At 41.6% G+C, this 253491-nt stretch overlaps 3 protein-coding genes across 6 annotated transcripts; 1 reads left to right on the top strand and 2 right to left on the bottom strand.

Annotated features, from left to right (window-relative positions):
* Positions 1 to 13997: 13997 nt before the first annotated feature.
* Positions 13998 to 18356, bottom strand: LOC310965750 (putative peptidyl-tRNA hydrolase 2). Of its 2 annotated transcripts, none has more exons than XM_083939497.1 (7): positions 18298 to 18356; positions 17471 to 17584; positions 16888 to 16959; positions 16703 to 16777; positions 15098 to 15195; positions 14659 to 14773; positions 13998 to 14508 (listed from the first exon to the last, which is right to left on the bottom strand). In XM_083939497.1, the coding sequence occupies exons 2-7, from the start codon at positions 17576 to 17578 to the stop codon at positions 14422 to 14424; spliced, it is 555 nt and encodes a 184-aa protein (XP_083795623.1). In that variant the 5' UTR covers positions 17579 to 17584; positions 18298 to 18356; the 3' UTR covers positions 13998 to 14421. The 2 variants fall into 2 exon arrangements, with proteins under 2 accessions (XP_083795623.1, XP_083795622.1); XM_083939496.1 differs by lacking the exon at positions 18298 to 18356 and adding an exon at positions 18007 to 18205.
* Positions 18357 to 19475: 1119 nt separating this feature from the next.
* LOC310965477 (microtubule-associated protein 1S-like) lies at positions 19476 to 36929 on the top strand (the record flags this gene model as incomplete). The annotated part of the gene is given in 13 exon segments (XM_083939092.1): positions 19476 to 19535; positions 23291 to 23482; positions 23691 to 23817; positions 24198 to 24437; positions 25233 to 25379; positions 30111 to 30193; positions 31474 to 31614; positions 33333 to 33474; positions 33477 to 34057; positions 34061 to 34396; positions 34829 to 35810; positions 36468 to 36685; positions 36774 to 36929. Coding segments are annotated over 13 exon segments (3405 nt in total).
* A 22319-nt stretch (positions 36930 to 59248) lies between these two features.
* plxnb1b (plexin b1b) lies at positions 59249 to 252181 on the bottom strand. Of its 3 annotated transcripts, XM_083939246.1 has the most exons (40): positions 251897 to 252181; positions 212581 to 212651; positions 176180 to 176280; positions 136701 to 136789; positions 134403 to 135573; positions 131859 to 132041; positions 113010 to 113138; positions 110069 to 110169; positions 104926 to 105058; positions 102836 to 102992; positions 99230 to 99338; positions 96144 to 96252; positions 94157 to 95107; positions 91759 to 91893; positions 91507 to 91629; positions 91264 to 91357; positions 90349 to 90515; positions 86257 to 86408; positions 85962 to 86067; positions 85596 to 85732; positions 85177 to 85353; positions 84834 to 85065; positions 84349 to 84588; positions 77746 to 77925; positions 77236 to 77384; positions 76891 to 76991; positions 76540 to 76757; positions 76278 to 76456; positions 76032 to 76098; positions 73367 to 73513; positions 73066 to 73231; positions 71721 to 71824; positions 71543 to 71627; positions 67999 to 68165; positions 64210 to 64370; positions 63887 to 64034; positions 63571 to 63635; positions 62696 to 62771; positions 62515 to 62589; positions 59249 to 61426 (listed from the first exon to the last, which is right to left on the bottom strand). In XM_083939246.1, the coding sequence occupies exons 5-40, from the start codon at positions 135561 to 135563 to the stop codon at positions 61322 to 61324; spliced, it is 6789 nt and encodes a 2262-aa protein (XP_083795372.1). In that variant the 5' UTR covers positions 135564 to 135573; positions 136701 to 136789; positions 176180 to 176280; positions 212581 to 212651; positions 251897 to 252181; the 3' UTR covers positions 59249 to 61321. The 3 variants fall into 3 exon arrangements, with proteins under 3 accessions (XP_083795372.1, XP_083795374.1, XP_083795373.1); XM_083939248.1 differs by lacking the exon at positions 113010 to 113138; XM_083939247.1 differs by lacking the exons at positions 136701 to 136789; positions 176180 to 176280; positions 212581 to 212651; positions 251897 to 252181 and adding an exon at positions 136040 to 136062.
* Positions 252182 to 253491: the final 1310 nt, after the last annotated feature.

Genomic DNA, 253491 nt, shown 5'->3' with positions numbered 1-253491 from the left:
GAGATGGACTGTGCAGTTTTGACCACCCGCTGGAGGGCCTTCCTGTCTTGGGCAGTGCAGTTTCCATACCAGACTGTGATGGATCTGGTGAGGATGCTCTCAACCGTACACCTGTCGAAGTTGCTTAGGATTTTGGATCATTCATTCATCTTCAACCGCTTATCCCGGGGTCGCGGGGGGTGCTGGAGCCAATCCCAGCTGACATCGGGCGTGAGGCGGGGTACACCCTGGACAGGACGCCAGTCTATCGCAGGGCACATAGAGACGAACAGAGACAGACAACCATTCACACCTATGGGCAATTTTAGAGTCATCAATTAACCTAACACGTGCATGTCTTTGGATTGTGGGAGGAAACCGGAGGACCCGGAGAAAACCCAAGCAGACACGGGGAGAACGTGCAAACTCCACCGAGAAAGGCCCAGGCCGGGATGCAAACCTGGAACCTTCTCGCTGTGAGGCGACAGTGCTAACCACTACACCACCGTAAGAAATGCCAAATTTTCTCAGCTTTCTCAGCAAGTACAGTCGCTGCTGGGCTTTTTTAATACTCTGCTGTGCGTTGTGAGACCAAGTGAGGTCCTCGCTGATGTAAGTCCAGAGGAATTTGGAGGTTTTCACCCTGTCCACTTCTGTCTCACCTACGCGCAGTGGTATGTGCTGCACGGTTGCACTAACACTGGTCAAACGAACTAGACTTTACCCGTGAAACGGCCTGGGGCACGGTACTGATGGACAGTTTGAGTGTGCCCTAAATCTATGTGTATTATTATTTCGGTTTATAAAACACCTGATACTTTAACTTGCTGCTACAATTTCCTAATGATGAATTCAACTCACAAAATGCAGTCATTAAATGGAGGAGTAGTTGAAGAAAGTAACGTAGACCACAGTTCTGTGAGGGTTGGTTGTCATCTTTAATAGAACAGAATAGAATAGCTTTTATTTTCTTTGTATTGCATACAATGAAATTGTGCAACTCCTTTTGGTGCATTAAACAAACAAACAATAAGAACAATTAAAAACAATATAAAAGAGGTTAAAGCTAAACAAACAGTCTGGAAATAATTATATTATTTTATCAACATAATGTATTGTTTTTATTATAATATCAGTAACTAAAAGCCTGAAACGTAAAAAAGATTTTTAGAAAAATTTGAGACAATTAGGGACGGTTCAAAATGTTTTTCGGGATGATTCAGTAGACGTGAATCATACGGGCCACCTTATATCAAACTCCAACTATTCTGTATTTCTCACTTTAGAGCGGTGGGCCGCTATATCACTGATCAGCTGATCACCGGCGATCTAAACACATACAGAGTGGCACGTCACCTCCAGAGTCTCCTAAATCCCTCAGGGCCCTTTTTTTGTAATGGAAACACGGCAAGTGAGCGGCCATTTGAGAGGGCTAGTGGAATCACTACTATTGTAAATTGGTGATAGGTGGTATTAAAAGCTCTATCCCCCTGCTTATATGGACTCCCAAAAATCCATAAAGAAGGGGCCCTGCTAAGGCCCATTGTCATCAGCATAATCTCACTCACACTCACTTAGGTAGAGGACAAGGCTTTCAAATCCTCCAAAGGAATAACACAGAGCCATTGGTTCAGATATGTGGACGACACATGGGTTAAAATCAAATCCAAAGAGGTGCAAACCAGTGGTCCCCTACCATTATATTAGGAGGGCGCCCCGTCCCCCCAACTGCACCCCTCTCCCCCCTTGAAAGTCAAGTAAATGTGATGTAACTGTATTTTCTGAATAGCATCAGATCACAACAGGAGTCATTTAAGGATCCCTTTCCTATAGAACAGCTCTATATCTTGTGCTTTTAGTAAACAAACTAAACAGCCTTATGTTCTTTATCTTATTTACACGACAGCATGTAAATTCTGCCTCGGTTGACTGTTTACAATTCTCAGAAAGCGTTTGAGATTCACTTGTTCAAAGATCGTTCGTTAAATTGTTTGGAAAGAGGCTCCACTCCGGACAGGAAAAACGGAACTGAAACTTATCAGAGACCCTTTATTACTTTGTTTGATTATTTAAAAGAAATTTTCTGATGATGAATGGGGTAGACGTGTTTTGTTGGAGCTCTGTGTTGCTACCTCCCTTTTCATAAACTACTGCATCTGTATATTCGTTTTTTTTCACTGCCCTGTCGCAGTCTCTCATCGTAATCCGCTATACTTTACTTTTACGCTGTGTTATGCCTAACAATAAGAAAGTAGAACCCAAAGAAAGGACGTTGCCTCAGGCGAGCCCAGCTACTGCTAACTCCAGGGCAGGTCCCATATTAGTCGCCATTGCTAGCCATGGAGTCAAGCTCGCCAAGATTTGCACGCTTGTGGATGACATGAAGAAGTCGATGGAGGGGCGCTTTGACTCCATTGAAGCATGCCTATCCACCCTCCAAAAAGAGCACCACAAAGCCCATGAATGTGTTAATGCTGATTTATTTATCCTTTTGGGATTGACCTCTAATACGGACCTAAACAAACACCGGCTAGCACACCAAGACAATGAGGGCGCACTCACACTGCCGCCCACGCACTGCCCGCTTGAAAGAGGTGGGCTTTAGCGGAGCCGTTTGCACATGTACGAGCATGAGCGTGCGCACGTGTACGAGCACGAGCATGAGCCCTACGGCAGTAGCGTTATGTCCGCCTGTTTGGACATAGAAAATAGAGGTACGGACCATGCGCGGACATTTAACAACAACAACGGCGGTGAAAGGTTCACGTTGGTGTGATGTGGAGGTGGAGTGTTTACTGCAGATTTGGTCGGATGAAAATATTCAAAAACAGTCGACAAGACGCACAAAAACTCCGAGGTCTATGGAAAGATTTGTAAACAAAGCCACACACACGCGATCAATGCGTGTGACGTGTTACGGTGTGATGGTGTATGGACAGCAAGAAGCTTTGGCCGAGGCCCTGGCAATGTGAGTACAAACGGGGCTGGGGTGCGGGGGGAGACAAGTACCCTAAAGCCCGGGTCGCGGTGCGGAAGGACAGTGTGAGTGCGCCCTAACATTTAAGCAATTCACTACAGTGCGTTTCAAACACATGAAAGCCATACTTCCTTTACGTTTTTTTGTCTTTGGACTCTGCTGTCCACTTAGGGCACCCTCACACTGTCCATCCTTAAAGCTTAAATGTGATATTTTCTTATTAGAAAAGTTACTGATTTTCCACAACATGATGAGGTCTGCGAAGCAGAAAATATGGATGAAACATGGGTTTTTGTATGACACTGTTTTTATGCGAAATAATCCGCCTGACCCGCTTCCAGGCGCGGCACTAGCCTAGCAGCAAATAAAACCTGCGTCGCTCTGTGCCTCTAAAATCAAACGCACCGCTTCTGCTGCGGTCGAGTTCAACAGAGTAGAAAAATATGCCACTGAGCTTCCATAGAATATTGATTTTTCATCAAGATTCCAGCGCAGTGGCAGACAATTTCAGCGAGGCGGCTGCCTCAACATTTAGAATATCTATGAAAACCCTGCTCTTTGTTAAATACATTAGTAGTCTGGTGGTGCACGGGACATGTAACTGTTTTTCAGGAGCTTATTGATGTGTCAGTCTTACACACACATGCTGTTAGGCCACGGTGGAACACAGCAAATATCGCTCATATAATTAAAAGATAAATAAACATGTTTGTTTCGGTTTATGAAAAAAATAAAACGGTGCTCAGTACGGTATATCCAAGAAAAGTGGAAACCTAACATTGCAAAAATATATCCTTGGCATAAAATAAACAGTTTAACATAGAGTGCTTTTTCTCCATGTTTTCAAAAACAGAAACAAAAATGATCCATCAACTAATGACAGTCCCTCTTAGGGAGCGTTTTCTGTGCTAACGTTAGCTGCAGCATGTTCAGCATTTTCTGTGCTAACGTTAGCTGCAGCATGTTCAGCGTTGTATGTGCTAACGTTAGTTGCAGCATGTTCAGCGTTGTATGTGCTAACGTTAGTTGCAGCATGTTCAGCGTTGCCTGTGCTAACGTTAGCTGCAGCATGTTCAGCGTTGCCTGTGCTAACGTTAGCTGCAGCATGTTCAGCATTGGGGTGGAGCGGAGGCTGAAGAGCACCGGTGGGAGGTGAACTTTTACACAGCCGTGCCCTTGTCCATGTTTCCACTTGGTCGTTTTTTAGAACTCAAATTTCCGCCCACTGAACAACTCATCTGCTTCTCATCGGTTTAATTTCTCTCGTGTGGCATCCTGTACGTCAGTATTACGGGCCGGGGAGGAACTCGTGCAATGAGCAACGTTCAAGACTGAGTGCAAAAATAAATTGCAATTAATTGTGTTATTTCTTCTGTAATTAATAATCGTAATTAACACGTTAAAGTCCCAGCCTTAATATATACATATATAAATATGCATACATACATATACACATATGTTTATTAGGGGTGGAACTATTTTTTATACGTCCCGTTCAGTACGCTTGTCACGGTTCGATACACGTGTGTACCGTTCGGTTTATGAGGTGCAACGTAGCGTAAGCCTTCATGACCACTGTCCTATCTCGTATCCGTCTCAGCGATACGTCTCAGCGCTACGTCTCAGCGCTACGTCTCAGCGCTACGTCTCAGCGCTACGTCTCAGCGCTACGTCTCAGCGCGTCAAATCCCAGCACGTATGGCAGGCCGAATGTGCCACAATTCCGGGTGACTTTGCGCGTCCCGCAAACATGGCCACAACACTACGCACGTTTTCGCTACGCTCTTCTTCGTGGGGTTTTTTAATCCTCTTGGCAGCAGCTCACTAAGCTCTGCTCTGTTGTTGTTCCCATCGTTTCTGTCTGGTTAAATCTGTGGTTAAATCACCAGATCAATGTCTCTTTCTACTGTGAAAAAAGGAAAAGATGTCACAGAAAACCGTCAGTTCACCACAGAATGGACAGAAGTTTTTGTTTCTGTCACTGTGAAGCCTGTGTTTACTCTGCAGCCATATCTGAGTGTAAAGAAGATAAGTTGATTAGGCATTTTCAGAAACATCATGCTACTCTGCATTTATGTTACGTTCATTTGTGTCAGTCCAGTTTTTGATGAATAAACTAATGTTTCATTTGTACTTGTCAGCCTGGTAAAGTAACTAGTTACTGAAGTAATCAGATAAATGTAGGAGTAAAAAGTAGAATATTTCACTGATTTGTAGTGGAGTAGAAGTATAAAGTAGCATGTAAATAAAATACTCAAGTATAAGACAGGAGCCTCAAACTTGTACTTTAGTCCATTAATTGAGTGAAAACCTCTGGTTAACAGGTTTGTTCATTTAACAAGGATTGTTTTTTGACAAGCTTGTTGCACTTTGAGGCCTATGACTAATATTTACATTGATAAAATAAAGACAATATACTGTATGCACTCCTATGTGCTGCATTGTTTTACAATATCCATTAATGTGATGCTCATATTTTTCCGACCCCTCATTTTGGATCATTTTCGTCAACCGGCCTCCATTCAAATTAACTGAACAGCCCTGATGTAGCCTATTTCAGTGATTGCTGTTTGTGCGTATTTTAGTGAAAGAAAACCTATTTTGTTAATTTTTTCTAAGATTTGATAATGTATAAGTGTTTATATTCTTACCTTGCCAAATAAATATATAAATACGTAAATGCAGCAATGTGTCTCCTACTGTTTCAAAATCTCACTTCACTTTCATTTAACATTGTTACAGCAATCCCTAAACAAGATGCCTCATTATTTCAGTTTTTGCATGATTGCATGACATGTCCTTAATAATATCAGATTAAAAAAATGTATTTTAATTATTAGGCTACAGATATGATACATGGTATTTTTAGAATCTAAAAGAAATAGAAAAAAACAACCGAACCGAACCATAAACCGTTAGCCCAAAACCGTGATACAAACGGAACAGTGGATTTTGTGAACCGTTCCATCCATCCATCCATCCATCCATCCATCCATCCATACATACATAGTGTCCTGAACACCGATTGTTCTAAATATCTACAGATTCGGAATGTTGTTGGATCACTAATCAAAGAAAAAAAAGTTACGCTTTGGATTATCAGAATTGAAGGATAAATTAACTTCCTCAATATCAATTAAAGGTAAAATTAGTGAAGTATATGGTATCCTATCTACAACAGGCCATTCATGTTTTCTAACTTTATTAAATATCTGGGAAAAGGACCTAGGGCTGCGTTTTAATGAAAGAATACATTTCCCATTACTACTACTAAAAGATTTCTGGAATTCTATTCATTCCTTTCCTGAATCTGTTCTGGAAATGGAATTAGATTCAAACCCTTGTCTGTATTTATTAAATGACTCCCCAGATTTTCAGTTAGATAGAAAAAAATGCAGAATATTAATAATTATAACATATTTTGCCAAGAAATGTAAATTACTTTATTGGAAAAATGAACTTTTAAGTTGTTTTTGGATCAAGTGTCGCAATTCTTACCGTCTATCTTTGGAAAAATGTAACAGTGGCCATATTTTCAGGACAGTTGCCTTCCATTGATTCGTTTTTCAACAACGATAATACAATAATGCTACCCTGTTATGATATCGAATTTTTTATTTGATCATTTATTTGTATTTATTTGTTTTTGGTTTTTGTCTCTTCTTATTATTTTATTATTATTAGGTGTACTACTAGTATTATTGTTAGGATCGCTTTTCTTGTTTTGTTTTTCCGTGTATACATGGAGGCCTTTGTATGCACAAATACATGTGTGTATGTATGGATTTATGTTGGTGGAGGGAAGGGATAAAGATTTTGAATCGCTATGAAGTGAGAATCGTTTTGACTCGAAAACCGATTTTGAATCGAATTGAGAGACACCCAAAGATTCCCACGCTTATGTGAAATAGTATTGTTTATAACGACAGGGTACCGAGGATCCTTTTTAGTATTGTTTTACCATGCAACACTAACCAACACTGATCAAACGAACTAGCCTTTAGCCGTGAATTGTGCTTGGACGCGGTATGAATGGTAAACCGTTAGTGTTAATGTACTTAGGTCTTACACTCCTATGAAGTTGAACATATGAACTTTGAACATGCACATGAACACACTTATTCACAATAAGCTTGCAGGATAGTTTTGTCCCCAGTGGGAAACTTCGAAGTAAGGTAAAACGATGACAAATGAAAAAAAAAGCCCAAGGCAGCTAACCACTCAGTAACTGCAAAACAAGTGAGAACGTGACTGGCAGAAGTACTGATAATAGCAAATCTTTTAAAAGGGCTATAATGGACATACAGAACATTAACATAGCAGCTAACTAATATTTTCTATGTACAGGATCGTAATCGGATTAGTGATTGGCGCTATGTGTGCACTGATCTCCCATGGAAGCCCTACATGTGTAGTTTGCAGTGCAGAGCAGCAGAAATTATCTAGCCAGTGGAAACACTATTGCTCAGCCTGCACCAGAGATGCCTTGTGTGCAGCCATTCGTGACCCAGACTCTGAATGTCAATCTTGTCTCTTCATGTCAGTGTTCATCCATCTTATCAGTGATTGGCTGTTAGGTGTTTGACATCTAACCAATCAGATAGTGTTGTGGATGGGACATTAAGTGACAAAGTGGGAGCAAGCCCCCACCACAGCGACTTCCTGGTTGTTCCAATCAGGAAGTGCCAAAAACTGCAGTTCTCAGAGTGTACAGTAGGAATAGTTTGAACAATAGAGCAGTTTCTCATTGACCCCCATGTTAAACAGGCTGTTTTCACAGCAAAATTAAACCTATTTAGGACTTGTTTACAAAAAACATTCTGGTCTGTATGTTTAAGTCATATTTCCATGACAACACTGAGGGGGTGAATATTTTGGTACCAGGCTAGTTTATATTTTATTGGAGGTTAAAGTTTATGAATAATTAGGGGCATGGCCTCTTGAGTGACAGTTAGCCTCTGGCCCTCACTTGTCTTCGGAGGCTAGTTGTCAGGATTAGCATCATTAGCATGCTAACTCCGTCATCTGGACCTGGACTGCAGTCATTCCTGTGGTGGTGTTTCCATAAGTGAAAGGATGGTTTGCTCTTTGATCAACTGTACCAACAAATGGTTTAGGAACACACCGTGGTAACGTTAGCTCTGTTATGCTAATTAAATAGCCGCACTTGCACCATGACTTGCAGTTCAGCCTGCCATCTATGACACATATGCTAGATGCTCATCTGGAGCACCAGGAGAATTCTGACCGTGATTGAAACGCAGACACGCAGTTCCAATTTGCTATCAGTTCTCCACTGGAACCAGTCCACAACTACCATCCCTACGCAGCTCAGACTGAAATTTTTTCAGTATTTTGAGTACAGTCACTTTTAGTTGATAACTGGAAAATAATCAACACTCAAAAATAGTATTGGATTAGATTTCAACTAGCAAAGGATCGATACTTTTGCCGTCAACAGTGCCATCTCCGCCTCCAGCATTTAATGCGTAAAGTCGCCGAGTAGCGACATTACATATATGTTTATATATAATTTAGATATTACTCCGGGTAAGATGTTTACATGCATGAATACCACAGGTACTAAAGTAGTCCTCTAGGTGTGTTAACGGGGGTATGACAACTCGGATTTTACCCGGGATATAGTGCTTATATGGTGTTTGAGAAACCAGAGTATGCCCTTAACGCGATTGTAATCGGGTTTTTAAACTGCATGTAAATGCACTATGCCAGAAAGACACTGAAATGCAGTTGGCTAGTGCTTAAGCTTCACTATATGCTACTCAAAAAATAAGCATATTTATCTGTCGCATCCATGACTATTTAAAATAAATAAGAAATGTCTGAACTGTTTAACCGAGATTGAATCGTTAAAATATCTTATTGTCAGTTTAAACTTTTAATTATTAACATCCCTACTTCTTCCTCTGCTCAGGACACCATTACTCCACTATATTTAAATAGCAATTATTGGGTTGCTTCTATAGTACAGGAACGCATTACTGTTGTAGCAAAAGTGAGCACAAAAGCATGTCGGTGTGCAGCCCTGTGTTGCACAATGGTAGACCTTAAAACCTATGTTTCTAATTTGTACATTGTAATATGATTCCCGGTCACTTTCATGGTGACATAATAGTATGAACACACCGAGGAGAGAAAAAAATGGACGCACACACTCATAGCCAAAGCAGGTCATTACAACGACACTTCAAACACTGCCTTACGCAAGTTTTCTCGCCAAATTTCTGAGCCAGGCTAAATCAAACAATAATGTGATGCAATGGAACAAACTGCTTCCCTCTAAAGCAACGCATAGGCCTCTAGGACAATTACAGTAGCCACCTGTTTGTGCAACTGCACAAAAATATAAACAACAAAGCTTAGTCTGGACATGTTGGGTAAAGGAATGAGTAAAAATGTATACTAAATTTCAAAAGTGGTCAAGTGTCCTGGGATCCCCCATTAACACAGCAATGTCCAGCTGCCTGAATGGACCAGGACCAGACTTGTGATGAGAGTCACACAATGGAGAACAAAGGCCAAGTAGGTACTATAAGAGCAGTGGGGGAGAGCGCAGTCAACAGCAGGGCCAGCATGACACAAAATCAATCATCTGTTTCAGGGAAAACAAGCCAAGCACTGTCAGTTTGAGGATCGGTAACCTAGAGGAGGTAAAAAAAATAACAAAGACTACACAAACATACTGCTTGACTATCTCTTTCTGATCTGTTTCCTTTATTTTAAATAAGCTCACGTTCTGGCATAACATAAAGCAGAAACACCCTCCGGCTCTCACACGTGATCTCACTGCATGACAAACACATTTACATGACATTTCCATTTCCTTTTTTGGTCGACGGTCTTATCCAAAGCAACGCGAGGGCTTACCCTGGCTCCACTTCGCAACAACGTCTGCAGCGCAACACATGAGACCGTCCAATACAAGAGTGCAAGGTGTCACACAGTAAAACCGCTGAGGGTTGGCAGCCATTTTGAACTGCTGTAGGGGTTAATTTGTCCCACCCTTGACCATTTTTATGTTTTAAATTAATACAGCAACCCTTAAATGTCTTGAGGAAATATGTGTGTGTGTGTGTGTGTGTGTGTGTGTGTGTGTGTGTGTGTGTGTGTGTGTGTGTGTGTGTGTGTGTGTGTAAGAATTTGGTGTTTTAAAAGGACCCTTATTTGGTATCCTTAATTAATTAATTAAATACAAGAAAGATACACGCAGGACCAGGTAATAGATGGGAAAGGAAGGAGAGACGGGCTTTATGTGAACCGAAGGCAGACATTTATGCATAAAATGTCCGCCTTTGGTTCAAAAGGTTGACAGAGAGCTCTGAATATTGGCAAGCCTTTTTTTTTCCTGATATACGCTCAGCCAACTAGCACAATAAAGCGAGACAGGCAGCATGACAGTGAGCAAAAGAAATGAAGGACAAAACATAAGGACACACACACACACACACACACACACACACACACACACACACACACACACACACACACACACACACACACACACACACACACACACAGGATTATGTAGATAGATTGCCTGCCTGCCTGCCTGCCTGCCTGCCTGCCTGCCTGCCTGCCTGCCTGCCTGCCTGACCCCCCCCCCCCCCCCCCCCATTATTTTCCCAAGAAGCATTGCGTCTCAGCACGAAACACAATTAACCAGCACAGCCCTCTGCAACACCACTCCCCCAACGCGGAGGAAATGCTGCACCCCATTGGAGCAGCTCCAGAGGTCCTGCGCCAATAGGAATGCAACGGTGAGGCGGGCATCAGAGAGACTTGTTTTTAACCCTGTTGTGCAAGACAGCAAGCCACACAACACAGCAGCTGCAGAGGGGAAGATACAGAGAAGGCATGGTAGATGGAAAATCAGAAAGGAAAGGTAGAAATACTGAAAAACAAGGGACCATCCTGCAAACATATCCACACTAGTTCAGTGCTACCTATGAAGGCAGTCAACTTTCACCAATTGCTGTAACTCAAGACCCCCCCCCCCCCCCCAACATGTTTATCTTACTCCAACACATGATCTGAAGCTGGTTTTGAGGCCTGTAAAATCAACACAGTGGGCCAGTTCACGACAGAGCAGTAGCGAGCGAATCATTCTTCGCTTTCCCAGGATGGACGGTTGAGTTAAGAAGGCATGCCAGGGTCAAGGGAGTGCTGAAGGAGGCTCATGTTTCCAATGGTTCTGAGAGGCCAGGTTTGCGAGCTACAGCCTACACAGTCTATTAAAAGATGCATAACATATTCAGAGAATGTCAGTCACAACCAATGAAAATAAGGCTAAGCGCACTGCTATCTGGCTTCCAACAAGCATCAAGATCAATCCAAATACTTGGTGGTGACTGAATACCCGAACCAGGGCACGGGTGTAATCTTTGTATTCATGAAGCAAGGTCGACAACAGCTCAGAAAACCACACATTTTTCCAATCCTAATTCAGTTTATTGTTACTAATTATAACAATGACTGATTCACCGTGACGCTGAATTGTGTAAGATTCAAGCATTCATTCCAGTTCAAGAAGAGATTTTGGACTGAGTAAAAGAGTAATATGTCTACACTGTGAAAATGACAGGGGATAGTTGAATCTAGAGACCCCGGCCTTGACTCCTGAAATCAACCCAACAGGGTGAAGATGAAAACGTATAATAGTTTTTAAAAAAAACAATAGCTACAAGCTCTCGAACTTGGCCGAAAATTGGGATTGCTGCATTCTGACTAAACAATGCCACTCGCACGTACTGTTTCATATGCGTTGAAATGAAAAAAAAAATGGAGGCTATAAAAGGAAACCAGAGCTCCCCTCTAGAACACCACCCATTTTTCTTAACCACCGCCGAGGCTGGGGGTTGGTATGAGGGGGAAGTGAGGGAGAGTCCCTACCCTACATATCTGCTTTTCTGAATGCCGATAGAACACACGCAAAAGAAAAAGAACTAGTAACACGTCAACATGATGTAGCTAAACACCACCATGATGCAGACGCCAGAATTGTCATAAAACTAAACGTATTAGACCGTAAATCAACTGCTATAAAAAGCTCGGCTTAAAATACACCTTCGAGCTGTTCATACGTGTGTTCTGTAAAGTGACAGACTAGTCCAAAATGAGGACACAATCAACTGGACAACATCTAGAAAGTTAGCTGCAATGCTAATATAGCATGTGCTGCCTATGGCTTGTCTGCTAACGTTCACCAACACAGCAGCTGGTTGCTTAGCTAGAGTCGCCAATAATGACCACACTGCGTCATGGAGAACGTCGACTATTTCGACAGTTTCGTAGTCCCACAATGCCTAACACACATGTCATGTTAATTATGATTTATTATGTATTAATGCTTCAAAACGCCACACATTTGCAGCTTAATGGGCTCGAGGGAAACAATATAATTAGTAATGTCACGTTATACAAATGGCTAGTTGTGAGTGGTTGAAAAACTGGTTAAAAACTGAGCGAGTCAGACTCTTAGAAACTTGTACAATGGTGTTGGGAGCTTCGGGTGACATGGGTGCTTGAAGTTATAACATAGGCTAATATACAACTAATGTGGTGAATTCCCACACGAACAAGGTAGCCATCACAAACACAAAAAAGTCATGGAAGAGCAGCCCTGCAAGGCACACCGATGGCATGTGGAGCTGTTATAGCCAGCCGAGCAAGCAACTTAAAAGTGGAAAGTTGAGAGGGCAACCAACTTGTTCTAATAAACTAAAGCGGTCATTAGCCAAGTTGGTTAGCCTCAGTGCTACGTTCGGTTGACTGAAAACATGATCGGTAATGTTACGCTTCTGTTCTTTTTATGACACTACCTCCATTTCTAGAGGATTATATTGACAATTTAACACAGATTTAAAGTACTCACCTAAATAGGCATTCCAAACTTGAACAAACGAAGCAAATGCATGTACAGTGGGAAGTCTTTATTGCATCCCAACATCAAATCCAACCAGACGAGTAGGCCTGTAGACAGGCCTCGGAGTTTCCTGTATCCTTTGGCCTTAAGAGTAGCTCCTTCTCCAGGGGTAGGAAACAAACTTCTCAGTGTCTCCCACGTATAGGCGGAAAGTTAAATGCCCTGTCCTGTTCAGGTACACTGCATCCATTGAGTGTCTATTATAGATCCGCGGTGGATAAATCCATGTATTTCAGTGTATTGTATATAAACAGTCGCTATTTATAACGGGGGGGTATGCTGCTGTATGTGATACAGGGCTCTGATTCTGTCTCGGGTCCTTACATTCGCAGAAGCGCCCATCCCCCTCCTCGCCGGCATCGACCGCGGGTCCCAGCGAAACTGACACACAACCACGCCACGGGGTTTCCCTGGCGACAGTGCAGGGGCTGTCTCCTTGGGCGGCCCTTGCTGCGATACCCCGCCTCTTACCGGTAATTCGACGGCAAATGTGTCAGTCATGTTACAAAAGTGCTAGAACTGCATAGCGTTGCTAAGAAACCACAGCGTCCACCCCCTCCCCCCAGTCAACTACGTACAACTGAGCGGGCATAATGCGCTATATTTGAGTTTGGTTTTATTCCTCCATTTAACGTGGAAGGACGACCGTACCAACAGATAGTCGTAAGCGTTAGCTACACGGGGGTCTCTGGGGCCCAGTTCTAGGGACACCAGAGGCAGGGTTTGCCTTATGGACTGCGATATTGAAAGAATAGTCATAATGACGCAAATGCTTTCTGCTCCTGTCACGAGGGGGGATGTGGACACTTTGATTGGCTCTGGTGATAAATGCCGACGTCATTTGTTGCAGAGGTCTGAGCTACGAAATTAGACAGCAGTGTAATAACATTGTTGCAGCTGTGGGGCTTCCGTAATACAATTAAGACTGCTGCCTTCAGAAATGTGTGGTGTATGTGTTATTGAGAACATAGACAACAGCTCACACGTCATTCTTTATGTATTAAGGTTATTAGTCAATCATTGTCATACACACAATTATCTGCATCCGTCAAGATGTAAATTGATCAACTTTGTGTGTGTATCCACCACATTTTGGCCTCACAATACTTCTCGCCCAAGATCAAATTCTACCAAAATTATACTTTATATAATTGTCTTCTTTTTGCACAAAGAAAAAAAAAGTCCAGTAACTGTGCATACTGTTTAGGATGGCACACACCACAGATTATACAGTATATGGCCACCAACAGGCATATGTATACAAAATATAGCCATTTATCAGTCATGAGTAATGGGGGATTCTATAAGATAGGGATCTTTGGGATATCACATACCATCATATCACATATCAGTTAATAAGTTACTCTTCACTCAGGACTGTTCTTTATGTCTTTTTTTTTTAAAAGGAGGTTAGAGGCTTGCGTGCCAAGACTCTCCCTGTCGCTGGGAAATGCTGCACTCTGCTGGATGCACTGTGGCGCTGCGGAGCAATGCCTCCTCCAGAGTGGGGGTTGAGCCTCCCTCAGAGCAGCTTAAGACTCCCAGTGACATTGTTCGCCATCTCCTCCTCGCCCATGATGGCCAAGACAGTGCGGGACCCAGACTCCACCTGTCAAAGATAAGAGGTGTTGGTTTCATACAGAGATTTTCAAAATGTCTTCATGTCAAGGACCGTTTGACAATATTTTGGGGTAACTACTGGTGCCCCCAAAAGACATCTACACACAAGATTACCTTAAAAATGAGCGGTTTCCCTCACCTGGGTAAGTCCTGCATCCTGGACCAGGTAAGTGGGCAGGCTGAGGCTCATGGCCAGAGCCTGCAGCTCCAGTAGATGAGCCACGTTGGTGCCCTGGACTACCACTTTCTTGGCTCTGTATTAACACCACGCCCATTTATTTTTCATCATTAATGTCAATTAGAATTTACTTTATTATTCAATAATATTAAAAAAATGCTGGCAAAATTCATGTACATAAACAAAATCTGTTGTCAAAAATGAAACACTGGACAATGTTTCCCTAATGGCGATTTTTGTTGAGATGCTGACCATATTATCAGTTTTTGTTGATGCTGGTTCCATTCGTAATGATGTAAATTCAAATGTTGTGTTTTTGTTTTGTTTCTATAATTGCGTGACAATACATTTACCTTAAAGATGCAGTGTTTTTTGCTACTTTTTACTGTACAGGCCTTACCCAGTGTGGTTCCACTTCCAGGCCATCTCCCTCCAGCTGTTCTTCTCCTGGAGAGCCTGGTACAAACCTACAGCAGCATGACCAACCTGGGCTGCCACCTGCACAAACACACGGCACTGGGTTCAAACCTACCCAGGAAGCAGAGTTTTTCAGCCACACTGAAAATGGTCTTTACGTGCTGTCTCATACCAAGTTCAAATTAACTTACACACTGAACTTGAATATGAATATATATATATATATTCATATATATATATATATTCATATATATATTCATATATATATATATATTCATATATATATATTCATATATTCATATTCATATATTCATATATATATATATTCATATATATATTCATATTTATATATATTCATATTTATATATATTCATATTTATATATATTCATATTTATATATATATATATATATATATATATATATATATATATATATATATATATATATATATATATATATATATATATATATATATATATATATATATATATATATATATAAGGAAAGTAAAAAGTTTTGTCTTAATCAAGTAAAATGCGTGCTCTATCGGATCAAGATCTGGTGACTGACTCGACCGTTCCTTTGCCTTCAAAACTCTTGGGATGCTTTTGCGGTATGGTTTGAATCACTGTCCGTCTGTACTGCACTGTACAGCGCTGTCCAATCACCTTTACTGCATTTGGCTGAATGTGAGCAGGAAGTATATATCTCTGAACACTTCAGAATACATCCAGCTGCTTCTGTCACACCATCAATAAACACTAGTGGTCCAGTGCCATTGGAAGCCATGCATGTCCCTGTCCTCACTATATATATTTAACTAAGAGTTTATTGATAACTTTTTATTGTTTTTTATACTTTCTGTATTTATTTTGCTGAGAGTTTATTGGTTATCCTATACTGTATTTTTTTATATTTTTATACCTCCCTTGTTTTTTTGTAAGCTGCTGGAAATTAAATTTCCTTGCTGGAGTTCATCCCAAAGGGATCAATAAAAAGAAGTGGAAGTCTAAGGTTGATCATAGTTGCATCTGTCCAAAGAATGTTGTTCCAGAACTGGGCTGGCTACTAGATGTTTATTTTTTAGATGTTTTTTATACCTGCTTAATTGATGATGGATTAACGAGGGAATAGCTTTTGAGTCAATTGTTAAATTACATTTGGTCACTTGAAAAAGAGGCTGCTACATATAAAAGAGAGATCATTCCTAAACCCTTCTTCAAATTTGGATGTGAATATGCTCAAATTAATGCTGAGTCTTGCAGTTTAAGCTCATATATTTGCTGATCCTCTGAGCTTCTCTCCTCTCTGTCTGTATCATTCATGTCTCATCAATGCATGTCACTAATTGACTTCTTCCCCAGAGTTGTTTGTGCTTTGTCATCTCGCAAGTCTCTGCTGATCGTGGAGGTGCCTGCTGCCGTGGTCTTGCATGACGCTTCCTGCTGCTATTATAACTATTAGTCATATATACTATCATCAGTCTTATAAACTATGGAATTTTTGTCAAAACTTGTGTCAGTGTCCAAATATATATGGACCTAACTGTATATCCCACACAGTCCACACTGGCATAGCTGGACTTACCTTTCCAACCCCCATGGCGAGGTCCATGTTCACCACAAACACCATCTTGAACATGAGGTCATCATCTCCCTCCTCCTGAGGGTCAGAGTACACAAAAAGAAACACTGAGATTTGGCTTTGATAATCTCCACAAGGTCTAATGTACCAAGGTGTACCTGTGGGGACTAAGGCTATCTTATGGGCACCTCATTCTCCAGTTTGTTGAAGTAGTACATTGCCGCCTCCTCAGCAGACACGTTCCGAGTGTGCAGAAGGGCCTGAAGTGATGAGAAGCAATAAAAAAAAGGTCACCGAACAAAGCAGTGAATAGTTGCGTGGCCATGACTGTCATTCATTTTGGGTGACAAGACTGCCAAACTAAGCAATTTATTCATTCAGATTACCTTTTTTCTTTTTACATCAGTCACAAATATTTCCACATGCTACCCTGTGAACAAGAGGATTATGGGCTGGTACGGATGTCCGGCTGATATATCAGGTGCATCTCTAGGAATGTTTAACATAAAAGTTGTCGAGCAATGCAGTATTCAAATAATATAGTAAGGGTAATGGATGGTCAGCAATAGAAACACTGATGATGGTCAAGGTACCCTTAAATTAGTCTGTAACAGAATTTGCCTGACACAATCCATGTTCATAGTATTATGTAACATCAAATCAACTACACCACGGCTTTCAGGAAAATGCAATATTCCCAGTGATGATAATCATTGACTGTTAATGGAAATGGGGCCTAAATGCTGCCAACCCCTGAGTGTACTGTCCCACCTGTTTGGCTGCCTCCTCTGGGATGTCCAGCTCTCTGAGCTGCTGCAGAAAAACAGGGTTGACATCCTGGGAGCCGGAGTCTGGGCCTGGATGCTCTGATGGCTCCATTCTTGACTGTAATAAGGAAAATCATGCTCAGCACGGTGCACACACGCATCAAATAGGATACCACTGTTGACTAAATTGACCACCGTAGACTAAAAATGACAGGTCCACAATTATGCTGGCGAATGTTAGTTGTAGCTAGGTGACAGCTCGTAGCTCAACACGCATGGGCGTCCCAGACAAAGCGGCTAACGTTAGCAACATTATCTTTCCTTGAAACTTAGCGGTGCTAACGTTGAATATTTCAACACTACTACGAGTCACAATTCCCATTACGGTGCTTAACGTCAACCCTTTCTCGGCAGTCAAGCGACGTTAAGGCGACATTCCTTCCTCAACAGCTGTTGTTACAAAGGTAGCGTTAGCTTACGTTAGCATTAACCGCTGTCGCTAAGTGGACTAGCTTCGGAGCAGCCAGCTGCCTTAGTTACCTGTTCTGTTCTGTGCAGAAAGCTCGACAGCAGGAACAGCAACCGCGGTTTTTACAAGCCTTTAATGTTCACCTGCGACGGAACAGTTTGTTTGAATGTAAAATTGCATTCAGTGGGATTCCCGAGTGTAACGTCTTCAGCGTCACTCCATTTTGGACCCTTGTCTGTGTTGGCACATGATGCTGCCTATCGTCGTACAGATTTTTTGGTGATATTAATGCTGGCTTAAATGTGTAAGAAGAAGCTAAAATAGCATGAATAGTTAAAAAAAAAAAGCTGTCTCATCCTTACTTTCCTTTTAGATAAAGTTACCAGCGTGGGATTGTATTTTGAAAGTCTGCACTGATGATGTCATCTCAAATGGAAGTGTCTCTGCAGCTGCAGTCAAGTGTTGTCTCGGTAATGGTGGCAAAAATATGAATGGTATTTTTTACGATACATACCTTTGGGGGCTTTTATTTTGAACATGTATGTCCATCTCAGCTTCACGTTAACACGCAGTGAACGTTGGAGGCTTTTATTTTGAAAAGGACTGTCCACCCTGACGTTCCTGTTATGACAAAGTTTGCTTTTTTTCCCGGTTTACCGTTATCAAAATTACAAACGTCGACTTTTAGACAGAATTATGACAGAAACAGGTCTTCTTGGTAGTGATGCTGGTTGCCATGGTGAAGTCCTCCCTCGGTTGGTTTTTTTCACATTGTTTTTAGCGCTGTTGCTTCCTTGTGATGGCAAGTGCTCTCTGACGCCATAGGACAGACAGCGACCCATGGAGAATGTAATGGACCTTTTCAAGGTTGTAAACATAGACATTCTAAATGTGTCCAAGTTTGGCTCTTGTTGCAGTGAATGAGAATGACATCTGACAGGAAGTTAACAAGGACTAAGTCTGTTGCCTAGCAATGGAATTGGCTGTGTTCAATACATCAGAGCTTGTAGCTCTGTTTATTTGGGGGTTTTTTTTGTATTTTTAAACATTATTTTGAAAGTATTTCTCATGTCACAGAAACCACTGAGAGGGAATGACATAATTAAATCAGATAAGTTAAATGAGCAGCTCCTTGGTCTTGGAGGTGTTGAGCTGTAGGTGGTTAGTGTGGCACCAGAGGGCAAAGTCCCCCTCCAGACTCCGATACACCACCTCTCTGTCACCCCTGATACATCCCACGATGGCTGTGTCATCGGCATACTTCTGTATGTGACACAGCTCTGAATTGTAGCAGAGGTCCGAGGTGTACAGGGTGAAGAGAAGAGGGGCCAGCACTGTGCCCTGAGGGGCTCCAGTGCTGCTGACCACAGTGTCAGACGTACTGTGGCCTGTCAATGAGGTAGTCTCTGACCCAGTCCACCAGATAGGAGTCCACTCCCATCCTGTTCAGTTTGTCCTGAAGTATAGGGGGCTGGATGGTATTAAAGGCACTGGAGAAGTCCAAGAAGGGAATCCTCGCTATGCTGCTTCCCTTATCCAGATGGGAGTGGACTTTGTACAGCACGTAGATGATGGCATCCTCCACACCAACATCTGGCTGGTACGCAAGCTGCACTCAAAAAAAGTGGTTTAAACAAAAAGAGACATAGTCAACAGTATTTTTAGTTCTGTCTCTTGAGATTTAGTTAAGATAGTGTTTAAACCAGAAGAGACAGTCAAAATAGTATTTTTTAGTGTGTGTGTTTGTAAACGCCTTGAGGGAGTGCCGTTTCCCCTGAGCGACTATGTAGCGAGGGGTGGTTGAAGCGATCATTTCACGAAGGAACAACGGCGAGACAAAGGCTGCATTACAGCATTTTATTTCTTCTATTCTACAGTCCCTTGTGAAAATACTGCCAAGGACATGGGTGACACAGGTAATTATAGCGGTGTCTTGACACCAAACCGCCATATAAACCTTGTTGATGCTGAAATTCTTATCGCACCTAAAAAGAAAAGGGGAGTTCCTAAAAACCTGGCAGGATTTTTGGATCAAAAAGCATGGTCTCCAATTTATGAATGGGATGTTTCAGACTTTAGGGTGGCTAAAGTGTATAACCTGTATTCAAGAGAGGCCAATGAAATGTTTCTACTGGTAGACGACATCGTCCCATGGTCACAGCGAAGCATCATTTACATCTAAGGGCTCTCATCACCACTTTTGAGGAGGATGTGATGAACCAGTCAGGCCGAGGACATCAAAGTACAAAACATGATATTTCCTGTTACCAGCAGGGGGTGCTATGACTATATGTAAATATTGTCACATAGATGTGTTCAGGCCGAGAGTCCAATCATGCCTGAGAAGTTTGGGACAGATTGGACAATGTATAGTCATGAGTTTAAAGTGTTAAAGCCCACTTCCTTGTTCAGAGCATTTTTTTCTTCTATTCTACAGGCCCTTGTAAAAATACCTCCAAGGACATGGGTGACACAGGTAATTATAGCGGTGTCTTGACGCCAAACTGCCATATAAACCTTGTTGATGCTGAAATTCTTATGGCACCTAAAAGGAAAAGGGGAGTTCCTAAAAACCTGGCAGAATTTTTGGATCAAAAAGCATGGTCTCCAATTTATGAGTGGGATGTTGCAGACTTTAGGGTGGCTAAAGTGTATAACCTGTATTCAAGAGAGGCCGATGAAATGTTTGTACTGGTAGACGACATCGTCTCATGGTCACAGCGAAGCATCATTTACGTCTTAGGGCTCTCATCACCACTTTTGAGGAGGATGTGATGAACCAGTCAGGCCAGGGACATCAAAGTATAAAACATGTAATTTCCTGTTACCAGCAGGGGGCGCTATGACTATACGTAATTTAGCGTCCGCCATGTCTTAAAGGTGTACTGACCAACTTTGAAGTCATTCTGTTGAAAACTCTAGGACGAGTTTGCTAAAGTACACAGCAAAGTTTTTGAAAAAACGGCCAAAATGTCTAAAAATTACATGTTTAAATCAAAATGGCGGACTTCCTGTTGTGTTTAGGGCATACCTCCAAGAGGATATTTTGTGTGTCTCTGCATTCTTCACATGCCTACCAATTTTCATACATGTAGGTGAAAGCGTATTGAGGGGCTTGGCTTTGGCAATATTCAAGGGGGCGCTATCGAGCTAATTTGCCACACCCAAGACTGAGACCCATAAAATATCAAATTTTTCACCACTTCTGATCAGTGTGCAAAGTTTCACAAAAAGTTATACATGTTTAGGCACGCAGCAAGACCGTTCATGTGCTCAGCTGACTGTAGGAGTTAACCTGGGGCGATGAGATACAAACGTTTGTGTGTTTTTTTGACAATAAACTGTTTATCATCATCAGTTTTAACCCATTGTAAGGTTTGATCAAATAAATTACATCTATCCTTGGTTCATGAGTTCAGTGCATTGCATCCCCGTTTATATAAAGCGACATAACGTCTTATGATTTCTTATGACAATCCAAAGGTGTAGACATGGAACACTTTCACACCATTTTAACTGCAACTAGAAAATAACGACAAATAAAAAATATTGACATTTCCAAAAAATGAGAAACAAAACCATGTTGTAAGAAATATGGAAACATTGTTTTCTCCGGACTTTAAGACTGAAAACTAGTAAACATGAACGTCATTGTGACGAAGAGCACATCGAAACCAGTTTTGCACACATGGCACCACGCACTTTAGACTGAGTGTGATTACAGATGCACTTAAATAATTGCACAGACACTTTAAGAAGAGCATCAGCACTTCATTGGAGATTTGCACAATACAATTTAACACAGCTTTTTGTACATTTTTATTGAAATGTTTACCATATGTATACGTTTGTTGTCCTTTGTTGGGTCTTGGGGTTTGCTGTGTGGGCCGCGCAGCTCAACGATGAAATGTGTTAGTTAAGAAGCTAAGAATAGGTATTGTGTTGCTCCATAAACATGGGGGGAATAAATCAAGAGTGTTGTGTACTCACCAGTCTGTTGTCTTCAGGGTGTGCAGGCAAAAGGCTTCCCCGGGAAACGGACGCCGCTTATATAGTTCCGGGGGCAGCCAAGTGTAAATTGGTGTGGGGATGGTAAATGTGTGCATTGTATTTCCGTGGAGGTAATATGAAGTGCATTGGTGTATTTTCTGTTAGTGGACGTAGAGTAGAATGTATATAGGTCACAGATTATGTGGTGTATATACAGAAATAAAAACAATGGTGGGTAAAGCATGTTTTAGGCAGGGGATCCCGGGGAATGGATTCTTCCCAGGTAATGGGTTGACACCCTATAAATAGGCGCCATTTTGGCAACCCTGGGTTCTTTTGTTGGTGACACTGATGTGCCTATACTGTTTGCCAAGAGCGATGAATAAAAGAACCGCCTTGGTAACCCACCTCAAACTTTGCCTGTGGATCATTTTTTTGCTGTTATCATCCGGCTGTAATTGTGGTCATTCATCACAAGTGGTGTCAGAAGTGGAGGCCCACGTTATAGCAACTGGTCAATGGAAAGCGTGAAATAGCATTACTTGACTCTGCATGTTTTCAGACTGTGGTTTGGTCAGGTTTGGTCCCCAGAGATAAATGGAGTGAAGACGGATCACGTATAAGCTGTATTCATGGAGATGAGCATGTTTAACCTACAGTTGAAGTTTATCTGACAGTGGGGGGGCAGACTTTTCTGTTGTCTGTGGCATTGGCGCCAACATTGCCATACTCTGTAATTTTAGGTAATGATGTACCCACACTCCTTATGACCCAGCCAATATGCAAACTTGACAGTAGCAGTGATGAGGGTCAGAGTTCAGTAGCCGATTTCAGTGAGCCACTGAGTGATTCAGTCACATTGTGCTCTGGTGGTGACATTACATGGTTTTAAAGGCAGAGTGCAGAGGGAGTCCTCAGACAGCTGCCTTTCTTTGGGGTAGACTGGGAAGCAGGGCCAGTTAAACCTCACAAGTCAAGAGCACAGAGAAGGCAGGAGAAGCTTAAATGTTCACTTGGACAAGGAGCACAAAAGCCCTCTTAAACCACCAGAACTGCTTGATCTTGAGTTTCACCCAGATCTAAGCTCACTGCAAAAACAAGATGTGACACTGAAGCACTGGTTTGAAAGGGTGACAGATGTAGAGGGTGTTCAGCAAAATAACCCAAGCCAACCAGTGAAAGCAAGTTGCTGACTAAAGTGGCATGGGCCATATGAAATCAGCAAACCCGTGGGTAATGTCACATATGAACTTTTTATGCCAAATAGGTTTAAAAAAATACCAGACTTATCATGTTAACCTGCTTAAGGAGTTCCAGGTGCGTTCAGAGCCTGTGCACCAGCAGCTTTTGGTCTGTCCGTTGCAGGAGGAGGATACTGTTGACAAGTTCTTCCTAGCTACTGCCACAACAGCGGAGGGCCCAGAAGTGGACCCTTCACATCTGTCTCTCACCCAGCAGGCAGGGGTGAAGCCCCTGCTTGACCCAGAGCTCTTCAGAGAGACATCAGGTTTCACCTCACTGGTGCAACACAGGATTCGGCTTAAGGGAGATGCCCCAGTGCGTCAGCAAGCTATAGGATTCCTGAGCGGTTGATTCCTCTGCTGCAGAAGGAAATTAAGCTGATGTTGGAGCTGGGAATAATAGAGATTTCCTGCAGTGAGTGGTGTAGTCCCATTTTGTTGGTTCCAAAGAAGGATGGTACACTCAGATTTTGTATTGATTTCAGATACCTGAATACAGTGTCTAACTCTGACCCATGCCTCAGATTGATGATCTGGTGGAGCGAGTTGGAAGAGCTCGGAACATTACCACACTGGACCTCAGCAAGGGCTACTGGCAGGTCTTCTTGGCACCAGATGCCAAGGAGATGACAGCTTTTAGAACACCATTCGGTATGTATCAGTTTAAGATCATGCCATTTGGTCTCCAGGGGGCGCCAGCCACATTTCAAAGACTAATGGACCATGTTTTGAGGGATTTGTCTGACCGTGTGGCTGCATATTTGGATGATTTAGTTATTTTCAGCCAATCATGGGAGGAGAATATGGTTCACCTGCAGCAGGCTGTTGCCCAAAGAGAAGTGGAGTACTTGGGTTACGTCATTGGTTTTGGACAGATTAGACCACAGCTCGGGAAAATGGAGGCAATCAACCCTTTTCTGTTCCCACCACCAAAAAGAGATTGAGGGGATTCCATGGTCTGGTGGGCTGGCATCGTAAGTTTGTGCCTCATTTTGCAGATAAAGCTGTTGTGTTGAATTACCTAACCTAAGCCTCTGCTCCAAACAAGATTCAATGGACTGATGAATGTGACAGAGCCTTCAGGGACCTCAAGGAAGCCATCTGCACTCACCCAGTCCTCCACAGTCCTGATTTTGAGAAGCCTTTCACCCTGCAGACGGATGCTTCCAGAGTGGGCCTGGGAGCAGTGTTGCTGCAGGAGGTGGAAGGAGAGAGGAGACCCGTGGTGTTTCTAAGTCGAAAGCTTCTGGACAGAGACGAGGTACTCTACAGTAGAAAAGGAGTGCTTAGCGACGAAGTGGGCCATCGACACATTCAGATATTTTCTGCTGGGACGGCACTTCCTCCTGGAAACTGATCATCGGGCTCTACAGTGGCTGCATCGCATGAGGGATGCCAACATGCGCATCGCTGGACGGTATTTGGCCCTGCGGCCCTGTAACTTCACGGTGCACTACAGGTCTGGGAAGTCAAATGTGGTGGCGGACTGTTTATCCAGAGTGTCAGAGGAATGAGGTACTGTTCTCATTGGGGAGAGGGAGGAAGAAATGTGACGAAGAGCACATCACCAGTTTTGCACACATGGCACCACGCACTTTAGACTGTGTGATTACAGATGCACTTTAATAATTGCACAGACACTTTAAGAAGAGGAGGAGCAGAGGGACATGGGGTTAAATGTGCAGATGAAATGTGTTTGTTGCTTAATTGAGAAGCTAAGAATGGGTATTGTGTTGCTCCATAAATGTGTGGTGAGTACACAACACTCTTGATTTATTCCCCAGTCTGTTGTCTTCAGGGTGTGCAGGCAAAAGGCTTCCCCAGGAAACGGACGCCGCTTATATAGTTCCGGGGGCAGCCAAGTGTAAATTGGTGTGGGGATGGTAAATGTGTGCATTGTATTTTAGTGGAGGCAATATGAAGTGCATTGGTGTATTTTCTGTTAGTGGACGTAGAGTAGGATGTATATAGCTCACAGATGATGTGGTGTGTATATACAGAGATAAAAACAATGGTGGGTTAAGCATGTTTTAGGCAGGGGATCCTGGTGAATGGATTCTTCCCAGGTAATGGGTTGACACCCTATAAATACTCTACTACTATACGCTACTCCCGGCCCTCGGCGGCGGGTTACTCTGTGCTGGTGGTTGTGGGGGCGCTTCTGCTGCTGGAGCAGGTGCTGCTGGAGATGGTGCTGGTGCAGATGGATTTAGGTGAGGAACAGGAAGAAAATGCATCCCTTCACAATAAAAGAGCTGAAGGCCAAATTGTGTTCTAACTTTTCCAACTTCTCTGTTTCATCGACATCACAAACTAAACGGCGGTTTAAACCCGAAAAGAGCACTTTAAACTGTAAAACAGCACTTTAAACTGTAAAACAAGACTTTAAAACATGGGTGCAAAAGACCAGTTAAGCATGCTAACCAAACAGAGCTAACCAAACAGATCTTTCCTTACGGTCTGAATCCACAGCGTGTGCGCGTGTGCGCGTGTGCGCGTGTGTGCGCGTGTTTGCGCGTGTGTGTGTGTGTGTGTGATGAGTTGTCTGTGTCTGCAGGCTCTCCCTGTTCCCATGTTCACTTTCTGTCTGTGCACATGATGTTCAGGTGTTGTTTCAATGTTGTTCAGATGCCCAGTTGCTGTTCTGTTGTTGTTGTTCAGATGTTTCGATGTTGTTCAGGGGCCCGTTTCACAAAGCAGGTTTAGTGAAAACTGAGTCTGTTAACCCTGAAATGAGGGAAACTCTGAGTTTTCCTGTTTCACAAAGGGAGGTAACTTAACCTCTCGGTCAGTTACCATGGTAACATGCTCTCTGAAACTAACCCGGTCGAGACCAGGTTTTTCTCAGAAAACCTTGAGTTTCTCTCTGTCTCCACCCTCTTTCAGCCACACACGGTGTTTGATTTCCTCATTCAGTCAGCGGGCGAGTTTTGGCGTAGTATAGTTCCGTCTGTTTTTTCAGAAAATCATTGCAAAAATCAGACATTGGAAGTTATATTAGGTGGCGACAATTTCACTACCATGGCATGTCCTTTTGATAATGATCCCGTGGATGAAGGTGCAGAATTACTGCGCAGAGAATTAAATATTCATGATTATCAAACTATTGATTATAGATTTACTTGCATTTCCAGGCAATTCTCTTTTTGAGCGGTATCGTTTCATATCACAGCAGATAGTGTGTGTTGCGCTGCGTTTTTTTGCAAAAGGGAGGTGTCAGGTTTAAGCAACCTAAAACACCCAAAACTTAACAAAAGAGAGAAAGACAAGAGTTATTTTACTTGCAAGGAGAACGGACAGAGATCTGCTCAGTTACAAATCTCCTACCGATCTGAGGTAATCTCTGCCGGACCCCTTGGTTTTATTGGCTTTTGGTGGTTACAATGTTTACAATGAAATACCATTCTTAAGGTGAGGGTCACATAGCTGCAACTCAAGACATATCCTGTCCTTAATCAGTTGAGCAGGGTCTGTGTTTCCACAGACCCCCCTTTTGGTGACTCATTAACAGTCACGCTTATCTGATTTCCTTGACCTGCATCCACACGAATTGGCTATACACACACACCAAGTAAGGTTAGATTATATGTAAAGGCAATTTGAGTTAATATGAGATTACTTACAACGTATAAAAATCATTCAGTAGGCCTATATAGAAGTTATATTAGGTGGTGACTTTTTCCACTACCATGGCATGTCCTTTTGATAACGATGCTTTGTGAAACGGACCCCAGGGGTCCGTTTCACAAAGCAGGTTAAAAAAAACTCTGAGTCTAACCCTGAACTCTGAGTTGATCTACTCTGAGATAGGAAACTCAGAGTTTTCAGTTTCAGAACAGCAGATTTGCGTAAGGTTGATCAACTCAGAGTAGTTTGACCTGGAGTTAAGCGCGTGCACCACAAGTAAAAAAAGACAGCATCAATGGAGCCCTGATTCGACGAGTCACCATAGCAACGGGGAAGCGGAGGGCTACGCTACCACTGGAAATGGAAATATTAATGCGCTAATACAGTGAGTTTGAGCAGGTTTACACCGCTGCAGCAGCAAAAGAGAGGGAGACGGTGCAGGAGAACATTGCTGCTCGGGTCAGTGCATACGTTTAAATGTATTCTGTTGCAATCACAGTAATATCATAGGGGGAACTGCTTGAGTGGGAGCCTATTAGTTTATTTCATTTAAGTGCAAACCCTCGGGGGAGAAGCGCACTTGGCAGCAGCTTAAGATGAAACATAAAAACATCGTTCAAACAGGTAAAACATCGGCACAATCTCATGGTGACTCCTCATTTTGAGCATGTTTTACATTGTAAAGTAAATATTACCATAAGTGGCTGTTTTATATGTTGTATAAAAAACTCCCATTTGCAAAAAAACGCAGCGCAACACACAATATCTACTGGGATATGAGAGCATAACTGGTTGTTAATGTTGGAAATGTAAGGAAGGATGAGATGGACTGTGACGTGAAACGGTGTTGTGCCGTATTCAGCACCCCTGTCGTGAAATTCACCCCTTCGCATTATAGATGAAATTCTGGATCAGAAGGCTGTTGTTTCCACCTATAGGAGTAGTTTATATATCGGTAACCACATTAAAAGCACACACTTTTGAACCTATGAGTTGCAAGAAAAGCTGGGATTATATTTAGGAAACGCTGAGTCAAATACATTCAACTTGCTCAAAAGATCCATTTCATTCATTTTGTAATTATAGCTGCAGTATATTAGGGGCGTCTATGCGTGGTCTGATAATCATCTCCCGACGAATATTTAATTCTCTGTGCAGTAATTCTTCACCTTCATCCACAGGATCATTATCAAAAGGACTTGCCATGGTAGTGAAATAGTCACCACCTAATATAACTTCTAATGTCGGCCTACTGACTGATGTTTGCAGGGATTTTCTGAAAAAACAGACGGAACTATACTACGCCAAAACTCGCCCGCTGACTGAATGAATGAGGAAATCAAACACGGTGTGTGGCTGAAAGAGGGCGGAGACAGAGAGAAACTCAAGGTTTTCTGAGAAAAACCTGGTCCCGACCAGGTTAGTTTCAGAGAGCATGTTACCATGGTAACTGACCGAGAGGTTAAGTTACCTCCCTTTGTGAAAACTCAGAGTTTCCCTCATTTCAGGGTTAACAGACTCAGAGTTTTGAATAAACCTGCTTTGTGAAACAGGCCCAAGGTGTTGTTCAGGTGCTGTTCAGTTGTTGTTCAGGGGTCCGTTTCACAAAGCAGGTTCAACAAACTGAGTCTAACCCTGAACTCTGAGTTGATCTACTCTGAGATAGGAAACTCTGAGTTTTCAGTTCCAGAACAGCTGATTTGCGTTAGGTTGATCAACTCAGAGTAGTTTGACCTGGAGTTAAGCGCGTGCACCACATGTAAAAAAAGACAGCATCAATGGAGCCCTGATTCGACGAGTCACCATAGCAACGGGGAATCGAAGCGCTACGCTACAACTGGAACTGTAAATATTAATGCGCTAATACAGTGAGTTTGAGCAGGTTTACACCGCTGCAGCAGCAAAAGAGAGGGAGACGGTGCAGGAGAACATTGCTGCTCGGGTCAGTGCATACGTTTAAATGTATTCTGTTGCAATCACAGTAATATCATAGGGGGAACTGCTTGAGTGGGAGCCTATTAGTTTATTTCATTTAAGTGCAAACCCTCGGGGGAGAAGCGCACTTGGCAGCAGCTTAAGATGAAACATAAAAACATCGTTCAAACAGGTAAAACATCGGCACAATCTCATGGTGACTCCTCATTTTGAGCATGTTTTACATTGTAAAGTAAATATTACCATAAGTGGCTGTTTTATATGTTGTATAAAAAACTCCCATTTGCAAAAAAACGCAGCGCAACACACAATATCTACTGGGATATGAGAGCATAACTGGTTGTTAATGTTGGAAATGTAAGGAAGGATGAGATGGACTGTGACGTGAAACGGTGTTGTGCCGTATTCAGCACCCCTGTCGTGAAATTCAACCCTTCGCATTATAGATGAAATTCTGGATCAGAAGGCTATTGTTTCCACCTATAGGAGTAGTTTATATATCGGTAACCACATAAAAAGCACACACTTTTGAACCTATGAGTTGCAAGAAAAGCTGGGATTATATTTAGGAAACGCTGAGTCAAATACATTCAACTTGCTCAAAAGATCCATTTCATTCATTTTGTAATTATAGCTGCAGTATATTAGGGGCGTCTATGCGCGGTCTGATAATCATCTCCCGACGAATATTTAATTCTCTGTGCAGTAATTCTTCACCTTCATCCACAGGATCATTATCAAAAGGACTTGCCATGGTAGTGAAATAGTCACCACCTAATATAACTTCTAATGTCGGCCTACTGACTGATGTTTGCAGGGATTTTCTGAAAAAACAGACGGAACTATACTACGCCAAAACTCGCCCGCTGACTGAATGAATGAGGAAATCAAACACGGTGTGTGGCTGAAAGAGGGCGGAGACAGAGAGAAACTCAAGGTTTTCTGAGAAAAACCTGGTCCCGACCAGGTTAGTTTCAGAGAGCATGTTACCATGGTAACTGACCGAGAGGTTAAGTTACCTCTCTTTGTGAAACAGGCTAGAGTTACCCCTCTCTCTCTGGTTTGAGTTACCTCCCTTTGTGAAACGGAAAACTCAGTTTCCCTCATTTCAGGGTTAACAGACTCAGAGTTTTCACTAAACCTGCTTTGTGAAACAGGCCCCAGATCAGTGACCTGTGTCACTAATCAGGACATCAGTGACATCATCATGACACCAGGGGGCGGGGCTTCTGACCTGTACTGTAGTCAGCAGTTTGTCTGTCCATTTCGATGTGTCCACAGTCTCATGTTGTTGTTGTTGTTGTTGTTGTTAATGATGATAAAAAGGCGCCATGTGGTGTTTTCAGCCGGACTTCTGTTCAGTCCCTGCTGTGTCTCCTCAGGTCAGAGGATGCTGCAGCACCACGGAGACGTTCTGGACACTCAGGTGGTCGTAAATCCGGCTCAGGACTTCGTCTGCTCAGAGGTGAGTGAAGCGGCGCCACAGTGCGACCGCTCCTCTAAAGCGTGTTTCCTGTGTTTGCGTCCATCTAAAGCGTGTTTCCTGTGTGTGCCTCATCTAAAGCGTGTTTCCTGTGTGTGCGTCCCTCTAAAGCGTGTTTCCTGTGTGTGCGTCCCTCTAAAGCAGCGGTGTCAAACTCCAATTCACAGTGGGCCAAATTTAAAAACTGGGACAAAGTACGGGCCAAACTTAATATCTACAAAAAAATAAATAAGATTGCAAATGTGCGTGTTTTTCCTCTCTCCAGATGTGTATTGTTGAACCTTTTCAGTGCAGGTCCTTGTTCTTGTCGTGGTGTTTCTTATGTTTTATTCTTTGGTTACAGCCACGGTGGCTCTGCAGGCGAGACAAACAGCTCTTTACCTCATAAACAGATAATCTGCCTCCCACCGGTGCTGAAAGCTCCTGTTTTCCATCTTTCTTTTGGCCGTCTTTTGGGGAGGGGTGGATTAAGTTTGTCCGAAGAGACTGGTAGCATGGATGCTCATGTTTGTTAACAGAAAAGTAGATGTGTATGCGCTTTATACTCATAGAACCCTGATAAGATCTTGCGGGCCAAATATAATTTCACCGCGGGCCAGATTTGGCCCACGGGCCGGAGTTTGACACCCCTGCTCTAAAGCGTGTTTCCTGTTTGTGCGTCCACCTAAAGCGTGTTTCCTGTTTGTGCGTCCACCTAAAGCGTGTTTCCTGTGTGTGCGTCCACCTAAAGCGTGTTTCCTGTGTGTGCATCCACCTAAAGCGTGTTTCCTGTGTGTGCGTCCATCTAAAGCGTGTTTCCTGTGTGTGCGTTCATCTAAAGCGTGTTTCCTGTGTGTGCGTCCATCTAAAGGGTGTTTCCTGTGTTTGCCTCCATCTAAAGCGCGTTTCCTGTGTGTGCGTCCCTCTAAAGCATGTTTCCTGTGTGTGCCTCCCCCAAAAGCGTGTGTCCTGAGTGTGCGTCCATCTAAGGCGTGTGTCCTGTGTGTGCGTCCATCTAAAGCGTGTGTTCTGTGTGCGTCCATCTAAAGCGTGTTTTCTGTGTGTGTCCACCTAAAGTGTGTTTCCTGTGTGTGCGTCCACCTAAAGCGTGTTTCCTGTGTGCGCGTCCACCTAAAGCGTGTTTCCTGTGTGCGCATCCCTCTAAAGCGTGTTTCCTGTGTGTGCGCATCCCTCTAAAGCGTGTTTCCTGTGTGTGCGTCCATCTAAAGCGTGTTTCCTGTGTGTGCAACCCTCTAAAGCTTGTTTCCTGTGTGTGCGTCCAGGTCCACAGACTGCTCTGCGACTCGTCCAGACACAAACTTCTGGTCCTGGCCGGTCAGTGCGTGGAAGAGTCCGGAGACATCGTGTTACAGAGAGGCATCTTCTCCCTCAACGACTTGATCCACATCTTCACTGATGACGAGGTCGGAACACACGAGACGCCTGTTTGACCCTTTAACGATGCGTTCAGGCTCCCAACTGTGTGTTCGTGTCCAGCTGCTGAACTAAAGACATACACCAGTGTCCGTGTTCTTACATATATTTGAAGTTAAAGTGTAATTTCGGCGTAAACTCATCAACACCTACATCCATCAAACTATTAATGTATACCGTACTGCCCCGAGCTAATCAGTGTTAGCCACTCTCCTGGTTTCTCCGTTAATAGTCCGTACAGAAGTCTTTCAACATCTAACATCCAACAGGTTACGTTTTTAATATAGTCTGGTGTTTCATCGACACAGAAACTGATGTAAATAACATTATTTTGATTAATTAATTGAGTTTAAGCGATAGAACTGACTAAAACACAGCGCCCCTAGCGGATAATATGGGAACTGCAAATTTGAAAGAAAATGAAGTTTATTCTTCTTTAATAATGCAGATTTATCCCAGACTGAACCCACCGTAAGTTTGACACCCCTCATCTAAAGCGTGTTTCCTGTGTGCGCGTCCACCTAAAGCGTGTTTCCAGTGTGCGCGTCCACCTTAAGCGTGTTTCCTGTGTGCGCGTCCACCTAAAGCGTGTTTCCTGTGTGCGCGTCCACCTAAAACGTGTTTCCTGTGTGCGCGTCCACCTAAAGCGTGTTTCCAGTGTGCGCGTCCACCTAAAGCGTGTTTCCTGTGTGCGCGTCCACCTTAAGCGTGTTTCCTGTGTGCGCGTCCACCTAAAACGTGTTTCCTGTGTGCGCGTCCACCTAAAGCGTGTTTCCTGTGTGCGCATCCCTCTAAAGCGTGTTTCCTGTGTGTGCGTCCATCTAAAGCGTGTTTCCTGTGTGTGCAACCCTCTAAAGCCTGTTTCCTGTGTGTGCGTCCAGGTCCAGAGGCTGCTCTGCGACTCGTCCAGACACAAACTTCTGGTAATGGCCGGTCAGTGCGTGGAAGAGTCCGGAGACATCGTGTTACAGAGAGGCATCTTCTCCCTCAACGACTTGATCCACATCTTCACTGATGACGAGGTCGGAACACACGAGACGCCTGTTTGACCCTTTAACGATGCGTTCAGGCTCCCAACTGTGTGTTCGTGTCCAGCTGCTGAACTTAAGACATACACCAGTGTCCGTGTCCTTAAATAGATTTGAAGTTAAAGTGTAATTTCGGCGTAAACTCATCCCAACACCTACATCCATCAAACTATTAACATATACCGTACTGCCCGAGCTAATCAGTGTTAGCCACTCTCCTGGTTTCTCCGTTAATAGTCCGTACAGAAGTCTTTCAACATCTAACATCCAACAGGTTACGTTTTTAATATAGTCTGGTGTTTCATCGACACAGAAACTGATATAAATAACATTATTTTGATTAATTAATTGAGTTTTAGTATTTATTAATTTTATTTTTTTATGTATTTATTTTTATTCAATTAATGTATTTTTAATGTATGTTTTTTTAATATATTTATTTTTAATGAATTCATTTTTCCTGATTTTAAAGGCGGTATTTATCGTGTCATATTGTTTTATTTTTATGTTTAAACATGATTTGTCCATGATTTAAAATTTCCACGATTTAAGTCTAAATGGTGATAATTTATATGTTTACGAATGACAGTGTCTCTGTCTTTAAACGGTAGCTGCGTTTCCTGTCCTGAAGACACAATCTCTGTTTTAAACGTCCTGATTGTCTCTTCTCTCTTTGACAGGTTGGACAGGTGTTGAGCACTGCAGACATGGCGGCGAAGGCTTCCCTGACCCTCAGCTGTCCCAACCTTGGTCTTTGGAAACAGTCTGTGTTGGAGATTCACAACCTGCAGGACTACATAGACATCTGGATCAACCCTCCCCTGGTCCTCCCAGAGAGGGTCTGCAGGAGTTCACAGAGTATCTCTCCGAGGCGCTGGAGCCCAAGTCCCCTTTCGACCTCCTGGAGCACCCGAACACCGTGGGCTTCCTGAAACTATCTCAGCCCTGCTGCTACATCTTCCCCGGCGGGAGGGGGGACTCCGCCTTCTTCGCCATCAACGGCTTTAACATCCTGGTGAACGGCGGATCGGATCCGCGCTCTTGCTTCTGGAAACCAGTGCGACACCTGGACAGGATTGACTCGGTGCTCCTGACTCACATCGGCATGGACAACCTCCCCAGGCTCAACAGTCTGCTGCTGAGGATAGTGGCCGAGCAGCAGGAGGAAGAGTCCGCCGGAGGAGCTCAGACTGAAGAGAACTGGATGAAGAACCTCATCTCCCCTGAGATCGGCATGGTCTTCCTCAACGTCCCCGAAAGATTGAAGTCCCTACACGGAGATCCTAGCGAGCTGCAGAGTTCTGACCAGGTTGCGCTAACTCTGCAGCATTTACAAAGTCTTTCAATCAAACCTGAACCTCTCAGCCAGCCTAACGGACCCAGTACTAAACCGGTTATCTTGTATTAGAAGATGGGGGTGGGCCGCCTGGAGCTGTACCCCCTGAATCCAGTCTGTGGCAGCAAAAACCTTGAATCTTTAATGCAGATTTGGCCAAACGACAGATCAAACATAAAGGGCTCAGATCTCCCTCTGCCGTGCCTCGTTTCCATTTGTGCTTTGCTGGTCTGGCATCCTTCAAGTCCTCAGGAGAAGATCATCCGTGTCCTATTCCCAGGGTGCACACCGCAGGCCAAAATTCTGGACGGAGTTGAAAAACTCAAACATCTGGATTCCCTCAAACACTCTGCCGTGTGTTTGAAGGACATAGAAACATCCGTACAACCCAAACAAGCTGAGAGTCGGGTAAGCCTTAAGTCCCAGTCCAAGGACCTCAGACCCAGCAGTGCCTTGCAGAAAGACAAGCTTGGATGAGTAGATGTCAAAAAACAGGAGGTGAAATCGAGGCCAAAAGCAGCAAGTGACGCTACACCTAAAGACAGGGATGAAAAGCCCAAACTAAAGCACACTGACGCTAAATCCAAGCCACCGAAACCTGCTGACAAGCTTGTTCCAAAGAAGCCATGTCAAAAGAAGAGAAAAAGGAAGTGAAAAAGAAAGATGAGAGTGGAGAGAAGAAGAAGGAAACTCTAAGTACAAAGCCAGGGAAAGACATCAAACTGGAACCAAAGGCTTCCAAAGAAAGACACTTTGAATAAAGGACCGAAAGGAAAACCAGGTTCAAAAGAGCAGGAAAACCAGAAGGAGGCAGATTGCTCCAATGTGTCCACACCCGAGGACATGACGGCTGAATTTGAAAGACTTCAATTAGAAAACGGGAACAGCGGTCAGAACCTGAAGGTCGCAGCGAGCGTGGACTCTGATGGAGCAAAGACCAACGGGAACCAGACAAATCAGAACCAGACCAACGGGAACCAGACCGCCCCGGTAGATAGTCCAGAGAAGTTTCACTGTACGAACACGGACAAGGTCTCTCCTGCAAATTCTGCCATCAACTGTGCAGGAAATGCCGCTTTCCACCAGTCCCTTGAAGACATTCAGGATTTAGGCAAAGACACGAGAGGATCCAGTCTGGGTTTTGAGAATTACAACCAGAGGGAAGGTCTGGACAACTCCACATCCTCTCAGGATAAACTGTCCAGTCTTTTGACGCTGAGTCCCTTCAAAGACATCGTGCCGCACTCATCCACCACCACCACCGTGACCTCCATGCCGGCGGAGGTCGGCTCTCCTCACTCCAAAGAAATCGATGAAACCCTGTCGGTTTCTTTGGAGCAAACGCTGCCCCCGTCTGTAGTGTCACCCAAAGGACTCATGGGTGACAGAGTCTACTCCAACGGGCACACCAGTGATGTGGACTCCTTACCGCTCAGAGCCAATCATAACAAGCGTTATGGAACTGGTTCAGAGGAACACATCCATGGGATTTTGGAGCTCATCTCGGACGTTCCTCACGACGTCCACCTCTGCCTGGTGTCGTCCTACAGCCAGGAAACTCCGCCCACATCGATGAGCGAGTCCCTGACGATGGCCACGGACCTGCACAGAGGACTGTCCGATGATGATGATTCTAGTCACATTTCCCCACCCAATAATCCACAAGATCATCCCAGTCCACACTACAGGGGAGGGCACGACCCGCCGCCAGCCCCGCTCAAAGATTTGCGCCTGTTACCACCCCATCCGGAAACCTGCATGGCAGACACAGAGGCGAGCAAGAGCCTGAAGACTTCAGCCGCCAGGACTAAGAAACCGACAGGTACGACTCAGAAGGCGACGTCCGTGGGTACCGCAGCCCAGAACGGATAGTCCAAGGCCGGCAGCTCCTCGGGGTTGACCTCCAGCCTCAACATTAAGGCCGTTGTCACGAAACACACTTGGAGGCTCCCGAGTTGGAAGTGCGAAGCTATTCTCCTCAGGTAGGTCCCAACACCTCCGAACAGGGACACACTCCACACACACATCTCTGTAGAAAATATCGTGTGTATTTTTCTGTATCTTAAAGCTCTGGTCTACATTCTGAAAATCAGCTGAGCCTCTGAGACAAAAGCACTTGGTTCGTGGTTTCTGCCTTTTCCTCGCTCCACTTACATTTTCTTTAACAGTCTCCGTTGTGCGAGCAGAGGCCGCTTGCTGGTGTCGCTCTTTTCCTTCTCCATAGTAACAGAAGCTTATCACTCGCTGCTCAGTTTACAGATAGGGGACCATAATCGCCGTAGAAACCATGTTAATAATAACTGATAGTCAACATAGTAGCTTTAAATGTTTGATCTGTCGACCTTTCTTTTTTTTGTTCTCCTCTTGTGAACGTTGAACACGGCAGCTGAACGACAACACGCCAGCATGCCCTGCTGCTGACATGAACCATTGAGGTGATGTAGTTTCTTAATGTTTTAATCTCTCTTACGTCTTGCAGCTTCCAAAGGTTCTGCAGGTTCTGAGAGTCCTGCGGTCTACATGGACCTGGCCTACCTGCCATCCGGCCATGCCTCCTCCACCATGGACCTGGACCTGTTCAGACACCTGCGCTCGTTCTACTACATCATCAGCGGCGAGGATCCTGTGAAGGAGGCGGCGATGAGGAGCATCCTGGACGCTCTGCTGGAGGGGAAGAGCGGCTGGCCCGACTTTCAGATCTGTGAATGAAACGGAGCGCCGTCGGATCACCCCGCCTTCTTAAGATCTGTTCTCTGATTGGTCCGTTTTCCCGCCTTCTCCTCAGGTGACTCTGATCCCGACGTTTGATTCGCTGGCGATGCATAAGTGGTACCAGGAAACCCACGACCGGCAGAAGGAGCTGTCCATCACCGTGCTGGGCAGCAACAGCACTGTTGCCATGCAGGACGAGACCATCCCTGCCTGCGAGGTGGAGTTCTGAGGCCCCGCCCACCACTGACCTCCGCATGTACGGAGAGTAGACTTCTGTTGTTGCCATGGTTACATCCAATCAGCTGAACCCGAAAAAAGCTCAGTTCGTTCACTTTCTGCACTGCTCTTATTATGATGGTCCATGAGACAAGAAGTTCAGATTCTGGTCTCTTACATATGAAATGGTTTCTTGTGGCTCACTTCCTGCGGCTCACTTCCTGTGGCTCACTTCCTGCCGCTCACTTCCTGTCAGTTCCTCTGGTGGATCAGGGCCTAAACATCAGATCATTATAATATCAGATTTCTGATATAAAGACCTAAAGAAGATTTTATTAACTTATATTAAAGAGCACCTTTATAAACATTCAGGTTTATTCAGAGAGAAAAAGTACAAACACAAATGAAAAGTTTAAAAACACCTGGATTCTGATTGGAGCGATGTGCGGCGCATCATAATTTAAAAAAAAAAACTTTTTACATGAAGATGTACAAAAAACAAAAATAAATAAATTACACACCTGCCTCAGTCTACAACCCACTTGGTGCATATCATATATCCTTCAGTCATCAATACATACCATACCTCCCCTCTGTACAAGTCAAACATAAGATCACATATATATTACACAGATAACCACAACACCCATGAATTCTGACCTTTCGCAAATATTAACTAGCACAGACAAGTGTATTTGCGAAACCAAAACGAGTGTTAATGAAATTTTTAAATAGAATTTTAAATAATATAATTAAGTAACCAAAAAGCCATATGTGTAAATAAAAATAAATACAATCTTAAAATTATAAAACAAAAATAGGTATTTAGAGCTCTGGTATTCCCTTGTATTATTGGTTTCCATCTTCTCTCAAATCTTTCTAGTTTCAGTTGTAGTTTTTTCTATAATAAAAACTTTTTTTACTCTGTCTTTCCAGTGCAGTATGTTGGGGGTGTATGGCTTCAACCAATTGACTGTGATCCTTTTCTTTGCTATCAAGAGTAGTATCCTCAATAAGTAGCTGCTGTCTCTGTCTATCAGATCCTCAGGTAATATCCCAAGTATATACAGGGTTGGTTCGAGGTGTAGATCAATACCCGGAATTCATTTTATTTCCATTTTCACACATTTCCAAAAGTCTATGATATTTGAGCAATCCCAAAATATACGAGTGAAGTCACCAACCATGCCACAATTCCTCCAAAAAAATCCTAAATCTGATGGTTTACTAGATTTTGCAGTGACAGATGGGTTGTTAGAGAATCGCATCTTCACTTTCCAGTCAAACTCCCTCCGTGATGGACTGTTAGTTAATTTATGTCCAGATCTGAACGTTTCCTCCCAATCATCATCTATTATTAGATTTACTTCTAAATCTTTCTTTAACCTCCATATTGTTGTCGTTAGATTCATATTGTAGTGCTTTATATATTTTTATGATCAGCCCTTTTTTTGACTCTTCCTCTGTAAATGACATGAGCATTTCTTCAACCTTGGTTGGTTCCTTGCTTATTTTTTCCCATTCGCTATGTTTCTGGAGGTAGTGTCTCAGTTGCAAATATTTATAAAAATCATTATTTGGTAAATTAAATTCCTGTTTGATTTTGCCCTGTAAAAATGTGTGCTATATATTAGGGATGGGTCGTTTAAGAGTATTAATAAATCATCTGCTAACTGATATTTTATGTTCTACCCCCCCCCCCCCCCCCCGTCATCCCTTATTCACAATATTTGATTGTTTTGTCTTATTGATTCGGCCAATGGCTCAATACTTAAACCGAATAACAGTGGGCTCAAGCAATCACCTTGTCTGACTCCTCTTTTGAGGTAGAAGAAGTCTGAGCAACATCCATTAATTCTGATCCGTGATTTGGGGTCTTTGTAAATAATTGTTACCCATTCTATAAAATTCTGGGGGATTCCAAAAGCTGATAAAGTCTGGTACAAAAAACTCCATTTCACCCTATCGAAAGCCTTCTGGGCATCGAGACTAAGTATCATCGAAGTCTGAGATTTGGATTTTGTACTTGAAATAATATTCAATATTCTGCTTGTAAGGATCTTTAAATCATTGCAGAGTAAACTCACAGGTCTATATCCTTCACACAGAGTTGGATCTTTTCCTTCTTTATGCAAGACTGATATGATGACCACGACTTAGGTGGGTCCCCAGATGTTAGAGCATGATTAAATACTTTGTGTAGCACAAGTGTTATCTCCTCTCTAAAACTTCTGTAAAACTCTCCAGGAAAACCATCAGTCCCAGGTGATTTATTGTTTTTAAGAGTTTTTATAGTATCCAATATTTCCTGTGAAGAAACTGGCCGAATCATTTCGGATGCCTCTTTTCTCGACAGAGTTGGTAAATTAATTTTTTTAAGAAATGTTTGTGTGTCATTATCATTGTGGTCAGAATCAGAGTAATCATATAGGCTTTTATAATATTTTGGAAAGGCCCCTGCGATTTCTTTAGATTTTACTATAGTTTGTTTAGATGTGGGGTGTTTTATTTTTGATATTATTCTATTTGTTTGGGCCTTTCTAAGTTGGAATGCTAATAAGCGACTAGCTCTATTACCCATTTCGTAGTATCTCTGGCTTGTAAAACGTAGAGATCCTTCTGCTTTTAAAGTTAAGAGTTCATCTAATTTCCCTCTGAATGTTTTTAAATCATTAAAAATTGATTTATCTGATGTTCTTTTATGCTCCATTTCCAATTCTTTAATCTTATTCTCCAATTCTCCGTTTTTTTTAGTAGAGCTTTCTTCATACGAGATGATATTTCTATTATTTTCCCTCGTATCACTGCTTTCCCAGCTTCCCATAATATTGATGGTGTTACCTCCTCGTTATCATTTGAAAGTATTCTTTCAAAGTTTGCTTTATTTCTTTTATTACACTGTCACTTGACAGAATAGACATGTTCATCCTCCAATATCTGAAAAGGTGTTCATTACCTAGATTTATGGTTAGGGTAATAGGTGCATGGTCACTTAACGTAATATTTTCTGTTCCACATTTAAATACTTTGTGTATATGTTGCTGTGATACATAGACAAAAATCTATCATCGAATAGTTCCCATGGGGGTTTGAGTAAAATGTATAGTCTCTCCTCTTTGGATTGTTATCCCTCCATGGATCAGTAAGACCGAGCTCTTTAGTCATGTTGTTTAATACTGTAGATTTTCTTTTACTTGGTCCCTGATGTGGGGGAAACCTTTCCAATCTGCTAGATCCTACAATCTTTACATATCGTCCAGCATTATGCTAAATCTCTTTTTCAACCTTAATTGGTGTGCCTTTACCAATTAAAATAGCTACCCCTCTCCTTACATTTTGTATGTTCAGTGTCTGTCAGATGCGTCTCTTGTAGTAAAGCTACTGAACATTGTAACCTCTTCATTTGGCTTAGTATATTCTTCCTCTTAATGGGATGGTTCAGACCATGTACATTGTATGACACAAGACTAAGCTTATTCATATTATTACCAAATAGGAGCCACAAGCTCTAAACAAAAGTAAGAATTAAAACAAACATTTGCATAATAAAGAAAACAAGAAATGTACGTCTCCATCACAACCCGAATCAATGTAAAACAGGAACATGGACGTGTGTCTTCCAAAAGTCCCGTCATCAGAGAGTCGTGGCATTTTCTCTCTGGGGAAAAGCACTAACTGCAACCACAACCTAAGGTTGTTAAGAACTCAAAGTTACTAAGTCACTCTCCATAAAACCAATATTTCCGTCAGTATAACAAGTAGTGCTGAAACTAGCTTCTCTCATGGTCACCAGACCTTGTAGTGAAGGCAGATATGAAAATAATTCTCTATTCTTAACTATGCATTAATACGATCCACCTTCATTTTATTGATTTGTTGTTCTTACGGTATCAGTAGAGGTGTTGAGTGTCGGGTTTCCTCCATGAATGCATGTACGTCTTCTTCTGTGATGTGGGGCCATCTCCGCCTTCCTCTCCGTCCTGTCGCCGTGGTCCAGCTGCTCTGCGTCCTCATCCTCTGCAGTCTCTCCGTCCTGTCTCTGTCCACATGAATCCCCATGTCCTTTAACACAGGTGCAGCCTCCATGTGGCATATGTCTCTGTCCCTGAGTCCAAAAACACTTTAAGCTGGGCTAGAAAGGGGGACTGTGCTTTCAGCTTTTTGATGACATCCCTCACCTGTTTCCTCTTCTTTTGGACCTCCGTCGTGTAGTCTTGATTAAGTAGATGGTTTGTCCCTCGTATGTTGTCTTCTGTTCCCAGGCTTGCCGTATCACATATTCCTTAACTTTGTAATCCAAAAATAAAATAAGACCCGTTATGAAGTCTATGGTGTCGTTATTCTCTGCGCCCTCTGGGATGCCTTGAATCCGTATATTGTTACGTCTCATTCTTGACTCAAAGTCATCACACTTAACAGATAGTTTGGCTGTTTGATGGAGTAGGAAGGAGGCGGACCGCTCCAGTCGTGTCGCCCTGTCCTCCGTATTTCCAATTCTTTCCTCCATGTGTCCCGCTCTTCTTTCCATGAGCTCCTTTGTGGTCGTTTCGAGTCTAGCCATAGCTCTCTTGTTGTCACTTGCTGCTTCGGCATGCTCCTGCCTTCATTTGCGCAGCTCCATTAGTATGGCCGAGTCAGGTTCGCTGCTAGCCGACTCTAGCCGCTCCATCTCTGGGTTCACTCCCTCCGCCGACTCGGCACAACCTTCCTTTGCACCGCCCTCCCCTCCAAGCGTCCCTATCTTAACTATATGTTTTTCGACTTATTTTCTAGATTTGCATACTTTCTGCCGCTTTTTCGTTAGTTAATGGCTAGTTTTAATTGGTTTTCTTTAGAGCTACTCTTCCCGCTGCCGTCTAAAACATGGCGCCACTGAAAGTCCTTCACTTAGATTTGTATTGAGTTTTCACATATAGGCGAAAAACAATACAACAAACAAGGTACAAGTAAAATTAACAATAATAACACTAACATACTGTCTGGAGATGCTACTGTTCTGTCCACTGTTCTATTTAGCGTTCGTTCAGTTGGTGTCACGTCTCATGTAAATGTTCCATTTTTCCCAGTTCCTTTCAAGTAAGTTCTCTTTGAGTCTCAGCAGGTATGTCAATTTTTCCATAACATGGATTTCCTGGACAATTTCCAACCACTGCTGCTGGTTTGGAGCGTTCACCTTGAGCCAGTTTCTTCTGACCGCTTTTTTGCTTGCTGCAAGTAAAACTTTAGTCAAGTACAGATCGTCTTTCACTACAACCTTCTCAATATTCCCAAGATACATCATTAGACAAGTATTTGGGATTTCATATCCCAAAACATTTTTTACAACAGAGTTAACAATTTGCCAGTATATCCTCATTTTCATACAGTTCCAGAAGATGTGTGCATGGTCCGCCTCGGTGCTCCCACATAACCTCCAGCAGTCTTGTTGTATAGCAAGTTGCCTAGATTTTATTCTGGGTGTTATAAAATAGAGAGTTAGGTTTTTCCAGCAAAACTCCCTCCATATTAAATAATTTGTTGATGTACATTGTGTCTCACACATGTGGTACAACTCCTCCTCTGGTATTTGGATTTTTAGTTTTTCTTCCCATTTTGCTTCTATATAAAGTGTTGATTCCTTCCTACTCTCACCCAAAGCTCAATAGAAAGCAGAGATGGGCCGAGACTCCTTCTGTTTTTATGAATTGATAATAATTCCAATCACCTTATTTATAGTGTAATTTGACCTTATCTCTTTGGTAAAATAATCTTTCAACTGCATATCTATAAAAGTCTTTGTTTTTGAGGCTGTACTTTGGCTGTAGATCTTGGAAACTTAGAAATCGTCCACCTTCTGATACTGTACATATTGCAGTCACACCTTTTTGTGTTCATTCTTTGAATGTTGGGTCGTACGTCCCTGGCTTGAACTTTAAATCATACGCAAACCACACCAGATTGCATCTCTCCCTCTTAAGTTTGTAGTTTCTTATGACAGTGCTCCATATTTTAAGCCTAAATGCTACTATTGGGTTCATAGCATGTCTCAAAGCACCTATCAAATGTTTATCCCCCACCAATATTTGGGTTTGAACACCCTGTACTTCCCTTTCCATTTAGACTCATGATCAGGGGCCTGTTTCACAAAGCAGGTTTAGTGAAAACTCTGAGTCTGTTAACCCTGAAATGAGGGAAACTCTGAGTTTTCCGTTTCACAAAGGGAGGTAACTTAACCTCTCGGTCAGTTACCATGGTGTTTGATTTCCTCATTCATTCAGTCAGCACGCAAGTTTTTGCCGTAGTATAGTTCTGCTATAGTTCAGTCGTCTGTTTTTTCAGAAAAACATTGCAAAAATCAGACATTAGAAGTTATATTAGGTGGTGAATATTTCACTACCATGGCATGTCCTTTTGATAACGACCCCGTGGATGAAGGTGCAGAATTACTGCACAGAGAATTAAATATTCGTCGGGAGATGATTATCAAACTATTGATTATAGATGTTCTTGCATTTCCAGGCAATTCTCTTTTTGAGCGGTACCGTTTCATATCACAGCAGATATTCTGTGTTGCGCTGCGTTTTTTTGCAAATGGGAGTTTTTTATACAACATTTATATGTTGTATAAAAAACAGCCATTTACGGTAATATTTACTTTACCATGTAAAACATGCTCAAAATGAGGCGTCACCATGAGATTGTGCCGATGTTTTACCTGTTTGAATACCTGTATGTTTTTATGTTTCATCTTAAGCTGCTGCCAAGTGCGCTTCTCCCCCGCGGGGTTGCACTTAAATGAAATAAACTAATAGGCTCCCACTCAAGCAGTTTCCCCTGTGATATTACTGTGATTGCAACAGGACTACATTTAAACTTATGCACTGACCCGAGCCGCAATGTTCTCCCACGCCGTCTCCCTCTCTTTTGCTGCTGCAGCGGTGTAAAGCTGCTCAAACTCACCGTATGAGCGCATTAATATTTCCAATTCCAGTTGTAGCGTAGCCCTTCGCTTCCCCGTTGCCATGGTGACTCGTCGAATCAGGGCTCCATTGATGCTGTCTTTTTTTACTTGTGGTGCACGCGCTTAACTCCAGGTCAAACTACTCTGAGTTGATCAACCTAACGCAAATCTGCTGTTCTGGAACCGAAAACTCAGTTTCCTATCTCAGAGTAGATCAACTCAGAGTTCAGGGTTAAACTCAGAGTTTTTTGAACCTGCTTTGTGAAACAGGCCCCAGGTCTACACCAACAGGCCAAAAACCTAAGTTGAGCTGCGTAAAAGTATGCTGAAAGGTTAGGTAAAGTCCCCCCCCCCCCTTGCTTTTAGGTAGTTGGAGTAAGAATTTTATTCTTGTTTTTTTTTATTATTCCAAATGAATCTAGAGATCATCTTGTCCTAGGCTAAAAGTTTGTTTTGGGGGATATTAATTGGAAGAGCTTGAAATAAATATAATAATTTAGGTAAAAGGATCATTTTGACTGTCCGTATTCTAGCACTGAAGTCTTATGGGAGGGTAGACCACCTTTCAAAATCTTTTTTGATGTGTTTTTTAAAATTTCACCATAATTCTTTACTCAGAGTTACACTGAGATACTTATAGAATTCCATTTCAAATTATATGCATCCTTTTATTTGTCTGGATGGAGAATAATTTCATAGAATAGAATAGAATTACTTTAATGATCCCAGACTGGGAAATTATTTTGTTACAGCAGTAGTGGGTCAGCAAATAAAACACTTTGTACATAACATACATAGAATCCAATATATGCATAGTGTATATATACAATGCACAGTGTGCTATAAACAATACACAATAATAATAAATACAACAAAACAGTAGAGAGACCAGAGTTCTCTGTCAGGCAGAGGTGAGAGAGTTATTATATACAGTGATGGATTGTGGCAGGAAAGATTTCCTTTATCTGTTGCTATGACAGCGAAGCTGAAGCAGCCTTCTGGAGAAGGTGCTGCGCTGTCTGACCAGTGAGAGTTGGAGAGGGTGGAGAGGATTATCCATGATGGATAACAGTTTTTTCAGTGTCCTCCTCTCCACCACAGCCTCCAGAGTGTCCTGTTTGCAGCCAATCACAGAGCCAGCCTTCCTGATCAGTTTGTTGAGTCTGTTGGTGTCGCTGGCTCCAATGCTGCTTCCCCAACAAACCACAGCAAAGAAAAGTACACTGGCCACCACAGACTGATAAAAGATCTCCAACATCTTGCTGCACACGTTGAAGGATCTCACCTTCCTCAGGAAGTAAAGTCTGCTCATTCCCTTCTTGTAAACAGCTTCAGTGTTAGATCTCCAGTCTGTGGTTGATGGTAACACCCAGGTACTTGTAATCCTCCACCGCCTCCACATCCTTTCCAGAATGCACAGAGGTTGGAAGGCCGTCACCCTCTTCTTCCTGAAATCTATCACCACCTCTCTGGTCTTGCTGATGTTCAGCCGCATGTGATTCTGTCCAGTCCACTTCACAAAGTTGTCTACCAGTGCCCTGTACTCCTCCTCCTGTCCCTCACTTATACGCCCAACAACAGCCGAGTCGTTGGAAAACTTTTGCAGGTGACACGACCCGGTGTTGTACTGAAAGTCAGTGGTGTATAAGGTGAACAGGAAAGGAGACAGTACACTCCCCTGTGGACCACATCAGACAGAACACAAACGGACAAACTGTGGCCTGCCTGTCAGGTAGTCAGTAATCCAGGAGATCATTGTGTCGTCTACTCCTATCACCTGCAGCTTCTCCCCCAGTAGCAGTGGCTGAATGGTGTTAAAAGCACGAGAGAAATCAAAGAATCTCATTATCACAGTACCTCCTCCACCATCCAGGTGCAAATGGGTTCGTTGCAGCAGGTAGATGACAGCTTCATCAACTCCCAAGTGGGGCTGGTAAGCAAATTGCAGAGGGTCTAGCAGGGCTCTCACCTGCGGCCTCAGGTTGGCCAAAACCAGTCTCTCCAGCACCTTCATGACGTAAGATGTGAGGGCCACTGGTCGATAGTCATTGAGGTCTGATGGTGTCGAATTCTTTGGATCAGGTATCAGGCAAGAAGTCTTCCAAAGCACCGGTATTCTCTCCTGACCAAGGCTCAGGTTGTAGAGGTGTTGTAGGACAGGGGGCAGCTGGCTGGCCTCCAGCTTCCTCCTGTAGACGTCTTTACAGGTCCTCAGTATATCCCTGAGTTCATGCTGCACTCTCCTCAGTTCTTCCCCGTCTCCAGACCTGAACGCCCACTTCTTCTTGTTAAGAAGGGCTTTCAGGTCATTGGTGATCCACAGCTTATTATTAGGGAAGTGGCGTACAGTCCGGGTTGGTATGGTGGTGTATTCACAGAACCTGATGTATTATGTGATGCAGTCGGTCATGCTGTCCAGATCCTCTCCATGTGGCTCAACAAGTGCATCCCAGTCTGTCGACTCAAAGCAGTCCTGTAGTGCGTCAGCAGCCTCCTGAGTCCACCTACTCACGCTCCTAGTGTGGACAGGCTGCCGCTGAACAAGGGTAATATACTTAGGGGTCAGCAGAACCAGGTTGTGGTCAGATCTTCCAAGAGGGGGAGGGCTGTGGGACTGTATGCATCCTTAGCATTTGCATACAACAGATCCAGTGTGTTACAGAGACGAGAGAATTTGAGTTTTTGATATATTCACTTTATACCCTGAATAGTATTCGTATTTTTTCCAGAAGAGACATTAAGTGTGGGAAACATATCTGGTTGTTCAAGAAAAATAATGATATCATCCGCAAAAAGGCCAATGATATGTTCAGTCCCCCCTACAGTGACACCCTGCAGTTCCCCACTCTGTCTTATTGCCTGTGCTAAAGGCTTGACATATATAGCAGAAAGAGTGGGAGACAGACAGCAACCTGGTCTTGTCCCCCTCTCCAACTGAATTGAATTGAACAAGCTTCCATTTACTCTGAGCTTAGCTGTGGGCTCTTGATACATAGTTTTAATACATTGGATTATCTTTTCATTGAAGCCAAATCTCTTTAATAGCTCATACAAGAATAACCAACTAACACTATCAAACGCTATTTCAGCATCCAAGCTAACCAGAATTGTACTTGTACCAGTTTTTTGGGCGTTGTCTAGAATATGGAGGGTTCTTCTAATATTATCGTGTGTTTGGCGACCTTTAATAAAACCGGTTTGGTCAATCAAATCTGGTATGAAGGCCTCAAGTCTTTTGCAAATAATTGATGTAAATAATTTCTACATTTAAAAGTGAAATAGTCCTATAGTTTTTGCAGTCTTCTTTATCTTTGCCTTCTTTAGATAAAATGGTAATAATCGCTTCCTTCCACAATGGGGGGCCCCCACCCTTGTTAAGGGTGGGGGCCGCAGTAGTAAAAGCAAAGGGGTTGGCTCCTTCTGAAAGGCGTTGTGCCATTCTGAAGGGTACCCGTCACTACCTGGTGATTTACTAGTCTTTAGCCTACTGATTGCAGCTTCTAGCTCCTTAATTGTGAGTTGTGACGTAACAGTGTCATTCTGTGTCTCACCAATAGATGGCCGGTCAAGTGTGTCAAGAGAACTTCTTATTGTTTTTTCATCAGCTGACAGTGGTTTAGAATAGAGCTACTTCTAATATTCTGCAAATATTCTTCCTATTTTTCCTGGTTCGTGTGATAGTTGGTTGGTTTGAGGGTTCCTTATTTTATGAATTGTGTTAATGTCCTGCTGTTTCCGCAGTCGTATAGCTAAGAGTCTTGTTGCTTTTGGGCCTGATTCATAGTATGTCTGCTTTAAAAAACTTCCCCTCTTTTCTATATCTGTCCTGAGTATCTCATTTATCTCTCCCCTTGCCTTCTTTATTTGTTGTAATACAGACTGATTTTCTGTATTCTTATGTTGCTTTTCCAATTCATGCAGTTTTTCTACTTTGTGTTTATATATAGCTAGTCAAGCCTTTTTTTGTGATATTGTCAAAGCGTTTAATTTCCCCCGAATGACTGCCTTCATACCGTCCCATAGAATTGCAGGGTTTACTTCCCCGTTATCGTTCTCCACTATATATCTTTATATTTCTTCTCTTATCTGTTTCACATTTGCCTGATTGTTCAGGATTCCCACATTTAGCCTCCATACAGTATTTATTTTCCTATTATTCAGGTGTATTGTCAAGCTAATCTGGTCTGATATATTTGCCACCCCGATTTTACATTCTGTGACCCTGTGGACTTCACTTGTATTAATTAAAAAGTAGTCAATTTTGGAGTACACAGAATGGGGTACCGAATAGTGTGTATAGTCCCTTTCTAGTGGGTGGAGTTCTCTCCACACATCTACTACTAGTCCCATTTTTTGCACTGATGTATTAATAAATTTGGTTAGATGCTTCTTTTTTCTTTTTGGGCTTGTTGTATCCAGGTTATGATTCATGACCACATTATAATCTCCTCCACATATCAATATACTTTCAGTTTCTATAGCAATAGTGTCAAAGTCAGAGTTTTGAAAAAACATTTTGTGCTTTCTGGGGGAGCATATACATTGACCATTGTCACCATTGTTCTTTTCTAGCTTTCCTTTAATTAATACAAATTTCCCTTCATTGTCCCTAATTTCTTTAAGACATACAAATTTAACTGCATTTGTGAAGGATAGTGTTAAAGAAATTCTCTGGAGTCCTCAGTGTTTCTCAAATCATGTCTTTACTAAATACTGCATGCATAACAGGAGAGAGGTCATACCAGCAGCCGGGTCTCAACAATCTCTCCCTCTCTTCAAGTCACTTCAACATTTATACAGTTACATCAAAGCTCCTTACAGACACAATGACATTAAACAAAACACACTACCCCATGTTTATGACCCTAGTGGATGTTATCAGTGTTTACGACCCCCCTTTTGTCACCATTTGCAAACCCCCATGTGACTCCTATCCACAATCCCCCCAGCACTCATTCTCAGCTTGACTGTTATGCTAATCAAGGATTTACATCATACAAAAAAAGTTAGGTCAATCTTTGGTTATTTCTCACAATAGCCACTCCCCTCCTCTGGCTGGGTCTGTAGCTACTATAAAATGTATTCCTAAAGTCGAAGCGTTTAAACTTTTCATGCTCTAGTTGGAGGCAGGTGACTTTCCTGCAAAAATAATACTTGAGCCTTTTCTTTTTTCAATTTAGCCAGGACCTTGCTCCTCTTGACTGGATTATTCATCCCATTTATATTAAGTGACACCAGTTTTATATTCTTATGTGGCATTTAAATGATCCAATCCCATGTTACATTCTTTAGCCTCCAGACAACTTAAAACTGCACAGACCTGACCATCTGGACAACGTGTGCAAACTGAAAAAACATTTAACTCCCAAGTTGGGGTGATTCTTTGCCACCCTGAGTCCCCATTGGTAGGCTGAGGGGAGATCCTCCTCCAGGAGGGCCCCTCACTAGAGATGAAACATGCAATTTCACACATCCTAGCCATCCAACATCATCTTTAGCATCGTCTGACTTGTTTTGGCCCCATATACCACTGTAGAAGAAAAAAAATATATATATTTGAAAACATTATGATAATAATCATATATAATCATATACCATATATCCAAACCATATTTGAATGAAAATAAGATATCCCTCAAAATTAAAACATACTTGTGTTGATTGTCTGTTACTCGGAATATGAGCAGAAAAATCAAGTAATAAATAATAAAGATTGAAGTGCGGTTATCTTTCTTTTTTCCCCCCATAACGGTTTAAGTCTCATCACAGGCAGGAGTGATATATCAGTCAAAATATTAACTTCTCACCGATGGTTTCTTTAAGGAGCCAACCACATACCGTGATATGGTAGGGAATAAAGATTACTTGCTCAAACTCCTGTAATCTTTCCTTTGCACGGAGCGCAGCATCTGTGCTCATCTCCCCGGCTTGCTGCCATGTCAGGGCTTGAAGAAGCCTGGTATTTTCCACTGAGTAGCCTCTCTTCCTTAGCTCCTGGGTGCTCTCGTAAGTGTGTGTTCCTGAGTCCCAGTGAACGCGCATCTTGTCCAGCGCAGTCTGGAAACGAATTCCTCTTTCTTTCAGGAGCCTCTTTATCCCTGTGTATGCCTTGCGCTTCCGAATAACTTCTGTGGCATAGTCATGATCGAATGACAGGCGTCGCTCCTCAATCATTATTTTCTTTTCCCAGGCTTTCTTCAATACAGCTTCTTTGGAATTAAACTCCAAAAGATTGACCACTATAGACCTGGGTAGTTGGTTCTGCTCTGGTTTACGGGCTAGAGCTCTGTGTGCGCGCTGAATCTGTCAGTGCAAGTTCACTTTTCAGAAGTTGTCCCACAAAATCAGGCACGAAGTTACCCTTCAGGTACGCCCTAAATGCGAATGTTATTCTGTCCCTCAATATCTGTCAACTTTTCCTGAATTTTTTTTTTGTCTTTCCATGGACTTAATGAGCGCCTCCTTCATGGCCATGTTAGCTGACTCGATCTCAATGATTCAGGCTTCTGCTTCATTCAGCCTAGTTTGATTGGCCTGGATCCGAGCTGGCTTAGCAGAAAGTTTTTAGTTAAATTTCCTGTTTGAGATCTTTGAGTTCATTTTTCATGTCTTCCTTAAGTTCTTCTTTGAGAGTGTGTAGATCCGCTTTGTGCTCAGTCCTGAAGTCGCATATTTCCTCACTGATAGTTTGAAGCATGGAGCATGTGGTCCACAGGGTTGTCGCTAGCACACTGTCGTCCATCTCCGTTGAATTCTTCCCTTCTTGAATGTCACATTTCGTTTGACTTCTAGTTGTCTTCATTCCAAAGTAAAATTCTTCTATGAATTGCTCAGCAATAGTGAATTTAGGGTGGGTTATTCTGACTTGCTATCGGGAGCTCAAGCTCATGCAGCCATCTTGTCATCTTGCTCCACCGGAAGTCCAGATATTGAGAATTTCATGTAAATCTGATTAATTTTGTCATATGAGTCGGATTTCCTGTTGCCAGTAGATAGCGCTGTGTCTGTTAGTCGATATTGGCATGTAGTTGTCCTCAGGCCTCGACTCAAATCCTCTCTGGGAAATGTGGTGCAGTTTGGGCAATTAATGCTGAAGTTAGAGCGACTTCCTGTTTGTGGTAGGCGGCACAAAATGGCTGCTGAGCCATTACCCAACATTCACAAAACATGCATTGCTTTATCCTACATCAAGTGTAGAACCCACAATGTAAGTTTCCTGTAAATCGGTAGATATTTGTTAATTTTCCTGTTGCCAGTAGGGGGCAATATTCTTATGACTAAATATTGAGATGCAGATGTGGTCAGACCTGGGGCCTCATGTATCAATGTTGCGTACGCACAAAAAACGTGGCGTACGCCATTTTCCACGCCAACGTTCAGATGTATCAAAAGTGAAATGACCGTGGAAATGTGCGGTGCGCCACGCAAACTTCATGGCTGTCGTACGCACGTTTCTACAGCTATTGTTTCGTTGGCGACACTTAGAGGTGATGCTGGGAAACTGTTAGTTATGTGAAAACAATTCAGTGTAATGTGAACATCAGAGACACATTAATGGAAAATTAGCACACACGTGTTTGCAATCATATGGATGGATATAAAAGCATGCGCAATTTAATGAAAAATGGCATTAATAATGGCAGCCTTGGCCTTTTTAGAAGACATCGCAAATGGTTATATCAGACGTGAGAGGGTGTTTAGAGAGCGGCAAGATCTGTTGGCAAATGACGACAACTGGCTCATGAGTCGTTTCAGGTTGCCAAGGCCAGTGTGACTGGAGCTGTGCGCGGAGCTGCGACCAGCCCTAGAACGAGACACAGCCAGGAGCCAGGGGTTGTCCGTTCCCACACAGGTGCTGACCACTCTGGGGTTTCTGGCAACGCATGACTCGTTCATTTTTACCAATAGCATGGTTGATAACAGGTTGGAGGCTGGCACGGTGCGCAATGGGTGGCTTCTCGGTGAGTAAATAATTTATCCGTGTAATGCGCCCCGAATTTAAACCAGCACAATGCCCGTTTGGACACGCGCATTCAAATATGTGTATTTGTTTTTTTCCCTGGTGAAAAAAGAATGGCAGAGCTATCTTGTCTCCTTGTGTTCAGTATTTGTCTCAATAAACGCGTGCGTAAAGTAAACTTCAGTAGCCACGGCGCACCTCTGCAGTCATTAATATAAGTGTGATTAGTCTTGTCAATCCTTGTAATGAAGTTGTTTTGTTTTCCCGCGAACAGTAGTGTGATTTTTATTTATATATATATATATATATATATATATATATATATGTACCCCCTGAGAACGTGGCTTTTGACCCCTCTCACTAACCCCGGCACCGACCAAGAGGGGAGGTACAACGACCGCCATTCCCGAACTCGGGCAGTGGTGGAGAGGGCAATTGGCCTACTGAAGGGGCGCTGGCGCTGTCTAGACCGGTCGGGCGGGGTGCTGCTGTACACACCTGAGAAGGTGTGCCGCATCGTGCTGGCCTATGGTGTCCTGCACAACTTGGCACACCGCCATGGCATACCACTGCCAGAGCACACAGTAATAAAACATGAGTCAATGTGTTTATATCCTGGCAACTTAACGCACGAGCATGTGTAATGTGAGCAGCCTATTTTACGACCAGTATAATGACATTTCTGAGTTTAACACATTTACCTTGAAGATGATCTGTGTCGCCTTCATGGGCCCCCACAACTCCGCTTAGAGCCGTGTCCCCCACGATAGCCGCCACTCTCTGGTCAAAGGGGGACAGTTCCTCCCCTCCTGTCACCCCGCCCGTTGCGGTGATACTTCGGTGGTTATGCGCTGCTCCGACCCCACAGCGTTCACTGCCTCACACACACACACACACACACACACTCAAATGTCTTTTTCTTTCTTTGTGTTTATCCCTGAAAAGAGGCTACCAAATAACACAGCTCTTCGGGTCTCCACTTCATTTAATAAAATTTCGAGCTCAGACTCGTTGAAGTTGCCTTTCTTACCTTTACTCATCATTTAAATCTGATGGTGCAGAGAGGGAATCCCCGGTGCAGGCCCTATTTACATTGATTTGCATATTTAAATGGGGGCGTGGACAGGGAGGAGTTTAGCACTTCTACATGTGCGCTCAGTTCCACGTTGATTGGGATGTACAAAGGAAAAGTGCTTGGATCCATGCGTACGCACACTTTGATACATCTGAATTTTTTTGTGCTTACGCCAGTTTCTGGATTCTAGCGTACGCCATGTTTTAGTAAGAAAGCCACGCAAGTCTTAGTACATGAGCCCCCTGGACTGTTATGAGTCATGAGAAAGTTGGGGCATATTGGACAATGTATGTTGAAGTTACAACCACTTCCTGTTTCACGGTGAAGGATGGTCACCACGACAACACAATTTGATGAAAAGCCAAAACCTACATGATCATTTATCATGAAGGTCATAAAGGCCAGGGGCCTCATGTACTAAGAATTGCCTGGCTTTCTTACTAAAACATGGCGTACGCTAGAATCCAGAAACTGGCGTAAGCAACGGGCGGGGTGACAGGAGGGGAGGAACTGACCCCCTTTTGATCAGAGAGTGGCGGCTATTGTGGAGGGAACAGCTCTAAGCGGAGTTGTGGGGGGCCATGAAGGCGACACAGATCATCTTCAAGGTAAATGTGTTAAACTCAGAAATGTCATTATACTAGGCTGCTCACATTACACATGCTCGTGCGTTAAGTTGCCAGGATATAAACACATTGACTCATGTTTAATTACTTCATTTTTTTTAATTATTATTTCTCAATAGACGATGAGACAGGAGAGGGCTCCTCCCTCTGCACAGTGCGCCCTGGCGTCTCCACCGGCACCTCCAGCACCACGCGCCCCGGCGACTCCACGCCAGCTGACGTCCGCCCGACTGGCCGTGTCCTTTCACAAGCTGTGCTGGAATCACAGGAGGAAATAGTGAGAGCAATCCGTGGCGTCAGTGATCGTCTAGATCAAATTGTCAATGCACTGGGAGATATTTATCATGCAATAAATGCACGTACAAAGTAAATCGTGTCCTTGCCTCTTTACATCATTGAAATCAGACGCTGCCGGGCCCGTATCGCTTTGCGGGTCGGGTCGAGGTTGACGGGTCAGTGGTAGGCCATGGCGGTGTGCCAAGTTGTGCAGGACACCATAGGCCAGCACGATGCGGCACACCTTCTCAGGTGTGTACAGCAGCACCCCGCCCGACCTGTCTAGACAGCGCCACCGCCCCTTCAATAGGTCAATTGCCCTCTCCACCACTGCCCGAGTTCGGCAATGGCGGTCGTTGTATCTCCCCTGTTGGTCGGTGCCGGGGTTAGTGAGAGGGGTCAACGGCCACGTTCTCAGGGGGTAACTATATATATATATATATATATATATATATATATATATAAATCACACTACTGTTCGCGGGAAAACAAACAGGACAAAATAACTGCATTACAAGGATTGACAAGACTGATCACACTTATATTAATGACTGCAGAGGTTCCAACTTTACGCACGCGTTTATTCAGACGAATAATGAACACAAGGAGACATTCTTTTTTCACCAGGGAAAAAACCAAATACACATATTTGAATGCGCGTGTCCAAACGGGCATTGTGCTGGTTTAAATTCGGGGCGCATTAAACGGATAATTGATTTACTCACCGAGAAGCCACCCATCGCGCACCGTGCCAGCCTCCAACCTGTTACCAACCATGCTATTGTTTAGATTGAACGAGTCATGCGTTGCCAGAAATCCCAGAGTGGTCAGCACCTGTGTGGGAATGGACAACCCCTGGCTCCTGGGCGTGTGTCGTTCTAAGTCTGGCCGCGGCTCCGCGCACAGCTCCTGTAACACTGGCCTCGGCAACCCGAAACGACTCATGAGCCAGTTGTCGTCATTTGCAAACAGATCTTCCCGCTCTCTAAACACCCTCTCACGGCTGACATAACCATTTGCGATGTCTTCTAACAAGGCCAAGGCTGCCATTTTTAATTCCATTTTTTATTAAATTGCGCATGCTTTTATATCCTTCTCCTTATTTTATATCCTTACGATTGCAAACACGTGTGTGTTAATTGTCCATTAATGTGTCTCTGATGCGCACATTACACTGAGGATGAATTGTTTTCACATAACTAACAGTTTCCCAGCATCACCTCTAAGTGTCGCCAACAAAACAATAGCTGTAGAAACGTGCGTACGACAGCCATGAAGTTTGCGTGGCGCACCGCACACTTCCACGGTCATTTCACTTTTGATACATCTGAACGTTGGCGTGGAAAATGGCGTACGCCACGTTTTTGTACGTACGCAACATTGATACATGAGGCCCCAGGTGCTGACAGGATTTGAAAAAGAACATCAAAATATATAAAATGTAACTTCCTGTCGCCAGTTGGGACGCTATGACTACAAATCAAACCAAAAATGTACAAAAATGACATGTTCAAATAGAAATGGCGTACTTCCTGTTGTGTTTAGGGCATACGTCTAATAGGATATTTTTTATGTCTCTGCATTCTTCACATGCCTACCAATTTTCATACATGTAGGTGAAAGCGTATTGAGGGGCTGGGCTTTGGCAATATTCAAGGGGGCACTATCGAGCTAATTTGCCACGCCCAAGACTGAGACCCATAAAATATCAAATTTTTCACCACTTCTGATCAGTGTGCAAAGTTTCACAAAAAGTTGTTTAGGCCCTATAAAAATGTGATTTAAGAGGAGGAAAAATAATAATAAAAAAAAATTAATAATAATCATTCCAATTACTATAGGTTCCTCGTCGACTTCATCAGAGCTCGGGCCCTAATAACATTCTTCTTATTATTATTATCATTATTATTATGAATAATATTAATAATAATATCAATTATTTATTATTATTATTATGATGAATAATATCATTCATAATAACAATATCAATTACAATAGGGTCCTCGCTGACTTAGTCGGTGCTCGGGCCCTAATAATAATAATAATAATAATAATAATATTATTAATAATAATAATAATAATTCCAATTACAATAGGGTCCTCATCGACTTCATCAGTGCTCGGGCCCTAATAATAATAATATTATTATATAATAATAATAATAATAATATTAATAATAATTAATATTATTATATATATATATAATAATAATATTATTATTATTATTATTATTATTATTAATAATGATAATAATATTATTAATAATAATAATAATCATTCCAATTACAAAAGGCTCCTCGTCGACTTCATCAGTGCTCGGGCCCTAATAATAATAATATTATTATTATTAATATTATTATTAATAATGATAATAATATTAATAATAATAATCATTCCAATTACTATCTCAATCATCCAATTAGAATATCTCCTTCTTCAGCCACTTTATCGCTAATTCCATAGTGTTAAACATTACACGCTTTTAGCCACTTTAGCTTGTCAGTTAGCTTCACGGCTGGTGATGGCTTCCCCCGCTCTCTCTTGTTCAGAGTGTCGTAGTATTTGTAGCGCTGGAGGCGAGGCTCAGTGAGTTAGAAACACAGCTCCGCAACATGGAAGCTCAGTCTTACGCTACGGTAGCTAGCCGGCCACCTATAACTTTTGCCACATCGTGTAGCGTTAGATTCTGCCAGCCCTCCCCCGGCAATCCCTGAGCAGCCAGGGTCCTCCTGGGTGACTGTGAGAGGAAAGCATAGTTCTAAATCAAAGCCCATGGTTAACCATCCACCCGTTCACGTTTCAATCAAGTTTTCTCCACTCAGTGACACATATGCTGAGGAAACAACAATGGTTAATGGCAGCTCCATTCTGAGAAATGTGAACTTAGTAACACCAGGGACCATAGTAAAATGCATCCCACGGGCCAGAGCGGGCGACATTGAGTCCCATTTGAAACTGCTGGCTAAGTATAAATGTAAACATGGTAAGATTGTTATTCAAGTCGGCAGTAATGACACCCGGTTACGTCAATCGGAGATCACTAAAATTAATGTGGAGTCGGTGTGTGCTTGTGTGACCTCTCTGTGGGGTGTCTTCTGGCCAAATGAACTGCCTAGCTGATCGGGTCGTGGACAAACAGCGCATGCTCTCGATGTAATCCTCCGTTGCTTTGAGGATTACCCATTCGTTACAATTTGTTTTACATTTTTCATGCTTACAAAATTAATTAAAGTATACAGTGACATTGTTAAAAATACAAAATATAAAACAGGTAACAGTCCAGTTTAAGAAATGTATATATTTATACATTTGTTATATATTTTAAATATGTAATTTCTTCATTGTATTTTATTTTCATTCATAATTTAACAGGCAGACCATTTTTATTGTGTTTTTTTGTATTTACATAAATTTAAATCTGAACGATCACTGTATACTCATCTCATCTTCATCCCCTTATCCGGGGTCGGGTCGCGGGGGCAGCAGCTTTAGCACGACAAATCCTCCATGCACACTAAAGTCAGTCACAGAGTTCCACAGGGTTCTGTCCTTGGACTGATTCTATTCACCTTTTATATGCTTCCCTTAGGAAATATTATAAGGAAGCACTCCATACATTTTCATTGTTATGGTGATTATACACAATTTTATTTATCGATCAAACCAGAAGAAACTGATCAGTTAGATAAACATAAAAAGCTGGGTGACCTGCAATTTTCTGATGTTAAACTCAGATAGACTTGGCCCCGAAGGCCTCCGAAACTCAATATCTAAAGATATTGTTACTCTGGATGATGTTGTGTTGTCCTCCAGCACCACAGTAAGGAATCTGGGTGTTATTTTTGATCAGGATATGTCCTTTGATTCTCACATAAAACTAACTGATTTTGTTCTGCTGCTATAGGCCTAGTCTGCTTTTCCTGATACTCTGAGCTTCTCTCCTCTCTGTTTGTATCATTCATGTCTCATCAATGCATGTTACTAATTCAACTTCTTCCCAGAAGTTGTGTGTGCTTTGTCGTCTCTCAGGTCTCTGCTGATCGTGGTGGTGCCTGCTGCCGTGGTCCTGCATGACACTTCCTGCTGCTATTATTACTATTAGTCATATATACTATCACTAGTCTTATAAATTATAAAATTTGTATCAATAAAAACACCATCAGTGGTATGTCTCGCTGTATTGCAGCTGCTATTGCCACTACTCACCATTGATCATGTTTGCCATAATTATCATTGTCATATTCTATCACCTTAGCTGTGCTTGTTTCTACTATTCTACTATATTAACTGCCATAACATACAAGTCATATTCACATTACTTTAGCTATCACTATAGTCACTGTTATTTTTGTGGTTGTTTGCATCTCTGGAAGTGTGTCTGTCTGTCTTTCTTTGTGTCTCTTTGTCCATCTGTCTGTCTTTTCTCTCTTTCTCTCTCCTTTTCTTCCTCCCCAACCGCTGCAGACAGATGTCCATCCTCCATAGAGCTGGGTCTGTCCGACGTTCCTGCCTGTTATAGGAAAGGTTTTCATTGCCACTGTACTCTATGGGGGAATTGTTGGGTCTATGTAAATCATAAATAAGTCATAGAGTGTGGTCTATACCTACTCTGTAAAGTGTCCTGAGATAACTTTTGTTATGATTTGGCACTATAAATAAAATTGAACTGAATTATTAATACTAATTTTCATCATTCTAGTTACAATAGGGTCCTCGCCGACTTAGGCAGTGCTTGGGCCCTAATAATAATAATAATAATAATAATTATTAAAGCTGCGAGCAGCAATGAACGGGCCCTCGCACCCGGTGCATGTCAGGGAGGTGGCTGGTCACTGGCACCTGTGGCAGTGTGCTTTAGATATTGAGAATTTCATGTAAATCTGATTCATATTGTCATAAGTCTGATTTCCTGTTGCCAGTGGTTGGCGCTGTGTCTGTTAGTCAATATTGGCATGTAGTTGTCCTCAGGCCTTGACTCTTACAATCTTTGGGAAATGTGGTGCAGTTTGGGATATTCATGCGACATTCATAGAGTTAGAGCGACTTCCTGTTTATGGCGGGTGGGACAAAATTGCTGCCATGCCATTACCCAACATACACAAAGCATGCATTGTGTTAACCTATATCAGGTGAAGAAACCCACAATGTAAGATTCATGTAAATTGGTGGATATTTGTCAATTTTCCTGCATGGTCTCTCCTGCATGCTTACCGTTTTATAAATCCCAATATTTTTATGCACATGCACGTCCTGTGTTTTATCCATACAGCACCTTTGAAGTGAATCCTACGCACAGTTTTATCAATGAGGCCTCCTGGGCATCCTCTCTATTATCACAGCTCAGTCCAAGGCCTGCATACATTTTTTTCCCCCAAAAACAAACAGCAAATAACTTTAAGAATACTTTATTACATCAGCATCTGTGATAACTTGCACAGCCTCTCATTAAACAGTTTGAATCACTACAGTTACATTTTTAAATCAGTTCGTACAATGATATTAACACACAAAAATAAGAAACATCCGTAAAACTGCTCCTTGCAGAGCCTGCTCTACATTGCCAAATTTTTACAGCCTAATAACAGTTAGAGTTCTTTCTCAAATAGCTTGTTGTCATCATTACTGAGCTTTCACCCCTATCTGAAGTGACAGTGTGGCAGAACAAGCCATCATGAATCATTAGTTATTTGTGTGTTAAGTAATGTATTAATAGACCTATGGGCTACATTAGGCTCAACTGACACTCATCAACACTTTTTAAGGGGGTGGAAGCACGAACAGAAATGAGACAGTTTAAAAAAGATAACAGTGAAAAGATTATTTTCAAGTCACTGACCCACTGATCCATATTGATTTGGGTTTTCTTGAACCCGATCAGTTATCTTTGCAACGCCTAACCATGAATGAAATATTAACCTAAATTAAGTCCTAATCCCAAACACAAAGGGCAGTGCTATGGGAGACATTATTTAAAAGGGGAAACTGTTTGACACAAGACCAGAGTCAACAAATATCCAACCACACCCAGCCCTATTAACCCCCCAGGAAGCCATCACAGTCTTTGTCATTTCATTAATACAGGGTCTCTGTGCTCTTATGGAAAGCACAACAGTGTGACAAGATCAACTATACTTACTGACCCAGTAGTAGTATAATCAATACATAACCTGTATCAACTTGACAAAAAGAAAATGCCATACAGACCTTCAGCAATTGAAGCACTGCCATCTTGTGTTCAATACAAGAACTGTATACAACCATCAACAAGTACCATCACCTCGGCCTGGGAGTGGAACAAGGTGAACTGGGATTTTAATATATTGTTCAAAACCTAAAAGGAATGTTAAACATGTATACAATAGTAATACAACCAACTTGCACAATAAAACACTGGAGTACACGTCATGGAAGGATTTTTGCTTTTCCTCTTACATCTTTCCACTGACTTATACACTATAGACGCAACCACATGAGTAAGTATAAAAGCAGGAAGCAAACAAAGAGTAAATGGTTACTAAGTCAGGTTTAAGTACCTTAAACGAGCAGGTTCTGAGACCTCACTCAAAAGAAAGAAAATAGAAAATGTCAGTGTGTTTGTCCCGCTCGGATGACAACGTCCAGCAGGTGTTCCTGTATGTGTTACGGAGGGCAGATGAAATATACATAGTGGGTTCATTTCAACGAAATTGCTCAGCTCCTGGTTCTGAATACTGCTGACTTTTTATCTAAAATAGAATAACCAGTTACTTCAATACTTAGCACTAGAAACCAGAAATGTGACAATACAAGGTGAAGATTGACAGCCGAAGTAAAATGTATAACTGTACATGCACTCGCACACACGCATGTACGCTCGCTCACGCGCGCGCGCGCACGCACGCACGCACGCACGCACACACACACACACACACACACACACACACACACACACACACACACACACGCACACGCACACACACAGAAATAACTTCTGACCATACAGCAGTGAGAAGCACACAAGGCTTAAGAGGTACCGCTTCATAAAATTCACTCCAGAGGACATAAGCCCACTGTCTTTAGTTTTCAGATCAGATCAGCTGACTGTAGACCAGCTGGTGTCTTTGACATGTACGATCATTAAGTTTGAAGTTCAGCAAATGTTCCATAGCGATAAAACAGTTTTTCCTCCAAATGTATTTTCAAAAAGTAAATGGAGGGACAGCATGACAGACTGGTGTCTCTTACACACCATCCCCTCTGTCTTTGTCCAGATGTGTTCAGTGTTCATGTGCTTCTACAGAGTCCAGACTAAAGCTACTGATGCATTAAAGGACAGAAGGTGCTAGGATGTGAACGTCAATGCCAACCTGAATCTTCTTTAACGTTGAAAAAAGTTTATTCAAAACTCTCCCTCCTGAAACTGTACTGTCTTCCAATGTGTCTGTTTGCTGCTCTCCTTTCTGTTCAACCTGCAGGGTGCAAGTCTGTTCATTCACCTGGCACTCCCAGCACATTCTGTGTGCCATAGCTCCAGTGGGTGTTTCCTCTGTCACAAGTCAGTGACTTTATTCTCCACAGCAGCTGCGATCTGCTGCAGTCTGTAACCGAGCTGCATCTTCTGGGCCGTGGGGTCCTCCTCCAGGGCCGTGATGATCTGATCAGAAGAGCACGAGGATGGGTAAAGAGAGAGGGAGGGAAAGAGGGGGACATGAGAGATGACAAACACAAAAATAAGATGTGTCATTACCGTAAGCAGTAATATATTTAAATTTTTAACACATGAACCATTGAATCCATTGAATCTTATCCAAGCTGAGGATCTAATACAAAGGTTTCTGAGACAAATGTGTGAGCTGTGGTTTTGGGCTATATGAAAAAAATGGACTAGTATTAAACAAAATATTTTCCTCGGAAGCATAAACTCATCAATATTGTTCATCATTTAAAAACTCATGGCTGTCTGCCTGATTCAAATTAGTAGATCGTTCTGGCTTTAACTACGAGGCCAGGTTATGTTTATGATGAGTTCAGTTCATGGCATTCTCAAACTGACAATAATTAAGCTATTGGAGATTCTAAACTGACTTTCAAATGTATTTGATGAAGATGCTGTTTTTGTATTTTTTTTAGGTTGCAGAAATAAAAACATAGTAAAAGAAGTCCCAACTATGCAATACAATAAGTATAATCCATACACTCATCCTTGGTAGACTCAGATTACCCATAATTAATTATCACAAAGTCCTTATAACCAACATAAACAGTATTAAACATGTTAGCGATAGCATTTCTTGACCTTGAACAATTAGTGGTAGAGGCAGGGTTTTTCCTGTTGACTGTATGGGACTTTCACACCGCCTCAAACGGACTGTGACAAGTCTGATCACATTGGCAATGGCAGCACAACTGCCTCAATATAACATGCTACCCCCATTCGAAATCAATGGACCGCCTGATCTTGTCTGAATGTGCGCTAATGCAGCAACTACACTTTATAAAAGGCTACTAAAGTGTCACAGTGTCACAGTGTTTGATACGACCAGACCAGACCTGAATTTAAAAAAAGCTGCTCCTCATCTACATATTCTGACATTTTATCTCACACTGACCTCCAAATACAGAGGATTACTTTAACCAAGGAATCATTGATGAGGCTTTATATTGTGATTCATTGTACAACTCCACATTATGTAATGATTATGTAGGGTTCCATCTCCACTGTTGAGTCAGAGATAAACACACCTGGTCGTAGTATTTGTTGATGTACTTGTAAAGCTCGTGCAGTGCCACCAGGTAGTTGAGCTCTCCAGTGTAGTTCTGAAACATAAAGCAGCATTCAGGTGAGATGTGGACCTGTGTGTGTGTGCGTGTGTGTGTGTGTGTCTCTGTGTGCTGGATCTCTCTACACTGTGGAGACACTCACCCTGGACAGTTCAGCCAGTGCAGAGTTCATCTCCTGGTCACTGGCTGAGATGGTCTGCCTGATGTCAGCATAGTACCTGCAATGATGCCAGTTATTATCCACTTCACAGACACTACTGAGATAAAAAACTGCCTTTAATAAGCTGATGGAAGCAGATTTCATCCGAAAAACTTTCACAAATGGAGAGAAAGTTATAAATGTTACAGTCATTTTCATTTTATTATATCACAAAGTGTATTTGGTCATATTATTCAAGTAGCTTAGAAAAAGTTTGACCATCCCGATGGTCTTTTTCTGCATTTACATACATCAAATAAACCATCAAGACAGTTTTTTTCCTGTAAAAACTATTAACGGAGAAATCCAGGAGAGTGGCTAACAGCCGGACATGGCTAACACTGATTAGCTCGGGGCAATACGGTGAAGGCATTCAAACGTCTTTTTTAACCACTAATACTGCTCAAAATAACAACAATCCCCTGCAGTAGCAAGAGTCCTTACACAGAAAACAAAGCACCAGTGGGCTCCTTCCTTTTGGATTGACTTTGGTAATCTACTTGAATGGACTTTACTATGAGAGGAGCTGGTACAGGGGCCAGTAGGTAAGTCTTTAAAACACTCTTTTAATAATCTCTGGGTTCACTAACTAAGATGTTGCTGCTTTGTTTTCTGTGTAGGGACTCTTCTCATGCTGCTGCAGAGGTTTGCTGTTATTTTCAGCAGTATTAGTTGTTAGCCACTCTACTGGATTTCTCTCTGATAATAGTTTATACATGAAAAAATCTCTCATTCGTTTATTTGATGTGTGCAAGTATCAAAAAAGACCATGGGATGATTTTATGCCGGAATTACACTTTAATTAAACGTTAGCCAACCTTTCTACCATCTGTTTGTAGCGGGGGATGTCTCTGGCATACAGCAGCTTGTTGATGGGAGAGTCCTGTTCAGAAAGAAAAGAAGGGATATGAACCATAGATAGGAGGAGCAACAGGAGGCTACATTCTTAAAGTCACTACCTGCAACACCAACATCATTTTCAGCCCTTTTTAGCATCTTTCATCATGTATGTATGGGTAAAGCCTGTAATTGGGACTCTAGAACGAGGATCAGAAAATACTATTTAAAAATAAAAGTATAATGGCAATCCTCTCTTAGTTCTAATGTTCATGAAGCCAGTTCTTGTTTCCTCACCCGTCCCAGCTTGTGCTCAGCGATGGTGCAGGAGTCCATGAACGTCTGGGAGATGACAGAGAGCACAGCGTCCACGTGGTCAGATGCCTGGACGTCAAAGATAAACTGAGGGTTCTTCACAATGTTGATCCAGAAACGCAGAGGGAGACTGCAGAAACAGCAGAAACATCAGAATGTCAAAGCTAATCTTTAGCGTGTTTCCAATTCATGATTTTATAGATGAAATACAACTGAACAATGCATTGGAATATCATTTAACCCTTCACATTTCTGGGTCACGTCATCCTTATGTCTTCATGTGACCACCTGGCTCTATACTGTACCTGTTGGTCTTCCAAATGTGTATCGTCTCTGGGTCGGAGATGCCGTGTTGCCCCGCCTGGTCGTCCAGCAGGTCAAAGAAGTATTTGACAGCCAGCGGGACAGGACGACTGGTGCTGAGGATCACTGTGAACAAGTCGTCCACAAACTTCTGCAGCGTCCCCTGAAGAACATGGAGGAAGAGGGAAGGAGAGTCAAAATGAGTCAGTGCAGAGGGTTCCACACTACAAAGAGGAGTGTGTCTGTAACCCCTTTCACACAGAGATTCCACAAAAGCACCAAAATGAAGCCATGATCATTGCACTGGACAAAGCAAAGGTGATGTGATCTCACATAGCAGCTGACATTCCGTAAGTAAAAGAGGCAAGCATGAGCCCTTAATCAAACACTCAAACCCGACCTGACGCATAAACCGCCATCTTTATAGTAGCACATTTGTCAGTAGAGAGGAGGACAGATTGAACGCCACAGCAGCCGTGTGTGTGTGTGTGTGTGTGTGTGTGTGTGTTTGAGTTTGAGAGAGGGAGAGAAGGTGGACTTTTGCATTAAATGTTTCTGTAAGTTAATAATAATGTAGTCTACCCTGAATGCTGCTTTGTCCATTTATGACCCTCCTGTGGGTCGACTTGTGCATCACTACTGTGGCTTGTTATGCACTGCCAGCTTTCCTATTAACATAGACTTTAGTTTGGCGCTGGTGTGACTCTGTAACCACCTCCACTGCAGGCTCTGACCGATCTGCCCCCCTACTCCTTTTCTTTGTACCTTTCACACAGACGGCGGGGGCGAAATAAAGGTGCAACAGCCAAGCAATGAACAGGCTATGAGAAAGGGACTGTTGTTGCTGGAAACCCATGTGAATTATTATGCACATTTCCATTAGGGTAAAATGGGGCCGCAGTGAAAGTTGCAGGACATGCCCTCTCAAAAGTCCTCTCACTTGGTGTGTCTCCATCATAAAAAATACCCAAAAGGGATTTACAAGACTCCGGAGGTGACATATCACTCTGAGTGGGTTTAGATCGTTGGTGGTCCGTGAAACAACAGAGCAGAGCTGCAGCACTTCTTTCTCCACGTAAGAAAAACAGAATATCTTCAGTTTGCATAATTCGGTTGACATTAAGATAGTTTTATGAGCACTTCAAGATCTGACCATTCTTAAAATGTATGTTGTTCAAGAAAGATGATGAAAACAAAGACTCTTTGACATTTAAGGTGGCTCCTTTGATGGTACATGCAGCAAAGGGCTGCAGGTCTCAACCCAACCTGGAATGTGCATGAACAGATGTGTGTGTTATTTATGCGCTCCGGTAGTAAAAAAAAAAACTGGCACAATAAAAGTGTCTATACTTCGTGGGTTTTTAAAAATGTTGCACGTTGTAGGGGCGGCTCACATTCAAATTAGGGGCGTTTCGGAGAGGGAGACTCGCCTTATTTGACTGTAGTAATGGAAACGCCGTTATTATGTATCATAATCATACATACATTTTCAGAAATTTACTACATCGCCTGTACATATGGTTTCATATAGGCAGGCATTCTATTAATATTATTATTACATGACCTATGGTCTGGAGGTGTGGGGAAACGCATACCAAACTAACACAAAATGAATTAGTTTGATCCAAAAAAGGGCAATGTGACTTATAAATAAAGCTGGATATAGGGAACACACAAATACACTTTTCATCTGGAAAAAAGCCTTGAAATTCAAGGACTTGGTTTACTTTTGAACGGCACAATTTATGTTTAAAATAAAGAATAATCAATTCCCCATTCTGATTCAGAACCTGTTTCAGGAAAGGGAAAGTACCTACTTGCTGAGAGGGCAAGATGTGCTAAAAAAGCCCATTGTTAGAATAAATGCAAAAATGCATTGTCTTTCTGTTGTTGGAGTGAATATTCCCTTTTTTCAGACCTTATGCATTTTTTTTGTGTTTGTCATGAAATGTCTGAAAATAAACTGAACTGAAACTGAAACTTTAACCACGTCACTTTGGATAGAGTTCTGCCGACCTTCCAACAGTACGTGAGCTGTCCTACCAGAGAGGAGAGGACTCTGGACCTGATGACCTAAGGATGCGTACATCGCAATGTCCCAGCTCGGACTGTAACCCAACAATAAACCTTGGATTACCAAGGACATTAAGGCCATCCTGAATAAAAAGAAGAGAGCATTCAGAGATGGGAACCGTGAAGAGGTAAGGAGAGTGCAAGGGGTACTCAGACTTAAAATCAGGGAGGTTAAAGACAATTATAGGAGAAAGCTGGAGAAAAAACTGAAGGGACGTGTGGAGTGGCATGAGAACCATCACCGGGTTCCAGAAGACTGGTAGCACAGGGTTGGAGGACCATGTGGACCAGGCCAACGAACTGAACCTATTTTTCAATAAGTTTGATACTGCAGCCCATCCCCCACATGACTCTGCTGCTGACAGCCCCTCAACTAATGCCTCTTTACCTCCCCCTACTCGTCCTCCTTACAGACCCTTTGTCTGACCCTCACCACCTCACTTCACACCTACCTATTTCACCCCTCCCCCTGCTCTACATCATGTCCTCCACAACCTGACGACATCAGCCCTCCCCCAATGGTCACCTCTACAGTGTCCTTCACACCTTACCTGACCCTACATTCCACATTTGGTCAGATAAGGGCCTCAGAACACTTAATGACCTGTATGACGAAGGTGTTTTTTGCGTCCTTTGCATCTATGTCGGACAAATACAGCCTGCCTAATAGTCACTTTTTTCTGTACCTTCATATGAGACTTTTTACCCAAAAGCAATTCCCACCTTTTCCGAACTGCCCCCCTGAAGCTGAGATAGACCAATTCCTGTCTCTCAACGTACAACACAAACAACTGATATCTGTCATTTATAATAAGATTCCTCTTCTGAGCCGAGCCCCCACTGCCTAACCTAAAAATGCATGGGAAAGGGATTTGGGGGTAGACATTACTGAGGTCCAGTGGAGGGACATTCTGGCTACTCATCCTCGATTTGTGCCAGGCAGGGTCTATTACAGTGGAAGGTGCTTCATAGAGCCCATTTCACCAATGCTAAATTGGCTAAGATATACCCTAGTCACAGTGATGCTTGTGACTGCTGTAAGCAGTCCCCAGCCGACCACGCACACATGTTCTGGACGTGCCCGAAGCTTACTGAAATTTGGTCTGATATATTTCAAACCCTCAAACAGGCTCTTAACACAAATTTGGAACCAAATTCCCTGACTGCTCTTTTGGGGCTCCCACCATCTAAAAATCTGCCCATTACTACACAACTTGTCGTGGCATTTACCAACCTGCTCGCCAGATTTAACATTCTCCTTCAATGGAAACATGCAAACTCCAACGACTCACAACTCACAAATTTTACAATGTCTAAGGTTAGAGAAGTTAAGGTTTTCACAGAGGGGGTCTTTGACAGCATTCCACAAAACTTGGGACTTACTGCTGGCTCTTATTTGTAACAGTCTTACCATCCTACATGATTTTGCTGAGGTCACTTCCTAGTGCCTGGAAGGAGAGATACCCCCCCCCCCCACCCCCCCTAAGACTAAGTCTGACACGTGTTGTTGGGAGGGATAATGAGATTCATGTTGGGGTTTTTTGTTTCTGTTTCACTTTAAGTCAGATGCGTTGATGCACTGTGCAACTGCTGTCAATAAAACAATTTTGAAAATTAGAAAAAAAAAAGTACTACATCACAAAAACTACAATTGGAACATTTCTGCAACTTGTCAAAAAAAGATGTATGGAAACCTGTGTGTGTGTGTGTGTGTGTACCTTCATGGACAGCAGGCGGGTCAGGTAGATCTCCGGGATGGCCTTGGCCCTCTCTCTCTCCCTCAGGCTGCCTCTGCGGTGTTTGGGCAGCTCAGGCTCCTCACTGGCTTTCACCAGGTGCCACAGTCTCACTCCACCTTCATCTGCATCCTCCAGCATTGGAGTCTCTGCACAGGTGAATGGTTCAAAAGCTTGATTTAGTAGAACTCACGGAGCATTGGTGCCCTGCTTCACCATCAGGTATACAGAAATCTCACCTTTTAAATGTCTTATTTAAAAAAACTAAAAAAAAACGTTATGGGAATTTATAAGGATTCACTTGAATTAGGACCTGACCCATTTGGGATCTTTTAAAATAATCTTTTTTTTGGCAGTTTTTAAATACTTCATTAGATAAGACAGACAGGAAATGCGGTGAGAGAGAGGGGGGGAGACATGCAGCAAAGGTAAAACCGGACATTCAGCCTCTTTACATGGGGCAACTGCTCTAACCACTCAGCCACCAGTCGCCCTGATGTTCGATTTTTAAGGCCGAAACTAATATCTGTTTAAAAAAGAAAAAATTCACAGATTACAGATATGGTGGTTAATATAGTAAAAATCTTGAGCTGAATTTTGACCGATTGGACCTTGTAAATGTACTCAGAAGTCTGCTTTCCAAAACAAATATCTTTATTAAAGAATATTTAACAGTACTACGCATTATATATACAGTGTATTACATTGTCAACTAATTTTAATTCAACACTGAGAAAATAAAGATAAATAAGGTAAAATAAATGGCTAAAAGGTACTGTATGTTTAGTATCAGTCAGTTGCTTAAAGTCGATTTAATTGTCTGTTAAGTTCCTATCTATCACAGAGTGAGTTAAAAATCATGGTGACTGATCATGTGACCCACTAATGAAAGCACTTGTTGCCTAGTAGTATTCACAGTGTGTCACTCCCTCTCTAGATGGAATACACCGCCATGCAACCGCTGCTGGTCTTTCAAGGACGGGAAGTTCCTTTTTCCGGCCTACATCATAAATGTGTTTGTTTATTTATTTATCTTATGTCTGTGACCATGTCGTACCAACTCGGCCTCTTTTCCAGGGACCAGTGTCCTCTCAATGGCAGCAGAGCTAGGCTGCTTAAACGGCCTTGGCCCAGCTGGAGCTGCTGCGCCAGGCTACTGTGAAGTGTGACTGCCTCTGAGTGTGAGTGTGAGTGACGGGGGGAGAATCTCCGCAGCTGCGATTGCTCGTTCGGGGAAAGAAACCGCAGAGTGACAGAGCAGAGTAGCCAAACACGCTAGTCGTTTTTAACAAAGACAAAGTCTCTGGGGATCAGTAAAGTCTCTGGATCAGTTCAGAACAATGTAATGAAAAACTTGGAAATCCGCTGGATGTTTATTCTTCAAGATCGCTGATTTGCTCAATTAGCTGCCAATCAAAAAAGGATTCCGCCTCACACAGCTCATTCAATCATCATGCAGAAGCCGTGCATCCGGGTCAGCCCACTGTCTAATGGACCCCCAGAGACGCTGAGTGTCCGATGGGTGGGACAAAGCCCAGCATTTATCCAATGAGCGTCTAGGATGAAGGCTTTCTATGATCTTATATTTATTCTATTTAGTCAATGAAGAGTACATCACTTTTTTTATTTTTGGTGACATTTTAGGGGAAGCTGAGCTTCCCTTGCAGTCTTATGCAATCGCCACTGTCGCCACGTTAATGACGCTGTTTAATCAGTCTTCAGCTGTTGGTCTGCCCAGTCCCTGTCAGTTATGCTGTGTTCACTTATAATCAGAAATCGGAAGATTCCATCTTCTTAGTCAGGCTTGTAGTAATGGCAGAAGTGTAACAGGAACATTTGTGTGTGTGTAGAGGAAGAGGGTAACATATAGGGGACGGACTGGAAGTAGAGAGGGGAATGAGTTTCAATAAAGTTTGCAAAAGAGCAAAAAAATGAAAATACAAATTAAATAGTCAACACACAGTGACCATGATTGTGACAAAATGGAGGCTCTGAAAGAACAGGCTCACCTTAACTTACATTTTACTGCCAAAGAGGCCGCTAGAAACAACATTTCTCAAATCTTATGGAGTACAACTTTAAAGTCATAATCTTTAAGATTTGAGATTGAGACCTTGTTTCTAGCGGCCTCTTTGGCAGTAAGCTGTAAGTGAAGGTGAGCCTGTTCTTTCAGAGCCTCCATCTTGCCACGTTCATGGTCACTATGTGTGTTGACTCTTTTTTATTTATTTATTTTTTGGCTCTTTTGTAAACTTTATTGAAACACATTCACCTCTCAACTTCCAGTCCGTCCCCAATATGTTACCCTCTTAAATCCGCGCACGCACGCACGCACACACACACACACACACACACACACACACACACACACACACACACACACACACACACACACACACACACACACACACACACACACACACACACACACACACACACACACACACACACACACACACACACACACACACACACACACACACACACACACACACACACACACACACACACACACACACACACACACACACACACACACACTCCTGTTGAAATTTCCTGATTTACAATTTCAAGTGAACACTGCAAAACCAACATATCCGAAAACATACACACCAATACAGATATATACCAATATCAGCCGATAATATAGTCTCCACTATGAATGTAAAAATCTACTATCAATGATCAAATCTTGATGGAAATTGGATTAAAAAATAAGCACTACAACCCTTTAGAGCCTTGGTCAAAGTTACAAAGTTACCAGTCCAAGTGCACCATTCTCATTGCAAGATATGTTCAATCACTTCTGTTGCTTAGATGAACTTAACACATGATAATAGAGACAAGCAGCACAACTGTTCCTGCTGCAGTCACACACGCATAGAAAAGTGCTCAGTTAAAGTGTAATGCCGGCGTAAAATCATCTCATTGTCTTTTTCTGCACTTACATACATCAAATAATCGTGTAACAACTATTAACGAAGAAATCCAGTAGAGTCGCTAACAGCCAGACGTGGCTAACAGTGATTACCTTGTTGCAGTACGGTGAAGGCATTCAAAGGTCTTTTTTAACCACAGAGTCTTTTCTATGAAGAAGACAGAAATCAAAGCACCAACAACGTTGTTAGAGAACCCAGAGTTTATTAAAAGAGTGTTTTAAAGACATACCTACTGGCCCCTGTACCAGCTCCTCTCATAGTAAAGTCCATTCAATTAGATTACCAAAGTCAATCCAAAAGGAAGGAGCCCATTGGTGCTTTGTTTTCTGTGTAGGGATTCTTCCCATGCTTACGTTTTACCGTACTGCCCCGAGCTAATCCGTGTTAGCCACGTTAGCGACCGGATTTCTCCGTTAATAGTTCATACATGAAAAAAACTGTCTTGATGGTTTATTTGATGTATGTAAGTGCAGAAAAAGACCATGGGGTGATTTTACGCTGGAATTACACTTTATGAGGCAGTTCAAATTTGAAGCAGTTTCATCACCATGAGGAGAAACAATAATGCTATTCTCATATTAACTCACTCTCTCCTGCCACATAGTCGTGGTTGTCATGGTGAATGTGTTTGGAGTGGCGAGGGACCAGCGCTACTGTTGCACTGTCTGGGACCTGAAGAGCAACACAAAATATACAGTCAGCATTAGAACACAAAGCCCATTTTGGCTTTCAGTAAGAGTGTGTTAGTGAAGCGAGAACTCTGACCTTGTAGTGCTGCAGAGTGTTGAGCCGTTTCCAGTTGCCCTGGACCACAGACGTCAAGTCCTCGTCTGACAGGATGAGATGACCAGCTACACCAGAACGCCACTCTGAACAAGAGCCACACAGTCAGCCGTGTGTGTGTGTGTGTGTGTATGTGTGCGTGTGTGTGTGTGTGTGTGTGTGTGTGTGTGTGTGTGTGTCGATGCCATAACAAAACAGAGTGAGGTACTTACCAAATGTAATATATTTACAATCGAATATGTGCATACAGACTTTCAGTTGCTTTACAATATTTATTCCAGCTGGTATTAACAGCCCATATTGTCATTTAAACGCAATGATAACTTGGCTGAATGGATTTTTCTTATATTTAGTTTGTCTTACAGTAGGGGGCGCCACAACTCAACAGATTGAACAGAAAATCCTTGAAGGCAAGAATTCCAACTCATTCTTTTTTACTTTACTGTCTCAGATATAAGCAGGGCTGTAGTCCAGACCCGATCTGGAGTCCACTTCTTTTGAAGTCTTGCACTCATGCATCTTGGACTCTGATCAGCCTTTGACTGTATTGAGAACTGGTCAAGTCGTTTGGCTGCTGATTCAGGATCAGTTCTACAGAACATTACCTAAATTCTCTGCATTGATTAGTTTGATAGAAGATAGATGAATATTGTTTAAAGATCCACCCTAACCCTTAAAGTGTAATTCTGCCGTGAAATCACCCCATGGTCTTTTTCTGCACTACATATATCAAATAAGCCATCAAGACGGAATGGAGAAATCCGGTTGCTAACAGCCGGACGTGGCTAACAGTCGGACTTGGCTAACAGTCGGACTTGGCTAACACTGATTAGCTCGGGGCAGTACGGTGAAGGCATTAAAATGTCTTTTTTAACCACTAATACTGCTCAAAATACACTAACTCTTCTCATGCTACTGCAGAGGTTTGGTGTTATTTTGAGCAGTATTAATGGTTAAAAAAAAGACTCTCCCGGATTTCTCCGATAGTAGTTTATACATGAAAAGAACTGTCTTGTTACCTTATTTGATGTGTGCAAGTTTCAAAAAAGACCATCGTGATTTTACGCTGGAATTTAACTTTGATAACTATAAAAGCATTGGGAAAAACACGATTTCCTATTCTGGTCTTAAACAACTGGATTTGTTCTACTTGTCTTTACTTGGCCTCAACTGCCTTTGGACTTGGTCTTGACTCGACTGGACCATGTACTGGACTAGATATGGACTTGATTGAGGGGATTTTGATGACAGCCCTGGATTTAAGTTTAAATAGCAAAAAACCTAGAATGGATTTAAAGTGTGCCATATGGTGTATATGGATTCTCACCGAGGTCCAGTGAGTCTGCATGGGGTCGGTGGGAGAAGGAGGTGCCCTTGTACACCTGATCCAGCAGCTTCTCCTTCACCTGGGTGATGGTGTCACAGTCGAGCACTTTGGAGGGTAGCGGCTGGCTCTCGTTCACCCCTCCCCCATGCGCCAAAACATTCAGAGTCTGCAGGAGAAGAAAGAAAGAGGGTGAGAGAAGGAAAGAGGAAATAACAGAACTTTCTGAAGGTCATGGTGGAAGTCTGGGATTATTTAATTAGATGCAAATGATCCTTTGGTGTGAAGTCAGAGTTGTGCTCACCAGGGTCTTGTACTCAACGTCCTCTCGCAGCAGTCGGTTGTCATTGAGGGTGTACTTGGCCTTGCCCGTCACAGCATCCACTGGTCCTTTATCTACCTGGTGCTTAATGGCCCTGAACAGCATGTAGAGGGACTCCCCCGCTGAGTCCTACACACACACACACACACACGCACACGCACACGCGCACGCGCACACGCACACGCACACGCACACACAGTGTTGCCCCCATGAATCTTGGTTTTAATGTGTTTCCACTGTAGCAGGTTGCCTGAATGCTCTTTTGTTAGCGTGCCAGTCAGTGTTTAATCACACAATTTAATGGTTAGGTTTGTGTTGAAAGGTCAATCCCCACATGGATAAATTAATCAGTGTTAAAAGGCATTAAATAACACAAGAGAGAAGAATCACAATTATAAGAGCAATGATCAGAGCCACAATGCAAACTCAGTTTAAATCAGTGTATTGCACAACGAGCTACACACATCATCAGAAAATGTCTTTTAAATAATTGTCTAAAAGGTCCAAATAATTTTCTCCAACAGAAATAGTCCAAAGTTAAATCCAAAATCACTTTATGTTTTCAAGTACAACGCAATAAAGAAAGAATTTCAGTTTGTTTAATTCTGTTTTAGTTGTTTTTCATGTAGGAGTGAATCGTCTTCTCAAACAAAGTTAGAGTTAGAGTTTTTATCCAATCATTATTCAGCTATCATGTGTTGCCAGGGTCCCTAATCTGCCCTTACGCCTTCAGAAGCAAGAGTGCAGGCGCATGGTAGCTTAAAGTCAATGATAACGGACCTGTGGCATTAACCAATCAGCGTCAAGTTGGGTTCACTGGCGCCTGCTAGCAGGCCTACAGCGTCATCGCGTGCACGTCTTTTGATTGGATACACGCTAGAGAGAGGCAGAGCTATGCAAAGCAGACCTGAGCACAAATGTCAATGTGATAAACGAAATAGGGACATTTCTTATTTGTGTAGCGCGACAAGTTGTTTTAGTTTTTTTCAACCCACAATGGCTGAAGGAGGCGAAGATAACGATTTGATCGCAGATTTAATTACAACGCCATTCTCTAGAAAAACTTTTCAAGATAAGCTAGACACTGTAAAGAGAGGCCGTCCGACCCGATGCTAGCAAGCCTGACTCAGCATTATTCAAACACACTTGATCTGAATGAGTACAAAGCACTTTGTTTTATTAGATTTGTATGCCTTTTCCCTATTTTATTTAGTAATGTTAAATAAATATTAAAAACCTAAGTTGGCAAATATTCTGTAAATTGTTTATTTTTCAGTGAACTGTGTGTGTGTGTGCGTCAAACATATTTCTATGACACTGCGGGTTTGTGTGTGATGATGCGCTGTTTGGTGAACACACTTGTTAAAGCTCATCGCTGTAGTGTTGGTGGACTTCATACAACTTTGTATTATACCTTAAAAGCCTTTTATTGTTTTCTGAAATGATGCCTTTGTGTGATAAATGGCGTGTGAGCCCGTGGTGGAATACATGGAGCAAATGAACGCGACAGTACAGCTTATAGTTGAGTTACTTTTTCTCGCAACTGCAAGATATAGAGCTGTTCTATAGGAAAGGGATCCTTAAATGATGCTATTCAGAAAATACAATTACATCACATTTACTTGACTTTCAAGGGGGCGGGGCGTGCCCCTAATATAATGATAGGGGATACAATGCACATACATGGAAAACTGGACTTTATATTTTCATGAGAACTTCTTTAATTATCTAATTAAGATTGGTGGACACAACACTTTTTCAACATCATTCCCTGTGCATGGGGACATTTCCCTTGGCACTTCACAGATGTCAGGACTTTGACCCTTGGACTGCAGATTTATCTGCTGTTTCAAAGTTCCACTGGAAAATAACTAAAGGGATACATTACTTTTCAGATATTACGAAGTATAGTGGCCTCATGACTTTCCAAGAACTAACATATACATGCTATTCACCGCTTCATATTTCTTTTATTATTTATTTATTTTTATTTATTATTATTTAAGTTTTATTTATTATTTATTTAATGTGTACTACAGCGTTTTTATCCAGTTTCACTGGTTTCCTGTGGACGCAGATATTTCTTGAGTCGAGGCCGTGTGACCGGAAAACTTATTAAGAACGAAGGTACTTTTCGATCGTGTGGACGTACACTCAGCCTCTTAAAAGTCCTTTGTTTTATGAATAACATATCTTTACCAGGATCTAGTCTTATCTATGAGGGTAAATTCTTAGAAAACAGAATTGTCTTAGAATTTGGTCACTAGGAGCATCTCTTTGTATGAGGAAGCTTTATAAGTATGGAAGGAAGTAAGAAATATGTGATGCTAAGCTAATCAGCTGCTGGCTCCAGCCTCATATTTAGGGCACAGGTGAAAGAATTGGATGTTGGCAAAGGCTTTTTTAATTTTCTTCCTTACATGTCAATCCGTTGTATGAATAGTGTACTGTCTGAAGGGTGTGCAATCTAATAAAGGAGAAAAAAGTGTGTTCTTCTCAAAAGAACAATACATGTCTTACTCATGGACTCACCACCAACACAGATATAAAAACAAGAGTGTCACCAATATTTTTTACTGCAATGAAATTTGATTGTGCAGTTATGGCAGTAATATAAAATCCTTTCACGTCATGTGTGTTGACTGACCCTGAGGAAAGCGTAAAGGCAGATGGACATCCAGTTGGTCAACAGCTTCTCCACCACCGTCTCTGTTCTGCAGAGACAACACACACATTTTGAAATACTTCCAAGCATCTTAAACATGTGGTTCTTATACCTGTTTCAATAATTTACCCACTTTGATTGGTAGAAAAGAAAAAAAAGACTATATAAAGAACAACAATATAGTAACAACTTTGTAACTGAAAATGACACTCTCCTCCTCTTTCTTACCGTCGCAGCATCAGTTTGGGGTTCTTAGCCACATACTGCTCCACCAGGTCGTTGAGGAGAGTTTTGAGGATGTCAGTGAAATACTCCAGTTTACCGTGCAGCGACACAGTCAGCAGGGAGGCCACGTAAGCCCTGTCTCTGGGAGAGAACGTCCGCTGGCTCTCCAGAGTGAGAATGAACTGAGAGGAAGAGAAGAGAGGAAAATGATCCTTCTGCTCAACATGAAGGTATCGTGTTAAAGCCTCACTCTGGCGATGACTACCTTGGTGAGAAAGAGTTTGCTGTTAAGCAGATTGGACAGCTGCACCAGACCCTGCTCCACCGTCTGCCTCCGACACTCCTGAACGTCTAGATCTCGCCTCAGTGGGGACTCCCGGTGGCCAGGGAAGAAAATACGCTCAGCATACCTCCGGTAGTCAAGGAAAGGGATGCCAGAGCCCACCAGGTCGCTGGACATGTCCATCATCTCTGTCATCAGGTCTGAGTTAGGGGGGATGGGGGGGGGGGGGGGTTTGATCCAGGAGGATAGATGTAATGGGATCATGTCATAGTGTGAGGCCAGAGTGAAAACACAGTGGATCTGTTGGCCTGACTAACTAAAATATACTTTTACCTGTGAACTCTTTCTTGCAGCGGTCTCTCACACTGGTTTCCAGATTCTCCAGTTGGATCTGGACCTTCTTGTAGTCTCTCAGAGCCTGCTTACTTTTTCTCCTGTCAAAGAGGGTCAGGCAGGGATGGAAAAGAGGGTTTCTTACACATTTACCTCATGATCTTTTAATGTTGTTAATTATCATGCTCTAATTAGTTCTGAATACCATCAACACATTGCTTGATAGCAGTAATAATCTCCGCAGGCTTTCTTCAATTTACCGAATTGATCAGATTATGTGTAATTATTTTTTCTATACCAAGTACACAGTAAAAATGTACAGAAACATGCGGTCCACCCACTGACCTGTAAATGAGCACAATGATAAGGACGATGAGGGCAACTATGGACGCCCCAACCCCAACCCCAATTTGAGCCTCCAGGGGAAAGGTGGAAAGGACGAGGTTGTCATACTGAACTTTACCCAGGGAGAAGTTCAGGTTTCCCATTTGGACCTGAAACACACGCACGCACCGCACGCACCGCACGCATCGCACCGCACGCACGCACACACAGACACACACACACACACACACACACACAGACACACACACACACACACACACACACACACACACACACACACACACACACACACACACACACACACACACACACACACACACACACACACACACACACACACACACACACACACACACACACACACACACACACACACACACACACACACACACACACACACACACACACACACACACACACACACACACACACGCGCACAGGTCAGGTGCTCACACAGTCCCACCCTCTTTGATGATTGTGTGGGGTTTTAAAGTGAAAGCTCGGACTCACTGTGAATTCAGGCAGATTGTCGGAGCCCTCCCGTTTCTTGCTGTTAGGTCCTGGTGCAGGCTGCTGAGGTGGCGGCTCGCAGTACAGATGGTTTCTGGTCAGGGTCTTAACAGCACACACACCCTCGCCAACCAACACTACCACCTCGTCCTTAGTGATGGCCAGGTCCAGGTTTTCCCCCTGAGAACACATGGAGATTGAACTTCTACTTTCTCTTTTAGTACTTTCACCTCCAGTTCTTGTTTCCCCTTTTCTTGGAAAATTTCCAGTTCATACGAAAAAAGATCAAAATTACAGATCAGACTTAATTTATTCTTAAATACTGTTGTTTTTTTTACTGTTCATAATTTGATAGAATATCCACCGTGGCTATACCACTGCTGTACTAACATGTTTTTTAAATAACCAAGGCACTTCAACAAAAACCTTTATTTTGTGAAAAAAAGCAGTGGTCAAAATTAGAGAACAATAACCATTGTGTCAGATGAGAAGATTTCAACAATGTTTTCTTCTATAGGATTCAAAAATGTACAGGAAGTATAGAGGCCATCTGCACCCACAGGACATCACTAGTTTCTCACACTTTTCTTGTTTGATCTGGGTCCATTCTGACTCACTGTCTTCCGGAGTTCACTAACTTGAGTGGGTTTCTTAGACATTACTTTACTCTGTTTTACAGTGTGACAGGGGACATTGTCTTCATGACAATTGCAGCTGATTGGGAGACAATTGCAGCAATAGCATGTTGCTGAAGTAGGTTCACATAAACATTTGCATTCACCCTGCCATGTAGCTGTACAAGAGGCCCAACTCCTGCTGCAGAAAACATCCCCAAACCAGGACACTTCCTCCTCCAAATGGAACTGACTTCTTTACACACTTTGGGTTCAGTCTTTCCTCAGTCCTACCCCGAACATAATGTTTCCCATCAGACCCAAATAAACTGAACGTCCTCTCATCACTGAAGTGCACTCTGGACCAGTTGTCCTCTGTCCACACAACATGCTCCGCAGCAAAGCAAGTCTAGCCTTTTATTCTTTCTGCTGATGAGAGGTTTGGTCACTGCAGAGTGGGCTTTCATTCCAAAAAGTCTTAATAGGCGAGACACTGTGCAGAGACAGATCCTTGTCCTGTTCAGGACTGAATATATGACGCAGGCCTATTAATAAACCCTAAACCTAAACTAAATTATAATTTATTTGAAAGTCTTGTTCTTAGTCTTTCACACTCAACCAGGAAAACTGTGTAGCCAATTATACTTGTTATAGTGTACCGGGCTCCCGGTCCCTACTCTGAATTTCTATCTGAATTCTCAGAGTTTCTGTCAAATTTAGTCCTTAAAACTGATAAAGTAATCATTGTAGGAGATTTTAATATTCATGTGGACGTTGTTAATAATAGCCTTAGTATTGCGTTTATCTCTCTACTAGATTCGTTTGGTTTTAGTCAGTGTGTACATAAACCTCACTGTTTTAATCACACCCTCGACCTTGTTTTGGCTTATGGTGTGGAAATCAATAACTTAATAGTCTTTCCACAGAATCCTATTTTATCAGACCATTATTTAATAACTTTTGAATTCATATTACAGGACTACTCACCTCTGGGCAAAAGTTTCTACACCAGATGTTTATCTGATAGTGCTGTGACTAAATTTAAGGAAGCGATTCCTTCTGCATTTAATTTAATGCCTTATCCTAATATTCCAGATTCCTGCACCATCGTTTGTCTCACTGAAATTGATCATTTTGTTGACAGTGTTGCAGGTTCACTACGAACAACACTCGACTCTGTTGCTCCGTTAAAAAAGAAGATAATGAAACAGAGGAAGTTAGCTCTGGGTATAACCCACAGACTCGTGAACTAAAACAAATATCGCGAAAATTAGAAAGTAAATGGCGCTCTACTAAATTGGAGGAATCTCACTTAGCTTGGCATGAAAGTCTAAAGATATATAGGAAGGCCCTCCGTAATGCCAGAGCAGCCTATTACTCATCTTTATTAGAGGAGAATAAGAATAATCCTAGATTTCTTTTCAGCACTGTAGCCAGGCTGACAGAGAGCCACAGCTCTATTGAGCCATGTATTCCTATAACCCTCAGTAGTAACGACTTCATGACCTTCTTTAATGACAAAATTATAACTATTAGAGACAAAATCAACTCGCTTGGCACCAATTTTTCTTTAAAACCCAGAAACCTTAGAAACTGTACGACTTGATATATTCTTGGACTGCTTTTCTACAGTTGACCTTAACACATTTACCTTTACTATTTCAGCATCAAAGCCCTCTACTTGTCTCCTAGACTCTATTCCAACTAGGTTACTTAAAGAGGTGCTACCTTTAGTTGACACTCCTGTATTAGATATGATTAACATGTCTTGATCAGCAGGTTATGTACCACAGTCTTTTAAAGTAGCTGTAATTAAACCTCTTCTTAAAAAGCCCAGTCTCGATCCTGAGGTACTAGCTAACTATAGACCTATATCTAACCTTCCTTTTCTCTCTAAGATCCTTGAGAAATTAGTCGCCAATCAGCTGTGCGACTTTTTACATAATAATGAGTTACTTGAGGACTTCCAGTCAGGATTTAGAGTGAATCATAGCACTGAGACAGCACTGGTAAAAATTACTAACGACCTTCTTATAGCTTCAGACAAAGGACTTGTCTCTGTGCTTGTTTTACTAGATCTTAGTGCTGCCTTCGACACTATTGACCATCGAATCCTGCTACAGAGACTAGAGCATCTGATCGGCATTAAAGGAACTGCACTGAGCTGGTTTAAGTCTTATTTATCAGATAGATCTCAGTTTGTACATGTTAACGACAAATCCTCCATGCACACTAAAATTAGTCACGGAGTCTCACAGGGCTCTGTCCTTGGACCGATTCTATTCTCCTTATATATGCTTCCCTTAGGAAATATTATAAGGAAGCACTCCATAAATTTTCATTGTTATGCTCAAGTTGGTCCAAAATGCTGCAGCTCGTGTACTAACAAAAACAAATCGAAGAGAACATATTTCTCCTGTATTAGCCTCTTTGCACTGGCTACCTGTAAAATCTAGAATAAAATTTAAAATCCTTCTTCTTACCTATAAAGCTCTTATTGGTCAGGCTCCGTTGTATCTTAAAGAGCTCATAGTACTGTATCACCCGACTAGATTGCTGCGCTCTGAAAATGCAGGGCTACTTGTCGTTCCTAGAGTCTCCAAAAATAGAAGGGGAGGCAGAGCCTTCAGCTACCAAGCTCCTCTCTTGTGGGACCAACTCCCAAGTGTTTTTCGGGAGGCAGACACTGTCCCCATATTTAAGAGTAAACTTAAAACTTTCCTTTTTGATAAAGCTTACAGCTAGGGCTCACGAGCCCTCAGCTATGTTGACGTTGTTATTCTTAAAGCTGCGTTTGTTCAGCCTAATGATGCTGCTATAAGCCTAGTCTGCCGGGGGATATTACTTTTCCTAATACTCTGAGCTTCTCTCCTCTCTGTCTATGTCATTCATGTCTCATCAATGCATGTTACTAATTCAACTTCTTCCCCCGAGTTGTTTGTGCTTTGTCATCTTGGAGTTCTCTGCTGATCGTGGTTGTGCCTACTGCCGTGGTCCTGTGGATCTCTGCTAATGGTGGTAGTGCCTGCTGCCTTGGTCCTGTGTATCAGGTCCCTGCTAATGGTGGTAGTGCCTGCTGCCTTGGTCCTGTGTATCAGGTCCCTGCTGATGGTGGTGGTGCCTGCTGCCGTGGTCCTGTGTGCTGGTCTCGGCTGATGGTGGTGGTGCCTGTTGCCGTGGTCCTGTGGTCCTGTGTGCAGGTCTCTGCCAATGGTGTCGGTGCCTGCTGCCGTGGTCCTGTGTGTAGGTCTCTGCTGATCGTGGCGGTGCCTGCAGCCGTGGTCCTGCATGATGCTTCCTGCTACTTCAATAACTATTAGTCATTTATTCTGTCACTAGTCTTATAAATTATAAAATTTGTAGCCATAAAAACACCATCAGTGACTGCCATAACATGTGGGTCATGTTCACATTACTATAGATATTGTTATAGTTACTGTTACTCGCTGGCTGCTTGCATCTCTGGAAGTGTGTCAGTCTCTCTGTCTTTTGTCTATCTTTGTGTTTCTCTCTTTCTCTCTCCTTTTCTTCCTCCCCAACCGGTCAAGACAGATGGCCGTCCTCCACAGGGCTGGGTCTGTCTGACGTTCCTGCCTGTTAAAGGGAAGGTTTTTGTTGCCACCGTACTCATTGGGGGAATCGTTGGGTCTATGCCTACTCTGTAAAGTGTCCTGAGATAACTTTTTTTATGATTTGGAACTATAAGTAAAATTGAATTGAATTGAATTGAATTGAATTGAATTGAACTGAATTGATTTGAATTGAACTGGAGACCAACTCCAGCTGCAGCATTGAACTGACTCCCCATTGAGAGTCTTCTCATTATCCTTACCTCTGGTGCACTTTTTTTACGTGGACGACCGGCTTTTTTGAGGGACTTGAATGAATCTGTGTTCAATATTCTTGAAATCACAGAGGAGCCTGTGAATATTCTCATTTGTCCAGGTCATCATTATTCCCGAAGCATTTTCAGTCAAAAGCAAATGGACTTGGTTATTTGTCTAGGAAGATGTTTCACCTCTCATCCAAGAGGCTTCATCAGTTCGTGTACGCATCTGACCAGGCTGGGACTGGTCCAACTAACTGGTGTGGAGATCCAGGTATTTAACCTTTCACAAGGCCGATGATGTCACTGGAACCCTTTGTGCTCCAAGTGCCAACGACCGTCGTTAGAGTGGCAGTCGTTGGTGGGAAGTAGGTTTCGACTTCTTTAGTGCTCTATTGAGTCTTAACGACAGTCGTTGGAGTCACAGGAGGCCATTTGTGAACAGTTGTTCTTTGAGGTTAGATTGTCGAATCTCCTGGGAAGGGATGAAAGGGCAGCACTGTAAATTGGAGATAAGTGGTGACCTCCTCTGTTTAGCGCTGGTTTCTCTACTTTTACATCGATGGCTTCTTTTACTTCTCTTTCACCATCTGTCCTCTCTGTCCGGGATGTGGACAGTGTTGTCATCAAAGGAGTGGGCTTTCTCCTTGAGATGTAAGTGGACAGCAGAGTCCAGGCCTGAGGAGTTAGCTGTCCTGTGTTGGGCCATGCATTTATGCAGTGGTTGTTTTTTTTCACCAATATAGAGATCTTTGCATTCCTCGTTGCATTGGACAATATAAACCAGATTGCTTTTGTTGGTGTGTGTGGTCTTCTGTCCTTGGGATGAACTAGTCTCTGTCTGAGTGTGTTACTGGGTTTGAAATACACAGGGATGCAGTGTTTGTTGAAGATCCTCCTGAGTTTCTCTGATACCCCAGCCACATACAGAATGACTGTTGTTTCAATTGTTTTCTTTTTCTTATTCAACCACTTTGGCTTTCTTTCTGAGTGTGAACGCCCAACCTCGCTGTGATGGCTGAGAGGGTCATCCCTTTGGCCTTCACCTGGACCACCTGCTGTCTCAGGGTTTCAGTCTCCTTAGAGCAGCTCACCATCTTTCAAAGTAACCAGGAGAGCTGCAGATGAATAGGGTTTGTCCAACAATGAAGTCAGTGTTCACCAGGTGCCAGATTAACACCAAATAACTGGGAGGGATCTGAAAGTGTTCTCTAATTTTGCTCACTGCTTTTTATTTTTAAATACATCTTTTTGTTGAAGTGCCTTGGTTATTTAAAAAAACATGCTAATTCAACAGTGGTATATACTCAGCTGATATTCTATCAAATTATGAACAATAAAAAACAACAGTTTTTCAGAAAATTCTGAAAATTCAGACAGTGACTTTAAAGGATGAGATTTAGCATTACTTGGTTCCAAAATGAAGATGAGCCACAATCCAAGCCTTTCAGCTAGCACTTTAATTCATAAATGTAATATAACAAAAATAAAGGGTAAATATTAACCATATATGCTGTTTATATTGCTTGTAATTGTGATGAAGTAAACATTTGTTGAGTGTTTTGACGTAAAATTGCTTGATTGTGTTCAATTTAAAACCCCAAAATGCAGCGGCTCCACCAGACCCACAAACACTGGCAATCATCCATCATCTGCAACCGCTTATCCCTTACGGGATCACAGGGGGCTGGAGCTGATCCAATGGTCAAGGCAAAGGGCCTCTTGGGATATTATTTAATGAATGTGTAGCTACCACGGATGATGCCACACCTGAGCCTACAAGCACACCGCATAAAGGAAGGGTAATATTGCTTAGAATATCAACTTTCCTGTATTCAAACCTAATGGACGTGTAATGCATTTTTATACTGTTATGGCGAATTCTACCTCCCACAGGTGTTAAGCCGTATCAAATTAATACTATTGATCCAAAATATGCGCTGGTAAAACCATTTCATTCATGGTTTCCCAGAAATAAAGTGTGGCAGTCTGCTGTTGTGTTGTGATGAATTGCTGTTGAATTGTGTGTATTGCTGTTGTGGTTTGCACTTCAGGGCCACCGTACAGGGGTACAAGTACCCCTGGTTGTGAATCACTGCATAAGATTAACTAACAACGCCACCACGGCTCTCTTTTACTGTCTATCAATGCCTATCATCTAACCTCCAGCTGGATGAAGCTGCCAGGGTTGTAGCGGTAGGCCTTCAGAGGGTCCTGCTGGTTCAGGGGTCGCAGGATGGGGTTGGGCTCATAGCTGAAGGCCTGGGGGTTCAGGCTACTGAAGTCAAAACGCAGGTTGTCCAGCAGAAACTCTGTGGTCACCTTTGACCCCCAGATGGAGTCCAACATAGGAGAGTGGCACAGGATCAGTGAAGAAGAGTTCACCTCACACCGCTCCATGAACTGATGAGACAGGGAGGGTGCAGGGAAGATGAAGATGTTTAGTAAAGGAAGCCACACACACACACACACACACACACACACACACACACACACACACACACACACACACACACACACACACACACACACACACACACACACACACACACACACACACACACACACACACACACACACACACACACACACACACACACACACACACACACACACACACACACACACACACACACACACACACCTACCTGTTTGACAGAGCAGAGTGGGTCTGCAGGACAGATAGGTTCAGGAACCATCCGTGCCGGCCTCCTCAAAGTCTTCTCCCCGTCCTCCCCCTTCTCTCCACTCCTCTTCCTCCTCCTTCGCATCCTCCTTTTATTCTGGCTGACTGACTCGAAGGGAGAGACGGTCACCACCATCCGGGGCTCCTGCACCACGTCCAGGTTGTGGCCCGACAAATAGATCAGCCGACCACCACTAAACAGACAGAAAAGGTTTACACTTCAAAGCACTTTTGGTTCCTAACAACTCTCTGAGTAGGGAACAAGAAAGGAAGGGTGAGAAATGAAGGTCAGGTCCCAGACTCACTCAAGGAAGCTCTTTGCTGGTGTGGCGTGTGTGATGTTGGGGTTGTGGGTGTAGCGGTAGGCTGAAGTGTGGAGGTGGCGCAGGCTGCTGCCATAATGCAGGGTTACCCGGTGATCTCCTGTCTTATTACTGCGACCTGTCACACACTGAACACTTGTCCTCTGCACCTCTGACACACTGAGGAGAGTAGAAACTGATTAATACATGATGTGATATTTCATTGACCCCAGAGATACATGTTTTTTTTCTATTCAACCACCCGACACAAGGAGGTTAAAGGTCACTGACAGGGAACATTGAATAAAAGTCTTTATGGTGAAAGAGGGAAATAGCAGCTTCTACATTAAACAACAGGCCATCATTCAACCAATAGATAATCTCGACCTATGTGTGTAAGGGTGTGTGAGAGAGAGTCTTACATTTTACAGGGCACCCCTCCCACAGTGATAGTGAGGTCAGAGGGAAGTCCTGTCAGCAAATTTCGGCCAATGATTGTCAGGGACGTTCCCCCCGCTTTGGGCCCCCTTTCAGGAGACACCCCCATCACAAATGGGTCCTGAGAGGGAGGAGAGGATGGGAGAAGAAGGCGGTTAGAACTGCATCAACCTAAATACATAAATCAATTCAAATAGAATTGAAAAGAATCATGAGAATTCTCATTTATTTGACTGTATTTCTCTAATTTGATGATATTTTTGCTGTATGCTTTATCTATTTGCTTCTGTAACGGGTCACCAAACCATTATCCGATCTACTATAATTACATCTAATCTAGCGTACTTTACCTGGTAGCTGAATGTCTGGCTGGACAGACCAAACTCTCCTCCGCTCACTTTGACAGACATATGGCCCACCTTCTCGCCTCCACTTGCTTTGGTCCTGCACACGATCCTGGAAGACAAACATCTCTCTTGGGATAGTTGTACATGTACCCTGGCAAAGTCATTAAGCTGGTAAGGGGATGATACTTTGTACCCGTATGCTTTTTTTGTAGTCTTTACTGAGAAATCTTCAACTGAAAATAAAAACAAGACGTCTACAGTTCTCCCCTATACCCCAGTTGCTGCAATATGTTTGTACCTTGAGGAGACCTCGTACAGGCTGGGGATGACAGTGCAGGGAATCCCGGCTACTGACACAGAGTGAAGGATGTCTTCAGCCTTCTGGCCCAGGTTGGAACCTGAGATGGTCACCACAGTGCCGCCTTCTAACACACCAGAGAGCGGATCAATCTGAGGGATGTCAGGAAAAGCTTAATTTAATAAGAAACATTCTGGATGCATGAGGTATGTCTTTATTTATGATTCATATGTGTAGGTGCAATCTGCATGCCACAGATGATTGTTAATTTCTGTGAACTCTGTTTGATTATGAGAAGGCCTCAGCCTGATCAAACAAAGGAAAAGACAAGGCCGAAAGCCTGTTTCTAGCCGCCTGGTTAGAAACAAAGGAAAGATGGTCACAACCAGGCCAACCCCTCCCCCACACAGTCCTCACACCGAGCAGTGAAAACCCTCCAAAGACCCCAAACTGTCTGTCCATTGGCTAACCTGACCCCTGGCTGATGACACCATGTCTATAAAACTGGAGGGCACCATTCTCCCTCTCGCTCTTCACTGGGATCTCTTTCTCTCGGATCTCCTCTTTCTTTTTCTGGATCCAGGGACAAGCTGCCAGCTGTCCCTAGGCCCTGAACATGGCCTAAATGGAGTAGGATCATCAGCCAGGTTAACCAACTGGTCACCAACCCAACTGAGGGGAACAAAGAGCGATCTGATTCAATTCAACTCAATTTTATTTATAGTGCCAAACGATAACAAAAGTTATCAGAGGACACTTTACAGAGTAGGTATAGACCACACTCTAAGACTTATCTATTATTTACATAGACCCAACAATTCCCCCGGTGAGTACAGTGCCAACGAAAACCTTCCCTATAACAGGCAGGAACGTGGAACAGACCCAGCTCTATGGAGGTTGGACATCTGTCTGCACCGGTTGGAGAGGAAGAAAAGCAAGGAACCATAAAAACAGTGACTATAGTGATAGCTTAAGCAATGTGAATATGACTTACAAGTTATGGCAGTTAATACTGCAGAACAGCAAGAAACAGGCACAGCTAGAGTGACAGAACATGACAATGATAATAATTATGGTGGTAAATATGAAGTTGAATTAGTTACATGCATTAATGAGACATAAATGATACAGACAGACAGGATAAAAGCTCTGAGAATCAGGAACAGTATTATCCCCCGGCAGAACAAAATTGTTGTGTTGTAAAAAAATAAAATTAAAATAAAATAACAAGGAAGCTTTTCCAAAGCCTTTGGTGGACAGCAGGGCAGTAAGTGGGCTATGGTCTGTGCGCAGTGTGAAGTGTCTTCCCCAATGGGGCCAACGCTCAGCTGAGAAGCATCAGTACATTTAAATTCTGCATTTTCCTCAAAAGAGCACAAAGGGGTTACACCACAGAAGCATAGCAGGGAATGAACTTTGCATACCACCCTGTGAGTAGGGCTGTGGCATCACGAGGGGGAGGAGCCTCTGTTATAGCAGTAACATGATCGGGGTTGGGACGGATGTTTGAAGCAGAGACAACGTAGCCCAAAAAAGAAAGTTCATTTTTCCTGAACAGGCACTTCTCTGCAATTAGTCTCAGTCCACTGTTGTTGGGTCGCTGCAGTACAGCTTTGAGTCGTGTCTCAAGCAGCAGTTTTTCTGCATCTCTCTGCGACACAATGTTCCTAATGTTAATTACGCAGGGGAAATATGCAGTCCTTGTTGTTAGTTTTATGTGAGAATCGAAGGACATATCCTGATCAAAAAAATAACACCCAGATTCCTTACTTTGGTGCTGGAGGACAACACAACATCATTCAGAGTAACAATATCTTAATTATCTGAGTTTAACATCAGAATCAGAATCAGTGATCAGTTTCTTCTGGTTTGATCAACAAATATAATTGTATCATCTGCATAACAACGAAAAATTATGGAGTGCTTCCTTATAATATTTCCTAAGGGAAGCATATATAAGGTGAATAGAATCGGTTCAAGGACAGAACCCTGTGGAACTCTGTGACTGACTTTAGTGTGCACTGAGGATTTGTCATTAACATGTACAAACTGAGATCTATCTGATAAATAAGACTTAAACCAGCTTAGTGCAGTTCCCTTAATGCCAATTAGGGCGCACTGACACTGTCCTTCCGCACCGCCCCGGGCTTTAGGGTACTTGTCCCCCCTCCCTCTCCGCCCGGGCCCCAGGCCCGTTTGTACTCACACTACCTGGGCCTCGTGCAAATGCTTCTTGCTGTCCATACGTCATCACGCCGTAACACGTCACATGCATTGATTGACGTCATCGCGATGCGTCGCTTTGTTTACAAATCTTTCCATAGACCTCAGAGTTTTTGTGCGTCTTGTCGACTGTTTTTGAATATTTTCATCGGCCCAAATCTGCAGTAAACACTCCACCTCCGCATCACACCAATGTGAACCTTTCGCCACCATTGTTGATTTTGTTGTTAAATGTCCGCGCATGGTCCGTCCTTCTATTTTCTATGTCTGAACAGGCGCACATAAATGACGTCAGAACCGCCGTCGTGCTCGTACACGTGTGCACAATCGTGCTCGTACATGTGCAAACTCGCTCTACAAAAGCCCACCTCTCCAGACGGGCCGTGGACGGCCAGCTGGCTGCAGTTATGCGCAGAGCGGGTGCACTCACACTGGTCAAACGCACTAGGCCTGACCCGAAAAACTGGTTTTGGCGCGGTGCGGAAGGACAGTGTGACTGCGCCCTTAGATGCTCCAGTCTCTGTAGCAGGATGCGATGGTCAATAGTGTTGAAGGCCGCACTAAGATCTAGTAAAACAAGTACAGAGAGTCCTTTGTCTGAAGCTATTAGAAGGTCGTTAGTAATTTTTTACCAGTGCTGTCTCAGTGCTATGCTTAGCTCTAAATCCTGACTGGAAGTTCTCAAATAACTCATTATTATGTGAAAAGTCACAGCTGATTGACTAATTTCTTGAGGAAGGTTAGATATAGGTCTTTAGTTGGCTAGAACCCTTGGATCAAGACTGGGCTTTTTAAGAAGAGGTTTAATTACAGCTACTTTAAAAGACTGTGGTCCATAACCTGCTGATAAAGACATGTTAATCATAACTAATACAGGGGTGCTAACTATAGGTAACACTTCTTTAAGTAACCTAGTTGGAACAGAGTCTAGGAGACAAGTAGAGGGCTTTGATCCGTAAATAGTATAGGTTAATTTGTTAAGGTCAACTGTAGAAAAGCAGTCCAAGTATATATCAGGTCGTACAGTTGTTTCTAAGGTTCCTGGGTTTGAAGAAAAATTGGTGCCAAGCGAGTTGATTTTGTCTCTAATAGTTATAATTTTTTCATTAAAGAAGGTCATGAAGTCGTTACTACTGAGGGTTATAGGAATACATGGCTCAATAGAGCTGTGGCTCGCTGTCAGCCTGGCTACAGTGCTGAAAAGAAATCTAGGATTGTTCTTATTCTCCTCTATTAAAGATGAGTAATAGGCTGCTCTGGCATTACGGAGGGCCTTCCTACATGTTTTTATTTGTAGTTTATATCAATATCAGAGTTTGTAGCTTAGTTAGTTTTATTGTGTTTTGTTTTTGCATTCATTAATGTGTTAATAAATGTTTGTGTTTACAATATGTTTATTTATTTTATATAACATAAAGATGAATGAGCCAGCCTCTACTAAGAAAATAACTTGTAAATCCTTCAACTGAGTAAACTATTACATTAATCGGTGTTCAACCCTTAATCAGTAGTTTAATATATTTTATGTGACTTTTATATTAGTTGTCACTCCGTCTGTGATGGTGGTGCCCCCGAGGAACTCTGGTTTAACTAGAGTCATTACTATCTATGATAATTATTGGTGATAGCTAATATTAATTGATGAACGATATGTTTATTGAGAATACTAAATCTCATAATCTGAACATGAGTCAAGGCCCTACATCTGTTAGTAACAATTTACTTCAGTTTCCAAACTGATAGTGAAGATTATTATTAGAATATTAGAATATACATTAGAATATAAAGTGTGATTATAAGCACCTCAAATATTGTGTTATGTGTTACCCACACACCCAAAATAAAGTCTGAACAAAGGTCAGTACTCACAGAGTGGATGACGGGGGCAGGGCATGTCTGCTGTACGGGTTCACTACAGGAGTCTGAATACAAGCAGCTGGCCTGAGCACCTCCACACCACACACAACCATACCTATGGTCAGCTGTGTGGCAGCGGCTGCAGTCTGAGCGGCCCACAGAGCAGTTGTATAGAGTCACTGAGGGCAGAAAAGACAGACAGAAAAACAGACAAGAGCGTCAGTCAATGTTTGATTGAGTAGACATTCAATGCGTTTACATGCGGTTTAAAAACCAGATTATAATCATGTTAAGGGCATACTCTAGTTTCTCAAACACCATGTAAGCACAATACCCCAGGTAAAATCTGAGTTGTCATACCCCTGTTAACACAACTAGAGAACTACTTTAGTAACTGGGGTATTCATGCATGTACACATCTTACCCGGAGTAATATCGGTTTTCCCATATGTGCGTGCACTAGGCATTATAACTCTCCCTCCCCACTCCGTGGCAGTGGTTTCTGAACCGGAAATAGAACAAACCAGGAAGGAACAGTGCCGAAAACAATGTGAAAAAAACAACAACAATAGAGCGTTACCTTTAAACCACGGGAGGACTTCACCACGGCAACTAACATCACTACCAAGAAGAGCTGTTTCTGTCATAATTCTGTCCAAAAGTCGTCCGGTAAACCGGAAAAAAAGCCGTATTCAGTCCAGCTGTATGTTGGCGGGGAGCCACCTACTGTACCGGAAGAAGAGTAATTTTCCCATTCAACCCCCTTTCATGTATACATGGGGAACTTCAATAATCCAATTATTTCCTTTACCAGGGAAGGACCATTTTCAAGTTACCGCTATGCATGAAAACACACTGACTGAGAGTCTTTGAAGAAAAGAGGATAATGGTCTTATGTTGGTTGCAAAGAGCCGAATGTGACCTCACCATAGAGATCCGGAGAGCTGTCCACATGGAAGGTGTCCCTCCTCTTCACATACACCATGGCATTGTATTCCTCCACTGGAGCAGAATATGTGTACTGGACAAACAAACTACTATTTGTTAAACTGTAACAATATCAGAGGTCAAAGTAGATTCACTGGATGGAAGTCCTTCACAGTTCCGCTGTGGTTTAGAGCTGTTTAGTTTTTGTCAAGTATTATAGAGAATGACTGCAATTTGACAGACCTGGTGTAGTTGACAGGTGATGTCAAAGTTTGATGGATTCATGTCATCAGTCTCCACGTAGGTGTCCACCACCACTGTCTGCCCCTCTATGACCAACACACATTCATAGTCCAGATCTGCATCCTGAACACACAAAGAGTGCTGGTGGGTGACAGGATTCATCAGCGAGGCTGAGAGAATTATCCTTCACATGTGTTGAGGGTGAGGCTAATTGAGTGTTTGGTGTGTGTGTATGTGTGTGTGTTTGTGTACCTGATAAAGGTGCAGGTTGCGGGCCAGTAAGGTGATCTTCCTCTCCACTTTGACAGGGAGCAGTGATGAACCCTGGACCTTCTCCACACAGGGACAAGCTGAGGAACCCCAGCTGACATAGGAGCCTTCGTCCCCCTGTTGCCCAATACACACACACAAAATATAAACACACAAACCCCCCCTTCCTCACTCTCTGCTTATGTGTACACTTACAGGCAGACACAGATAGACGCGCACGCGCACACACACACACACGCACACACACACACACGCACGCACGCACGCACGCACACACACACACACAAAAAATAAAATAAAAAATACTAATGTTAACCACTCACTCACACAGCTGTGTGGTGGAAGAGTTGGAAATGTTCTAATTATAGATGCTTAAACGGCACTAAGCTGGAGGCAGTTATCTTAAAGGAGAACTCCACTGGTTTTAGTACAAACGTTTTTAATGTCTCCAAAGGGGGCTGTGTGATGTCACTTGAGTCAGTATGAGTTTAAGACTACCAGTTTGAAAAGTATAGGAATCTGGGGGTGTGGAGTTATGGCCAAAATACATGTGGTTCATACACGGTGTGACGGAGCTGCAGCATCCATTATATCCATCTGAAGCTGCTATATGGACCACAGAAGCCTCACACACACGCCATACTCCATTTTTACACAGCTCGTCTATTTTTTCTCTGCACATTGTTATGCAGCCCTTCAACAGGTAAAAACTACATCAAACTGTGTAACAGACATGTATGAGTGTCTAAAATTAATTACATTCAAATAAATCAATCAAATCAATTCATTCATTCAGTACCAGTTAATATAGCCTTTACCTCTAAACCCTGGACAATCTGTATTATCACACACTGACAGAGTCTGTGTAGCAGCAACATCTGTTGCCAGACCTCTGTAGCCTGCTGCTCATCTCTGCTACAGGATAGATGCTAATATAGGTGCAATCGGCATTCCACAGATGATTGTTCATTTTTGGATTAATGTGAACTTTCAGTTTGGTTCAGACAAGGCCTCAGCCTGATCAAACAAAGGAAAAGACAAGGCCCAGAAGCCTGTTTGGCCGCATGGTCACAGACAAAGAAACTGCCCTGTGACCCAGAAGGATTGCACAGGTCACGCCCAGGTGTGAAAACCTTCAAAGACCCCAAACTGTCAGTCCAATGGCTGACCTGACCTTCGGACTCAGGACATCATCATGTATACAAAACTGGAGAGCACCCTCTTCCTTTCTCTCTTCTTCAAATCTTCACTCGACTCTCTTCTTCGAATCTCCGCTTCGGCCTTCCTGAATCCTGGAGCCTCAGTGGCCTGCACAGAGCAGAGCCGTCTGACGAAACAACAGACTGGCAGAGAGGCGAGTGCCTGCAGTTTTCCCTACTAATAACTGGTCACAGAGACCACCTTTGCACAACAACCTCTCCTGTGTTTGAAGGCAACACAGGAAAGCCTTTCAGACAAACTTGTCTTAAGAGCAACCACAACCCAACTTCGTCTTTCCATGGACTGGGAAATAAACACCGACTGGGCGTTATTACATGTTATGACTGAATCCCTACACCCCTCCTCCTTGGTTCCTCTCTTACACACACACACACACACACACACACACACACACACACGCACACACGCACGCACGCACGCACGCACGCACGCACGCACGCACACACACACACATTGACTTAGCTTTAGTTAGTTTATTGTGTATTTTGTTTGTGCAGTAATAATTTGTTAATAAATGTTTACGTTTACAATATGTCTGTTTATTTCATATTACACAAAGATGAATGAGTCAGCCTCTTCTAAGAACTTTCAAATCCTTCGACTGAGTAAACTATTTCATTAATTGGTGTTTAACCCTTAATCAGTAGTTTATTATATTTGAATGTTACTGAATAATGTGTCACAAATGTTATATATATTATCTCAGTTTCCTACTAAGATAAAAGTTGTGGTTAAGCTTGGTAAAACAGTCATATCTGACAGATAATCACAGAAAATGGTCAGAAGAATCAGAATTATGTATTTCACTGAAGTTGTTCAGCTACACCTTATGATAGAGTGGGAAATACTGTGTAAATGTAGCCAACATTCACTGTAAACACACACAGCATCCTCCACTTTCAAGTGAGGTTTTTTATAATGAATGCTGATCTGTAAATGTGAAAAATCATGAAAAAGGATAATTATTGAATTAAAAAAAACTGCTGCAGCTTGCACTGTGACAGTTTTTTTTAAATTATCTTGGGATCAATCTTAAAGCAAAAGAACAAACAAAAAAAAACAAAGGTGTAAGACAGTAGAGCAGGGGAATGTGGGCAGAAGTACAGAGTCTAGTGAGTAGAAGAAGAAGGAGGAGGAGCAGGGAGGCAGCTGAACTCACCGGGAGGAAGGCGTCAGCTGGATCATACTGGTAATCCAGCTCTGAGTCAGAGTCAGTATCAAGCAGGTGGGGATAGGATGGGGGGGCGTGGTCGAACTCCCCGTCACCTGACAACAAGGTGGCAGCGGAAAATGTAACTTTGTCATTTTCTGACTGAATGGAGCTCTCAGTATGGATGTTTTCTTCTTCTTCTTCTTTTGGTGAGAGGATCACCTCAGGGCTTCCTGCCTCAGTCTGGGCGTCTTGTGTGAGCATTAGGGTGGGATTCTGGGTCAGGACCAGGTCCAGGGAGGGCTGGGAGTCGCCAGGGTCGCCCACAGAGAAGGGAGTGGGAAGGGGGAAGCCAGATGAGGCTGGTGTGGGAGACTCTGCCAGGGTCAACGCTCCCTCAGCTTCCTGGGTGTCACTGGGGGGTGACTCCGTCACCACCTCCAGGGGTGAGGAATCGGGTTCATGGGGCGGTATGATCAAAGGCACCACAGGGTCCAGATCTCCACTTAGACCATCAGCCATGGTGGCAGGCACCCATTCTGTGGCTACCATGGCGACAGTGGGTGTAACCGCAGAACTTTGGGTGTCAACAAGAAGAAGAAGCTCTGCTGCTTCAATCTCCTCCTCCTCCCTGGTGGTGACCTCTGAGGGTAGAGATGGACTTGGTTCTGGTTTGGTGGGTGGTAGGCTGCTGGCAGGCTGAGGGGGCAGGGTGGTTGGCGGTGTAGTTGGCTCAAGGCTGGTGGTGGTCACGGGTGGAGTAGTGGGTGCAGGAGGGGTGGTTGACTCCTGAGTGGTTGCTACAGTGACATGGGCTGCGGTGGTTGTTGTTGTAGCAATAGTTGTTGGTGCCATTGTTGTGGTGGTTGTCATGCTGATGGTTACTGGGGCAGCTGTTGCAGCTGTTGTGATGACTTTAAAAGGTTGAGTTGTGGGAGGAGCTGAGGTGGGGAGTTTAAACTGGGAGTGTGAGGAGGGGGAGACATGAGGAGAGGGTGAGACAGAAATAAAAAAAACTAATGGACAAAGGAAAATGTAAATAACACATAACTGAACTAAAATAGGCTGTTTAACACATAACAACAGCGTATGCTTGTATGGGAATATAAGACACAACAACATATGCATGGACACCGATGAAGGTATGCAAAAATGCATCCTATCTTAACAGGAAAACCACTTGACCATCCATTGACATACCAGGTTATCATGGTTCAAAAATACCTGTCAAGGACTCAGCTGACACACATTCAAGTGTTTTTACTTTGAGAAAATGTGAGAACTGAACCAGAAATATAAGTTTTTTCCAGTTACTTCTAGATTAATTATTTTTCCTGGATTCTTTGGGCCCAGATCAATCTAAATAATCTCTGAATCTTGCTGAATCATGCCAATTTGAACTGTGTCCATATTTTGATCACTTACCAAATGTGGTGCGGATCATCTCTGTATGAAGCTGCTAAATAATTACTTTTTCAGGTTTTTGATGTTCCATAAACTTTTTCTACAGCTGGGGGCTTACATTATAAAACATGTCACATTTCCTAAACACCGTATGCTACCAACACTGGACATGACAAATCTGGGGCCATTTGGCCAATAGATGGCGCTATAGCAGCATAATCTAACTATAAAAGGAGGAATCTATCTGTATCTGCGCTTCACATATCTTAAGAACCATTCATCCATTCATATCAAAAGTATCATTGATATTTTACGCATATCACATGCTGTCTGCCTCCTGAAAGTTATGCTTTGGAGGTGATGCGAGGCACAGTCAACCAATGTCTCACACTATTCCTCTGATCTATAGCAATGCTTTCAACTCAGTTTACATCTTTGGCTCATGTGTTATCCACTTAGAATACAACACTTGTCTTTCCCTGGAGAACTTGGAAACATGAAGAGCAAAAGTCTCCACACTCACTTTTTATAACATGGTGCTCCAGCTCACTCAAGGTCCCTGAGTTCTCTACAATCATATCTCTTCACTTACATGCTGGTTGTAGATGATCACCCCCTCCTCACAGGTGGGCTTGTGGGTACACAAGTGCTGGTGAACACACCAGTTACATCCCCATCGGCTTAAAACACAACCACGGCAACTGCACACACAAATAACAGAATGCACAGATTAATGATTAATAATGACATATTATAGTTTATGAAACAATAGCCTTCGTGGAAATCTTGTGGAAGGACGTTGCAGCAAGGTGACAAAAAAGTAAAGGTGGAGAAAAACAATGCAGCTACGAAGAGAAAAGGATGTCTAGTAGAAGTAGTGTAGGCGTTTTTATCGAGGAGTGAGTGAAGGGAACGGTGAATGAGATTCAGCGACTGGAGATCGGAGCACACAGAGTAATCCAATTGTTGCCATTCTGGAACCCAGTGGTAAGAAAGGTCAGGGTTCTAATTGAATGGAGCCTCAGTGTCTTATCAGTGTGGTGAGCAGAGAAGAGGACAGAGAGGGGGCAGAGAGAGAGAGGCTGGGAGAGGGAGCATGTGTGGACACAGGAGGTCACGAAGGAAACTAGACAAGCATTCAACACAGAACTTACATCTGTTTGTATTCAGGCTTATTCATTAATAATAGTTTAATTTTAGTGATCAAAACACAGCAGTTTTGTAATGTATCTTCCATAACATGTCCTTTAATGTTAGTACATTTTGTCTGTCTGTGTATTTAGATTTCTCCTAAATTCACCTAAAGTTAGCATTATCTCAACTCATCTCATCTTCAACCGCTTATCCGGGGTCGGGTCGCGGGGAAAGCAGCTCTAACAGGGGACCCCAAACTTCCTTTTCCCGGGCCACATTAACCAGCTCTCTCTGGGGGATCCCGAGGCGTTCCCAGGCCAGTGTGGAGATATAATCTCTCCACCTCCTCCCAGCTGGACGTGCCTGGAACACCTCCCTAGGGAGGCGCCCAGGGGGCATCCTTACTAGATGCCTGAACCACCTCAACTGGCTCCTTTCAACGCAAAGGAGCAGCGGCTCTACTCGGAGTTCCTCACGGATGGCTGAACTTCTCACCCTATCTCTAAGGGAGACTCCAGCCTGAGAAAACCCATTTCGGCCACATGGTGATATCTATGAGTTATTAATGTTACCCTATTCACCTGCCCTTAATGGACGTGTATTCTGAGCTGTCCTCACCAGCAGAGGACCCAGTTTACTGTAAACTGTACTGTAAAAACATTACTAATATGAATATGTGGCTGTAAATCATGACCGAGCATGAGTGCTACACACATGCATTTGTTTATATTTATTATTTGCCTTTAAGCCTATTGAAAGTCGCTCCTTAGTGTTATCTGTTGATTTTAGGTACATGACAATAATTTAAATAAAAATAATCTCAGAAAAAGAATCAATGGCCTCATGCAAAAACTACTAGTATGAACATATTTTTTCTTAATGGTATGTAAAGTGTAAAGTGGTACAGACCTGTTAACCAGTGACATACAGATCCTGGAGATTGCCTTTCTTCTTCTTCTGTTCGACTCAAGAATCACAATACCCGTAAACAACTACTGAACTACATTAACTACTCTGTTCACCCATCATCATGGCTTGCCTTGGCTTGTTTAAAATACTGACTGTTGATTTGTATGATGTTCTTGGCTTTTGGCAACGTATAGGCTCCAACGGCTGCATCAGGGTGTTCTGCAGGGCTGTGTCCACATCAACATGTGTAACATCACCTATTGTATAACATTATCTTGTCCATCTCCATGACTGTCACATCACATCTGCTTGCCCTCATCTCATATTTGGCTCCGCTTTGATTTTTAAACTATTGTGTCAAACTATAGTGTATTCCTGTCAGTTTGGTACTGCTCTAATGACATGTTGTTGGCAGCTATATTCATAACTGAAACTACTGATGCTGCTAAATACAGCATGATGTTACATTTCTGTAAATTAACTTGCCCACAAACTGAATAGTGAGTGGAATAGGTAGCCTTTGATAGCAATTAAGTGGAGTTGATTATGTTAATCATCAAATCTCACCAACAGGTGGTATTCATCACAAGCCATTTATAGGATGAATATATAGAATGAGCAGAACACCGCCACCAAGTGTCTCAAGATCGTAGTCGCAACAACAAAAAATTATTCCAGCAGTCGGGTTGCCAGGTTCTTTACCAAGTGTGTCATGTGATCAACCTGCTCCATGTCAAGTGATGAATAGTTTCATCCAGTGCCAGCCTACAGTAGCTGCACCCAACAACAGACAATCCTGGCAACCAGCAACGCCCAATGCTATTTGCTGCTACAGTGGAAACAGAACGGGACAGAAAGTCTTTGTCAAACCCGTCAAAATTTTTAAATATATTAATTCAGACTTAATATATTTTTTTATGGAAAAGCAATATTTTCATTCTGTACCCCTCAAAAAGCCCTCTGGGTTTAATAAAGATTCTACATATTCAACCTTTAAGGCAAGTTTGTGCAGATGCAAGGGTTTGGTGAATCCCAACCTTGAAGACTTATGTGATATAACGTCAGTGAAAATAGTATGAAAATCATGAGGCCACCTCTCATATGATGGAGATTTATCCTGAACAATGCCAGTCCGGATGGCATTGTAGTTAAAGACAGGCTCAAGGAGCACAGCAAAGCCGTGAGCATTTTCCATGAGAGAGAGTGTAATGATACATAAGCTATATTTTAGGATCCATGGACATGACAGAACATCTGGCTGTAGTATTGACCATTTCACAGTTTTAAACATTCTAAATGTTTCCCAGTCTATTTCCTGTTGCAGTATAGGTGATTAACATCAGCAGCCAGAGAATAAACAGTGGCCCAAGCTGTTGCCTAGCAATGTAATCACATTGACAAGATCTATAATAGAATATTCAAAGGATTAAAAGCAGGAGAGCATGTGAGAAGAAATGGAAAAACAGATATGAGACAGACAGGTGGCGGTCGAATTGGATGGTCCGAGAATGAACAGGATACAAACTGTAAACCTGCCCTATTTAGAGAGTAAGACTTGATTATAAGGTCTACAATGAGCAGAGCAGATCGGGAGGAGACAAGAGAGAGCAGAGTTGATAAATCATGGTAACTCACGGCATGCTGCCAGACAGCTGCTTCACAGCCGTGCAGTCATAGAAGGTGAAGTCCCTCGCTATGACGGTGACGTGGCCAAAGCGAAGAGACAGGGTGACTGTGACAAAGTCTGAGGAGAACAAAACAGAGAGAGAGAGAGAGAGAGAGAGCGAGAGCGAGAGAGAGAGAGAGAGAGAGAGAGAGAGAGAGAGAGAATAAGGAAGAGCGGAATCATCCTGTGAGCCAACAGGCCTCTGAAAATATTTAGCCAGGATTATCAATTCACAAGGTTTGGGATGAGCGCCATGTTTCTCAAAACACAGCGAGATAATGTGGGAGAAGGTTTGGTCCAGACAGCAAAAACACAGAGGCCTAATAGAAGCCATATGCATCCCTTCTTCCTTAGCCCAGAGGGTGCAGACATAAACACAGCAGGGCTCAAGGCTCTGACGCTTCCCTTCTAGACTTAGACTTCTCTTTATTGATCCTTTGGGATGACTCCTGCAAGGAAATTGAGATTTTTTTTTTCTATCAAACATATGCTCAACAACCAGCAGGTTTAAAGCTGCATGAGGCCACACTGCATGGGTACACCTGAGAAAAAGGGTGGAATACTAAATGTGGCTGTTGCTTTCATTATTTTGACCATCAGTTACAATAATATTGTACTCACTTATGTGATTCCTAAAGTCAGGTAGGAGGACAGCATTTCTTTGTTAAACAGACAGGTTGTTAACAGCCTAACAGGTTATCAAAAACACTATATATGGGGATAAAAGTCAGAGCACACCCAAAATGTTGGCAATAATTCCTCATTTCACAGGAAACAATGTGGGCACAACTACAGCAAGTACAGTGGGTGAAGGTGTAACCAGGATGTAGGCTGGTAAACTGTGAATGTGCCTACAACAGACATTTTGTCAAAATCTACGTTTTACATGTCACCATTATTTTCACAACAAGATAATTTCAGTCCTCACTGGTCTTATCGTCTCTGCTTGTGGTTCTTGACCTGTCTGACTTATTGTAAGTTCTGAGATCTCTATCATTAAGTGTGTTTACATGGACACAAATAACCCGTTTTTTGAGGCTTATCCCAGTTATGATCATATTCAGGATATGGTGTTTAAATGAGCACAGAGAAATCGGGTTATTCATATTGCCTTTAAACATGATAAAAACAAGTAACCCGGTAACTGATTACTGCATTCTATTTTCCATATACTCTATGATGTTTACAAAAACAAACTGCAACCGTGTTGCTGTTCACTGACGTTCATGTAATGGTTAACCTCAAATTAGTTCGTTGTTCTGTTGTCACTTCTCTGATTTTTATGTTTAGCCTTTTACGTCCTATATTGGATCAGATATCTCCACTATTATTACCAGAGGGTTTATGTATTATGGGAAAAACTTCTTGTCAAATTTGATTTCCTTTTCTTCTTACTGTATGTCAAGGCTGAGTCTCTTTATGTGTCTGTGAGTCGAGCTGAGTTGTTTTGTGTAGTTGTAGTGTGTAATGTCATGTTATTTTGCCAAAAACCTATCTATAAAAAACATGATCAAAACAACATCAGGATCTAACTAACTGTAGGTGAGTCAAATGTTGTTGTTGCTAATTGTATCATTACACAGTCATTTGATCATTGTTATTTGGATCCATTGTTGGTTAGTGCAGCCCTATGGATGGAGAAATTACTCCAAAAGAAAGAATAATTTCTGAGATTGCTTCATTACCGTCCTCTGTGATTTAGACTGATAAGATTACATGGATTTGAATACTACTTCTTTGATCTATCATTTGATGGCCAGGCGTGAAAAAATCACTAGACAGAACGATCACAATTATACAAGCAATAATCAGAGCCACAATGCAAACTCACTCACTACTTTCATCATCAGACAATGTCTTTTAAATAATCGTCTAAAAGGTCCAAATAAAGTTCTCCAACAGAAACAGTCCAAAGTTAAATCAAAAATCACTTTATGGTTTCAAGCACAACAAAATAAAGAAAGAATTTCAGTTTGTTTAATTCTGTTTAAGTTTAAGTTTAAGTGAATCGTCTTCTCAAACAAAGTAATAAAGGATCTCTGATAAGTTTCAGTTTCGCTTTCCTGTTAGAACTGGAGCCTCTTTCCAAACAATTTAACAAATGATCTCGGAACAACCCTTTCTGAGAATTGTAAACAGTCAACCATGTATAGACAGAATTTACATGCTGTCGTGTAAATAAGATAAAGAACATAATGCTGTTTAGTTTGTTTACTAAAAGGACAAGATATAGAGCTATTCTATAGGAATCTATAATATCTGTGTAAACCCTCGAGGCTGACTCTCCCTGAGCCCTGCACCCTGAGAACTACAACAAGCTGCAAGTTTCTGGAATGCAGGCAACCAATTCAATTCATTATTTATTTTCAAACCCTTTAAATCTTCTTGTCTCATTGCTAGTGACTAAGGGCGCACTCACACTGTCCGTCCGTACCGTGCCCCGGGCTTTAGGGTACTTGTCCCCCCCTCCCTCTCCCCCCGCTGGTCAGCCTGTTTGTACTCACACTGCCTGGGCCTCGCGCAAATGCTTCTTGCCTGTCCATACTTCATCACGCCGTAACACGTCACACGCATTGATGACGTCACCGCGATGCGTCGCTTTGTTTACAAATCTTTCCATAGACCTCAGAGTTTTTGTGCGTCTTGTCGACTGTTTTTTAATATTTCCATCCCACCAAATCTGCAGTAAACACTCCACCTCCAGATCACACCTTCACCGCCATTGTTTTAAATGTCCGCGCATGGTCCGTCCTTCTTTTTTCTATGTCCGAACAGGCGCACACAAAATGATGTCAGAGGCGCCGTAGGCCTCGTGCTCATGCTCGTACACGTGTGCACGCTCGTGCTTGTACATGTGTAAACGCACTTATAAAAGCCCACCTCTCCCAAACAGTCCGTGGCCGTCAAGCTGGCCCCAGTTAGGCACGGTGCGGTTGCACTCACACTGGTCAAACGAACTAGGCTTTACCCGTAAAACCTGTTTGGGCACGGTACGGATGGACAGTGTGCGCCCTAACTATAACCTACAACAGCACTCTGCTCTCAGCATGCTAAACAATCACTTAAACCTTAGAAAACCAAATCAAATAAGAAAAAATCCTGAAATTAAATAGATACACAAGGAATTGTTTTCTTTAAAACACAGATTATTTGCTGTGTAAACTGGTTTAGGAAAAGTGGATTGGGTTAGCCTAGATTCATGAACACAGGGATTGAACTGCATACATATATGCATGCACCCGACAGAGCCGTATAAGGATCAACTGGATAGTTAGCACACACACACACACACACACACACACACACACACACACACACACACACACACACACACACACACACACACACACACACACACACACACACACACACACACACACACACACACACACACACACACACACACACACACACACACACACACACACACACACACACACAAAGATTAATCTTATTACAGAATTCAGCCAAATCCTCCAATGCAATGTGGAATTGTTCAGACTGTAATTAAACTCTAGCTTCATCAGCTTCGTTCCAAAAAAATAAGGGTCAGGTCTGGGTTAAATCGCACTCACCCTGTCCAGGAGGCACCATGGGAACTCGGCTGGTGTCAAGAGAATGGCAGGTGACCCCGGTTTGGGTGACGATGGCAGGACTGTGGCTGTCATGGAAGAAGCAGGAGTAAGACTCGTCTTTCTCCAACACTGGAAGTCCTGCCACTGACAGAGAGACCTGAGGAAAGACAATACATCAACACTGATTTAAACTCCTGCTTGATCAGACAGACAGGATCGTTTTAGAAACGAATTGTATAACTGCTAAAATGCCACACTCAGATCAGATATCCAGAGTTTGGTTTCAATCAGTTATATGATGCTACAAAAGTGAGGTGAAACACCATGATTGACAGCTGTATTCGACTCACAATTGGTCGAGTGGATGTTTTGCGAATAAGGGGCCGTCCACACGAACATGGGCATTTTTGAAACTGTGTGTTTCCCTGCACGGTTTGGCCTTTCATCCACACGTAACCACAATTTGTGCAGTTTTTTGTAACTGGAGTCCAGGGTGACCTTTTTGGAAAAGTCGGGTTTCAGCAGTGTCGTGTCGACAGGAAAACTGAGGAAAAACTCAATTTCTTGTCAACATTGTTTGACGTCACACTGTGCAACGGTAAACAGTAAGATGTAGCCATGGAGATGTGTGGAGCACTCTAGACGTGACCAGCTGATGGAGCGAGCAAAAATACTGGTGCTATTTAGCAACTTATCAGCACTTTGTGTGTGTCTCACTGTCAGTCCACATTCAAGATTCAAGATTCAAGATTCAAGATTCAAGAAGCTTTATTTATCCCTAGGGAAATTATTGTGCAACAGTTTCAATACAAAGATGGGAAGGATCAGAGTAACAATAAGCTAACAATCAAATCAAATAAAAATAAAGCTAACATAAAATGACAGTGGGCGACACGGTGGTGTAGTGGTTAGCACTGTCGCCTCACAGCGAGAAGGTTCCAGGTTTGCGTCCCGGCTGGGGCCTTTCTGTGTGGAGCTTGCATGTTCTCCCCCGTGTCTGTGTGTTTTCTCCGGGTTCTCCGGTTTCCTCCCACAATCCAAAATACATGCACGTGTTAGGTTAATTGATGACTCTAAAAATTGCCCGTAGGTGTGAATGGTTGTCTGTCTCTGTTTGTCTCTATGTGCCCTGCGATAGACTGGCGTCCTGTCCAGGGTGTACCCCGCCTCATGCCCGACATCAGCTGGGATCAGCTCAAGCCCCCCGCGACCACGACAGGGACAAGCGGTTGAAGATGAATAAATGAATGTATTCTGATCATCTGTTAATCATCAACAATGTCAGAAAATTCGGTTTTCAGTCCCTCAAATATGGAGATCTTCTTTTCTGTGTTATATCATATATGCTATGCCATATAACATACATTTCAAGCAGTTCCAAGCACTTTATCCAAAATCCAAGCACTTAATTCAAACCTTGAAAACACCACACTAAAATTCAAGTGTGTTCAAGGATTTCTAGCACCCGTGCAGACCCTGAATGTTATATTCACAGAGAATTATATATTCGATCCAAACAGGTATAATTTACACTTCCCCTCTATTTTAAAGAAAGAATGTTGTTATGCTATGTCCTATGATGCCACACAGATACCTGATACTGTGCTCTCCTCCTGCACTAGGACATGACAGGGCTCTGATCACTATCTGCCCCTGACACCCTGAAGCTCAACAAAGTCCACACACACACACACACACACACACACACACACACACACACACACACACACACACACACACACACACACACACACACACACACACACACACACACACACACACACACACACACACACACACACACACACACACACACACACACACACACACACACACACACACACACACACACACACACACACACACACACACACACACACACAGTAAAGCTCCCTGCTCACATGTTAAGGGACTCTTGGTTGAGTTATGGCAAGGAGTTGTGAGGAGACTTATTATTGTAGAGGATTAGAGGGAGGTTAAGGTGTCTGATTGTAATCCAGAACTCCTCCTTCCTTAAACGCAAGGATGTGTACAGACGAGTCGAGGAACATCAGGAGTTTTGAGGTATGGTAACTGTATCACAGACTCACCATCCTGCTCTCCTCCCTGCTGACGTTGGAGGGGTTGAGGTCCTGGACGGTCAGACACTGCAGCTCCATGTCAAAGCTCCACAGCCACTGACCTGGCTGGTTCCCTCGAGCACACTCTGACTGCAAAACACACCTGCAGGGAAAACACAAACTCTCAAACTCGTAAACTACCATAATCCATTAATTTAAAGAATAGTTTGGATTTTTCTATAGTGTGGTTGTATGAGGTATTTATCCATAGTCATCTACAGTAGATGGCGGTTGCCTCACCTTGCTTTTACTTCACAGAACATGGGAGTTGCTGGTTAGCTTGTTTTTGTAATTGTGTGACTGTGGATGAGCATAGCATAAGCAAGCAAAGCATATATAACAGCTTTAGTCGCCGTCAAGTAAATTGAACAGGGCTGTCAGCAACGTAAATTTGTGACATATTTTAATTATACACTGGTATTGTTTTAGGTGTCTAAAATATGTTTAGCTGCTGCCACCATTGCTTAGCTACTCCTGTTTGCTTCTCCAAACTGGGAGACATGCTTACCATCATCTACTGTATGTAATACACTTACATTTACACATGCGGTAACATGCACGGCAGTACCCGGGGTATGGTCTTTCAACTTCTTCCCGTATAAATGGGCGGGGTAGAATAGGAAAAATAACGGTAGTAACTCTACCTCCGGTACAGTACGTGGCGCTGTGCTAATATACAACTTTTTCTTTAGTTTCACCTTTGTCAAAATCATAACAACTTGGAAAAGCGGTGGAAAATGGACGACTTTTCAACAAAACTACGACAGAAATGAGGGCCCGTCCACACGAAGACGCGGTTTTCTGTAACTGCACAACTGTAGTATTGTTTTGCCCGACCATCCACACTCAGCCGGTGTTATCAGAGCCTGAAAACGGTATATATAGAAACCTGGTCCCAGAGCAGGAAGATTTGAAAACGCCCCCCATTGCGTTGTCGTCTGGACCGTGAAACCTTGATACTTGACTTAAATGATGCATTCATCGCCTCACCTCCTTCTACAATATTAAGAAAAACTCCATACTAAGTGAAATATGTCCTACAGTGTAGAAATACAATTTTAACCTCACAGAAGCATTCCATTGAAATTTCCAAAGAATGTAATATACGCCCGACACGGTTTCGAACTATGACAATATTAAAGTGATGGACATATTCCAATTCAAACAATTTCTATTAACAACAATCACCCATAAAGCATTGTTCTTGCAAAGAAATAGGCCCTTCTGACGGGCGGTTGATATGGAATGTACTGTCTTGACTTAGCCTGCTGCTGCACTGTTAGCTTAACCTAGCATAGCCTACCATTTTTGTAACGTTAGGTGTACAGATCATGGGGTTTCTCAAACTGAATAAATACCACACATATAAACACTACACTGCTTTGCTATCTCTACTGTGTTGCAACTAAAATATCTGCTGAAAATATCAAATATCTTTTATATCGTTTTAATCTGCGTTTTACAAAACATCCCAACTTCATGTGAAGGGCAAGGCAAGGCATGGAAAGTTTATTTGTATAGCACAATTCAACAACAAGGTAATTCAAAGTGCTTCACATAAAGCATTAAAGGCATTGGGAGAAATAACACAAAACATATACATTTATAACATATAAAAGGTCATTTAAAACATATAAAAGATTTAAAACGCATAAAAGGTCATATGAAACATGGTTACAGTTACAGAAGTGACAGTGCAGTTTACTGAAAAGCAGCGGCAAACAGAAATGTCTTCAGTCTTGATTTAAAAGAACTTGTTGCTGAACTTGTTGAGTTGCAGCAGACCTGCAGGTTTCTGGAAGTTTGTTCCAGATTTGTGGAGAAAAAAACTGAACGCTGCCTCTCCATGTTTAGTTCTGACTCTGGTGACACAGAGCAGACCTGTCCCATGTTTAGTCCTGACTCTGGGGACACAGAGCAGACCTGTCCCATGTTCAGTCCTGACTCTGGGGACACAGAGCAGACATGTCCCATGTTTAGTCCTGACTCTGGGGACACAGAGCAGACCTGTCCCATGTTTAGTCCTGACTCTGGGGACACAGAGCAGACCTGTCCCATGTTCAGTCCTGACTCTGGGGACACAGAGCAGACATGTCCCATGTTTAGTCCTGACTCTGGGGACACAGAGCAGACCTGTCCCATGTTTAGTCCTGACTCTGGGGACACAGAGCAGACCTGCTCCATGTTTAGTCCTGACTCTGGGGACACAGAGCAGACCTGTCCCATGTTCAGTCCTGACTCATGGGGACATAGAGCAGACCCTTCCCATGTTTAGTCCTGACTCTGGGGACACAGAGCCGACCCATCCAATGTTTAATGTGGTTAAAAATAATTTTTTTATGCCTGGAAGAGTTATATATATCTACCAGTTTTCATAAATTTAGGTCAATCTTGGAGTAGGGGTTGTAATGTAGAGGATGCCAGCAGGGGGTGTTATCACTGCAAGTTAATATTGTCATGTGAAAGAAAAAAGGAGGAGGGATTGCACTGTACGTGAGTGAGAGGTGGTGTTCTCCCGGGCATGTTCACGTGAAGAAACGTTTCTGTACCCCAGAAATTGAACTGTTGACTGTGGGGATGAGGCCTTATTATTTTCCCCGGGAATTCACGTCTGCCATCATGATCGGTGTGTACGTTCCTCCTTCAGCTGATGCAGCGCTGGCCTGTGACGTCATCCATTCCGCTGTTGCCCAGATACAGACGCGGCATCCTAACACATTTATTGTCATCACTGGGGATTTTAATCACGTCTCACTGGATAAAACCCTTCCAACATTTCACCAGTATGTTGACTGCCGCACCAGAGACTAACACACTGGATCTGTTGTATGCAAATGCTAAGGATGCATACAGTTCCACAGCCCTCCCCCTCTTGGAAGATCTGACCACAACCTGGTTCTGCTGACCCCTAAGTATATTCCCCTTGTTCAGCAGCAGCCTGTCCACACTAGGAGCGTGAGGAGGTGGACTCAGGAGGCTGCTGACGCACTACAGGACTGCTTTGAGTCGACAGACTGGGATGCACTTGTTGAGCCACATGGAGGGGATCTGGACAGCATGGCCGACTGCATCAGAGAATACATTAGGTTCTGTGAATACACCATCATGCCAACCCGGACTGTAAGCCACTTCCCTCATAATAAGCTGTGGATCACCAATGACATGAAAGCCCTTCTTAACAAGAAGAAGAGGGCGTTCATGTCTGGAGACAGGGAAGAACTGAGTAGGTTCAGCTCACAGCCTTCTGTCGTCTCCATGACACCCCCAGACTCCCACACACCCTCACTGCCCCAAATGCTTCCTCCCCTCAATCCCCTGCTGTGAGCTCTCCTGTGCAGCACCTCTCCTCCTCCTACTCCTCTGCCTCCTCCTCCTCCTCCACCATCTCCCAGCTGGAGAGACTCCACCAGCATAAGGCTGCAGACCCTGATGGTATCAGCCCCAGGATCCTGAAGACATGTGCAAGCCAGCTGTCTCCTGTCTTACAACACCTCTACAACCTGAGCCTTGGTCAGGAGAGAATACCAAGACTTCCTGCCTGATACCTGTTCCAAAGAAGTCGACACCATCAGACCTCAATGACTATCGACCAGTGGCCCTCACATCTCACGTCATGAAGGGGCTGGAGAGACTGGTTTTGGTCAATCTGAGGCCGCAGGTGAGAGCCCTGCTAGATAGACCCTCTGCAATTTGCTTACCAGCCCCACTTGGGAGTTGATGAAGCTGTCATCTACCTGCTGCAATGAGCCCATTTGAACCTGGATGGTGGAGGAGGGACTGTGAGAATCACATTCTTTGATTTCTCTAGTGCTTTTAACACCATTCAGCCACTTCTACTGGGGGAGAAGCTGCAGGTGATGGGAGTAGATGACACAATGAGGTGTTATCACTGCAAGTTAATATTGTCATGTGGGTGTGTTCAGGCCTGGACTCTTGTCAGGCATCAGACATTTGAGGCTGATTGAATAATGTATGGTCAAGTTGGCGATACGGCTGACTTTGGCACCACGCCATTCCCACATGGTGCAATGAAAAGTCTTCAGTATTGTTTAATCACATGTGGTAACATAGTTTTGATCTATTTTTCAAGTTGATCATGTTAAATCTCTAATAGGAGTTTATTAAAATATAAAGACATGTACAAATGTGACTTCCTGTTGCCTGCAGGGGTGCTATGGCTGAGTCAATTTTAAAATGTTCAAATTAAAATTTTCCCAGTACTTTTTTTTTTTTAATTGCACTATAAACATAACAAAGCCCTTTCATTTTGGGCGACAAGTGCCTGACGCAGGATAGCTGCAGGTGCACGTGAGTCCAGTGCTGCCCGTGGTCTCACAGCCGGTTACTGAGTGATTTCTGATTTCTGATAGGAGCATTAAAAGTATTTGTTGTTCTAACATAAATGTGCTTTGTTTGTACCTTTCTTTGACAATAGCTTATGGTGTATTTAGAGCTGTAGTTTCACTTTAACGGCGCTGTGTCAGACTATCAGACTGACGGCACAGCCTTAATTTGCTGACTATTTATTAATTCCCCTGAAACGTGGGTTTGGTTACAGTTATTTTCTGTCGATTTAATGAAAAGAGAAACAATCTGTGGCCACCTGTTATAACACACTCCTTTGGCTAACTTCATCTTCACACGATCTCAGCCTGTAAAGTGCATGATTTATGACACTGTTATATACATGATAGAGCAAAATATGAAACGAGACGTTTTCTATTGTCATATGATACATATCTCCATATCACACAGTCCTAGTGCTCTGGGCCTAAAAATAATAATTCCTTCAATTTCAAAAGGGCCTTCGCTGGCCCGCCTTTCATCTGTGTACAGGCCCTAATAATAATACTACCTACTATCTTCTCTTATTTTTTGACTTAAAGATCAAGATCAAATTGAATGGTGAGGTTCTTGACAATACTCAGCCCTAATATCTGATGACTGTATCTGAAAAGAATCCAAAACTTGTACTACGAGTATAACCAATGAGCTACGTTGTTTGTTAGATTAGATTTTTTTACGCCTCAATCTTGACTTCTTATTCAGTTTTTCTCATTCAGTTTTGGCCACACTTTCTAGGATGCTAGATTAGTACATGTGTTTCTCTTACCTTGCCTCCAGGACACACCAGCCACAGTAGGGGTCGTGGGCCAGCAGGCAGGAGTGGCAGTCTGGGTGCTGCTGGCATTCAGCCACAGGCCTCTTCTGTAGCTGGAACCAGGACAACAAATTCATGTTCAGTCGTGCATACCATGCACACTAAGCTCCCAGAAATCTGATTAAAAGGAATAGGTGGCCCACATTTTCAGGTGGAACAATGCAAAATGAAAATATGGTCATTAGAATAATCCTAACTACAGGCTGCTTTACTGGAAGAGAAAGAATTGGGGCAGACACAAGAGGGTCAAACTGTTTTCTCTTTAGCTTTACTACGACAACAAAGGATAGATGCTTCTAGAAACAAAAGCATGAAATGAGACTACAAGTGTGAAATTACTGTAATGTTGCATCTCTGTGTGTGCATATAGAGCCGTACTAGGTGGCAGCCTGTAACAGCAGCTCCTGTGGGTTTTTAAGTTTTTAAAAAGTTTTTGTTGTGTTTGTGTTCTGGTTTTTGCTGAACTTTTGGTGACTCTTCTCCGGAGACTGGGAGAGGACGAACACCTTTCTTTTTTCTTTTTTTTTTGAACTTTTACGTCACTTTTTGTGATGTTTTTGTTTTTGTGATGGTTTTGGTAACCCTAGCAACGGAGGGTCAGGAGCGTATCACTGAGAGCATTGTTTACACACGTGACCAGCTGATTGCGCTGTGTGAACCTGCACTGCTGCCCGGAGCCAGACCTGAGGTCCTGAAGAAGCTGCGGAGGAGACGCCGTGGATGCAGAGCTGGAGTGAAACGGAGGGTGAAGAGGAGGAGTAACAGACCGGCTGTACCGGCAATCGTCATGGGAAACGTGAGGTCTCTGGGGAACAAGACGGACGAGATCGCCGCGCTGATAAAGGCTCAGAGGGAATATCGTGAGTGCAGTGTGTTGTGTTTCAGGGAGACATGGCTTCACTCACACATCCCAGACCACAGCGTGGTGATTCCCGGCTTCAGCACTGTTCGGGCGGACAGGGACGTGACAAGCAGCGCAAAAGAAAAAAGGAGGAGGGATTGCACTGTACGTGAGTGAGAGGTGGTGTTATCCCGGGCATGTTCATGTGAAGAAACGTTTCTGTACCCCGGACATTGAACTGTTGACTGTGGGGATGAGGCCTTATTATTTGCCCCGGGAATTCACGTCTGCCACCATTATCGATGTGTACGTTCCTCCTTCAGCTGATGCAGCGCTGGCCTGTGACGTCATCCATTCCGCTGTTGCCCAGATACAGACGCAGCATCCTAACGCATTTATTGTCATCAATGGGGATTTCAATCACGTCTCACTGGATAAAACCCTTCCAACATTTCACCAGTATGTTGACTGCCCCACCAGAGACTAACACACTGGATCTGTTATATGCAAATGCAAGAATGCATACAGTCCCACAGCCCTCCCCTTCTTGGAAGATCTGACCACAACCTGGTTCTGCTGACCCCTAAGTATATTCCCCTTGTTCAGCGGCAGCCTTACCACACTAGGAGCGTGAGGAGGTGGACTCAGGAGGCTGCTGACGCACTACAGGACTGCTTTGAGTCAACAGACTGGGATGCACTTGTTGAGCCACATGGAGAGGATCTGGACAGCATGGCCGACTGCATCAGAGAATACATTAGGTTCTGTGAATACACCATCATGCCAACCCGGACTGTAAGCCACTTCCCTAATAATAAGCCGTGGATTACCAATGACCTGAAAGCCCTTCTTAACAAGAAGAAGAGGGCGTTCATGTCTGGAGACAGGGAAGAACTGAGTAGGTTCAGCTCACAGCCTTCTGTCGTCTCAATGACACCTCCAGACCCCCACACACCCTCACTGCCCCAAATCCTTCCTCCTCTCAATCCCCTGCTGTGAGCTCTCCTGTGCAGCACCTCTTCTCCTCCTCCTCCACGTCCTACTCCTCCTCCTCCACCTTCACGTCCTCCTCCACCTCCCCATCCTCCACTGAAGACACCAGCAGCCTCCTCTGCATGACTGTGACTGCAGGCAAGGTTAGGAGACAGCTGAAGAGACTCCATCAGCATAAGGCTGCAGACCCTGACGGTAGGATCCTGAAGACATGTGCCAGCCAGCTGTCTCCTGTCCTACAACACCTCTACAACCTGAGCCTTGGTCAGGAGAGAATACCAAGACTTCCTGCCTGATACCTGTTCCAAAGAAGTCGACACCATCAGACCTCAATGACTATCGACCAGTGGCCCTCACATCTTACGTCATGAAGGTGCTGGAGAGACTGGTTTTGGTCAACCTGAAGCCGCAGGTGAGAGCCCTGCTAGACCCTCTGCAATTTGCTTACCAGCCCCACTTGGGAGTTGATGAAGCTGTCATCTACCTGCTGCAATGAGCCCATTTGAACCTGGATGGTGGAGGAGGTACTGTGAGAATCACATTCTTTGATTTCTCTAGTGCACCACCATTCAGCCACTGCTACTGGGGGAGAAGCTGCAGGTGATGGGAGTAGATTACACAATGATCTCCTGGATTACTGACTACCTGACAGGCAGGCCACAGTTTGTCCGTATGGGCAGTTATCTGTCTGATGTGTGTTCTTCTCCAGAAGGCTGCTTCAGCTTCGCTGTCGTAGCAATATATACAGGAAATCTTTCCTGCCACAATCCATCACAGTATATAATAACTCTCTCACCTCTGCCTGAAAGAGAACGCTGGTCTCTCTACTGTTTTGTTGTATATATTATTATTGTTATAGTATATTTTGCAAATTTTGTTGTATATATTATTATTGTTTTTTGTTTATAGCACACTGTGCACTGTATATATACACTATGTATATATTGGATTCTATTTATGTTATGTACAAAGTGTTTATTTGCTGACCCACTACTGCTGTTACAAAATAATTTCCCAGTCAGCCAGATCATAAAAGTAATTCTATTCTATTCTATATACCATGTTCTGAGTCATGATAAAGAGATGTTCCTCTTTCTGGTCCAGGATGAGGTCTGAGCTGATGGCTGTGTTCTTCTGAATGGAGATGACAGAGTACTCCTCCACTTCACCATTCGGTCCCAGGAACACCTGAGAAAGTTTACAATAGCACATGAATATTGGGATTATATCATGATTCATGAGAATGCTGAAAAAAACGGACTTACTGATGATCTGATCACTCAGAACAGATGTTAAAACCAGGTGAAAACAGACTCTGACACTGATCTGATGGTAAGTAGGGCTACTCAATACAGCACAAATCATAAACTGTTATTTTTGGTCAATATTAAGATCACAATTTTTAGCACGATGACTCATTGACTTCCAAAACATCATGTATTTTTGAATTAAAACATTTTTTTTTAAATTGTCTTAACAGTGGATCTTCCTGAACTTTAAATACGGTACAGGCACTTCTGTAAGCGTACAGAGGTGGACCACGGTCCGTAAATGTGGTATACAAAGCATTAATATAGCGAATATACAGTCTTAAAATTCGGAGTTCCCCCCGGACCTTTAGTCTCCGGCTTGGCTCGCACCTGGTGCGAGTTGGAGTAGTAGAGCAGGCAGCGGCAGACAGGCATAGCCATATGGCGTTATATTTGTGCCACATTAGTGAAGGAGCAAAGTGAGATTTTGAGAACAGACAAATACATTTTCTCTCAATCTCTCATCTTCAACCGCTTATCTGGGGTCGGGTCGCGGGGGCAGCAACTTTAGCAGGGGACCCCAAACTTCCCTTTCCCGGGCCACATTAACCAGCTCTAACTGGGGGATCCCGAGGCGTTCCCAGGCCAGTGTGGAGATATAATCTCTCCACCTAGTCCTGGGTCTTACCCGAGGCCTCCTCCCAGCTGGACGTGCCTGGAACAACTCCCTAGGGAGGCGCCCAGGGGGCATCCTTACTAGATGCCCGAACCACCTCAACTGGCTCCTCACGGATGGCTGAACTTCTCACCCTATCTCTAAGAGAGACTCCAGCCACCCTCCTGAGAAAACCCATTTCAGCCGTTTGTACCCGCAACCTTGTTCTTTCGGTCATGACCCAGCTTTCATGACCATAGGTGAGGGTAGGAACAAAGATTGACCGATAGATTGAGAGCTTTGCCTTCCGACTCAGCTCTCTTTTCGTCAAAACGGTGTGGTAGAGCAACTGCAACACCGCCCCCGCTGCTCTGATTCTCCGGCCAAACTCGCCCTCCATCGTTCCCTAACTCGTGAACATGATCCCGAGGTACTTGAACTCCTTCACTTGGGGTAAGGACTCATTCCCTACCCGGAGTAAGCAATCCACCAGTTTCCTGCTGAGAGCCATGGCCTCAGATTTAGAGGTGCTGATCCTCATCCCAGCCGTTTCACACTCAGCTGCGAATCAATTCAGTGAGTGCTGAAGGTCACTGACCGACGATGCCATCAGGACCACATCATCTGCAAAAAGCAGAGACGAGATCCTCAGCCCACCGAACTGCAACCCCTTCCCACCACGACTACGCCTCGCTTTGCTGTCCAAGAAAATCACTAACAGGATTGGTGACAAAGCGCACCCCTGGCGGAGGCCAACCCCCATCAAGAACGAATCCGACTTACTGCCGAGGATCCAGACACAGCTCTCGCTTTGGGTGTACAGAGATTGGATGGCCCACAGAAGTGATCCCCTCACTCCATACTCCCGCAGCACCTCCCACAGTATCTCCCGGGGGACACATGTAGACTGGATGGGCATACTCCCAGGCCCCCTCCAGGATCCTTGCGAGAGTGAAGAGCTGGTCCGTTGTTCCACGTCCAGGACGGATTCCCATGGTTCCTCTTCAATCTGAGGTTCGACTATAGGACAAACCCTCCTTTCCAGCACCTTGGAGTAGACTTTACCAGGGAGGCTGAGTAGTGTGATACCCCTGTAATTGGCACACACCCTCTGGTTCCCCTTTTAAACAGAGGAACCACCACCCCAGCCTGCCACTCCCTTGGAGTGTCAACCAAGACAGCCCCTCCAAACCCAAAGCTTTCAGCATTTCTGGACGAATCTCATCAATCCCTGGGGCTTTGCCACTGTGGAGTTTTTTGACTACCTCAGTGACTTCCGACAGAGATATTGACAATGATTCCCCATGAGCCTCCAGCTTTGCCTCTAAAAAAGAGGGCGTGTTAGTCGGATTAAGGAGGTTTCTCAAAGTGCTCCTTCCACCGCCTGATTACCTCATCGGTTGAGGTCACCAGCGTCCCGTCCTTAATGTAAACAGCTTGGACGGTTCCCCGTTTCCCCCTCCTGAGATGTTGAATGGTTTTCCAGAAGCAACTTGGTGCCGCCCCCTAAAGTCCTTCTCCATGACTTCTCCGAACTCCTCCCACACCCGCTGCTTTGCCTCTGACACAGCAGAGGTTGCAGCCCTTCTGGCCTGTCGGTACCTTGCAACTGCCTCCGGAGTCTTCTGGGATAACATATCCCGGAAGGCCTCCTTCTTCAGTCGGACAGCTTCCCTGACCACCAGTGTCCACCACGGTGTTCAAGGGTTACCGCCCCTTGAGGCACCTAAGACCTTGAGGCCACAGCTCACCGCTGCAGCTACTGCTGCCGTAGTGACGGATAAACAGGAAGAGACTGAGTAACATTAGCTGTCTTCCTGGATGCCTCTATGTTTAGTTTTTCATGAAGGTGTCAAACATAACGTGCCATACCTATCTGATCAGTCTTTATAGTTTTGTTTGAGTAAATGTGTCAGTCGCGTTCTGTTTGTTGCTTGTTGTTACGGTAACAGGAAGAGAGAGAGTAACCGCTTTACATTTAAACATCAACTAGTTCTACTCAAGCACTCACAGCTCTCCTTCTTTCAGCCGCTTTCTTGCTAATTAAACGTTACACGTGGCTAGCCACTAGCTTAGCAGTTAGCTTCACGGCTGGTGATGGCTTTCCCCGCTCTCTCTCCTGCTCTCTCTTGCTCAGAGTGTCTTATGTTTAGCTACTCCTCTGCCTCCTTTAGTGATAATGGTAGATGTAATAACAAAACCAAAGACATGGTGGTGACCTTCTCCAACAAGCAGAGGGAACTGGCTGCATCAGCAAACACCGTGATCCACAAGAAGCCTGTTGAAGCAGTTGAGGAGTACAGGTACCTGGGCACCATCTTTGACAGCCTGCTGAAATTCTTCTCCAACACAGAGGAGATTCTCAGGAAATGTCAGCAGCGGAAATACCTCCTTAGGAAGCTCAATTCCTTTGGAGTCAGCAAGAACATCCTCCTGACCTTTTACTACTCCTTCATCGAGAGCATCATCAGGTTCTCCATCACATGCTGGTTCGACTCCACCAGCCTCCAGAACAGAAACCGCCTGCAGAGCGTAGCCACGGTCTGCTCTAAGATCATTGGACTTCCTGTTAAAACTCTGTCGACCATCCACGAGCAGCAGACACTCAGGTTAGCTGGTCGGATCATGCAGGACCCCTCTCACGCTCTCTTCTCAGCGTTTGAGTGGCTCCCCTCAGGACGCCGTCTTCGCTGTCCCTGCTGCAGGACACAGAGGAGAAGAGCAACCTTCATCCCATGGGCTGTCCAGCTCCTCAACTCCTGACCCCTCTGACCATCCCCTCCCCACTCTTGACACCCTCCCCTGGACACTTCACCCCCCCCACTCCAGACACCCTCCCTGGACACCTCACCCCCCTCTCCCCCCCGGACACTCCTCCCTTCCCTGGTCAACTTGATTCTGTTAGTTATGTTAATTTATGGTATTAATGCACTACTCCACTTTACTCTGTCTATCAGGTCTTATATTGTATCCATCACAGCACTATGGTCACTTTATTCTTCAGTATTCATCTGTTACACAGAGCTAGCATATATTTAGACTGCTGTTTTCCTGCCATGCACCACTATCACTTTATTATCTAGCTTATAGTTATATATTATATTTACACTCTATTACTGCACTATAGTTCTGTTTACGTCTGCTCATTACACACATGTATCATGTCTGACCTCATCTGAATCCGTTCACTGTCCACTTATATCTTTTCGGCACTACAGTTCTGTTCATACCTGTTTTTAACAGTCTACTGCATGTTAACATTGTTTACATCATATACACCCGTTCACATGTCTGCTTACATCTGATACACACATGTCTTTCTACATCTCACGCCGACTATGTTCTCTGTATCTAACCTGTACTAACACACTAACATCCTGACACTTATTCTACCTGTACTAACACACTAACATCCTGACACTTACTCTTCTCTTACACTTTATTCTTGTGTTAGGTTAAAATGTTTTTGTATAATTGCACTGTCGTTATTTGCTGCTCTGTGTGCCCTGAATTGCCCCCCGGGGACAAATACAGTTTTTTGAATTGAATTGAATTGAATCAGTGTAGTGTATTTGTAGCGCTGGAGGCGAGGCTCAGTGAGTTAGAGGCACGGCTCAGCACCATGGAAGCTCAGTCTTGTGCTACGGTAGCTAGCCTGCCACCTATAACTTTAGCCGGTGCAAAGCCACATAGTGTAATGTTAGCTTCTGCTAACCCTCCCCTGGCAATCCCTGAGCAGCCAGGGTCCTCCTGCGTGACTGTGAGAGGAAAGCATAGTTCTAAATCGAAGCCCATGGTTAACCATCCACCCGTTCACGTTTCAAACAAGTTTTCTCCACTCAGTGACACACATGCAGAGGAAACAACACTGGTTATTGGCAGCTCCATTCTGAGAAATGTGAACTTAGTGACACCAGGGACCATAGTAAAATGCCCCCCAGGGGCCAGAGTGGGCGACATTGAGTCCTATTTGAAACTGCTAGCTAAGGATAAACGTAAATATGATAAGATTGTTATTCATGTCGGCGGTAATGACACCCGATTACGTCAATCGGAGATCACTAATATTAATGTGGAGTCGGTGTGTGCATATGCAAAAACTATGTCTCTGTAATTTTCTCTGGTTCCCATCCCAACTTCACTTGCGATGACATGTATAGCAGCATGTCATCATTCCTTCACTGGCTGTCTGGATGGTGCCCGGTAAATAATGGGGAAAACCTGGTCGTATTAGGAGAGATGGTATTCATCCTACTTTGGAGGGTGTTGCTCTCCCATCTAAGAACCTGGACGCAGTTGTTAGCGGTCTTAAACCATATCAACCCAGTGTTGGGATCAGGAAGCAGAGTCACAGTTTAATACACCACTCTGCGCTGCCCTTATCGCAGGTGCCCAGGAAGTAGAGTGGCAGTCTAACACACCTCTCTGCGCTCCCTGAGGAGTATTTTCCAGCTCAGTATAGTATACAAACGCTGTGTGCCCCACGATCATCTAAATTAATCAGATCAAAAATGAACAGAAGAAGCGCTATACAGAAAAACTTGATACAAATCAACACCAAATCTGCGATAATACAACAAAATCAGAAAATAAAATGTGGGCTTTTAAACATCAGATCTCTGTCATCTAAAGCTGTATTAGTAAACGATCTGATATCAGATAACCATATTGATTTACTCTGTCTGACTGAAACATGGCTGTGTCATGAAGAATATATTAGCCTAAATGAATCCACTCCTCCCAGTCATATTAATACTCATATTCCTCGAGGCAGTAGTCGAGGAGGAGGCGTTGCAGCTATTTATGACTCAGGCCTATTAATAAACCCTAAACCTAAACTAAATTATAATTCATTTGAAAGTCTTGTTCTTTGTCGTTCACATTCAACCTGGAAAAATGTGCAGCCAATTATACTTGTTATAGTGTACTGTGCTCCTGGTTCGTACTCAGAATTTTTATCTGAATTCTCAGAGTTTCTGTCAAATTTAGTCCTTAAATCTGATAAAGTAATCATTGTAGGAGATTTTAATATTCATGTGGACGTTGTTAATAATAGCCTTAGTACTGCGTTTATCTCTATTAGATTCAATTGGTTTTAGTCAAAGTGTACATAAACCTACTCACTGTTTTAATCACACCCTCGACCTTGTTTTGGCTTATGGTGTGGAAATCAATGACTTAATAGTCTTTCCACAGAATCTTATTTTATCAGACCATTATTTAATAACTTTTGAATTCTTATTACAGGACTACTCACCTCCAGGCAAAAGTTTCTACACTAGATGTTTATCTGATAGTGCTATAACTAAATTTAAGGAATCAATTCCATCTGTATTTAATTTAATGCCTTATCCTAATATTCCAGATTCCTGCACTAACGTTAGTTTCTCTGAAATTGATCACCTTGTCGACAGTGTTGCAGGCTCACTACGAACAACACACGACTCTGTTGCTCCGTTAAAAAAGAAGATAATGAAACAGAGGAAGTTAGCTCCGTGCTATAACTCACAAACCCGTGAATTAAAACAAGTATCGCGAAAATAAGAAAGTAAATGGCGCTCTACTAAATTGGAGGAATCTCGCTAAGCTTGGCATGAAAGTCTAAATACATATAGGAAGGCCCTCCGTAATGCGAGGGCAGCCTATTACTCATCTTTAATAGAGGAGAATAAGAACAATCCTAGATTTCTTTTCAGCACTGTAGCCAGGCTGACAGAGAGCCACAGCTCTATTGAGCGATGTATTCCTATAACCCTCAGTAGTAACGACTTCATGACCTTATTTAATGACAAAATTATAACTATTAGAGACAAAATCAACTCACTTGGCACCAATTTTTCTTACGACCTGATATGTTCTTGGACTGCTTTTCTACAGTCGACCTTAACAAATTAACATGAACTATTTCAGCATCAAAGCCCTCTACTTGTCTCCTAGACTCTATTCCAACTAGGTTACTTAAAGAAGTGTACCTATAATTAGCACTCCTGTATTAGATATGATTAACATGTCTTTATCAGCAGGTTTTGTACCACAGTCTTTTAAAGTAGCTATAATTAAACCTCTTATTAAAAAGCCCAGTCTTAATCCTGAGGTACTAGCCAACTATAGACCTACATCTAACCTTCCTTTTCTCTCTAAGATCCTCGAGAAATTAGTCGCCAATCAGCTGTGTGACTTTTAACATAATAAGTTATTTGAGAACTTCCATTCAGGATTTAGAATGAATCATAGCACTGAGAGAGCACTGGTAAAAAATGACTAACGACCTTCTAAAAGCTTCAGACAAAGGACTTGTCTCTGTACTTGTTTGACTAGATCTTAGTGCTGCCTTCGACACTATTGACCATCACATCCTGCTACAGAGACTGGAGTATCTAATTGGCATTAAAAGGAACCGCACTGAGGTGGTCATATTTATCAGATAGATCTTAGTTTGTACATGTTAACGACAAATCCTCCATAAACTTTCATTGTTATGCTGATGATACACAATTATATTTGTCGATCAAACCAGACAAAACCGATCAGTTAGATGAACTTCAAATGTGCATTAAGGAAATAAAAAGCTGGATGACCTGCAATTTTCTGATGTTAAACTCAGATAATACCGAAGTCATTGTACTTAGCCCCAAAGGCCTCCGAAACTCAATAGCTAAAGACATTGTTACTCTGGATAATGTTGTGTTGTCCTCCAGCACCACAGTAAGGAATCTGGGTGTTATTTTTGATCAGGATATGTCCTTCGATTCTCACATAAAACTTAAGACAAGGAATGCATATTTTCACCCGCGTTATATTGCGAAAATTAGGAACATTGTGTCTCAGAAAAATGCAGAAAATCTAGTCCACTTGTTACTTCTAGGCTGGACTACTGCAACTCCTTATTATCAGGCTGCTCCAATAAGTCTGTTAAGAGTCTTTAGTTGGTCCAAAATGCTGCAGCTCGTGTACTAACTAAAACAAACATATTTCTCTTCTCCTGTATTAGCTTCTTTGCACTGGATACCTGTAAAATCTAGAATAGAATTTAAAAACCCTTCTCCTTACCTACAAAGCTCTTATTGGTCAGGCTCCGTTGTATCTTAAAGAGCTCATGGTACTGTATTACCCGACTAGATCGCTGCGCTCTGAGAATGCAGGGCTTCTCGTCGTTCCTAGAGTCTCCATAAGTAGAATGGGAGGCAGAGCCTTCAGCTACCAAGCTCCTCTCCTGCGGAACCAACTCCCAAGTGTTATTCGGAATACAGACACTGTCCCCATATTTAAGAGAAAACTTAACACTTTCCTTTTTGATAAAGCTTACAGCTAGGGCTTACGAGCCCTTAGCAATGTTGTTATTTTTAAGCTGATTTTGTTCTGCTTAATTATGCTGCTATAGGCTTAGTCTGCTGGCCGATAATACTTTTCCAGATACTCTGACCTGCCGTGGTCCTGAATGACGCTTCCTGCTACTATTATAATTTATAACCTTAGCTGTGCTTGTTTCTACTATTCTGCTGTATTAACTGCCATAACATATAAGTCATATTCACATTACTATAGATATTATTATAGTTACTGGAAGTGTGTCTGTCTCTGTGTCCATCTTTGTCGCTCGCTGTTCATCTGTCCGTCTTTTCTCTCTTTCTCTCTCCTTTTCTTCCTCCCCAACTGGTCAAGACAGCTGGGTCTGTCTGACGTTCCTGCCTGTAATAGGGAAGGTTTTCGTTGCCACCATACTCTACGGGGGAATTGTTGGGTCTATGTTTATCATAAATAAGTCATAGAGTGTGGTCTTTACATAGTTTGTAAAGTGTCCTGAGATAACTTTTGTTATGATTTGGCACTATAAATAAAATTTAATTGAATTTGCATGTTTGCTCTTAATCATTTTGACGTGTAATAATAAACCCTCTAACTAAGTTTCACTCATATGCTCTCTCAAAACTCTTGCTCGCTGATACGCGCTCTCAATCTCTCCCTTCTGTTCGTGCTCAACTTTGCCTTTAGTCTCGCTCAACTTGGTACTATGGCAGGCCAAATGTGCCACAATTCTGCCGTAAATTTTGGCAATTCACGAGTAATTTCGGGCGTTCTAAAAGACTGGTCAGGAAATAAGGTATATTGGAAAAATATATCAGGAAATATAGGCCTATATGTGCATCAGGAGACCACTGATATGTCCATAAAAATATGGAAGAAAACATACAGTAAAAATCTTCAATTTATTGAAAATGTTAGTCATAATGTTCAAAGTTCAAATGTTCAAAGTTTCCCCTTAAAAAATAACAAGAAATGACACAGAGTTGTAAATGAATGAATCTGTCCTTTTTCTCTTTTGCTGCCCCCTCTCCTCCACCTGTTTTGTTGTGGCATCCAGTTTCTGCTGAAAAAACTCACAAAGTCATTAAACGGCATTCTGGGGTCTGTCAGACCTTCAGCACCGTGATTCTGGGGTCTGTCAGACCTTCAGCACCGTGATGCGTTGCACTATTCTTTTTATGGAGTCCTGACTCCATAGGTTCCGGTGGTCTGATTACAGCAGCAGGCATAGTTACAACTGGTTGTTGGGACCTTGTGTAATTATACAATACGGTTGCACATCAACTCTATGTTGAGACTAAAAGCTCGACTTGGACTTACCCCTCAGAGACTTGATTAGGACTTGCTGCTGCCCTTAGAGACTAAAGACTTGACTTGGACTAAAGACTTGACTTGGACTTATCCCTTAGAGACTAGGACTTGACTTGGAATTACCCCTCAGAGACTAAATACTTGACTTGGACTTACCCCTCAGAGACTAGGACTTGACTTGGACTTACCCCTCAGAGACTAAATACTTGACTTGGACTTATCCCTCAGTGACTAGGACTTGACTTGGACTTACCCCTCAGAGACTAAAGACTTGACTTGGACTTACCCCTCAGAGACTTAAGACTTGACTTGGATTTTCCCCTCAGAGACTTAAGACTTGACTTGGATTTACCCCTCAGAGACTAAAGACTTGACTTGGACTTACCCCTCAGAGACTAAAGACTTGACATGGACTTCCCCTCAGAGACTAAAGATTTGATTTTGACTTACAAAATGTGACTTGTGACCATCTCTGGCAGTGACTCAACTTGACTTGATGTCAAATTTCCCTGTTTATTTATTCTGAAGGTTGTTTAATAAACAACAACATTTATTAATGTGTCATTTTAATAACTGAATGAGAAGAGCCTTAAGTATATTAAGGTCTTATAATGCTGTAATTATGTCAAGTTGTGTTTTGCTAGTATTTTTATCCACATTGTGCATTTTACTTATTTCTTCAAATACTTAAGAATATAAAGTATAGAAAACATTAGCACTCAAATCTCTGTAACTCATATCTACATCAAAACAAGATGAACATCAAGGTGTAATTAACATTTCCTATTTAAAAACAACTAATTACCCTTATAATAATGTCAAATGTCCTTTGCCCGAATAGGGGTTTTGAACTTGCAGCTAAACAAGACTGAAGATGAAAGGTAGGTAGGACTTTGAAAATATTACACTGGCATACGTTGTTTAAATTGGTACAGTATGCATAGTATAGGTATATCAATGACAATATACCTTAGATAAGATCTGTCAAAAAGCTATTAAAACATCAACAAACTGTGGACATGCAGCCCACTGCACTACTCTTTATCTAGCCTTAACAGCATAACAGACAGCATGGAAGAAGGATGGACACTAAACTTAAAAGTGATGCATAGAGTGGCAGCTCAGTAGGTAACTGCCTCACAAACTGACACTAACCATACCACTATCAGTCCTTCTCCCAGTTAAAGGCTCACAGTGAGTTTTGGAGTGCCGTCCTATCAATGTTAAGATGCGTTAAATGGCAAACATATATTTCAAATATTTGAAATGTCTACAGATGTTATGAGATTTTTAAAAGCACACTCTACACTAAATGAACAGCATAAACAAGTAGTAGTTGTAGTAGTTTGAGTAAACTTTGCAACAGGAAAGATTTGCCAAAGGTTTGCCGGCATCAACTGGTGTGGTCGGTTTTCCCTGGCATATGATTGGTGGAGGTTCACATCTATTGGCTGAGAAAATTGAGGGGAGGAGATCGTTAGCATCTGACTGTTTAATATGCAACGTGTACTTAACGCGTCCTCAAAGAGTACTTAACACGTATCACGTATCACACATCAAAAAACGTACAAATGTTCCACAATTCCAACCAATCCCCAAAGCATTTCAGTCAAAAGCAACTGGACTTGGTTATTTGTCTAGGAAGACGTTTCACCTCTCATCCAGGAGGCTTCATCAGTTCATGTACGCATCTGACCGTGCTGGCACAAATAACCAAGTCCAGTTGCTTTTGACTGAAATTGCTATGGGGATAACGATGACCTGGACAAATGAGAACATTCACAGGCTTCCAACCAATCAGAGACCTATAAAAACTCAAAGCAGATTGGCTGTTTCGTCTCCAATCAGCTCGCTAGAAGAAGTATTACAGCTACTTCCCGGAAGCATTCAGAAACATCAACAGACCACAGTGGAGCAGTGGAGTTGTTCGACTAAAGCTGGATTTTTTTATTATTTACTATTGTGACCGTGGGTTAAAGTCACCTATACATGGGTAGAATAAGAAATAAAAGATACGGAAACTCCATTCACTGAACGGGACGGTGTAATGGTAAAATTATTACTAGATGTGATGCTTTTTGCAAGGTAAAATAACTAATAACCATGTTGGCTTAAGACTATGTCTGTGCAACATCCTGTGGAACAAATGTACATGTAGCATGACCTTTTGACTTGTACTTATGAAACTGTGACTTCATGAACTCTTTTTGCACTTCTCCAATACCAGACACATCTTCTGAGAAAGCATATGCAGAGGCAGCCTGTTCAGCTAGACGTCTGCTAGCTTAGTTCCTCTTTAAGGTGTTATGTTGGGCGCATGCTCATCTGAAGTGTACTCCACATAGACACCAATGTATGATCATCTTAAGTGTACTCCACATAGACACCAATGTATTATAATCCTATAAATACGCCCTGTTCTTGCATTCTGTGCGCCATAACCTGACATTTGCCTGTGCACATGTTAGCGTATGACACCCTGCGGTATACCCAGTAAATAAAGGCTTGTGCTTGCATCAAGGTCTCAAGAAGTTCTGTTACAAAGAAGAAGATTTCTCGTTGTGTAGCAAAAGAACCAGTGGAAACAGTAATCCTGACTAGTCTAGAAAAGTTTCCATATGATATGACATGTATCTTGAGACATCAGCTGTTGTGGGATGTTAGTTTAACTCCCCCTCTCTCCTGTCTAGTAGTCCTGGCCCACATAACTGGACGATGATGTTTGAACAGCAACACCAAAATGTCCCATCATGGCCAGATGTGTTGCTTTGGTTATATATCATATTGTGGGATAACTTCAGATTCCAGGTTAATTATTAACATGCACACACATTTAAAAGGTCACCACACAGGTGTTACTATTCCTGTTGATGTGAAAAAAAAACAAGCTGGACAAACCCAGCTCCTGGGAATTCTGAACGGACAAATGTCATGACCTAAGTAAATGCTGCAGTTGCACTTATTCAAGACGTATTTTATTTATTGGCGAATTGCAGTGGTATTTTTTTTTTATAGATTTGTTATATATTTTATGTGTATGTTTCATACTGACAGCTAAAACTGTTTAACTGTTGTTAATTGTTTACTAATTAAACTTATGTTCCTTCTGACAAACAGGCAGTTTTTTTTTTCATTTTCACCCTTAACTATGAACCGTACTGTCCTGTACCGTACCGTGACTTTAAAACCAAGGTACGTACAGAACGTACAGAACCGTGACTTTAATATATATATATTGTGTCAGTTCACTAACTGGAGTGGGTTTATTACACACTACTTTGTTGCCAAGGATGTTACAGAGATTCTCTACAGGGTTTAGATCTGGACTCTGGCCATTTCAATGCTTCAATATTCTTAGCTTTAGTGAACTGCTGAACCTGTTTTATAGTGTGACAAGGGGCATTGTCTTCATTAAAATTGCAGCTGATTGGAGACAATTGCAGTGAAGGTATTGCATGTTGATGAAGGAGGTTCACATCAACATTTACATTCATTCAATGTAAGATAGAAAACTCAACTGTAGCTGAATAACAGCCACTGCATGCCTGCTGCACAAACCCCCTCTTTCTTCCAACATGACGCACTGAGCTGACCTTAACAAAACACACATTTTGAGATGGAAGCCTAACGGGTCAGCATCAAGTCTTCATGCAAACATTTAGAGGATGCATGAATCCTCTAAATGCTTTCAGAAATTAGACCTCCCCTAAAATCATACTGGCTCCTGTGTCTTCAACACCAGCTTAACGTCATTTAGCTCTCTTGTTGTTTCCAGTAGCTGTAATCAGTCAATCACTCGTACCATGTTTACTTGCCAGGGCCTGAGGTCAACAACACTTGGAGGGGGCAAAACATTAAATTAGATTTATTTTACAGTAAATATAAACAAACAAGGAGATTTATGGCACCTGATATGAACTCAGTGCCGTAGACATGTCTGAGAAATATTTCACACAAGAATTATTTATTTACTCTATTTATGAACCCTCATTCTTCAGAAATAGATGCGTTAGGATGACCATACTTAACATCTACTGTTCATCTTATCTGCTTCACACTTGAGGGCGTAATGCTGGGGACTAACATGCTTTGTATTGCATTTGGCGCCATTTTGCTAGATAGTGGCGCCATGACAAATCTTCTGTCCTGTAACTTTTGATCCCTAAGTCTCAGTAAACAGACTGACCTTTTGAATAGTGTCCATACCACTTTTTTAGGTGGTGCTGTAGCAGCAACATCTAAATCTAAAGGAAATATTTTGCACACATGGTTGCAGGTTAGTTGCTGAAGACCCAAGGGAGAGCAGTGTCGAGCGTGAAATCGATTGGATGAGTGGTTCTCAAGAATGCTGCAAGCAGCACTCCAGTACAGGCACACCCTTAATGGAAACTGCTCTAGTTATATGGCTTCCAGTCAGTTCCCATGGTTAGTTTAGTTAAATATTTTGTGGCAGAAATAACAAAAGAAACATGATCTTGCTTGGTTGGAATGAAAACCTGCAGCCCTTTACTGGATCAGTTTGAGACACCTGGTCTAACAGAATGCACAAATCTCCAAATCAGTCTGAACACAATAGTTCCTCAAATTCAAATACAAACATCCTGAATTTGACCACATAACCAGCATAAACAAAACACCAGAGAGCACACAGAGCTGCGGTCTAGCAGCAGAGTATGTCTTGTATATCATCATCATTTTCGTATTGTTGCTCATATCCATTGGCCTGGAAATCCAGACCCCCATCTACCCAGACCTAGGGCCTGGCAACGAGCAATAGACCTTACCAACTTAAGGGGCGGCACCAATGCATGCATTTCAAAATAGCACTACGACTGACTACTACCAATCAGAGCAATGAACAAGGTGATGTATCAAGAGGGACGGAAACAAGTCAGAGGCAGAGTTTGTCTCTATCACGACTTTGACGCCGCATCACAGTCCTCATCGGTTATGCCCACCCATAATTGATAGTACGATTTGATTGAGTTAGGATTTTCTGACAAAGTAAATGAGCTTCAATGGTGAGTGCCCAGAGGCAGCTGCAGAGCAAATTTAAATGTGCTACTGTTGCGTCTGGATTTTCGTCTTTGTTATGATCTTAATATGCTTTACAAAATATTATCATTGATCATAATCACTTTAATGTTATCATAACGTTTTATTGTTTGCATCTTAAAAACCGAACTTTCTCTCTGTTTATACCACCAGGTACACCTGGTCACAGTGATGTGCGGCTCAGAGTTTACCTGACTCTGTGTGATGTAACTGTACATTAATGGCCGTCATTGTGCTATTTCTGCATGTGCAGGGGGCCTCGACCCCTCAACCAAAAGCCACCATTAAGAAAAACCATAGACTGTATAAAATATGGACGTAGCCTCTCCGCCCGGGGCCTGTTCTTTCAACTTGATCCAATCATATTCGCCTCTGGGAGCTGCCATCTCCTCAGACTTTGACTCCTCCTCATTTCCTCTTACCAAAAAAGGGCATTGATGTCATAATTGAGGGGAGGAAGATACGTCCGTCTGGATGTATAACGATAACAAAGCTTACGATAACATGGTGTGTTCCTAAACCATCTGTTTGACCAGTTGATCAAAGAGCAAACCATCTTGTCACTGATGGAAACACCTGGACGGCAGTCCAGGTGCAGATGATGGAGTTAGCATGCTAATGATGCTAATCCTGACAACTAGCCTCTGAGGAGAAGTGAGGGTCACTTAACTGTCACTCAAGAGCCCCTAGTTATTCATAAACTTTAACCTCACCCCAAAAAACTAACCTGTTGTCATGGAGATATGACCTTAACATGCAGACTAAAATGTTTTTTGTAAACATGTCCTAAATAGGTTTAATTATGCTGTGAAAATCAGCCTGTTTAACATGGGGGTCAATGAGAAACTGCTCTATTGTTCAAACTACTCCTACTGGATGCTCAGAGAACTGCAGCTTTTGGCACTTCCTGATTGGATCAACCAGGAAGTTGCTGTGGTGGGGGCTTGAGGAAAACGTGACACAAAGAGCCGACTGTGTGAATGTGAGCTCACGATCTGTAAACTCCTGAGGTCAAGGGGCCTCCCAACCAACCTCCTTGCTTCCCTAGCCTTCTCACTTATTAATGATCTAAATAAATATATTCAATTAATACAAAATTTTCTGTGATCAACAAGCCCAGCACTCTGCACTCAGCCTTGTTGAGGATGTCATATCAGAGAAGTTTCACATGATCCGCCCGTTGAGCTGAGCGCTCAAAGGCTGTTCACCATGACTGAAAGGTACGAATACTTCTACTGAGCAGCACCCAGAGCCAGTAGGGACATCCCCTTTAAAGCAGAATGAGCCTCTGTTACCCATGAGAAGAATTTAATTGAATGTTCTACTTCCTGTCCTCCATCCTGGCACTAAACCACAACAAAGTAATACCTGGATCCCAGTCACCAACCATTCTGAAGAAGAAATGTCTTCTTAAACCATTCGTGCAGTTTTCACAAAGAGTCTGACATTCAGCAATGCCTTCTTTTCTTTTGTACTTAGGTAAGAATGTAATCTATGCACACTCAAGAGCACTTGCGTTTTTTCAGTTATACAGCTGTTTAATATTATAGGATTTAGCAACCTATAAGACTGTTTTTTGATCACCTCATTTTATATCCACTACTGTCACTACTAAATATGAGAGCTCGTTTGGTGTTCAGTTCCTGCAGAAGAACCTCCACGTCAGAACTGTTTCAGGTTATTTTTTTGTTTGTTTTTTTACAGTTAGAGTCCAGTGCTCCTTACCTCTCACAGCAGCCAAATTGTATTTAATAACACAAGATCACACAAGAATCACGATCACATGTCACAAAAAAATCCATCTTGTCAGGCTCAAAGTAATGCTTTTGTATTTCATCTAGAAGTCATCTGTCCAATCAGCATCCTGTGGGGAGCTACTGGCAGTTGAGAGGGGAGCGTAAGTTTTTCTTTATTGAGAGAAGGGAACAGCACTGAAGGCTATTCATGATGGAAAAGAGGCTTTCTCTCTTCTCCTGATTGCGAGAGTTTGATAGACAGGTGGTTCATCCAATCACCTGCCAGGTACATTTTGAAAGCTCCTGCCAATCAGTTTCAGTCAGTGTGTTTTCATGCACAGCAATAACTTGAAAATGATCTTTCCCCCGGTTAAGGAAATAATTGGATTATTGAAGTTCCCCATGTATACATGAAAGGGGGTTGAATGGGAAAATGACTCTTCTTTCGGTACAGCTGGACTGAATACAGCTTTTTTTCTGGTTTACCGTTATCAAAATCACAATTGGTTGACTTTTGGACAGAATTATGATAGAAACAGGTCTTCTTTGTAGTGTTAGTTGCCGTGGTAACACTCTATTGTTGTTGTTGTTTTTCACATTGTTTTCAGCACTGTTGGTTCCTGGTTTATTCTATTTCCGGGTCAAAAGCCACTGCTGCGGAGTGGGAGGGGGAGTTTTAACCCACGGAGCATGCGCAGATGCGATAGTAAACCAGGAAGGCTGTTTACATGTACGAATAATTGGGGTACTGAAGGAGTTCTCTAGGTATGTTAGCCGGGGTACGGTGTTTACATGCGTTTGAGAAACCGGAGTATTCCCTTAACCCGAATATAATCGGGTTTTTAAACTGCATGTAAACGCACTGAGTGAGACCTGCTCAGATGGTTCTCTGAAACAAACCACCTGAGAAGTCAGGGTACGGTGCTCCATCCTCTGTAGACTTTCATTTGGGCATTCTTGACTTGATTCTCTCAACTTTTCTTTTCCATTTCTGTGTGTGGCTATGTGCAAGTGCAAGTATCATTCCCTTTTAAAGGGATTGACAAAGCGTTTACCTGCTAATTAGGTTCAACTGGCCGCACTTTCAACTCATAAGGAAATGGGATTTGTCATTATAAAGGTTTATGCTCAGTCTAACAAACGGTTCCATGATACCTTATTGAGGTCAGCTTGGCCTGGTGTTTCAGCATGTGCATTTCCTTATGTATTCCAGAGGGTGGCAGTTGGTGATGCGCTTTTTGTATTCCTAAATAGATGGGGTATTTCCTCCTTTATCACTCTAAGCTCTAGCTGTCTTTGAACTTTATAAAATTCTGCCTTTACTGTCCTCATCACATTCTTTCTTTTTCATATTAATTTCTATTTTGTACATGCAAACCACTAGATACACCACCTAATGGACCAGACTGTGGAACAACTGGAGCATTCACATTAGGTGTCATTGCAATGCATACAGTGAGGTCACTTTTGGGCTGGGTTAATCATGGACACGCGGAATGTATGATACTGGCTTAAGAACAGGGGTACGAACAATTCAGCAGTTTAAGAACCCCTTCATGAATCTGACACACTTTTTTATTAGGACCCTGTTTAAGAACAGATTTAAGAAAAAACTTGGAGTAGATGTTGGTGAATGAGGCCCAGTGTCCCCTCTCACTGCCATGCTTAGGGTTGGTGTCAACAAAAATTGAATGGGATAAGCTTTAAAAAGGGAGAATTTAACAGTTTGTTATACATTTTATGGAACTAGGGGTTCCTCAGTAGGAAAAAAACACCTCAGAGAAATGAAATATATATATATATATGACTCATTTATATATACATGAATGGTTAGAATAATAGTTACATATTAAAATATCTGTCCACAATCTTTCCTTATTCAGTTAATCACTTCCTAAAAAGTGAATCAAGGCTGTGCTAAAATCCAGTGAACTACCATGATCATTATTAATAAAAAACACATTTACAGCCTAGGCTGAATTTCCAAAATGGGCAACTGACAAAAGGGTCAAAAGGAGCCCACAGCTCCTCTGTGCCGTCGGGACACTTTACAGGTATAAGAGGCCATGGTAACGGAAATAGTTTGGAACCAGTTAAGACATAAGCTAAAGTCAGAACAGATGATTAAACAGTGTTCAAACTTAGCTGGAACTACTTTCCCTATTTCTACAGGCAGCTATTGTTGTGCGTGGATGTTCACCTACAGTATAATCAAAATAAAACACTGCTGCATTAACTATAAAGATTTCATGACATCCAATTTTAAAACTTATGGATCTATGTGTCAAACATTTTAAAATATTCTTATTAGCAATAAGTCGATGGTCTAAGACCATCAGAGGTACTGATCCTCTGGAGGTCAACAGAGAAAAGAGTCTTTCGGGTTGAGGGGACAGGGACAAGTATTATACTTGTACGAGAAACACCCAACACATGTTACCCAAATAGGGCCTGAACTCAAGATGATGACACAAGTTGTTGAGAATGCCAGACTATTACTTCATATTTCCAGCAATAACAGTACAATATCTGCATCTGTGTGTGTGTGTATGTGTGTGTGTGTGTGTATGCCTTAAAATCTATTTTTTAATGTCACCTTGTGCAGGTTCCCCTTGGAGTCTCCCAGGAAGGCAACGATGTGTCCTGCCCTTACGCTAACAGCCACAGCAGTCAGACGAGCAGACGGGCTGTCCAATATGGTTTCAGCTTCTATGGCCATTCTGCTGGCCATCGGGCTGGGGGTGTGGTCAGAGCCACAGGGGTATGCATCCAGAGTGTTCTAATAGTTGGGACACAAGAGAAAAACGCTGTGAAGATGCACCTTATTCATCCCTTTGGGGGAAATTCATTTTTCTAACTGTTATTTTTATACATTTTTTTACACACTTAGCAGTGCCGTAAGAGGTGAACTGGCACCTCTCCAGCTACCAGTCCACACTCCATAGATTGGTCCATATGGGACTTGAACCGGTGAACCTTAGGTTCCCATGCCAAGTCCCCAAAGACTATTGCCAAACCCCAATAAGATCAAAACAATAGATAACAGAAATCCTATTGAATTTACAATGTAAAGTATTGCTGCTTGTTTTGTGCAAAAAGAAGCTCTTCAATATTTTTTTTTATAATTTCTCAGCAAGGAAGCCAATTACCAAAACTGAAACAGCACTGTTTCTGATGAGGTAGTAAAATCCTTGCGTACTTTAATGTGGAGGGCTTAGGGAACAAACCATCACTGGATTCCAGCGACATGTACACAATATTTGATTTTGCTCCCACGGTTTGGCAGTAGGGAGTCTTTGCTCTGGCGGCAGGGTTGTTTTTTTAGTTGCGGGCATTTTATTTTTCCCTTTGAAAGCGGGGTCATTGCTTCATTATTGGTCATCTTAACAATAAGAAGCAGAGGCAATGAACGTGAGAGGTCTGATTCTTGAAATTGACTTGTTTTGTTGGATTGCAGTACATTAGCTATGTGTTGTTGAATGGAGCCTTATTTGGCCTGACACTGCTGATACACGGCACAAAGTGTCCAGCATTAAACCTGGTTGTAATAACATAGCTAAAATGTTTAATTGACTATATGTAAGTGTCAGTAAGTGCCACTGACTGCTTGGCTGATGAGAGCCTGTGATTACACTGTAATGACACCTACATGCTGCAATCATCTGTACATGTACCTTGTGGTACACTGAGGGCAATAATAACCTTGATGGAGTTAGAGGGCCAGAAAAGATCAAGATAAAGTTGCATTTTGCCCATTCCTTTTTGCTGGGTTACCCCTTCATTTTGAAAATCTGTATCAGGGTCATGTTGTGTGCTTGCAACTAAGGAGGGACATAGAGCTGCTTCAGGCTCTTCTGGCTGCAAGTAGAAACAATCAAAATGGAAGAGCTGACCTATTGTCTGAGAATCCAAAAGGTTAAGTTTTAGGATTTCCACTTGGTATTATGAGAGGGTCAACCTAATTAAATCCCTCCTGCACAGTATTACATTTATCTGTTGCAATAATCTCAAATTAAAGGTTGAATATGTATAATCTTTATTAAAAGTTATATACATATAAAAAGAAAAAGACACATTTTGGGGGGTATAGAATGAAAGTCTTGCTTTTCCAGAAAACATAAAATAATTTTGACTGGTTTGACAATGACCTGGTCAACGTTAAATACTAAAAATTAGTCGTTATCTTGTATGATTCATCACTTGACATGGAGCAAGCGGATCCCTTGACACATTCGGCAACGAACCTGGCAACCCAACTGCTGGAATTTTTTTTTTGTTGCGACTACGATCTTGAGACGTCTATATGGCGGTGTTGTGCTCATTCTCCATATTCAACCTTTAAGTTTCTTTCTCTCTGATACAAATGACACTTCTCTGTAAGAAGACATGCCTGAACAGCTTCAGATGCATGGCTCAAGCTTTAGCAGATGGAGGCTTTTATGCAGCAGAAAATAAAAAGATTTGGAGGGCATATTCTCCTGTAAACAGAACAATGAAAACGAGGAGGAGAATGTTAAGCATGTTGCATTATTTAATGACAGGTTCCTGGTGCTCCACTCTTTCTTATTTCTTTCATCCAGAGAAGGAAAATAGATTTCAATGAAATGTTACTCTTATTTGTGGGTGCAGTCATTCTTAGCATGTATGCTGTTTTTCAGAAACACCCTGTCACACAAACGTATAATTACACCCATGGGAGTGGAGCGGTGTCGCTGCTGTCTGGTTTGGCATGTTGACCACTGTGCAGTTTCACTGGAGAAAGTGATTTGCACTCTCATCGGTCATTTGTCTGAATTTAAAACTCACATCCACAGAAATGACAATGTTTAGGATCAGGATACATGGGTTGCATTCTAACTGATTCAAACCAATTATGTATTTGTGATCATTTGTTCACACTTGATTATAACAGCCTGTATAATTATACAATTAATCTGAGAGGAAATCTGACTTTAAAGAAACATTGTGTTCATATACATATGAAGAGTATGTGTATTTCAATCTGTGGGGTGAAACTGGGATGATTTGGATGAGAAACAATATTCAGTTCAAGAGGACGTACAGGAGGGTTGTTTTTATAAGAATAAAGAGTAAAAGAAAGAAACCACAGAAGCAAGCAACTCCAATTTGTTCAACTCACCTCTGGCAGGTTGGCACAATTGGATTTGACTTCATACTCAATGTAGGCTGCCTCCAGTCCAACTTCTTTACCCATCTGTGTGTAGCACAGGTCTCTGGTGGTGTTAATCCTGCGGTCCACATCTTTGAGGTTAAACATGCAGAGGGCTGAGTCCTCACTGGGGCGAGTTGATGAAGCCAAACGAGTGGAGAAGACACCAAGAAGAACTTCTGAGTTTTGACTCACTGTTCCGTCCTGCGTGAGCCCAAGCTGGACAGCTTGCAAGAGGTTGTAAATTTTTCCTGCCCCTGAACGGCATGTCAAGGGCACTTCCACATAGGAGTAATAGGCCTGGTCGTCCAGACAAACACGAGACACGTAGGTACGGTACTCACGTGACTGTGACTTTAGATCCCGCCTGTAAAAGAGGAAGTATACATGATCACGGTGGGCGAATGATGCTACAAAGTGATGGTCGTATTCTGAGAGACGGCCAGCCACAGCCAACTTGGCAGTCTCCTCGTAAGAAAAGATGGGTTCCTGGGCGAGGTTTCGTGTTGAAATAGGTGGGTGGCTGCTGGTGTAACCCCGCCCCACAAAAAGCACTGGCTGTCTGTCAGGGTGAGAACGAACCACAAGTCCCACGGTGCTAACATTGGGGTGGTTAGCTGCTACATATTGAGTATCCACTGGCCTCTCTGTAGAGAACAGCACCACATCAACAGAATCCAGACTACGTTTCTGGCAGATTCCTTGGTTGACGCTCCCACAGGTAATAAGTTCCATGGAGTAAGGGTCGACCAGCAGGAGCTTGTTGTGGTTGCTGGTGACCCTAGCCTGAGGGCAGTTGCTCTCAGTCACAGGAGGTAAGCACTCCCGACTGTCTATGACAGGTCCGGTGTCATGCTGAAGTTCAGGCTGGAGGAATCGATCCAACTGGAACAGGTGATCTCGAGCCCCGACATAGACCCGACTCACACTGGGGTTGGGATGCAGGGCCAAGTGCTCGAACAGAGTGTCATTCCAGATAAAGGTGGGATAAAGACTGGAGGGGGAGGGGTCTGATCCTTGGACAACACCAAAATGTAATGAGGTGAAGGTCCAGCCTACGGATAGAAGCAGGAGAGACAGCCGCATTTGGGCTGCTAACATTGAAAGATGACGCACCCTCCCCGGAGGCATGGCAGCAGAGCTGAGGGACAGAAGACATGACAGGCTGTTAGAGTGAAGGTCTTTATTCACTAGAACAGGGCTGAATCCAAACATATCCCCGCCCCACTTTAGAATTCTCAAAAATATGTTGATGAAATATATCCATTTGAAGGTAAGCAGCAGTGCCACTTTTATAGAATTAGCTTATTTAAACTTGTTTTATTATGGAAAATTAATGAAAATGAAAGAAATTCTTTCCTTTCTGGCATTTTGACATTTTTCTTTTGTAATCTTAAAAAGCTCCTAATAAGCATTTGGCAGACTAAAATGTAAAAGAAATCCACCAGGTGTTGAAACTCATCAATATTCAATTCTCAGATATTTCTGAGTCTGACCAATCATTTTATTCGATCCAAATAAAATTATTTGCAGAGCTTCATGCCTGTAATCAGTATATGTGCTTCACTTGGGATGCTCATGCTGCGTTCAAGTCCAAAGTTTCGTACCTCCAAGTGCACTGGAATACCTGTCAAAGTAGAACCTACTACTATAGAATTCGGGGGAGATCCGTCTCCCTCTAATTCAATAGTAGTAAGTTCCACTTTGACAGGTATTCCAAGTTTGAGGTCCAAAACTACTGGCATCCCATGGCTGGGAACGCAGCATTTCTCTCTCTCCCCACATGTGTCTGAGGAGGACGGAGCGTCAAAGTTCAGGCAGGGAGAAGAGGGTGTGACTTTGGAGGAAGGTGCTGTGAGACGGATAAGAATTGTTTTAATCATTAAACAGATCTTGAGAACTGTATCAGATTGTATCATACTGCACCCAATAGTTGTTAATAATAACCGTTCCCCAGGTATCTAGATACATATCAGATCGTCTAACAAGAGACTGTAAGCACTGCAGAGAATACAGGCCATCTACTACTACTGTTGCAATGAGTAGTCCTAAAAAGGGTACTAACTTGTACTTTTGACCTGTATCACTTGCAGTACTAGCCTTTCTGTAGATTAACAGTGTAAGGACAACTATTACAGATTTGAAAACATTAGTTGTTTTTATTGTTAGTATGTATGACTACACTATTTGGCACTCAATGGTTTTAACAACCTCTGGAGGACACTTTAAGCATAATAAACTGAGACATCTGAGCCATGAGCTCCTCACCATTTGTTTCCAGTGGTGTTTTACAGAGGCATGTCACCTCTTGACCACCCAGCAGCTTGGCGCTACAAACACATCCTTCAGGACACAACCTGCAGCACAAAGGAAAGAGAATATACAGTACATCTGTACTTTATACCAGGGATTCTTAAAAGTTTTGATGACTGAATTTAAGGAGCCAGCATATGACTGAGGGCTGATCAGGAATAATGCTGTTGAGAGTCGTCTTTAACTTTAGTGAACAGCACTAGCATTGATGATTGATTTCCACTGCACACACGAGTTGCCATGAAAACAGTAGCTTCCTACAAATTGTCAACCTTAACCTGACAGACGCTTGTTAGGGGGCGCAGTTTGGTGCTGTAGCTGAGTAGTGTATTAAATGAAGGCTACTGAAAGTGAAAGTAATGAAATGGACCGCAGATGATTAAATATAATGCATGCATTTCATGACACGTCCGGGGGCTTCCTAAATGTTTCTGCAAGCCTGTGAGCCACACTTTGAACAGTAATCTTCTATAGTAGACACCCAGTGTGATTTAGAGAGTCAGACCGATATATATTGGCCAATCAGAAACATATTGGTATTAGCATGTTTTCTAATATGCTATTGATGTTATTTTTTATTTAAATTGTCAGCAATTGACTGATAATGAACATGATATTTATTTAGCCATTTGTTTCATTTTGATTCACCCTTTATTTTCTCAGTGTTCAGCACACTGTCTGTTCAATAATGTTAAATATTCTTTAACAAAGTTTGTTTAGGAGAGCAGCCTTCTGAGTACCTTTGCAGAGTCACATAGAAAAGGTCTATTTTTATTCCAGTTCAAAAAGTCACCCTATAAGCATATACAGAGATGAAAAAGCTCACCTTAAAGGACAGGACCAAAAGTCTGTGTGTTTGCTACAAACAGAGACTCTGATTTTCAAACAGCCATTTCTGGCATCACTGCAGACCACTAAGAGTCGTGAGAAGCTTGTACCTATTGAAATTCCTGTCAGACTTGTCTGACTGGCTACATCCGTTTTTGTGTGTAAAAGCCCTCAGCAGAGGCCAAGACAAGTGTCAGTCCAAGAGGGCTTTCAGTGCCCCACACACTCTGTTCTAGTATACAATCCCCCATCATTGCTAGGATACAAGGTACAAAACCCTCTGGGTTCACAGTCTCTGCCAGAAAAACAAGTTGCTGTGAGGTAAAAGAGGATGGCATGTAGACTTCCCTTGTTTGAGCACCTGGATCTGTTCCATGCTTACTTTGTGAAATACTGTAATATTTAGTTCTTACACTAAATTCCCACTTTCACTCCATATATAAATAAATCCTCCTCTCTTCCACTCATTCTCCCTCTTCTTTTTTCTATCCACCTCTCCTCCTCCATCGCTACGCAACACTCAGGCGGGTCTCCAGTGGGCTTATCCAAAGGAGACACTAGGGAGAAAAAAAAGACGGACAGACTGAAAAAGACACTATTCTGCGCGCACACACACACACACGCACGCACGCACGCACGCACGCACGCACGCACGCACGCACGCACGCACGCACGTGCACACACACAGCTTTAGAAAGCTTGCTTTGTTGGTTGCACCCTTCTGTGTGTGGGAATGAGGGTAAAGGCCTGGCAAAAGGCCAAAGATGGAAATAAAGGACACTAAAAGCTATTTTCTAGAGCACAACAATCATGATAATTGTTATCTACATATTTCAACCAAATATGATTTAAACCTAAAGCTCCTCAGCAGGTACTACCTTGCAAATGTTTGTTTTTCCATTCAATGACACGTTCATGAAGAACTATCTCCAGTTCTCAATGTTTAAGTAGGCTGATGGATATCTCAGTGACCGAACCCCGAATCATCAAATCTAAACCAAAAGACAGACTTGCTCCTTTTACCCCCGGGGGCAGGGGAGCCAGTTTTCAGGGCATGGTAAAAAAAAGCTGCAACTCTGTGGCCACCGAGGCTGAACTGTATGGTCAGCGTGTCACGATTCATGGGGGAAAGGCGCTTTACGAGCCTGTGCAGATAATCCTGAGAAAGCAATGGTTCAGAGCCTAACAGAGCAGAGACAGGAATGACAGGCATGTTAACTCATAGAAGCACTAGTTCAACAAATACAGTGATTCTCCTGTTCCCTCCTTTCGGAACAGTGTTGGATTTGAGCACAGGGTTGTCTCCTCCAAAAACTCAAAATTTGCAGGCTGTCACTCGACTCATCCAAGAGTAGCAGGCCAATCAAGTCTTAATTCTCTATTTGCTGAAAGCTAAAAATCAAATAGCCAAAAGTTACAGTAGCCTGGGCTGCCATCACTCTGGACCGATCTCAACTGGAAGAGGTTTCTGTTTCCTGCAGTGAATAATCCAATCAGTCTCAACCTTATTCATAGTTTGAGACACATGAGAACAAGAGAATGGACTTGTGATTCAATTCTCTCACATTAAAAATCACATTTGGCCTCAGAACGGAGGTCGTTTTTTTAGTGACTTCAGCAAGCCAAAAGGTATCCGTTTGATGTGAAGAGAGAGGAGGAAATATTTGCCTATGATTGCTTCTTCTAGATGTTCTTTTGCTTTTAGGTAATGGACTCCACCTTGCTCCAGCACAGTCTGCAGAAACAGTAGTGCATATGATACAGTAGTTATACCAACAAACAGGACAGGACAGTTTGACAAATAGAACATGTGGTATATGAAGGATACACAAAAAAATAAACTTTGAAACATATTGACAGATGAGTGGTATTTTATGACTCATGAAGAAAAGTCTGACTGAGAGCATCAGTCTGACCGGCAGTGTGCCATAAATCCGCTTTATTATGCCAAACCAGTGGCGATCAACTTCCCCTAAAATGTCACCAAAAAAAAAATAATATGGTGAAATATGTACTGCTGTGTGTACATTTCATTGACTAAATAAGCGCTAGAAAGCCTTCATCTTTTGTTCAGAATCAGCTACTTATCACAGGTAACCAGAGCAACTTCCTTCTCATTCATTCCCACAGCACCACAGCGCTTTACACAGTCGGACGCTCAGCTTCTACTGACTTCAATGGGGAAGCGTAGAGCGGGTTGTTCCACTGCAGCCAAACTAGACGCTCATTGGATAAATGCTGGGCTTTGTCCCACCCATCGGACGCTCAGCGTTTCTGGGGGTCTAGGGGAAAGTGGGCTGGCCCGGACACTCGGATTCTGCATGATGATTGGATGAGCCGTCTGAGGTGGAATCCTTTTTTGATTGGCAGCTAAATGAGCGAATCAGCGATCTTGAAGAATAAACATCCACCGGAGCATTTTCCAAGTTTTTCATTCCGTTGTTCTGAACTGACTTTACCGATCCCCAGAGACTGAACAACGAGCAGCTGCGGAGCTTCTCCCCCCGTCACTCACAGGCGGTCAGACTTTACAGTACCCTGGCGCAGCAGCTCCAGCTGGGCCAAGGCCGTTTAAGCAGCCTAGCTCTGCTGCCATTGAGAGGACACTGGTCAAGTCCCTGGAAAAGATGCCGAGTTGTTACGACAAGGTCACAGATCATTTTCTTAAAAAGGAATGAAGGGTAGAATTTACATATAAATAAACAAACACATTTATGATGTAGGCCAGAAAATTTAGCTTACCCTCCTTGAAAGACCAGCTGCCACTGTGCTAAACATTAGGGCCCGACCAATATAGGACTTTTGAGGCCGATACCAATTTAAGGGGGAAAATGTCACTGATTACCAATTTTGCGGCCAATATAGTGAATTATTAAGCTGGAATGAAAATAGATCTTTTCTTAGCTTAATCTGAAAAGGTACTCAGAAGGTTGCTTTACTAAATAATAGTGATAGACGATACATCGGCTGGTCAATATTATCGCCGATATTTGCGTTTTTTAGGTGTATCCGTATCGGCCGATTCAGGCTGCTGCATTCGACAGAGAGGCGTCCACAGGCAGCTCCATGTTGTTGGAGACGCCTTTTTAAAGTTCAATAAATGTTCTTTTTTTAAAAATTGAGACTTGTAACATTTGTTATCAACGTGTCATTTGTATGATGTAAATTGAGAGAGTATCAGCTCCAAATATCGACTCAAGAAAATCAGCAGTCCGTATCGGTTATCAGATCAGGCTGATGTAAAAAATATTTGGCATCAGCCCATAAAAATCCATATTGGTCGATCCCTAATACATTAATGACTTTTATTAAAGAATATCACTCACTAACTCATATTAAAGAATATGTAACATTATTATACATCATATATACAATTAGGAAGTAACCAGCCAATCAGAATTTCCACAAGCCAAATTTCTTCCGGTGAAAATAAGAGAAGCTTTGAGTGCCACAGTGAATGCATTTGATTACTTTATTAAACACATAAACTACAATACATACAACTATATAAAGTGCAAACATTTCCTTTCAAGCTTGGGATATATATATATATATATATATATCTTTCTATCCATCTACCTATTTTTTTATCTATCCATCTATCTATCAGTTATTTTATCTATCCATCTATCTATCTATCTATCTATCTATCTATCTATCTATCTATCTATAATATATACAAAGAAAGTGCAAGGTCCTGTGCTGCCTAAAATTACTAGTTCCCACCACCAAAATATTTGTTTTGTTTTTTCTTTAGCGCACATGTAGCAATCCTGGCAAAACATGACAACATATTTGTGATCAAACACAAACCATCCATGACCCGTCAACCATTTGGCCACACATTTTCTTTTCTTTGTTTCTCTGTCGATATCCTCGTCCCCTGCCTCTTTCCTCTTCTTGCCCCCAGAAGTCTGTCCCAACCACCGCTACATTTAGTTTAATCTGAACTTTTGACTTTACAAACATTAGCTAACTCCCTCCTCTTTAGTCATTTTAGTTGAATCTGATAGGAGGGGGGTTTGCCATTCTAGTAAACAGCAGATGGTGTAATCTTGGTAATATCACCGTTAAAGAACAGCTCTGTAGCCCGGATGTTGAATTGCTGGCCGTTGGACTCCATCAATACCGTCTGCCTAGAGATCCCACATGTCATCACTGTTGTCCTGTTCATCCCTCCCTCTGCAAACCCGACATCTGCCTGCAGCAACATACACACCTCCATCTCCTGACTCAAGACTCAAAACACCCCAGTGCCCTCATCATCATGTTGGTAGACTTTAAACACGTCACCTTGAATAGAGTTCTGCAGACCTTCCGACAGTATGTGAGCTGTCCTACCAGAGAGGAGAGGACTCTGGACCTGATGTATGCTAACATTAAGGATGCATACATCTCTTCTTTCCCCCCTCTGGGCAGGTTGGATCATAACCTGGTTCACCTCAAACCCTGCTATATTCCTATGGTGAAGATGAAGCCTACGACCACAAGGACTGTGAGGAGGTGGTCTGAGGAGGCTTATGAGACACTGCAGGGCTGCTTTGAAGTGAGTGACTGGCCTGCACTTTGTGAACTGCTCGGAGAGGACATCGATGGGCTCACTGAGTGCATCACAGACTGCATTCATTTTTGTGTGGACTGCAATGTCCCAGCTCAGACTGTAACCTACTACGCTTATAATAAACCCTGAACCACCAAGGACATTGAGGCCATCCTGTATGAAAAGAAGAGAGCATTCAGATATGGCAACCGTGAAGAGGAGGAGAGTGCAAGGGGTACTCAGACTTAAAATCAGGGAGGCTAAAGACAATTATACGAGAAAGCTGGAAAATGTACTCCAGCGTAACAACATGAGGGACGTGTGGAGTGGCATGAGAACCATCACCGGGTTTCTAGAAGACTGGTAGCACAAGGTCGGAGGACCGTGTGGACCAGGACAATGAACTGAACCTATTTTTTAAGTTTGATACTGCGGCCCATCCCCCACATGACTCTGCTGCTGGCGGCCCCTCAACTACTGCCACTTTACCTCCCCCTACTCCTCCTTACAGACCCCTTGACTGCCCCTTACCACCTCACTTCACACCTACGTATTTCACCCCTCCCCCTGCTCTACATCATGTCCTCCACGACCTGGCGAATTCAGTCCTCCCCCAATGGTCACCTCTACAGTGTCCTTCACGCCTGACCTGGTGAGAAGACAGTTGACTCCACTCCAGGGTGTTTAAAGCCTGTGTCGCCCAGCTGTGTGGAGTACTGAGTCAAGTCTTCAGCTTGAGCCTGCACCTCCAGAGAGTCCCTGTGCTGTGAAAGACGTCCTGTCTCGTGCCTGTACCAAAGATGCTACGTCCCAGTGGTCCTTAGGACTACAGACCGGTGGCCCTGACGTGCCACATCATGGAGACCATGGAGGGACTCGTCCTGGAGCAGCTAAGGCTTATGGTCAGGCCCTTCACTGATCCACTACATTGGGCTTACCACTGCCTGGGAGTTGAGGACTGCATCACCTACCTGCTGAACAGAGTCTACAGTCATCTGCACAAGCCTGTGGGCAATGTGAGAGTCATGTTCTTTGACTTCTCCAGTGCATTCAACACCATCCTACTCTACTGGGGGAGAAGATGGCTGCGATGCAGGTGGAGGCCCCCATAGTGTCCTGGATTGTTGATTACCTTAATGGCAGACCACAGTATGTACGCCTACAGAACTGTGTGTCTGACAGGGTGGTCAGCAACACTGGGGCCCCACAGAGGACTGTCCTCTCTCCCTTTCTCTTCACCCTCTTCACCTCAGACTTCAACTATTGCACTCTATTGAGTCCTGCCACCTTCAGAAGTTTTCTGATGACTCTGCAATAGTTGGCTGCATTGGAAAGGGGGAAGAAAGTGAATACAGGACTGTTGTGGGCAACTTTGTCCCCTGGAGTGAGCTGAATCATCTGCAGCTCAACTTGACTAAAACAAAGGAGCTTGTAGTGGATCTGAGGAGGGTGAAAACACCTGTGACCCCTGTTTCCATCCAGGGGGTCCATGTGGACACTGTAGAGCAGTATAAGTACCTGGGGGTGTACTTCACACTTCACTTGCGCACAGCCAATGGGTGTATGAAACGTCATCACGTAGCATTTTGGCACAGTGTTCATGGGAAATGTATGAAGTACTGCCATGGGGTTAAATGACCGAGAACAGAGGCATGTAATGCCTCATATTGTACATCACCGGTCAAACTGGCTAGTAAGTTGTTATTAACACTCGCCAAAATAAATTTTTATCCGCATTTGGCGGGTTGGCTGGTGTAAATTTAGAACCTTGTATACAATGTATAACATTGTCAACCAATTCCATAAATGAACATGGAGAAAATAAATAGATAACTAAATAAAGCTCAGTACTGAATGTCAGCCCAAGCATCATTTTCTACATTATATGTTCTGTAAAAATATGTTCATATTAGCACATATTGGACCACATATATAGGCATAGTTGGCTTGGATTGTGTCATTCTCTATAAGACACTACAATATAGTAAAATTGAAAAGTGGCAGACTCATAGCTCAATGAAATTTAAGTGCAGCGGCGTTGTTATTACTTGGAATAGGCTCCGAACTAATGTGTCCTAAGGCTGTGTTCTGAAAGACATTATATATGCAACCTCTTCTTCAATTTTAGTGAGACCAGCTTGCTGCACCATTGTATATCAGCCAATATTAGCTTATTGGAGATATATCTGCATCAGTATACAGTATATATACTGGATATCAAAATTATAGAACAAAGTATTAGTTATTGATTTGTTCTGAAATACTGTGAAATACAGAAGTTTGATAGAATATCCATTGTGGCTATACCACTGCTGTACTAGTATGTTTTTTTAAATAACCAAGGCACTTCAACAAAACTTTTATTTTGTGAAAAAACAGTGAACAAAATTAGAGAACTGTAACCACTGGGTAAGAAGAGCAGATCTCAACAATGTTTTCTTCTATAGGATTCAAAAATGAATAGGAAGTGTAGAGGCCACAGCTTTGAATGACTTCAGCACATCTGCACCCACAAGACATCAATAGTTTCTCTCTCTGCTCTGGTTTGATCTTGGTCCATTCTTCTTCACTCTCTTCCACAGTTCAGTAACTGTAGCGGGTTTCTTAGACATTACTTTGTTTCCAAGGATTTTCCAGAGATTCTCTATGGGGTTCAGATCTGGACTCTGGGCTGGTCATTTCATTGTTTCAATATTCTTAGCTTCAAGGAACTGCTTCACCTGTTTTGCAGTGTGACATGAAATTTGCAGCTGATTGGGAGACAATTGCAGTGAAGGTATTGCATGTTGCTGAAGGAGGTTCCCATAAACATTTGCATCCCCCAAACCATGACACTTCCTCCTCCAAATGGAACTGACTTCTTTACACACTTTGGGTTCAGTCTTTATGCCCAACATAATGTTTCCATCAGACCCAGATAAATTGAATGTCCTCTCATCACAGAAGTCACTCTGGACCGGTTTTCCTCTGTCCACACAACATGCTCCTCAGCAAAGGCAAGTCAAGCCTTTTTATTCTCTCTGCCGATGAGAGGTTTGGTCACTGCAGAGTGGGCTTTCAGTCCAAAAAGTCTTAAATGGCGAGCCACTGTGCAGACACTGTGCACTGTACAGATCCTTGTCCTTTTCAGGACTGAACTGGAGAGCAACTCCAGCTGCAGTGTTGAACTGATTCCCCACTTAGAGTCATCTTATAATCCTGTCCTCTCGTGCACTTGTTTTACATGGACGACCAGCCTTTTTGAGGGACTTATAGGGTGTGTCCAGTTGCCAGATAACACCTATATTTGGGAGGGATGTGAAAGTGTTATCTTATTTTGCTCACTGTTTTTTTCACAAAACAAAGGTTTTTGTTGAAGTGCCTTGGTTATTTAAAAAAAACATGCTAGTACAGAAGTAGTATAGCCACAGAGGATATTCTATCAAATTCTGAACAGTAAAAAATAATAGTCTTTCAGAATAAATCAAGTATTTATAATTTGTTCTATAATTTTGATCTCATGTCAGCTAATAAGTAAGAATAAATGACAGTACAGCAATACCAATGATATGCTTGAAATTGTTAAACTGTGATGCTACAAAGAATAATATTTCAAATACAGACAGCTGTGAACTTGCACATGTACAGAAGATGCACAGATGTAGCATGATTCTAGCATGCTTCATCTTATCTTATCTATACATGCTACAGCCAAGGGTCTGCATTAGGGCTGCAACTATCCATTATTTTCTTGATTAATCGACTAGTTGTTAGGGGTTTTGTACATTTGCATAGGGATCCACATTGACCCTCACAGACAACAACACAGCCGTGAAGACCCCAAAACCATGAATTGGCCTTTGGAAAGAGCGGTGACAAGTATATTTTTAAATTCTCAATAGAACAAAAATAGAATTCTTTGAAAAAGATAGTTGTCATAAACAGTGGTCTAGTCCCCTCGGCTGGAGAGGGTGTGGAGTTATTGGAAATTCTGCACATACTGCACTGCCCAAAAATACAAGTGTACTGGAGCGAGGTCAGGAGAGCAACTGGATATTGGAGATGAACATAATAGTTTAACCACAGAAAAATCATTTCTTAGACCGATTCTATTCACCTTATATATGCTCCCCCCTAGGAAATATTATAAGGAAGCAGTCCATAAATTTTCATTGTTATGCTGATGATACACAATTATATTTGACAATCAAACCAGAAGAAACCTATCAGTTAGATAAACTTCAAATGTGCATTAAAGAAATAAAAAGCTGGATGACCTGCAATTTTCTGAAGGTAAACTTAGATAAAACTGAAGTTATCATACTTGGCCCCAAAGGCCTCCGAAAGTCATTCATTCATTCATTCATTCATTCATCTTCAACCGCTTATCCCTATCGGGCGCGATCCCAGCGTACATCGGGCATGAGGCAGGGTACACCCTGGACAGAATGCCAGTCTAACACAGAGTGCATAGAGACGAACTAAGGCAGACAACCATTCACACCTACGGGCAATTTAGAGTCATCAATTCACCTAACACGTGCATGCCTTTGGACTGTGGGAGGAAACCGGGGAACCCGGAGAAAACCCACACAGACACGGGGAGACTCCACACAGGAAGGCCCCAGCTGGGATTCGAACCAGGAACCCTCTTGTTGTGAGGCGAAAGTGCTGACCACCACATCACCGTGTCGAAACTCAATATCTAAAAATATTGTTACTCTGGATAATGTTGTGTTGTCCTCCAGCACCACAGTAAGGAATCTGGGTGTTATTTTTGATCAGGATATGTCCTTCGATTCTCACGTAAAACATTGTCAAGGACTGCATATTTTCACCTGCGTAATATTGCAAAAAATTAGGAACATTGTGTCTCAGAAAGATGCAGAAAAACTAGTCCATGCATTTGTTACTTCTAGGCTTGACTATTGAAACTCCTTATTATCAGGCTGCTCCAATAAGTCTGTTAAGAGTCTCCAGTTGGTCCAAAATGCTGCAGCTCGTGTACTGACTAAAACAAATCGAACATATTTCTCCTGTATTAGCTTCTTTGCACTGGCTACCTGTAAAATCTAGAGAGCTCTTAAAATCTTAAAGAGCTCATAGTACCGTATTACCCGACTAGATCGCTGCGCTCTGAGAATACAGGGCTACTTGTCATCCCTAGAGTCTCCAAAAGTAGAATGGGAGGCACAGCCTTCAGCTACCAAGCTCCTCTCCTGTGGAACCAACTCCCAAGTGTTATTCGGGAGACAGACACTGTCCCCATATTTAAGAGTAAACTTAAAACTTTCGTCTTTGATAAAGCTGACAGCTAGAGCTTACGAGCCCTTAGCGATGTTGTTATTGACATTCAATTCCTCTTACACCCCGCTGATTTTTTTGTTATGCTTAATTATGCTGCTATAGGCCTAGTCTGCCGGGGGATAATACTGTTGCTGATACTCTGAGCTTTTAACCTGTCTGTCTGTATCATTCCTGTCTCATTAATGCATGTTACTAATTCAACTTCATATTTGCCACTATAATTATCATCATTGTCATGTTCTGTCACTCCAGCTGTGCCTGTTTCTTGCTTTTCTGCTGTATTAACTGCCATAACATGTAAGTCATATTCACATTGCTTTAGCTATCACTATAGTCACTGCTATTTTTCTGGTTGCTTGCATCTCTAGAAGTGTGTCTCTGTCTGTCTTTGTGTTTGTCTTTGTCTCTCTGTCCATCTGTCTGTCTTTCTCTCGCCTTTTCTTCCTCCCCAACCAGTGCAGACAGATGTCCGTCCTCCATAGAGCTGGGTCTGTCCGACGTTCCTGCCTGTTATAGGGAAGGTATTCGCTGCCACCGTACTCAGTGGGGGAATAGTTGGGTCCGTGTAAATCATAAATAAGCCATAGAGTGTGGTCTATACCTACTCTGTAAAGTGTCCTGAGATAAATTTTGTTATAATTTGGCACCGTAAATAAAATTGAATTGAATTTAATTGTAAATTGAAGTGAAAAGTCTTCACATACCTACAAGTTTGCCAAGGGTGGTTAACATTTACAGGTAAACATATGAGTAAAGTTAGTTATCCATTTCAGTCACCAAGGCTGTCCAATGAACTCATTCAGCACTGTTCAGTATTGCCTAAATATAAAGTATTTTCTTACCTGTGACTCGGACATTATTATTATTATTGCCGATTGCCTCGGGAAGGGACTGTTGGGTGCGTGTATGAAACATGTGCATCAGATGCCTGTGCTTGTCTGGTGGGAAGAACTTAGGTCAGAGCTGAGGAGATGAGACCTGTGTAGACTCAACAATCACCTTTTTTCTAGGTTTCCTCCCTACTGAGCCTTTAAGAGGGTTGGGAAAAAAATAATTGTATATGCTCAGAGCTCTGGTGTTAGTAGCCCATAAAATGGTTATGTGGAACTGGCTTTAACCCCATCCACCCACCTTAGACCAATGGACCCAAAGAGTCAAAGCTGTCAATTGTCTGGAAAATTACAGTTCAGGGTGGACATTTATGTAGAGAGGTGGTTGTCTGTCATACAGTATACAGCAACTTGAATAGTGTGTATAAAATTAGAACTGGACGCTTTCAATTAGGAAAGTGATTACCGTATTTTCGGATTATAAGTCACAGTTTTTTTCATAGTTTGGCCGGGGGTGCGACTTATACTCTGGAGCGACTTATGTGTTAAATTATTAACAAATTACCGTAAAATATCAAATAATAGCCCGGGCTATTATTTATGTCAGTCACGTAAGAGACTAGGCGCATATCAGCAATCGTCACACACACGTCAACCAATCAAAATTCGGCAGGGTTGGGTCATGGCAGAAGTGCATTGTGAAAAAAAAGATGCTACCTGCTACTTGGAGTTGGCGGAGTTGTTCAGAAGTGACACCGAGGAAGAAGAGTTCATTGGATTTAGTGATTAGGAGCGACAGATTGTTCGGAAAACTTATAGTATGTTCTATATGTTATAGTTATTTGAATGACTCTTACCGTAATATGTTACGTTAACAGGCACGTTCTCAGTTCGTTGTTTATGCGTCATATAACATACACTTATTCAGCCTGTTCTCTATTCTATTTTTATTTTAAATTGCCTTTCAAGATGAAAGGTCTATTCTTGGTGTTGGATTTTATCAAATAAATTTCCCCAAAAAATGCGACTTATACTCTAGTGCGACATATATATGTTTTTTTCCTTCTTTATTATGCATTTTTGGCTGATGAGACTTATACTCCGGAGCGACTTTTAATCCGAAAAATACAGTACTCACCTCTTATGTGTTCTTAGTGGTATGTCTATTTTTGTGTAGATCATTTCATGTCAGTATGATCTGTACCATGTTGTGTAAGGTGGTTTGTCAAGGATTTTGTTTTAAATTGTTTAAATTTATCTTTAAAAAAGTGAAAATATGTTGATATGTAGTTTTTACAGTTTCAGCTGTAGAAGGGTAGGTATGATCACCAACCGTGTGCTGTAGCACATGGACAGCAGCAACAGCGGGGGGATCCCTATACGGTAAACAAGATTGAGGTCTACCAACCTCAATCCACCACAAATGGACTGGAGCCTGAGCTTCAGCCAAAAGACGCCACAACACAACCAAGCATTCCTGAGAGGCACATTCAATTGAGCCATCATCCGCTTCATTGAGTCCAGCCTTTCATTCATTTTCAGTTCAACTATCTTCCATTCTGGATGAAAGAGAGGAGGACAACAGCAGGGACGGGGGACAGAGCATTTTGAAGTGAAAGAGCTGGCAGAGTGACATTAGTGGATAGAAATGGGTTTACAGCAAGACAATGGTAAAAGGGGAAGAAAGGGGTAAGAGAGAGAGAAGGGGAGAAGCGATAGGGGAAATCAGCACAAACAAGTGCTCGCAAGCCTCAGTGCTCACTGAGAACTGATGGAATGTGACTAATGATGATAAGAGTGTGTGTTGGGGGGGCATTAATTCCAGTGTCTACCCATAATGCCCCATTCAACACCCTCATAGGCAGTTTGAGGGGGAGGGGAAATAAAGCACTTTTCTAATAAGTGACATGATTGTGAGCATAAACATACAAACGTCCAGCAACACACACTCGCCTATAATGAGAGGTCCCTTCTCTGTAGTACTGTACAATTTGAAGAAATAAACACACCCCACACACACAGAGGAATAGCATGACTCAGCGAGGTGAGTGAACACAACCATCTGCAATCAGTCACTGCCCTTACATCAACAGTGTTAACAAAGGACGCTTTAATGGCTGTGAGAGCCCGCAGTGTTCAATTACACAAACACTGGCCGTCACCAGCATCCTCTTGCTTCTCTGCACAACTGTAACTGCTGTGATAAACAAGCTGTGTAAACCATTAAAATGACACCTAGCAGGGGGAACACCAGGAAAACTACAAATGTCCACTGTTGTCTCTCTGGATTCTCAGGGCGTACTCAGGGCGTACTCACACTATCCTTCTGGCCGGGGCCAAAACCGTTTTTTCAGCTAAAGACTAGTACGTTTAAGCAGTGTGAGTGCACCAGTTCCGCGCATAACTGCGGCCAGCGGGCCGTCCAAGGCCCGCTTGAAAGAGGTGGGCTTTAGCGGAGTTGTTTGCACATGTACGAGCACGCGCACGTGTACGAGCGCGAGCCCTACGGCAGTAGTGCTATGTCCGCCTGTTCGGACATGTAAAAAGGACGGACCATGCGCGGACATTTAACAACAACAACAATGGCGGTGAAAGGTTCACGTTGGTGTGATGCGGAGGTGGAGGGTTTACTGCAGATTTGGTCGATGAAAAGATTCAAAAACAGTCGACAAGACGCACAAAAACTCAGAGGTCTGTGGAAAGATTTGTAAACAAAGCCACACACACGCGATCACTGCGTGTGACGTGTTACGGCGTGATGGCGTATGGACAGCAAGAAGCATTGGCCGGCCCTGGCAGTGTGAGTACAAACGGGGCTGGGGCGCGGGGGGAGAGGGAGGGGGGACAAGTACCCTAAAGCCCGGGTCGCGGTGCGGAAGGACAGTGTGAGTACGCCCTCACACTGTCCTTCTGGCCGGGGCCAAAACCGTTTTTTTCAGCTAAAGCCTAGTACCTTTAAGCAGTGTGAGTGCGCCCGTTCCACGCATAACTGCGGCCAAGTACCCTAAAGCCCGGGTCGCGGTGCGGAAGGACAGTGTGAGTACGAGAGACAGACCAAATCAGACTATAGGATTAAGCTTTATAATATGTACTAGGTCATGATTTTACAAAGTTTGATGCCAAAATGAATGGTTGGGAGGGCTGGTGAAGGCATGACCCGATCTACTCTGTCTCTGATTGGCTTACCCTAACCAGAAGCAAGCCATGCCTTTACCCATCCCTCCTTTACCCATCCCTCCAGACCATCCATTCCAGCATCAATCATTTTTGAATCTTTGAATAGTCATTAAAGCTGCAGTTGGCAAGTCTGGCAGATGGAGTTGACTCAGTCAAATTTCAAATGTTTACAACTCTCACTCCCCTCCCACGCTACCACCTCTGCTCCCTCCCATCGAGTGCTCCTCAGTGCGCGTGCACGAGATTCATGTGAACGCGCCTGTATTTTCTCGCATCAATAAACAGCATGGAGTACATGCTACATTGAGATAGGCTGGCTAATTTATGTATAAATAGCAACTGCTAACGTCATTTAGCATATGCATATGGATTTTTGCAAAACAAATAACAGGCTCTTGGTGCACATAGAGGCGCTTTTTTTTCTAAAACTGGATGATTTATGTTGGTTTCAGTGAATATGGTCAAACAAATGTTGTCAATTGCAACTTTAAATTATAACAAAAAACAATCTAATCTATAACAATAACAATATTTTCTTAAAAAATATATTTTTCAGTTTACCAGCAAATGGTAGTAATGTGTCACTATCCCCGGACGAGACACCTTTGTTTGGTTCATTTTCTGTAAACAGTGTAGCATGAAAGGATGCTGGAATTAGCAGCTAACTAGCTAGCTTTGCATCTCCAGTCCCTCCATCAGCTCTCATCCCAGCGAAAGTCTACTCTACACTGCAGGGAGAGACGAGTTTGTGCTACCTAGCTAACATTAAGTTTAAAGTGAAAGTTATTTGCATAACTTGATTAACATTAAGTTTAAAGTGAAAGTTGTTTATTTAACTTAAATAACATTACGTTTAAAGTGAAAACTATTCATTTAACTTGATTAACATTAAGTTTAAAGCGAAAGTTGTTTATTTAACTTAAATAACATTAAGTTTACAGTGAAAACTATTCATTTAACTTGATTAACATTAAGTTTAAAGCGAAAGTTATTTTTTTAACTTAAATAACATGAAGTTTAAAGTGAAATCTATTAATTTAACTTGATTAACATTAAGCTTAAAGTGAAGGTTATTCATTTAACTTGATTAACGTTAAGTTTAAAGTGAACGCTATTTCTTTAACTTGATTAACATTAAGTTTTAAGTGAAAGTTATTTATTTAACTTGATTACAATTACATTTAAAGTTATTCATTTAACTTGATGAACTTTAAGTTTAGAGTGAAAGTTATTTAGAAAACTTGATGAACCTTAAGTTTAAAGTAAAAGTTATTCATTTGACTTGATTACCAATAAGTTTGAAGAGAAAGTTATTCATATAACTTCATTAACATTAAGTTTTAAAGTGAAAGTTATTCATTTAACTTGATTAACATCAAGTTTAAAATGAAAGTCATTTATTCAACTTGATTAACATTAAGTTTAAAGTGAAAGTTATTTAATTAACTACATTAACATTAAGTTTAGAGTAAAAGTTATTAATTTAACTTGATAAACGTTGAGTTTAAAGTGAAAGTTATTTAAATTGCTTGATTAACATTACGTTTAAAGTGAAAATGATTATTTCACTTGATATATATTAAGTCTAAAGTGTAAGTTAATTATATAACTTGATTAACCTTAAGTTAAGAGTGAAAGTTATTTATATAACTTGATTTACATTACAATTAAAGCGAAAGTGATTATCTACCTTGATTAACATTAAGTTTAAAGTGAAAGCTATTCATTTAACTTGATTAACATTAAGTTTAAAGTGAAAGTTATATATTAAACTACATTAACATTATGTTTAGAGTGAGAGTTATTTATTTAACTTGATTAACATTAAGTTTAGAGTGAAAATTATTTATTTAACTTGATTAACATTAAGTTTAGAGTGAAAGTTTTTTATAAAACTTGATTAACATTACGTTTAAAGCTAAAGTGATTATTTAACTTGATTAACATTAAGTTGAAAGTGAAAGGTATTTATTTAATTTCCTTAACATTACATTTATAATGAAAAGTTATTCATTTAACTTGATTAATATTATGTTTAAAGTAAAAGCTATTATTTAACTTGATTAACATAGTTTGCAGTGATAGTCATTTATTAAACTTGATTAACATTGAGTTTAGAATGAAAGTTATTTATTTAACTTGATTAGAATTTAATTTAGAGTGAAAGTTATTTATTTAACTTGATTAACATTAAGTTTTGAGTGAAAGTTTTTTTATAAAACCTGATTAACATTACCTTTAAAGCTAAAGTGATTATTTAACTTGATTAACATTAAGTTGAGTGTGAAAATGATTCATTTAACGTAAAATGTATTTATTTAATTTCCATAACATTACATTTATAATGAAAAGTTATTAATTTAACTTGATTAACATTACATTTAAAGTAAAGGGTTATTTATTTAACTTGATTAACATTAAGTTTAAAGTGAACGATATAATTTAACTTGATTAACATTAAGTTTAAAGTGAAAGTTATTATTTAACTTGATTAACATTAAGTTTAAAGTGAAAGTTATTTATTTAACTTGATTAACATTAAGTTTAAAGTGAAGGTTGTTTATTTAGCTTGAATAACATTAAGTTTAAAGTGAAAGCTATTTATTTACCTTGATTAACATTAAATTTAAAAGGGAAAGTTATTTATATAACTTGATTAACATTACAATTAAAGCGAGAGTGATAAATTAAGTTGATTAACATTAAGTTTAAATTGAAAATTATTAATTTAACTTGATTAACATTAAGTTTAAATTGAAAGTTATATATTAAACTACATTGACATTATGTTTAGAGTGAAAGTTATTTATTTAACTTTATTAAAATTACATTTAAAGTGAAAGTTATTATTTAACTGGATTAACATTAAGTTTAAAGTGAAAGTTATTTATTTAACTTGATTAACATTAAGTTTAAAGTGAAAGTTATTTAGAAAACATGACAAACCTCGAGTTTAAAGTGAGTTATTCATTTGACTTGATTAACAATAAGTTTGAAGAGAAAGTTGTTTATTCAACTGGATTAACATTTAGTTTAAAGTAAAGGTTATTGATTAAAATCGATTAACATTAAGTTTAAAGTGAAAGATATTATTTAACTTGATGAAAATTAAGTTTTAAAAGAAAGTTATTCATTTAACTTGATTAACATTAAGTTTAAAGTGAACGCTATTTATTTAACTTGATTAACATAGTTTGAAGTGAGTTATTCATTTGACTTGATTAACAATAAGTTTGAAGAGAAAATGTATTCATATAACTTCATTAACATTAAGTTTAAAGTGAAAGTTATTCATTTAACTTGATAAACATTAAGTTTAAAATAAAAGTCATTTATTCAACTTGATTAACATTAAGTATAAAGTGAAAGTTATTTAATTAACTACAATAACATTAAGTTTAGAGTGAAAGTTATTTATTCAACTTGATTACCATTAAGTTTAAAGTGAAAGATATATTTAACTTGATTAACATTAAGTTTAAAGTGAAAGATATTATTTAACTTGATTAACATTAAGTTTAAAGTGAAAGTTATTTATTTTACTTGATTAACATTAAGTTTAAAGTGAACGCTATTTATGTAACTTTATTAACATAGTTTGAAGTGAGTTATTTATTTAACTTGATTAAAATTACATTTAAAGTTATTCATTTAACTTGATTAACTTTAAGTTTAGAGTGAAAGTTATTTAGAAAACTTGATAAACCTTAAATTTAAAGTGAGTTATTAATTTGACTTGATTAACATTAAGTTTGAAGAGAAAGTTATTCATATAACTTCATTAACATTAAGTTTAAAGTGAAAGTTATTCATTTAACTTAATTAACATTAAGTTTAAAGTGAAAGTTATTTATTTAACTTGATTAACATTAAGTTTAAAATAAAAGTCATGTATTCAACTTGATTAACATTAAGTTTAAAATGAAAGTTATTTAGAAAACTTGATAAACCTTAGGTTCAAAGTGAGTTATTCATTTGACTTGATTAACAATAAGTTTGAAGAGAAAATTTTCATATAACTTCATTAACATTAAGTTTAAAGTGAAAGTTGTTTATTTAACTGGATTAACATTTAGTTTAAAGTGAAAGTTATTGATTCAAATTGATTAACATTAAGTTTAAAGTGAAAGATATTATTCAACTTGATTAACATTAAGTTTAAAGTGAAAGTTATTCATTTAACTTGATTAGCATAGTTTTAAGTGAGTTATTTATTTAACATGGTTAAAATTACATTTAAAGTTATTCATTTAACTTGATTAACTTTAAGTTTAGAGTGAAAGTTATTTATTTAACTTGATTAACATAGTTTGAAGCGAGTTATTTATTTAACTTGATTAAAATTACATTTAAAGTTATTCATTTAACTTGATTAACTTTAAGTTTAAAGTAAGTTATTCATTTGACTTGATTAACAATAAGTTTGAAAAGAAAGTTATTCATATAACTTCATTAACATTAAGTTTAAAGTGAGAGTTATTTATTTAACTTGATTAACATTAAGTTTAAAATAAAAGTAATTTACTCAACTTGATTAACATTAAGTTTAAAGTGAAAATTATTTAATTAACTACATTAACATTAAGTTTAGAGTGAGTTATTTATTTAACTTGATTAACATAATTTGCAGTGAAAGTTATTTATTTAACTTGATTAACATTAAGATTAAAGTTATTTATTTAACTTGATTACAAATTACTTTAAAGTGAAAGTTATTCATTTAACTTGATTATCATTAAGTTTAAAATAAAAGTCATTTATTCAACTTGATTAACATTAAGTATAAAGTGAAAGTTATTTAATTAACTACAATAACATTAAGTTTAGAGTGAAAGTTATTTATTCAACTTGATTACCATTAAGTTTAAAGTGAAAGATATTATTTAACTTGATTAACATTAAGTTTAAAGTGAAAGATATTATTTAACTTGATTAACATTAAGTTTAAAGTGAAAGTTATTTATTTTACTTGATTAACATTAAGTTTAAAGTGAACGCTATTTATGTAACTTTATTAACATAGTTTGAAGTGAGTTATTTATTTAACTTGATTAGAATTACATTTAAAGTTATTCATTTAACTTGATTAACTTTAAGTTTAGAGTGAAAGTTATTTAGAAAACTTGATAAACCTTAAGTTTAAAGTGAGTTATTAATTTGACTTGATTAACATTAAGTTTGAAGAGAAAGTTATTCATATAACTTCATTAACATTAAGTTTAAAGTGAAAGTTATTCATTTAACTTAATTAACATTAAGTTTAAAGTGAAAGTTATTTATTTAACTTGATTAACATTAAGTTTAAAATAAAAGTCATGTATTCAACTTGATTAACATTAAGTTTAAAATGAAAGTTATTTAGAAAACTTGATAAACCTTAGGTTCAAAGTGAGTTATTCGTTTGACTTGATTAACAATAAGTTTGAAGAGAAAATTTTCATATAACTTCATTAACATTAAGTTTAAAGTGAAAGTTGTTTATTTAACTGGATTAACATTTAGTTTAAAGTGAAAGTTATTGATTCAAATTGATTAACATTAAGTTTAAAGTGAAAGATATTATTCAACTTGATTAACATTAAGTTTAAAGTGAAAGTTATTCATTTAACTTGATTAGCATAGTTTTAAGTGAGTTATTTATTTAACATGGTTAAAATTACATTTAAAGTTATTCATTTAACTTGATTAACTTTAAGTTTAGAGTGAAAGTTATTTATTTAACTTGATTAACATAGTTTGAAGCGAGTTATTTATTTAACTTGATTAAAATTACATTTAAAGTTATTCATTTAACTTGATTAACTTTAAGTTTAAAGTAAGTTATTCATTTGACTTGATTAACAATAAGTTTGAAAAGAAAGTTATTCATATAACTTCATTAACATTAAGTTTAAAGTGAGAGTTATTTATTTAACTTGATTAACATTAAGTTTAAAATAAAAGTAATTTACTCAACTTGATTAACATTAAGTTTAAAGTGAAAATTATTTAATTAACTACATTAACATTAAGTTTAGAGTGAGTTATTTATTTAACTTGATTAACATAATTTGCAGTGAAAGTTATTTATTTAACTTGATTAACATTAAGATTAAAGTTATTTATTTAACTTGATTACAAATTACTTTAAAGTGAAAGTTATTCATTTAACTTGATTATCATTAAGTTTAAAATAAAAGTCATTTATTCAACTTGATTAACATTAAGTATAAAGTGAAAGTTATTTAATTAACTACAATAACATTAAGTTTAGAGTGAAAGTTATTTATTCAACTTGATTACCATTAAGTTTAAAGTGAAAGATATTATTTAACTTGATTAACATTAAGTTTAAAGTGAAAGATATTATTTAACTTGATTAACATTAAGTTTAAAGTGAAAGTTATTTATTTTACTTGATTAACATTAAGTTTAAAGTGAACGCTATTTATGTAACTTTATTAACATAGTTTGAAGTGAGTTATTTATTTAACTTGATTAGAATTACATTTAAAGTTATTCATTTAACTTGATTAACTTTAAGTTTAGAGTGAAAGTTATTTAGAAAACTTGATAAACCTTAAGTTTAAAGTGAGTTATTAATTTGACTTGATTAACATTAAGTTTGAAGAGAAAGTTATTCATATAACTTCATTAACATTAAGTTTAAAGTGAAAGTTATTCATTTAACTTAATTAACATTAAGTTTAAAGTGAAAGTTATTTATTTAACTTGATTAACATTAAGTTTAAAATAAAAGTCATGTATTCAACTTGATTAACATTAAGTTTAAAATGAAAGTTATTTAGAAAACTTGATAAACCTTAGGTTCAAAGTGAGTTATTCGTTTGACTTGATTAACAATAAGTTTGAAGAGAAAATTTTCATATAACTTCATTAACATTAAGTTTAAAGTGAAAGTTGTTTATTTAACTGGATTAACATTTAGTTTAAAGTGAAAGTTATTGATTCAAATTGATTAACATTAAGTTTAAAGTGAAAGATATTATTCAACTTGATTAACATTAAGTTTAAAGTGAAAGTTATTTATTTAACTTGATTAGCATAGTTTTAAGTGAGTTATTTATTTAACTTGGTTAAAATTACATTTAAAGTTATTCATTTAACTTGATTAACTTTAAGTTTAGAGTGAAAGTTATTTATTTAACTTGATTAACATAGTTTGAAGCGAGTTATTTATTTAACTTGATTAAAATTACATTTAAAGTTATTCATTTAACTTGATTAACTTTAAGTTTAAAGTAAGTTATTCATTTGACTTGATTAACAATAAGTTTGAAAAGAAAGTTATTCATATAACTTCATTAACAGTAAGTTTAAAGTGAGAGTTATTTATTTAACTTGATTAACATTAAGTTTAAAATAAAAGTCATTTATTCAACTTGATTAACATTAAGTTTAAAGTGAAAATTATTTAATTAACTACATTAACATTAAGTTTAGAGTGAGTTATTTATTTAACTTGATTAACATAATTTGCAGTGAAAGTTATTTATTTAACTTGATTAACATTAAGATTAAAGTTATTTATTTAACTTGATTACAAATTACTTTAAAGTGAAAGTTATTCATTTAACTTGATTAACATTAAGTTTAAAATAAAAGTCATTTATTCAACTTGATTAACATTAAGTATAAAGTGAAAGTTATTTAATTAACTACAATAACATTAAGTTTAGAGTGAAAGTTATTTATTCAACTTGATTACCATTAAGTTTAAAGTGAAAGATATTATTTAACTTGATTAACATAGTTTGAAGTGAGTTATTTATTTAACCTGATTAAAATTACATTTAAAGTTATTCATTTAACTTGATTAACTTTAAGTTTAGAGTGAAAGTTATTTAGAAAACTTGATAAACCTTAAGTTTAAAGTGAGTTATTAATTTGACTTGATTAACATTAAGTTTGAAGAGAAAGTTATTCATATAACTTCATTAACATTAAGTTTAAAGTGAAAGTTATTCATTTAACTTAATTAACATTAAGTTTAAAGTGAAAGTTATTTATTTAACTTGATTAACATTAAGTTTAAAATAAAAGTCATGTATTCAACTTGATTAACACTAAGTTTAAAATGAAAGTTATTTAGAAAACTTGATAAACCTTAGGTTCAAAGTGAGTTATTCATTTGACTTGATTAACAATAAGTTTGAAGAGAAAATTTTCATATAACTTCATTAACATTAAGTTTAAAGTGAAAGTTGTTTATTTAACTGGATTAACATTTAGTTTAAAGTGAAAGTTATTGATTAAAATTGATTAACATTAAGTTTAAAGTGAAAGATATTATTTAACTTGATTAACATTAAGTTTAAAGTGAAAGTTATTTATTTAACTTGATTAACATTAAGTTTAGAGTGAAAGTTATTTATTAAACTTGATTAACATAGTTTGAAGCGAGTTATTTATTTAACTTGATTAAAATTACATTTAAAGTTATTCATTTAACTTGATTAACTTTAAGTTTAAAGTGAGTTATTCATTTGACTTGATTAACAATAAGCTTGAAGAGAAAGTTATTCATATAACTTAATTAACATTAAGTTTAAAGTGAGAGTTATTTATTTAACTTGATTAACATTAAGTTTAAAATAAAAGTAATTTATTCAACTTGATTAACATTAAGTTTAAAGTGAAAATTATTTAATTAACTACATTAACATTAAGTTTAGAGTGAAAGTTATTTATTTAACTTGATTAACATAATTTGCAGTGAAAGTTATTTATTTAACTTGATTAACATTAAGATTAAAGTTATTTATTTAACTTGATTACAAATTACTTTAAAGTGAAAGTTATTCATTTAACTTTTAACATTACGTTTAAAGAGAAAGTGATTATTTAACTTTTTTTCACAATATCGCAAAATATGCAAAACCTACATTTTCAAACTACTCCTAGGCCTAGAGTCAGATCTACACGATATTACACACATAATACTTGCATGGCCCTAATCTAAAGTTATCCAAATAATTTGGATGATCTTTACGTGAACTTCAGTCAAAATTAATCAGTATAAATACATTTTACACACTCCACTGTCATTTCATATGCTCTGCTGTCATTTCGGTACTTCAGTAAAACTAACGTAATGATTTTAGCTAGGGCTGAAAAAAATTCCTCGAGTAACTCTAGTTACTCAATAACAAAAAATTGTGCTTAGATTTGTTAAATTCCTATCTCACGCGTCATGCGGCCTGTTCAGCGCAGGGATCATTGTTCAACAGGGACCATTCTTGCAGATGCACACCACTACATCTGGAAAAAGCAGAGAATAAGTTTGGGATCATTTCACACTTAAAAAAGAAGCCAAAAAGGTGCAATGTGCCCACTGTTAACTAGAATTGTGATACAACAACAGCACAACATCAATGATTCAGCATCTGAGGCGAAAGAAGCCACTACACCAAAAACAGGAAGATAATGGTAGCTGTCCTTGGGAGTGCCTCTATGTTTAGTATTTCATTACAATGATAAACATAACGTCACCTACCTGATCAGTCTTTATAGTTTTGTTTGAGAAAATGTGTCAGTGGAGTTTTGTTTGTTGCTTGTTGTTACTGTAATCAGGAAGAGAGTGAGTTACTCTTCCTGATAATATCTATTTCTATTTAATTTTCTAAATAAATCTATTTATCTTTGAAACCTGTTTGAGTAAACACGTAGAATTTTATGGACGACTTTGAATTATTTAAATAGTAAACGTATCCATGGTAAAATGCGAGTATATTGCCTCAAACACAGACATATTCTCTCGCACACACGCATACACACACCATAATATATTCTTTTGCAAAATAACACAACTTTTTATGCAAAATGAAATATATTTTTTATCCAATTACTCGATGGAATAATAGGTAGAATGCATGTACTCAATTACAAAAAGATTCGATAGCTGCAGCCCTAATTTTAGCTTCACAAGTGGTTTGATGTCATTAACGTCTAGCTTTGGGTTTTTTGACTGCTGTTAATAATAAGAAAACAATCTGCTGTTGTCACTCTGTGATATATGATTTAAAATAAATTATCAGTTAGACATAATTTTTTTATGGCTTAGTCTCAGTCCACAGTTTATCATTTTACCAAACACAAAAAGCTTGAGCAATGGAGAGAAAGAGACATCCACTCTCCTGGAGCAGACACACCATGACTGGCAGCACCGATGCACAAAAACAAGCTATAATTGGAATGAGCAGTGGGAGAGGGAGGGCAGCCAGGCAGCCACAGACCGACAGATGGATGTTATGAGAGATGGAGGAAGGATTGGCTCCAGCTCTCTCAGGGGAGAGGTGGAAATTTTGGACAAGCTGTACAAATAGAATATGGAAGGACTGACCACAATGGCACACATGAACGCAACACAGTAACATGGGAAGTCTTGTCTCAGTCAGTCATTTCCTTAACTCCCCACGCAGTGATGTAACCATGTGGGTCTGGAAGCTAAAAGGAAGACGCAATTTTGGGACAGTAACTTTGTTTAACTTCCTAGTAGACTGGGTCCTTCGATCTTCCTCCTTATCTCCACAATCTTTATTTATTATTATAAAACAGTATATATACCGTATGTTCATGTGTTCACAAGATTAAAAAACACTATCTTAAACTCATGACATTTATTTTGCGAATACTTCGAGAGGAACCTCAGTTAAGCACAGTCACTGTTGACATGTGTTTGTCTTAAAAGTGAAAGTTACCTTTCTATTATTTTTAAACTAGTATACAGTAGCCACATGTAAACACGTGAATTCTGCGACTTTGATATGAAGTTAAAGGGGCACTCACTGATAATACACATTAAGGGTCAGTTTACTAATCTGTGGCCCACCAACAACTGTCACTCTAACGACTGTCGCTGGCACGTGACATCATCGGCCTTGTGAAAAATTAAATACCTGGATCTCCACACCAGATAGTTGGACCAGTCCCAGCCTTGTCAGATGTGTACATGAACTGTTGAAGCCTCTTGGATGAGAGGTGAAACGTCTTCCTAGACAAAAAGTCCAGTTGCTTTTGACTGAAATTGCTTTGGGGATAACAATGACCTGGAAAATGAAAACATTCACAGGCTTATTGCACATCAATTTGGGTTGGCAACCCTTAAAATGGTACGGGAACATGAAAGGTTGGCTTGGAAAATTGCAGATTACAGGAACCACCTAGGGTTTAGTCTGAGATGCAAACAAAAAAGGCTTACACCAACAAGCCTATGCTTGAATTCCACTATGAGGGGGCATAGAGTGGAGAAAATCATAGAAAAGGCTCAAAACCAACTCCTCAGTGAGCGAATGAGACAAGTCACATTCACTATTGAAGGGCTAAAAGAGAAAGCGGAGAAAGTTGTGGATTTCACCCAGAAAGCCCAACTATCTCAACACAACAAGAGCAAAGAAAGACAAACAAAGAAATGTGTTCTCATTAAAACTGATTACCAGGCAAAGATCTTTGCACTACTCAGTGACTCTAACACTTATGAAACTCTGAAACGTGACCATACCAGCGGTTACAAAAATAAGGTTATAGAGTGTCAACAACAACTACAAAAAGAAGGGGTCATTGACAAATCACAATATTACAGGCTCTATCTCCAGGACTCAACTCCCTGCTTATATGGACTCCCAAAAATCCATCCAATCCTTATTGGGTCTATGTAAATCATAAATAAGTCATAGAGTGTGGTCTATACCTAGTCTGTAAAGTGTCCTGAGATAACCTTTGTATGATTTGGCACTATAAATAAAATTGAATTGAATTGAATTGAATAAAGAAGGGGCCCCGCTCAGGCCCATTTTTAGCAGCATAATCTCTGTCACTTACAACATTGCCAAGCACATAGCCAATATCCTGGCACCACTGGTGGGCAACACCCCACACCACATCCAAAACACCATAGACTTTGTGAACAAAGTCATAGACTTAGAAATGGATCCAGGTGAAACCATGGTATCCTACGACGTAACTTCCTTGTTCACCTGTATTCCAAGGAGGCTCTGGCCACAGTAAGAGAGCGGCTTACACAGGACAACTACTTACACAACCGAACAAATCTCAAACCAGACCACATTTGCCATCTTCTGGATTTGTGCCTGAACACCACATATTTCCTTTTTACATACAAAAACACGGCTGTGCCATGGGTTCACCATTTGTGGCAAATCTATACATGGAGGAGGTAGAGGACAAGGCTTTGAACTCCTTCAAAGGAATAACAACGAGCCATTAGTTCAGATATGTGGACGACACATGGGTTAAAATCAAATCCAAAGAGGTGCAAACTTTTACCGAACGTATAAACTCAGTGGACAGAAACATCAAGTTCACCAGAGAAGAAGTCAAGGACAACAGTTTTCCTTTCTTAAAACTGTAACGTCCATGTGGAGAATGACAGGAGCTTTCACATTGGAGTATACAGAAACACCACTCACACAGATCAATATCTACTGTTTGACTCCCACCACCCCCTGGAACACAAGCTTGGAGTAATCAGAACCGTGCATCACAGTTTATGCTATCCAATGCAACAAGGAATGTAAAGATCTCTACATTGGAGAAACAAAACAACCACTGCATAAATGCATGGCCCAACACAGGACAGCTAACTCCTCAGGCCTGGACTCTGCTGTCCACTTACATCTCAAGGAGAAAGCCCAACCCTTTGTGGACAACAATGTCCACATCCTGGACAGAGAGGACAGTGGTTTAAATGAGGAGTAAAAGAAGCCATCTATGCAAAAGTAGAGAAACCATCGCTAAACAGAGGAGGAGGTCTGAGACACCACTTATCTCCAAATAACAATGCTGCCCTTTCATCCCTTCCCATGACATTCAACAATCTAACCTCAAAGAACAACTGTTCCTGTGACTCCAACGACTGTCGTTATAACCAGGTAGAGCACTAACAAAGTCGAAACCTACTTCCCACCAACGACTGCCAGTCTAACGATGGTCATTGGCACTTGGAGCACAAAGGGTTCCAGTGACATCATCGGCCTTGTGAGAGGTTAAATACCTGGATCTCCACACCAGATAGTTGGACCAGTCCCAGCCTGGTCAGATGTGTACATGACCTGATGAAGCCTCATGGATGAGAGGTGAAACATCTTCCTAGAAAAATAACCAAGTCCAGTTGCTTTTGACTGAAATGCTTTGGGGATAACGATGACCTGGAAAAATGAGAACACTCACAGGGTAATTTATAATAAAATTGCTCTTCTGAGCCCAGTCCCCACTGTATCACATAAAAATGCATGGGAAAAGGGTTTTGGGGGTAGACATTACTGAGGTCCAATGGAGGGACATTTTAAAACTGGTCCAGTCATTCTCGATTAGTGCCAGGCACGGCCTATTACAGTGGAAGGTGCTTCATAGAGCCCGTTTCACCAATGCTGAATTGGCTAAGATATACCCTAGTCACAGTGATGCTTGTAACCATTTTAAGCAGTCCCCAGCTGACCACACGCACATGTTCGCTGAATTTTGGTCCGATATATTTCAAACCCTAAAACAGGCTCTTAACATAAATTTGGAACCCAATCCCCTGACTGCTCTTTTTGGGCTTCCTTCGTCTAAAAATCTGCCCATCACTACACAACGTGTCGTGGCCTTTACCACCCTGCTCGCCAGACGCAACATTCCCCTTAAATAGAAACATGTTTCTCCACCGACTCACAACAGTTGGATACGTGCAATTTTACAATGTCTACAGTTAGAGAAGTTAAGGTTTTCACAGAGGGGATCTTTGACAGCATTCCACCAAACCTAGGACCCACTGCTGGCTCTTATTAGTATTAGTTTTACTGTTACTCCTGATGATGCTGAGGACACTTCCTAGTGCTTGGAAGGAGTTTTTTCACTTTAAAGCAGACACACTGTACAACTGTTATACCTTTTCTTGTGTACTAAAAAAAAAAAATTGAATCCAGGTGAGATCGAGGAGCAGCTGAGAGGCTGTCCGGGGCTGAAAATCCACAGTATCGGCCAGCCCACACCCAGAGGTTAACACAACCGGTGTTTCAGGCACATGTACAAGCGCGAGCCCAAGCAGGAGCAATGAAAGCGTTCCTGAGACTTTTTATATATGACTGTTCCCTGTGACGGACATTTAAAAAGATGCCGCTGAAGGTCCTGCGGTGGTCTGATGCAGAGGTGAAGTGTTTACTGCAGATTTAGTCAGATGAAAATATTCAAAAACAGTTGGACAAAAAACCTCAGAGAAGTGATGATGTATGAGCAAGAAGCAATTGTGCTACAGCCGGGATCTTTTCAAGTATTGTGAATGTAGGCTGGGTCGGGGGGAGGAGGGAGGGGGGACAATCAGGCTAAAGTATGGCTCATATCGTCTGGGCCTAGTGTGAGTGTGCCCACACTGCCAGGGCCGGCCAATGCTTCTTGCCTGTCCATATGTCATCACGCGGTAACACGTCACACGCATTGATGACGTCATCCCTATGCATCGCTTTGTTTACAAATCTTTCCATAGACCTCAGAGTTTTTGTGCGTCTTGTCCGACTGTTTTTGAACATTTTCATCCGACCAAATCTGCAGTAAACACTCCACCTCCGCATCACACCAACGTGAACCTTTCGCCGCCATTGTTGTTGTTGTTAAATGTCCGCGCATGGTCCGTTTTTTTTTTTTTTTCGATGTCCGAACAGGCGCACATAAAATGACGTGAGAGCCGCAGTAGGCGTCGTGCTCGTGCTCGTACACGTGTGCACGCTTCTGCTCGTACATGTGCAAACGTGCTCTACAAAGCCCACCTCTCTCAAACGGGCTGTGGACTGCCAGCTGGCCGCAGCTAGGTGCGGAGCGGTTGCACTCACACTGGTCAAACGCACTAGGCTCTACCTGAAAAACCTGTTTTGGCCCAGTGCGGAAGGACAGTGTGAGTGCGCCCTTAGTCAACTTAAAAAATACACGCGATACACCCTTCTCTCTCCAGTAACCACTAATGCTCTTTTCCTGGTCTTTTTCTGAGTAGCTGTGGAAACCTGAGGATAATATTAAGGGCAGTGTTCTTAAAGCAAAGGCTGTAGAGGTGATTTTGCAAAGCATGGATAGCATGCTCTTGGGGAGGGGTAGAGCCGACCTGCACTCACTCACAAACTCCCATACATAAAGGCTCCTTTCTGTGGCTACCTGAGCAATAACAAGGGCAGAGCAGAGAGAGTGAAGGGTAAATGTTAGTGTGACTGCTGTGTTGTCTGGTCCTCTCTGAATGCTGTGTGTGTAAAACACACTGCTACACAAAGAGACTCTTTGTGGTCCCATGCGACTAATGCTGCTTTTCCATAGTGTTGCGTTAATAAAACATTAGGGTGTGTGTTGCTTATGAAGCCAGGCTTATTGCATAACATATAAAAGGTGAGCATGAAGTGGTAAAACAGACTAAGGGCTGCTGCTGGAGCTCTTTTCACCAGACTGCAAAAGAGTGTGGAGTTCAGTAAAAACTAAATGAGCCTCTCCAACACAGTGTCAAAAAAAACTTTACCCTTAAAAAGGGCCACTCCAGTTTTGACAAGCCATTAAACCATAAAGAGCCTCAGGTGTTCCCACAGCTGGAAGTCAGATAATGGGATGATTCATGGGTTGATAACCAAGACAAACAGAATCAAGCACTCACAGTCAGTCACTCTCTCGATCAACCCAATATAGCAAATCAATTGTGAACAAATCTGTTCAGGAAAACCTTACTTGTTCTTTTACTACTGATTCTGATATAACAGCATCAAAAAACTCCAGGAAATAAGTGTACTAGAAAGCTTAAATAGCAAAGACAATAAGATCGGGCCACAAGAGACTCTTTTTGATCGGCAGCCCATGACAGACACGAACAAGCAATACTACTGCATTTTCTGGAAAAATAAGGGATAAGCTGCTTACACAAGTTTAATCTTCCATAAAACAAGCCTCAGTCCACCAAACACCTTCCTGTTGACTCCCACAGCTGGCCACCTCTCTTCACCAGGCTCTGTTAAATACCATGGATTCCTCTTGGAGGTGAGCATCACTTTGCTGCTGCTGCTGCTTTACTCCAGTTATGTGCTCCAGGCTGGGAGAGGAAAAGACAGCCAAACAGCCAATTATGGCACTTAGGAGGGTTTTTTTTATGAGCTGCTTACATTGCAAATGTATTGAATATTTCTGGATGGAGGAGGATATGTATGTGAGGAGGAACATTTTTGAGTCTCTGTGGATGCATTTTTAAATATCTGTGATAGTTCATTGGCAAGGAAACACCTCAAAAGGGAGGTCTGTCAAGAGATATGTGTGTGAGTGAGTGAGTGAGTGAGTGAGCAGGCCACAATGTGTCTAATCTAATAACACAGTGACAAAGCACCAAGTTACCTTTAAGTGCTACACAGGCTAGGAACCATGACACTCTGAAGCTATGAGTTCTCTCACAACAAACCTGGTTTGCCACAGCAGACCACCCTGAATGTGGGTGTGCCACAAGGATTTGGGCCACCCTTGGTGAGCAGCATGTTGGTTCACCACAACTGACACACAGAGCAACGTCATGGAAAGGAGATGTAAATTTGAAGAGAAAAATGTATCAAATCTCTGCCCATTCCCAACCTGTGCGTGTGTGTGTGTGTGTGTGTGTGTGTGTGTGTGTGTGTGTGTGTGTGTGTGTGTGTGTGCAGTAGAGAGACACAGAGATACCATAACTGCATCTTTCTTTCACCTTTGCCTGTTTTACAAGTAAGAGGTTTTACAATAAGGCGCTGAAGGACATGAGCTACAGTCTGGTTATTAGGCTACAGAGGAGTAGAGGGATGGAGGGATGAAAAAAGGGTAAAGGAAGGAGAGGGAGTCACACCTCTTCATCACCCATTCTTCAAGACACATGTCTGTCAGTTACTCTCCCCATTCTTTTCTGCCTGATCTGTCTGAATCACGCTGACCTGAGCTACCCTCTGTGCTGCACTTTGAACAAACTTGCATTAGACCATTTGGTCCTTTTCGTTTAGCTGTCAATCAACCGGTCCCGTCGCAGCATGGTCCATTTGCGGAGTACACCAAATTAAACAAAAAAACAAAGAACTCCGTTTTTTCACTCTGTTGTCATACACATATGTAGGACTGAAATACACACACATGCACACACACAGGACCTAGAAATATGCCTTAATTGTTGATGTCAGAGTGATACCAGGTGCCCTGAGCACTTAGGGGTTTAGTGCCTTGAACAGGCACCTGTCAAGTAGTCTTGCATGTTCTTGTATGTTCTGGCTGCATGAGTTATCATTCTGGATGGGGGGAAACCACTCTGGGTTGTTTGTATTTCTGTAATCCATTCACAATCATCTAAAGCCCCAGATACAGCGATGGTGTCCTTGGAAAACAATAGAGCCAGACTAATATAATGGTCAGCAGGTATCATCGGCCAATATTGGCCTATCATAGACATATCAGGGTCTATATGCAGAATATAACATATATATGTATTAGGGATGGGAAGATTAACCGATACGCATCGATACACGGACACGTGCAGGTGAGATGCGAGTGCATTGGTAGAACAGCTGTGAATAGATGCAATTTTGGGAAAAAAATCGAGATGCATCGATTATTAAAAGTTTGCATCGGTAAAATTCGATATTTTAATCATTGAGTGGTTTCTGCATTTTTTTGTACATGTAACAAAAGATGTTATTTTTGGACATTTTTACTCTGACTAAACAGGATCTATGTTACGTTAACGTGCACCGCGGATGTATACTATACTATGCGCCTGGGACGTTTTGATGGACGTGCGCATGCTGTTCAAAACAAACATGACGCAGGCGGAGAAAATCTACTCACCTACTACGGATTTGACAAAGAAAAAGGAGAACTTGTCAAGTCAGACGCAATTTGCAAAATGTGCCCTGCTGCTGTACGGTACACAGGGAGCACCACAAACCTCATTAGTCACCTGAAGCGACGGCACGGTGTGACCGTGGCCTCCGCCAGTAACCCGGCATCCCCCGCCGTGGAGTCAGATGTGGCGACTACGTCCAAGAGCGGTGAGCGACACATTGAAAACTTTTTCCATGCTCCGCTGGCTAACAGCTCCGCTCGTGCAAAGACGATAAATGGCGCTATAGCCATCTTTATTTGTAAAGATATCCAGCCTTACAGTGTGTTTAGCATTGCAGGTGACATTGTTACGGCACAACGCAATTTACTTCACCCTGATCATGTCGATCAGCTCATATTCCTGAAGAAAAATCTGAGCGTAGAACACCTGGCTTAAATGACTGACCGTTGTGCAGTTGTGCACTATTCTGGATGGCCACAAGGTGTTCTGTTGACACCATTTTCTTTTGATTCAATAAATAATTTGCACATGTTTGTTTATTCTCACAACAGATAAGCTAAGTTACTGATACGACTGTTTCAACGTGACACTGGTGTTTGTTTACAACAGCATATGACTGCTGAATCTAGTTTACATGTTTCCTTTTGCAAGAAGCTATGGAAGACCTCGTTGTGAGAGGGTAATTTATTTTCTTTCTTTTTTCTTTACTTACTTTACTCACTGGTGAGTTGAAAGAGTGCTAAGCACATCTAAGCTGAGCTTCATCTTGCATTTAATTGTTTTTGTTAATAATGAACATGTTGTAATGTTTATACAGAACTTGTTTGTGAGAGATCTTTTATTTGATTAATAAATAATCAAACTCATTGAATTGTGCAGTGCATGATGATTGACTTGTGAATCGTGTCGCATCGTATGGTGTCGCATCGAATCGTACTTTGTTGAATCAGATTTTGTTGAATCGCAGTGCATCGTGATTGAGTTGTGAATCGTATCGTATTGCATCGGTAGGTGCTCCATATGTATCATAAATGCATCAGATTTGGGACAGTGTATCGAGATGCGTATCGTATCGGCCTCATGCCAGAGATGCCCAACCCTAATATGTATATATATATATATATATATCATATAGCTAATTTTTTATGAAATGGTCATTCATTGACTAATACTGAATATGTTTATTTAGACATTTTCTTATTTATTCTTTATTTTCTCAGTGTTCACTTTGAATTGGTTGACAATGTAATGCATTGTCTATATGATGTATAATAATGTTAAATATTATTTAATAGAGTTATTAGTTTAAGAGGGAAGCCTTCTAAGTACCTTTGCAGAGTCATGTTGGTGCATAATCCAGAGAGAAAATATATATTTTCAAGTCCCAACACATACAGCCAGGCCCATGATTCACTGCTTCCCATGTATTTCCTTGTAAACAATGACACAATCTGACTTTTTTCTGACAATTGCCAATACGGAGGAAAAACAAGTGAATAATGTTCACGTGAGACTCACTCCTATTCCATTTCTCTGTTGTGGAATATGGAGTGCTGGCAGCACAGATGCAGGAATGCCTCACCCTGACCCACCCTGACCCACCATGCTCCTTCTTTACTCCCCCACCATAAATAGTGCAGCATCTCTGAAGCTCTCTGCATTCAGAGTTAAATGCTCACACAGGGAACATTTCGCTCTTAGCTCTAGCCTCACCTTCTACTAGGTATATACAGAAAAAATCTGCATGGTACAGCACGATTGTAAAGGGGAACCAGAAGGAATGGGCTTTAAGTTATTTCTCTCACACTTGACAAAAGGGAATGGAAAAGTTCTTGGAAATGTATCTACGTTTGAACAGAACTTGACTTTTTTCCTCCGAGCAGCACACAGTGGAGCCGCCTGTTTGAGCTGTGGCTGTATATACACCATGACGTCACTGTTTGCTGCTTGTTGCATGGTAATGTTGTTTTGGATTTTGGAGGTTCCTGCACTGTTCTGGGTAGAAGCTGAGCCATATTCAGCTGTGAGGTGGCTTCTTAAACACTGTCTACTGGGCATTCATCAAATGAGAGGTCTGAGGAAGTGAAAGGCTTACATATGAATGGAGCACAATGTTCACACTCCTTTCAGGGAAGCTGATGACATGACAGGCTTACAATCTGCAGCCTTAATATTTTTTAGTACCACCTGAACTGCGCCTGTAAAAGCCAGGATATAATATAGTGGTTTGACAGACATCCCTGGCACAATACTCTTGCAAACATAAAGTGCCTATAGAAAATTCTGATACCCTCTTTTTTTTTTTTTTTTACGGCATGAAAACATAATATAAGAAAATATATTTTTCCAGCATGATTTACAAATTTAGCCTTACAACATTCAAGTGAATTATTTTTTCAAAATCTCTGAAAATTAATAAAAAACTATAATATCAGGGTTGGAAAAGTGATGAGTCCCCAGATGTAATACTTTGTGGTGGCACCTTTTGCTTTAATTACAGCCATAAGTCTGTTTAGATTAGTCTCTACCAGCTTTGTGCACCTAGATTGGGAAATATTTCCCCATTCTTCCTGCAGAACTGTTTCTGTGGTAAGCGGTGATGGACTGCACTCTTCAAGTCCATCCAAAAGATGTTCTGTAGGATTCAGGTCAGGGCTCTGACAAGGCCACTCTGGGACATTCACCTTCCTGTCCTTTAGCCACTGTGTTGTTTTTATGGAGGTGTATTTTGGGTTGTTGTCAGGCTGGAAGGTGAACCCCCCCCCATTCTTCCTGCAGAACTGTTTCTGTGGTAAGCGGTGATGGACTGCACTCTTCAAGTCCATCCAAAAGATGTTCTGTAGGATTCAGGTCAGAGCTCTGACAAGGCCACTCTGGGACATTCACCTTCCTGTCCTTTAGCCACTGTGTTGTTTTTATGGAGGTGTATTTTGGGTTGTTGTCAGGCTGGAAGGTGAACCCCCTGCCCATTTTCAAGTGTCTAACAGTGGGCTGCAGCTTTTCCTCAATAATTTGGGTGGCATCCATTTTCCCTTCAATCCTGACTAAATGCCCAGTCCCTGCTGAAGAGAAACAGGCCCACAACATAATGCTGCCACCCCCATGCTTTACTGTAGGGGTGCTGTGTTTTGGGTGGTGTGCTGTGTTTGGTTTCTGCCAAACATAGAGCTTGGAGTTCAGCCCAAAAAGTTCAGTTTTGGTCTCATCTGACCATATCACCTTTATCCACATAGCATCAGCATCTTCAATATGTTTATTTTTTACGAGACTCAGTGTGACATTTTTTCAGAAGAGGCTTCTTTCTTGCCACCCTGCCACACATGTAGAACTTGTGAACTTGTTGTCACATGCACAGATGGACCAACCTCTGCCATTTAGACTTGTAACTCCTCCAAAGTCACCATGGGCCTCTAGGTAGCTTCGCTAATCGATCTTTTCCTGGCTCGGTCATCCAGTTTGGAGGGGTGGCCCGATCTAGGCCAGGTCTGGGTGGAGCCATATGCCTTTCACTTCTGGACAATACTCTGGACGGTACTCAGAGGGATAGTTAAAGCCTTTGAAATCTTTTTAGATCCTTTTTCTAACTTGTGCCTATCCACAACTTTATCCTGGAGTCGTTTTTGAAAGCATCTTTGGTGAATTCTTTGTGTTACCATGCACTACTAGGAGTTGAATCATCAAGGAACAGCTGATTTTATTGTGAAGTAAAATCAGAAACACCACAGTCGATGTCAGGTGGAGGCCAATTAAGTTGGTGTGTGATCTGGAAGATGATTGGTTATACCTGAGAATGTTTATCATGGTTATTCTAAAGGGACTTATCACTTTTCCACCACTGTTATTCTAGTTTTTCATTTTTCATTAATTTTCAGACATTTTGGAAAAAAAAAACTTGAATGTTGTAAGGCAAAATGTGTAAATCACGCAATAAAATATATATTTTTATATGTATTATCATTTCAGGCTGTAAAACAAAAAAGTGACTATTTCAAAAGGGTATCATAACTTTTTCTATATAGTGTAATATAGTGTTAGTATAATCAGGTAAAATGAGTTAAATTATCCTAGTCTGTGCTTTCTTATCACAGCGTACTATAATTTCAGTGTTTCCCCTAGATTCCCAGCATTGGGGGGGATAGGGGGAATTCAGTTTAAATCAGTGTATTACACAATGAGCAACACTCAGCATCAGAAAATGTCTTTTAAATAATCGTCTAAAAGGTCCAAATTGTCAAGACTCGGCTCTGCCAGTATCCTCCTCTGTTCCTGTTGTGTGAGTTTGTCTCCCTCTGTCTGTGTTTCCCTGCATGTTTGTGTCCTTCTCGTTTCCTGTCGTCTAGGTCCGGTAGGCGTTCCCCCAAGCAGCAGTCTGTTACGCTGATCACCTGGTCTACTACTAATACCCTGAGCTGACAGGCATGCAGCGCCAGACCGTTGCATTCCTTCATTGGTAAAACTATTCCCCCCGGATTGGCATTCCTTTTCTCGTTGTGGTTATCATGCTCCCCGTCATTAAGTATACTCTAATCGTGTTTGTTTTTCTGTTTCTCCGTAGTTTCCGGTGTTCCTGTTTCCCGTCCGTCTCCCTGATCTTCAGTCGTCTCCTCGTTCCTATTTTTCCCTTGACCGTCTCGTCATTTGTATTTCCTGTTTACCCTGTAGTGTTTTGCGTTTCATTTATACTTAATTAAATGATTGTTTGTACTTTTATTCCGTGTCTGCATTGGGTCCACCCTTTTTGTGTGTTATATCTGTACCATTCATGACACAAATAATGTTCTCCAACAGAAATAGTCCAAAGTTAAATCAAAAATCACTTTATGTTTTCAAGCACAACACAATAAAGAAAGAATTTTAGTTTGTTTAATTCTGTTTTAGTTGTTTTTCTTGTAGTAGTGAATCGTCTTCTCAAACAAAGTAATAAAGGGTCTCTGATAAGTTTCAGTTTCAATTTTCCTGTCAGGAGTGGAGCCTCCTGACAATTTAACAAACAATCTTTGAACAAGTGAATCTCCAACGCTTTCTGAGAATTTTAAAGAGTCAACCATGTAGAGACAGAATTGACATGCTGTCGTGTAAATAAGATAAAGAATATAAGGCTGTTTAGTTTGTTTACTAAAAGGACAAGATATAGAGCTGTTCTATAGGAAAGGGAACCTTAAATGACTCCTGTTGTGATCTGATTCTATTTAGAAAATACAATTACATCCAATTTAAATTTCAAGGAGGGAGAGGGGTGCAGTTGGGTGGGTGGGTGTTGAGGGGGCGCCTCCCTAATAAAATGGTAGGGGAAACACTGAATCTGCTGTGCATCATGGGTATTTTGTGCAATGTTACACATTAGGGGTGTAAGGTATGAATGGTAAAGTGAGTACAGGTAGAAATTTGGTCTCAGCGCATTAAATACTGCCACGCTGGGAGATATGCTCCGTGCGCTTCCTGTCGGCACACGGCTACAACGCTATCGCATCTCTCAGCCTGTCGTTCTGTCGAGCTCCCTGTTTCCCTCTGCTGGCTGTGGTGTGACTGGACTCCTCTCTGTTTCACTCTCAGCAGACTGTTTAGGATGTTGTCTCTTAAGGTGGTTGAAAAGGTTTGTTGCGTTACCGTCCGATGTGCGCACCTATACTGACTGTGTGTGTGTGTGTGTGTAAAATTTGCGTTATTCTGCAAAAAAATATATTATGTCAAGGCTAGGCGCGTGCGTGCGTGCGTGCGTATACACAAGTGTTAGATGGTAAAGAAGTCCAAAGTCAAGTTTCACACATTCACTCCAACAGTCTTATTCATCCTTGTGCTCCAGACAGACACAAATATATATATATATATATAATTTTGACTTGGAAAAGGTGGAAAGTAAGGTGGAAAGTAAAGCATGATCATTCCTGAGCATCACAACAGGCAGTTAGTTGAGAAGTTTTTACAAACCTCTTTAAAAGGTGTGAGAAATAACCAAAGATGACCTACCTTATTCATCTATGATTGTAAATCCTTGATTAGCATAACAGTCAAGCTGAGAATAAGTGCTGGGGGATTGTGGATAGGAGTCACATGGGGATTGCAAATGGTGACAAAAGGGGGGTCGTAAATACTGATAACTTCCACAGGGGCCATAAACATGGGGTAGTGTGTTTGTGTTAATTCGAATGTCATTGTGTTTGTAAGAGGCTTTGATCTGACTTGTATATCTGCTGAAGAAATTTGGGGACAGGGGGAGATGGTAGGACACCCGGGGTTGGTAGGACCGCTCTCCTGTCTGCAGCAGTATTTAGTAAAGATATGATTGAGAAACACTGAGGACTCCAGAGAATTTCTTCCACAAAGGTCAATCGTATTCTTTTCCTCTCTCATTGTTTGTCATGACAACTGTAACATTGTGCTGATGCAGTCCAAGTTGTTTAACAAATTTGTCTGTTCGCGATCTTTTCTTAAACAGAATTAGTTTGAGAGTTTAAACAGTGAAGAAAACCGGTCAGCACCGTGTTGTGGTCCCTCCCCCTACAACTATTGTTTTAGTTTTCTGTCACACGAGGCTGTAAATCAACCATCAGAAACACAATAGACTTGGGGAGAGATTAGGGGAGTGGTTTGGGCCCAAGGTCCCATGTAATAGTCCATAGAGCACAGCAAGCTGCGTGTGCAACCTCTTAATGAGTGTGTATGTGGAACCGATGGGCTCGCTCTCAATCTCGTCTGAGACCTTTAAACTCACAAGACCAGCTTTCCTTGCCTTAAAAGCAGTTTGGCTCAGCTTGGCAGACACAGACAGAAGAGATAAGATAAATATTTCAATGCAGTCATTGCTTTTGGTGACTTTTATTGCAGAAAATTGATTATAAGCTACTCATTGACCACATAATTGTAATCATAGGATGAAAATAATTAATAAATAAAATCTATAAAAGCCACTATCAAATACATTTAACTATTTGGTAAAAAAATAGCTCAACAAGAGAAATCTGACCTGATCCACTGCGTTCCACCGATGATTGGATCAGGTGAGTGGAGTTTTAAGGTTTGAGCAACGATGGCAGGAGAGGGGGGCACTCAGTGGTGATGAGGGGCCTTTTCACACAGAAGAAAGGAAAACAAAACATTTTCTCCATCAGTGCCACAATTAGGAAGTACAAGTGCCACTGAAAAAACAACACAGGTGAAAGCCCTTAGGGTGTTATAGTTGGATATATCTACGCAGCAATCAATCAGTATCTTGCACTTGAAAGACTTGAATGAGACTGGCCCTGTAAGACTGTGTGTACAGTCTACCAAATCTATTGATCTATGAAAAAAAATCATCATATAACTGTAAAGCAAGGATTCTATTGGTCTGTGTCTGCGCTCGCATGCGTGTGTGTCCTTTGCTTATCTTGAAAACTGTTCATTCAACCTACTTCACACTTGGGGGTGTATTGCTGGGGACCCAATGACATGCGGGGTTGAACTTGGTGCATTCTGTCCAGATGGTGATGCTTTGGACTGTAACTTTTGAACCATACTTCTTAGAAACTATTTTTTCCAGACAAATCCATCCATATTCAAACATCCACTGCGTTCCATAATCATCAATCAATCATTATAATAATTTATTTTGATATGTATTTGCTTTTTTACTTATTACATATATGTGTATTGTATTATAGTAATTTATTTTGATATATATTTGCTTTTTTACTCATTAGATATATTTGTATTGTATTATAGTCATTTATTTTCATATATATTTGCTTTTTTACTTGCTATGAGATATATTTGTATTGTATTATAGTCATTTATTTTGATATATATTTGCTTTTTTACTCATTAGATATATTTGTATTGTATTATAGTCATTTATTTTCATATATATTTGCTTTTTTACTTATTAGATATATTTGTATCGTATTATAGTAATTTATTTTGATATATATTTGCTTTTTTACTTGCTATGAGATATATTTGTATTGTATTATAGTCATTTATTTTGCTATATATTTGCTTTTTTACTTATTAGATATATTTGTATTGTATTATAATCATTTATTTTGATATATATTTGCCTTTTTACTTGTTATTAGACATATTTGTATTGTATTATAGTCATTTATTTTGATATATATTTGCTTTTTTACTCATTAGATATATTTGTATTGTATTATAGTCATTTATTTTGATATATATTTGCTTTTTTACTTATGAGATATATTTGTATTGTACTATAATCATTTATTTTGATACATTTGCCTTTTTACTTGTTATTAGACATATTTGTATTGTATTATAGTCATTTATTTTGATATATATTTGCTTTTTTACTCATTAGATATATTTGTATTGTATTATAGTCATTTATTTTGATATATATTTGCTTTTTTACTTATGAGATATATTTGTATTGTATTATAGTTTATTTATTTTGATATATATTTGCTTTTTTACTTATTAGATATATTTGTATTGTATTATAGTCATATATTTTCATATATATTTGCTTTTTTACTTATTAGATATATTTGTATCGTATTATAGTCATTTATTTTGATATATATTTGCTTTTTTACTTGCTATGAGATATATTTGTATCGTATTATAGTCATTTATTTTGATATATATTTGCTTTTTTACTTATTAGATATATTTGTATTGTATTATAATCATTTATTTTGATTTATATTTGCCTTTTTACTTGTTAGATATATTTGTATTGTATTATAATCATTTATTTTGATATATATTTGCTTTTTTACTTATTAATAGATATATTTGTATCGTATTATAATCATTTATTTTGATATATATTTGCTTTTTTACTTATTAGATATATTTGTATTGTATTATAGTCATTTATTTTCATATATATTTGCTTTTTTACTTATTAGATATATTTGTATCGTATTATAGTAATTTATTTTGATATATATTTGCTTTTTTACTTGCTATGAGATATATTTGTATCGTATTATAGTCATTTATTTTGATATATATTTGCTTTTTTACTTATTAGATATATTTTTATTGTATTATAATAATTTATTTTGATATATATTTGCTATTTTACTTATTAGATATATTTTTATTGTATTATAGTCATTTATTTTGATATATATTTGCCTTTTTACTTGTTAGATATATTTGTATTGTATTATAATCATTTATTTTGATATATATTTGCTTTTTTACTTATTAATAGATATATTTGTATCGTATTATAATCATTTATTTTGATATATATTTGCTTTTTTACTTGTTATTAGATATATTTGTATTGTATTATAATCATTTATTTTGATATATATTTGCCTTTTTACTTATTAGATATATTTGTATTGTATTATAATAATTTATTTTGATATATATTTGCTTTTTTACTTATTAAAAGATATATTTGTATCGTATCATAGTCATTTATTTTTGATATATTTGCTTTTTTACTTATTAGATATATTTGTATCGTATGATAGTCATTTATTTTGATATATATTTACTATTTTACTTATTAGATATATTTGTATTGTATTATAATCATTTATTTTGATATATATTTGCTTTTTTACTTATTAAAAGATATATTTGTATTGTATTATAGTCATTTATTTTGATATATATTTGCCTTTTTACTTGTTAGATATATTTGTATTGTATTATAATCATTTATTTTGATATATATTTGCTTTTTTACTTATTAATAGATATATTTGTATCGTATTATAATCATTTATTTTGATATATATTTGCTTTTTTACTTATTAGATATATTTGTATTGTATTATAATCATTTATTTTGATTTATATTTGCCTTTTTACTTGTTAGATATATTTGTATTGTATTATAATCATTTATTTTGATATATATTTGCTTTTTTACTTATTAATAGATATATTTGTATCGTATTATAATCATTTATTTTGATATATATTTGCTTTTTTACTTGTTATTAGATATATTTGTATTGTATTATAATCATTTATTTTGATATATATTTGCCTTTTTACTTATTAGATATATTTGTATTGTATTATAATAATTTATTTTGATATATATTTGCTTTTTTACTTATTAAAAGATATATTTGTATCGTATCATAGTCATTTATTTTTGATATATTTGCTTTTTTACTTATTAGATATATTTGTATCGTATTATAGTCATTTATTTTGATATATATTTACTATTTTACTTATTAGATATATTTGTATTGTATTATAATCATTTATTTTGATATATATTTGCTTTTTTACTTATTAAAAGATATATTTGTATTGTATTATAGTCATTTATTTTGATATATATTTGCCTTTTTACTTGTTAGATATATTTGTATTGTATTATAATCATTTATTTTCATATATATTTGCTTTTTTACTTATTAATAGATATATTTGTATTGTATTATAATCATTTATTTTGATATATATTTGCTTTTTTACTTGTTATTAGATATATTTGTATTGTATTATAGTCATTTATTTTGATATATATTTGCTTTTTTACTTATGAGATATATTTGTATCGTATTATAGTAATTTATTTTGATATATTTGCTTTTTTACTTATTAGATATATTTGTATCGTATTATAGTCATTTATTTTGATATATATTTGCTTTTTTACTCATTAGATATATTTGTATTGTACTATAATAATTTTTTTTTTATATATATTTGCTATTTTACTTATTAGATATATTTTTATTGTATTATAATAATTTATTTTGATATATATTTGCTATTTTACTTATTAGATATATTTTTATTGTATTATAGTCATTTATTTTGATATATATTTGCCTTTTTACTTGTTAGATATATTTGTATTGTATTATAATAATTTATTTTGATATATATTTGCTTTTTTACTTATTAAAAGATATATTTGTATTGTATTACGGTCATTTATTTTGATATATATTTGCCTTTTTACTTATTAGATATATTTGTATTGTATTATAATAATTTATTTTGATATATATTTGCTTTTTTACTTATTAAAAGATATATTTGTATTGTATTATAGTAATTTATTTTGATATATATTTGCTTTTTTACTTATGAGATATATTTGTATTGTATTAGTCATTTATGTTGATATATATTTGCTTTTTTACTTGTTATTAGATATATTTGTATTGTATTATAGTCATTTATTTTGATATATATTTGCTTTTTTACTTATTAGATATATTTGTATTGTATTATAATCATTTATTTTGATATATATTTGCTTTTTTACTTGTTATGAGATATATTTGTATTGTATTATTGTAATTTATTTTGATATATTTTTGCTTTTTTACTTGTTATGATATATATTTGTATTGTATTATAATCATTTATTTTGATATATATTTGCTTTTTTACTTATTAGATATATTTGTATTGTATTATAGTCATTTATTTTGATATATATTCGCTTTTTTACTTATTATTAGATATAATTGTATTGTAGTATAGTCATTTATTTTGATATATATTTGCTTTTTTACTTATTAGATATATTTGTATTGTATTAGAGTCATTTATTTTTATATATATTTGCTTTTTACTTGTTATTAGATATATTTGTATTGTATTACAATCATTTATTTTGATATATATTTGCTTTTTTACTTGTAATTACATATATTTGTATTGTATTATAGTCATTTATTTTGTTAGAGCTGCTCATTATGTCTGTCAGAAACATTGTCCGTCGTGCTGCTGTCTGTCTCAGGACACTCAAGAGATGTTTAATGTCAGTGAGCTCTTCCTGTTAAATAAATAAACATCCCTCCAGCCTCTCAAACACATTGTGATGGTTAAAGCTAATAACGCAACATAACGTTATGTGGTCAACTATAAACCTGTATTGTTAACTTGCCTTTAACTGACATTAATAATTAACGTGTATTCCTCCTGGTTTAACGGCGTTAGCCAGCAGATGGTGGCAGCACTGGTAAGAAAACACTTTTCAAAAATATGTAATTTAATGAACGCCAATCTAAAAGTTAACCTCTCACAGAGCTAACATTAGTAACAAGCTAATGTTGATAGTTGATGCAGCTGAGCTTAACACAGACGTTGCATTCTGTGATTCTTCTGTTTTGGCTGTTCCAAACGGTAATGGAACAGCAGCAGCAGACCTGGGTGAAGTTAGTTTGAAGTTAGCTATTTGGATAGACTGGGACCAGAGTGGGTCTGTTGAATATCCAACTTAAAACTAACTTCGCCCCAGCAGCAACAGCAGGTGAAATGCTCTCCGTGTCATGTGTCTGCTCTTCCTGCAAAGTAAACAGGGGAGGAAATTGGCAGTGAGCAGAGTAACAGGGGGGTTAGAATGGGACTTAATGTATCAATACGTGCGGCCAACAAATCAATACTTTCTGTGGAGACAAAATATTGATTTATATCGCAGAATCGATAAAATCCGACAGCCCTATCGTTGAGGACACTAACTGCAGAGTGATTGGTGCATCAGAGTCCAAAACACATCAAAAGTCTCCACTAACACCAGAAACAGTCGACAAATTTCTCTCTAGGATAGAGGAGGATTTGGGAAGTCTCTAGATTTGGAGAGAAACTCTCCGGTGTTTGTATTCTCCACAGTGTCTCTCAATCTCTGCTTCTCCTTGTTGTTGTATTCCTCTGGCAGTTACAGTGCCACATCCAGGTCTGGCATGTGTACTGTTTTGAGTAAGTTTCACTGGTTTCCTGTGGATGCAGATATTTCTTGAGTTGTGGCAGAGTGGACAGAAAACTTTTTTAAAACGGCAGAGGGAAATAAAAGTTTTTTTTCGATTGTGTGGACGTACCCTCGTTCCCCCCAAAGCAATTTCAGTCAAAAGCAACTGGACTACGAGAGGGCATAGAGTGGAGAAAATCATAGAAAAGGCTCAATACCAATTCCTCAGTGAGCGAATGAGACAAGTCAATTCCACTATTGAAGGGCTTATAGAGAAAGCGGACCTCTCACTACAGAAACTGACGTCAATCTTGTCTGGTTCTATCATGGAGAAAGTTGTGGATTTCATGCAGAAAGCCCAACAATCTCAACACAACAAAAGAAAAGAAAGACAAACAAAGAAATTTCACAACAAAAACGGAAATACTCACTTGGAGGTAAAAACGGACACTTCAGCACAGAAAGAAACACATGACATATGGGTTAAGAATTTGTCGGACGGATTTCTTACCCAGCCAGAAAAGGGGGTCTTAGCCAAGGGCTTGAACGTTGCTATGACACCAAAAGAGTTACCCAAAGTGGAGTTGATTACAGCTACAGAATCTGCTATAAAGAAAAACAACCTTACTGGAACTGAGGCTGAACAGCTAACGTTAAAAGTGTCAGCAACGTTGTCCCAAGCTAAGGTCCCCCCATCCAACCTCACCATTGAGAAGAAAAAAGCAGTAACAGCACTGAGCAAAGACCACAACATGACAATCCTTTCTGCAGACCAGGGTAGATGCACAATTGTTCTCAATACAACTGATTACCCGGCAGAGATCTTTGCACTACTCAGTGACTCTAACACTTATAAAACAATACCAGCGGTTACAAAAAGAAGGTTATAGAGTGTCTACAACAACTACAAAAAGAAGGAGTCATTGACAAATCACAATATTACAGGCTCTATCCCCAGGACTCAACCCCCTGCTTATATGGACTCCCAAGAATCCATAAAGAAGGGGCCCCGCTCAGGCCCATTGTCAGCAGTATAAACTCGGTCACTTACAACATTGCCAAGCACGTAGCCAATATCGTGGCACTACTGGTGGGCCACACCCCACACCACATCCAAGACTCCAATGACTTTGTAAACAAAGTCCGAGACTTAAAAATGGATCCAGATGAAACCATGGTATCCTACGACATGACTTCCTTGTTCACCTGCATTCCAACCATGGAGGCTTTGGCCACAGCAAGAGAGCGGCTCCTTACACAACCGAACAAATCTGAAACCAGACCATGTTTGCCAACTTCTGGATTTGTGCCTGAACACCACATATTTCCAGTTTAATGGTACTTCTTTACAGACAAAAACACGGCTGTGCATGGGTTCACCAGTATACCCTATTGTGGCAAATCTATACATGGAGGAGGTAGAGGACAAGGCTTTGAAATCCTCCAAAGGAATAACACCGAGCCGTTGGTTCAGGTATGTGGACGACACATGGGTTAAAATCAAATCCAAATGGTTCAAACTTTTACCAAACATATAAACTGAGTGGACAGAAACATCAAGTTCACCAGAGAAGAAGTCAAGGACAACAGTTTGTCTTTCTTAGACTGTGACGTCCATATGGAGAATGACAGGAGCCTTCACATTGGGGTATACAGAAAACCCACTCACACAGATCAATATCTACTGTTTGACTCCCACCACCCCCTGGAACACAAGCTTGGAGTTATCAGAACACTGCAACATTGAGCAGATAATGTACCCACCAGCTCACATGCCCAAGGGGAAGAATGCAAGCATCTGAGAGGCGCCCTCACAACTTGTGGCTACCCAATTTGGACCTTTGTGAAAACAGCAGCTGCTTCCAGAAAGAAAACCAAAGTGGTTGAAAAAGAAAAAGAAAACAAGAGAAACAACATAGTCCTCCCATATGTGGCTGGGGTATCAGAGAAACTCAGGAGGATCTTCAACAAACACCGCATCCCTGTGTATGTCAAACCCAGTAACACACTCAGACAGAGACTAGTACATCCGAAGGACAGAACACCACACACCCACAAAAGCAATTTGGTTTATGCTGCCCAATGCAACGAGGATTGCAAAGATCTCTACAATGGAGAAACAAAACAACCACTGCATAAACGCATGGCCCAACACAGGACAGCTAACTCCTCAGGCCTGGACTCTGCTGTCCACTTACATCTCAAGGAGAAAGCCCACTCCTTTGATGACAACACTGTCCACATCCTGGACAGAGAGGACAGATGGTTCGAAAGAGAAGTAAAAGAAGCCATCTATGTAAAAGTAGAGAAACCATCACTAAACAGAGGAGGAGGTCATCTCCAATTTACAATGCAGCCCTTTCATCCCTTTTACAGGAGATTCAACAATCTAGCCTCAAAGAACAACTGTTCACAAATGTCCTCCTGTGACTCCAACGACTGTCGTTAAGACTCAATAGAGCACTAATGAAGTCCAAACCTACTTCCACCAACGACTGCCACTCTAACATAGGTCGTTGGCACTTAGAGCACAAAGGGTTCCAGTGACATCATCGGCCGTGTGAAAGGTTAAATACCTGGATCTCCACACCAGATAGTTGAACCAGTCCCAGCCTGGTCAGATGCGTACATGAACTGATGAAGCCTCTCTGATGAGAGGTGAAACATCTTCCTAGACAAATAACCAAGCCCAGTTGCTTTTGGCTGAAATGGCTTTGGGGATAACGATGACCTGGACAAATGAGAATATTCACAGGCTACCCTCAGTCTATTTCACTTAATGTAATGATGCTGGCACTTTCCCCTGGCTTCTCTAAAAGAGACTGAAAGTGTGATATTACAAAACATCAGGTAAACAGCTGCCCCTGCACTGATAAACTGGATACACACACACGGTCACACACACACACGGTCACACACACACGGTCACACACACGGTCACACACACGGTCACACACACACACACACACACACACACACACACACACACACACACACACACACACACACACACACACACACACACACACACACACACACACACACACACACACACACACACACACACACACACACACACACACACACACACACACACACACACACACACACACACACACACACACACACACACACACACACACACACACACACACACACACACACACACACACGGTCACACACATGGTTCATGACTCAACCCAACCGTTGTGGTGCAATCAAAACGCACCAGTGGTGCATCCACTTACTCCCCTGGTGACAGGGCAAGGGAGGCTTGGAAAAAGACGGGATTTTATGTGTGTGTATGTGTGTGTGTGTGTTGGGGGTTGGTTGGTTTTTTGTATAGCACCCCCTCTGTTCCAATAAAGAGGGATGAAGAGCGAAATTCAAAACACAAAATACCCATGATGCACAAACAATAGGCACCCTCCCAGCCCTCATCAGTCTCTCCTGCAGTTTGCAAACTACCAGTGTATGTGTGTGCGTGTTGGTGTCATCATGGCACACTGTGGTCCTGGAGACACTGTAGCTAGAACTAGCAAAGAGGAGGTTTGTAGTATTTTGCCCGATCGGAGAGGACTTGCTACTGTGGAGAAGACTTAATAAAGACATTTGGGATTTGAAGCTGCAGTGTGTGTGTGTGTGTGTGTGTGTGTGTGTGTGTGTGTGTGTGTGAGAGCGCGTGCGTGTGTGTGTGCTCGTCCATCTTTTGTCATTACATTATTGTTAACAAGGCAAGATACAGTCACAAAATAGTACAGGTCTATCTACCAAAATGACGGTCGGTTTCCCTTCAAAATGCCGCTTTAAAACCTTGTGTGTACCCACAAAACCCATTTTCATTCAGATATCTTGAGATCAGAGGTCAAGGCACCCCTTTGAAAATGGCTGCTCCAGTTTTTCCCTCACGATAATTTAACCTAACTTTGAAGTGTTATTTTAGCACCCTTCCTGACAAGCAAGCATGTCCTCTTGGTACCTAAATACGTTTAATACTATTAAGATATGATCCTGTCAGCCAGATGTGCGTCTGTCACTTTTGACATTAACAAAATGTATATAGAGGACAGGAATGGATCCATGCTTTCAAAAAAAATTAAAAAAATAATACATTATAACACAAACACACTTTTAAGTATAGTGTCAATGCACTGTAGTGCCCCACCGTTTCTCGGATGAGCTCCTTGTTAACAAATCAATAAAGAGGAATGACAGCCGAGTGTAAACATGCGCTCTTGCAGGTTATATTAGGATAATCACTAGGCAGATTTCAGTGTGTGCGTGTGTGACCATGTGTGTGTGTGTGTGTGTGTGTGTGTGTGTGTGTGTGTGTGTGTGCCCATGGGCGTGTCTGGCCTACAAATACATAATCGGACAACAATAGACCTCCAGCCGCCAAATACAACCACACCCTGACTCTGCCATAGACTCTGAACAAACAAAACTCTGTTTGCTCTTGTCTACAGAGGCAGGGGGAGTATTTGTCTGCTCACTTAGAGCCTGTCTACACGAAGACGCGTTTTGCTGTAACCGCACAAGTTTTGTATCGTTTTGGCCGATCATTCACACAGATGAGGCGTTATGGAAGCCTGGTTCCTGAGTGGATAAAAAAAAAAGTCTCTGCATTGTCATCTGGACAGCGAAACTGCATATTTTGTGCTAGCCCTACTGAGTGCCTGCACAGTGCTGCTGCTTAAGAGGAGATAGAGGGCAGAGACGGGCCTTAGCGGCCGTGGAGTTTGATTACTCTGAGCAATATGCAGGGGAATGAATTACCATAGGATGTATTTGATGGCCTGAATAAGTCTGAATAAGTGCTTTGGGACAGTAGCACCACTACTCGTTGAGGACAGTAACTGCAGAGTAATACATGCTTTCACATCAGAGTCTCCAAACACCACCAAAGTCTCCAAAAACACCAATAATAGTCTCTAGATTTGTCACTAGTCGCTTTTGACAAAAAAAAGTTGCTAAGAGGATTTGGAAAGTCGGCAGATTTAGTGAGAAAGTCGCCAAGATGGTAAAAGTGTTTGTGTACAGTGTTTCTCCGTTGCATCTTCTCTGTTTTTGGTGGCAGAGTTACAGTGCCACATACAGGCATGTGTACTGCAGCGTTTTGAGTCGGTTTCACTGGTTTCTTGTGGATGCAGATATTCTTGAGATGACGCTGTGTGGACGGAAAACCTTTTAAGAACGAGGGAAGAAAGAAAGATAATTTTTCGATCGTGTGGACGTACCCTTAAAGTCACATTTTATGACAAATGTGACATTTTATGACACATTTTATAATTGGACGCAGTCCATAACTGGGCATGATATCTATATTATGCAGCCTGGTCAACTAGTTTTTATCATCATTCTTAAATGCTTATATTCTGATAACTTATTTAATTACTGAAATTACTTGGGGACATGGTTATACGTTTTAATAACACATTAGAACACAACACTAAACCAACAGAATATTTTCAAACAGCTGGGATCGGCTCCAGCCCCCCGCGACCCCGACAGGGACAAGCGGTTGAAGATGAATGAATGAATGAATCTTGGAGATAATCCTCCACCCCTTTTTGCTCAAGTCAAGGTAAAAAAAACAAAAAAACTAGTGAATGTTTCTACGTTTCTAAGCTGGACGAGAACAGTTTAAGTTCACAACGTTTCAACAATCCTGTTTACTTTCTGAATCTTGCAGGGATATGTTCCAGTTACCTCGATGTAACTCCAGTTATATGATTATGTGCTGAAACCAAGCCCCTACCACAGCGACCTCCCTGGTTGATCCAATCAGGAAGTGCCTAAACTGCAGTTCTTCAAGTGTCCAGTAGGAGTAGTTTGAACAATAGAGCAGTTTCTCATTAACCCCCATGTTAAACAGGCCGATCTTCCCAGCACAATTAAACCTACTTAGGACTTGTTTACAAAAAACATTCTAGTCTATATGTTTAAGTCATATCTCCATGACAACACTGAGGAGGGTGAATATTTTTATTGGAGGTTGACGTTAATGAATAATCAGGGGCGTGGCCTCTTGAGTCACAGTTAGCCCCTGGCCCTAGTTGTCAGGATAAGCATCATTAGCATGCTAACCCCATCATCTTGACCTGGACTGCGGTCATTCGTGTGGTGGTGTTACCATCAGTAACAAGATGGTTTGCTCTTTGATCAACTGTACCAACAGATGGTTTAGTGACCCACCGCTAGATGCTAATCTGGAGCACCAGGAGGATTCTGGCCGTGAGGGTCTGTGTTTTACAGTCTATGAGCATGGTACTGTGTTAAATATCAGTTTAAATCATAGATCATAAATGCCGGTGTGTTTTCCACTAGAGACACGGGAGTGCCTGCAAACGACTCGCTGAGCCGGTGTAATCTCCGCTAGAGACACGGAGTGCCGTTACAAAATTTAAAAAAATGACTTCCATTCCCTCCCGGTCTTGGAAAATAATCTCAACACCGACTCCCACTCCTGTTTATCTAGTAACACATTCTGTTAGCCTAGCTCCCGGGCGGTAGATCTAATGTGAACTAATGTGGCTAATTCTGTAAACGTCACCCAGACGGACGTATCTCCCTCCCCAAATGTCACATCAATGCCCTTTTTTGGTAAGAGGAAATGTTGAGGAGTAAAAGTCTGACAAGATGGCAGCTTCCAGAGGCGAATATGATTGGATCAAGTTGAGAGAACGCTCCCCAGCGAAGAGGCTACGTCCATTTTTTATACAGTCAATGGCTGAAACCTCTATTTTGAATGGAATGTAGGCCGACATGTTTTATTCTAAAAATACCATGTATCAGATCTATAGCCTAATAATTCGATTATTTTTTAATCAGATATTCTTAAGGACATGTCATGTAATCGTGCAAAAACTGAAATAATGAGGCAGCTTGTTTAGGGGTTACTGTAACAACACTGTTGACAAAGCTGAATTGGAAAAAAGCTGTATACAGTCCAGCTATATGTTGGCAGAGAGCCACCTACTGTACCGGAGGAAGAGTCATTTTCCCATTGAACTCCAGCCTCCGCCTCATCTCTCTCTAGCAGGACTGACTGCAGTCTTAGTCTGGACCTCCCAAAATCAATGAGCAGCCCCTTGGTCTTGGAGGTGTTGATAGGTGGTTAGTGTGGCACCAGAGAGCAAAGTCCCCCACCAGACTCCGATACTCCTCCTCTCTGTCACCCCTGATCCATCCAACGATGGCTGTGTTCTGTATGTGACACAGCTCTGAATTTTAGGAGAAGTCCGTGGTGTACAGGGAGAAGAGAAGAGGGGCTAGCACTGTGCCCTGAGGGGCTCCAGTGCTGCTGACCACAGTGTCAGACGTGGTGTCCTTCAGCCTGACATACTGTGGCCTGTCAGGGAGGTAGTCTCTGACCCAGTCCACCAGATAGGGGTCCACTCCCATCCTGTTCGGTTTGTCCTGAAGTATAGGGGGCTGGATGGTGTTAAAGGCACTGGAGAAGTCCAAGAAGAGAATCCTTGCTGTGCTGCTTCCCTTATCCAGATGGGAATGGACTCAATGCAGCATGTAGAGGGTGGCATCCTCCATACCAACATCTGGCTGGTACGCAAACTGCAGCAGGTCCTAGGCATGTTGCACCTAGGGTCTGAGGAGGTTGAGGAAGAGCCGCTCTAACGTCTTCATCAGGTGCGAAGTGAGTGCCACCGGTCGGAAGTCATTCATCTACCCCCTCTTGTATACGCACGCGTTCGTGTGTGTGTTTTCAGGGTGCTGTAGGGGTTTTGGGAGTTATATTGAAGGATAAACAGTCGTTTTCCACATTCTCTCTCTCTGACACTGTTATCGGCACAGTGTCCTGACAGCAGCCTAAATGTTAATAATTACTCTGACCTCCCTGCTGGCCAACTCAGATAAAGCCAGACTCACAGCAGCATGACTGATGCAACACAAATGTTGACACCAGCAAAGCACCCCGCATGTAATTACACAGTAAAGTGAGACTTTAAACGCCAATCCATTTTACCAGCACTTTCTTTACACGGAGGCTATATTCAGCAGTTGACAGCTTTTATAGACCTGCAGCTTCAGTGTCAGTTGGTTTGGGATGTGTGTGACTTCTCGGGCAGTGTTGTGGACGTGTTTGCACAACTAGTAAATAGCAGATGAGGATACAAAGTGAATTTGGTTTGACAGGCTGCTGATTGCCACTCCTTCGGATCTGTGGGCTTTGAAGGAGTCAGGTAACAGATGCACAAGCTGGCAGCAAACTAGACACACACACACAGCTTATTATACTGTAAGGCAGGTGATATCCCCTCCGTGCTGAATTCACCCAAACCCCACACACACACACACACACACACACACACACGCACGCACGCACGCACACGCACGCACACACACGCACACACACATTTCAAATCCCAAATGTCTTCATTAAGTCTTCTCCACAGTAGCAAGTCCTCTCCGATCGGGCCTGCTCTCTAACTCTATGACTACAATCGAAGCTCTTCACAGCTAAACAAGAGACACTCCACAACCAATCTGCTTTGCTAATCAGCCTGCTTCAGACCATGTGCATGTACACACACATTGCCTGTCATTGGGCGGCCTGTTCTCTTTTGAGTTTTAACCATTTCTATGTTGGCAAGGTCATTATGGAGACTCAGCTCCCCCCTGCTGTGAGAGGATCAGTCCACACACGCCTGTTTAATAGCCCCTTAGGCTGCCAGCCCTGACTGGGTGTCCCATTTGTTATGAAAAATGCTTGATTTAAGTTTCATGTATATGGATCTTTAATCAGAACTCTATTGGTTTTGTAATATGTAAAACTCAATAAACAGACTGTTAAAAAAAGAGTTTCATGTTGTGTTCACAACGGCCACGTAAATATGCTCTGTGCTGCATATAACCCAATTTCATTTTTTCAGTTTCCGCAAAGCATCTGCTGTTGAACATTATATTGCAAAATGTCTCAACACAGTAAGTACTGTGAGGTAATGATCTATGGTACATGGCCATAAGAAAGGCCACTCTGTTGATACAGTGTGCCGTATAGACGGCTCAGGGGAAAAACATTGTCTGGCAATGAATGGAATGCAAAGAAACATAATTAAGCAAGCCACTGGGTTAACCAAATACGTGTAGAATACAAGCAAAGTCCTGGAGGGAGTCGGTGGCACTTTCACTGCACTTTGCTCAGTTTTAAGGGTTCATTAGTCAGTCACGGTGGGATCTGCTTTTTGGTTGAACCAGTTAAAGCCCCTTTCACACATGCGCTGAAAATCGATAGCGTCTTCTTGTAAATGTGTATGCAGGGGGTGGGGGAAGGGTGAAAATGGGGTGTGTATTGTCCTTTCATACCCTGAGGTATGTCATCAGAATCAGTCTGTAGGTTAGGCCAGCTCCCTCTGGACAAGCACACCTTATTGATCAGCCTCATGTGTGTTTAACTGTACCCCTCTGGGCATCATCTGGCCTCCATCTCTAATCTGTCCATTGTCTCTTTCAATCCATTCTCTCTCTTCATTTCATCCCTCTGCCCCACCAGCCTCGGCTCAATCCATTTCCTACTCACACCTCCCTGTTCTGCCCCTCTTTGTGTTAGCTAATTTAGCTTTCAGTCTCTGCATTTTTGCTCCTTCTCTGTCTGTCTATTTATGTAGTCTGACTGGATGTAGGGCTGGGTGAGTTGTGGATTTTAAATTGAAATCGGATTTATTTGTTTGGATTATGTTAAAAAAAAAAGGAAATCTATTTTTCCTCTAACTTGGTACAAAACCAAAGTAGTGTACTGCTCTTCTTTTGGCTCCCCTCCCTCTGCTTCATTCCCCTTCCCCTCCCTCCACTAGTTCTCTGACAATATCAACACGGCAAGGATTTACTTCTTAAAAAACGCTCCGTCACCTCAGTCGTATGGAAATGGTTCGGGTTTACAGCAGCTGACCAAGAGCAAACGAGCGTACATTGTAAACTCTGTTTTAATGCAGTGGCGACAAAAGGCATGCCAAAACTAACCTTTTCCAGCACCTTAATCGTAAGCACGCAGCTGAGTGGGAGCAGTGTGTTGCCCTGCAATCTGCTGCGAAGGATAACTAAAGCCTCAAAACAATAAGAAGCAGGTAACGTTAGCCGCTTCATTTGCACATAGTACCCCATATGAAATGAAAGGGAAATAGTGGAAAGACATCACCGATGCGGTGGCATTTCACATCGCCAAAAATATATATACGGTCGAAAAGGCTGGGTTAATCCGCATGCTGAAAACGATAGACCCCCATTACCAGTTACCAAGCCGAAAATATTTTGCAGTAGTTGCCTTGCCCCATCTGTACAACACTACATGGGATAAAGTTGCAACACATCTTCAGAATGTGTCCCTTTTTCCACTACAACGGGCTGCAGCCATACATGTATGAGTTTATTGATATTTTGTCATGCAAATATGTTCGGTTTTGTTTGCAAAATTTTATTCAGGGATGCTATACATTTGTTTTCCTCCCTAGAGGAAGTGAGGCACTTTATTTTACAAAAAGGGAAAGCTAATTTTGCACTTTATTAATTGTTTAAGAGAATAGAGCAACCCTCTAAATGTATTTTACAAATGAGGTATGGTGAAACTGAAAGTTTGGCAATTTATTCCTTGTCGGAAAATCCATGTTAAAAAGACAAAGACAAAAAGACAAAGACACTTCCAAAGAAACTTGTCTTTAGAAGTTTAAAAAAAAAACGGATCTGGAATAAAATAAATAGGGGATTTTATTTTTAGGCCAGCCCTAACTGGATGGATTCAGGGGGAAGGGAGAACAGAGGTAGAGGATGTCCTGTAAATGAAAGAGAGGTGAGGGAATGGGACAACATGGAGGAAGGAGAGACCAATAAGAGACACTGGCCATGGTTAAAACATATCTGGGGGGCTCCATGACATCCTTTAGAAATCTAATAAAACTATCTTAACTCGAAAAGGTAACAGCATGCATTCGCTGCTCACAATAATATTAACTATTTTTAAACTCTTCTAACAGATGGGAAAGCAATTTCAACCAGCTGCTAAGCCAAAACCTCAGCAACGAAACAAGCAAATAATCAAAACCAAACAACAAAACCACAGCAGAGGAGCAAATGGCACATCCTCTCATTTTAATACATTTGTATAGCAAAAAGCAGATGCTGGCCACGGCCCACTTAAGAATACCAATTATGTCTAAATCTAAAATGTAGAGTCATGTTTCATGCAGGTTTCTTTCATTGTTTTAGTTGTCTGTGTGGATGCAAAACCTCTGAGAAAACAGCATTTAGGTAGTGGATCACAAAGATTTAAGTCAAAGTTCTTAGTACTTGGCCAGTATTGAAGATATCAACAAAGGCTAAAGCTCTTCCACTACTAATATCCTTGTATCAGCACTTTCCTTTCAAAGTCAGGCACAATATGGGAGGGAAACCCGTGGATGACCCACTTTTTTCACCTTTTCACAGCCTCCGAAACTTTGGACAGCGCCAAAATTCCTACATCAAAAGCGTTACACAACCGAGAAAAAGCACTCAACCTTGCTTGATTCTAATATCCTTAAGGTCTGAAGCATCTTTAGGGAGGAGGGAGTTAGAAAGAGGAATATGAAACTAAATAGAAAAAAGCTTCAGGCTACTGAAAATTAGTTGAGTGGGTAGACGTCATAAAAATGGTCAAGCAGGGATTAAGACATGCACCCGGCTCGGGAAGCCAAAGATGAATGTCGGTGACTTTAAATTAAAAAGAGACACAATCAGTGGAATGAGTGAGGGCCTGTACTCTTCATTCCTCTGTCTCATTCTTGGAAGTCCTGTGAAAACGCAGACAAAAAAACCCCAATAAGATGAGCGGATGACTAAATGTCAAGATTTGATTATACAGTATTGTTCTGCTTGCTGAGAGTGCTCCAGCTGCCTCGCTCCAGGAAAGTCACCTTGTCTCGTTGAGGGTGCAGAGATAAGCCGGGTTGATCGTGCTTGGTATTACATCACATCACATCAATCAGACAGACAGGAGAAACAAAGAGAAATACTCTAGTTGGTCCGGGAGGACGTCAGGCAAGACCTCAGTGAGTTTCTTGAAAATAGATACCTGCTCAATGTGTGGCTGACCAGCTGGAGCCTGACACAAGGCAGTATCTTTGTCATCAGGAATATTTAGTCCCATGGAACATAGCCTGCCAGTCAGTGCGTTTACATGCAGTTTAAAAACCTGATTATATTTGGGTTAAGGGCATACTCCCATCTCTCAAACACCATGTAAACACCTTGTTAAAATTTGAGCTTTCATACCCTGGTTAACAGACCTAGTTAACCCCTTCCGTAACCTGAGTATTCGTACATGCAAACAGCATACGCGGAGTATGATTGGGTTACACATCTGCGTATGCTCTGTAGGCTATAACTGCCCCTCCCCACTCTGTTGCAGTGGTGTTTGACCTGGAAATAGAATAGATCAGGAAGCAACAGCGACAATAACAACTTGAAAAAAACAACAACACAAGTTTTACCTTTAGACCAACAAAGGACTTCGTCATGGCAAGAAACATCACTAACTGTCGGAATTCTGTCAAAGTTGGCCATTTTACCAACACTTTCTAAGTTATTGTGATTTTGACAAAGGTGAATCAGAAGAAAAAGCCATATTCCGACCGTTCTTTCCATTAAACCCCTCCCTCTATATATACGGGGAGAACTGCAATAACCCGATTATTCACTTAACCGGAGTAAGACCATACTCTGGTTACTGATGTGCATGTAAACGAGTGATTTAAAGTCCTCTAAGGGCGCACTCACACTGTCCTTCCGCACCGGGCCAAAACCGTTTTTTCAGCTTAAGCCTAGTGCGTTTGAGCAGTGTGAGTGCACCCGCTCCGCGCATAACTGCGGACAGCGGGCCGTCCACGTGGGCTTTTGTAGAGCCCGTGTACGAGCATGAGCGCTCGCATGTGTACGAGCACGAGGCCAACAACGGTTCTGACTTCATTTATGTGTGCCTGTTCGGACATAGAAATTAGAAGGACGGACCATGCGCGGACATTTAAAAACAACAACAACAATGGCGGCGAAAGGTTCACGTTGGTGTGCAGATTTGGTCGGATGAAAATATTCAAAAACAGTCGACAAGACGCACAAAAACTCCGAGGTCTATGGAAAGATTTGTAAACAAAGAGCCGCATCGCGATGACGTCAATCAATGCGTGTGACGTGTTACGGCGTGATGACGTATGGACAGCGAGAAGCATTTGCGCGAGGCCCAGGCAGTGTGAGTACAAACGTGCCTGGGGCGCGGGGGGAGAGGGAGGGGGGACAAGTACCCTAAAGCCCGGGGCGTACATCCTTCTGGCGTGCCCACAACAATACATGCACCAAGTGATAGCTAATGGATGCACTACTGACGAACTTAAACTCACTAACAAGTGATTATAAACATCATTACATCCCACATAGTCACCTCTGGAGGGAAACGCTGCTATTTGTTGTTTTTTGCTCTCCTCCTCAAAGGGCTCAACAGAATGTCCATTATAAATCCTCCAGTGCTTTTTGTTTGTGCCATGATGTATTTCATCACATATTTTTTGGAGACCTCTCCGGGAACCATCACCTTATCGTGGTGGAGAGGTTTGTGTGTCCCTGTGAACCTGAGGGCTGTGTTGTCTGGAGACTAGTGCTCCTGGTAGGGTCTCCCTTGGCAGACTGGTCTCAGACGAGGGGCTGGACTAAGAATGGTTCACAAAGACTCTATGCACAAACAAGGAAGAGGAAGAGAGACCCTGCGCGGAGGAAACCCGGGGCCCCCGTCTGGTGCTTGGCCCAGAAGGAGGGCTCACCGGCGAGCACGTGGTGGACGGGCTTGCCACGGAGCCCGGCCAGGCACAGCCAAAAAAAGTGACATGGCACCTCCCTCTTCTCCATCCTGTGGGCCCACCACTCGCAGGACGAACCACTGGAGTCAGTGTGCTGCTGCACGGGTAGCAGTGAAGGTGAGGGTCCTCGACTGACCACACACGGGATGCAGAGGCTGGCTCTGGGGACATGGAATGTCACCTCTCTGTCGGGGAAGGAGCCAGAGCTTGTGTGGGAGGTGGAGCGCTACCAGTTAGATCTGGTGGGGCTTACCTCTACACACAGTCTCGGTTCTGGAACCGTACTCCTGGATAGGGGTTGGACCCTATTCTTCTCTGGAGTTGCCCAGGGTGTGAGGCGCCGAAAATGGGTTTTCTCAGGAGGGTGGCTGGAGTCTCCCTTAGAGATAGAGTGAGAAGTTCAGCCATCCGTGAGGAACTCGGAGTAGAGCCACTGCTCCTTTGGGTTGAAAGGAGCCAGTTGAGGTGGTTCGGGCATCTAGTAAGGATGTCCCCTGGGCGCCTTCCAAGGGAGGTGTTCCAGGCACGTCCAGCTGGGAGGAGGCCTCGGGGAAGACCAAGGACTAGGTGGAGGGATTATATCGCCACACTGGCCTGGGAACGCCTTGGGATCCCCCAGTTAGAGCTGGTTAACGTGGCCCGGGAAAAGGGAAGTTTGGGGACCCCTGCTAAAGCTGCTGCCCCCGCGACCCGACCCCGGATAAGCGGTTGAAGATGAAATGAGATGAGATTTTTCGGAGAGCACAGAGTCTGTTTGGTACAACATTATCAAGTCTAGGAATGTCACGAGAACCGATACTTGTGATACCTTTCGGTTCTAAAATAAAAAATACAGAAGATGCCTATTTATTTGAGGCACCGGAAGCACCAGAGGCACCATAAATTTCGGTGCTCTGTCTCTTCCGGAATTAATGGGGGCAGTATAGAGTGTTCCAGTCATACTAGGATTCAGAAGTACGAGGTCACGAAGAAGTGTAGCTCACATGACATTAAAAAAAACATGTGGAAGTGAACTACAGCGATCGCTTTGCCACAGGTCGTTGATAAAAAAGGCCCCATGAGAAATAAATGGAAGCACTTCACGTATGAGGCAGATGACCGTGGAGTTCAATCCACTGAAGCCACTATGTAAACGATGCCACTGTGGTCTTCAGACCAAGGGAGGCAATACTTCTATTTTAGCGTTTACCGTAACAACAAGCAATGTTCAAAACACGACTGACACATTTCCTCAAACAAAACTATAAAGACTGATCAAATAGGTAAGTTATTTTTTTATGGATATTAATAACATGCAAATGTTTTAATGATTTAACAGTTTCTTTTTTGAACTGCCATACTCAAATACATTTCATATGGTTTTTGGCACATCTTTTGCAATAATTCTGTGTGTTTGTGTGTTAATTATATTATATTCTGTGTCTGTTATAAAAATGGCATTTTAATGTTTTGCAATTCTGCTCATTAAGAAGTTCATGTTTAAGTAAATGGGATCTTAGAAAATCCTTTTTTTCCCCGCCAGTATCGAATTGGCATCTAGAATCATGTTATTTCACTGGTATTGGCACAGAGTACTGAATTTTTGGTATTGTGACATCTCTAATCAACTCTCCTAACTCAAACAAAGCAAAGCGTCCCCTTTTTCCCTCATCTGAATGAAACAGTGTCCTATTTTTAAGGCAGTCAACCATCATCACTTCAGTGGGAACTGGTCAGGGGCAGCAGCACCACTTTGCCATGATGCTGTAGAGCAGTTTGCATTAGTTGCACCACACCATGTCTTTCCCACTGCTGAAAATGTAGACATTTCCACTGGAAGCATGAAAGCAGCATTCATTAATCCACAAAGTAGTGAGAGGAACAGCCAGCAATGTAATCCTCTGATCGTCCAAAACAAACAGCAAAGCATCAAAGGCCAGGCACACCAAGCCAACATAAACAAGAGAAAACACAAGAGTAGAGAAAACATAAGAACGACTACATGTTATGTTGTGTATGTGACATCACGTCATCACCTTTTTTCACAGCATAAGTAAAGCTCTCCACATGCCTCTACTTGTAATGGTTTTCACCCTGTTCGATGCTCTTATATAAGTGGAGAAGAGATATCGCTATATACCATGCGCACGTGGTGACTTACATCATTTACATCAAGAGCAGCAAAGAGTTGTAGTTCACAAAGGTGCCTCACAAAAAAAACCTACCATTGTCAAACTTCTTCGCAAATACATCGTATTTTTTTGCATCAAAAATTATCTTTAAAAAACAAAAGTAACTTATGTGAAATTCTTGGCAGAATTCAAACGGGACCAGAATATAATTTTATGAGCCATAAGAATACATGCATCAGAAATTCATACTGAGGTCCCATGTGACGGAAATACAAAGCGGGACTCTGCCACTCTATGGTTTGAATCCTACTTGAAGGACAGGGATTACTTTGTGTATATAGTCAATTACACATCTGAGCAGGCAAAAATTATACGTGGAGTTCCCAAAGGCTCCATTCTGGGGCCTCTTCTGTTTATTTTCTACATGCTGCTACTAGCTCAGACCATGAAAAACAACAACATAGGTTACCACAGCTACGGAGACGACACACAAATCTACATAACTATATCACCAGGCGACTACAGTCAAAATACATATGCAAACACTTACTATACCATTAAGAAAATTATACATCACAACTTAACATTTTATCATAACATCAAAACATCACAACAGGCTTATCTTTTAGTGTTGATAAGCCACATTTTCAGGTTTTTTGTGAAGGCCTTGTATGTTGTGAGCATTTTACCTCCTCAGGTACTGAGTTCCACATTTGCACTCCTTACTGACCAGGCCGACTTACTGAAAGTGCTCCTGCACTGAGGAATATAACGCTCAAGGCTGTTTCTTTGGCTGATGAACTCTGCTAGAGGATCTGGAGCCAATTTATGTAGTACTTTATAGGTCAGTTTTAAGTCTGCAAATGTGTGAAGACTCCCAATTTAAAATACTGTGTTTTTTAATTGCACAGTGATGATACTACCTAGGTTTTTAATCCATAACTTTAATCGCTTGTTTCTACAAGATTTCCAATTTTTTTATTTTTTTTAACTCTGACTGGTCAGGCAATAACAGCTGGTCAGGCAATAGTTGAAGTGGCTGAAAAGTATCGAATGCTAATATATCTCTGCAGCCTCAGTTGACATTTCATTTCGAATTGCACGAAAATTTGCGAGATTAAACTTGATTATTTTACACAATTTGCCAATATGGGCTTTAAAGGAAAGCTGTGAATCTATCGTTATCCCAAGATATTTATTTTGGCTGGCAATTTGTATTCTTTCTTCATTAACATGTATGTCGGGATCAGATGATACTCTTTGTCTTAGTGAAATACATGCCTACAGTTTTAGAAACGTTTAGCTGCAGGCAGCACTCCTGCAACCAAGTTGTAACATGGGACATTGTAGAGTTATTGCTGAGGGTGAAGATTCACGAAGCCCCGTCTCAGATAGGCAAAGGAAGTCAATAATAGAGTCAGTGAGAAGGTGATGGACCTGATAACTTGGTTGAAATACTTTGTATATTTAAGTGTGCACAAAGAATGCATTTTGGTTTATGTGTTGAATCCCATATTAGTTATTAACGGTTTGAAACACCCTGAATTTCTGGCGTTTTAATATTGCGGGATTTGGCAGCCACCTATTTCTTTTATTGGCAATGTTTGAATAATTTAATCTCAATTTAAGTCAGCGGAGCGCTAAACCAGAAGCAGCTCGCTTGGTCTATGGAAGTGTCTAGTGAGCCAAATATGGGCCACAAAGTGCAGAAGATCATTTGGATATTTTTACATGCAGCAGTTGAACTTTACTGGCTTTAAGCACCACTGAGCAGCTTTCATAGGAATGAACAGGGCTCTACTGCCAATGTTGTAGCCAATTCTCTTAATACATCCATGGGTTATGGTACAAAAATGCAAAAAAACAGAGGATAAAGGGAGAAGTGATCTTCTATGCAAAGTGTGTGTTACTGAAAAAGAAAAGATTACCCAGTCTTTGTTTAAAGAAGACCTATTATGCTTTTCCGTCTTTTCTGACCTATGAATGTAGTTCTAATGTTTTATAGTCATGTTTAATAATACCAAAGGGTCAAATAATGAAGTCCTTGCATCTAGACGTGAATCCTGCCAACCGTCTCGGTTGGCTGTGCTAAGCTATGAACGCTAGAGTCTCTGTCACTATAAGGGATTTCTTTTAATTTCCGGGATTTTTCTCTTTGTCTCTATTGGTCATGCTGCTACACACAGGCTCAAACTGTAATCTGTTAGTTTGGACGCTTTTATGCTGTTTTGGTGTTTATTTTGGAAGTTAACCTGTTAAAACTAATGTTGGCATGTTGCGCAGCTAACGTGGCTAGCTTCCAAAAAGACAAAGACAAAAAAGTGTTTTCAGCTGCTGAGATAACTGACTCTGTATATCGTAAGCGGCATAACATTTCCCCGTACGCAGCATAGACAGCTGACCAATTACAGCAGAGCAGATCAGCCGACCAATCAGAGCACACTGGGCTCGTCGGGAGGGGAGGGGAGGGGGGGCAGGAGCTCAGATAGAGCCTGACAAACAGAGGGGCTGTATGGGTGCTGCAGCAATGGACAATATGAGAAATACAATGTGTTTTTTAAAGAACAAAGCAGGTAAACCTATTGAAGTTGACCGGAAAAATACAAATATGACCCTGAAAAGTGGCCTCATAGGGCCTCTTTAACTTGTTTAATGTTGTCTTTACTATTAATCTCCAAAGACAACAGAAACTTGTAGAAAAGAAAACAAGCAGCCCAAACTGAACAACCATACATGGTATATTTAGCTGCTGTAGCCCCACAGTGTATTTACATTCTGAGGAGGAAGCTACATGTGTAGTTTCCATAGCTTTGACATAATCCCAGCACACACATCAGAGGCTGATGCAAGAACTCTGCTCATTGTGTCACATGAAATTACATCTTTCTACGGATTTCTGAATGAGTAGCAGCCCGTGTTTCAGTCTGAGTTACAGCACAGTTAAAATAATGGGCCCTGGCCTGCAACCACACTGCAATTAAAACCAAAATAACTCATGCCTGGATAAAGCCATCAGAAGAGGCTTTTGTAAGTCCCACACTGGTTTCAGTGCGGTTCCAGGGACTCTGGATGGAGTCTTATCTTCACCAATTTTTACACTGTAATCTACTGTATCTTTCACTTTGTGTGCAGAAGCAGCTAAATTGTTAATAACATATTTTGCATTCTAACAAAAACGTGAATTTTTAAATTACATCATTACATGGTCTGGTTGTTTTTGGTATGAAACTCTGCGTGGTAAGGAGGCACACACCATGAAGCACACACATTCACACACTTATCCAAACACGCACTTGACTTCCCTGCAGTGTTTCCTGTCTACCCTGGCTGATTCATTTCCCTGTAATCTATAATTGGCTGCTCATCTCCGGTTGACTTTAGTTCCGTGTGTGCACGTTTGTGTGGCTCAGGGGATAGAGTGGCTGTTCCCCATACCAAAGATCAGCTATTCGATCCCCGGCTCCCCTGGCTTCTCTAGTCCACATGTCGAATGGACTTCATTATTTGACTCTTTCGTATTATTAAACATGACTATAAAACATTAGAACTACATTCATAGGTCAGAAAAGACCGGGAAGCATAATAGGTCTTCTTTAAACAAAGACTGGGTAATCTTTTCTTTTTCAGTAACACATGTGCATAGGTGTGAATGGATGTCAGCTAAATTAATAAGTGTGTGTGTGTGTGTGTGTGTGTGTGTGTGTGTGTGTGTGTGTGTGTGTGTGTGTGTGTGTGTGTGTGTGTGTGTGTGTGTGACACCTGTTGAAGCAAAATTAGGTGGGTGTACTGATCAGCTGGTATGACAGAGAAGTGACAAAGTTGAGCTACTGGAACTAAGATGAAATCTACAGTATAACCCTGCTCCAAAGTTACACATAAGTGAGATATATGCTCCAGGGTTGAGTAGAGTGAACCAGTGTTTGAAGTGTTAAACCTAAATCAGCTGAGTGGCAAATTATGACAGCTGAGTGCTGAAAACAGGCAAAGTATGACAAAATGATAGGAGTTGTTGTGTAAATGTAAGTTTAGTTACTAAATTACCAGAAACTCTGGTAAAAAGATAAGGGTGTCGGTCTAAAAGGACCTAGTTTAAGCGTTATATCACGATGAGAGATGCACCGATACAGTTTTTTCTGATCCTAACCCGATACCCACTACCAATCCGATTCTACTGTTGAATGAATGAAGCATATACCTTGCCATGTGAGTGAAGGCATCAGGCTCGACATAAACATTTAGCCTTTTTAAAAAAGGTAACAAATTAACACAGATATAGATATACTTAATATTATTTATTAACAAATAACAAAGTGCACATTAGCAGCAAAAAGAAATAACACTTCCATGTAAAGTGCAAAAAGACATTTTAAGAAATTCATCCGATATCCGATCCACCTAATTAGTAATCAGAGCCGATATGCGGATCGGTGCATCTCTAATCATGATAAAAAATAACTCAGGGAAATGACTTAGGCTGAGTATCTCTTTTTTAATGTAAACTCTGGATAATGAGAACATACAGTGCATCCGGAAAGTATTCACAGCGTTTCACTTTTTCCACATTTTATTACGTAACAGCCTTATTCCAAATTGTATCAAATTAATCTCTGTCCTCAAAATTCTACACATAATGCCCCATTATGACCATGTGAAAAAAGATTTCTTGAGAGTTTTGAAAGTGTATTAAAATTAAAAAACAAAGAAATCATATTTACATAAGTATTCACAGCCTTTGCTTAATACTTTGTAGAACCACCTTTGGCAGCCTCTATAGCCTAAAGTCTTTTTGAATATGATGCCACAAGCTTGGCACACCTCTCTTTAGGCAGTTTTGCCCATTCTTCTTTGCAGTACCTCTCAAGCTCTATCAGGTTGGATGGGAGAAGTCTGTACACAGCCATTTTCAGATCTCTCCAGAGATGTTCAATCGGATTCAAGTCTGGGCTCTGGCTGGGCCACTCCAGGACATTCACAGAGTGGTCCTGAAGCCACTCCTTTGAGATCTTGGCTGTGTGCTTGGGGTCGTTGTCCTGCTGAAAAATGAACCGTCGCCCTTGTCTGAGGTCAAGAGCACTCTGGAGCAGGTTTTCATCCAGGATGTCTCTGTACATTGCTGCATTCATCTTTCCCTCTATCCTTACTAGTCTGCCAGTTCCTGCTGCTGAAAAACATCCCCATAGCATGATGCTGCCACCACCACGCTTGACTGTAGGGATGGTATTGGCCTCGTGATGAGCAGTGCCTGGTTTCCTCCAAACATGACGCCTGGCATTCACACCAAAGAGTTCAATCTTTGTCTCATCAGACCAGATAATTTTGTTTCTCATGGTCTGAGAGTCCGTCAGGTGCCTTTTGGCAAATTCCAGACGGGCTGCCTTGTGCCTTTTACTAAGGAGTGGCTTTCGCCTGGCCACTCTGCCATACAGGCCTGATTGGTGGATTGCTGCAGAGATGGTTGTCCTTCTGCAAGGTTCTCCTCTCTCCACGGAGGAACGCTGGAGCTCTGACAGAGTGACCATGGGGTTCTTGGTCACTTCCCTGACCAACACCCTTCTCCCCCGATTGCTCAATTTAGACGGCCATCCAGCTCTAGGAAGAGTCCTGGTGGTTCCGAACTTCTTCCATTTACGAATGATGGAGGCCACTGTGCTCATTGGGACATTCAAAGCAGCAGATATTTTTCTGTATCCTTCCCCAGATTTGTACCTCGAGACAATTTTGTCTCTGAGGTCTACAGACAATTCCTTTGACTTTATGCTTGGTGTTTGCGCTCTGACATGCAGTCAACTGTGGGACCTTATATAGACAGGCGTGTGCCTTTCCAAATCATGTCCAATCGACTGGATTTACCACAGGTGGACTCCATTTAAGCTGTAGACACATCTCAATGATGATCACTGGAAACAGGATGCACCTGAGCTCAGTTTTGAGCTTCATGGTAAAGGCTGTGAATACTTACGTAAATGTGATTTCTTTGTTTTTTAATTTTAATACATTTTAAAAACTCTCAAGAAAACTTTTCTCACGTGGTCATAATGGGGCATTATGTGTAGAAATTTGAGGACAGAGATTAGTTTAATACAATTTGGAATAAGGCTGTAATGTAATAAAATGTGGAAAAACTGAAACGCTGTGAATACTTTCCGGATGCACTGTAAATATGTGAGGTCACATAATTTGCACAGTCGTCCAGCTCTGGTTCGAAACTGTCCTGATGTCTGTTCTGGAGTGTGTGTGAGGCTTGTGACTTCGGATTAGAAGAAATAGTCTCTGAGTGATAACAGTTGCTGACTGGGAAATCACTCCTGTACTCTCAGCTGAAAGTAGGGTGTCTTGAGCAGGTTGTGAAGACAGATCTGCCCAGAGATGGCAACACTGCTCCTTGTGGTGTGTTGATGATGACCTTGGAGTCACACACTCTTTTGAAATGACTACTGGTGTCACCCAGACCAGGGGCGGAGTGGGACACAAAAATCCACCGGGACAATTCTTACTACACCGGCCCACAACAGGCCCAAACCATCCCCTCCACCAGGACAGGGGTGTGTGTGTGTGTGTGTGTGTGTGTGTGTGTGTGTGTGTGTGTGTGTGTGTGTGTGTGTGTAAAACTTGCGGTGCAGACCGTGATATGACCACACCGCCCCACTGAGGAGAAACTATGAAGAACTCAGCTCAAATGTTTTGCTAATTCTCAACAATGTAAACTAAAGCTAAAACCCTTTTCCTGTCCACTCACTTGCAGCACTAGTTGACGCCTGGTTGTTTCGGAATAAATCCGTGATTTTTGACCATTTTTATGCACTCCATCAGGTGTAACTGAGCAAATCAAGCACGCAAATCCGATTCCTTTTCGACTGTAAGAAAATACACTACTCCAACCTTGCCCGCTTTCTCTCTGTCTGACAGCCGCTCATTCATCCCCATTCGTTCATTGGATAAAGGCAGAGCGATTATTGGAGCGGTACGCAGTTCCCATTTCCCATGAGGCTTTGCTACGACCATTCTACATTAATTTATGAACAAAAAAACAAATTCAATTTTATATTTGTGCTCATCAGATCTAGATCAGGATAGGAGGCTAAACAAAAATCTGTAGGCTGGATTAATGAGAGTAAGTGTGAGACTGTAGCAACCATGAGTGAGATGTAGAGACACAACAAGTGTTATATATAGTGGTTGGACTCTCCGTAGCTACGGCTTATAGAGATTTCTGAGATTTTCACAGGAACGTGCTTGATTCTGAAGAGTTTTAACTCAATGGGCTGATCATGAACATCACACGGCTGCGCAGGGCTGTCTGCCGGCCGGTTCACTTGAGCTTATTGGCCACCGGTCGACCGGGAGTTTTCCTGATCCAACTTGGTGAGGACTGTGTCTCCAGGTCGTAGTGGTGGAAGAGGTCTGGCTCCATGTCTGCGATTATAGTAGGAAGCTTGTTTTGCCTTCTCACCAGCATCATTCTGTTTAACAGTTTTTCTGTTGGGCCATTTAGGTCGAAGATTCTTCTCTAATGTGGGGAGTGTTCTGATCTTTCTCCCCATTAATAGTTCTGCTGGACTGACTCCTGTGGTGGCATAGGGAGCTGATCTGTAGCACATGAGGGCTATTACTGGGTCTTCTTGTCAGAGGATTCTCTTCACAGTCTGTACTGCTCTCTCCACATGACCACTTCCTTGAGGATGGAGAGGACTAGACGTGATGTGCCTAGCTGTCTTGCCAGCTCCTGTAATTCTGTGCTGGAGAATTCAGGACCATCGTTAGTCACCACCTCACCTGGGATCCCAAACCTTGCAAGGGTTGCTTTAAGTCTCTGAATGACTTGAGCACTTGTAATGGATGATAGGTACAGCACCTTGAGGAACCGTGAGTAATAATCTGATATTACTAGGTAGTTGTTTGTGTTGTGCTCACAGAGGTTAAGAGCTATTTTTTTCCATGGATGCTTAGGCAGAGGTGTAGAGATGAGGGGCTCTTTTTGTTGTGCCTGCTTTTGCTCTTGGCATGACGTCACTGTGTTTTTGAGTTCTGCAGAAAGTCCTAACCACTAAACCAAAGATTTTGCTTCTGTCTCTACACTTTGTTAGCCTCTGATGTCCATCATGTATTTTCTGTAGTATGTCGGCTCTCTGTCAGTGTGTTTACATGCAGTTTAAAACCCTGATTTTATTAGGGTTGAGGGCATACCCGCTTTCTCCTTCAGTTCCCCGATTATTCATGCATGTAAACAGCGTTCTCGGGTTATTATCGGGTTTCTTGTCTGCGCATGCTCCCTACTCAACGCCAATGGCTTTTAACTCCGAAATAGATGAAACGAGGAAGCAACGGTGCCGAAAACAACGTGAAAAAAACAAAAATAATAGAGAGTTACCTTTAAACCAAGGGAGGACTTTGCAACGGCAAGTAACATCACTACCAAGAAGACCCTTTCTGTAGTAATTATTTCCAAAAGTTGGCCATTTGTGGTTTTGTCAGAGGTAAACTGGAAAAAAGCCATATTCCAGCCGTATGTTGGCGGAGAGCCACCTACTGTACCGGAGGAATAATTACTCCGTCATTTTCCCATTCAACCCCTGCTCATGTATACGAGGGGAACTTTAATAATCTGATCATTCCCTTAACCAGGCCATTTTTGTATTACTGATGTGCATGTAAACGCACTGTGTGACAGTGGAATGGCGACCCTGCTTCCACGTTTGAGGAAACCATCAGCCTCTGATAGCTCATTTTTCACCCCAATGTATGCTCTGACGTTTGGTGGTACATTTCCACTGTATTCTGGCTGTCCACTTCTTATGAATTTGATGACAGACTGTCAGCTGCAGTGGCTATTTTGACGCCTTGTACCACCAAAACTTCATAACACTCCACCTCGCTATGTGTGTCAGTCTCTTCTTTTGTGTAAGTTTGTGGGCTTTGGGACAAGGCATCAGTGATGAGGAGAGTTTGTCCTGGCACATATGCCCCAACTGGTTTGTACCTTATGCTGACATCTCAAGGGAACATTATTGAGGCTCAGGCTGTTGATGAGCGGCACCAGTGGCTTATGATCTGTCTCAAGCCTGAATCCACTGGGCCACACAGATACTTATCAAACTTTTCACAAGCCCACACACCAGCCAGACACTCCTTCTCTATCTGGGCATAGCGTGTTTCACTTCTGAGAGACATCTGGAGCAGTAGGATACTGGCTTCCACTCTTCTCCATAAAGCTGAAGCAGCAGAGCTCCTAGTCTGTAACTACTGCCGTCTGCAGATACAGCTGTAGGCCTTGTCACGGCATAAAAGGAAAGAACAGGTACTTTAGTCAGCATTCTTTGAATTTCCTCAAAAGACGACTGCTTTGAGTGTCCCCAGGTCCAGATGTTCTCGCTCCTTAGCAGCTCATACAATGGCTGTCCCACCACTGCAAGGGCTGGGACGACCCTCCCCAGGTAATTCACCATGCCGTGGACTCTTTTTAGCTCCTGCACATTTTCAGGCATTGGCAGTTGGTGTATGGTCTCCACTTCAGGGTCAGGGTCCGGTCTGACCCCTGACTGGTCGATGAGATGACCCAGGAAGTGTAGCTGGCTCTGCCTGAGGGAGCATTTCTCCTTGTTGAGTTTCAACTCTGCCAACTCAACACGCTGCAGCACCTTCTCGAGTCGGGCTTCATGTTGCCCCATCGAGGTCCCATTGATTAGGATGTCACCATGAAGACTGCCACGCCTTCCAGTCCTTCTTGAGTCTCCAGCATCTTCCGCTGGAAGATCTCTGGCGCACTTGTTATGTCGAAAGGTAATCTTTGGAAACAGTATCTGCCAAATGGTGTTATGAATGTTACCAGCTTGTAGCTGTCTGGATGCAGAGGGATCTGCCAGAATCCACTGGCAGCATCAAGGGGAAAAAACACAGTTGTACCGCTCAGCTTGGCTGTTATCTCGTCTGAGGTGGGTAGGATGTAGCGTTCTCTTTTGACTGACGTATTTAGTTTTGCCAGGTCAACGCAGATTCAGGCTGTGCCTGTGTTCTTCTTCAGAACTGGTACCATGGGAGCGCACCATTCAGTAGGTTGTGTCACCCGCTTGATGACCTCATCCTTCTCCATCCTCTGCATTTCCACTTCCACCTTCTGTAACATGGGAAAGGGCACACGGCGTACAGTGTGCAGAGCATATGGTACAGCATCATCTCTTAACTGGATTTTACCATGCTCATTGTGGGTTAGATGGCTGGTGATGCATTTTAGCTCATCTACTCGCCTCATCAGGTTCATCCTTACTGACAGGGCCCGCTGAGGAGATTGCTGACTCTACGTCCACGTACTACGTAAGCTGTGTATGAATAATCCTTTCCTTTGTGACTGGCTGTTGCATTAAAGTGGCCCAGACACAGCAGCTCACCTCCAGGGCTGTCCAGAGGAATGTCAGGTGGGTCCAGTGTTCTCTCAGGGGTGAGTGTGTGAAATGTGTCCTCACTTATGCAGGAACAACCGCCATAATATATAAGTCATATTCACATTACTATAGATATTATTATAGTTACTGGAAGTGTGTCTGTCTCTGTCTTTGTGTCTGGCTTTATCTCTCTCTGTCCATCTTTTCTCTCTTTCTCCTTTTCTTCCTCCCCAACCAGTCAAGACAGATGGCCGTCCTCCATAGAACTGAGTCTGTCTGACGTTCCTGCCTGTCATAGGGAAGGTTTTGGTTGCCACCGTACTCTACGGGGGAATTGTTGGGTCTATGTAAATCATAAATAAGTCAGAGTGTGGTCTATACCTAGTCTGTAAAGTTTCCTGAGATAACTTTTGTTATGATTTGGCACTATAAATAAAATTGAATTGAATTGAATTGAACTTATGACATGTGACATCAGCTCCCATGTCAATCTTAAATTCTACTGGAGAAGAATCAACTTGTAGTTGCACAGTCCACTGTTCACTGGAGGTCCAGGAAATAAGAGGTCTTCTCATCTCTCTCAGTCTCTGTGACCTCATTCACTGACCTGCTGCAACATACTCTGGCCCAGTGCCCCATTCTGTGACAGTTGTGGCAGGTAGCTCTTTCTCGGGGATATTTTCCTCTCAAGTTGCTCCAAACTCACAGTGCTCTGATGAAACATTCTGCCTTCTCTCCGGCCTTTGGACCTGTTGGTAAAAACATGCCCGTTTGTGGACAATATTCCTCCTCGTATAAAAGTACTTGTTAAACTCCCCCATAACGATGACAAGGTCATTGCGGTCCTCCTCTTAAGCAAATGTGAATGACTTGAAAATGTTTTCTGCCTCATTGTCCATGGCGTAAATCAGGCAGCGTCCTTGTAAAGTTTTGTTGCCATTTTGTAACGCTCGAACCGTTGCTTCCACTTGGGCCACTCCATCGGCTTGTGAAACGTAAAGTTCTCCAGAGGGTTAAACTTAGCCTTTTCTTCTTGCTGTTTGTCTTCTTAATTTATCTCTTGCTCGTTCGTTGAACTACTTCTGACACCATGTAAAATGATCAAGGGTTGGCTTGATCTGTTTATATTTACTTTAATGACAGCACAAACATTACAAAGTTACAGTTACAATGTTACTGTGGCAACATTAGTTCCATTACATGAACTATATATGACAATGGTGACAAAGAAAGTGCATTTCATGTAGATTGATTAGATCTGGCTGAGGTCAGTATGGGTGCCAATATGGATCCATGTACAGCATCGGTGCACTCCATTTCTGCTACGATATGACAGCTGAGAAAACTGATTCAGCCCAGTCACAAATGAACGAGTGGAGTCATCGACCGTTTCCTTAGGTGGATAGTTCAGGACAAACTAAAAAACTGAAATTCTCTTTATTGTCTTTCATCCTTCCACTCCACAGAGTTAACCAATTGCTCTGGCATTGTCACATGAAACTGCTCTTTCTCTATTGAAACCACGTTCGATGAGCACAGCGGGGCTCACAACTAGCCAATCAGTGCCATGGGAGGGATGTTGTCAAACTTTGTGTTTACACAGACAGCATTCACTGGCTAGTCACAACTAGTTGTTAGTTGAATGTGCTTATGTCATAGGCTCTGCTGCAGTCTACTGTGTCTCTAGCATAAGAGTCTATGGTCGATTTTGTTGCAGCTATAGAACGGTGGATAAATTGTTTTGAGCGTAAGTAAATAACTGACTGTAAGTCTCTTGTGATTGGTTAGGGAAAATCCCCTTCCCCAACGGAAATCAGATAGCATACAGGCAATGTCAGACTGAAGATACAAACAAAGTATTACTAGTTGATAATTCTGTCTTATATCAGGTTAGGAGCTGAATTCAACCGATTTTAACTGAACCAAAATGTATTTTGTTGAACAGCGGCCTGTGGGCAGCTTGCCACCTTTGTACATACGATTATTCAGCCACTGTTGTCATCAGATCTACTTACTATGTAACGCAGACAAACCTGAACAAAGTGTGCCTGCTATAGCTCTGAGTAAGGATATTGTGTCAGTCTCATTGACATTTCAGCAGGGTGTATGCTTTTCAAAGTCTGCATGTGAGTGCTTTGGTACAGCAGTGCTCACAGCAGCACCCTTTGCTCGTTGAGGACACTAACTGCAGAGTGATTGGTGAATTAGAGTCCAAAACACCACAAAAGTCTCCACTAACACCGTTGAAACAGTCGACAGATTTCTCTCTAGGATGGAGGAGGATTTAGGAAGTCTCCAGATTTGGAGAGAAACTCTCCGTTGTTTGTATTCTACACAGCGTCTCTCCCTCTCTTCTTCTCCGTTGTTGGTGTATTTCTGTGTCAGTTACAGCGCCACATCCAGGCCTGGCATGTGTACTACAGCGTTCTGAGTCAGTTTAACTGGTTTCCTGTGGATGCAGAGATTTCTTGAGTTGTTGCCGTGTGGCCAGAAATGAGAAAAAGAACGGTGGAGAAAAAACAAAGGTTGTTTTCGACCATTTGGACGTACCCTGAGCCTCACTCCTCCAGCTGAAGGATAGTTGGATGGTGTCTCAAAGCACTCGACCTATCTGCAATCATGTAATGGCAAGCTCAATGATGGGATTTGGGTTATGTACAGAAACTGCTGACAGAGAGATGTGACCCTGTGTGCTCTGCTTATTTGAAACAGTTGGCTGGATGTTTGGCCCACAAAGAGAGGTTATGAGAAGACATAAACGGTTCACCCACCAACACCATTCCCTGATTCAACCACAAGAGCTTCCTGGATTCCCACTTGTTGGCTCGTCCTCCAACAGGGTCCTCCCCAGCCTGGGAATAAATAGTCCTGGCTCCAATTTCACATTGTAATCAAGACACTGGGCTTTGTGGGAACGCCCAGAGGATAGGAGCCGGGCAAAGTGGTGGGACAGGGAGGAGAATCAAGGAGGGGGATCAGGCCTTAGTTAATGTAACCAAGGTCAGCTGGAGGAAAAACACAATAATCCTTGGCTAAGGCAAAACAGAACAAGCACAAGGGAGGAGGGCTGACCCAGGGAAGACAAATATGAAAACAAACAGATAAAAGTCACAGCGGAGAGGCTTTTGTTTGCGTGGCCTGAGCTTCTGGTCTGGCATGGGAAGGAGTAATTGGGAGCACCCGCTGACACTTTAAATAGCTGCTGAGTGTGTTGGGATGCGGTTTGGGGGGAAGTGGACCTGACACCGCAGGGGGGGGGGGAACAAATCCCATGAGCCATTGTGTAATTTAGATGAATTTAATAGTTAAAAAAGCTTTTTTTTGTTTGACTATGAAGAACTGTTGCACATGCTTGACCACAACTATGCCTTTCTACATACAGTCCTGAAACAAATGTCTTTTTTTGCTTTGCACCTATGCACTTTAAAATGGTCTATTTTACCTGAGTTTATGAATTCTATATATTGAGTGAATTTAAAAGTGGTTAATGCATAAATTAATTGTGTTATGTCAGTCGGCCTTTAAATCTGAGATAATAAGAAGTGATAATATGGTGTACACCACACAGAGAAGGTTTTTTGCTGGGAAACTTCAGGTTGTACCCAACACAGATAGGCCCACAATGAGGTCACACTCTAGGGAAGATGTTCTGAGGTAGTAGGTTCTATTGTGTTCATTCATAGCCTCAGAGACGTTTGTCAGAAACGTCGTTAGTCATGCTGCTGCCTGTCTTGGCCAGGGCACTCTGAAAAAAGAGATTTTTAATGTTAGCTAAATATTAAATCAATAAAAAAAAAGTTCTCGCAGGTCTCTGCTGCTGTGGTCCTGCATGATGCTTCCTGCTGCTATTATTACTACTATTCATGTATATTATCATTAGTTTTAAAAATTTCCATAAAAACATTATCAGTCATATTTCTTCTATTATTGCAAGCGTTATTACTTCTTCTCGTATTATACGATCATATTTACCACCATAATTACTATTATTCCAGACAGATGGCCATCCTCCATAGAGCTGTTCCTTTCCATTGCCACTGTGAGCACAGGATTGCTGGATTAATGCTGTATATAAATATTATTATTATTATTAAAGATACTGTGACTTGTTGCTGTTCATGGGGGAATTGTTTGGTCTCTATAAATCATAAATAAGTCATGAAAAGTGGTCTTTACCTACTTCATATGTAAAGTGTCTTATGATAACTTTTGTTATGATTTGGTACTGTAAATAAAATTGAATTATTTTTCATCTTATTTGACTTTAATTTTGGCATTCTATCTCTGTTTATGCTTATTCAATGTTCCCTTTATGTAAAGCACTTAGTGCTGCATTTAACAAAGGTGTATACAAAGTTTACACTTTAATTATCATTAGCAACTAAAGGGGGTACATTTAAAACTCCTACCTGTGGAAGTTCAGTGCTCTTTTTCGGTCAGTTCCAATCTTTCCATGGCTCCAATGAGGATTTGTCCAAACCTGGAGGAAGACAAGCAGTTAGAAAAGCCTAAATGTCAAAACCATTGCATAAAGTACTGCACAAACAGTCCTTGAGGAACCATAATGTGGAAACAGATGATAGCAGGAATCAATGGATAATAAATCCCACAAAGTGAGCCTAAAGCATTTGGACACCTGCCAGGTCTTCATGCTATGTAGGTGAGGGCCTCTGTACTTCATACAATCTGACTATTTTTCAGTTCAACAAAGACCCAAACCAAATAACAGCTGCAACATGACACACTGTAGCACTTTCAGAACTCAAAGCTATGAACAGGAATTGCCAGGAGAATTGGGACGTAGGACTGTCTATCTTCTGAGGCAGTTCAAATGTACATTGCTTTTCCTCTCCCTGTTGGAGGCATTAACTGAAGCCATATGCAGTTTCATTCAAAACACGAATCCAAAGAGTGTTGCTGAAAATGTGCAACGACATTTTGATGGATGACTGATGGATTAAATTGAGGTGAACTTAAACTAAATTGGGAAAATGTTATGTTTTGTTTTTATTTAATTACTCAAATCTAATTTTATTTAATTTATGAACAAGTTCAAATATCAATAACGTTGATGAATATGTGTATGAAAACAATAACCCTAAACGCTGATGCTGAATTGACGCCGTTCCATTCAATCATAGCACCTATGCTGCACTGCTTGAATAACAAGCTAACAGCTTAGCCTGGTTCCAGATCTCTGGATCACAACCAGTGTCTAGGATTTGAAGTTAAACGATATAGCAATTCAGTCTGATTAACAGACAACTAACAGATAACTTCACCTGTGTTGTTGTGTTGTGGAAATGTTACTTTGAGGCAGTTGCAAATTAACCTTTACTTTTTTCACAATTTTCCAATCTCTCTAATCCAAAATGCTTGTTCACATCGTCTCTCAAATAGTTTGGTGTCATGATTGTTCATGACTTGCTAGTTTCCTCTATTTCCTTTTTGCAACATCAGTTGTCCTGTTTAGCTATAGGACAACAGTGTACAAGAGTGTGCACGGCCTGTTAACACTAACAAGTTTAATATCTAACTGCTCCCACATTCGATCAGTAGCTCAAATTACAACTAAAAGCTCTAGTCTGGACCACATTTAGTATGTAAAATGTTGAACACAATGTCACTGAGCTGTAGTAAACTACTATGGTGTATATTACTGAGCTTAAACAACCAAGCTGCATGGGTGTGTTTCTCAAAAACTGATGAAATTAAACTCAAGATCCTTCTAAGCTTGTGCAACCCCAGAAAACTCTCATTCCCTCATCTGTCCTGCAGCTGTACATCAGCATTATTCGTTTGCCACTGTCAAGGCATGCTGCCTCAACTTGGCTGGAGTCTGGTCAACCTTGGAATTTTTCCAAGGTTGTAAAGAAAAAGAAAAAGCTGTTTTAAGGTCTACAGCCCTTTGCCAGCTGATCCTGCAGCTCCTGCCTCTGCCCTGCGGCCAGGATGTGTTGGGTCTTGTTTTGTTGAGATTCCCCAAGGGGAGAAGCTGGCTGAGATGTAAGGCACTAACTCATAGCTATTTGACCCAGACTGTGAAGGTGAGGCCTGAAAATAAACTGCGTGAAGACAAATTTGAGGTTGAAAGTGCAGAAAGCCATTTGGTGGAATAGTGGGTGAGATTGATGGGCTGATAGAATTGACACAATTCACTTCCGGTTCCGGCGCTGTGTCGAGCGGCAGCCAGCAACAGTTGCTCTCTCTCTTTTCCGCACTTTTAACTATTTTATCTTATTTACTGTCTTTTTTATTAGTGCTTTTTTTCCTGTAAGTCGTCGTGCTAACCTTAGCCAACTATGTTTGTGAACTTTATTACATGTTTTTTGTCCGTTTGTCTCATTCTCGGGACTATTTTTGCCGACGCATCTCCGTCTGGACGCAACAATGCCGCGGCTCTATTGTTTATACCCGTGAACAGCTGTTGTCGCTAACACCGACAGCGCTGATGAGGGAGAGGCCTGAAATCCCCACAGAACTGAGGAGAATGTACAGGGGATGTAAGGCTGGACGTAAACACCGGGAAAAAAAGGAGATACAAACCATCTCTCCCTTCCATCACCATGGGGAACATGAGGTTGCTGGCTAATAAGATGGAAAAGCTTGTCGGCCTGGTGAGGACTCAGTGGATGTATCGTGTGAGCAGTGTGCTGCGTCTCACGGAGACTTGGCTCCACGAGGACATCCCAGACTCTAACGTAACTGTGGGTGGCTTTCAGACTGTTCGGGCAGACAGGAGTCACCGTGAGAGTGGCAAGAGGAAAGGTGGGGGACTTGCTATTCTTATTAACAACAAGTGGTGTCATCCTGGTCATGTTACTGTAAAAGAGCGTGTGTGCAGCCTGGACATTGAGCTGCTTGCCGTGAGTCTTCAGCCATACTATCTGCCGAGGGAGTTTTCACACGTGATCGTCCTGGTTGTTTACATTCCTCCGACTGCAAACGCGGTGAGCGCGAGTGACGTCATTCACACCATCGTCGCGGGCCTTCAGACACGGCACTCAGACGCATTCATTGCAATATCGGACTTCAACCACATCACTCTGGCTGCAACACTGCCCACTTTCAAGCAGTTTGTGGACTGTCCCACCAGGGAAAACAAGACACTGGACCTGCTGTATGCTAATGTTAAGAAGGCTTACAGCTCCACTGCCCTTCCTCCTCTTGGAAGATCGGACCACAACCTCATCCACCTGCAGCCCCTGTATAAGCCCCAAGTCCAGCGGCTTCCTGTGACCACCAGGACTGTGAGGAGATTGTCACAGGAGACCGATGAAGCTTTACAGGGCTGCTTCGTACTTAGACTGGGATTTGCTCTGTGATTCACATGGAGAGGACCTTGATGATCTCACGGACTGCATAACAGGGTACATCAATTTCTGTGTGGACAGCTTTGTTCCTACAGTGACTGTACGCTGTTTCCCACCTTTTGAGACATCAAAGTCCTGCTGAATTAGAAGAAGAGGGCCTACAGAGATGGGGACAGAGAGCAGATGAGGCAGGTCCAGAGGGAGCTTAAGGAGAGGATTAAACAGGGCAAAGACAGCTACAGGAGGAAGCTGGAGCACAAACTCCACAAACTGTGGAGCGGAATGAGGAGCATCACTGGCTACAAACCATCTGGTAGCCAGAAAGTAGGAGGTGGTACTGAACGTGCCAATGAGCTGAATCTGTTCTTCAACAGATCCGATGAAAGGGCTCTGGACCACCCCCCACCCCACCCCCAGGACTCCTCCACAACCATCCACCTCCAAACCTCCAGCCCTGCTGACACCCCCCCTCCCCCTCAATTCCTTCCTGATTTTGCCCTACCTGTCCACTCCCCCCCGCCATCACCTCTCTCCACCCCCACCAACGCACACAGCAGACAGACCTTCACTGCAGAGCAAGTGAGGAAAGAGCTGTGCAGACTCCGCCCAGGCAAGGCAGCAGCTCTCGACGGTGTCAGCCCGAGGGTCCTCAAAGCATGTGCGATCCAGCTGAGTGGAGTCCTGCAGTTCATCTTCAACCTCAACCTTCAATAACATCCGGCCTGCTCTGCTGGGAAGTAAGGTGACGGCGATGCAGATGGACCCTCCCCTGGTTTCCTGGATTACGGATTACTTGACGGGTCGACCACAGTATGTCAGACTGCAGGACGGAGTGTCTGACACTGCAGTCAGCAGCACTGGAGCTCCACAGGGGACTGTTCTTTCCCCCTTTCTGTTCACCCTGTACACCTCAGTCTTTCAGCTCCTCTCTGAGTCCTGCCACCTGCAGAAGTTTGCTGGCGACGCTGCAATTGTTGGCTGTGTCAGTGAGGGGAAGGAGGAGGAGTACAGGGGCGTTGTGGACTCCTTCGTCGACTGGTGTGCAGATAATCACTTGATTCTAAACCCCACCAAGAAGGAGCTAGTGGTGGATTTGCGCAGGAGTAAATCTGCTCCCACACCCATCTCCATCAACGGCGTGACCGTGGATGTTGTCCAGGATTACAAATACCTTGGAGTATACCTGGATAACAAACTGGACTGGACCAAGAATACTTAGAGCCTGCTCACACTGTCCTTTTGGCCCCGGCCAAAACCGTTTTTTCAGCTAAAGTCTAGTACCTTTAAGCAGTGTGAGTGGACCCGCTCCGCGCTCAACTGCGGCCAGCGGACCGTCCACGGCCCGCTTGAAAGAGGTGGGCTTTAGCGGAGCCGTTTGCACATGTACGAGCACGAGCGTGCGCACGTGTACGAGCACGAGCACGAGCCCTACGGCAGTAGCGTTATGTCCGCCTGTTCGGACATGTAAATAGAAGGACGGACCATGCGCGGACATTTAACAACAACAACAACAATGGCGGTGAAAGGTTCACGTTGGTGTGGTGCGGAGGTGGAGTGTTTACTGCAGATTTGGTCGGATGAAAATATTCAAAAACAGTCGACAAGACGCACAAAAACTCCGGATCTATGGAAAGATTTGTAAACAAAGCCACACACACGCGATCAATGCGTGTGACGTGTTACGGCGTGATGTCGTATGGACAGCAAGAAGCATTGGCCGGCCCTGGCAGTGTGAGTACAAACGGGGCTGGGGCGCGGGGGGGAGAGGGAGGGGGGACAAGTACCCTAAAGTCCGGGTCTCGGTCCGGGAGGACAGTGTGAGTACGCTCTTAGGCTGTTTACAAGAAGGGCCAGAGTCCCTGTGGAGTGGAGACACTGTGTCCTGAGCAAATGTCACTTTGTCACTTTATATCATCACTACATCACTTTATTGAGTTGTATTGTAACACCTTTGAAGCTTGAAGCAGTGAAGCCATGTTCTTCAGCAAACAGCGCTTTTGACGCCAGGCACTAGCACAACAACAGCCAAGCACACTCTCACGTTAAGGGGGCGACTTAAATCCGGATGCATTTAAGCCTTTGTGTCCATGAAAAGGGACTGTGCCAATTTCTAGCCAGGCTTTCAATGTTAGGAGATGTACAGTGACTCAACTGGTAACATGGCGTGTACTCTCACCCTTGCCGAAGCAGTGAGTCACCCGACAAAAAAAGGCAAACAAACCGCCCCACTATACGGAGGGACATCAAACCCAGGGGTCCCCTCAAACACGTTGTCGGCCCCAAACACACAGGGACCTTAGATCAGGTCAAATTAACATGGCAAAGAAAATATCACTGCCACAGCACAGCAGCACCGGGGACTCATATATTCTGTAAATGGGAGACTGAAACAGTCACCGAATGGATTCTCGTGAGAAAACAGACTTTAAAAAGAGGCATTATAAAGTCCTAAAATTAGTGTTAGCCTCAAATAGTGCTGTGGTTGAATTCCTTCGAGCCAGAGTCAAATGTGTCACTGAATCAGAACAGCAGAAATCTTTCAGAACAGCATTCTGTCTCTATGACACGCACACGCACACGCACACGCACACGCACACGCACACGCACACACACACACACACACACACACACACACACACACACACACAGGTTTGTTAACTGTGATGGATATTTATATAGGGGTTACTGCTCATTTCTGTCATATACAGTCATACATATTTTATCTCATACATTTTCTCTACATTTAACTTATCTGATTTAACTTAATATGAATTTTATTTTACCTGTATTCTTACATTTACCTCATATATATTTGACTAAGAGTTTATTTTTTACTCTTTTTTTTATAATTTCTGTATTTATTTAGCTAAGAGTTTATTGGTTATCCTATACTGTATTTTTTTTTTTATACCTCCCTTGTTTTTTTGTAAGCTGGTGGAAATTCAATTTCCTTGCGGGAGTTCATCCCAAAGGGATCAATAAAGAGAAGTCTAAATCTCTAAGTTTCAAAGTCTAAGGTCAACTGTTTATGCATCACCTTGTCATCAAAAAGTTACACTTGAACACACCACAAAGACTACATCTGACGACCAAATAGCACGTACGTTCTGCTCCTGTGTGAGAGGAAATAAACATCCAAACCACAAGTGGCGGTAGTCCGTATTCGTCATTGAACAAGAGAAACCAAAAGACTGAAGGGACAGATTCAAGACACTAGTTAGCACATTAACAAAGCAGCCTGATGATGAATGAACACATTATATTTACTGTGCATGAGTAACAAAAAGTTGTTAAAACAGTTTACACAACCATAAATGTCAAACCCATGGTGGCGCTAAAGGAAAAGTCAGGGGTTTACCAAAGCCCATGGGTTTTTTTCATCTGGGGAACATGAATGAACATGGATGTAGAAAAATTTCATGGTCCTTAAAATATTTTAAACCAAAGTGGTGGTCTGACACAGCCACCGACAATAAGAGTTGTACTAAAACTGGTTCAAATTGTGCTTTCAAAGATTCCTGTTCTGGCCATATTCTTGTTGTTTTTTTAAAATACAGGGCTTTGTAACCTAGTAACATGCATAGCCCTTTCAGATTGACACAGTGACAAGGTTAATCCCGCCCTGAAGCGGTCAATGCACATCACTTGACTTGGCACTGTGTCATCCTTGCTGCCACTGAACCATATTTGACTTTAATTTAATTGGACTTTACTTTTACATATTTTAGCAACTTCCTGACTGATTTAAAAATGAGACAGAGATGGAATAAGATATTCAACAGAGACAAACAGAGAAGATGTTTGGGCAAGCCACAGACGGAACATGCGTGAAAAGTTGCAACTAAAACTGTATTTCTTACTTATACAATTAATTTTGTTTAATTGTATGTAGTACTATACAGTTGCTGGCGTGAGTCTCAACTGTGATGAAAAGAGTAACTTGTTATGGCAGTCTCTTATGAATTACTTTAATGTGGGTTTAACATGCTTTTCCTGTAAGGAGACAACAGTGAAAAGAGTACCACTCCTTCTGGCTGTAACTATTAATATATTAAGAGAACTGGATACAACATTGGAGGCAACTCCTCGTTCATTCCAATAAAAGTTGTTCAGTGCCGCATGAAGCCAAAAAAGTTCAACTGTCGCATCTAAAAATACCCAAATGGTCGGCAATGCTTACGCTATTTGTAGCCAATAGGGACCTGCGCTGGCTGAGTCGGCTACTTCTAGTGTAGTGCTTTGCTGACCTGAACAGGGATTAAATCATTTAATCGTGCAGTTCTTCTGAACTTTCCAAATGTTATTGGACTGATTGGATCAAACAGTGATAGTGACACTCAAAAAACACATCCACTTATTTACAGACATCTCATGTAAATCAATGGGAATACATACGTCTTTTTGGTCCCCATGATATCACATAACCTGAAAGTTGCAATTGAACTATTTGGCCACTATGTCAAATAAGCTGCAAAGCCTGGGTCACTTCGTGGGGCTTGGCTGTTACCCACAGATTGTATATAAAGATGGAAGGCTTGACAGCTTCCTGAAAATGAAGCAAAAACATCTGGATTAACCCCTGGTGGCTGGCTGCAGTATAACTAAAAAACCCAAGGACATGTGCCAAACTCAGAATTCAAAGTACACCTCAAATAAATGTTTCCCAAAGATGGTTTATGTCATTTTAGGCAGGTCTCTACTGCGACAACAGGCTCATAAGCCTTGTGTGTCCCTGCCACGCCGGTCACTGAGGCACAAAGGGTACGTCCTCACGATTAAAAACTACCGTTTTTAAAAAGTTTTCAGTCCTGAATGAGCAGCAGGTGCTGCTGTGAGCCCCTTCCCCGTCCCAAAGCACTCACAAGCGGGAACTTTCTCACTAGATTTAGAGACTTTTCACACCTTCTTAGCATTTTATGGTGGATGGTCGGCCACAACGATACAAAAGTTGTGCAGTAACGCGTCTCCGTGTGGATGGGCCTTCAGGCTCTTTTTGAAAACACGTTTTAAGGACACGTTTTCCTGTAACCGCACGTTTTTAGTATCGGTTAGGCCGACCATCCACACGCAGCCACCGTTATCAGAGCCTGAAAACAGTCTCTTTTGTAACCAGGTCCAAGAGTGGGAAGATTTGAGAACACCCCCGTGGCGTTGTCGTCTGGGCGGCGAGACTGCATACTTTGCCGTCATCTCCCCACCTCGGACCTCTAACCCCCAGGGCGTCACATAACAACAACAGTGCTGCTGCGGGAGGAGAGAGACACAGATTTACAGACTGAACTGCACTCTGAGCGACATTCATGTGAATGAATTAGGCCAACCATATATTTCTCCCTTTTCCCTGATTGTCTGAATAAGTTGCTAAATTGGTAATAATAGCTTTTTATAAATAAAGTTGCCAAGAAGGTCGCAAAAAGTAGTGAGACAGTGCCCGTCTGTGAGTGCTTTGGTATGGCAGTGTACCGCAAAAGTCTCCACTAACACCAGAAACAGTCGCCAGATTTCTCTCTAGGATGGATGAGGACCTCCGGTGTTTGTATTATGATTATACACAAAGCATCTCTCCTTCTCTTCTTCTCAGTTGTTGGTGTATTTCTGTGGCAGTTACAGGGCCACATCCAGGCCAGGCAAGTGTATTACAGTGTTTTTAGCTAGTTTCATTGGTTTTGTGTGGACGCAGAAATTTCTTGACCCAAGTCCTTGTGGACGGAAAACTTTTTAAGATGGAGAAAAAAGAAGGTTGTTTTCAATTGTGTGGACGTACCCTTACAGACTTCTATCCATCTATCTTCTAATATCTGGTCAGCCTAATTCATTCCCATTCATGTGGCTCCGAGTCCAGTTCAGTAAACAGTCCATGGGTCCGTCTCTCTCCTCTCACGCAGCAACACTATTGTTGTTGTTATGTAACACCATGGGGGTTAGAGGTCGGAGGTGGGGCTATGACGGCATCATTTAACAAAGTATGCGGTTTCACCGTCCAGACGACAACGCCATGGGGGGCGTTTTCAAATCTTCCCACTCTGGGAGGCGGTTTCAAAAGATACCGTTTTCAGGCTCCGATAACACCGGCTGTTTGTGGATGGTCGGCCAAAACGATACTAAAGTTGTGCAGTTACAGGAAAACGTTTTTCTGTTTGGATGAGCCCTATATCTAAGAATGTCCACTCTAAGAGTGCTTTCAGTCCATCTAAATTGGACGTGACACACAGCAGGTTTGTCTATATATCATGTAGGGATGGGTAAAAATATCGATTCAGCAATGCATTGCGATCTTTTCTCCGCAATTCTATATCGATTCAGCAATCTTCTGAATCGATTCAAGCACCTGGCCAGTGGGGGCGCTGTGAGCAACACCTTCGTGTGATTCGCGCTGCACGGACGGGGGCCACACTAGACCAAACCATAACAATATGGCAGCCGGTGTGAGTAGCAGCAGCAGCGTTAAGCCAGCACCTTCAAACCTGAAAGCAGACGTATGGATTCATTTTGTATTCCCTTGTAAACCTGGAACACAGGAAAGAGATAAAAGTAAGGTATTGTGCAAACTTTGCCAGGCGGTTCTTAAATACTGTCGCAACACGACAAACCTGCGAAACAACCTGAGCCGACACCATGCAGATGTTCTGCAGCAACCCGTGGCTAAATCCGCGGATTCAAAACAAACGCAACTCGACAAATCCCTTATGTGCAAACTGGCGCCAGGTTATGTCCGGGCACAGAAGATAACAGAGTCAGTGGCTGTCTTCATATGCAAGGACCTGTGGCCGGACAGTGTCGTCGAAAACGCGGGTTTGAAGAAGATGATACTCACGCTCTAACCACGATACGCCATACCAACACGCAAATAAATGACAGAAGTCGCCATCCCGAAGCTGTACGAAGAGAAAAAGACCGCGGTTTTGGAGTTGTTGAAAATCGACAGAGAGAGTGGCTCTTACATGTGATGGTTGGACGTCGAGAGCGACGGACTCCTACGTGACTATTAACTCTCATTTCATTTCCAACGAGTGGGCACTTGTGTCAAATGTCCTGCAGACTAGAGCCCTGCACGAAAGCCACACCGGGAGCAATATAGCGAAGGAGGCAATGAACGAATAGGGGTTAGTGGAGAAAGTGCCGGCAATCGTCACAGATAATGCTGCTGCCATGCTGCTTGCTGTCAGTCTCATTGAGTGTTTGCATGTTGGCTGCTTTGCCCACATACTCAATTTAGCTTCTCAGGCTGCTCTTAAAATCCCTGTTGTCTCACGGCTTCTCGGCAGAGTGAGGCGCATCTCCATTTTTTTCCACCGAAGCACGCTAGCTAGTCATACACTCAAGAGAAAACAGAAGTTGCTGGATCTCCCACAGCATAAACTAGTGACTGATGTACCAATGCGTTGGAAAAGCGCATTAGAAATGCTGGAAAAGATTTTTGGAGCAGCAGCCAGCTGTGTCCGCTGCACTACTGTCCCCTGAAGTACGAAAACAGGAAAAGGATCTGTGCACCCTTACAGAGGCAGACATAATGGCAGCAGAGTACGTTTCACAGGCTCTGAAGCCACTGAAGAAAGCCACCTTGGTGATGTCTCAGAAAGGCACCCCTACTCTCTCTGTCATCGCACCCCTTAGAGCAAAACTTCTGGAGGAAATGCAACTGACCTCCAATGACTCTCGGATGGTGAAGGAGATTAAATCTGCGCTGCACCAGGATCTCCAACAAAGGTATTTATTGTTCTACATCATCCTCATCATCACATTGTTAGGCCTGTTTCATTCAGTTGGTTTGTTTTTTTGGCTATTGTAATGTGAATTAATTCATTTTAATTTATTTTCAAGGTACACGGGCCTGAAGGACGAACTTCTCCTAGCTTCAGCTGTGGACCCACGCTTCAAGGCCCTGCCTTTTCTGTCTGATGATGAGCGTGAGGAAATCTTTGCCAATCTCACCACTATCACTGATGCATTAGCAACTGAGAAGGACTCTGTAAGTACAAATTTATATTGAATGAAGATGCTGACTAGGTGTGTGCAACTGTGTACACATAATATTTTTGTTTTATTGTCTTATGCAGTCAGGTCTGGAATTATTTAAACACTGGCACATTTTATATTATTGATAATTTTACTTATATCATACACTCCCACATTGGATTTGAAACTAACTGTGCAACTATTGAAATACAAAGCTTTTCTTTACTTGAATGTGATTTATTTACTTTTACAACAGGGTGGGCCAATAAACGCAGCAGACAGTGAGGCAGGTAAAGTGTTGGAGCAGCAGGCAGAGCCAGCTGATGACTCTGGACCCCCATCAAAGAAAGCAAGGGACTCTTGTGCTTTATCTGATCTCCTAGGGAACACATATGCTCCAGTAGCAGTGTCCAGAACCACAAGTGACAAAGCTTTAGATGAGGTGATGAGGTACAAAGAGGTAAAGCCACTGCCACGCTCCACCAATCCACTCAACTGGTGGAGAGAACATGAGGGGGAATTCCCCCTTTTGTCATGCCAAGCAAAGCGATACCTATGTATCCCAGGAACTAGTGTACCTGCTGAGAGAATCTTTTCCACAGCTGGTGATATTGTCACGGCAAAGCGAAGTGCACTTAATCCACAACATGTGGACCAGCTGATTTTCTTAAACAAAAATCTACATGTGCACATCTAGTATGTAACCAGACGGCACCTGGTTCTTATGTGTTATGTGAGATCAGAAGAAAGAAAAAACGTTTACAAAAGTTTACATAGGCCTACATTACTTTACATTACATTACATGTAATACAGCACTGTCATGTTTTATTTGTTTGCTTTTGTACACCTTAAACTGGTATTGTGCTGATGTTATTTTTTCAGTTTGTTTTTTTGACCAAAATGCTGAGTTTATGAAATACATAATTTAAGTTACATGCACTTTAGTTCAGTGTTAATACAGCACTATCATTTTTTAAATACTTTTGTATGTATGTGTATCAAATACATGAATGTACTAGTATTATTGTACTTTTTTTTATGACTCAAAATGTTATGAGTTAGTTTACAAAGAAAGAAACGCACAATGTAAATTTACATGCACTGTAGTTGAGTGTTTAAGCAGTGTCCTGTTTTATCATGCTATGAGTTGTACAGCTGTTCATAAGGCATGAAACAAAAAAAATTATTTGAAAAAATGCTCTGGTACTCTTACGTGTGCATTTCTACGTGATACTGAATCGATAGAGGAATTCCAAGAAATTTCGAATCGAATCGTGACCCAACGAACCGAAATCGAAATCGAATCGAATCGTGAGATTCTTAACAATACCCAGCCCTAATATCATGTCACAATCAAAATCATAATCATGATTTTATTTTTTTACATTGAATTCTAATTACTTTGCAAGTCATCGAAAAGTGCAACCAAAGTATTTCCCTATGTAAAAACATAGCCCTAAAAGAAAAAATATGTAAAAAAGCATTTAAGCTAAAGAACCTTACTGAACAGATTTGAATCAGTTTGTGCAATTTTGCCAACTACCAAATAAAATGGACATTTAACAAAGAGCTCCGTGTTTCCTCTGCTGGCTGTATCACTCTCAGCAGACTGATCACCGCCACTGCCTGTGACAAGATCCACTCAGTCACTGCAAGGCTGCAAACACAGCACCCTAAGGCATTTATGAACATCTCTGGGAACTTTAATCATGCAACTTTGGACTCAACCTTGGCTGTTTTTCACCAGGTTGTAGACTGTCCCACCAGAAACAAGAGGACAATTGATCTCCCGTATGCTAATGTAAGGGATGCAAACAGAGCGACTCCCCTCCCCCCACGGGGAAAGTCTGATCACAACCTGGTTCACCCACAGCCACTGTATACCCCCCTGCTCCAAAAACAACCAGTGACAACTCGCACCATCAGGAGGTGGTCCCCTGAGATGGCAAGTGCCCTGAGAGATTGTTACAACACCAGAGTCTGGGATGTGTTGATCGACCCGCGCGGTGAGGACATAGAGGGGATGACACATTGTCGGACGCAGTACCTGAACTTCTGTGCAGACATGGTCTCCCCTGTCAAGACTGTCTGCTGTTACCCTAATAACAAGCCATGGGTAACACGGGAAGTTAAGGCTGTCCTCAACAAGAAGAAGGCTGCCTTCAGGAGTAGGAACAGGGAGGCCATGAAGGCAGCACAGCAGGAGGTGAAACACTGTGTGAGGGAAGCTACGGACAACTACAGGAGAAAGGTGGAGCAGATGCTACAACATGAACAACATGAGGGAGGACTGGGAAGGTGTGAGGACCATCAGGGGGCTACAATGGAGAGGGCGCACAAGCTGAATGACTTCTTCACCCGGTTTAACCAGCCCTTGTCCACCCCTCCCCCACCCTCACTGCAGCCATCTCTCCTTCCTCCCTCTACACACCTTCCCCCTGACATCACAACCCCCTCCTCCTCCACCTCAACACAATCCCTGCCTCAAATCACCACAGACCAGGTCAGAGGACAGCTGAGAAAGCTCCGGCCCAGGAAAGCAGCAGGCGCATATAAAGTGTGTCCAAGAATACTGAAGACCTGCGCGCAGAACTGGAGGGGAACCACTACAACGGAACTTCAACCTTAGCCTGCAGCTAGGGAGAGTGCCTTCCCTCTGGAAGACATCCTGCATTGTACCGGTTCCCAAGAAGAACAGGCCCAGCAAGCTGAATGACTTCTAATCGGTGGCACTCATTTAACACCTGACGATGACGTTGAAGCGGCTCTTCCTCGGCCTCCTCAGACCCCAGGTACAACACGCCCAGGACCTGCTGAAGTTTGCGTACCAGCGAAATGTTGGTGTGGAGGACGCCATCCTCTACATAATGTAACGAGTCCAATCCCATCTGGATAAGGGAAGCTGGACATTGGGGATGTTTTTCTTGGACTTCTCCAGTGCCTTTAACACCATCCAGCCCTCTATACTTCAGGACAAACTGAACAGGATGGGAGTGGACCCCTATATGGTGGACTGGGTCAGAGACTACCTCACTGACAGGCCACATTACATCAGGCTGAAGGACACCACGTCTGACACTGTGGTCAGCAACACCGGAGCCCCTCAGGGCACAGTGCTGGCCCCTCTTCTCTTCACCCTGTACACCTCGGACTTCTGCTACAACTCTGTGTCACATACAGAAGTACGCCGATGACAATGCCATCGTTGGATGGATCAGGGGTGACAGAGAGGAGGAGTATCGGAGTCTAGTAGGGGACTTTGCTGCAGCATATCCAAGAAAGACACCTCCAGACTGGATAAACTGATCAGGCGGGTCGGCTCTGTGGTCGGCATGAAACCGGACTCGCTGGTGACGGTGCCAGAGAGGAGGACACTGGACAAACGGCTGGACATTATGGACAATGCCAGCCACCCACTGCACACCGTCATCATCAACCGGAGGAGCATGTTCAGTGGAAGGCTGCTCCTGCCCAAGTGTAGGACCAACAGGCTCAAGAACTCCTTTGTCCCTTAGGCCATCACACTCTAAAACTCCTCACTCGGGGGGAGGAGGAAATAAAGAGGACAGAAGAGAAGGAGTGGGAGCCACTCACTGTGCAATTAAAACAAATCGATGAGGACATATTTCTCCTGTATTAGCTTCTTTGCACTGGCTACCTGTAAAATCTAGAATAGAATTTAAAATATTTCTCCTTACCTACAAAGCTCTTATTGGTCAGGCTCTGTTGTATCTTAAAGAGCTCATAGTACCATATTACACGACTAGATCGCTGCGCTCTGAGAATGCAGGACTACTTATCGTTCCTAGAGTCTCCAAAAGTAGAATGGGAGGCAGAGCCTTCAGCTACCAAGCTCCTTTCCTGTGGAACCAACTCCCAAGTGTTATTCGGAATACAGACACTGTCCCCATATTTAAGAGTAAACTCAAAACTTTTCTTTTTGATAAAGCTTACAGCTAGGACTTACGAGCCCTTAGCAATGTTGTTATTTTTAAGCTGATTTTGTTCTGCTTAATTATGCTGCTATGAGCCTAGTCTGCCGGGGGATAATACTTTTCCAGATACTCTGAGCTTCTCTCCTATCTGTCTGTATCATTTATGTCTCATCAATGCATATTACTTATTCAACTTCTTCCTGGGAGTTCTTTGTGCTTTGTCGTCTCGCAGGTCTCTGCTGATTGTTGTGGGGCCTGCTGCCGTGGTCCTGCATGATGCTTCCTGCTACTATTATAATTTATAACCTTAGCTGTGCTTGTTTCTACGATTCTGCTGTATTAACTGCCATAACATATAAGTCATATTCACATTACTATAGATATTATTATAGTTACTGGAAGTGTGTCTGTCTCTGTCTTTGTGGCTGTCTCTCTCTGTCCATCTGTTTGTCTTTTCTCTCTTTCTCTACTCTTTTCCTTCTCCCCAACCGGTCAAGACAGATGGCCGTCCTCCATAGAACCGAGTCTGTCTGACATTCCTGCCTGTCATAGGGAAGGTTTTCGTTGCCACCGTACTCTACGGGGGAATTGTTGGGTCTATATAAATCATAAATAAGTCATAGAGTGTGGTCTTTACCTTGTTTGTAAAGTGTCCTGAGATAACTTTTCTTATGATTTGGCACTATAAATAAAATTGAATTGAATTGAATTAATACTCTTAATACCTGGACACTTATCTTCTTTTCTTTGTGAAGAGTTGATGGAAAAGCTTTTGGTAAAATAATCAGAAGAAGAAATACAATCATCATTTCAGGTGATTGTGGAGCGGCAGTGTATGATTTCAGACCGCACTTGCTGGGATAATTGAGTGGACTGAACCTGCCAGTACATAGGGCACACAGTGCACAAATGTCAGTACACTCACTGCAGTGCGCTATTTGGGACACAGCAGGTGTAACTCCTTTGTTCTGTTTACATTTTCAGCCATGCCTTCCCATTATGGATGAGAAATCTCTGTCACTGTCTGTAGTTTGCTATGATTGGTTGATTGGCGTGTCTTAAGGGCAGGCATAAGGCGGACTAGACCATAATGGGATTTGGCTGAGGAGAAAAAACCTGATGCGTCCGTGCAGAACATAGAACAGCAGTGGCTAGAATGTGCCCTACAGGTGATACTATGATCTCTCTGCTTTGGCAGATTGTCAACACGTTCTCATCCTTCACAATCTAATATCTTTATATTGCCCACCCTTATATAGTAGCGTAGCCCACAACCATTAACAATCAATTTGTTGAAGATCTAATGCTTAAATCATCAACAGTAGCCAAACAAAACTTCCCCTGCCGCACCAAAAGAAAAAACTCCTCCTGAAATTCATGCATAGTAGAGTGAAGATTAAGTGTGAACTTTTTCTTTTGTTTTGCGATAAAACTCGATAATGAATCGGATATGCAGCAGCAGCAGAAGAGGCCCAGGGGCTATCAATCAGGATATCCCCCACTGCCACTTTGACAAACCCATGTTCCAGTTCTTTAAATGGGTTTTTGATGTGACATGGCAATTTTACTGTCACACAAGATAAAAATGAATATTATTTTTGTTGGCATGATTTAAAATGCAGTAAATGATTGAACATTTATTTGTTTTACAATGACCTATTGTCATGAAAACTGCTTTGTCATTAGAATCCTTAAATTTCTGAGCCAAATCTCAAATATACAAATTTTATTTATAAAAATAGAATAAAAATGTTGCTAAATACCTCAGGCATAATGTTACAAGTGTCTACTTTAGTAAAAGGATATCATTTATTTCCTCCATATATTTTTAAAAGCGTAGGAACTTGATACACATGTCACAGAAAATCATGTCCTCTGGTGTGACATCATATCTTTAATTTAGTCAGGTTGAAGGACCCCTTTAAAGCTCATGTTACTGAACACCCTTGTGAAGCCCATGATAAGTCTCTGGCTCATAACTGTTCAGATATTTAGCTTTTTTCAAAGCACTAGATAAATGTTAAGTTTTTTAGTCCTTTGGTGTGACAGCCCTAAATTATATATTTTAATTAAAAAACTGCATGTTAAAGTATTTAATAATGGAAAATGAAGCAATTGTGTCCTGCTTACAGCTAATGGCAGGTTAGCTCAGTATAGCACAAAAGGCTGAAACCTCCTTTAGTGTGACACAAATGTCCACTGGTGTGACAGGTGTCACACAAAGATGGACAAAGATGTCACAACAGAACAAGATCTCTCAAAGAAGAATTTTAAATCATTAAACATTAGGTTGTTTCAGATATTTTCAGCTGTTTTTATAGAAATTTGTACTGTTGTACTGTTAAGTATAAAATATGGTACTTCACTCGTTTTTTAGACAGAAAGAATTGAGGGAGAGAAATGAGTCAGAAAGAGAGGACAGAAGTATAGAGAGAAAATTAACAAGGATCCACACAGTAAAATAGAGGTCCTAAGAGAACGATGCAGAAAGTAAATTGAAATGAAATGAAAAATGCAGCAATTATACTTTAAATGACAGCATGATGACAGGATGACAGCAAAGTCTGACATGCATAGATGGATGATAGATGTCCAAGTCCAATTCATGGGTAAAAATGGTGGTATTTAAAATGTCATAACACATAAATGACAGTATATGAAAACAAGCGCCTAACAATGAAAATTAAACTATTTCATATATGTTTTTATATTTACCAAGACTTTTTTTTTGCTTGATGTATTTTATGTCCCACCATAGGACACATTAACAGTGCTCTTCAGTGAAAGGGTAAAAAAAACAAACAGGAAAAACATTAACAACGGATGGGACCACTTATATTTTCTCAAAAATCTGATTTCACACTACTTAAAAATGTGTATTTTTTCTTGTCACGCCTGGCTCAAAAGGCCATGACAAAAAGGGTGAGACATGGATAAATATAAAGAAATAACAATATTTATTCAAGTAAAAGTAGAAAGACTAGGCCGAAGCCAACAAATTAATACAAGGGAAGCAGAGGGAAGCCAGGTCCTTCTGTTGGGAGCGAGAGAGATTGAGAGTATGAGACGGCCTGCTCTTATATTCTCCAGGAGACCGGCCAGCTGCTCCTGATTTCAAGCCCCGCCCACTGAGATGCCTGCAGACAGAACACGGACAAAACCGGCCCTAGGACAGCAGGGGGCCGTCACAGGTGTTTTACCTAAAAAAAAAAAGATTGGATTGCCTATTTGTCAAGTATCCTATAGATGAATCTTTAGCTATCTCATTTGGAAACACAGAGCCAGTTTGAAGCCTAATTCACTGCAGGACACAGTTGTTTCATTTAATTTCTTTTAAATTATGGTAAGAAAATAACATCATGTCCAGCAGTGTTTGCACTTCATTCAATCAGTGGTTGCAGCCAAGACTGCAAGACTGCTACTGACATTCTCATGATATTTCAACTTTGATGAAATGCCAGGCACACAAGCACAGCCACTTCTATTTTAGCTACTTCTGTGTTGTGAAAATGTGAGACTCCACGCTTTATAAAGCTAGTGATCTTCTACTTTATCCTGCTGCTGTAAATACTCACTGGGACATTCACAAATTTGTTTTTATCCATTGTGGAATATGTCCAACAAATGCACTATTTCCACTTGAGGATAGTGGACAGCTTTTTGTGTGTTAAAAAAAAAGTAACTATTTATTGTGTCGTCTGGGGATTTGTACATTGTGAGAGCCAGAGACAGGGTAGGCAACTTGGAAAATATTAAGAGGCAGACACATTGTGGGATTTGGTCTCACAAACATGAGTGAAAAAAGATGATTATGAAAATGTGTTTTGATTTAAAGTAATGCATCTCAAAAAGTGACCTAATGAAGACTTTAATACTTCTTGAAGCACAGGATTTCTGCATCAAATTCCATGCATAAATTCGAAAAGCAAATCAGATCTAGCAGAGGTTGGTGCCCTGCAGTAACACTAATGAGTATGAGATCCAAATGAGGCCATTGCCTTTGGATTGTCTTTTACTATACAGGACATAGGGTCGTGGGGTCTTCATAGTAATCAGTTTGTTGTCCATGATCAATAGGCAGCAGGCTGAACGTGTCTAATCAATAATCATCATAGTCATCAGTATGGCATAGGCCAAGCAGCCTGCTGGGGTTTAATCCCAGTCCCACATGGAAATCCAGAAGAAGTACAAATATGGTAGTCTTGCTCATGATAGAAACTCATGATACCCTTTTGAAATAGTCACTTTTTTGAGAACATTCTGATGCCATGTGGCGAAAGGCTATATAGATGCAATCAATATTGAACTGTATTGAACTGCAAAATTGCAGAAACCAAACAGCACACCACCCAAAACACACCTAGAGTGAAGCCTGGTGGTGGCAGCATTATGTTGAGGGCCTGTTTCTCTTCAGCAGGGACTGGGCAGTTGGTCAGGATTGAAAGGAAAATGGATGCTACAAAGTCCACCCAAATTATTGAGGAAAAGCTGCAGCCCTCTGTTAGATACTTGAAAATGGGCAGGTGGTTTACCTTCCAGCATGACAACGACCCAAAACACACCTCCATAAAAACAACACAGTGTCTAAGGGCGGACTCACACTGTCCATCCGTACCGTGCCCAAACATGTTTCACGGCTAAAGTCTAGTTCTTTTGACCAGTGTGAGTGCCTAGACGCGGTACCCTTGCCGGCCATGGCCATTTGGGAGAGGTGGGTGCACATGTACGGACATTTAAAACAATGGCGGCGAAAGGTTCATGTTGGTGTGGGATGCAGAGGTCGGGTGTTTACTGCAGATTTGGTCAGATGAAAATATTCAAAATTAGTTGGACAAGACGCACAAAAACTCAGAGGTCTATGGAAAGATTTGTAAACAAAGCGACGCATCGCGATGACGTCAATCAATGCGTGTGACGTGTTACTGCGTGGTGACGTATAGGCAGGCAAGAAGCAGTCCGCCGAGGCCCAGGTAGTGTGAGTGCAAACGGGCCTGGGCCGCGGAAGGAGAGGGAGGGGGGGACAAGTACCCTAAAGCAGGTGGCACGGTACGAATGGACAGTGTGAGTGCACCCTCAAGGACAGGAAGGTGAATGTCCTAGAGTGGCCTCGTCAGAGCCCTGACCTGAATCCTACAGAACATCTGTTGATGGACTTGAAGAGTGCAGTCCATCACCGCTCACCACAGAATCTGACTGAAATCCAACAGTTCTGCAGGAAGAATGGGGAAATATTTCCTAATCTAGCTGCACAAAGCTGGTAGAAACAAATCCAAACAGACTGATGGCTGTAATTAAAGCAAAAGGTGCCACCACAAAGGATTACATCTGGGGACTCATCACTTTTCCAACCCTGATATTCTAGTTTTTATTAATTTTCAGAGATTTAGAAAAAAATAATTAACTTGAATGTTGTAAGGCTACATTTGTAAATCATGCTGGAAAAATATATTTTCTTATATATTATGTTTTCATGCTGTAAAACAAAAAGAGTGACTATTTCAAAAGGGTATCATGACTTTCTATAGGCACTGTACAGTGCTGGGACAATGCCTGACTTCCAGCCCTCTCAGATACCTGATGTCAGGCCCCTTCCACGATCCATTTTGCAAAAGCATTATTGCCCAAAATGATTGTGATTGGTTCAAAAAAATACAAACAAGCAGTAGTGTTTTTCCCCCAATCCCAGAATGATAAGCCTGTGCAGCCAGGCGGAGTATGGTCTGGTGATATACGACTACAAATATGGTGACGCTAATTATGATTAATTATTTTTAAAGTAGCACTAATTTGGGTACAAACTGGTTTTGTTGTGTGACCACAGTGAAGGATTGTTATGATGTAGGCTTCATACCCGATGTGGTGTTTTGGTTATTTCTGGCTGATTGGATCTCTTCTTAGGGCTGAGCGGGCATGTACAAACTGTTTGATTGCCATGTCATTTTCGACTATGGCTCAACCTACCTTCAACCTGAGCAGAGGTCGATCAGCCTAACAAGGGGTGTGCAGGCCTTCACAGATTTTATGTTTAAATTATCCAATCTTTATTGCAGGCTATCATATGAAATTTAAAAATATTACACAGAAAAACTGAAAACTGTTTACTAACAACAGACAATGCGCAGATGACTGTAACATTCATTTTTTTTAAACTGAAGGTTAGGGCCCATGCTATTTAACAATGAGTGTGAGCTATTACAGTGGAAACAATGTCTAATGTGTTTCTGTAAAACAGCAATAATGTCAAAACAGGAGGGGGAGTTTGTTCTGTAAAACTTTTACAGCTCCCTTCGCTGATCATTGCTCCTGCTGAGTAACACATGAGGTAAACCACCAGCACTTTACTGCCCTGCTCTTTGAGTACACAGAGAGAAACTGAGAGAAGGGAGGCAAAGTAGAGGATATTTTAGGGATGCAGAGCTGTTATAATAATAATAATAATAATAATAATAATAATAATAATAATAATAATATATTTTATTTATAGGCGCCTTTCTAAGCACTCAAGGACACCGTACATTTGTAAAAAAAAAAAAAAAAAAAAAAAAAGTGCAACACAAACAATAATAAAAATGGGGAGTAAACAAAATCATCAAATCAGGTTAAAATGACAACAACAGTGAAAATAAGATCAAAGGGAAAAGGCAATTTTGAACAGATGGGTTTTCAGTTTGGATTTGAAGTGAGGGAGTGTTCCTGAGTTCCGGAGGTAGGCAGTTAGTAGGCTGAATGCTCTGCTCCCCATGGTGGTGAGACTGGCAGGTGGGACAGTCCTGTGGATGGACTAAAATGTTAAGGGGAGGATTTTGAATTCAATGTGAATCTTGATTGCGATTGGAACTGTGGTAGAACGGGGCTGATGTGGTGGATGGATGGGGTCCTTGTGATGATGCGGGCAGCTGAGTTAATGGAGGGATTTGTGAGTGACACCGAGGGGAGAGAATTGCAGTAATCGAGGTGAGAAGTGACAACGAACAAGAACAGAAGTGGTGTGGGCGGTGAGGGAGGGGCGGAGGCGGTTGATGTTGCGCAGGTGAAAATTAGCAGACCGAGTAATGTTATTGATATGAGAGTGAAAAGATAGATTACTGTCGAGGATGACACCCAGACTCTTGACCTGTTGTAGGGCGAGACAGTGGAGTTGTCGATGGCTATTGATTCTGGATAGTGTTGAACCAATGAGGAGAACCTCGGTTTTGTCACTGAGAGAAATTGAGAAAATTGGAGGAGAACCAGGATTTTATGTCTGTTAGGCAGTCAGCAAGGGATGAGGGTGGGAGGGTAGAGGGGGGTTTACTGCAGAGATAGACAGTGAAAACTGATGTTGTACTTACGGAAGATATTGCAGAGGGGAAGAAGATAAATGATGAAAAGGAGGGGCCCCAGGACACAGCCCTTCAGGCACACCTGAAGTGACAGGGGAATGCTGGGATGTGAAGGATTTGAGTTGGAGTGCGGCATGAAAGGTGGGATCGGAACCAGTTTAGTGGAGTGTGAGTGATGTTGATGGAAGGTAATCTATTTATGAGGGTGGGGTGGCTGATGGTGTCAAAGGCCGCACTCAAGTCGAGGAGGATAAGGATAGTGAGTAGACCAGAATCAGCTGCCATGAGGAGGTCATTGGTGATTTTTACAAGTGCGGTTTCGGTACTGTGGAGGGGACGGAAACCAGACTGGAACTGTTCATACAGGTTGTTAAGTGATAAGTGAGAGTGGAGTTGAGTAGTGATTATTTTCTCGACGATAAGGTTTTCTATATTTATTACAAACAACAATAATAATGAAATTTTAATTTTATTGCAGAAGCACCATGTGTATGGTTTCCACTGTTAATGTTAGCCTGTAGCCACTGTTTTATTACCTCTGCTGATTTCTGTATCACTAAACACTACACTGTTTCCAAATGTATGCAACAACCAAAGGAAATGAGGACAAATAATGTGTTTGGGATCTGCTGTACAATGTGACACCTCTGACTCAAAACTTTGTAAATATTAAAAAGGGGAAATGTTAACAATAGTATTATATATTTAAACCATATCCACAATAGTCCACTGTGCATCCCTGCAGGTCCTAGACCTGGGGTTGTGTTGACGGTTCATTGGAATGGATGTTAATGGCTGACAGACTGAGATAGTCTACTGACTGTCAACTAGACAGCACAGGCAGAGAAAAAGCATCAGAAAAAAGGAAACAAACATGCTAAATAAAGCAAACTTTTACTGACAAAAACTAAACTGCTGTTTGAGTTGCATGAACTTGGGAGCAACACACAAACACTCACAATCCCCCCTCAGAGCGCTCCATAACCCTGGAAACAGAGGCCTGGTTCATTTGCAGCCAGATTAAAGATACTGAGGTGACGGGTGGAAAAGATTATTCCTAGTAAGCAAGAAAAAAGCCCTTTAGCTCTTCATTAATAACATGGTGAGTGTTATTTATGAAAGCGGCCTCAAGCCTCAATGGCATACACAGAAGTCTAGTATGTTGTAAGCTATTACACTATACTACAACAAGCCCAGCACTCCACATACTCTGGACTGTGAATTAGTTCCAGTGTGGTTCTGGTTTTATTCACCAGGATTACGGCACAGTAAACGGGGAAGGGAACCAAAATTTCAGATCAGCTTAAAGAAAGTCTAAATCAAAGCCTTGTAAATCCAACCAAGTGGGGGCAACAGTGCAGCCTGTACACTGATGCACTGTGCCACAGCTCAGCTTACCACCAAGTGGCAAAGGTTGCCAGGAAACACTGCAGGCTCACAGGGCATTCATATTCACACAAACACACATATGCAGTCACATATTCAGACAAACATTTCAACATGAGGGAGTGTTGTGTCAATGCATGGATAAGAGAGCCCCCTGACCAAAGTGGGAGTGTGAACCAAAAACGTCATGGTAAGAGGACACACGATAGGCAAGTTGTAAAAATACTGCTCTGCTAAGGCAACATGTCTGCTGTCTGTAAATGACAAGTAAGTGACACTTTTACAGGATAACATTAGGTTAGCAGTACCTCCTGTAGCCATTTGATAACAGCAATGATAGAGGAAAGTTATGATTAGTCATTTATCAAGGTAAAGAGGTGAAGACTTGCTGCTTTTCTCCTTTTCATTCCACTGCAAACTCAATACGTATAGTTTAACTTGTGTTAAAGGTTGAATATGTAGTATCTTTATTAAAAGCTATATATTTTTTTTAAATAATACACCCACGGGGCATTTTGAGGGGTACAGTATGAAAGTATTGCTTTTCCATAAATAAATATAATATATATTAATATATCCGTTCTGTTTCCACTGTAGCAGCCCATAGCGTTGGGCCTTGCTGGTTGCCAGGGTTGTCTGTTGTTGGGTGCAGCTACTGTAGGCTGGCACTGGATGAAATGAAGTTTGCCAATCCTGCAGCTGCTTCAGAGCCTCAGTGCAGGGGGCGTTATTTGTCCCAGCAGCTGAGTGAGCGGAGACGGGCAAAAGCCAGAGTCAATATAGGCCAAGCATTCACTCCACGGAACGAGAGAAAGGAGAGAAACGCCATTAAAACATCGGTCTGGACCCACATAATCTCTAGAAACAGATTCTGCATAGGAATGTAGAGTCTCTAGAGAGTTGGGTAGCAGAAGTGGTCTGGTTTCTGTCTGTAGTCCAAGTAGTATTGACCAATCATGTTTTAGCATGTTATGGTTGCCTGCAGGTAAGCAATCTGTGTGGAGAGCAAAGGAGGCGGAATGCATTGGCCATCATGGAATCACTGAAACCCCTAGCTCTCGTGCCGAGGCCGATTTATCTTCTCATCAGCTTTTTGTTATTATTTACAGTGCCTATAGAATTATCTGATACCCCTTTGTCACTTTTTTTTGTTTTACAGCCCAAAATGATGATACATTAAAAAATATTTATAAGCTTGATTTAAACATTTTGTCTTTCAACATTCAAGTGAATTTTTTGTTCTAACTTTCTGAAAATTAATAAAAAATTAAAAACTAGAAAAGCAGGGTTGGAAAAGTGATGAGTGATTAAATGATCACCAAGTGAAAATATTGACACATATCAGTAATAAAATTGTCAAATCATATTTTAGTCTCTGAGTTGTGTGTGAGTTGATGAGTTGATATAAATGTTACTGATTGTGTTAAATGGACGGATGATGTCATCAAATATCAATAGCAGGCCAATGACTTTGTGATATCAGCAAATATAATATTGTTGTCCAAAAAAAATCAATATGTCATAACACGCTGAAACTTGCATTTTGCTTTTACTTTCAATGAGGGATTAGGTGACCCACTCTTGGCTAGGAAAAATTGATGATTAGAATTAATGAGGCAATTTTAAAGCTCAGTAGCATTTCAGGGCAGGGCAGTGATATTCAGCATGCATACCTAAAGCTAGGTGAGTACTTTCAGACATCCCTGGAACATTGAACAGCCAGCCAAGGTCCTAAAACTTTTAACATGCCTGTCCAACATTCGTCTTTGGCTTTACATAGCAACCCCCCTTTTCCCAGGACAGAGGGTATCTCCACCAAGGGTGTTTAAAGGGATTTAAGGGGGGTGGGGGGTGGCTGGTGATTTAGGGGGAACTGTCTTGAGAAAAAGGGCGTTTCTAGGGAAACTGAGTGCTCACTGTCATCCAAGAGCTTTCTTGGTTGCCACTTGGCAACAGTCAGCTGTCGGTATTTCAAAATGCTGCTTTTCATGCTCGCCTGTGTGTGCCACAAAGAGCCCCACACACTCACACCAAGTGAGAGAAAAAACACCGTGGCTAGTGTCACCACAGCAGATGCCTCTTGTTTTGTTGCCTCTGGAGTCAAGAGGCAAAGCTAGCTGCCTGACGTCATGTAAATGATATTCAATTTCAAACGTGCTTCCAAGTCCATTTATTTAAAATCATAATCATGGATGAATAGCCACCTATCTGACTGTAGCCATACAATTCAAACAACAATTAAGCAAGAACAAAAGTGATTCCACACTGATAACCAGTTACTAAATCTGCCCATAAATCTCAAAGAAGAAAAACAGGTTCCAACAAATGCTTGCTTGAATTTCATGTTAACTAGACAAAGTTTATTTTCAAAGTGCTTGGATGCTGAAGCCTGGACGTTTGAAGTTATCTTCCAGATGGTGGACACTCCCTTTTCAGCCACACCCACTCACCTGTCCTTCCTCTGAGAAGACAGAAAAGGAGTCTGCAGCAAACACCAGCTGTTCTCCAATTAACAGACAGAGGTGCAGATACACTCATCCTCCTCTCCCTCTCCTTCCCCCTCTCTCCTCGGGGTACGCCTTCACCTCCCTAACCCCCACTTTTTCCTTACATTCCCCCTCCAGGGTTGGCTGGTCTTTTCAGCCTCCTCTTTAACAAAAAAAAACAAAAAAACAAAAAGAGGCAGGACCACAACCCTGACTGACTGATCAGATCAGTCTGTTTATGTGTTTTAAACATATGAACCATATCTACGCTGACTGAATAGAAGTTAAACTATGATTTCTTCCCATAGAGCCAACATGAAAACTATTTTAATTTCTGCTGTCACTGGGCTCAGGAGCTGCCAACAGACAGCAGAGACCGTCTGTCCCAGCTTGTTACATACGGAGGCTTCAGGTCAGTCAGGTGCGACACTGTGACTATAACTTGTAGCCTGATGTTAACGAAACTGTGGGAGCTCACGTCTTAAAGTGGCTCCATACTGCACTCCGTTTTTCTTTCTTCATCCTGTCAGTGTACCACTTCTCATTTGCCTTTTTGTTGTCATCAGAGAACTGCTTAGCTTGTGTTCCCGCATGTGCGTCAAGTACGTCTGGCGAGTAAGTCTGGCGTCAAGCATGCCCTCACATGGACTGGCGGGGAATCACGGGTTCAAAACGCAATCAATTGCAATTCATTTGTTTTAATCGAGTAATTTCGACAATTAACTGATAATCGATTAATTGTTTGCATCCCTAATAAGAATATTGAGGAGTTATCTTCAGAAATTAAGGCTCTGGACGGAGTCATATCTGGTCCTCCGACCCCTGATTTGATTAGGAGGGTAAGCTTACAAACTGAAATTGTCTCTTAACTACCACCCAAGCAAAGAGGCCCCTCTTTAAGTCCCGTAGTAGATTATATGAAGAGGGGGATAAACCTTCCAAACTATTAGCTAGTCATAAAAAAAAAAGCAGCACCCCGTATTATTTCGTAGATTATGCTACCTGATAGCTCCTCAACGGTGGATCCTCAGGCTATTAACAACTGCTTTAAAGAGTTCTATTCTAAATTATATTCTTTAGATTCAACACCAGATCACAACCAATTTGATGCTTTTTTTTCTAATCTGAGCATTCCTACAATTGACTAACTCACACTGTCTTGCTTAATGCAGACGACTTGTTACTTCATGTCACCAACCCCATCACAACTACCCCTGAAATCCTTAGAATCTTGCAGGAATTTGGAAACATATCCGGGTATAAATTAAATCTTGATGAAAGAAAAAACTACATTAGTAGTAATACCAGATAATATCCCAATCTGCCATTTAAGTTGTCTTTTAATATCTTGTTTGAACAAGGTGCAAACAAGATATTAAAAGATGGTCTATTTTGCCACTATCGGGAGAACAAATTCTGTAAAGATGAATATTGTACCAGAGTTTCTGTATTTATTTCAGGTGTTGCCAGTTGATATACCACAATATTTTTTTCAAAGAATTTAATCATAGAATTTCTTCCTTTATATGGAATAATAAGTCGGCTCCCATAAGAAAATAATTTATGGAGAGACCAAAGGGTTTAGGTGGACTTTCACTTCCAAATTTGCGCACATATAATTGTGCTGTGAGTTTTAATGCCATCTCTCTGTGGTTAAAATCGGAAAGACAGGATTCCTGCATGGAATTATCAGAAGTTGTGGGAGCACTTGATTTTATTTAAATGGAAAGCTGCTACTCCTCCATCACACCACCACTCGATTAGGGACGTTATGCAGAATGTTAGGATGGAAAAAAAATCAGATGTACACTCAATGGTTCCATTAACAGAACCTACAAAACCTGGGACCCTCTGATAACCTATGTGAACAATTTACCTGGTCTGGAACTGGAAGTCTGAATGTTCCCTTGGTCGGTTCTGTACAAAGGAATGTTAGGTGCTTTATTTTTATTTTTTCATTTATTTATCTTATCTTTTGTTCATCTGTTGTCTGTGACAAGTCTGTCAGGTGGATTTTGGGTTTGGTCTGTCTTGGTCTTTTTTTGGTGGGATTGAACAATCCCACCAAAATAAAAAATATGATTGTTTTATATGATAATTAGAAAACAATACAATACCATACAAATAAAGTGTAAAATTCCAGTGTTGTGTTCGAAATCTGGTATGGTCATTCCATATATAGTATAGTATAGTATATACAGTATATCCCTAATTAATAAACACTATATAGAGAATAGTGAGTGAGTGAATGAGGGAACAATTCCGAATATTATGTGTTGACCTTTTTTTGCTCGTTTGTAAATATTATTGAAACACATCCACCTCTCTACTTCCAGTCAGTCCCCTATAATCCATACACATGTTCCTGTTACTTCTTCCTTCTGCCCTTACTACAAGCCTGACTCAGATGTTGGAATTTCCTGATTTTTTTGATTTCAAGTGAACACAGAATAACCGACAGTGACGAACTCCACCAGCAGAACAACAGCTGTCAGCAGCGTCACTAACGTGGCAGTGTATTTCCATCTAGAGAGGGAGTGTCTCCACAGAAACACAGATGTGAATACTCAGCAAAAAGGCAACAAGTGCTTTCATTAGTGGGTCACATGATCGATCACCATGGTTTTTAACTCACTCTGTGATAGATAGGAACTTAGACAACTTATAGATGAAAATCTTACAGAGTACATCTTTAAGGGTAGAGGACTTAAGTGATGACCCTAATAAGTACAGAAGAACAACATTTGCATGTTCGTGTTTTCAGCACTCCCTCCACCCTCACCTGCCCCAGGTGGAGGTCTCATCTTCTCATTGCAAGTGCAGTGACAAAGCTCTCTTCATTCATGTCACCCTATCTCACTAGCCAGGCCTATTTCTATATGGGCCTTCTACAAACAACTGCTTCAGCCCCACAGACAGATTGGAAATGATACGGAAGCATGGTAATGCATGAATACAGGCACGTCGGATTACTGAGAAAATGGGAGCTGCAGAAAGTGTCAAGTGTGTTGAGCTATGAGCGATTAAGGTTGGAAAGGGAGGATAGGATGAAATTTCTTGAGTTTTGCAAAAGACAGTGATTTATGGAGGTGGAAGAGGAATGTGAGTGAGAACGACAGCACGTATGCAGGATGTGAGGAAGAGAAAACACATAAGCCTTCGGATAGGAGAGAGCTGTGAAGTGAGAGGAGACAAGTTCTGGAACTATCCCCCCACAGTAAATTGACATGATATCCTCAATGTGCAGACACAAATCTTTACGTTTATAGCTAGAGGTGTTCCAATGATACTTTTTCCTTTCTGATACCAAAACGACTCACAACGAGTACCAATCTGATAACAGTGCATATGGATGTGGTATGATAACCACATTTTTCTGCACTTACATACATCAAATAAGCCATCAAGACAGTTCATGTATGAACTATTAACGGAGAAATCCGGTAGAGTCGCTAACAGCCGGACGTGGTAACACTGATTAGCTCGGGGCAGTACAGTGTAGGCATTAAATTGTCTTTTTTAACTACTAATACTGCTCAAAATAACAACAAACCTCTGCAGCAGCATGAGAAGAGTCCCTACACAGAAAGAAAAGCACCAATGGGCTCCTTCCTTTTGGATTGAATTTTGAACTTGCCAACGGCACCCCCACTCCCCCTTGAAGGTAAAGTTAATTTTATTTAATTACATTTTCTATATAGCACCAGATCACAGCAGAAGTTACTTGGATAAGGAACCATTTGCTTTAGAACAGGTCTATACCTCCTCTTATTAAAAAAAACTATCTTTATTGCACAGTTGAGTTACTGCTAATGCAAAAAGAACATCATACAGCTGCAGCTTCACATTAAAAGCTTTTAACGGCCAAACGTGAGCTGACTTTTATTTTGAAGCAGACCCACAGCGTCAGTCCCGGTCTATGGTCACGGTCAGTGAGTCAGTGAGTCTTCACTGTGGGATTTTTACACCATAAAAGAAAAAGACAGAAAGACTTGCAAGGTAGAAATAAGCTGTGGACACACTGACTAGCGGGAGCATGAAGCCTGAGCGTAACATTAGCTTAGCATTAGCCTGATGGTGCACTTTTCCACACACCATGGTGACTGCAGTAGTCAGAGATGACGGAGAAACAGCAGAACTTTGAAATCCTCATGCTTCTCTATGTGGAAACATGTTTGCCTTCTCCATGAGTGGGACTTCATGGTGCATTCAGGTGCACCTTTTGACCTGGGACAAGCAAATTCCACAACACCGATAAACAGAAACAGGTAGATGAGAAAAAGAACTGCCTTTTTTTGTAAAAAAATAAATAAATAATCTACCATTAATGTTCAAGTGACTACATTTAGCTTCTGACTACGACAACAACAACCTAAAGGTGCCTTCTAGTCCTTCAGTTGTGGCTTTTACCTGTTGCACCTTTTTTGGAAAAGAAATGTAGTACAGCTCATAGATTTTTTTAGTTCCCATAACCTGCTGCATTGTTTTTTATTTGAGCTTATTTATTTTATTATTTGAAAGGTGCCTTCAGTTCTGCGTTGATAATACTTTTTTTTATAGTTTTGGTTCAATAAAAGAAAGAAAAGTTCCAATAATGTTTTTGTTTGCTGTGAATTATAGTTGTAAGGGGGGAAAAAAATCAGTATTGGCCAAAATCTGTATCGACAGGCTAGATTCTCTACAAAATCGGGATCGACCATGAATATAAAAAAATTAAAAATCGGCGCACCCCTATATTTATCTTGTTCACACGATGGCCTATCATTTCTGTCTCTACATGGTTGCGCATTTACACACTTTCTGATGCACGCACACCAGCGGACGGAGAGTAAATAAACCATCACATCCACTCTTGCTTCAACACTGACCTTAGGCAAACACACCAGCTCCATTCATGACGGAACAATTGTAGAGCAAAGACACACAACCTGAGCTGCATGTGGCAGAGGCATGCAGCGTACCCTGAAGAGTTAATAATTCACACTCTTACAACACTTCATTTTCTGCTTCAAAGAGATTTCAACACTCAAATCTATTTTACAATCCACAACACTGCACATATCTGGGTTCCCATTTACATAATCTAAATAATGCAGAGGCTACCCAGTCTAATTAGTGTTATAACTGCACTTGTTTTCAAAGAGAGTCCCCCAAAATAAAAATAATGGATGCAGAAAGACTAGAGCTACATCCTGTCCGGCTTGAGCCTTAGAGTTGTAATGTTCACTGTAAGCAATATGCAGAGAGATCTGAGGTTGAAATGTGACTACAGCCAATTTAGTCTGAGTTTCCAGGCACAGCAGCATTTCTCAAACCAACCTACCACAGCACAGAAAGAGAGAAAACCATCATGTATTCATGGTGCTCTGACTTCTAGGGGATTGCCTGAAACTGTACATCAATATGCAAAAAACAAAACCACCCACTCTGAGTTGCCTTTTTACTTTTATCTAAATGTTTGCAAACATCTTCTATTATCTGACAATAATGGACACTTTGAGATATGCGTACATGCTTTACTGTCCTCGGATGAGGCTATATTTACAGTCTGCTATCTTGAGATGGCCTACAGCATGGTGGTGGTATCTAGCAGGAGGGGCACCTCAGATCAGATTCCGTACCCGCCTTTACTTCCTCTGCTATGAGTTTGCATCACCAGCATATTGTTCCTAATCGTGGTGCATCTGTTGGCTCACAAAGCCCCATTAATAAGCCAGACCACTCTGATGAGGTTACTGACTTACTGCTCAGTGACATAATTAAGTTGAGTATTTAATCTGACCATGGGAGAGGAGGGGCCCTCAATTCCTGCTGGGCTAGCAGAGTGTTCACATGTCCGTTTTCAGCTGACCTCCAAGTAACTTGTACTTTGATCCCTTTGGGGTGATCATGCCCTCAACGGGCAAGATCAAATCTGTTTGCAGAGAATGTTAACTGTCCTTACTTCACCAGGGGGGTTTCTACTCTACAATAATCCTTTAATAAAGTAGAATTAATTGAGATTCTAAAGCTGTTTTCACAGAACTCTGGAGAATGTCAGGAAAGTCAGGTGCGAACATAGTCCGAAGTTTCCCTTTCATGTCACACACAACAGGAGATTCTCTGTCATATACTGCAGTTTCCCCTACCATTATATTAGGGGTGCTGCGCGCCCCCCCCCCCCCCCCCCCAACTGAACCACTCTCCCCCCTTGAAAGTCAAGTTAATTGAATTGAACTGTAAATTTCTGAATAGCGTCAGATCACAACAACTTGTCCTTTTAGGGCGCATTCACACTGTCCGTCCGTACCATGCCCCGGGCTTTAGGGTACTTGTCCCCCCCTCCCTCTCCCCCTGCCGGCCAGCCCATTTGTACTCACATTGCCTGGGCCGATTGACGCGTCGCTTTGTTTACAAATCTTTCCATAGACCTCAAAGTTTTTGTGGGTCTTGTCCGACTGTTTTTGAATATTTTCATCCAAACAAATCTGCATTAAACACTCCACCTCTGCATCACACCACGTGAACCTTTCGCCACTATTGTTGTTGTTGTTGTTAAATGTCCGCCCATGGTCCTTTTTTTTTTTTCGATGTCCGAACAGGCACACATAAAATGACGTCAGAGACGCCGTAGGCCTCGTGCTCGTACACGTGCAAACAGGCTTTACAAAAGCCCACCTCTCTCAAACGGGCCGTGGACGGCCAGCTGGCCACAGCTAGGCGCGGAGCAGTTGCACTCACACTGGTCAAAGGAACTAGGCTTTATCCGCGGTACGGATGCACAGTGTGAATGTGCCCTTAGTAAACAAAATAAATAGCCTTATGTTACTTATCTTATTTGCACAACAGCATGGAATTTCTGTCTATAAATGGTTGACTGAAATGTACTTACTACTTTCAAAGATTGTTAAATTGTTTGGTTAGAGGCTCTACTCCTAACAGGAAAAACGAAACTGAAACTTATCAGAGATCCTTCATATTTTGTATGAGAAGAGGATTGAGTCCTACAAAAAAAAAAAAAACTGAAACAGAATTAAACAAACTGAAATTCTTTCTTTATTTTGTTGTGCTTGAAACTGAAAAGTGTAAACCTAGGGGAAACCCTGTACTGGAACTACTTGGTTTGGTTGAGGCGAAGGATGGTGCCTGGGTAGATCCTGCAGAAGGCAGGACTTGACATAGAATACACGGTGCTGATGGTTTGTAATTGTCTGTTGCCGTTCTTTTGAACTGTCTGATGACTTTAGTATCGGCCCTTACTGACAGAAGTCCCTGTCTCTCGTCATCTCTCCAGTTAGAGATTTTTGTGGCTGTCTTCTTTTTCACCGCAAGAGATTTGTTTTTCTCCGCCGTTTGCTGCAGCTTCATAAACATCATCAACACGCCTCTCAATCTAAGGGAATACAGCTGAGAATGAGCGTCTGTATTCACACATAGGCTCACTCAAAGATTAAAAGCGCATTGTACTGGGAAGCTGGGAGGGTAAACTCGGTTTGATGCATGCTCCAACTGAATTGGACATTTGCTGTGTCGCATACAGCCCCGCCGGGTAATGTCTAGAGAATGTTGTTTGGTCGCGTGAAAGGGGCTTATCCAGGCTGGCCTTTCCCCCTGCCTTCAAAACTTTTGACTTCCATACCGAACAACAACATCTCTATTTTAGCATTACCCAAACTAGGGATTGACTGATATAGACTTTTTTGGGCTGGTGCCGATACCAATTTCTTTTCATCAACCTTAGCCGATGATCAATACGGACTGCCAATTTTCTTGAGCCAATATTTGGAGCCGATACTACTTTTGCTCCCTCAATTTACATCCTAAAAATTACCCAATGATAACAAATATAACGAGTCTCAATTAAAAAAAAAAAAAGAGCATTTATTGAACTTAAAAAAGGCATCCCAAGCAACTCAGAGCTGCCTGAGGACGCCTGTCTGTATATAATGCCGGGAAAAAATACAGCAGCCCGAATCGGCCGATACGGATACAGTAAGGGCGTACTCACACTGTCCTTTTGGCCGGGGCCAAAACCGGTTTTTCAGCTAAAGCCTAGTACCTTTAAGCAGTATGAGTGCACCCGTTCCGTGCATAACTGCGGCCAGCGGGCCGTCCACGGCCCGCTTGAAAGAGGTGGGCTTTAGCGGAGCCGTTTGCACATGTACCAGCACGAGCGTGCGCACGTGTACGAGCACGAGCACGAGCCCTACAGCAGTAGCGTTATGTCCGCCTGTTCGGACATGTAAATAGAAGGACGGACCATGCGCGGACATTTAACAACAACAACAATGGCGGTGAAAGGTTCACGTTGATGTGATGCGGAGGTGGAGTGTTTACTGCAGATTTGGTCGGATGAAAATATTCAAAAACAGTCGACAAGACGCACAAAAACTCCAAGGTCTGTGGAAAGATTTGTAAACAAAGCCACACACACGCGATCAATGCGTGTGACGTGTTACGGCGTGATGGCGTATGGACAGCAAGAAGCATTGGCCGGCCCTGGCAGTGTGAGTAAAAACGGGGCTGGGGCGCGGGGGGGAGAGGGAGGGGGGACAAGTACCCTAAAGCCCGGGTCGCGGTACGGAAGGACAGTGTGAGTACGCCCTTACAATATCGGCCTATCACTAACCCAAACCTTACTATTCTCATTATCACATCGGACTTGGCACCTTGCAATGTTCACAGATACTTAATCAACACTTTAACTGATAGTCATCCTCACCCAGTCACAGTTTAACAAACCCATAGTCCATCCCTGATGCTTACCCGACTGTTCATTACCAGAATTATGGCATAGATGACACAACGGATGCTAAGCAAGACAATCACCCTTATCCTCTCAGATAACATTTTCCCTCACTTTGACTGAGGACAACGGCTGACTTAGGGCCCATCCACACAAGGCCGCGTTTTGCTGTAACTGCACATCTTTAGTATTGGTTGGGGCGACCATCCACACACAGCCGGTGTTATTGGAACCTCAAAATGGTCTTTTTTGTAACCTGGTCCCAGAGTGGGAAGATTTGAGAACGCCCTCCGTGGTGTTGTCGTCTGGACGGCGAAACCGCATATTTTTGGTAACAATGCAGTCATCTACCCACCTCCGACCTCTAACCCCGCGGCGTCACATAACAGTCCTGCTGCGTGAGAGGAGAGAGACAGACTCATAGACTGTATACTGAACTGGACTCGACATGCATGTGAATGAATTAGGCCGACCATGGATTTCTCCCTTTTCGATGATGATCTGAATAAGTCGCTAAATTGGTCGCTATTCGCTTTTTATAAATAAAGTTGCCAAAAAGGTCGCAAACAATCGAAAACAAGCTTTTTTTTCTTAACCGTTCTTAAAAAGTTTTCAGTCCACACGGACTCAACTCAAGAAATGTCTGCATCCAATGAAACTGGCTAAAAACGCCTTGTACACATGCCAGGCCTGGGTGTGGCGCTGTAACTGCCAAAGAAAAACACCAACAATGGAAAGGAAGAGAGGGAGAGACGCTGTTGTGTAGTATCATAATACAAACACCGGAGCGTTTCTCTCGAAATCCGGAGACTTCCAAAATCCTCCTCCATCCTATAGAGAAATCTGTCCACTGTTTCTGGTGTTAGTGGAGACTTTTGTGGTGTTTTGGACTCTGATGCACCAATCACTCTGTAGTTAGTGTCATCAACGAGCAGAGGGTGCTGCTGTCCCAAAGCACTCACAGGCGGGCACTCAGATTACACTCAGTAACCCAAAAATTGGCCATACCCCGGTTTAGGGAATGATCGGATTATTGTAGTTCCTCTTGTATACATGAGCAGGGGTTGAATGGGAAAATGACGAAGTAATTCAACCTCCAGTACAGTAAGTGGGCTCTCCGCCAACATATGGCTGGACTGAATACACCTTTTTTTCCTGTCAGAATCACAAACGAACAACTTTTGAACCGAATTACAATTAAAACGGGTCTTCTTGTTAGTGATTTTACTTGCCACAGAGAAGCCCTCCCTCGGTTTAAAGATAATGCTCTATTATTTTATTTTTTTCCACGTTGTTTTCAGCGCCGTTGCTTCCTTGTTTATTGTATTTCCAGGTCATAAGCCTCTGACAGTGGGGGACATGCGCAGACAAGAACCCCGATAATAATCAGAGACCGCTGTTTACATGTGCGAATAATTGGGGAACTGAAGGAGATCTCTAGGTCCGGGATATGAAAACCCTCCTTTTACCCAGGATACGGTGTTCACATGGTGGTTAAGAAACCGGGGTATTCCCTACTCCCGGTTTTTGAAACTGCATGTGGACTGATTGTCTCGCTAGATTTAGAGACTTTTCACACCTTCTTAGCAACTTTATTTACAAAAAGCGACTGGTAACCAATTTAGAGACGTATGCAGAGCATCGGAAAAGGGGAGAATTATGTGGTCGGCCTAATTCATTCCCATGCATGTGGCTCAGAGTCCAGTTCAGCAAACAGTCTATGGGTCCGTCTCTCTCCTCTCACACAGCAGCAATGTTGTTGTTATGTGACGCCTGTAGCGTGTAGTTTGTCTCGTAGCCCTTAGTGATGAGACCCACCAGAGTTGTGTCGTCCGCAAACTTGGTGATTGGTGCTGTAAGTTGGTGTGCAGTCGTGTGTCACTAGGGTGAAGAGCAGAGGACTGAGCATGCAGCCTTGTGGGGCCCTCATGCTCAGGGTGATGGTGCTGGAGGTGTTGTTCCCAACACGTACTGCTTCTGGCTTCTCGCTGTGGAAGTTGAGCAGCCAGTTGCAGAGTGAAGTGCTGAGGCCCAGCTTGTCCAGTTTGCAGATGAGCTGTTGTGGTATTATGGTATTGAATGCTGAACTGAAGTCTATGAACAGCATTCTCACATATGAGTCTTTCTGTTCCAGGTGGGTGAGGGCCGGGTGGAGGGCAGAGTAAATTGTTTCCTCTGTGGATCGTTTCGCCCTGTATGCAAACTGGAAGGGGTCCAAGGTGGGGGGGGGTGGCTTTGATGTGTGACTGGACTAGCCGTACGAAGCTCTTGATGATGGGTGTCAGTGCCACAGGACGGTAGTCGTTGTAGCAGGATGGGGATGATGTCTTTGGCACAGGTAACATGATCGGGAGAGCGAGAGGTCTCTGCGTCTACACAATGTCAATGGTCGACCAAAACTATACTAAAATGATGCGGTTATAGGAAAACGTGTCTCTGTTTGGATGGGCCCTCAATCCTAGCAGGCACATCAAAGTTTCCCCAGTGCTACCAACAATTTACAATAAATGAGCAATCATCATCATCATCATCATCATCATCATTGGGAGGGGAAATTCCATCTCATTTCCTGGCTTATACTAAGCCAACAATTCTGTTATGAGGCAACAGGAGCAGATGGTGGTTTAAGAAGGCACTACACTATGAGAGACCATCACCCATTGGACACAAAAACACAAAGGTCTCACACTGTCACTGGCAGAACCTGTGATGGACCGTTAGCCATGACACATGTAACCAAGTGTAAAAAAGTTCATGTGTTATGAAAATAACATGAAGACCTGCATCTGACCTTTGATCTTAAAGACTTCCATTATCAGCCATAGCATCTCTCCTGCTCATTTCTGATGGATTCTGCTCACATACACATGAAATTAAGTTCTTTGATGCATAATGTTGATACTCAACGGATTTTCTGAGGCACATGTATGTTCACTGAATATACCATCAATGAAAAAGATGATCTATTGTGTTTTTGTTTAGTAAGGGCAAACACAAAAACTCAACGAAATAAAGTGCAACATAAATTATGAGTTATTAGGCTTCTCTTCTGGTTAATTTGGCACACATGATACAGGAATAGGTTTTTTTTAAATTAAAGGTTGAATATGGAGAATGAGCAGAGCACTGCCATCTAGTCTCTCAAGATAGTAGTAGCAACAACAAAAAAATAATTTCAGCAGTCGGGACAAGTGATCAGGCTGTGCCATGGAAATAGATTAATCATACAGGGTAACGACTCATTGGGACTAATCAGTTAATTCTACAACAGTATTTAACGTTAGCCAGTCTTCAACTGGAAGTTTGTCTTTGAGTGCTGTGTTATCGATTATCAATCTTTATTGAATTATTTTGATCCAAAACAATAACAACATACAAACAGAGTCATTAATATATAAACATATAATATTCAGATACCTGAAGTGACACAAGCCTCTGGCCTGACGGAAGTGGAGTAGCATTTACGCATTCTCCCTACCTATTAATTTCATTTACACAACTTATTACTTATTACCACACATTAAAAATAGTGCTTTAAAAGGAATTTCAATTGCAGAAAGAGAAGTTATCCTCACCCAACTAGCAGATAATACTACATTATATTTTAAAAAAATGCCAGCCAAGTGCCAATTGCTATCAAAACAATATAATTATTTTCCGCAACTTCTGGAATCTGAAGAACTTTTTCCCCTTAAATAAAGCGACGCTTTCCAGGTTTGTAACATACCAATTAGAGATAAGATTACCTATCTAGGGGTTACTATAATGAAAATGAGGAGGAAAGCTGCTCTGTAAACTTTAATTTGATTAGTGATAAGAAAGACAACGCTTAATCAATGGCTGCAGAGAGATGTATCCTTAAAAAGACGAGTATTGTTGACAAAGGTAGAAGGTTTATCCTTTCTTATTGCTTTTGGTAAGGAAACTGAACATGAAAAAATAAGAAAGCTTCTAAAACCATTCAGATATGCTCTACTGTATTTTATTCTAAACTCTCCCGTGCTCTTCTCTTGAATAATATATTTATATGTAATTATGAATTTAAATGTTTTTATTGTTTTGTATCGAAATTATTCCATAAAGATTTACAAAAAAAACACTTATACATCTCATAGGTCGCAAAAACTTTATCAAATGAACTATCAGACCGCTAGTTAGCTCGTAGTTAGCTAGGCAACGTTACTCACGTAGCAAAGCTTAGAGCCTACTCACACTGTCCTCCTTATTTAGCACGGAGTGACAACGAGTATCCTCACTTTCAGAAGCAGAAGCAGAATCAACTTTACTGCCAAGTATGTAAACAGATTTCCCTTAGCGGATACAAATATATACACATAAAACACAGAAAGAAAACACATAATTTAGCAAGAACAAATAAAAAGAAGAATATTAAAATATTATATTCGTCACGTCAGGGGCTTGTGTCACGTCAGGGGCTTGTGTCACGTCAGGGGCTTGTGTCACGTCAGGGGCTTCTGCTCTTCACAAGTTACCATTATAACTTTACTGATAATGCATTCACATGACAGAGCTTTGTGGGAAACCATACGCAGTTGTGATTTTAACTGAGATGAATAAGAACCAGAGTGAGCTTGACTCACCTTGCCCTGTGCACAACTCTTCAGTCACTTGCTCAAAACGCTGCTTCACTTCTCCTTCCAACGAAGCAAGCCACTTTTCATTGGATTCATTAACAGTATCCAATGTGTCTGCTGGAAAACGCAGACAAACTATCCAAGACAGATAACGTGATTTATCGTGGTTATGAGATCACAAATCCCATTGTCGTTCAGTCCAGACTTGCAAATATCCTCTCCGGCATCCAACTCTCACTTAGTTCACACACCTCGCGCCTCGGTGGGGGAAAAAAAATCCGCGCCGTTGTAACACGCAGTCCGGAGTAATGCTTAGTTTAGTTTCTCTGCTCTTCTTGGTTCTACTCAGCAGGTTTCTTCCCCCACATGGAGCCGGTGAGTAGTGGTGGGAATGACACGGTGCCGCGCTCAGCTGCCAGCTCTCCACAGGGATAAAAAGGGGCTTGGCAAAGGGGGATAAATCATGCTGCCTTCAAGTGCTCCTCGTATTTTACACAACCAAGCAATAAAGTAAAGTACCGGTACGTATACAATGGTCATTTAGAAAAACAAGTCTAGTTTGTGGTAGGCCTACCCAGTTTAACAATAAACACGGAACTAGTGTGGAACAAATGTATATAGGTAGAATTGTCCCATAAAGATTAATACATATCGAAATTATATATAAATATGCATAGATTTATAAATAAACAAATCTAAAAACGTGCAAATAAAAAAATAAACTAATGTGTATAAATAAATGTGTTTGTCTCAAACATATTAAAAAATATCGAAATTATATGTATTAATGTGCATACATTTATAAAGAACAAAATACAAATATACAAATATAAAACCTGAAATACACATAAATAAACTAGTTTGTATAAATAAACGTGTTTTGTCTCAAACATATTAATACATTTCGAAATTATATGTATTAATATGCATATATTTATAATTAAACAAAATACAAACATGCAGATATAAAACATGAAATACACAAAAAATAAACTAATTTGTATAAACAAACGTGTATTTGTAAAAATATTTTTGAGATTTGAAAATAAATGTGCTTGAATTTGTGTTTGGATTCTGCATTTGTGGATCGCTTTTTTGCTTTTCTCTCAATGACGTAATTTTGAGACATTCTTACTGCACATCAGATTCACAAATAAATGCCCCTGTGTCCTTCATCCCCAGGGCAGTCCAGCTTCTTAATGCTGATCACTGACTAATGGAATTACCTTTATATGCACTTTTAACTGAAGCACTAAGGCAGCACTTTAAAAACTTTTGTTATGTGTTGAATGTTGATGTGTGTGTTGCTGGTGTTGGTTGATTTTTTTAAGCTACTATAATGCACCCGTTTAAATTGCCCCGCGAAGATGAAAAAAATTCCTTGAATTGAATTGAAATTGAATTGAACACTCCCTCCCCTGTTCAACCAGCACAGGGCGGTGTTGTAAAGCTTTTGACTGTTGTTGTTAACTCGATGATGAACCGTGATGAACATGGATGAAGCTCAAAATCAGGGATCTACTGTAAGTATTACTCATTTTGGGAGAGGGGGTTGTAGCAGATTCTGTGGTCTGTCCCGGGACCAGTGGTCACAACAACTA

The sequence above is a fragment of the Echiichthys vipera genome, assembly GCF_963691815.1.
Source record: "Echiichthys vipera genome assembly, chromosome: X".
NCBI classification, from domain to species: Eukaryota; Metazoa; Chordata; class Actinopteri; order Perciformes; family Trachinidae; genus Echiichthys; species Echiichthys vipera.
Note: the sequence above shows the minus strand (reverse complement) of the source record. Positions and strands in the feature narration are given on the sequence as shown.

Bases quoted from the DNA above. Each gene is read 5' to 3' on its own strand.
- LOC310965750 (XM_083939497.1), bottom strand. From the start codon at position 17,578: ATGGAGCCATCAGAGCATCCAGGCCCAGACTCCGGCTCCCAGGATGTC. The intron at 16,778-16,887 runs GTGCCCATAAGA...TCTGACCCTCAG, and splicing joins TCAACAAACTGGAGAATGAG to GAGGAGGGAGATGATGACCT. The intron at 14,774-15,097 runs GTAAGGCCTGTA...GTGTTAATACAG, and splicing joins TGGAAGTGGAACCACACTGG to AGCCAAGAAAGTGGTAGTCC.
- plxnb1b (XM_083939246.1), bottom strand. From the start codon at position 135,563: ATGCCTCCGGGGAGGGTGCGTCATCTTTCAATGTTAGCAGCCCAAATG. The intron at 86,409-90,348 runs GTGAGTACTGAC...GACATCCCTCAG, and splicing joins CTGCCCCCGTCATCCACTCT to ATTGATCCGCTCTCTGGTGT. The intron at 86,068-86,256 runs GTACAAACATAT...TTTGTCTTCCAG, and splicing joins CTGTACGAGGTCTCCTCAAG to GATCGTGTGCAGGACCAAAG.